This window comes from Python bivittatus, unplaced genomic scaffold (assembly GCF_059951505.1).
Source record: "Python bivittatus isolate LINGU-HERP-01145 unplaced genomic scaffold, Pbiv_v1 ctg000430_np1212, whole genome shotgun sequence".
Taxonomy (NCBI): domain Eukaryota; kingdom Metazoa; phylum Chordata; class Lepidosauria; order Squamata; family Pythonidae; genus Python; species Python bivittatus.
In genome coordinates, this window is record NW_028277071.1 from 5,805,116 (window position 1) to 6,089,022 (window position 283,907).

The 283,907-nt window shown below is 43.3% G+C and overlaps 12 protein-coding genes, 5 non-coding genes and 1 pseudogene across 24 annotated transcripts; 11 read left to right on the top strand and 7 right to left on the bottom strand.

Moving 5' to 3' along the window:
• Positions 1 to 9,347: 9,347 nt before the first annotated feature.
• On the top strand, positions 9,348 to 19,279 carry LOC103057932 (perforin-1-like). Its single transcript, XM_025173107.2, has 4 exons — positions 9,348 to 9,636; positions 11,115 to 11,231; positions 12,024 to 12,640; positions 17,047 to 19,279. The coding sequence occupies exons 1-4, from the start codon at positions 9,628 to 9,630 to the stop codon at positions 18,200 to 18,202; spliced, it is 1,899 nt and encodes a 632-aa protein (XP_025028875.1). The 5' UTR covers positions 9,348 to 9,627; the 3' UTR covers positions 18,203 to 19,279.
• A 1,206-nt stretch (positions 19,280 to 20,485) lies between these two features.
• LOC148215342 (Nuclear RNase P) lies at positions 20,486 to 20,811 on the bottom strand. The gene has a single exon (XR_015796703.1).
• Positions 20,812 to 21,184: 373 nt separating this feature from the next.
• Positions 21,185 to 36,133, top strand: PARP2 (poly(ADP-ribose) polymerase 2). Of its 4 annotated transcripts, none has more exons than XM_007438084.4 (19): positions 21,185 to 21,330; positions 22,602 to 22,758; positions 22,987 to 23,108; positions 24,325 to 24,537; positions 26,715 to 26,816; positions 27,165 to 27,235; positions 28,144 to 28,194; positions 28,669 to 28,765; positions 29,274 to 29,349; positions 29,437 to 29,539; positions 29,629 to 29,788; positions 30,240 to 30,378; positions 32,756 to 32,819; positions 34,099 to 34,233; positions 34,319 to 34,446; positions 34,533 to 34,632; positions 34,727 to 34,825; positions 35,208 to 35,326; positions 35,960 to 36,133. In XM_007438084.4, the coding sequence occupies exons 1-19, from the start codon at positions 21,201 to 21,203 to the stop codon at positions 36,117 to 36,119; spliced, it is 2,226 nt and encodes a 741-aa protein (XP_007438146.2). In that variant the 5' UTR covers positions 21,185 to 21,200; the 3' UTR covers positions 36,120 to 36,133. The 4 variants fall into 4 exon arrangements, with proteins under 4 accessions (XP_007438146.2, XP_007438147.1, XP_088000357.1 ...); XM_007438085.4 differs by having other exon boundaries at positions 21,242 to 21,319; XM_088144231.1 differs by having other exon boundaries at positions 21,258 to 21,330; positions 22,423 to 22,758.
• A 329-nt stretch (positions 36,134 to 36,462) lies between these two features.
• Positions 36,463 to 96,402, bottom strand: TEP1 (telomerase associated protein 1). Of its 5 annotated transcripts, XM_088144227.1 has the most exons (59): positions 96,262 to 96,353; positions 94,354 to 94,447; positions 94,233 to 94,268; positions 91,721 to 91,888; positions 90,934 to 91,080; positions 90,488 to 90,802; positions 89,189 to 89,344; positions 88,737 to 88,871; positions 87,032 to 87,193; positions 86,755 to 86,910; positions 85,689 to 85,784; positions 85,351 to 85,478; positions 84,315 to 84,472; positions 82,321 to 82,430; positions 80,557 to 80,647; positions 79,692 to 79,851; positions 78,968 to 79,190; positions 76,396 to 76,542; positions 75,784 to 75,858; positions 74,998 to 75,116; positions 74,766 to 74,837; positions 70,722 to 70,865; positions 70,464 to 70,640; positions 69,188 to 69,308; positions 68,652 to 68,776; positions 67,554 to 67,670; positions 67,346 to 67,463; positions 67,062 to 67,253; positions 66,386 to 66,576; positions 65,443 to 65,596; positions 65,155 to 65,334; positions 63,606 to 63,698; positions 63,348 to 63,480; positions 62,778 to 62,928; positions 61,821 to 61,960; positions 60,872 to 60,960; positions 59,658 to 59,772; positions 59,198 to 59,423; positions 58,996 to 59,113; positions 58,068 to 58,192; positions 57,002 to 57,101; positions 56,273 to 56,428; positions 55,939 to 56,148; positions 55,028 to 55,181; positions 52,012 to 52,230; positions 50,113 to 50,276; positions 49,642 to 49,758; positions 48,320 to 48,427; positions 47,030 to 47,156; positions 45,530 to 45,597; positions 44,016 to 44,142; positions 43,307 to 43,449; positions 43,029 to 43,147; positions 42,223 to 42,372; positions 42,026 to 42,143; positions 39,282 to 39,378; positions 38,786 to 38,907; positions 38,376 to 38,480; positions 36,463 to 37,896 (listed from the first exon to the last, which is right to left on the bottom strand). In XM_088144227.1, the coding sequence occupies exons 4-59, from the start codon at positions 91,850 to 91,852 to the stop codon at positions 37,762 to 37,764; spliced, it is 7,830 nt and encodes a 2,609-aa protein (XP_088000353.1). In that variant the 5' UTR covers positions 91,853 to 91,888; positions 94,233 to 94,268; positions 94,354 to 94,447; positions 96,262 to 96,353; the 3' UTR covers positions 36,463 to 37,761. The 5 variants fall into 5 exon arrangements, with proteins under 5 accessions (XP_088000353.1, XP_088000354.1, XP_088000351.1 ...); XM_088144228.1 differs by lacking the exon at positions 94,354 to 94,447 and having other exon boundaries at positions 85,689 to 85,781; positions 94,233 to 94,308; positions 96,262 to 96,399; XM_088144225.1 differs by lacking the exon at positions 94,354 to 94,447 and having other exon boundaries at positions 94,233 to 94,308; positions 96,262 to 96,399.
• A 4,044-nt stretch (positions 96,403 to 100,446) lies between these two features.
• Positions 100,447 to 107,229, bottom strand: KLHL33 (kelch like family member 33). Its single transcript, XM_007438486.3, has 5 exons — positions 107,128 to 107,229; positions 105,330 to 105,870; positions 104,207 to 105,155; positions 102,708 to 102,878; positions 100,447 to 101,650 (listed from the first exon to the last, which is right to left on the bottom strand). Exons 1-5 carry the CDS (start codon positions 107,206 to 107,208, stop codon positions 101,035 to 101,037), a joined length of 2,358 nt encoding a protein of 785 aa, XP_007438548.2. The 5' UTR covers positions 107,209 to 107,229; the 3' UTR covers positions 100,447 to 101,034.
• Positions 107,230 to 130,071: 22,842 nt separating this feature from the next.
• Positions 130,072 to 154,316, top strand: LOC103049364 (solute carrier family 12 member 3-like). The gene is made up of 23 exons (XM_088144118.1): positions 130,072 to 130,147; positions 131,084 to 131,179; positions 134,081 to 134,220; positions 134,560 to 134,670; positions 135,891 to 136,002; positions 137,226 to 137,356; positions 140,069 to 140,153; positions 140,243 to 140,406; positions 140,519 to 140,626; positions 141,290 to 141,413; positions 141,910 to 142,011; positions 142,695 to 142,850; positions 143,272 to 143,371; positions 144,505 to 144,616; positions 144,717 to 144,845; positions 146,712 to 146,818; positions 147,289 to 147,371; positions 147,860 to 147,961; positions 149,157 to 149,268; positions 149,572 to 149,658; positions 150,833 to 150,968; positions 152,409 to 152,476; positions 154,175 to 154,316. The coding sequence occupies exons 1-23, from the start codon at positions 130,081 to 130,083 to the stop codon at positions 154,314 to 154,316; spliced, it is 2,574 nt and encodes an 857-aa protein (XP_088000244.1). The 5' UTR covers positions 130,072 to 130,080.
• A 1,165-nt stretch (positions 154,317 to 155,481) lies between these two features.
• OSGEP (O-sialoglycoprotein endopeptidase) lies at positions 155,482 to 168,606 on the bottom strand. The gene is made up of 12 exons (XM_007438488.4): positions 168,294 to 168,606; positions 166,892 to 167,012; positions 164,325 to 164,444; positions 163,760 to 163,935; positions 162,298 to 162,393; positions 161,245 to 161,294; positions 160,349 to 160,427; positions 159,080 to 159,145; positions 158,513 to 158,603; positions 156,626 to 156,701; positions 156,106 to 156,204; positions 155,482 to 155,665 (listed from the first exon to the last, which is right to left on the bottom strand). Exons 2-12 carry the CDS (start codon positions 167,004 to 167,006, stop codon positions 155,626 to 155,628), a joined length of 1,008 nt encoding a protein of 335 aa, XP_007438550.1. The 5' UTR covers positions 167,007 to 167,012; positions 168,294 to 168,606; the 3' UTR covers positions 155,482 to 155,625.
• A 366-nt stretch (positions 168,607 to 168,972) lies between these two features.
• Positions 168,973 to 176,947, top strand: APEX1 (apurinic/apyrimidinic endodeoxyribonuclease 1). The gene is made up of 5 exons (XM_007438489.4): positions 168,973 to 169,082; positions 171,353 to 171,494; positions 172,461 to 172,642; positions 175,128 to 175,320; positions 176,049 to 176,947. Exons 2-5 carry the CDS (start codon positions 171,434 to 171,436, stop codon positions 176,561 to 176,563), a joined length of 951 nt encoding a protein of 316 aa, XP_007438551.2. The 5' UTR covers positions 168,973 to 169,082; positions 171,353 to 171,433; the 3' UTR covers positions 176,564 to 176,947.
• A 937-nt stretch (positions 176,948 to 177,884) lies between these two features.
• Positions 177,885 to 188,438, bottom strand: PIP4P1 (phosphatidylinositol-4,5-bisphosphate 4-phosphatase 1). The gene is made up of 7 exons (XM_088144233.1): positions 188,190 to 188,438; positions 187,213 to 187,415; positions 184,189 to 184,295; positions 182,574 to 182,679; positions 181,970 to 182,022; positions 181,566 to 181,656; positions 177,885 to 179,937 (listed from the first exon to the last, which is right to left on the bottom strand). Exons 1-7 carry the CDS (start codon positions 188,332 to 188,334, stop codon positions 179,794 to 179,796), a joined length of 849 nt encoding a protein of 282 aa, XP_088000359.1. The 5' UTR covers positions 188,335 to 188,438; the 3' UTR covers positions 177,885 to 179,793.
• An 18,968-nt stretch (positions 188,439 to 207,406) lies between these two features.
• On the top strand, positions 207,407 to 227,669 carry PNP (purine nucleoside phosphorylase). The gene is made up of 6 exons (XM_088144234.1): positions 207,407 to 207,570; positions 221,185 to 221,354; positions 221,502 to 221,605; positions 223,299 to 223,474; positions 223,748 to 223,938; positions 225,536 to 227,669. The coding sequence occupies exons 1-6, from the start codon at positions 207,548 to 207,550 to the stop codon at positions 225,751 to 225,753; spliced, it is 882 nt and encodes a 293-aa protein (XP_088000360.1). The 5' UTR covers positions 207,407 to 207,547; the 3' UTR covers positions 225,754 to 227,669.
• Positions 227,670 to 234,863: 7,194 nt separating this feature from the next.
• Positions 234,864 to 234,935, top strand: TRNAP-AGG (transfer RNA proline (anticodon AGG)). The gene has a single exon. It is a non-coding gene; the product is annotated as a tRNA-Pro (tRNA).
• Positions 234,936 to 235,161: 226 nt separating this feature from the next.
• LOC112543369 (hsc70-interacting protein-like) lies at positions 235,162 to 236,067 on the bottom strand (annotated as a pseudogene).
• Positions 236,068 to 252,570: 16,503 nt separating this feature from the next.
• On the top strand, positions 252,571 to 252,642 carry TRNAP-UGG (transfer RNA proline (anticodon UGG)). Its single transcript has one exon. It is a non-coding gene; the product is annotated as a tRNA-Pro (tRNA).
• Positions 252,643 to 253,292: 650 nt separating this feature from the next.
• TRNAT-UGU (transfer RNA threonine (anticodon UGU)) lies at positions 253,293 to 253,365 on the top strand. The gene has a single exon. It is a non-coding gene; the product is annotated as a tRNA-Thr (tRNA).
• Positions 253,366 to 254,752: 1,387 nt separating this feature from the next.
• On the top strand, positions 254,753 to 254,824 carry TRNAP-AGG (transfer RNA proline (anticodon AGG)). The gene has a single exon. It is a non-coding gene; the product is annotated as a tRNA-Pro (tRNA).
• Positions 254,825 to 255,147: 323 nt separating this feature from the next.
• On the bottom strand, positions 255,148 to 255,892 carry RNASE12 (ribonuclease A family member 12 (inactive)). The gene has a single exon (XM_025172662.2). It carries the CDS (start codon positions 255,890 to 255,892, stop codon positions 255,428 to 255,430), a length of 465 nt encoding a protein of 154 aa, XP_025028430.1. The 3' UTR covers positions 255,148 to 255,427.
• Positions 255,893 to 268,495: 12,603 nt separating this feature from the next.
• On the top strand, positions 268,496 to 273,108 carry LOC103065667 (C-type lectin BpLec-like). Its single transcript, XM_025172663.2, has 5 exons — positions 268,496 to 268,577; positions 268,764 to 268,855; positions 270,752 to 270,892; positions 271,453 to 271,567; positions 272,826 to 273,108. Exons 1-5 carry the CDS (start codon positions 268,511 to 268,513, stop codon positions 272,891 to 272,893), a joined length of 483 nt encoding a protein of 160 aa, XP_025028431.1. The 5' UTR covers positions 268,496 to 268,510; the 3' UTR covers positions 272,894 to 273,108.
• Positions 273,109 to 276,693: 3,585 nt separating this feature from the next.
• Positions 276,694 to 281,158, top strand: LOC103065912 (C-type lectin BpLec-like). The gene is made up of 6 exons (XM_025172657.1): positions 276,694 to 276,769; positions 277,036 to 277,114; positions 277,877 to 277,968; positions 278,118 to 278,258; positions 279,578 to 279,692; positions 280,909 to 281,158. Exons 2-6 carry the CDS (start codon positions 277,048 to 277,050, stop codon positions 280,974 to 280,976), a joined length of 483 nt encoding a protein of 160 aa, XP_025028425.1. The 5' UTR covers positions 276,694 to 276,769; positions 277,036 to 277,047; the 3' UTR covers positions 280,977 to 281,158.
• The last annotated feature ends 2,749 nt before the right edge of the window (positions 281,159 to 283,907 follow it).

A 283,907-nucleotide genomic window follows, 5' to 3' on the forward strand; every position in this document is an offset into this window, starting at 1 on the left:
ATGGTGGAACTGAGTGTGGTGATTTTGGTCTCACAAGTAGAGAGAGAAAAGAGCAAGGGTGCGAAACTTCTGTCAGCTCACGGGCAGCCCCAGGCTTTGTGAGGAACATCAATGGTAACCCTCTAAATGTGGCTGGGGCCAAGGAACCATCTTTTTGGGGTATAAAGCATTTGAAGGGTGAAATGGATGCTTTAAGCATCTGCAAGGTATAAAGCACCCATTTTGTTCCTTAAGATCCCCAAATGCACAAAAAGAACTGAAAATGTTGGCTGCTCTGGAAGAATCTGGAAACCACTAACAGGATGCTGATACTTTAAGTCTCCCCATCTTACAGGATGTTGAAGGCAATCCTTAAAGTCAGCACCAGCATGCATTTCTGAAAAATGTGTGCACAAAGGAGACCCATTTACAGTTTTCTAATAGCCTCTTCTCCTGTCCCAATTTTAGAAGCTACAGGAAAAGCTACAGACAGGCTAAAACTGGATTTGTAGATTTCACCAAAGACACCCTACTGTCCTGCCCCCAATTCAAACAATTCTGGTTCATTCATCAGGTTTCCCCAACTGGATGCTCACCAAATATATCTGACTATAGTTGCCATTGTTCCTAAGTAGCAGCCTGTGGGGTAGTTTGGCTACAAATAATGAGAGTAGCATTTGATGAAAGTTGTCCTAGATGAACTCCAAGTCGTCATCTTACCCTCTCCCTTTTCAGATTACATAGACCTGTTTTATTATTCATTTGCTTGGTCCTATCTCCACTGTTTGACTTTATTATCTTGTCCAATTTTATCATCAAAATAACCCTGTGAAGTTTGTTAGGGAGAAAGCATCAGAGTGGCCAAGATTACCTTATAGCTGCATAGATATTCACACATCAGAGATCACTCCAGGCTCAGATCTGCCCACTGCATCCCACGCATTCAGTTCATCTATCATCCTAAGGCATGGTTTGTGTAAACATTGTATAGTGAATAAGTCACATCTGACTGGGTTGGCATGAACCAGCTAACCCATAAACCATGAACAGATTGAGCCATCATTCTCTTTCAGCCCAACCTACAAAGTTGTTAGTATGGAGAAAAGTCAGAGGAGGAAGCACCACGTACACCATCTTAAGTTCCTGAATGAAAGGCAGCTACTAAAGAACGGAAGGAAAGAAAGCCGGTTTGTGTATATCCCTCCAAGCCAAAATGAAACTATATGATGCCCAACTTCATACATTATGCTAAGCCATAATGCTGTTTGTTTGGTTTTAGCCTACTGTACTATGCGGCTCACCAGAAACACTAAGTCAGGTTGGGGAACCTACAACTCCCCAATGGTGTTGAACTAAAACTCCCATTGTAACCAGTATTGGGCAGTTGCTCAGTAGTATCTAAAGGACCCCAGGTTCACCTCTTTTGCATTAGTGAAACACATATGGAGTGTTTCAAATGCAAGAATGAAAGGATAATAGATTAATCAAAGCATATGCTATCCCCTCTCTTCCACTTGCCTTCAGATCCAAGCCCCCCAACCCTTTTCAAACAATTGAACTCGCCTAGCAGATCATGGAGTTACCCACAGCTGGGTAAAACCTGAACTCTCTAGTTACATTTCCAAAAACAGCAGACCACAGCTGGGGTTCACATGAAACCTTAAGCCACAAATCACTAACTGTACTTTTATCTAGTGTGTTGTGCAAGCTTAGTCCGTGTGGTTAGTTTGTGGTTAAGTATGTCATTCAAACCCAGAAAATTTAGACTGGGTGTTACTATCTGTGTTGAACCCTGGTCTGTAGATTATGAGACAATACAGGTGTTTGAAATCTCAATACAGATGTCAGTAGCCATATCAGGCAATGGCCATACTACAGTATTATAAAATCTTGTCTCCTCTGGCCTTCCCATTCAAGCTACCTTCACTTCATAGGCTTGTCCCATGGTTAACTAAACCATAGTTTCACTCAACCTGATCTTTTGAGTTTGCACTACATCTTTTGTTAAAACAGGGTCAGCTCATTTATGGTTAGGGGTGTTGTGCAAACATAGCCTCTTTTTAATTTTGGGGGGGAAATATCATTTTTACTGGCCCAGACGCAACATCCTGTCACACACACATCTAATAAATGAAACTTTTCCTAAGATGAAGAGGATATATAGTATGATATTTTCCCAATTAAGTACTTGAGTCTGATTTTCAAATATTCAAAGCAGAAGCATTTGGTTGGGAACAAGCAGAACTACTTCTAACTGCGAAGGATAATTTTCTTTTGGTAAAGAATTAAACTCACCTTTTCATCCAGTTTCTGTATCTGCTGGGAGTCTTTAGCCTCACATACACTCACTTGGTACTAAGTGGTGACTGATGAAAATCAAGGAAGTCAGTTTCTCACTGAGCAAATCTTGTCTGTTTCAGCTGTGAAGCTCTTTCACTTTCTATTCTTCCAGAAAGGGCTTATGTTTCATAACAAGTGTGATTTTTTTTTTTAAAAAAGTGCCCTGTATTCAACTGGATGTGCCTGAGCGAAGAAGAACCTAAAACGAATAAATGAAGGGAAATTCTATTCTTTGCACGCCCAGACTTGCTCAAGTCCCTTAAACTGGCACCTCTTCAAAATCTGAAACTGAATTTGTTTGCACAGCAATAAGCAGATGTGGCTGGTGCAACCTCCACAAAATAAGTGGTCAAGTTTAAACTTTTGGTCTTTTACAATTTCCTGGCAAATGGGGTAGAATGAAAACGAGGCTATAAAGGGGTTCCTTATCATTCAACCAAGAAGGAAGTTTGTTTTTAGCATATTTTAATGAATTCATTAATATTTATCTAGTTTAATTCATTTTTATTCTATTTTTACTGTAAACTGCCCAGAGTCACTCCACAGTGAGATGGGCGGTGACAAATTTGAAATATAAATAAATAAATAAATAATAAAAATAAAATAAAATAAAAAGTCCAAGTCATCAGGAAGGATCCATTCCATGTTGGATCACTCTCCCTTTGTGTCTGAAGAATCAGTTGTGTTTTTAGGCTGCACAACGGGCAGAAATTCAACCAGTGATGCTTTCGTCATCGTGGCGTGTGTGTTCCTTCTGTGGAATATCTACCCATTCAGCAAATGTTAAAGGCTCTGTTCATGTCTTATCTTTTTATTGTCCTACATCTCCATCCAAGGAAATGAATAAGAATGTCCCTTTTCCCCACATTTTATAACATTACAACATTCGGTGACTCCTTTTATGTTCTTTAAGCAAGTTGTCATGCTTAATGTCATTAGGGTTCTTTCTCACAGTCAAGACTTAATTTTTTAAATTTATTTATTTATTTATATTTCAAATTTGTCACTGCCCATCTTACTGCAGAGCGGCTCTGGGTGGTTGATGAAGATGAAACGTTCACCACTGAAAAACTATTTTTTTTTTTTTGTCTGCGCTCAGTCATTACTGACCCTGCAGTGACTGCTTGGACGAGTCCTTGCAGTTTTCAAGGCAATTGTTTCAGAAGTGGTTTGCCAGAGCCTCCTTCCTAGAGCAGAGCCCAGCTGGTGAGCACAGGAGGCGGGGTTTCCGTTGCTTCGCGCCCTTTTCGGGCAAGCGCGGTTTCACGCTTACCGGCAACTGCTCCCGACTCCCGTGTAAGGCGCCACCAGCATTTTTCCTCCCACCGGAGTGAGAGTACCCATTTATCTATTCACATGAGTTTCGACCTGTTGGGTTGACAGGAACTGGGGAGGAAACAGGAGCTCACCCTGTTTAGCGTGAAGGCTGGACTCGAACCGCCGAAGCGTCAGCCATTTCTGGCTGGCAACTTTCAGCATCATTAAGCTGCTGCGCCACCGCGTCCCCCACCGAAAAACTATACTGGCATGAAATTTCCTGTGCAGTCCTTGGGGGTCTCTGAGCTTCGCTCTTTTCTTGCAAATGTTTCATTACCCAGCTAGGTAACATCTTCAGTGCTAGAATGGGATGGAGTTTGCTCTCTGTTTATATACTGTGGCATGCCCTGCCAGTGTTGGGGGGGGGGTTGTTTGAAATTTCCTGCCCCCACTAGCAATTCTGATCCTGGCACAGGCACAATTTCAGCAAATAGTGGTGCATGGTGTGTTAAGGAAAGGGATAAGGGTGGATTTCTGGTTTTGATTCCTTCTTTTGCCACCAAACTGTTGGCTAAAAAAATAGCCACCAAGCCCTCTCTGTAAGGTGGGATTGGGCTGGAAGAGGAGACGTGTTTTGACAGACGGCTACCTCAGCAAGTTTAGCTGTCAACCCTCTCTCTGGTTTTCTGCAAATGTTTTGCGTCAGTTCATTCAAAGGGAGCCTGGCTTCTTTTTGACCATGATTGATGGGTTGATTATGTGACATCCAATGTGTGTTGACTCTTAGTGACCACATAATTAGATTTGCTCCAGGAGGATCTGTCCCCAGCCTGGTCCTTCGGGTCTTCCAAGATTTTGAACATGGGTTTAGTGCTATACCAGAAGAGCAACAGCAGGTTTGAACAACAGTTGACAGACAGGAATGGGGCAAGGGTAGGGTTTGCTTGAAAGCACTGCCCTACATCAACATACAGCTCCTCCACCGTGACTGCTCATCAGCTCCTGTTTAAATTGATCCAGCTTTGGGAGCTGGCTTGGAGACCTGATAGGAACAAAGGGAGAACTTGATTTTTTTTTTAGATTTTTTTTAATCCCGCCTTTCTTATTTTTATAAGTAACTCAAGGCAGCGAACATACCTAATCCTCCTTCCTCCTCCTATTTTCCCCACAGTAACAACCCTGGGAGGTGAGTTGGGCTGAGAGGGAGTGACTGGCCCAAAGTCACCCAGCCGGCTTTCATGGCTAAGGCGGGACTAGAACTCACCATCTCCTGCTTTCTAGCCTGACGCCTGAACCACTAGACCAAACTGAGTCTAAAAAAAGAAACTCTCATTGCCCAAAGCAGAATGACCTTGGAAGACAGCATCCAGGGAGCAGAAAGGAAGGGGTTGGCCCATACCAGCCTAGAGGTGTTGAGCTGAGCTGAGCTTCCTCACTAGGGATCACCAAGAGAAAGCATGTCAGATTCCATCCATGTCAAAGTCTGTTTCAGGAGTAGGGGGGAAACACTCCTGAACTTGTCTTAAATCTTATTGGAATGAGCAGGAGTCACTGCTAAATAAAACCTGTCTGTAAGCACCAATGTTGAAGGTGCTGCATCACTTACCAGTAGAGCACATTGAAAGTGCTGGTTCTTAATGAGGTACATGGTGCAGCTCCAGATGACATTAGCCAACACCTTTCCTGATCAGAATCTGCCTGCCCAGGTCTGTCATGGCAACAGAGCCTGTTGAGAGTATCCCGCCATGCTTCTCAGTTACATGGAGGGTAGGCATGTCCTCTCAATAATTATGTCCCTTTATGGGAGTTTCTTCCCCCGGAGGTATGTGCATCTCTCAGCCAGTTTTTCCTCAGGCCAAGCATTCAAAGGAACCTTTCTACATCCTCCCTCACATGTTTTACATTACAGGAATTTTTTCAAAAGCTAGTCCCTTTCTATTTCTGTATCACAGGCAAGCCTCTGGACTTAACTTTATACTCAGAAAAGGGACTCATATTGATTAGAAAGCCAACATGTTTAAGCAGTATGAGCCTTCTCAAGGCTGGTGCTCCTTGTGTAGTATGGCTGAGTTCACGCATTGTGACAAAAAGAAACCATGGTTTCTTTTAAGCTTTGGTTTCCCACATTGGGCTAAGGCAGTGTTTCTCAACCTTGGCAGCTTTAAGATGTGTGGACTTCAACTCTCAGAATTCCCCAGCCAGTCATGCTGGCTGGGGAATTCTGGGAGTTGAAGTCCACACATCTTAAAGCTGCCAAGGTTGAGAAACACTGGTCTAAGCCATTGTAAAACACAGTGACTAGATTCCCATATGGAAGCCAAAAGCAACAAATTGCATCAGAGCTTCATGGTCGAAAGTTCCTCTTTCAATAAAGGCCACCCATTGGGGATTATATGGTGAATGCAAGGAATCCAAGTGGCCACCCCAATTTGGCCAGGCAAGGATTATTTACTGATTTAGCAAATTATACTTTTGATCCGGAGAACTCCTCCCTTTGCTACTTTTGATAAGGGGAAAGAAAGGGCGAAGGAACGCCTTTCTTCACTGCTGTGTGAAAGCGTCACCCACACGGCCTTGAGTCAACAGCCAGCTTTGCTGCCTTCTCTCTTCTGCCCATCACCAGCCAAGGGAAAAACATTGGCCAATAGTGGAGAACATATATGTAGTTCAGGGTTGAACGGTTGTCTTCTCGGTGATCTCTGAGCATGATTATTTTCCTGTAGACATTTCATTACTAGGCTAGGTAACACCATCAGTGTAGGGAACAATGCAGTTTCCTGGCTGTTTCTACTGGTCAACCATGACCCTGAAGCTGGAATGGAGGAGATCCAGCTAATGGTCCCTGGCTCCCATATAATATTAACTGAAGGAATCTCGAGCTAACAGATTATTTAAACACTGATGACGCAAGTGGTAATATCACAATGTCGATCTCACCCTCTTATACTTGTATCCCCAAGTTGTCTTGTGGCTTCTTAATGTATGTTTTGCCTCTTGTTCTCCATTTCCCTCCCCTCTCCCGACAGATTACTACGAGTGAGAGAATGGAACACACTATCCTCTTGGCAGTCCCCAGATTTCCTGATTAAGTATCACTGCCCAGGATGTGAGCAACAATCACTATAAGGGTCATGCATTCTGGGAACTTTAAGGGTTCCTGGTTTCCAACAATAAATGAGAGGAGAAGGACAAAATATAGCAAACTAAAACATGAGTGACTAGGGGATGGGATACATGAAGGAAGCAGGAATTCCTTCAGTGAGATTTCAAGGGCTGGGGCAAATCATCCTTAAATTTCATGTCCTACCACGTAACTTTTCCCCATTCCACATTGTCTGTAAATACAGATGTTTCCTCTCCGATGCGAGGGCTTTTTTGGTGACTTAGAATCACATGAGGGTGAGTCAGCCCCTCTGCTCTTTATGCATGTGTTTCTTATACTGTAAAAACAAAAGAAAATATGCCCAGTAAACCACAGCAGCATTTCTCTGTGGATTGTGGACATATTAATGGATTATAACTGTTTTTCATTCATGCAGTACATACCATGTCAGGAGCATATCGAAAACAAAAAACGGAGCCTATATCAAAGAAAGAGATAGTTCTTAAGAAGGATTTTATGGCATGCAGTGCTATCAGTTTTTTTCTATTTAGCCAAATGTCCAAAACAAGCTAAGAACCATATCTTATTCTAAAGGTTGTATTTGAATAAAGACAGATCTAACGAAGTTTAATGAGGAAAGACGGAATAAGCTGGCTCTTCTCCTTCTTCTAGAACTTGCAGCTGCTAACCAAACTTAGACTTCTCGCCACTCCATTTCAGCAATTGGAATAAGGAACGTTGCAGGACTGTGTTTCAGTAAAGTAGGTCTTGCTTTTAATACTATGCATGCTTGAACAGAACATTAATATTCAACAAAAGCTAAAAGGAAACAAGTTTTTAGTAAAAACAGGAAAGTCAAGGCTCTTCCAGATACAGGCAGAGAATCAGCACTTATAATGAGAGGTGAGTTTTCCTATTGATCCCATGGGATTTGCAATTGATCCCACCGGATTTGCAATTGCATACAATGTTGGCACATCTCTGTGCCTACAACAGTATACCTGTGGAAGGAGGAAGTTCTGTTTTAAAGCAGTGAATGCCACTTCTAGAATGTCAAAATATTGCTGCCTGGATTCTAAAGGGATGGTCTGTTCTGTCCTTGGAAAGATTCTTGTCTTGTTCTGGCTCCTATTGTAGGTTTAGCTTGCAAAGGCAGATTTGCCCAAATGCAGAACTGCCAGAATACCAGCATTAGGAGTTTGGAAGGCAGAGAATTTTTGTCACCATGGCAAGCACAGAAATGTAAGGAAATGGTACCAACAGGGGGAAGGGATGGATGCTTAGGCACAGGCCCAACAGGGTGGTAACTGCTGGCTAGCTCTCATTCTTGATAAACTGTTGGCCAGAAAATGCAAATGTTGATTGGCTGGTGGTTCTCCACAATGTCTGTAGTCTCTCAAAAATATAAAGGTGCCCGTGCTTATAGAGTCCTGACATCCAAACAGATCTGAAACTAATCAAAACAGCCTGAATCAAGTTGGGGTACATCTTAAACTGGGAATGAAATCTGGTCAGATGAAAGTACCCACTGATGGATGAACCACAGATAAACTTAGCTGAAGATCTTGGGTGATTTTCTTTGTTCCCTACATTGTTCCCTTCTTTGTTCCCTACATTGATGGTGCTACTCTTTGACTCAAAGCTCTGAAATTTCAGTGTAAGATCATCCTCAAATTTCAGGTCACAGAGATGAATATTATCCTTGCCAGACTAAAGTTGTACTGCCAGATTTTTCTTCTCTCTCTCCTTCTCCAGGTTGCAAAATCATCTTGAATGTTTTGGGTGTATTTCCTTCTCTTCAGTAGTGATACTTTGGCCTCCATATATACCATAGATAGAGTTGACATTCTGAACAAAACCTCAGTGAGGGCTCTGAAATGTAGTAGTAGATCCCACATGATGACTTTCCAGTTGTATTGGACACTGCAACTTCCCTCTTGCTATCTCTCCTACTTAATCATATTCACAGGATGGCATCCTGGAGTCATGAATAGACAGGCCAGCCAGATCCCAAGCCACCACCAGTGGAGGAGAAACCCAGACTGCTGACCCTACACATTATTCCCACCAGCAACAATTTGCAATCAGCAGACTGGGAGGCAGGAGGTGATGGTGAGGAATCATTATGGCATGTTGAACCAGCTTCTTTGAGTATTACCGAGAGAAAAGACAGGATCTTCACCTGCCATGCTGTTGCGTTTCACAGCAGTCTTTGGTCTCTGGAAGTAGCTATTTTGTAATGACAAACAATAGAAATACCTGTATTCGTGGTGATGCAATTGCCTAGGACTTTCAAGGCAGATGGGTCCATCATAGCTTGCCATTCTAAGAACCATAAAACTGGAAGAGCCGCTGTTTAAGTTGATTGTCTTTTCCTGCCTCTCCTCTTTTTCTTCTATGCCATATCTGATAAACCTGATGGAAGATTGTTTGGTACAGCTGCTATAAATAAAATTAATTAATTCACTATCATAGGGCTATAACTATAGATTCTTCTGTAGTTTAAAAAAAATGCACGTGAGCTTCCAGGAAACAAAACATGAGTCTGAGAAGAGTTAACTAATAAGCCTGATTGGTAAATATAGCCTTGTGCAATAAACTTGTAGGTCTCATGTTGACTGAATCATCTTCAAACAAAGACATCAAAGTTCAGAAGATGAGAAATGTTCTGTTCTTTCTAACCCCAAGTTCGTGTAGTGAAATGGAGCCAAAATGGGAGATTTCAGTACACAAGGGGGAATTGAGCGGTTGGTAGAAGTACAACTAGTCTTCCTTTTTTAAAACAAATGCATAAGAAATAAAGCTTTCTGTATCACTGGTATATAACTCCAGTTCTGATTGCTCAGATGGACAGTTAATTTTCTAAAAACTTTGGGAAATGCAATCATCTGGTCAAACGTTATTTTCATATTTGGTGACAATATGGGAAAGCTCAACAATTCTGGAACATGGTTTACGTGAGTATGACATAAATTTTAAAAGTTGAATTCCCATTCCAAGCTGCAATATTCTTCTTAGTTTTTACTCAACCGTATATTCCCATAAAGTATACTGAATTAACTTGGTACATGTTAACTGCTGTGAGGATACGTTATGCCTTATGTTGGAAAGTTTGATCCAGTTTGTGGATGAATGGCTAACTTGTGGGAGTCTGTTTTGATGTTCAAAATAATTTTGTATCTTAAAAGTAAATCGGATATAGAATATCATTCCGTTTGGAAACTGTTTCTAGATTACAGTTTCATATGTGGATTTGTACCGCGTGTAAAATTTGGGTTTTTCTTTACGTAAAGTCTTATTATTTCAGCTTTACAGAATGTTTTAAATCAGAAGACACCTTTAACAGTATGGATAGAATCAATTGTAATTTATAATCTCATTTTATTATCTATACTCTGATGACTATTATTCCAGATGTTTATTTTTCTCTTTAATGTTCTACAGCAAGACGCCATTTTTGAAAGCAATATAATTCACTCGACCATTTATAACAAACTAATGGAATGCTGAAAAACTTCCACGATACAGTAATTGTAAACCTCCTCTATACTTTGCACTGCACTTTTTTTAATCCCTTTTTCCCCCTCTGTTTTGTTCACTTATTTTCATGTTAAAATGCTTCTTTCTCTCTCTGAATAAAGCTTTCTCCTCATCGAATGCAAACACAAAGGGAGGCACCACAGATTTCTAATGATGTAGCTCAGTGTTTTTCAACCTTAGCAACTTTAAGAATTCCCCAGCCAGGAGTTGAAGTCCACATATCTTAAAGTTGCTAAGGTTGAGAAACACTGAATAGCAACTAACCTGGCAACTTTTTTTTAGAAGAATGCAATGCCCACTTTTCTGTTTATATCCTAGTTTGGAATACACAAACCCGCATTCACGTTTTAGACGAGATACGAGAGCTTTCACCAACACTCTCACCTGTGGCTCAGCGTCCTAAGGCTGCATTTATATGAGGCACCTCCATTTTTATTTTCTTTAAATATAAAGATTATGTATAAGGGGCTTTCTGACAAAAATACTTCCCCTTTTGTGGGGAGGGGGGGAAAGTTAGAAGTCTCTTTCTCTCTTTTGGTAAAATCAAGTTTCTCCTTGAATTTCCATTCCTCATTCCTCCCACAACCCTCCCAAGAAGTGGGATGTCCACTTCTTGCATGACATCACGAGGAACTCTTCACGGCTAAAAGAAAAAAACAAAGATCCTTCTGGGAAAACTTAAAATGGCAACTTTCCCTCCCACCTCTGGATTCTGGGCAGGAATTTTTCAAATCAGGAGCAGCGAACTAAAAAGGAGAAATGAAACTAAAAGACACCAAATATTCTTGGGCTTTGCAAAGGCAAGATGAGTACATATGCTGCCATGAAAAACCATTTCTCTCTTATTTTTTTTTTCTCCCTCTCTCTCTTTTTAAAATTTCTTCTATAATTCTAGCCACGTGTGCTAGAAGCGGGAAGAAGTGGGAAGCAGAGGGAACAAGAAAGCAGAAGGACCTTTTTTGCAGAAATTTTCATTAGGAATGGACCTGCTTGTTTAGAGAAGGAGTGGTGGGTAAGTCTCTATCTATCTATCTATCTATCTATCTATCTATCTATCTATCTATCTATCTATCTATCTAATCTTGTTTTAAAACAAACAAAAAAATATAGCAAGGAAGTAGGTCAACCAGAAAGCGAGAGGGTGGCTGTGATGACAGCAGAGACCAAAAGACAATGGCAGTGTGAAGGTGAAACGGGGAAGGTCAGATTGCCACTGTCTCCTTTAGAATGAGAGGACAAGTGAAACCTTCTCCTTTGTTGCAGAGCAAATCCAGCAGTGATGGATTTCTGGCTGTCACCCGGTCATTAAAACAGAATTGATGTCAGAAAAGGCAAGTGGCTACCCCCAGACAGGAATGGATGATGATGAAGATGATGATGATTTTCCTTCCCATTCCAGTGCTTGCGTGGGGCTTCTGGAACAAAGCAACTTATGGTTACTTCCATAGCTGCTTCTTTGTGTCCAGCTGCCACACATTCACGTGTGTCCTCAGCCACAGAATTTACTTAGTGGACCATTATCACTCAGTCTTATCCAAATGTGTACCATCTGAAGCTCCTGGACCATTTCTGGTCCATTAAAGATTGGATGCTCCCCAGTGGACCCCCCAAATTTAATATCAAATAATGCAGATCCCCACTGCACCTCCTTCCTCTTTTGACTACAAGCTGCTTTAATAATACTTAAGATATCTCTCTGTTTCATAGGAAAGATGTTCATATGACTGATTCACATTTTCTGTGATGTTTTGTGACACCTCCAAAGCCCTGCCATAAACAACGACTGTTGCTTTTTTCTCCCCAGGATGATTCAGAAACCAGCTGCCTAGGGATAAGGAACTCTATCCAAGCAATCATGTCCCAGCTGCGCCTCTTCCTAGTGGTCCTCCTTCCATTTCTCTCCCTTCTCCCACTGACAGCCACCAGCCACTGTGAGCCACACGCCAGCGCTGACTGCAAGAAACATGCCAGCTTTGTACCTGGCCATAACTTCATTGGGGAAGGAGTTGATATCACCAGTCTGGAGAGAAAAGGGGCTTTTGTGGTGGACATCAGCAAGTGGCAGGGTCCCAATGGGACATGTACCCTGTGTAGGAATCGTCTGATGCGTGGGCAATGGCAGAAACTCCCCTTGGTTGGGGAGGACTGGCGAGAGAGGCAAACCTGCCGCCGGCAAGCAACCAACTTTGTGGATGAGTTAGACATGGATGTGGCAAATGCAGCAGCCCAAGAAATAGGGAATGATTGGAAAATGGAGTTTGCTGAGGATCTGAAGAAATACTGGAAGCAGGACCTGGGGCTTTCCAACACCCAGGTGGTTTTTACTGGATCTCGCTCTCAAATGACCCTTTTTGCACACCAGAAATCCCATCAGGACCGGTATAGCTTTCTGAGGCGTGAGATCGAATGTGAATATTACAGGTAAGGATCACTTCAGAGCATAACCAGGGGGCTGCAGTAGCCAAGGAGCTGAAGAAAAAAAGAACCTTTTCAGGAGATGCTTGGAACATGTTACACCAGTCCCAAAGTTTAACACTGAGGAAATAATTTCATATGTTGAAACGTAACCCTGAGGATCTCCCCATATTTGGTGTGGTTCTTTTTCTGAGCCATTGAAAATGTGAGGCAATCTTTACTGAAAATGCATCTTTCGGAGAAGAAAGAGTACTTGAATTTTACTGGCCCCAGTCTGATTAAAAATGTGCGCGCCGGGCAATTGCCCCAACAGGCAGAGAACTAAGTCCACATAGGAACAGAGCTAGTCCCATTAGCATTGAAACATTATTTAAATCAGGGGTCCCCAAATTCTTTAGCTCACTGACCCCTTCATGAAGTTTCAGATTGTTCATTGATCCCCAAACATTTATGATATGAAAATAATTTACTACAAATAATAATAATAATAGACCCCTTGGATAGTCCCATTGGCTCTTGACCACTTTGGGGAACCCTGATTTAAATCCACCCATCCAAACCCTGTTCCAAAGCTATGAAATGTTGAACTTCTCTTGGATTTTGGGGAAAGTGATGTCAGCTGCAGGGTCCGGAATTGCAGTTGACCAGTTCCTATTATGGAAGCTCCAATGGGCTATGAATACTATAACAGTGACCAGGCTATGCCAAGTCTGAGAGGGCCCAGAGGCTTCTGGCAACTATTGTCCAGCTACAAAATCTGCTTTGGGAGGGGGCAAAGTGCTTGATGGGTGGCGGTAGCATGACTGCAATAATCTGAGGACACTGGCTGTCCAAGTCCATTCATTCTTGTTTCAGGACTGGTTGAGGGAATGAATTAGTCTTTGTCATCCTGAAGAGTAATCCTTATACAGAGACAGATGAGATAGCTCTAACTTGTTGTCTCTTCTTAATCCTCCAGCCACATTTGATATCACCAGCTATAGGGTCCTCCGGGAACAACTCCATGACATCAAAGTTGGAGGCCCTGTGTTGCAGTATTTCCATTCAAAATCAGTTTGAGGGGGAGTGGGATTGAAGGCCTGTGTTACGGACTCATGCCGGTTATATTGTGAGATAACCTGAGGCACTGTTTCATCCCCAGTTCTATTTGACCTCTATATGAATCTATTGGATGAGGTCATTAGGGGCTTTGGAGCCTGTGTTATTGGCATACTCAAATGTTGAGGACACACAATTCCATTTCTTGGTTGCATCTGAGTCAGGGGTGCCTGTGCACAACCAACATTGGTCTTTGGATGCAATAGCAGGCTGGATGGTAGCCTGAAGCTGAACTTTCTCAGAATGAGGGTTTGTGGCTAAGAGTTGGATAACTGCTCTGTACTGGATGGGATTGTGCTCCCCCTGAAAAAATGGATATGTAGTTTGGAGACCTTTGTGGAATCATCCCAGGTATCAGAATTTCAAGGGGTCTCCATGGCCAAAGATCCTACCGTTTGCTGACACAGCAACCTTTCTTAGAGAGAGATAAGATAGCTCTGTAACGTTCCTTGTCCCTGTTCTCCCAACACATTTAACTGGCTCAAGTTGGGGTGGGGTTAGCTTGTTGTACGACCCCTACCTACAACATGGATTGTAGGTAATTGATAATTACCTAGATAATTGATCCAGACAACTAAACCCAAGGTGGTAAATTTTATCTCCAAACAGACTCAGTCATGGACAGGGTTAAATTCCATTTTGTCAGCTGAGTTATAGGAACACCACACAAAGTCAACTGACCCATTGTTTATACTTAGTTCTCCCCCCCCCCCCCCAAAAAAAAGGGGATGAAGATAAAGGGTGGTTAAAAAACAACAAGCATTTCCATTACTGAACTCACTGGCAAGGTATAGCAACACACTGAGTGGGTACTGTTGTGGCAGAAAGACCTAGCCCCTTATGACTTGCTTGCTAATACAGCTAGTAAAGACACAGAGCTCTGCCAGTTCTTTGGTGTACGGTTTTCGCAGATACCAAATACCTCCTGGAGAAAATAAGGAAAATAAGGAGGGGCTCAGTAATTCCAAAACTGGTGATTTTTGGCCCTATTGGTGTAATGGTGTGCTGCCAGGATCATTGGTTAGGACTGGGTCAGTGACTGATGGGATTAAGAGTGTTGTGGGAACAGAGCTCTCCTTAAGAATGATTCAGAAGTTACAGTTAGTGCAGAATGCCAGAGCTAGGTTTTTCAGTGAGATACTTTACCATTAAGGATGTGCAAAACTCACTGATTCAGGAATGGAATAGAATGTTCCAGAGAACTCAAGAAAGTTCTGTGTCCCCTCTGGACCATGCCATTTGAGGGGCAATTGGGTGGTTTCTGGAAATAAATCCTCTGAACTGGAAGCAGCTTGAGGAGTCCAGGACATGGCATTCCAGATTAAATAGCCTCTTTCAGGGCCAAAACACTCCAGGATATCTTGACCCATTTTTGGTTAAGAGGATATATTTTTGGAAACCACCAAACACCCGTGGAATGGTATGATCTGGTGTTAGACTTCGTATCAAACGCAGCAATAAATCTCAGGACTCCAAACACTTAAACCCATAACCAGGAACTTGGTTTGTGTAGAAACTTTACAGACATGATCTAGCTAGGTAGATAAATTCCTTAACTGCAGACAAAAAAGAAGTCATGTGTGTGCAGAAGATCTCTCTACTGCACACACAGAAGTACAGTTTAAATCTTAGGCTTTTTCCTCTAGCCTTTTCAACTCAACAAACTTTTGGCTATTTTTTTCCCACCATGAGAGTTGAAGACATTTGTTCAGAGTTTACATAACAGTACTATCTGGCAGTATAATCACTGAATCCCACCTAAACACAATCAGCCTTTATGCCCTGACTAGGCAGGAAATGTTCTTGAGAACATTCCATTCAAGTTTAACACACGTGTGTGTGTGTGTGTATGTGTGATTCTTGTACTAAAGTGTCTATTAGCAGGTTTTTTCCAACATGTTGGCTTAGAAAGTGTGTGGACTTCAACTCTCAGAACTCCTCATATTGGCTGAGGAATTCTGGGAGTTGAAGTCCAAACATCTTAAAGTTGCCAAGTTTGAGAAACACTGGCAGAAGGACTTAGGCAGCACTATACAGAATTGGCTGCTTCCGTTTAAGCCTCTCCAAACATTCTGGGGAGTAGAATGTCTTCTTTATCATACTATATCCTGTTATTCATTGAGTTATTACACAAAGGCAGATCTTCTCTGTAATGGCACCCACAATATACATCACATTCCCCACAGAGGTGTGGAACATTTTTGCCATAGATAAAAAAACTGTTTGCTTAATTTTTTCCTGGATTTTCTCTTTCTTTTTATTAGCTGCCATAATATCTATATATTTATTAAATGATTTTTTAAAAATCACTCTATTTATTTGGTGTTTTATAGTTTGTTATGTATTCATTGCACTTTGAATATGAACCATCTGATAATTTTTTTAAACATTAAAATTGGTATATAAACCATATTGTGAATAATAAAAGTGACCGTGCTGGTCCAAATTTGGGTTAAAGGTTTGCAGTTTACTTTAACTTACATCCACAGGTGTAATCCCCATCAAAAAGGAAGGAATCCCCATCAAAAAGGTCAGCTAAACTGACCAAGGAGGAAAGGTAGCCATAATGGCCTTTTCTGCCATGGTGTGGAGGGAGGAAGGAATGGCCTTGAAGGACAGGAGGTAGAGCTGCTACCAAGACTATGGTCAGATAAAAGAAACCTGAGTCCAGGGCAGGAATGTAACGTGAGAAAATGTCTCAGACAAGCCCCTCCCTAGTTCTCACAAAGACAGAGGGAGGGAGGGCTGAGTTCACATTCAGCTTTGCAAATTTCTGTTACTGTAGCTTTACAATAAAAGTACTGCTGACCTACAAGGCATTGGATTCCTCGTCTGATCCACCTTGAAGGGCTGACACATGGTGTCCACCCTTTGAATCATCATCCCTCTGGAGCAGAGTTTCTCAACCTTGGCAGCTTTGAGATGTGTGGACTTCAACTCCCAGAATTCCCCAGTCAGTTGAGAAGCCCTCCTCTAGAGATTAGATTGGCCCTGTCCCTACTGGCCTTTTGTGAGGCCTTGGCAACCTGGTTCAGCCCTCAAGCCTGGGGCCCCTAGTGTGCGACAGAGCCCACTTCCTGATTGTGTTAATGGCTGCTTTTGTGATTTTTCCCAGCTGTTGTGTGTTCTATTTTTTGTATATGTATATACGCTTAACTTATTTTTAATATTGTTAGCCATCCAAAGTCATGTATTTGAGATGGGCAGCCATATAAATTGATTAAATAAATAAATAGAAAATGGGGTTTGGTATGCGCATATGACACAGAATACTGCTGACAATATTCTGCTTTTCTCATTCTTATCCTTTGCAGTCTGAGACTTCAGCAGAGTCCTCTGCTATCCTCCCACTTTGTTCAGGCCATAGATAGGTTGCCCCATAATTATGATCCAGAGGAATACCAGCATTTCATCAATATCTATGGCACCCACTATATGAACCGGGTGCATCTAGGTGGGCGAGCTCGCTTCTTAGTGGCCTTGAAAACTTGCGCCATGGCCTTAATGGGATTCACAGCTGAGAAACTCAAGGAATGCTTGGACTTGGAGGCATCCCTACGTCATAACGGGCTTTCGGGATTTTTTTCCCTTAGTTCCGAATGTGATAAGCTCTGGGTCAGGAAAACAAGAGGGAACTTCTATGACATGTATAGCAGCCAGCACGTAGAGGTGGTAGGAGGACACAAGCAGATGCTTTTCTCAGATAGCAGAAACATGCAGCTCCTCACAGAGTGGATGGAGACCACCAAAACAACCCCTGGGCTGATATCTTATTCCGTTTTATCTCTACACACCTTGTTGAACCAAGAGGATCCAAGGAGGAATTTGCTAAAGCGAGCCATTGTGAGCTACATCAACCAGAGAGCCCTAAGGAGAGACTGTCTCCAAAGTTGTCCTGAAGGGAGCTTCCACAGCTCAGACCGAAGGTGCATCTGCATGTGCAAGGCCAACACTGTCGTCAACGAGAAATGCTGTGCTACTGAGCGGGGCAGGGCCTACCTCATGTTCTATGTGGACAGTGCATCTGATCTTTGGGGTGACCATTTTTCTTCCACAGATGCCTATGTCAAATTTTTTTTTCAAAATCAGGAAAGGCGCACAAGGATCATCAATGGAAACAACAATCCTCAGTGGTTAGAAGCACTGCACTTTGGGGCTGTCACGTTGGAAGGCAGCGACTACTTTGAGGTGGAGATTTGGGACAGTGACGTCTGGCATGATGACCTTTTGCAGAAATGTTATGGAAGGCTGTATGCAGAAATGAGAGAGGAAGTCTGGCTCAAATGCCATCCCTCTTATGGATATGTTAAATTCTATTACATGTTGAAGTGTGCTCCCACTCTGACCGGATCCAGCTGCCATAACTATCTCCCCTCACATCTGCCAACCTCATATTTCAATGACACTAATCCCCATTTGGGAGCTTTGTCCTTGTCCCACAGATTTCGTGACCAGGTGCTACATGAGTAGGACGCATCCTGATAAATCAAGGTGCTATGCAGGGACCGAGTTGGAAAGACTCTGTTGTGGTGTCCCTATGAATTTTCTTCTATAGGTCAACTAGGAAACAGTTGTTTAACAGATGATTCCCACAAACATGTATAAATTCAGGTGGGCTCAATAATTTCTTCCTCCTTAACTCTTTTATTATGATACACTAGTGCTTTTCCAAGTGGTCTTTTTACACTATACAGTGGACCATGTATCAGGGCACCCAGTTGTGAACTTGTAACATGATATGAATCCCTTCTTGCATATACCATAATCAAATCCTATATGGATCATATTATTTGTATTTATAGTCAGAGAAACAGCAGCCTGCTGTGAGAGGTTAATTACACGTGCTCACATATGTTTCAGAGAAGGACTACTAGAAACCAAGCCTTGTTAGGAACAGTTAAAGGACTTAGGTATATTTAGTCTGCAAAAGAAAGTACTAAGGGGAGATAGAATAGCAATCTTCAGATATACAAAAGATGTCATATAGATGAGTGAGTACATTTGTTATGGGTTATCCCTAGCAGCAGGACCAGAATTCACTGGGAAAGGAGGTAGATTCAGGGAAGAGCTGTCAACCAGTGGAAGTCTGTCTCATGATGTGGGATGTTCTTAATTGGAAGTCTTCAGACAGAGGCTGGAGAGCAACCTGTCCAAAATTGTGGGGCAAACCTTGCACTAAGCAGGGTGTTGGACCAGGTGACTTCTGAGATAGCTTCCAACACTATGATTCTGTGCAATATTTGGAGCCTGTAAAGCTAGCATTAGCACCAGGTCCCACTGTTACTAGGATCAATTCATACTGATTGATCCCTTTTCTGCCAACATACAGTACATGGAACCCTGAAACTGGTGGTTCCTGTACGAGGATGGCTGCCATTTTGAAGGATGACTTCCTCAACCTCTCCAATTATAAGTCCTGGCTTACCTATGCACCCACAGAAAAGATCCTGGACCAGATTCTCCCTGTACTATTCAAGCTTCACCTCTAATTGATTTCAGCCACTTTCACGCAATACATACAAAATATAGAGAAATAAATCTTCATAGCTGTCCTTAAACATGGTGTATGCTCTTTTTTCCCTTCATCACTATGTTATCTTAGAAAACCATTCCTTCGTCATTCTGACCATAAAGTTGATTTGCACGAATTCATGGGTTTTCTGTAGGACTATGGACATTGCATGGATGATGAACGCTAAACGTGAAGACCATTTTTCATGGATGGATAGCATCATCTTCCTTTAGTAGCAGAGAAGGAGGTGGGCTTTCATTCCAGTAATTCAGCTGAAACCAAACTCCATCTGGCTTTGTCATCTAAAATTGTCATCTCCAACTGGCTTTGCTCCCTTCTGGAATTTCTCCTAAAATTGTAATCTCCAACCTGATGCCCTCCAAATGTGATGGGCTCCAACTCAGATAATTTCCAGCTACTAATGCAGGCTAGGAATGTGCATTGCCTTAGAATAGTTTTAATGGCCTTCTTAGTCATTATTTAACTGAAAATTGCAGAATGTCTAGGAGATGGACTACATATTGCTCTTTCCTTGGTGTTAGAGTTACTCAGATCATCTCTCTTTCGGTATTATAGGCTGTGGATCAGAAAACTGAGCCTGGGTTGATTTTAAATCCTTTATAGATCACCTAGAAACGTTAATCCCATCATAAATTTTTGTTAATGATTACTTTACTAGCAAGTTCAGTGGTGAGTGCTGATAAATACCTGGAGTCATATCAGTTCCTGTGAGAAACAGGAGGGTGGTAACAAAAATCATTGGGATTATAGGTTTTTTTTTAATCCATGGATTAAATATGGTGTAAATACTGTAGAATACTTTTTCTAATACTCTACGTCTGATTAAGAGAATTTTTTAAAAATCCATGTTACTTACAAGACACTACTTATCAAGACACTTATGTTAATTCAGATGATTCAATGATTAAGGGGGAAAAACTGTACAGTTTTGTGATATTTTAAAGAACAACTTTTTATAAGTAACATGGATTTTTAAAAATTCTCTTAATCGCATGGAGGGTATTAGAAAAACTGTTCTATTTACACTGTGTGTAATCCGTGATTTTTGTAGAAAACATCTGTAACCCTGACAATTGACTGGTAAAGAAATGCCTCACACAACATGTTACTGTAAAATGTATTTAATGAGATAGTTGAGTGATGCAAGGATTTGAAGAATGAGGGAGTCAAAACGAGAAAATGGATTTTGAAGCTTGCAAAAAGGGCAAGTGGGGAAAATACTGGGGGGAGACTAGTCTGAATTGGGTTATGAAGCTCGCAGTGCTTCACCTCTTCCCATTGTACTCAAAGTGGCTGGCCGTGAGTCATTCCCAAATCCCGAGCAAGCCGCAGAGGCATCCGCGGGAAGGAGCACGGGGCTCCTTACTGCTTCTCCTGCCTCGATCTAGGGCTTCACCGGAGACCCGCATTGCTGGGAACTCACCCACCTTCAGAAGGTGGCACCCTGCTAGGGCGGCAAATTGGCCCGTCTCTCAGACCTTCCCAGAGGCGGAAGAAGGGTGATATGGCACCCAGCACGTGGCCTCTACGGAGAGCTTCCTCCCAGCAATTAACAACCTAATGTGGTCTCTAGGTTATATGGAGCCTAATTTTTAGTTATTAGATAAGTTAGGGTGAGTATAGATTTGTTCTCGTGGCCCTCGTATCAGTTCTAAGAACGTTAGATATGGCTTCTAACTAAAATACTCAAGGTTTTCAATTGTATAATTTGCCTCTGGGAAAAAAAACAGGGACGAGAGAATGAATATTTCTAATCTGAGCGGCAACCATCATGCACCTCTTTTCATTTGCAAATCGCCCTTCCCTCTCTCTCTCTCTCTCTCTCTCTCTCTCTCTTCCCTCCGAGCCCGTTTAGCCAATGGATGGGCGAGGATCGGTTCCCCGCTCCTCCCCCCTCCGCGCAAACTTTCCCTCTTTTCTGTTCGAGGGCCTAGCATGCAAATTGGACGAATGCAAATGAAAGGGGCGGAGTCTAGCCGAGTCGTAGAACGTTCCCGGGAGCCTGCGAGAGGCGGACGGAAAAGTCATCCCAGCCGTGAAACCGGAAGGAGTTGGTGGGTGGCAGGTTGGTTGCAAGAAAGGGGGAGACGCGTTCGCACAACGCGCGAAGCTTAAGCGCGGTGCGCTGGTCTCGGGCCGGAGTGGGGAGATCAGCGGGGCAAAGTTGCAGAACTCCTGTTTGCAATGAAATAGACCTTGTTCAGCAATGGACGGGCCCGGGGGAGCGCAGTTGAGGTGGCTTATTGGTAGAGCGGGAATAGGGGTGCAAAGAAAAAGGCGGAGCAGGGCGAAAAATGTCCCTAAGAATCTGCCTACCTTGCCTCTTAATGTCTCCTGATTGATTGAGTAGCTTCAATAAGCCGCTTGGCCCACCGAACTTGTCCGATGGGAATGTTTACTTGTTATGCTGATTAAGATCAGGGAAGCTCTGAGCATGTGCTGAGTGTATTTCTTTCATGGAAGCAGGGTCACTCTGAGCATGTGCTGAGTGTATCTCCCGTGCAACTGTCCAACCATTGCTAGTTTTGCTGAGTATCACTTAGTAGCCATAATAAAGGGATACTAATAAAAGTGGATGACAAATCCTTTGGGGGGGAGTGAAAGGGATGGAGTAAAGTTTCAGAACACACACACACACACACACACCCTCTGCACATCAGTTAGGAAATCAACCACTGCATAGAAGATTCAGACAGGGAGGGCCCATTATATATTTAGCAATGGTAGTGAAGCAAAATCAGTAAAGTTGTATGGCCTCTTCAAAATCAGTGTGTCCGTTGTGGGGGAAAAAATAGCAAATGAGGTGGACTGTAATCCACAAAACCACACATACTTGTTAGTCCTCAAGGAACTGTACAAAATGCTTAGTTACATGTACTACAGGGCTACAAGATGTCATATTTGCTGCAAAAGTCTGAATTGTTTCAGATCCTACTCTCTGATGATCCAGAATGCACTGTCTCTTTCTACAAAACTGTCCATAAGCGCCTAAAAGTTACTTAAGTGGTGTTCAGCTGATGCAGACCTGCAGAACATTTGCCCAGCAGCTAATATATGCTTCTCATGGGAGGTAGAAAAAGACACTCCTAGAGAAAGATAACAATCTTGTGGCTCTCTAAAGACAGCAAGGTTATTACGGCATTCCCTTTGGTTTTAGAGCCAGGAAAAACAGCTGATTGGCACTCCTTTCTAGCATCTCGAGGAATGGCTGGCACGGAAGAAACCTATCTTCACCCTTGCAGAAACGGGGTGACGGTGGCAGCTGATCTTCAGTGCCAGGTTGGGGGCTCTGAGTTGGCAATCCAGCCGCTCAGGTGTGTTGTGTCGCTGTCTCAGGGATGAGAGGGAAACGAAAGGCCCCCGAAGTCCAGCCCGCCGGACAGCCCACCAATGCAGGGGCCCAACCTGAGCTGCGCTGGGAGCGTGAGATCAGTGGCAACAAATGGCAGGCGTTCCCACCTGAACAGAGCAAGGCTCTGAGTCAAGCAACTTGGTAAGTTGGCTTCCTGGAGGTGAAGAAGAAGACAGCAGCCTGGAATTGGTTGGAGCAGTGTTTCTTAACCTTGGCAATATTAAGATGTGTGGACTTCAACTCCCAGAATTCCCCAGCCAGCTTGCTGGCTGGGGAATTCTGGGAGTTGAAGTCCACACAACTTAAAGTGGTCAGGTTGAGAAACACCAGGTTGGAGAGTTGCAGTACAAGCTTCTGTCTTCCCTGCAGGGCACGGAAGCGCACGGAAAATTTGGGGGAGGACCGCGTGGACCTGTGCAGGATGGTGCAGCGGAATAAGGAGACTGGTCAGGAGAGCCGTGTCCGTGCAGCTGTCTGGGATCAGGAATCCTGTAAGTCACTATTTCTAAGTTATTTATCACATTTGTATCCTGCTCTGTAGGTCAAGATTACCAGAGTCCACCCTATCTGGCCCTGCCCTTTGATTCTCATAATACTGAGAGGTTTTTAAACTGTGAGGGAACATCTGCCACCAGGGTTTTGATGGATAGGCAACTGGAACTCACTACTTTAGACTTGCCATCCCATCAGGAGGATTTCTCTGGATCTGCAACTCGCTAAGACTCTTCTGAGAAGCCTTCAAGTCAGACTCAACTAAATACAACCCTGCCATTTTTCAAAACAAAAAAGACTTGCTATTTGATTCTTCTGAGATTTTTTGACTTCTTAGTTTAGCTTATGGTCCTGAGATTCCCTTTTGGTCCCTCAGCCAAATATTAACCAGGTCTGACTCTGCTTAGCTTCGGCCAGGGGCTCCCACCAATAAAGGTGATTATCAATAATAATGAATTATCATTGTGAATAATTATTAGTCTCTCCTATACATGATACTCAGTTTAACATGAGAGGTGGAAGCTGTATGATATTTTAAGCTATAAACCTCCATTAACTGAAGAGGTTTTCCTCCAATACCATCCTGCTCCTTCTCAACGAAATACGTAGCAAAAAATTATGTGCATTTGTAGGAGGGACATCAGAATGGAACATTATTTTCCAAATTAATGATATTAATTTGGAAATTGTTTAAAAAGTACCTTTGCTGTGCTGCGTTGGCAGTTTGATTATTGTTCCCTGAAACCATTTCAGTAGCAAGGCCAGAATTAGGAAGAAGCAGGAATGGGGAGTGGAAGCCAGGCTTGGGGACGGGGCAACAGGAAGCCAAAGATACGAATCTGAAGCTAAGCAATGGTGGCATCATTTGGAAGGGGGATTTTGTATCTTCCAGATACCCTCTTCCAGAAGCCACATAGGGCTGGGAGGGTAGCCATTCAGATTCTCAAAATAGATACTCAAGACATTGAGAATCAGCCAGCAGTTGGAGAAGGAATGCCAGTTGGATCAGAAGTTACCCTGCCTGCTTCAGATCTAAATACAGTCCACTGTTGCTAAGCAGGTTCAGGGAGGTCAGTGTCTGGATGGGAGACTAGCTCTGAGACAAGGTGATTTCCCATTTCTCTTCCTCTCCAACCCCTGAGATGTTTAACCTTGACTTCCTATATTGATACTGTTTTCTTCTCCCTCTTGTTCACCAACACCACATGGGTGCAGATTTTGTCTGGCAATGGGAAGGAGACCAAGAAGACAGCTGGGTTCCGTATCCCGCTGCCACCTGTTTGGATCTACAGGCAGCCAAGAACGGTCACCGGGAGCCCACAGTGGACTTTACAGTTGGCCGGACACGCTATAAACTGGACACGGCCCGCATGGTGCAGACAAACCAGCGGACTAAATTTGAACGTCAGATGGAATGCAGGGAGTCAGGTACTGGAGTATAGGGTGTATCTTTCTTAACGTTGTTACTGTTCCTAGCATTCGTCCCACATGGTTGCAAGGTGCACTTATTTTACACCACACTCACATCAGTTCAGTGCATGATGGAACAAGTTTTATTTTTTGGGTGGCTTGCCACAAGGCCTGATGTTGATAAGGGCTGGGAGTGAAAAAGCAAGGAAGATTACCTTGATGGAGATACAGAAGCTCCATTACCAAAGGAGCAAGGGGAGAAACATATATTAAGTTCACCAAAGACAGAAAATATTCAGAAGAGGCTCAGACAGATACCTCCCTAATTCACAGGAGTATAAGGAGGGGGAGGAGATACAGCACAATCAAACTTGCAAAATTCCATTTTTATAGCCATAAAAATAGTTTTAGCTTTCCTCTGGAGCTGATTTCCTGGTCTGACCTACTTAGTGGGACTGAGGGAGTGACTGACCCAGGGTAATCCAGCTGGCTTCCATGACTGCGGAAAGACAAGAACCTGGGTTTCCCACTACTAGATCAACACCTTAACCACTGGACCATAACGGCTCTCATATCTTTGTTAATAGCGATCATTCATATTCTTGGAGCACTTTGAGGGGTCCAGAGCACTCCAGGCCAGTGATTCTCAATCTCGGCAAGTTTAAGATCTGTGGACTTCAACTCAGCATGCTGGCTGGGGAATTCTGAGAGTCGAAGCCCACACATCTTAAAGTTTGCTGAGTTTGAGAAACACTGCTGTAGGCAATCCTTGTAACAATTCTTTAAGAAAAGATCTTTACTTGCCTGAGGTTATAGGTGGCTGTGAGCCAGTAAGGCTCAAAGCAGAGGCCTCCTGGCTGGTAGCTCATTCTCAAGGCTACTCAGAAGGGAAAAGCACTATTTTGGGGTTGTTGGCTTCTTCCCCAGCTTTGGTACAGATTCTAGAAAGGGCAAGTGAGATCTTGGACGGAGAGGTGCTTTTGAGTGCAGGTGAGATCTTGGACGGAGAGGTGCTTTTCATTTCCTTCTGGAGGTCTGCAGGATCCAGATCTAAAGCAGGCAAAACTGCTTCAGCTCTGATCCAGGCACTAGCTACTCCTTAAAGGGGTCACACCTTTACTTGGGTTCACACAGTATCTGCACAGGTTCAGAAAAATACATGTGAGTTCAGGAGGTAGTAACAGGAGAGTGGTAGGTGGCCACACCCTATTGCCATCTCTATAACCCTACCATAACTCAAAAATGAATATATTGAGCCCATGCAGATAATACTAATAATGCAAGCCCAGGAAAAAGTGTGATTCCTTCAAGGAGCAGCCAGCCAATACAGTGTAGGGGCTTAGACCAGCTCTGAAGTACTTGTGCCTGCTTCATACCCAAACACTTTGCTCCCCATCTCTCAAATCAGTGGCTTCCACCTTCCTGTCTGGAGACAAACCAAATGCTAGATGCCAGGCTACCCTCTGAATGTGGGATTACAGTTGCTGTCATTCCTAGCACGGTCAGTGGTTTCCCCTTAAGCTTCCAGACTCTGAACTGTGGTGAGCTGTAACTTGAAGCTTCAGTTCAGAGGCAATTTGATCAAATCACTCCTTTGAATCGAAACTTGGTATCAGTTCAAGTTCAGGGTTTCAGATTGCTTTGGAAGATTCAGAGGACTTTTAGGTAGACAAGGACATCCTTTTTGTTCCCCCGATTGAATCAGAACTTCAAATGAGTTACAATTTTGAGTGTTTCAATTGTAACATGGAATCAGCTTGATCGTTAAGTCAGATCTTGGGTGATTTGTACACTGAGAACATCTGAGACCTTTACAGCTGGAAATGTATATATTCAGGAAGAGGGTTTAACCCATGTAGACTTGCTTTGCTCCTTCTGGTCCAGTCCCAATCTCTTCAGCCTACAACTCCCAGGATTCCCAGCCCTATAGTCTTAACATATCTGGACAGCACCACATGGTGGAATATCTGATTTAGCCCAGTATAGTTTTGCACCATCACATGATGATTCATCCTGATTTATGCTGGGAACTAAACTGTAGAACTTCAGTTGGGCTCTGCCACTCCCTGCAAGGGGATATCTGCGGGCGAAAATTTGGCCACGAGGCCCCCTCCCCTCTGTTCTTACATAGGAATTGAAACCACAACTAACACCCCATGTCCTGTTCTGCCTTTCTCTTCCTTTTCATGATTCAGATGCCACAGAGGCTGATGGTGGATCCCAGCTGAACAGCAGTGAGTTGGATGCTGTTCCTGCTAAGAGGTCCCAGAATGAATTAGATGCCCCAGCATCTCAGGGTAAGGGAGATGGTGTAAGTGCCAAGAAAAAGATTTTAGGGGTCAGCACATGACTGTGGTGGAAGGAGCAGCCTGATTCTTGGGAAATGCATCCATGATGGGGAGGTTGGTAATAGGAGTTGCAGTTAGGAATCTCACAGGAAGTTTGAGTTGCTGATACATCCCTTTAATTAAATGCCATCTTGCTTTAAGCCCAGAGACACTAGAAACTTAAGGAGTAGGATCTCCTTAATGCTGAGATTGTAGGATGCCAACATAAGCCCCTTGTAGCCAAATGCCACCTCCGTTCAATGTAATGAGGGTGTTTGTATGGCCCTGCTTTGACCCACTTTGTTTTTTCACCTACAGAGGCAGTGAAGACATTGACAGTGAAGGGAAAAGCTCCTGTGGACCCAGAGTGCACAGCCAAACTGGGAAAAGTAAGTCATTGGTATCATTAATGACCTTTCTGAGAATAGAAGAATTGCTAGGTTGAGGTCACGTTTGCCCATCCATCTAGGCAGAGTTTGGCCAGCAACAAGTTGGAAGATGTCATTAGGAAGTTTGCCAGGAAGGCACGAGAATGCTTTTGGGAAGAGCCTGGCAACTGAGATTAGCAATGCCTGCCTTGTAGGTTGAAATGCCCCTTCTGAAGAAGCAGCTTATGTTGCCAATGGGAAGGTAGAAGGGAGCAAGGAATGGCATCTTGGCATAGGTCAGTGGGTTGAACTGAGAGACCCAAGGATCTGGTTTTCTTTCTTTGCTCTCCCTTAATGACAGCTGCTGCCACGATAAGCTACGTGGGCAATGGTCATTGCAGGAAAAGCCACTGGCAGAGTGGAAAGGGGAGAATCACCCAATTCCTGCAGAGAGCTGGTGTGTGTGGCTGCTCCATGAGGTTCATGCTGGCTGTCATTAGCATAAAGTAGCCCTTCAGCCATGCTTGCTGGGAATGTTGGGAGTTGAAATCCAACATGTTGGGAAAGCATATGCTTGGGGAAGGGGAAGACTTTTGGAGTCTGGAAAAAACTCACGTAAGACTGTTTTTAGCATAGCAGGTGGGAAGGCGTGATCATCCCGTCTGGGCTTGCAAGCTAAGCAGGGTCTGGTTTGGTTCGTGCTTGGATGGAGACCTGCAGAGAATGCTAGGGCTGTAGGCCAGATTGGGAAGTTGGAAGAAGGCAAAGGCAAACCCCTTGCATTTTTCAGTTAAGGAAACTGCATGGTTGTCTTCATGAAGTCACCAGGAGTCAAGCTTAGCTTAAAGGAGGCTTTCCTTTTTCCTTTTTTCATTCCTTTGCTTTGAATAACCTCCCTCCTTCTTTCCTTCCTTCTGCACTTTCTGAAGGCTCACGTTTATTGTGAAGGAGATGACATTTACGATGTGATGTTGAATCAGGTGAGTGGGCTGTACCTCCTTTCTCCAATCAGGGATTCTGGGTGGTTAAAAGAAGGGTTGGACTTCATTTGGGGAGAGCTAAATCCATATCTTGGTTCAGTCAGAAAACTCACCAGATGACCTCAGGCAAGCCCTGTCTCTGAGCCTCTTGTACTTAGCAAGATCATCAGGAGAACAAAAATGTGGGGAGAACCGTATGTGCTGCCCCAAAAGGCAAGGAAGATAGAACTAGAATCTACAAGGGTGTGGGTGAGTCTTATTGATAGGTTTGGGCTCCCCACCCCCATAGCTGATTCTAAATATCCTACAGAGCAAAATTCCCCCAAAGGGATTGGAGAAATAGTTGCACGAAAGCCTGATCTTTCATAGCTGTTTGTTAGGAAGACACCTAGGAGAGAAGTAGATGGAATGGAAAAGGAACAAGATGTTGTCTTATTTCTGACCCCCTTCTTTTGTCATCTTGGCTCCCTCCAGACAAACCTTCAGTTCAACAATAATAAATACTACCTCATACAGTTGTTAGAGGAGGATAATGCACGGAACTACAGCGTCTGGATGCGCTGGGGGCGCGGTGAGTTGGGGCAAGGAACTGAGTTGCTGAGGAGATGGGAGCAAAGTTGTCAAAGCTGGAACAGGAGTAGGACTGTTTTTTTTTAAAAAATTAAAAATCAGGGCTGTGGTCCACCTGGCAATCATGGATCTAGGACAGTGTTTCTCAACCTTGGCAACTTTAAGATGTGTGGACTTCAGCTCCCAGAATTCTGGAAGATAAAGTTTGCATATCTTAAAGTTGCCAAGGCTGAGAAATACTGATCTAGGAGCTCACTGCCAATAATGCTATAAGAGTTATCATAAAGATCTTCTTTAAAAAATGATTGAAATGTTGGTGAATAATGATGCATCAAGATCTTGGATTCTTCTGGAGTTTTTGGATTCTTTCTGAGTTCCAGAAAGGAAGTGGTTTCACCTCTTCCATACCCTGCAGTGGTCCTTTTGATCATTCATTCATTCATTCATTCATTCATTCATTCATTCATTCATTCATTCATTCATTCATTCTGTCTCTCTTTACTTCCCAGTGGGTAAGCCTGGTCAGCACTCACTCGTGCATTGTGCTGGAGATTTAGCGAAAGCCAAAGATGTCTTCATCAAAAAGTGAGTCCTTCTAAAACTCTTGACAGTGTCCTTATCCCACACAACGCCTCCCTTCTCCTGAACTGGACTTGTTTCTTTGCCTCTTAGGTTCCTGGACAAAACCAAAAATGAATGGGCCAAGCGTGCCAACTTCCAGAAGGTCTCAGGCAAATATGATCTTCTTCATCTGGACTATGAAGCCAGCGATACTGTAAGACTTTAGGTGGGAAAGAGCAGGGAGGCAGCTTAGAGGTCAGAAGGATACAATGCCCATAAGTCCTCATTTTGCATTCCTGCCAGAACAATTCAGAAGCTGTCCCTGAGAAGACCGTCTTCGGTCCCAAGCCAGTTTCCCAGCTGGACCCACGGGTGCAGGTTTTGGTAGAGCTGATATGCAACATTCGTACTATGGAGGAGATGGTGATAGAGATGAAGTATGACACCAGGAAAGCTCCACTAGGTACGCAATCCTAGTTTGTCACTCTCATCCTAGTTTTAACTTTCTTAAGGTCAACATGGCAAAAGGAAACCTTCTTTTAACATATAAAGGGCAGTGGAGCAAAATCATTTTTTTTAAAAAGAAATGAAAAATGCTCCCTTGCTTAGGAAAACCTGCTCATTCAAGATAAACGTTTGCGCGAGCCAGCTACAAATGGATAGCAGCAGTAAATTGTGGAGTGCAACTAGCTCATCTATAAATGCAGGGTCAGGAGAAGGCTAAAGCCTTCTGTAAGGAGGGTCACGGCTCCTGTTTTTGACACTCTGTGATTAAGCACGGGATTTGTATGCACGCTGGCATAGAAGACGGATCATAGAAAGTCCTGCACCACTAATTCCATGGGTGGATCTTTGTAAAATTTAAACTGCCTGCCTGCCTTTAGCCTAACTGACTTTTTTCACCTCTGCTCCAGGAAAGCTGACAGCTGAACAGATCCAGGCAGGGTACTTGTCATTACAGAAGGTGGAAGCATGTCTGAAGCGGAGTCAGACAGGCCCTGCCCTGCTGGAAGCTTGCAATGAATTCTACACACGGATCCCCCACGATTTTGGGTGAGTAGTGCTGATTCCCCATCTTGGAGTTCTAAATTGTCCAGGAAAAAACAGCCTCTCTTGGCTCTATTCTCATACTTTTCTATATCGCGCAGTGTTGTCCAAACTTGGCCACTTTAAGATGAGTGGACTTCAACTCCCAGAATTCCCCAGCCAGCATGGCTGGCTGGGGAATTCTGGGAGTTGAAGTCCACTCATCTTAAAGTGGCCAAGTTTGGACAACACTGACATAGCGGTTGTGTGTTCCTATTCTCTCTGCTGTTTACATCTCTCACCCAGTTTTCTGATCAATGACCACAATGGACTATGTATTTTCCCCAGCCCAAACCGGTGCAGCTCAGATCTATCCATAATTTTGCAGAGATGTCAACTTTTAATTGAACACTATCATTTAACTATAAATTTGCTGAGTTCCCTTGTCCTTGCAATTAGCTTTAAGGCATCTTAGAACAATGTAACTTGTAAATCGACCTTGTGGTTACGTTTTACGGGAGTAACTGCTTGTTAACAGTTGTGTGCTCATGCAAAGGATGTCCAGAGATGATATCTCTGCTAGTCTAGTCTGGAGATAACAGTGACCTCTTTCTGTCCTTTCTTTGGTAGTTTAACCAATTGCAGGGAAGCACAAGATTTGATTCGTTTCAGAATCAAGAGCCATAGATTCAATAAGAATTCAAGCCTTTACCAGATATATCAAGTGCAAAGAAAGAAGAGATAAGCAATGACTTCTGAAGCTGCTGATTCAGACCACAGCTTCCTCACATGTGAGCACATCCCCACCCAAAACAAAAGTGTAACTCAGATTAGAGTCCATAAAACAAAGAACACACCCTAATATGCATCTAGTTTTCCCTCTTGATCTTGCTGTATAACTAACCAATCTTCAACTCAACTTTTGTGGACACCTTCTTACTGGTTTCAGCCAGCCACAGAAGAGAGAGACTCTTTCATCTCATGAAAGACAAAACAGAGCTGTCCCTTAAAAGCCCACATGAAAGGGAAATCTTCCCACTCCTGTCTGGTCCTTCATCAAACCAAACTTTGTCTGCCGTAGCCTGACAAGTTAAATTGGAGTGACTAAATCAGTTTTTGGTTTTCCTTTAACTCTTTTTGTGTGGCAACCACTCAGGGACAGATTTCTTCCCACTCCCTATCCTAACGTTCTTGCAAACTCTTTGTTATTTGTTACTGAATTGATCTCTTTGCTCTCTTGAGCTTTAAAACAGACTCAAGGTAATTAAAATAGCAAAACCAGTGGCAAAAAAGGATGCAGTTATAAAACAAATAGTAGGTACAGTATAAAGTAATTAAAATAATTTGCACCAATGACTATTTGAGAGGACTGGATGGAATTCATGAAGAATAAGAGTAGTTGGCATTAGACATTTAACATATAGAAAAGAACATGACTCTCTGAGATGTTGGGAACTATAATTCTCCCCCTTCCTATTATTATTTATTAATAATATTTATTATTAATATTTAAACTTGTATACCACACGACTCTCAATGAGTCTGGGCAGCTCATAACAATCAAACAAAAAAATAAGATAAAAGATTGATACCACCAGAAAGATGGGTGATGCCTCATTTTTTTTAACCCCTTTTTTTAGACTTTTCTAGGTTTAAAAGTTGGGTATAATCAGGACATTTCTGGGAGGCAATGTTCCATTTGCACCCTTAAAAATATCTTCACACCACCCTCCTCAAAAACCCCTATGTGGCAGAATAGTTTTAGGTCATCTACCAGAAAGCATTGAGGAAGTTAGAAGTAGAAACTGAAGCATTCGCCCCATTTCCCTTTCCATCCTTAATTTTGAGAGGAAAAAAAAAGAAAACACCAAAATTTGGATGACGAAAATCAGTCATTTTGTGTCAGCCATTCAAGGTAGCCCAGACAGGAAACCAAAACCATGAGTATTAACACGGCCTTTATTCTAAGGTTACAGTAACAGAATCTTGCAAGTCTGAAAGCGTTTCTCCCCTCCATTGCTTTTATGTTCCAGAGAACTAAGGAGGGTCCCTTCTGTGATGCTTTCTCCACCCCATGCCTTCTGTGGGTTGAGATATCTCTTGCCTGACTGTTGCCCTTCCTCCTGTCTCCCAAGGTTATTCTCACAGCCCATTACATCTTGCCACTAGATGGTGGTGGTCCAGTCAGATGCTTGAAACCAAGCCACGGGCAGCCTATGGACCAGCCATCCCTGGTCTGAGTGTTTTTTTAACTGGTGCAGCTGAAAAGGTCCTCTCTGTGGCTGTTACCTCCCCAACCGCGGAAGGGCAAACACTTCTCCAAGGAGGATCTTCAATGATGGGCAGTCATCTTTGTAATGCAAATCATAAAAGTGTTTGTCCTCATTCTCTCTCCCCTATTCAGGCTAAAAACGCCACCACTAATAAAGACGTTAAAGGAACTGCAAGAAAAGTCACAGCTGCTGGAGGTAAGGGAAGTCATGTTTAATCGCTCAAGGAGAGAAGATTGGTGTGTGGACTTTCTGATTATTAAGATCAAAGGAATAAATAGCTCCTCCGCTTCTGTACTAAACTGGAAAATGAGTGAAGGGCACGATGTCAGCTCTTTAAGGTAGACTGAGTCAAGAGAGAGACGCCACAGGATTCCAGTAATGCTGCTTTATTATAGTAGGGGGTAATAACAATCTTGAAAAACTTTTCAAGTTTCTTTCTGTCCCTTCTTATGCTAATAAAAACAAGGTTTTTTGAGGGGTTGAGTTTCATGCTTGCTTCAACTTCTGGACTATGTAATTGCTTCTCCAAGTCCCTCCTTAATGGTTCTTTCATGCCAAGGTCATCTCTAAATTCCTTTGCAAGATAAGAGGTACAAGGTTCCTAGCTTATATTCTTTCAGGCAGCTGGGACTAAAGAGGCTCTCAGGTGTTGAAGGAAAAGCTGTTCTGCAGATCCTCAGAGAGTTTCCCTGCTTCATTTTTGAAGAGTTCTGCCATATCACTTAATTTCCAGAGTAATCATGATGAACAAGAACCAACAAGTGTCTTGCGGCACTTAGGCAGCCAAGATGATTGTCACTGGTTTTCATGGATTAATCAGATGTGCAGCATTATTTGAGAGAAGGGGCATTTCTTTTACAGCAGGCTGGTTGATTCATTGAATGAAGTGGGCTGAATGCCAGAGACCTTAATGTCATAAATGTGTCAATCTTCAAGGTTGCAAAGACTGGCTTTGTGTGTGTGCATATATCTATATATCTATGTCTATATATTTAATCCTGTTCAACCTAATGGAGAGATTTGAATGCTGATAAGATGAAGTTGTGTGAAGGGGTATATATGGAAGAATGGTCTTGGGTTACAGATTCTAGCTGAGTGTCAGAGAGATTCAGTGGAACCAATAAGCCAGAGAATTGGTGGGCTTCCCTTCACTGGAAGGATTCAGGCAGACTGGACACCAAACTCTTTGGGATGCTTTAATTTGAATTTCCAACTAAGTAGGGCTCTGGACTTGATGTCCTCAAGAGTCCCTTCAGCTTTATTAATCTTTCAGATATGAAGGTGTTAGTTCAACCAAGCCTTTCCCAACCTGGCACGTTCCATGTGTTTTGGACTCCAACTCCCACCACATCTGGAAGGCAACCCTCCAAATATCTACTCCAGTGTTCAGGGGCTCCTTCTGAGAAGGAAGCTGCCCTATAAAACCCCACACTTCTGATAGCCACTCTTTGCTGACTTCCTTTTCCACCTCAAGGCTCTCAGTGAGATACGTATTGGCATCAAACATGTGCAGTCAGAACAGCTGGATCTAGAGCACCCTCTGGACCAGAGCTACCGGAGTCTCGGCTGTGAGCTCCAACCCTTGGAGAAGGATGGCCATGTTTTCCAGGTGTGTAGTTGAATAAGGAAAGCAAGATCCTAGATGGAACCATTCTGGTTGAGATATCTCAGCTTGCTTTCTTGTCCTTCCCCAGGTGCTGGAGCGCTACCTGCTCTCCACCCATGCTCCCACCCACAAGGATTATACAATGACCTTGCTTGAGGCCTTTGAACTGAACAAGGAAAGCTCAGAAGCCACCTTCCGCTTTGACCTGCCCAACAGGTAAGAATGGAGCTGATGGGATGAAACTAAATTTACCCTTGGGCTATATCCTGAATTGCACCTTTCATCCTGCTTTCCCTTCCCAGGATGTTGCTTTGGCACGGATCTCGGCTGGGTAACTGGGCAGGGATTTTGAGCCAGGGGTTGCGTGTGGCACCGCCAGAGGCACCCGTCACAGGCTATATGGTGAGTATTTAGGCTACACTGAGCCCAAGATTCATTCAAGTGGGGGAGCAACAGTCAAGTCTGCATTTCTTTCCTCTTCTTTCTCATCCCCAAGTTTGGGAAAGGCATTTACTTTGCGGACATGTCCTCCAAGAGCGCCAATTACTGTTTTGCTACTCGCGAGAAAGACGTCGGCCTGCTCCTGCTGTCAGAGGTGAGATCTCATCTTGGCGGGTTGGGGTAAGGTAAAAATCACAGGTATGCATCTAATCACCTAGATGCAGCCTGACTGTGGCTTCCTGTTTTTCACTAGCACCTTGGCTGTATTTCCCCCACCCTGGTTGAATGGAACGTCAGGGCTTTTCATATGTTGGACCCCTTCCCTGTTTTGTCTGTTCAGCAGCATCTATGCCAGTGTTGTCCAAACTTGGCCACTTTAAGATGAGTGGACTTCAACTCCCAGAATTCCCCAGCCAGCATGGGTAGCTGGGGAATTCTGGGAGTTGAAGTCCACTCATCTTAAAGTGGCCAAGTTTGGACAACACTGATCTATGCAGTACATGTGAGTCAATGCATAAGTTCTGTATTTGTTACAGGTGGCTCTGGGAGAGTGCAACGAACTGTTGGAGGCCAATCCAGAAGCAGAAAAACTGCTAGTCAGCAAACACAGCACCAAAGGCCTTGGCAAACTGGCTCCAGCCAATTGTGTTTCTCTGTGAGTTTGGGATGATGAAGGGAACCGCTGGGATGAAAAATCACCCATTCAGTCAGTTTCCCCTAATCTGGGAATAGGTGTAGACATTGCTGCTCCCACAATATTCAGCCAATGCAATCTGACTGGTGTCAGTGTGGGGAAATGTGATTTAAGTTATCAAAGATAGAGTTAGAAGGGTGGAAGCAGTGCTGAAATCTGGTGTTAAAAGGAGGTGAAGTGAGCACAAGGCTCTGTACTGACCTGTTTGCTTCCACACTCCCTCCCCGAGCAAACACAGAATTGTAAAACAAAGAAAAAAAGATAATGTAGCTAGAATGTGGCGTTCCTTTCATATTTCATATCAGTTTCTGTAGCTTTGTGAGACCCTGTCTCTCTTTCATTAATTTTAAGAGTCATTGTTGAACAAAATGCCCCTTTTTTTTGAAAAAGGCAGGCTACGCTACAAAAATGTTTGATTTTCAGTCTTGATAATCAAGTAGAAACCGTATTGTTGGATGTCTTAACACTAGCCATTGGCATGGAGAAGATTAACTGAAATTATACAAAGTTAGTGTTTTCTCCTTTTAAAATTTTGGGAATTTATGGATGGAACTGTGGCAACACAGCGGTGATGTCTCTTTCCTTCCTGATCAGGCGCGGCGCAACTGTACCTCTGGGCCCAGCTACAGAAACTGGGGTAGCAAAGTCTCACGGCTATACTCTAAATTACAACGAATTCATTGTCTATGACCCACGCCAGGTGCGTATGAAGTACCTCCTCAAGGTGCGCTTCAATTTTATACAGCTTTGGTGAACGGGGAAAAAAACAGAGGGAAAAACTTGCCCAAGAATGACAACTTGAAGCACGGATGCTTATTTTTTGATGGGACATGTCAAGTGCCTTCAGGCCAAGAGGCTGAAGACCTCGACTCCTGTAACTGCCTCTGTTGTGCAGTTAGAAGACTTTTGTAGTACTTTAATTTACATTTCTGCTACTAAGTTGGCTCCTGAAGGACAAAAAAGATGATGCCAGCAAGGAAAGCTAATCCTCAGGGTTTCCAGTTTCTCATTATTTTCTCTTCTTCGACTGCATGCAAATTGTCCCCGTAGAAATACCCACATTGCTTGAAATCTTTTTAAATAAAGGAATAAATGTTGCTCCGCTCTTTGGTGTATGTCAATGGCTTTGGATATGGATGGAAGAAAATGAGAACATTTCTTTTGTATCTTTTAATAAGTGTAATTAGTGTATTTATATATTTTAATCCTCCCTTCTCTAGTAGACCAAATATCCACTATAGAGGTGCACAGAATGTTTTGAACATTCAGAAGGATCAGCCAAACCATTTTAGATCAGCCACAGTTCTGCAGAGCTGAATCCCAGAATGCTTTGGACTTTCTGGGTTCTGGATGAAACAAAATCCAAAAGTAGCATAGGCCGCCAGACTCAAGGGTCTTTCCTCCCTCCCTCCCACTGCTGATGTACTTGGCTTTCTCCTGCTTTCTCACCCAATCAGTTCTGCCCAAACCAACCAAGACCCATTTCATTCTGGGCACAGATCATCCCAAACCAGCTGTTCTGTTCATGCACAGAATGGATAGTGCATCTCAAGGTTACTCTTAGCTGTGACTTATCTTTCAACTGTGGGAGGGAAGAAAACCCAAATACTAGATATGTTACTTGTAGCGCATTTGAACCCCATCCTTCCTCCAAAGGATATCTACAGAATGACACGGAATTGTCGCCAGAAGCCAAGCAAGTAGGCTAGGCCTAAAAAAGGCCAAGTGAGACTCTTAATTTAGAGCTTCTGGATCTTGGTAGAAAAAATCTGAGCAACTCCTCAGTGGCTATTAAGAGAGATGGAAGTCTAGGTTGTCTGATTTTTGTAGCCCTAAATAAGTTCACTAAAGTGACCATAAGCAAATCTGAATTCCATGTCTGCCTTAACTAGGCCCAAATAGTCTCACTCATAGTACTTATTAGTTTCCTCTGTAATACAAATCCAAATAGAAAGGTTAGGATGCTCTTAATACTCTCACCAATATTAGGCATCATGTTTGGAGAGAATATAAGTGGCTTGGACTGAGAGATAGGGGGAAAAAACATATTTTAAAAAATTCTAAAGGAGACTTTTGCCACATATGGCAAAGGAAATTAATTTAAATTTATGTGGAATTTAAATAGAAGATTTCTTTTCCACTTACAGTTATAATTAAACAATGGAATTGTATTCAATCCAGACTCCACTATGATCAAGTGGAGTTTTGAATTTTTATTTCTTCTCTGATTGTAAGGCTCAGTCTGAGCCTCATGATTATTAAGCAACCATCAGCTGCAACACAGGTACCAAGAACCTGTAGGTCACAAGAAACAGAAGGATCACCTCAGCACCTGAGGTTTGCTGAACAGGTCAAAAGAGACAGAATGGCATTCAAAGGACAAGTTCAGCAGCTCCTCACTCAGAAAGGTGGCCCCAATGCAGGAAGTAAACAGTGCCCAGAGTATCACCCACCACTAGGAGGACAGAAGAGTCCGTGCGAGGGCAGGGCTGGAGACAAGAAATTGGGGCCTGGCATCGGAATTGGCCCACCTGTAGTCAAGACAAGGGGGGAGGAGAAACAGCAGAAATGAGATGTCAGCAGAAGAATGCAAAATTCGGGGTTGGCTTGTAATCTTGGGAGAGTCAATTGGGGCTACCCAGAGATTGTCTAATTGTGGTGAGAAAGTCTTCACATGTTTCTATAGAGTTTGGCAAAGTAGAGATGCAGGGCAGGAAGTGGCTATGTGGGCATTATCTTCCCTGTGTTACTAAAAATATATAATAGTTGATCCAAGTCTTGGTCCTAAAACCAGTATTAATGACAGACAGGATTTTTCATATAAACAAATCATGTAAGAAGCTCTCTGGATTAATTCCAGGCATTCTGGCCATCCGATGTATTTCAAATGCATTTGGCATCTGTGTGAAAGACACAGATGGGAAAATGAAACATGCATTAAAGGAGAACAAGGTGGGGCAGGGGGAGGCACCTGCCTACATTCAGCCCAACATAGTTCAGAGTCACTCACAAGTTTCATTGTGCTGCCATCCCAAATCTTCACAACCTGGTCATGTGAAGCCGTTACAATCCTGTCTCCCACCAGATGCAAAGCTGTAATTTTGTCACTATGGATCTAAGGAGAAAACAAGACGAGCTGGAGCAAATTTTAGCCGTTGCATCAGGCAAAGCTGAACAATAACAACTGGTCCCAGGGGATTCCACTACGTGGACTCCTGGCACTGAAGGAGAAAGAACTTTAGCATTTGAATCAGGCCCGGAAGTGGGCCATTCCCTCCATTGACATGACAAGGGAGCAGAAATGGAAGCAGCAGTGTTTCCAATCAGTTGCTTGAATTGGCTGAGAAACAATGCTGCTCCCATTCTTGCTCACATGGTATTACCTAGAGGAGATGGGCAATCATTCTTCTGACTTCTCACCTTCCTCCTTTGCCAGCCCTCAGACATTTCTTCCTCCTCTTCTTCCTGCTCCTCTTCCTCCTCCTCAATTTGCAGTGTCTGACTCCAGAGAAATCCTTCTGAGTCACCATATAACAATTTGTCTGCCAAAAAAAAGGGAAAGCAAGAATTAAAATGACCTTATACCTAGCTGTGTCCCACTCCTTCATTTAATACACATGAGTGGCCCTTTTCTCTGACATCCATTCCAGATTCTCTTTGCCAGTCATACTACTGAATGCTATGAAATCAATCAACACCCACTGATGAAAACTCACCTACCAGAGGTTTTACATTTGCCATCGTTCAGTTCAACACTGGCCCCTGTGAGTTTCTTAAATAAATAACAAATACATTGTTCCAAGCTCTCTGCACCAGGGGCTAGAAACTTTCCAAGGGTTTCTACCATAAGCACAGAAATTGGGCATGAATTCTCTTTCACAGAATCTTGAGCAGAAGAAAAACAGCACAGCCTCACCTTTCACCAGCCTGGCAACTGTGACGTAGCTAGAAGGCTTGTTCGGTGTCCACTTTATTTGCTTAATTATTCTGCTCTTTCCATTCTTGGTCACTTTCTAGGAAAAACACCACAAAACAAAAGCAGAGGCAAAGGAAGACAGCTCAGACATTGTAAGTCACTGGTGGTGGAGGATTCAATCCCCTCTTAATTAAACTCTAGAAACCACTACAGTGGAACCTCGGGTTACGAACACTTCTGTTCACGAACTTTTCGGGTGACGACCAGCTCCGGCCGCAAAATTTTGCTTCGGTTCGCAAACTCTGCCTCGGGTTACGAACAGGATCCGCGGCCATTTTCCCGCCTGTGACACGTGGTCCGCGGCCATTTTCCGCCCCTGGCACGTGGTCCGCGGCCATTTTCCCGCCTGTGACACATGGTCCGCAGCCATTTTCCGCCTGACACGTGGTCTGCGGCCATTTTTCGCCCGACACATGGTCCGCGGCCATTTTTCCGCCCCTGACATGTGATCCGCGGCCATTTTTCCACCCCTGACACGTGATCTGCGGCCATTTTCCACACCTGACACGTGGTCCGTGGCCATTTTTCCGCCCCTGACATGTGATCCGCAGCCATTTTTCCACCCCTGACACATGATCCGCGGCCATTTTCCACCCGACACGTGGTCCGCGGCCATTTTTCCGCCCCTGACACGTGGTCCGTGGCCATTTTTCCGCCCCTGACACGTGGTCCGCGGCCATTTTTCCGCCCCTGACACGTGATCCGCGGCCATTTTCCACCCCTGACACGTGGTCGTAGGGAGGGGGACTCTCCCTCCAGGCAATAGCCGCCTCCCTGTCCTCCACGCCAGAACGGATTAACGGTAATTACATTGAACCTTATGGGAAAATTTGCTTCAGGTCGCATCCAATTCGGGTCGCAACCAGAGTCAGGAACGAATAAAGTTCGTAAACCGAGGTTCCACTGTATATATAACACACACACCGCCATTAAAAATAGTAGAGACAGATGCTAATAAAATGGGACGGTTACTTTTTCTCCCGATCCCAGCCAGATAAATCTGTAAAGGGTTTCCAAATCAGAGAATTTATTTATACCAGAATCCAGGGACAACCCAAAAAACGGTTGGATAAAGAAGTCACCGCTCTTTGTCTTGTTGCTAAATGCATCCCTTTAAAGAATTTGCATTTCTGAACTATCTGAGGGGGCAAATCTGGAGAAATCGTTCTCTTGTCTTTTCATTTCCAAAGAACTAGCTTGTCTGGACAATAACCAGGTATTATTATGCAAATTATTGTTTCTAAGAAATGGAGTCTAAGAAACCGTGTGTGTTCGTGCACACCTTCAGATCAGTCTTGACTCCTGGTGACTGCCTGAACATGTCCCTGCAGTTTTCTTGGCAAGATTTCGGAAATGGTTTGCCCTTGCCGTCTTCTTGCTAGAGCTGAGAGTGTGTGACTGGCCCAAGGTCACCCAGTTGGTTTCGTGCCTAAGGCAGGATTAGAGCTCATAGTTTCCTGGTTTCTAGCCTTAATCACTATACCAAACTGTCTCTCCCTAAGAAACCAAGCCACTACGAAACTGGGTCTGTATGGTCGATGAAGACACAAAGCCACGGAGTTCCTACATTCAGCTTGCATTCAGACTGTAGGGAGAAAATCTCATACAAGAATGTTTCCATATATGGTTCCAACACCAGTCTAGCTCAACACTATTGGTAGTATCTAAATCCTGATGCATTAGCAATGTCCCGAACACTCCTAATTTAATAACCTGATTGGGAAATTTTGGCAGTTCCCAAATTACAGTTCATTTGTACATACAACTGAAAAGTAGTATTAAGATATGCTAGATAGATGGTAATTTGAAATGAAGAGTTGGGAGTTTTAATGGGCTAGAGCACTGTTTCTCAACCTTGGCAACTTTAAGATGTGTTCTGGGAGTTGCATTCTGAGAGTTGAAATCCACAGATCTTAAAGTTGCCAAGATTGAGAAACACTGGGCTAGAGCAGCAAAGTGTGTTAAATGAGCATTCTACGATATTAAGATAAAATTGATTCAACAAAAGATTCTTTTTGTGTGTGTGTACCGGACATCCCAAAGAGATTTTCTAGAAATCAGTTTTACTTGTTGGGAAGTTGGAGAAAAGTGATGGAATGGAATTATGAAGGCCAGACTCAGGGAGAAAAAAAAATTCTTTGATTGATGTCAGGCCTAGCCCAAGGAACTCCAAGAGACCATGTAAATTCAGTCCAGCAATATTTATTAGCTACAACCTCTAGCAAGATTCTTCCCAGACTGAAACCCCAGTTCCCAAGTAATGCCAGCCACAACATTGTGAATTCCTCAGGGAGGTGCCAGTCTCATCCTCTTATCTCTCCCTCTCGCCTCAGGCGATGAAAGAAAATGTTTTTCTCCCTGAATCTGGCCTTCATAATTCCATTCCATCACAGGAAAGGAGATAAGCCAACTTGCTGATTTTTGAAATAAAAGGTTCTGTGGGTAGAAGCAGACTGGTGGGGTTGGAGCACCTCCTACCACCTAACCAATTCACATAATGCGCTAAGCCACACTTTGTTGAAGCCAACACAACTGGGTAGATTCACAAGGCAGAACTGTTGGGTTTTCACAACACCTTGAGCCAAATCCAAACAAATCAAATGATGGCTTTGCATGATGCATGAACATCTCAGAGGTCATTCTGCCTTTGGAAGGACTCATTCAGACATTTAACTCTGGCTCACCAACTTCAGCAAGCGCGGTTTCTCCATGGAGTGCCAGACATGCAAGATCTCTTCCTCCTCATCAGATGGGGATATATCAAAGACAACAGAATTGTCATACCACTCTTTACACATATCCCTGGGGGGAGAAAGTAACAATTAGACAGAACCAGGAAATAAATCCTCCCATCTCATCACCATCCAGATATCTTACTCACCTGACTTGCTGGAAACTGTCAGCACCAGGCTGAAGAATCAGCAAGGTTTCATTACTCAGCCCACAGACTGAAGGGCCCAGAGGCCAGAGTGTCCCCATGCACAGCACAGAGTTTCCTTTTGTTCGCCACAAGGTTTTCCTACACATCAAGCTAAGCAAGAGGGAAAAGAGAAGAGAGTCAAGTAGATCTAGACGGGTTGTGGAAGTGTAGCTAATGGGTGAAGAATAGGCTTGAAAGACTCGACGAACAGCAAGAACCAACTATTATAGGCAGACTCTTGAATCAGCTGGGCAGGAGATCTGCCCAGCAAGATCAAACCAAGGGTCTGTCCAGTTCGCCCTTTCTCAATTTAGCACCTTCAAAATGTTTTGGGGGTTGCCCACCTGACCTTGTCTTTGACAGTCCCAGAGTGCCACAGTGGGAAAACTGAGCTCATCAAATGTTCCACTTGGGGCAAGTTCAAGTAAGCCACAAAAATGGTCAGTCTTGCTTGGTCATTTGTATCCACAACCAGGTGCTTCTAACTCTTGACTGTCTACCTGACTGTCCACTGCTCCTCTGGCATTAAGATCTTGTGGCAGTGAATTCCACAAGACCTTGTGCAAGACCTTTTCTTCTCGTGTTTTGAATCTACCTGCTTCATGTCAAAGAGCCTTCTACAAGACCTCGGAGAAGCTTTCTGTTTCTCATGGCAGCTGCTGCTGGGGTTAGGCTCACTTCAGACAGACTCCAAGGAGTGACTCTCATATAAATCCAGGAGAAAAAGGGGCGGGCAGTCTTCTCCATGACACTTTGCCTGCTCTTACCTAACTGCTCTGACATTATGTCTGCTGTCACTTATATCCCAAAGGCTGATCCCATCACAAGCCACAAGGATTGTATGTGAAGAAGGGAAGGTGAGGGCACTGATGCACTGGAGGCCAACCTGGAAGTTGATTAAAAAAATAAATAACAGACATCAACTGAAAGCAGGCACTTAATCAATCTTTGTTCTCTGTTTGCAGCTCCTTTCCCAGTTCCCAAAAGGCGCTATCCCCAAGGCCCAAATACATTTGAGGACACACATGCAGAATGTTTGCCCTACCTTTGCTGTCCCCAAAGCCTCTCCTCCTTGCCAGACAATCAAGTCACCATGTTCCCCACCGGAAACAGCCAAGTTCCCATCTGGTGACCAAGCCACAGCTGTGACAGCACCCTGGTGAGGAGGCAGATTTTCAGTATCGATTGCTGTGGAGAAGGGAAACAAACATCTTAGCAAGTAAATTAGAAGCAGGGTGACAATTTACCACTACAGTCAGTGCTGGATGACTGAAATCAGATGCAGGAGAGAAGGGGTAAAGTGTGCTGGCAGTGCTCTAGGTCCGGGAGTAGAACTTGGGAGGAGTGTGGTCAATTGCAACTTTTCCCATCTGACATTTTCCAGCTCCGCAGGGGCAGAGTTCTAAGATTATGCCAAAATCTGCCTTGCAATGTCTCTGAAGGTCCTCCCCACTGCCCCTGAATGAGGCTTCTGTTTTTTCTCCTTATTTTCAGGGTCCTTGAGAATTTCTTTCAAATTTCTTTTTGAAGTATTGTTGGAGGGGGGAGTAGGTATTACTGCTGGCTTGCTTGTTTTCCATCATGCTTTGTGGTCATGCCTGCTGGGAACTGAAGTCCACACAAAGATGCCAAGGTTGGGAAACCCTGCTTGTAGTCGGGTGCTGCTTCAGCACAGCTCTGCTTCTATTTCTTGTTCTTGTTCAATCCACAAGTCCAGAAAGGGCACGGGGCTTCTAGGGGACCCACCTACTCACCATCATCCTTAGGAACTGCCCATATACGGGCTGTCTTGTCTTTGGAGATTGTCAAGAAAGACGATGAGGTAGCAGTACCCGCACAGACAGAAGCAGAGTGTCCAAACAGGACTTGGGGTTGCTCGAGCTGCAAATAACCAGAAAAGGGTTAATGAAAGACAGGGGGTTGAAGACATATGTGGTGTCTGTATTTCCAGACTGAATTAAATCTGTCCTCTTGCATGATCACTCTTTTGAAGGTGAAAAAAAGCTGTATGGGGGAAAAATAAATAAATCTTTATGTATTTGTTTTATTTAAAAGAGTTATATGGTCACTCATCTTACGTAACATGACTTTGGGGGGCTCACAACAATAATAAAAACCAAAGCACCATTAAAACCCAACTCCGGCACCTCAACCAACATTCTCTAATGCATCCAACGATACAACTCCCAGGCTCCAACTTCATCCTATCTCAAAGTTTGGGAGAGTTTACCCTTCATGCAACAACCAGAGTTCTCTAAGGAGATTTCAAAGGGATTGAAACCAACAAAAATTTTAAGTTGTAGAGGAAATGTTATTTATTTATTCAATTTGTATGGCTGCCCATTTCATGACAGCAGCTCTGGGCATCGTACAAGGTTAAAAACAATGTTTTAAATAATACAAATTGTAACATCCGAGTCACAAAACCACGACTCCAACTTAGAAGAAAACATTAACGGGTAGAGCTTGCTTAACCTCCTGACCTAAATGCCTGAGGGAACATCTCTAATGCCTTGTGGGTTGGGGTCATCTGGATCTCTGGGGGGATGCTGTTCCACAGAGGAGATGCTGGCATAGCGAAGGGATGATTGCTGGGTCCAACAAGATGACGTTGTTTAATGGAAGGGCCACAGGAACCATGATCTCAACTGGAAGCACACCTGGATCAGGGTATCTTAACTACAGAGACTCATCTGGTTAGACCACTGCAGCACGCTCTGCATGGGGCTGCCTTTGAAGACTACTCAGAAGCTTCAACAGGTCCAAAGTGCAGAGGTAGCAGACTGAGTCATGTTATATCTAAGCTACAACTGCTGCACTTGCTACCAGTTTATTTCTGCATCCAAAGCCCTACATGGCTACAGGAACATCTACCTTGTCAAGACTTTCTCCCCATCCCACACATTCTTGCAGGGAGGGACTACTAAGGTTCCCCCACCCCTTCACCCTTGTGAAGTCAAGGGAGGGTGAGCTGCAATGACCTATCTTTCCTGGAGCTGCCACACATGATGGAAGTACTTGCTTCCTGGCCTTTTGCAAATTGCTTACAACTGGGTTTTTCTACTGAGTGTCTGGGCTTCATGGTGTGTGGATTGCCTTTTAGTTACTTAATGCTTTGCTCCTGGTTTTAGTACACATATCCCCTTGTTTTTGTGAAGTGCCTTGAATGCCATGGGGATGGGTAGTGTATAAGGCTCTGTAATAAATAAATAAAAAGCTTGTTTTATTGTGGGTCCTTAAAAAAAAGAAGATCCACCTCCCTTCTTACCGTCAAAGGTCTCCAAATTTTCACAGTGCCATCAGCACCAGCTGCACACAACATAAAGTCTTTCTCCCCTGCCAAAGAAAAAATGGAATGCTTTTGTATCAACTCCACAGTGAGTAACTGATGGGAAAGGGACATCCAAATTTTATTAATCACTCTAAATAGGATGAAGTTTCCTGTTTAATGATACCGCCCCATTTCCTTTTAGACCTCAACTGGGACCCATTCACTGCAAGATTCCTGCAAATCACTTCACCAAACAACTCCAAATTCCTCCCCCAGATAATTAAGTTAAGCATCAGAGAATCTCTACTGGGACTAATATTCCAGATGGTCAGAACCTGCAATATTAGGGATATATGCCTAAGGTTGTGGAAAAGCTGCTTCCAAGACTTTTCATTTGCTACCAAGGGGAAAACCCCCAGAAATATTCTACTGTTCAAATTTAAATTGACTACTAGGAAGGAGCATGTGATCAGTTTCCTTATTAGGAATGTTTATAAATAAATAGCCAGATTTTATTCTATGGGGTTCGAACCTTCTCTTGGGAACTGAACTCATGGACCTTTACACTTTAGATGATGGTATGAAATGCATTAGCTTTAGAAGCTATACACTCCTGGTGCTAGTGGTGTTGCAAGAATGGATATATAGAATCTATCAGAATGGTATAGTCAGACCTTGCTTAACAACTGCCTTGTTTTAGTGACCATTAGAAGTTACAATGGTTAAAAAAACAATTTAGCAACCAATCCTCGCATTTATGACTGTTGCAACATTCTACAGTCATGTGATCGCCATTTGTGTGCTTCCCAACTGGCTTGCGACAAGCAAGAGTTAATTGAGAACACAGAAGTAAAATTGTAAGTTGCGGTCATGTGATGTTTCACTTATTGACTGTGGAGATTCACTTAATGACCGAAGCAGAAGTGAGGTCATAAGCCAGTCAGGTTCACATGATTTCCCGCTTAGCAAACACGGTGCTTAGTGATGGAGTTGCCGGTCCCAATTGTGGTCACTAAGCAAGGACTACCTGTATAGCCACTCCACCTTCCCTTAAGCTGTCAGAGAGGGAGTTATTACAGGTATTACATTAAGTCATGATTCCATGCATGAAGTTTGACATGACTTCCAACCCCCACCTCTTGGAGTACTGTACTCTGTATACTATGTAAAAACAGAGGTATTTCCCCCTCCCCCAACAGATTGTATATATCCTTTCCTGCAACTGGGAGTATGACATAATATGTATATGTATGTGTCTGTCTGTCTGTCTATCTCAGGGCTTAAGGGAAGGTAGCCTGTCCAAATTTAAGTACATTTTAATGTAAATCTTCACAAACTGAAGCATCTGCATCAGAATTAAATCCTGATATAAAAATATACACAACCAGAGATTTGCATTACATGATAAATAATGCAGATAGGAATTTCACATTCCTATCTTCCAGATTTCCAAAACAGTGTAACACTTTTGAAAAACAGTGCCAAGAAATCTCTTACATGGATCCCTGAAACCAGTGCAATGGTTGGTCTGGCTTGGGTGAGCCAAGAACCGAGTTTCTTCCACTCCCTTGAGATTCCATGTTATTAGCAGCCCATCCCTGCCCACGGAGATGACATGATCTTTCTGTACAAGGATTCAGAAAGGGAAGAGTTCAGAGGAATGAAACAAGAAGGATGGGCAGGCATAGTTACAGTCATGATATGTGTAGCAATTGCTGTACAGAATGACTGGGAACATCAGAGTCTGGCTGCAAACACAGCAGATTTTCCAAATCTGGTCCTCTCCAGAGCTGTGCAGAATCACAATTCTCAGAAGGCCCAACCAGGATACTGGCTGAGGATTCTGAGAACAGATGTCCCACATTCCAACCCCTTTAGAAAGTACTGTACCATCTAAGGGAAAGCTGGGAGTGGATAGCTAAGAGGAGGAAGAGAAGCAATAGACTAATATGAATCTGCCAGGAATCAGCCACAGTAATAGTAGGAGTAATAATTGTACCAATACTACTAGTAATGGTGGAAACGATAATAGTAGTATACTAGTTAACAGCAATAATAATACTACTTTCTGCACATTCAATTCACCCCATCCAAAATGATGCAAAATTCTTATAGTCTTTGGAAGATGCTTTTGGTTAAGCTAGATACCACTTAACATGTGTCTTTGTCTTTCACCTGGAACTGTGCAGGTTATGCATATAGCAAATCCACATGCAAACAGCAATTTCAGAGCATCTGTCCTTAAAGATTAAAGCATCAGGTTAAACATTTATATCCCTACCTCTATGTTTGCTTCAAGTCTTCTCCAAGACATGATTCATTTCATTTTCTAAACAACACACCCTTAAATGCAAAGATGTTTTCTGGCACACCCCCATTCACCAAGACAGAGTTCTAGAAGCCCACACAACGTTGTGACCTCAAAACTGGTGTTTTGAATTTGAAAGGGGCTGTTCCAACTTCACAGGAAGTGTTCCGATGCTGCTCCTAACTGGATCGTGTCAAGCTCAGGACAACTTCTCTGAGATCAAAAGAGCGTTGGATCATTTCTGGAGGTATCAGAATGGCCTTTTTCAAACCCAAAACAGTGGTTTCAAATTCTAAACGCTTTGCACATCTTTAGAGTTCCCAGTGGGTTCCTTTCCCACTTCAAACTCCCTCACTTTGTTTTGTAGAATGACCCAAATGCTTTTGTTTGAAGAAGAAGAAAAAAGGGGGGGGGGAGACTAATTTAGGAAAGAATTACCCTTTGGAAAAAAAAATTCCATCCTCGGCCTAACCCCTTACCTCACTTGTGACACCACAGATTGGACTTTGGTGGCCCAGGAATTCCTGGACACACTCACTAGTTGTGGGATCCCAGAGACGAACAGTACCATCGTTGGAGCCAGAGAGCTGTTGGAAAAGTGATGAGGGGCAGAGAGAGAAGTCAGAAATGCAGAGAGAAAGATCTCTAGTTTAAAAATATACCAGACTGCAAAACAAACAAACTGATGGATCATCGAACAAATCAACCCAGAATTCTCACTTGAGGCACAAATGACCAGGCTCAAATTATCCTACTTTGGACACATTATGAGAAGATCCAGGTCTCTGGAGAAAGCTGTGAGGCTGGGAAAGGTGGAAGGAAAGAGAAGAAGAGGACAACCAGCAGCAAGGTAGATGGTCTCAGTTACAGCAGTGATGGGTACACCATTGGAAGACCTGAAAGATCAGGTTGGAGACAGATTGTCATGTCTCCAACTATCTATATGGTCATTAAGAGTCGACAGTGACTTGATGGCACATAATCAATCAATCAATCAATCAATCAATTAAAAGTTATGCTATTGCCCCATGAAGATTATTCAGCTACTGGGGGCCAGTGACCACACTGGAAATGTTGAGAGCATTCGGTAGATGCTCAAAGGAAATAGATGCCTTAAGATACCTTATCACAAAATGGCTGCCAGAGCTGATGTGGCCCAGAAACAAAACACTAAGTGTCTAGAAGGGAAAGTAATACTTTCCTGCTTTCTCTAACTCTGCAGGAGATTCACTGTTATTTTCACTTAGATTATTGTACCTTTGTCCTTTTCCCTGGAAAGGGAGATACAGTCCTGCTATGTATGCACTTAACCACCTCCTCTTGGGTCTGAATATATGTACTAATTTCCTTCCTTTTCAGCCTTGTATACTTCCATTTTCCTCTGTTTTACTTACATCTGACTGCTGGCCTTATGGCCATAATAAAGGTTTGATGGGATCTGAACAACGATAAAATCTAACGCTTTGACCAACAGCTCCAGAATGAATGCCAACAACTGACTAGGCCTGGAGGTAACCATGGCAAAACCCAGCCATCCAGCAGGTATTAATGGTAAGGAAGTTCTGCCTCTTTGAATGAATCAAAGGAAAGCTCCTGCCTGCCACACACTGGATTTTCCTACTGATTTGGGGATATCAACCTAAATTCACAACAATGGACTTGCAAATGCCAGGTCAACGGCCAGGTGGTGGATCCTCCTCTTTGGCCAGTGATGGAAACTAACTCATCCCCTTCTCTGCCCTGCAGATTCTCCTGCTCAGGAGCCCAGAAGTGCATGCTCTGTCCAGTTCTCCAAACTCACCAACATGGTGCCAATCCAAGCACAGGTGGAAATCCAGTCCTGGTGGCAGAAAAGCAGGGAGCGCAAGAGAGAGGGATTCTTCTGAAGAGGGTCCCTTACATCCCATAGAAACAAGGCCTGAGATTGGGAGAAGACACGTTCAGTACAAAGCAAAGAACTGCAGCAGTTTTTGCCCTATTCCTTTCCTCCCTCTACCTTCCTAGATGCCCATCTGCAAATGCTTTTCATGTGCCAGGAAGATTACTATTTATGCTACAAAGGACTCTAGGGCAGGTGACCAGGTGGGCAAACCACTCCAGCAGATCCTTGTTAGGATACTGAGCCTCACCATAGCACCAACAGTCTTGCACTGGAGTGTCAGGAGGCAGATTGGGTGTGACAGGGAAGTTGTCCCCCAGAAGCTCATCCCATCCTCTTTGGATCATGCTGAAGTTCTTCTGTCCTTGGGCCAAGGCCATCTGCCAACCTTACCTGGTCTTTGCTTCCAGTAGCAAGATAGCTGCCATCAAGGCTGAAGGCGCAACAGGTCACTCCAGACGTGTGACCACGGAGGATGGAGAGTGGTGAGATGCTGGCGTCCATGGCAGGGCCTAGTCTCAGGGTCTCTGAAAGCCACAGCCCAATGGTGAAATCCTCTGGAAAGAGAAATATATATATGAAAGTAAAGGAGAAGGGAAGTCTACAGGGTTTGAGACTTGGAGGTTAGGGCAATATATGTCTTTTGGTGGTTTCACAGAACATGTGGCAACCTGAACTCCTTCAACATCTCTTCCCTCTAGCCAAACAATCATCTGGATAATGATTTTTTTAACTCAGATATAAACCCATTCCCCTCCTTCTTCCTCAAGTGATATTGTCCTTACAAACACTGCCTCTTTATTGCAAATCTGTGTTGCAGAAACTAAATAAATAAAGGGAGGGTGGACTTAGTAATAAAACATAAATATTCTGAACACACCCAGAGGTACCTTTTGCAAATATTTCATTCTAGTTTCCACAACTGATCTCTGCTCCTGAAAAGGACCTGGCTATGAATTAGGAGGATCAAGCACACCAACTAACTGCCAGGAACAAGAGTAGCCAGCTGTTCTCCCTTTTGTCCCTAATTCAACCACTAACACATCAAGATCCTGCACTATGCTATGACATCTCATTGAAGGACCTGGTGACTTCAAAGAGGCATCATTTTCCATCCCAAATAACCAAGACAGCCCTCGCTATAGCTTCTACCTGAAGTTACCCTTGATTATCATCTATTCTGGCCAGAAGAAAAAGGAAGCCAAGTGGGGATTCCTTAGCTACAGCCTTTGAGACAGGGATCACCAACCGAGTTCTGGAGGAAGCTTCACCCCAGCTTAGGTAGACTGAAACAGCCAGAGTATGATAGTTCTACATGAAATGAGGATCATTAGCACTAGGCAAGGCTTCTCTAAGACTTGGCAACCTGGGGAAATGTTCTCAAGGGAAGAACATTCATTTGAGCCCTCTCTACCCAGGTTCTTTTCATTTAGTCCTACAACAGGGTAATTGTTCCCTCTATTGTTCGTTGCCCATTGAAGTCAATGGCCTCTATTGTTTGTTGCCCATTGAAGTCAATGGTCAAGAACTAAGAGCCCAGGTACCAAAATACAGCAATATGAAATTACTGAGGGATGATATTTTATCTGACTAGTTTTCCTGCCTTAATTTAAATATTCTAATCCATCTGATCATTTCAAATACAGAATCCTGTTTGGGATGGAACCCCTCCATGTGTGAGAAATGCTCCCTCCCCAAAAAGATCATCTTTGGGTAGGAAAATTAAATCTTTGATGGACAGCTAAAAAAACATCCAAGCTGGGATCTTAGAGTAATCAAGTTGCCATCTAAGCCAAAAATAAGCCCACCTGTCCACAATATACCCTCTGCATAACTCAAGTCATCCACCTCTCCAGCAGAACCCTAGAAATAAGGCTTTATGTTACCTATAGAGCCAAGTTCTTCCTTTCTCCCATTATCACACATTTGTAAGTAAAAGTGACAGTATCTGTGTTCTTCAAAAGAAGAAAAGCGAAGCCTCCTTCAGGTCAAGTTCAACTCCTAAGTGACTTTATGGAGTTTTCTTGGAAGTGGTTTACCATCACCGGTATGGGTTTTGACTTCTCAGTCTGGTCTAAAAACCTGGGATTTTCTGATAGTCTGCCATCCAAGTTCTAACGAAGCTGGACCCTACTTAGTTATCAAGCCTAAACAAGGCTAGCCAGATACCGCTACCTGCAATCCCACTGAATCCTACCCAGGAGAGCCTCCCTTTCTTTCCTCATTTATTTCCAGTTCTTGAAGTCCTCAGAGAAACCCCTGACTAGTCCAAACAATTCCCTTTGGACTCACCTGAGGCAGAAGCCACCAGTTTCTTAGATACTGCAAGGCCCATCACAGCTTTATCATGACCCTTGAACTGATGACAGCAGGCAGAGCTACTCTCCAAAGTCTTCCAGACACAAAGGGACCCATCGCCAAGGCCCGCAACCAGAAATACATTGTGTAACCATGCCAGGCTACAGACGGCCACACCGCTTCCTTGGCAGTGAATCTGGCTTGTCTCCAAGCCTACAAGAATGAGAGAACATGCATAGATGAAAGAGATATCTAAGGTTTCATACTGTAATGGCAAGCAACCTCTTTTCAGACTCATGACGCACATTTAGACCCCAATCTGCAATGTGGATCCTATTCTATGCAGTCTTTCCTGATTTTTATTTTCTTTAGAGACCACATACTAGACTGATTAGAGATCTGATACTTTTAACAGATGTGCAGATCAGAAAGACACTCAGTAAAAACCATAAAACAGCATGGAGAGACAACACACAGCTCACAGCAGCTAGAATATCTAAGAAGACCCAGAGATGAGAAAGCCATATATTCTTCTAACAACAGTACTGAGAATGAAAAAGCTATTCTAGATTGGACTGTGAACTTCCCTACTAATATATACAGTCAGGTCCAGAAATATTGGGACATCGACACAATTCTAACATCTTTGGCTCTATACACCACCACAATGGATTTGGAATGAAACAAACACAATGTGCGTTAACTGCAGACTGTCAGCTTTAATTTGAGGGTATGTACATCCAACTCAGGTGAACGGTGTAGGAATTACAACAGTTTGCATATGTGCCTCCCACTTGTTAAGGGACCAAAAGTAATGGGACAATTGGCTTCTCAGCTGTTCCATGGCCAGGTGTGTGATATTCCCTCAGTACCCCAAGTACAACGTGCAGATAAAAGGCCCAGAGTTCATTTCAAGTGTGCTATTTGCATTTGGAATCTGTTGCTGTCAACTCTCAAGATGAGATCCAAAGAGCTGTCACTATCAGTGAAGCAAGCCATCATTAGGCTGAAGAAACAAAACAAACCCATCAGAGAGATAGCAAGAACATTAGGCGTGGCCAAAACAACTGTTTGGAACATTCTCAAAAAGAAGGAATGCACCGGTGAGCTCAGCAACACCAAAAGACCTGGGAGACAACAGAAAACAACTGTGGTGGATGACCGAAGAATCCTTTCCCTGGTGAAGAAAACACCCTTCACAACAGTTGGCCAGATCAAGAACACTCTCCAGGAGGTAGGTGTATGTGTGTCAAAGTCAACAATCAAAAGAAGACTTCACCAGAGTGAATACAGAGGGTTCACCACAAGATGTAAACCATTGGTGAGCCTCAAAAACAGGAAGGCCAGATTAGAGTTTGCCAAATGACATCTAAAAAACCCTTCACAGTTCTGGAACAACATCCTATGGATAGATGAGACCAAGATCAACTTGTACCAGAGTAATGGGAAGAGAAGAGTATGGAGAAGGAAAGGAACTGCTCATGATCCTAAGCATACCACCTCATCAGTGAAGCATGGTGGTGGTAGTGTCATGGCGTGGGCATGTATGGCTGCCAATGGAACTGGTTCTCTTGTATTTATTGATGATGTGACTGCTGACAAAAGCAGGAGGATGAATTCTGCAGTGTTTCGGGCAATATTATCTGCTCACATTCAGCCAAATGCTGCAGAACTCATTGGACGGCGCTTCACAGTACAGATGGACAATGACCCAAAGCATACTGCAAAAGCAACCAAAGAGTTTTTGAAGGGACGGAAGTGGGATGTTATGGAATGGCCAAGTCAATCACCTGACCTGAATCCCATTGAGCATGCATTTCACTTGCTGAAGACAAAACTGAAGGGAAAATGCCCCAAGAACAAGCAGGAACTGAAGACAGTTGCAGAAGAGGCCTGGCAGAGCATCACCAGGGATGAAACCCAGCGTCTGGTGATGTCTATGCGTTCCAGGCTTCAGGCTGTGATTGACTGCAACGGATTTGCAACCAAGTATTAAAAAGGGAAAGTTTGATTTATGATTATTATTCTGTCCCATTACTTTTGGTCCCTTAACAAGTGGGGGGGACATATGCAAACTGTTGTAATTCCTACACCGTTCACCTGAGTTGGATGTACATACCCTCAAATTAAAGCTGACAGTCTGCAGTTAAGGCACATTGTGTTTGTTTCATTCCAAATCCATTGTGGTGGTGTATAGAGCCAAAGATGTTAGAATTGTGTCGATGTCCCAATATTTCTGGACCTGACTGTATGCTGCTTCTACAACAAAGTATGCCACGAGAAAGCTCACAGGAACTGTCCAGTGGCATAATTTACTGTAGGACATTTGTGGATCTAGACCCAACCCTGTAGTTTTAAGAATTAAAATGAGCTTCTCAAACATCTGAGGAGAATAACTCCAAGTCTTCTTATCCAAGAGACTTCTTAGAAATGCTCTACATTCCAAACACTCTCAGTTTTACTCATTCTTTGTTTTATATACCATGTTTCCTTTCAATATTTCAAGACAGCATATCTAATCATCTCTTCTCTTTCCCCTACAACAATCAACTTGAAGTAGGCTGGGCTGGGAGAATGTGTTCCAAAGTCACCCTGAAGTGGACATATGTGGGTCTCCCCAGTCTTAATCCCTACACCATACTGGCTTCTGCTTAGTTCTTTTGCCTCAAATTACAGTTCATCTAGGACAATTATCATCAAGTAGAACTCCAGCTGAAACATTTAGCAAATTGGGGTTGCCACCAAAGAGCCTAAAAATTAAATACAATTTCTAAACATCAAGCAATAAAGACTGATGGTCAGTTTCAGACATCAAACAATGGGGGGGGGGATGGATGGATGGATGGATGGATGGAAGGAAGGAAGGAAGGAAGGAAGGAAGGAAGGAAGGAAGGAAGGAAGGAAGGAAGGAAGGAAGGTTGATTGATTTCTGCCACAGTTCCCCATAGTAAATGAAGGAACTACACTGTATCACCCCCCCAGAAGAAACTTCCAACCATAACTGTCTTACGCCAAGGATGACTGTAGATCCAGACACCATCCGAGTGGTGTCCCACGGCCAATCGGCTGCCATCAAGATTTGAGGCCATACACAGGGCCGGAGAAAGAGCTCCTGATCCTAAAGAGCTCCAAAGTTGCCCCAAGCGGCCTTTGCAAATCTGGACCTGTGCATCCGGATACAATTATCAGTTAGACAACACATACACTGAGGTTTATCAATATTTATATACTTCGTTGAAAAAAAAAAGAATTCACATGCAAATAAAAAAATTGTAAAATGCCAAAAATCTCAAAGCAATTTCATTTTTAAAAAAAGACTGCAATGACTCAGCCATTCCTCATTGGTTTGTCCTGATTTGTGGCTAAACTCCAACATAAACTGTGCCAGATTTCATATTGATGGAGGTGTCTTCATTTAATAATGAAAGTGGGTTTTCAGCTGTATAAAGGGATTGGAAAATGACAACAAACGCAATAGTTTTTCATCCTGCAGAGCTACTGGTGCACTCCATATTGCAGGCTGCTTCTGAGCTGGAAAGGTGTGAACTAGAAACCAGGTCTTGCCTACAGCCAGGCTTCTTGGGCTATTCAGAAATCCCCAGTCTCAATCTTCTCTCTTCCACCCACAGACTGCAGGTATTTCATGTGCTTAATTTATAGGGGAAAAGGTGTTTGGCCCCGTATTTGTAGGGCTTACTTTTATTGAGGTTTTTTTTCTCATTACAGACTATCTAGTGTGGCCATCTGCAAAATCATCTGTATTCATCGATGTACTGGTAGAAATTGAAGATTTATGAATAGTACATTGTAAGCATAACAGAATTTTCAAATACCCACATCCAACCAACTTCCCCATGGCCCAGATCTCCTTGCATCCCTCCCACCAGCCTTTCACATCATTCAGTATTATCAAAGTTGCACCTTGCAGTCTTCTCCTGCTGTAAGAAGTTTTCCTTCTGAAAGGAACTGAGCCACAGAGACACAGCCAGAGTGAGCCATGAATGAAGCCAGGATGGTGGCCTCCTGCCACGACCAGAGGGTGATGGAACCAGCCAAAGTACCCACTGCCAAAACTTTCCCAGTGGAAGAGAAGGAAATGGAATGGATGGAGGCATCATGATCCTTCATCACCTGTAAGGGACAACGGCAGTCAAAGAAAACCGTCTGCTTCCTCAGAATCCCCAGACCAGGTTTCACTGCTTGGTCCATCAATCATGCACCTCCCAGTTATATGCCGAGTCCCTCTCAATCTCACCGAGATCTTGCTCATTCCATTTGTATCCAAGACAGTGACAGATCTGTCCCATCCACCAGTAGCCACCAATTGATTCTTTGGGTGAAAGGTCACGCAGTTCAAAGGGCACGGGAAGTCCCACTGGTGGAGCACACGTCCACGTGCAGATTCCCAGAGCTGAGAAATTTTTTAAAACGATGAGAACTGTGGGGTTTTGTAAATGCTTATACTTCTTGCAGTTATGCCCCCAGGATTGGACTTAGACATGGTGAGCCCCTACAGTATGAGAAGCTATAACGGCTCTATTTGGCAAGTGCTGACAGAGAAGAAGGCAGCATAACAACTGAACTCGGCAAAAATGCCACCAAGATGCATATCCAACCCATAATGGGGTGGAGGAGGACCCTCTTTGAACAGAAGGGGCAAATGCATGCAGAAACAAAGCATATTTGTTTCTTCTTCAGTCGCCTGTGGGCTATGGCTATATAAATTGGTTCAATAAATAAATAAATAAATAAATAAATAAATAAATAAATATTTTAATCAATTAACCAGATCATGTGAGCCAAAGAGGAAGGCTTAATTTATAGACTTTCATATATGAAATTGTCTTTTAAAAAAACAATTTTTAAAAAAATCTGAAATTTTGAGAGCCCCCCTCAGACATTGAGGCTCTAAGCTGTACCTGGTTTAATTTATGCTTAAATCCAGCTCTGTATTCCCCCCTCCCCTAAACCCTGTCAATAATACCTTAAGAGTGCCATCCAGTGACACTGAAGCTAACAGTTTACAATCTGAATCGGTACTGTAGTCTGTAATCTGGGCCTTGTGAGCATCCATACCCAGGAGCCTAAAACCATAAAGAAACAGGGAATCTGAAGCAGCATTTAGACAGGGTGGCTCTCTGCAGCTGAATTAATGCAGAAGCACTAACCCTTTTGTAAAAAGTTATATTTATTCAGAGTTTTACATAAAGTAAAAAATAAAGCTAAAGAAAAAAAAGAGAGCAAGAGGCAAAGAAAAAGTGCAAAAGAAAAGAAATGAAAGTTATGAAAGAGAGAGACTTCCAACCTTCTCTCTAACAGTTAATTTCAATGTTATTATCTGGGATATTATACAAATCCCTTCAACCCCACACTTAATCTGCATCTTTTTCACTCCTCAAAACCATAAAGCATTGTATCATTTTTTCCCCTTCTTTAAGCAAAAGGTCCGTATAAGGTTTTCCAGTCTTTCAAAAAGGGTTTTCTTGTTTTTTCTCTAATCAAACAAGTTAACTTTGCCGTGTCAATAAACTCTGACATTTTCACGATCCACTCCTCCACTGTATCAGGAGCACTAACCCCGAAACACAAAGGAGCACACTAGAAAAAAATTAGCTATTAGTGCAGGAAAAGTGAAGACACCATCAGCAGACCCACTGTTCTTTTTTCCTTTGTTCTCGTTTAATCATTTGGATCTAAGTTAAACGTACTTTCATTTTCTACGTGTTTCCTACCTCAAAATGGCCGGAAATTATGCCCCGATTTTCGCATTTGTGGTTGGAGGGAGATCCAAAGATGTTGCTAAAGAGGATCCAGGGTCTACAGGCAGCTCAAGACAGTCAAGTTGCCCACCCCAACAATTTAAGCTACAGCTCTACTTTGAATTTTGCAAATATAGGCTGCCTCTTGTAAAACAACTATCAACACTTTCCAGTCTCATAATTTTATGGAAGGCATATCCTTTTTCCCTGCTCTCCAGCTCTGGTCGACTGCTATCCTGTGCTTCTTCCATTATTCGAGGTACAAAAAAAAATCCCCCCAGCCCCCATTACCTGCATCCTTCTCTCAGACTCCAAAGTTCAAACCGTCCATTGAAGGCCCCGAGACAAACTGTTGTTTCTGACAAGAACGCGCAGGCCGAGATTCCATCACATGAGCTCAACAAAGATTTCTGTTCCTAAATCATTGGAAGGAGGAGATTTTGCAGTCACAAATCAGATCTAACCATTCACCTCATCCAACTATGCTCATCTGATGCAAACATTTCGTGTGTGTGTGGATTTGGGCAAAGAGCTATGAAGCAGCAAAGTTGTGCTGGGCTTCAATTTCAAAGATAAAAAGGATGCCTTTAGTCGTTCTTTCTTCCTTTTTTAAGGGTATCTTCAAATAACAAAACAATGGAGACTTTGACACTTGGCTCAAGAGATTCAAAAAGATCTCTAAAACCCTTTTCCTTATTGTTAAATATAATACATTTGTTTTCTATGGTTAACTTTTCTTCAACAATATACGGAATAGTAACTGTACATCTTCTATAACTTATTCGTCCACTTACTGATATTATATCTTTGCATCATTTTTTTTGCTTGTTTGTTTTCTCGTTCTTCTTTTTTTAAAGAGATTAATTACAAATGATTTTTTAAAAAAGACTGAAAGGATTTTCAGAGTACACAGGGGGAACACACACAGCATCTCTCGTCAGCTCCTTAAACCAGCTGTTTCTGTTCCCAAGATTGCAAGGCAGCTGTGCAGTCCTGCACAAACACACAATTGCTTTAAAGAATTGCAGACATGTTCTAAGCCAGTGTTGTCCAAACTTGGCCACTTTAAGATGAGTGGACTTCAACTCCCAGAATTCCCCAGCCAGTTCACTCATCTTAAAGTGGCCAAGTTTGGACAACACTGTTCTAAGCGAACACCACCACATAGCCTGAATGCCTCCGGAGCCAAAGCATTGCTGACAACTTGGATCACTTCTACCTGTCCAGTATTCATCTCCACGAGGTGCAATGTCCCCTCCACGGTACCCACGATGGCCAGTTTTCCCGAAGGAGCAAGAGAAACAGAAGAAGGAGTGGAAGGAAGGTTCAAAACAAGACTGTAAAGTAAAAGTAAAAGGGGAAAAAAAACTTAGTTAGATGCCTGGGAAGGAAAGGACCCCATTCCTCCTTTGTAGAATTACCTCTTGGTCTGCCGGGCCCTCTCAGGCTTGTTAACCCATTTCAGGAAAGGCTTCCCGCACTTCCGCAGCGCCACTTGGGCTTGTAAGCAGAGGTCTGAGGAACTGGGTTCATTAGCCGCCTGCTGCAGGAGCAGTAGGGGATTCTGGGAAAGCAGCCCAAAGTTTCTTTGCAAAAAGTCAGAGAACAAGTTGACTGTCTCGTTGAGCTCTGAGCCAGCAGCTGTTGCTACAGAAGACAATGGACAGATTCACGTTTTCAGTCCCCTTTACGGCACTTGCATTTCTACAGAACCGTTTCACAATCCAGCCCACTGCAAGACCCACCCCTAAACCCAGCCTGCAATTTTTCCATCTTAGCCAAAAGATGGCAACGCCTTTCTAAGTCTGTGATTCCCCACCTAGTTCCAGGGGGGGAAATGATGCTTTTTGACCTCCTACTTTCAATCTGACAATGGCTCACCATAGAGTGCGTAGGCTTCAGAGAGGCCGTGGAGGAGGCCCAGATGAAGATGAGCCCTGACAACCTTTAAATTAGTCAGGAAAGATGCCAGGATGTCCAAATGCCCACTTTGGACCTGAGGAAGAACAGTTATAATTCAAGAAGGCAAATCCTTAGAGCAGAGTTTCTCAACCTTGGCAACTTGAAGATATGTGGACTTCAAGTCCCAGAATTCCCCAGCCAGAAGTCCACATATCTTCAAGCTCCCAAGGTTGAGAAACACTGCCTTAGAGCATCCTCATTCATTCATTCATTCATTCATTCAACTGATATAGCCGCCCATCTCAGACCAGTGACTCTGGGCGGCAGTCAAATTGCCGGGAAGGTGCTATGCGATCTGCAAGGCCGTACCACTGGAATGGACGGGTTATAGATCAAACCTCCTGCAATCTAGTGTCCACCCTTGAACATACCCCAGCATGCCTTTGCAAATTTATTTATTTAAATGAATTAAACGTGTTACTGTAAAAGTATGCACATGCAAAGTAGTCGGCATGAAGGGCAGAAGCCCGGATGACGGAAGAAGCCAGAGATTGAGTATTTTATTGAATATTTTGCACAAGCTGCATCATTTCTAGGTATAACTCAAAATGCTAATCTTAACTTTTAAATGGCTTAAGGACTGTGTTATGTATCCTGCGCAGAATCCATAACCAAGGGACCCTTTCTGGATGCCTAGCATTAAGACTAGGAGGCACAAGAATTCTGGCCAACCCAGTCCCCTGTTCCCTTCCCTTCGTCCCTTGATTTTCTGCTCTGCTTTATAACACCCCCTTTAACAGAAGTAATATTTAGCATACACATTTCAGAACAGCTGCTCTAAAAGCTCGCTGAAGTTGCTCTTTTTTGTATGTTGCTTTGGGAGGGATTGAACTTTAAAAGAGACTAATAAAGACTTGCGTATGTAAAAGAATTTGTTTTAAAATGGACATTTTTCCCTGAAAGATGCAGGTCCATTTCCTTATCTGCACAGAATTTCTCTGCCTGTTTTTACCCATTTTTCTCCATACCCGTGAGGACTAGAAATTGAAGTCTCCAGGAACTGCTTTTACTCAGACCAAGAGTTCAGCTTCTCAGGATCATTGAAGAGTCTTCAAATGACATCCATTACAAATGTGTTCCTTAGAAGTACCTAACAGGCCAAGTTGTTGCTTAGGAGCATCCATGTCACTTACCAAGTGGTATGGCAGGGCAATCAGGGCCTCTGCCTCAGACTTCTGGAAGTTCCAGGAACCATCTGGATTTGAGAGTTTCCACCAGTAAGCTACAGGGGAGGAAACATTAGGGAACTGCTCATACTGCCCCCTACAGGCTGAATTTCAACACCCTCTCCCGCCATGAAAAACACTGCTGCCCTCTAGAGGCTGGCTGGGGTGCTGCAAAGATCTATTAAATGATAGCACAATCGAACACAGGTACAGGTAAGTCTCAATTAGTGCAGTTAATGAATCCCACGAAATGGTCACATTATTCGAATTCCCACTATTCAAGGTGACATTTCTATGGAAAACACAGAAATTAGTTCCAGCTCGACGGAAATAGGCAATTAAAAATTTTAAACATAAAATTTCATATGTATATTAATGAAATATTACAGTAAAGGATAAAACAAAAATACTTTAAATTTATGGTTAACAAGTCACAGAGTAGTTAGAGAAAGCAAAATAAAAAATAAAAATTCTACCGTAGATTCAGGCATTCGAGTACCTCTTCCTACTTAGCATTATGTCGTTCAATTACATCAATTTTTTTGCTGTAATTATGAGTCTCTTCTTTTTTGAACTTACTGTTCTTTCTGATAGAATCTTCCTTTTCTCCATTTTGCAGAGACAAAGATTAGCAGCATCTTAAACCCCAACCACAATTGGGCATGTACTAGCTTCAATTGGGCATGCACTAGCCTCAAATTAACTGAATTTTGGGTTGCATTAAATGCAACCTGGCATCAATTTACAATTTGCACTAAATCAAATATCGCATTATTTAAACTTGCACGAATTGCGACCTACCTTTATTTAAATGCTGCTGAAGATTAAGAAGGTTGGAAAACACTAGGAGAGAATGGAGTGACCCTACAGAGGCAAAGCATGTCATGTTCTGCCAAAAGAATGAAGGAACTGTTACCTGCCAAGAGCACATGGGCTGTGTGGTCCAGACCTGGTTTTTTCAAGTAGCGCCGTTCTATGGCCGTCCTCATGGGGCTGCCACAAAGCTGCAGCCGAGAACCTGGGAGCTGTGACTGGGAACCACAAGCCCCAAGAAGACTATGGAGAAAGAGCAGAGAGTTGGATCTTGTCTCCTACTTCCCACCCTCCAAAAAAAATCAGTGTCACACAATTCAGGATCAAACAACAGCCTCAGTAAATAAAGAATTTATGTGAGAATTTCAGCCCTCACCCTCAGGTTGGCCTTGAATTTATTTTTTAAATCTGTACGCTGCTGCTCCTCTAGACACCCATGAGAGTCTCCCCTCCACAACTATAAGACATACGCCGGATTGAGAGGCAAGAATTGGGCCCAAAGTCACTCAGTGAAGTCAGTGGAAAATTAGATGCCCCCAACCCACCCAAGGAGAAGCTTCTTTAACCCTTTGGTAGTTGTTGAAAACCCTTAGCTCCCAGGACAACTATCCTGGCTAAGCAGAGGTGAAAGGATCATCTCAGTGGTCCAAGAAGCCACGTTAAGCTACTAGTAGACCAACATGCAATGCACACTTCCTGAATGCCACTGACAAACAAGCCAGGGAGTCACACTGGCTTATGCTTGTGGCTTCTAGAGACACTGGCCATGTTAGATGCAAGATGCGGGGCCGGAGGATCAGCCCAATCTATCTAGAACTGCCAAAGTTGAGTTGCAAAATTCCAGATGGTTATTTAGGAGCAGCAGTTTGGGTTCTCTATCTCTCTCTTCTGCCATCTGGTGGCTGTTCATATTTATGCAGCCCAGAGACAGCATCCCTAATCTAATTCCCACTTCACATGCAGACCCCTCATCTGCACATCTACCACACACAGCAACTTACACTCTATAGGGGAGAATTATCTTTGTTCAGCCAGAACCCCCCAAAAATGAGTCCCTCACCCCCTCAGGTTCCGCAGAAGGTCAAAAAAGAGGGCTGTGGGAAAGCTGCCAACGTATCTTCCAGCAGTAATGGCTTTTTCCAAAGTTAGACTGGCCCCCTTCAATTCCTTCCAGATAGCAAGGATGGAATAGAGATCTCGTTCCATTAGGCCTGCAGGGGTCAGAGGCAGAATAATCTTTGAATGGAGCAGACTAGGGTCTGCTAGATGTTTTGCATCAAAGCTTCCTCATCTTTATTATATCTATATAGCTCTATCTTTTCTTCTGTCAATGTAAGGAAGATGACATGAAGGTCTCCCTTAATTTTAAACTCCCCACAACTCTGTGAGGTTGGGCCAAAGCCACCCAGTTACTTCCCCAGTCAAGAAGCCTTGAAACTAGATCTCTGGGTGTCAAGTTCAAGTTCAAGACCTCCACAACACTGCCTGGAAGAACACATCACCTCCAATGGCCTTCCCTCCTTCCCACCCACCAAAGGACTATTGGTGGCTATTTATGGCCATTGGCACCCGGTCTCCAGAGCCAACAGTCCCACTGAACATTCTCATTTAACACTCCCTTGCAACTTACCATCTCTGCTGACCCAGAGAGACACCAGAGTGACAGCGACCAGCTCTAGCCCATGATCTTGCTCCAAACAACCCAACAAGTGTTGCATCATCAGCGGAAGAGAGACAGGAAGTTTCTGGATCCGCTCCGAGAGCTGAGGCCAGAAGGGTGGGGGAAAAAAAGAATGACTGATGAAACCTCTTGAGGTTCAGAGATTTGCAGAAGCCTTGTTTCTCCAATCCACCCTACCCCTAACAGTTCTTCTAAGGAACCCCTCACCTTCTCGTATAGGGCAAAAAGCCGCAGATCCTGGGTTAGCAAGCTCAGGTACAAAGGTTGCTGAGAGCCACGTTTCATCAGCACTAGCCGCATCTGTGGGGAGAAGAGATGGGGTCCCAGGACCCACCGTGTCTTTCCATTGCTGTCTTCAATCTTCTGCCTCTCCCGCTCCCTAAGCCTGTGTCAAGGACTCCCATAAATCCCAGCTAGCAAAACCAGGGAAGACAAAGAGTTCAGGCCCATATATAGTATCTGGAAGGCACCAAGATGTGGAACTAGACACCCCTTGTTGAGTTGCATCCCACTCTTTCTCCCAGTCCCTCCAAATTAAGACTATGACTATGAGTATTTAACTAGCCTAAGATCTCCCAATGAACTTCAGGGATGAATGGAAATTTGAACCCAGGTTTCCATGATGGCCACTGCATTATGAGGGCTCTGCATCATGTGCCCCAACCCATTTCTTTTCCACTGTAAGAAAAATGCTTAAGAAAGACCTCTTAGCAAATCCCAGATCTGCACTGGCTGATTCGCTGCCCTCCAAAGGAACAGGACATCGATTATGAAGAACACTGTGACGGAATGGTTTGAAGGCTGCGCTTGGGGAGATAAGCATTTCCTTAGCCCCCAGCAGGAGTGTGGGAAGGTGAAGAGGATGAGACTGGCACCACCCTAAGGAATTCGTGGTGTTTGCTTGCTGGCTTGGGAAGTTTAGATTCAGTCTGGCAAGATTCTGTCTTGTGGGTGAAAGCTAATAAAAGCTACTGAACTAGACCTGTACTGTCTCGTGGAGTTCTTTGGGCTGAACCTGGCATCAATCTTGCCAGACTCTACTACCATCAAGAGGGGGGAATTGGAATCATGGCAACGGATCCCCACGGGGCAAATTTGACACCACAGTTGTTGGTGGCAGCCCTGCTACAACATCAACAGCAAGAAATGCTTATCTCCCCGAGCGCAGCCTTCACCAAACCATTCCATCACAAACACCCAGCGTTTAACTCGCACTGTGTTGTTTATTTGGCTTTAGGGGTAGGCAGCTCTGCAGCTCCAGAGGGGGTGCACTCACTGCCCTTGTTGGTATCTGTATGCTCCTAGGAAAATGTACCCCTTTGAGTTAAAGGAGGTATTAACAAGGTGGTGAGAGAGTGTTGCTCCCTATCAGTGTCTTAACTCAAACCAATATTTTCCTAGGACCTCATGGCTACCAACAGAGGCATGCCCAGTCCCAACCCCTTTCCACTCTAGAGCTTAGTAACTGCACATCCTTCTTTTGCTTCATCCTGAGAAAAAATCAAGGGTCTACTTGACTACACCGCATTAAGATTTCACGGTCGGAATAGTACTTAGCAAACACGCTCCCTCCCTGCCTGTCTCTCAACCCTACTCTAAGAACTCTTGCATGTTTTTTTCCATTCCATGAAGACTCTTCTTCACAAGAGAAAGTGAGGCAGCCCTGAATAAAGAATTGTATGATGGTTATTCAGATGTTGTGCTTGTGCAGACGTTTCAAGGGTAGCCATGATTAGATTGCAGATTTGCCATTTACCTGGTTATTAAAAGCCGACTCCTCCAACTTTTTCCCATACAGGGCCAAATCTTTGCGGATGATGGCAGCTCTGTCCAGAAGGGCCAAAGGCTCAAGGGGAATGAAGATGGCATTCTTCCGTCGCTTAAGAGATTCAAGGAATGCTGACTCCACAGAGACACTGAGAACCAGGCTGACTCGCTGCACAGAGACACGGAACCAAGGAAGGCTTAGACTCAGACTGTCTACATGTGGGTCAGCTAAAGGTGCCAAGGCCTAGGAAGAATAGGGAGGGCAATTAAACCTTACCTGGGGCATTTGTTCAGGCAGCCAGTCAGATACCAGCTCTCCTCCAGTGGCATGGATCAAGTCAGCATCGTCGATCAAAAGCACCAAAGTCTGGCCCCGTTTCAGCAACTTGGCCACCGTGTAGAGAAGGCATTCAAACTGGGCCACCAGCCCTCTGTAAGAAAAAACAAATCTCTTTCCTTTTTGCAAGAGCAGGATAATTCCATATTCACTGCATAGGAAACGAAACAAATCCACTACCCCCGCCACGCCAAAACGATGAAGAATTGCCTAGGCGTGATTTACGTTTACATTAGCAGTGGTGATTGGAAGTAGATATTCAGCCCAAAACACTTCCGCTTGAGAAGACAGGGAAGACTGGTGAGAACCAGAGGATGGGCTGGATGTTAGACCACTTAGGTGCTCCTGGCAACCACCTGTGACACAACAACAGCATGTCCACACAGACAATCCCCGAAGCAGTTTAATAACTGTTCTTCAGCACAGGCATACTCGATTTTTGATCGGAAATACATGTGCTGCTTTATACAGAGAACAATCACAAGGTGGGCAACCAGTAGACACAAAACAGGATGGATAATATTTGACTTTGGCCCCTACATGTTATCAACTGGAACACAGATCTGTAAGTGCAGGTTTGCGACTCTAACCCCCTTCCCCACCCAAAAAATATACGTAATCTCGAGCCCAAGTGGGAAAACAGTGATCTCCTTCCTCCTCTTCACTGATAAAGTTTCAATTTGTTCTCTAGTACAGCCTTTCCTAAAATCTTCTACAAATACTGGAAACACCAAAATGTTAGCTAACTGACTGGGAGTTCTATGTTTTGTAGTTGGGTCACACTTGGAGTGCTGAGGGCAGTCCTGAAGTAATCTTCTCATTCCGTCCTTCTTCGGCATCTGCCCACTCAAGCCCTGCTCTGCAAAATTAGGCCTGTGCCAACCTGTAGCTTCTGGGTGGGGTCGGAGGGTTCTCTAACAACTTTCTCAGCACGGCAAAGAGATGACCCAACACGACTTGGGCTTCGGCCTGCTTGGGTCCCGCCTTGGTGAAATGGGCCACAACGTGGTAACGGGGAGTAGAGCCTTCTCCTTCCTGCGGGACTATCATCCTGAGCTTCTCTGCAAGCGCTGCCTGGGGAGAAGGAAAGAAAGGGAGAGAAGGCTTCAGCCATGGGTCCTAGCCAAGATGACCCTTCCATAATTCCCTCAAACCTGGAACTAAAGTGGCCAACTTCAAACGCCATCCCAGCCACCATTCTCTCCCCATTGAAGAATTCACTCCTGGGTAGCATTTCAGGCCAGCAACTTCAGTTTTGACAAAATACAAGGGAGCAAAAGTCCATCTTCCTCAGAGATGAATAAACCACGCGCTCTTTCACAAGATCCTTTCTCTCTCCTGCATCTTCAGAGCTAGCGTGAATAAACGTCCTATATTTTTCATGATCCGGGGAATACTTCTGCAAATTCGAGTCTTTCCCTCCCCACCCCAAACTGCTAATATTTCCCCTTGCATACAGGTGGTACCATTTTGGCCACCCCAGAACATATACTAAGCTTACACATCTCACCCCAACTTCTCCAGACCTCCCCCATTGCTTGAACCTTCCCTTTGCTCACCAAGAAAACCGTCTTTCCTTGGCCAGGCTCACCGCTCACAACGTAAAGCCTGCCACCGCGCAGCTGAGCAGCTGTGGTGTTCAAAAGCTTTGCCCGGGCACAAAATCTCCTCTGCTGCAATTCCTGGAAAGATTCTTGCAGAACATTTCCTTCCTCTTCCTCTGAGTCTGCTGTGAATTTGAATTCACGTCCCTAAGTTGAGATGTGAGAGAAATAAAGTCAAGGCAAGTTTTGAAACATCCCTGAAGCTTGACTAGCAGGGCTCTGAAAGGGGCTGCAGGTACCTCTATAAAATGGTGCTGGAGGCATTTCCATACATCCTGCAAGACTCTGTTGCCAAAATCTTCAAGACCTTTCACATAAGGCTGACCTTGGGCTAGTCCACCCCACTGACAGGAGTAGCTGCAAAAAAAAATTCAGGTTAGGACACATTAAGCTCTCCCACCTACTCAACAGCTATCATAATACATGCCCAAGCATCTGTTCCTTTACTTGCTAAAGGCAGCTAGGTTTCCATGTTTCCCAAGATGTTCCTTCAAGTCTGCCATGCGCTGGGCAGCTTCTTCTGATTCAGCTGCAAAATCTTTTTTCCACACTTCTGGCACGGAGCTGGAGAGAGAGGAGGAGGAGGAGGAGGAGGAAGAGACTCAAAATCTATGATTAAGGCAATCCATTCTCTGTGAGAATTGCTTTTGGGATTAAAAAACACCATTTGAAGGTGTGGAAGGTTTGGAGACAAAGTGCAAGGTTATCAGTCACACAACTATGCCACCAGAAGCAGGATGCAATTTCTTTTAAGTGGAAATTCATCTGAATTTTGTCACCAACGCGCAGCCTACTTTTAAGAGGCAAGAAGCTTGACAATTAGCAACTCTTTGCTTTGGTCATCCAAAAAGCATTTCACATCAAACACAGAATTTTTCTGATGATCGCAACATTCGAAAGAGAACGGTCCTAGCCCTGGAAAGGAAAATATCTATATGTGGGCCAACATTCAGCAAAATCTCAGGCTCTTTCACAGCCAGATTTACTAGGTGTGTTCTCATGAGAAGCCACAAAATTTGCTGCCAGCGCTTTGATTGGGTCAGCTGCCCCCCCCCCACCCCACAGGTCTGAAAGCTACGTTGCTACTGCAATAATAATAATTTAATTATTATTAAATGCCACGCACCAGCTTAGTACGCCATCCAAGCCCATCCAATTGCTTTCCAAAACATTTTGCTTCTTTCCATCGTTTCTTACCAAAGAAATATAAAGTTACAAAACAGATAAACAAACCCTATCTCAGTTCTCAGCTCCTCCTTAAGTTGAGCTCAGTTCCTGCTGACTGCATGACCACATCCTTCTTCCAGGATGCTCTTGTTCCCGCTTCCCAATGAAGGCTTACCTGGTGGTCTCCCATCCAAGTATTAACCAAGTTTTACCTTGCTCAGCTATTTTTAAAATCAGTCAAGGCAGCCTACTCCCTTCTGCAAGAATTTCCTTTTTTTTTTTTTTTTTTTTAGTACAAATATTAGAGCAGTTAAGTTAATTTAAGTAAGTTGAAACTGGTCTATAGGATCTGCAAACTAATTAATAAAAACAATTTACCCAAGAAAGTCTGGCTCTCGGAGATAGAAGAATGCCCTAGATCCTGCTGTGGGGTCATTATTACCATTCAGGAACTGAACAGCCTCCAACTCAGTGATAGAGCGGCCTGCTGGGTACTTTTTCACCTGCAGAAACAATATTCAAACAGTAGCTCTTACTCTGAGAATCATCCCAACAGCTGTTTCCCAATTACGCTCTCTTCGATGACGTTCAGCCCTGATTCCCTTCATCATCTTTCCTGTCCACCCTAATTAAGCCTTTGGGGCCAGCAAAATACTGCTTTTATGTTGTTTTCCAAGAGCGTTTTCCTACCAATTGCTGGGGCCACTGAATCCACCAGATCTCTGATAAAATGCACATTATGCAAATCTTTGCCGATGTGATTCCCCCCCCACCAACAGGCAAGCCCTAAAACGCTGCCTCTTCCACACACAGGGCTCCAGTTGATGCTCATTTTTCCTTTCGGAATGGATGTTTCCACTTAGCATCTTCTGGGTCATCAACACCACAAAGCTCACGTCAGCATCGTCTCTCACCCATTCATATTGCGGTTCATCTGGCAAGGAAGTCTCTTTCGGGACGTGGCCATACCGCTCCCCGAGGATTCCGATGAAGAGGAAACTCTGTGAGACTTCTGACAGGCACAACTCCACCTGCCTAAAGAGAAAACCCTGGCAAGTCTCTGTTTTCTCGCTCCTCAGTTTTGCCTCAATCCCACCCTCTTTCTAGCCGTACACAGAGATCTATTTCACAGACTTTGGTCTCTCAGCACATCACAGAGAGGTGGAAGTTGCGCTTCTTTATTTACACAGTGGCAGTTTCAAAAGAGGCTCCAGGAGAAAGAGCAAATCAGGGTGAGAAGTTATAGACAGGGCACTTGAGTGGGTGCTCCTCTCTCGTCACACAAGGGGGTGAAACAGGCTCGGCTTCTATACTTCTCACAAAGGACTTGTCGTCAAATGCTCAGACCAAGAAAGAGGGATCAGTAGTCAACCAACTGCGGAGTATCCTGGACTCCGGGTCCCATCAGTCCCTGCTAGCATGGCTGATGGCCAGAAATGACGGATCTAGCAATATCCAGAAGACCACAGGCAGCCCATACTGGACATTAGTCCAGATATATCCAGTACCGGATGGTGGCAGAAGCTGACCCTCAAACTTTAACCCATAAGCTGACCTGCAATTTTCATGGTATTTTGGTTAAAAATTTGAGGGTTGGCTTATCTGCAGATAGCCATATATGCCAGTATATACAGGAAATATGGGTACTTTAAAAAAGTATTACCATATATACTCACAGAGAAGCCCATCAGTGGATAAGCCAAACCTGATTTTTTAGGTGTATTTTGGCACCTAAAATTCTCAGCTTATCTGTGAGTATATACGGTAATCAGTATATTAATCTTTAATATATCCCCTCTCCTGGAACCAGGGTGGTGGTCTCATTATCATTATTATTTCTACAGACCCCCAGAGGTTTGTAAAACAAAAACATGCAGTTAAAAACAACAGAGCAAATAGAAATAAAACAACCATTAATTAATCCAAGTTGCGATACAAGAATCAATGGTCATGACAGTGATAATGCAAGCCAAATGAAACGATTATAACAAAGCCAGACAAAATAATCTCAACAAAGAGATCAACGTACGTCATTCAAAGTGAAAATAAATTAAGGATGGGAAGAACAAACTATTCAGGCAAACGCTTTTTGGCAGGTACCATCTCAAGCAGCCTTCAGAACATTAGGAACAGGAACAGGACTTTAAGGGGAAGCCAGACCCCCTCCCTCCCCACAAGCACCCCACATACTTGCTCCACCGGCTCTCGTGCTCTGTGATCCCCCAGCGCAAGTCAATCTCCTGGATCGCTAAGCAGAACTGGGCTGCTCGCGCTCGAAGCTCGGGAAAAACAGAGCGGATAAGCAGGTCACGTTCACCATGCATGTCCCGGAAAGTAGAGGAGACAAAAATCCTCACAGAGAGCCACCTGCCAGAAAACAGGAGTCAATATCCAATTCTCCATCCAGACAAAATCATGGTCTTTCTCATTACTTCCCCTTAAAGCCACCTTCTCTCAGGCGCAGGTATGAAGGGCAGAACCGTAGCTCCCCGCTGAGCTGTCATTGTTCGCCGTTGCTTGGGCAAGCCATGAATCTCATCAGCCTTTCCAACATGCTCTAAGAATCGGGAATTGCCGCATTCAGCCATAAACCTGCCCAAAGTAAGAAACTTCTTTTAAAATCTAGAATTTCCCAGCAGACAGTAAAGCACACACAGATATCACCTCCCGAGACTTCTGCCTTCGTTCCAACTACTTCTTGAAACAGCCACCAGCTATCAAGGCTCATTACGGAAACCATCTTTAGCCCTTCCCATTGCAGAAACGGCCTTCTGTGATCCAATGAAAGCAACCCCATAACAAAGTGTAATCATTAACACATCAAGCAAGCCATTCACATCTACAGGTAGTCCTCACTTAACAACCATTTGTTTAGTGACCATTTGAAGTCACAACAGTACTGAACAAAGGGACTTACAACCGGTCCTCGCACTTACAACCATTGCAGCATCCCCACAGTCATGTGATTGCAATCTGGGCGCACTTGGCAACCAGCTCACACTTACGACGGTTGCAGCGTCCCAGGGTCACATGATCCCCATTTGTGACCTTCCCAGCTGGCTTCCAGCAAGCAAAATCAATGGGGAAACCGCATGATTTGCTTAACAACCATGGTGATTCATTTAATGACCACTGCAAAAAAAGGTCGTAAAATCAGGCACAACTCGCTTAACAACCACCCCGCTTAACAACAAATTTTGCAGTCCCTATTATGGTCGTTAAGCAAGGACTACCTGATTTCTCCCCTTCATGGATCACTGCCTTGTCGTGGCGAAGGGGCTTGCGTAACTCAGTGAAGCCATGAGCTATACCGTGCAGGGCCACCCAAGACGGACAGGTCATGACAGAGAGTTCTGACAAAATGTGGTCCACTGGAGAAGGAAATGGCAACCCACTCCAGTATCCTTGCCAAGAAAACCCCATGGACAATGTTAAAAGGCTAAAAGATATGAGGCCGGAAGATGAGCCCCTCAGGTCCGAAGGTGTCCAATATGCTACTGGGGAAGAGCGGAGGGCATTTCCAAGTAGCTCCAGAAAGAGTGAAGCGGCTGGGCCAAAGCCAAAAGGACGTTCAGCTGTGGATGTATCTGGAAGCGAAAAGAAGGTCCGATGCTGCAAAGAACAATATTGTATAGGTACCTGGAATGTAAGATCTATGAACCAAGGCAAGCTGGATGTGGTCAAACATGAGATGACAAGATTGAACGTCGACATCTTGGGAATCAGCGAACTGAAATGGACGGGAATGGGTGAATTTAATTCGGGTGACCATTATATCTACTACTGTGGGCAAGAAACCCTTAGAAGAAATGGAGTTGCACTCATAGTGAATAAGAGAGTGGGAAAGGCAGTAATGGGGTACAACCTCAAAAACGACAGAATGATCTCAGTGCGTATCCAAGGCAAACCATTCAACATCACAGTAATCCAAGTCTATGCCCCAACCACTGATGCTGAAGAAGCTGAAGTTGACCGCTTCTATGAAGACCTACAACACCTTCTAGAACTAGCACCAAAAAGATGTCCTTTTCATCATAGGGGATTGGAATGCTAAAGTAGGAAGTCAAGGAGTAATCGGAATAACAGGCAAATTTGGCCTTGGAGTACAAAATGAAGCAGGGCAAAGGCTAATAGAGTTCTGTCAAGAGAACAAGCTAGTCATAGCAAACACTCTTTTCCAACAACACAAGAGACGACTCTACACATGGACATCACCAGATGGTCAATACCGAAACCAGATTGATTATATACTTTGCAGCCAAAGATGGAGAAGCTCTATACAGACAGCAAAAACAAGACCAGGAGCTGACTGTGGCTCAGATCATGAGCTTCTTACTGCAAAATTTAGGCTTAAATTGAAGAATGTAGGGAAAACCACTAGACCACTCAGGTATGACTTAGATCATATTCCTTGTGAGTACACAGTGAAGGTGATGAATAGATTTAGAGGATTAGATTTGGTAGACAGAGTGCCTGAAGAACTATGGACGGAGGTCCGTAACATTGTACAGGAGGCAGCAACTAAAACCATCCCAAAGAATGCAAGAAAGCAAAATGGCTGTCTGATGAGGCTTTACAAATAGCTGTGGAAAGAAGGAATGCGAAAAGCAAGGGTGAAAGGGAAAGATATAAGCAACTGAATGCAGATTTCCAGAGAATAGCAAGGAGAGATAAGAAGGCTTTCTTAAATGAACAATGCAAAGAAATTGAGGAAAACAATAGAATGGGGAAGACTAGAGATCTCTACAAGAAAATTGGAGATATGAAAGGAACGTTTAGTGCAAAGATGGGCATGATAAAGGACAAAAAAGGCAGGGACCTAACAGAAGCAGAAGAGATTAAGAAGAGGTGGCAAGAATACACAGAAGAACTATACAAGAAAGATCTTAATGTCCCTGATGTCCACGCTGGTGTGATCACTGACCTTGAGCCAGACATCCTAGAGAGTGAAGTCAAGTGGGCCTTAGGAAGCATTGCTAACAACAAAGCTAGTGGAGATGACAGTATTCCAGCTGAGTTATTTAAAATACTAAAAGATGATGGTGTTAAAGTGCTGCACTCAATATGCCAGCAAGTTTGGAAAACGCAACAGTGGCCACGGGATTGGAAAAGGTCAGTTTACGTTCCAATTCCAAAGAAGGGCAACGCCAAAGAATGCTCAAACTATCGCACAATTGCACTCATTTCACATGCTAGCAAGGTTATGCTCAAAATCCTACAAGCTAGGCTTCAGCAATACATGAACCGAGAACTACCGGATGTACAAGCTGGGTTTCGAAGAGGCAGAGGAACTAGAGATCAAATCGCCAACATTCGCTGGATCATGGAGAAAGCACGAGAGTTCCAGAAAAATATCTACTTCTGCTTCATTGACTATGCAAAAGCCTTTGATTGTGTGGATCACAACAAACTGTGGCAAATTCTTAAAGAGATGGGAGTACCAGACCACCTTACCTGTCTCCTGAGAAATCTGTATGCGGGCCAAGAAGCAACAGTTAGAACCGGTCATGGAACAACCGATTGGTTCAAAATAGGGAAAGGTGTACGACAAGGATGTATACTGTCACCCTGCTTATTTAACCTATATGCAGAGTACATCATGAGAAATGCCAGGCTGGAAGAATCACAAGCCGGAATCAAGATTGCAGGGAGAATCATCAACAACCTCAGATATGCAGACGATACCACCCTAATGGCAGAAAGTGAAGAAGAACTAAAGAGCCTCTTGATGAGGGTGAAAGAGGAGAGTGCAAAAGCTGGCTTGAAACTCAACATTAAAAAAACTAAGATCATGGCATCTGGACCCATCAATTCCTGGCAAATAGAAGGGGTAGAAATGGAAGCAGTAACAGACTTCATTTATTTGGGCTCCAAGATCACCGCAGACGGAGACTGCAGCCATGAAATTAAAAGACGCTTGCTCCTTGGGAGGAAAGCTATGGCAAGCCTAGATAGCATATTAAAAAGCAGAGACGTCACCTTGCCGACAAAGATCCGCATAGTCAAAGCTATGGTTTTTCCAGTAGTAATGTATGGCTGTGAGAGCTGGACCATAAAAAAGGCCGAGCGCCGAAAAATTGATGCCTTTGAACTGTGGTGCTGGAGAAGACTCTTGAGAGTCCCCTGGACTGCTAGGAGGTCAAACCAGTCAATCTTAAAGGAAATCAACCCTGATTGCTCATTGGAAGGATCGATAATGAAGCTCAAGCTCAGATATTTTGGTCACCTAATGCGAAGAGAGATCTCTTTGGAGAAGACCCTGATGCTGGGAAAGATTGAAGGCAAAAGGAGAAGAGGACGGCAGAGGATGAGATGGTTAGATAGCATCACTGAAGCAATGAGCATGAAACTGAGCAAACTCAGGGAGGCAGTGAAGGACAGGAAGGCCTGGCGCAATACGGTTCATGGGGTCACGAAGAGTCGGACACGACTTAACGACTAAACAACAACAACAACCTGATTTCTATCCACTCATCCAGCTCAGAGGCTCACCTGAACATCTGCTCACTGTAACCATGTATTACCACTTCCTTTCTGGATTTAAAAGTTCTCTTCTCCCTAAAACTGGAAGGCAGAAAAGTGTTTTCTTAGTTGCACAGCACACTGCTCCTTCCAGAATTCTTTTTAATTACGGCGACTCAGGGTTAAGTGCTTCATAAAGGGTACATCAAGAGAAATAAAAACAGATGAGCAGTCTAAGGCAGGGCCCATGCTCTCTCCTTACGTTGGGTCAGCACAGATGTTGATGAAAAGGACGTCTGGGACAAGGTGGCGGCGATACAGCTGGATACAAGAGCTGTCAAGCTCCTCAATGTCTCCGGTTAGCAAGAGAATCGTATCCACCTGGAGTTGGGAAAGAAAAATAAAACAGAGTTTTGGAATATGTGGAGACTCATCACACTGACCTGCATGTGTTAAAACTCCAAGGTAATTGCCTTCCTTTTGTTTGCAAAAGTTTTTTGCAACCTTTTTTTTGTTTGTGCGAAGACATCAACAGCCTGCAACTCCAAGCATCCAGCAGCTGCATTCATCAAGCCTTCTCCAACCCAGACCTGTGTATAGTTGCTGGACTACAACTCCCATCAGCACCTTGTTGATGGGGATCATAGGAAGCTGTAACCAATGCTGACAGAGCATTGTTACAAAAGCTACACAAGCTTTGAACCCCCTCCCATCCTAAGCCCCTTTTTCCAGCTGACCCAAGGAAGTGCAAAGACTCTGCTTTCTTTTGCTGGGTGAAATCAAGCCTACCATCATAAAAAAACATTTCCTTGGATGAGATCCAAAAGAATGGCCATTTAGCCCAGCAATATGGTTGCCTAGCAGACCACTAGAGGCCTCCAGTAACATCAAGACAAGGAGGCAGGGATTGAGGAAGCCAAACCATTCTAAAGGCACGTTCGTTCATTAACCTAATGTGTTTTTAACTGACTGATCAGCAAGATCTTGGTCCAATCAGTCTTTCTAACAGAAGGCTTCCTGTGTCTTCGCCACAGACTCTCAGACTCACATGTTCCCGCCGAGCCAGGAAATCCATGATGATCCCCGCTGGTGACCAATATTCACCGTCGTAAATTGAATTGCTCTGGAGGGAGAAGCATTGGATCGGTCATCCAGCACCCCATACTTAGGTTCCACTAGCATAAATGGAACTCTTCTGTAGATCCACTATTCTGCTAATCAGCGCAGGTCAATGGTTGATTAACAGCTTCTCCTATCGCCATGTTAGCTTCTCTTCTTACTTTGGTAGATTGTGGGGAGGAAGAGAGAATTTGCTCATTTTTCTCCCGTTATTTTTGCAATCTTTATTGTGCAAAGATACACGCCCGTCACAATATTCCCCTTGGAGGTAAGCAGTGCTATGCAAAGCACAGAACAAAGCTGAAGAAGAAAGCTGAAGAAGTTAGAGAACCTAGCTAGATCTAGTTTACACCAACCCCAGTCACTAGACATTATCTGTTTCTATCCTTGCAAACCCTCTTTGCTCCCCTCAACCCACTCACCGATTCATATAATTCATGATTACTCATATTTATCTAGAGAAAAGGGAAAGATGGTGAAGCCTGACCCTGAAACCATATCTTGGCCCTGAACCCATGCCCCTCTCAGCTCCAGGTCTTACCAAATCCTGTAAGGTTTGCACATCCTTCAGCACAGAACCAGTCATGGCAATAGCCCCCAAGATATTTGCACGGTAGCAAAGGAAGACCTTAGCCTGTTCGCAGGCAGAATATATCATGGAGCCCAGCAACATGGCCATGTCTTGGATCTGGTGAGAAGGGAAGAGTGACATTAAAAGAGGCACGCAAAGGACCCCATTATTACACCATCTGCCATAGGCCAAAAGAGCTCCTTATTTCTTTGTACAGGTATTTAAGGGTTGGAACAAGCCTAATGGCTGGTAGCTGCACTCAGCCAAAGTTGGCTGGTCTTTATTAAGCAAGCTTGGCTTTGGTTTAGACTTGGATGGGAGACCACTTGGAAAGCTGAGGGCTACAAAAAGGCATCTCCAAAAGTAAGTAATGGCAAACTGACCACTTTCATATTGTTGCCAATAAAGCAATTGGCAACTGAAGTGATACAGATGCATTTATCAAATTTCCAAGAGTTGAGTTCAACTAGAGGAAGACTAACTGAGCAAGCTGAATTAACGCTGGAGGAAAAAGGAATCAGATTTATCCCTAATTAGCTACCTTTAAGCTTTCAACTTCTTTTGCCAAACCTAATTCCATGCTGGGGGGACAAAGAATACATTTTTCTCTTTCCATTATGTTTTCTAGTTCCAAGGAACTACTCTCTGAATTGCAAGCAACACAGAGAGAAAACCAGGATAGAGCAGTAGAGAAGGGGTTGGACGAGGAGCAGGGAGACCCAAAGTCCAGTTCATCCTCAGACATGCAAGTTCCCTGGGTGACTCTGAGCCAGCCATTCTCTTTCAGCCCAACCTCCCTCCCAGGATTGTTCTGGGGAAAAACAGGAGGAGGAAACATTATGTAAGCTGTCCTGAGCTCCTGTATAAGCAAGGCAGCATACACAACTAATCAATAGATAAATAGTCAAGAGCATGTTTCTCAACCTTGGCAATTTGAAGATGTGTGGACTTCAACTCCCAAAATCCCCCAGCCAGCTTGATTACAGCAGTGATGGAAGACCTGAAGGACCAAGTTGGGGCTAGATCATCCTGAAGATCTATCTACATGGTTGCTAAGAGTTGACAACCATAATCAGTTAATAGTTGTCTTTGGATGGTGTTGAAAAAAGGAGAAAAATACCATAAACTAGTACAGCAGTGTTTCTCAACCTTGGCAACTTGAAGATGTGTGGACTTCAACTCCCAGAATTCCCCAGCCAGCTTCAAGTTGCCAAAGCTGAGAAACACTGGTCAAGAGAGCTTCAATATTTTCTCTTATTGGTCCTCTGTCTATTGGATCTAATGTAATAGAAACTATCAGAGAAAAAATCCCTAATAATATGAGCAGTCAACAGTGAAACCAATTTACTCAGAGAGTGGGCTTCTCTCCACTGAATCTGATCAAGCAGAGGATGGAATATATGGATCTGTCTGGAATATATGGATTCCTGTAACGGGGAAACGGAATGCAGACTCTACATTTCTCAGATCCATAATTCTACAACCGCATTAACACAACTTGTTTAAGCTGGTTATTAAATTGGTCTGCTTTCTGAGTTCACACCATAAGCAAATTGTTCCCCACATCTCACGTGCTCAACTGGACACATGAATGTCACGCTTAAAGAGGGCTAATTTCCACTTCAATCTGCACTGATCAGCTCCTATTTCAAGGATTGGGCCCAGTTCTGGGTCCAACACTTTTAAAAGGGTTTCAGAGAAACTGGAGAAGATTCAGAGAAGAACAGCAAGAATGACCAGACAAGAGACATTAAATCCTATGAAGACAGTGATGCAACTTAAAGGGTTTATCCTTGAGTAGTGAAGGAGGAGGATCTCTGAAAAGGGGTCCCAGAGAAGGACAGGACAGGTTCTTTGTCCATGCACAGTGCAAGAGATGGAATATTAAATTTACATTACAGGAAACCAGATTCTGAATGAACATTAGGAAGAAAAATGTCTAATAATAAGAGTAGTTCAAGGATGGGACCAATGACTCAAAGAGATAGCAGAGTCCTCTTCCCCAGATGTGTTCAAGCTGAAACACCTGCCCTAAGCAGGGGTTGGACTTTATGGCCTCCATGGCTCGCTCAATTATGTTGCTTTAGTTTGTAGATTTTAGGCTATTATTGGGGTGCTGATGTTGTTTAAAGTGCATAAATGTACAAAGTGCATTAAAGTCTAGCAAACCATCCTGGTTGCTTAAGTAACATAAATGCTTTTATTAAGTATAAATATCTGAAGATAAAACAACTGTGACGGATACCTGCAGATAATCCAAGGCGGGCCCCTGCAGACTTCTATACATTGCCAGACTACAATTTCCATCAATGTGATTGACAATAAACGGTCCTCCCTCGGCCCCTTATTGCCCATCTCCACTGCAAAAGTTTATACCTATTTTGCCAGGGGTGCAGATCATTTGTTTTTAAATGGGCTCGAGGAAATTGATTCGCATTAAAGTAACCTTCATGCTTATAAGAAGGCCCTTATAATAAGGTTGAGCAAAATAAGGACAAAAAAAGAGGAAGACCTCAATGACAATTGATAACTTTTTACCAACCGTTATGGGTTTCCTCTTCTGTTCACTGCAGTCCTTCTGGTCAGAAGTGGGGCAATACATACTCCGGCCTTGAACGCAAGGTTTTCCCATCGCATAGCAGCAGGAGATCAAGATGAGAGTTCGTCCAGGAATGGGGGGCACGTTATTCTGAACTGATAATCCAACTGCTGTCTCTAAAGCCTGACAGTAGCATTGCAGGAGGTCGTGGGTGTAGTGGAGGTCTCTGCAAGATACAACATTGAGAAAGAAGAAAGTCTAGAAAAAGAAAATACTATTTGCTTGTGGCTTGGCTCAGGCGGATTAAGGTCAGGGTTGTGGATTTGTAGAAGGAAGCCATCTGTGGTGGGGAAAAGAACCAAATCCATCCAAGAACTTCATTGCTACAAGGGATGTCAAGAGCCCCCGCAGCAGAAAATAGTGCCTCAGTGGATATTAGCAAAGGTACTAAGTGAACCCCATACCCAATAACAATGTACCTTGGAATCAAGGATCTGCAGATAAATGCAGCACCCTTAGCCTAGAAGTCACATTTGGTTGGGAGCTTCTGGAAGCTGGATTAGACTGATCTTAGACCCCATCAAGCCAATAAATACTTTGTTGGGCAGTGTTGGGCTTCAGGGTTTAGTGACCATGGTCTAAAGCCTACACCAAATACTTCACTCTCCATCTCCAGAACCTCCACTATGCAAGAAGGCAAGGATAGACCTGGCTACACCACCAGTACCTGGATTTAAGCAGTTTCTTCTTCTCCTTCTTCACCATCTGGAAGATTAGCGGGACTTCCATGCAGCTACGTAGATATCGGGGTTTTCCAGATTCCCCTGGTAGTTTCATTTGCTTTAGGATCTTTTTGATGATCTGTATGTTACTTGGGAAGGGTTCCTCTAAAAGATGAAAAAGATGTTGAAGGAAGGAAGGAAGGAAGGAAGGAAGGAAGGAAGGAAGGAAGGAAGGAAGGAAGGAAGGAAGGAAGGAAGGAAGGAAGGAAGGAAGGAAGGAAGGAAGGAAGGAAGGAAGGAAGGAAGGAAGGAAGGAAGGAAGGAAGGAAGGAAGGATCCCTTTTTCCCCATTTGAAAATAAATCCTTCTATCTATAGGTAACCTAGAAAACCACATCAACTTTTCTGCCTTCTTTGACGTTCATAATTCATCTTAATTATCTTCATCCACTTCTCTTGCCTTCACCCTTCCCACTTCTTTTTCTCTGCTGCGTTCCCTTTGCAAGTCTGAATGCAGCATTTAGAACTGAGGGAAACGTAGCTGCTTTGTTGAAACAGCTTTCTTATGTTTCCATCAGGCACCACCATCCTTCTACAAAAATCTGGCCCTGTCATGCAGCAGAAGGTTGGATCATGCATCCATGTGCGTGAAACAAATGATGTTGCTTCCTTCTTGTGTAACAGTTCAAACTCTGAAACCATACACATACTATCTTCCCATGTAACGTAGAAACACTAAATTAAAAAACTGGCTCACAAGGATGTATTAAAAAAAATTCAGAACAGCCCCACAGGACAAAAGGACTTAGGAGGAACTTGACAATGTCAAGAAACAATTCCCAGCCATTCAACCCAGATAAGTACTCCTCACCCTTTTCTTTAAGATCTTTTTCCAGATCCAAAATGACTTTGTATGCAGCAAGGAACCGAAAAGGAAGCTGCCTGCTGTGGATGACAGAGTCCTGGAGGGACAAAAAAATGCCAAAGGCAGAAGCAGGAGGGAAATTATTAACATTAAAGTACAGAATACTCTACTATGAATTTCTCCCAGAAGACCACCTGCCAGTTGTGTGGATTTCAGTTCCCAAAAGACTCAGGAATAGCCATGCTGGCTGAGGAATTCTGGGAGTTGAAGTTTACACAAATGGACAATGTCTAGGTTGAAGTTGAATGACCTAGTAAAAAGACCTCTTTAGGAAGAACTGAAGTCTGTATATGGAGGCTACGTGGAAGAAAGGTCCTTTACATCACAGGGAAATCTGAGAGTACAAAAACGTATTCTCTTTGCCACTCTTGTACTCTGAAATCTATCAGTGAAAGCCTGAGCACTCTTTTCCCATATTGTTAGGGCAGCAAACCATGGTTTGTCCCAGGTATTTCCCACTTCTTCACATTTTGATGGTCTCCTTGAAGTACAGTATAAGAAAAAATAATGGCTGCCATTCATAATGATGGAAAAAAAATATAAAGGATGAGTCCACACAGGATTCACAGAACATAACAGCAGGGTTCAGCTAGACCTTATTATGGTTTAATCCGATAGTCTGCTTCAATGCAACATGCTTAGACAATAGCATAACCCCTCAACCCACAAGCAACGGAGCTGCGCTGTAGCCTACTATGTTTGCGCAAAATCCATCTAGTGAGAGGGACAAGGGGATTCCACCCCGGTGGGTAATCAGGCTTCAGGAACATAGGGAGCCCCCCAATTTCTCCTCCATAGAGCTCAAACCTCCCCCTAAACAAAACTACTGAAAATCAGCAACAGAAGTGCCTGTAATGCAGGCAGAAAACACTCCAAAACTGCAGAGCAGACCAATCTATATATTTACCACGAAAAAATATATAAATATATAGTGAATTCTCACAAAAGAAAAATAGATGCACATCTATCTACATCAGAGCTCTGCCCACTTGTTATCCACTGGGTTTTTTCCCCACACCCTCAAAAAGGGCAGTTCCAACCACTGAAGGCACCCTGCTTCTGATCTAATGCAAGAGGTTTTAGCCATCAGTCCTCTAAATTCTCTCCTTTCTCACATACAGGTAGTCCTCGTTTAGCAACTACCTTGTTTAGCAACCGTTTGCAGTTACGACAGTGATGAAAAAATAACTTTACAACCAATCCTTACATTTTCAACCTTTGCAGGTCTGTAAAGCAAAGGAAAGCTGAAGTAAGGTCATAAGCACAGTCATGGTTTCACTTAGTGAACACTTCGCTTAACAACCAAGTTGCCAGTCCCGATTGTAGTCACTACATGAGGACTTCCTGTACAAACACTCATTCTCACACAGATTTAAGGACACTTTGAACTCAGCCTGCTCCAATTTCATAACCCCACCTACCCAATCTGCATATGCATATTTGTTAGGCAGCCCAGAGTACCTTAAGACAGACAATTCTTTCATTCCCACTCCTGTCCTTGTCTGGACCACCATTAGCAGGGACAAGCGCTAATGCCCCCTATCCTGACTCTCACACCTCTCCCTGAAACAGAGAAGGCCACTTTCTGAACAACACTTTGGGCAGGCAGCTGCCAGCAAGCATACCCAACCCTGACCTGAACAGATTTGGGGCCTGACCTGGCCTGAAACAGCTACCTTGCATCCCTTACCTTGGTACAGACAGCCTTACCTTATCCTCAAGGCGCTTTAAGAGACATTTATGGTGCCTCTCGCTCACCCCAGACCTCAAAATGTTGCGCAGGTTCCGTAGCATCGCCATGAAAGGCAACTTCCCTGCATCTAGGTGAGAGAAGGCAGATGGCAATTGTACAGGGTGCCAAAGCTCAAACTTGGCAACCAGAAGAACATTTTGGACTGGAGTTTTTAAAAAATGAGTGAAAATACAAAAACTGTACCCAGTTTTTATATCTCTACCTTTCCATACATATATTCATGCTTCGGGTGGGGGGTGGGGGAATGGAGTAAAAGGGGGTAGAGGGATACCTCTATGTCCCCCAATAGTCAATATTTTGCCCCTTATATTTTATAAGCATGTCAGCATCATCTGTTGTATTACACCTCCTCTGGCTATTATTTGATCCTACTTCCCATTTGCAATTTAGATGATTTCCATTTAAAGTTAGGAAGGAATTTTCACCATTGTTGTTGCTACGTGGTTCATCATTACCCTGTTGTTACCACTGCATATTATTACATTCTTTGTTTTAACCTTGTTACTTAATACAGAAGTGTACTGACTGAGGGTATAACTCAGAGTTATATAAGATTAGCATGACTATGAAAGCTTTAATAAACATAATTCACAGTGGCTGGTGTGGGTCTTCCGGGCTGTGTGGCCGTGTTCTTGAAGTTTTGTTTCCTAACGTTTCGCCAGCACCTGTGACCGGCATCTTCAGAGTGCAGGAGCACAGACAGGAGCAGTTCTCTCCTGGGCACAGGAGAGGGCACAGAGAGAACTGCTCCTGTCTGTGCTCCTGCACTCTGAAGATGCCGGTCACAGGTGCTGGCGAAATGTTAGGAAACAAAACTTCAAGAACACGGCCACACAGCCCGGAAGACCCACACCAGCCATCATATGCCGGCCGTGAAAGCCTTCGACAATACATAATTCACAGTAATAGTATATTGTATTGTACGTTATGAAGTTATGTAATATATTAGAAATTAAAATATAGCATAATGTAATGTAATGTAAATACAATTATCACACCACTGCAACATTTGTTTGTAAAAGTTTCCAAGCTTGTTCCACCTATGGCATCTCCCAAACTTATTTTGATCATGTGTCATCAAATCAATTCCAACTCTTAGTAATCACATAGATTACTTTTCTCCAGGATGATCTGTCCCCAACCTGGTCCTTCAGGTCTTCCCCCAGTGCACTCACTGCTGGTGTTATCAAGCCCATCCATCCTGTTCCTGGTTGTTCTCTTGTCTTTCCTTCCACCCTTCCCAGCATTAGAGCCTTCTCAAGGGAGCTGGGACTTTGCATTACAGGTAGTCCTCAGGTTGCGATGGCAATTGGGACTGGAATTTCAGTCGCTAAGCAATGCAGTCGTAAAATGCAACGTCACATGACCGCATTGCTTAGCAATGGCAATCTCGGTTGCCATCATAACCCCAGGACTGTGTGGATCGTTAAGTGGAAAGAGGCGGGAGTCCCAAGCAAGGAGCACAGGGGGGCATACGGGTGCCATGGGTAGGCGCTAAAGAGTGCAGGTGGGCTAGTGGTGGCTACAAGCAGGTCGGCAGGGGCTGTGGGCAGTTGCATGCTACAGAATGTGGGTAGGCAGGGAGGTACTACGGAGTACGACATCCCTGGGATCTCGTACTCCATAGCGGGGCTCCTTGGGAGAAAAAGCAGTGGGAGTAGGAGGGACTTATGGGAGCGACTTGCATCCTTCCCTGCCAGCTTCCCCTTTGACTTTGCAGGAAGCCAGCATGGAAGGTCACAAATGGGGATCACATGATTACAATGGATGCTGAACAAGTGGTTGTAACTCGAGGACTACCTGTACATGTAATTAATCTTATTTTCCATGTTTCCACTGTAATTCTGTCTAATCCCATATTGGGACCAGCATGCCATTCTGTGATTTTAGGGTCCTACTAATGAGATGAGTACATGAAAAAGAAAGGAAAATAGTCAACTCTTCTACCCACCAATCAGCTCTTCCCAGACAGCTGCTTTGTTCCCATGGCAGCTCAGCTCTCGTTCCCAAGTCTGGGGTAGTGGCAGTCTCATGCGAGTGCCTGCAAGAGTCGGGTCCCAAGGCCCTGGCAATCGACTTCGGGAAAAGGAGGGCAGATCTGAGGGGTACCTAGAGAAGAGAAAGACTGTGAACTCAAGGTCTGCAAAAAGAAACATATAAGAACGGTCAACTTTCACATGGACCAACTAATAGGTACCAACTACCACAAGTCTTGTAAAAGGAGGTTTGGGTACCTGTCTATAGATGAATGGCAGGATTGCAGTGTTTTCTAAGAATGAAATCATGGGGTCAGCTTTTTATGAACATATAAGAATGCCATGCAACGCCTCCAAATAGGGTACTTTGTGAAGCATGTCAACACAAGCAAAACTCCTCTCCTTGAAGTATTGAACCAGACACATCCACTTCAAGGCTCACACAGGATGTCAGAAGCTAAACATGGCTTGTCTGTATGTATACACGTACACCCGCTTCACTAGTGCCACTTTGTGTGTGTTACACAAACCAGAGGACACAGCTGTCCCCACATTTTGAGAAGAGGCATTTTGATTGCACTGGCATGTTTCAGAAAGTGCCCCATTCATACATTTTGCAGAGCTGTTGAGTGATAAAAGCTTATCTTTCTAAGAAGCCCTAACCTGAACCTCAGAGGAGAAGCACTTCCTAAGGACCTCCATAGCCTTGGGGTGTGCTCCCTAAACTTTCTCCAAAATTTGCCACCAAGCTGTCACTTTATGGAGAAAAAACAGGAAAGATGGGGACTGCACTCCTGAAATAATGCAGTGTACATTTTTATCCAATTTAAAATCCATGGAATCCTGTTGAGTATTTGTACCGGTCCTATCAGCTGGCTCCAGCCACTGTTGGGAAAAAACTGCCAAAGTCTTAGAGTCACCCTCCACTTAGAGGAAATTATTTGTCCCGGCTGAAAACTCAAAAGACAGATGCTGCACCAAGCCTCCAAGTGTTGACCCAGGCAGTCTCACCTCTGTCCCAAGAGACTCATAACGTGCTGAGCTGGCTCAGAAATGTGAAGGCGGTGGATCAAATTCTTCAGGGAGAAGTAATCTCTGGCAGCTGATTTCTCTTTTACTGAATCCAAGTTCTCTCGAAACTACAGAAATCAAACAGCAGAGAATCAAGCAATCTGTGTCTTAGCAGTTACAGGAACACACTCACCCATCTTAAAAACAGTTTACATTTAGAAATGGCAAGGTGGGGTATCTCAATGCATGCTTTGAGAATACCTGGTCTTGAATTGTTCAAAATTAAGGATCAAGCATAGGTGGACACATTCCTCCCTTCAGCCCCCCAGAGCACTTACTGTTTTCTGCAAGGCTTCACATTTTGATACAAAGCCTATGTTCCGACCTAGGCTGTGATTTTTCCAGTTATCCCAAGAGGTAGCTCTTCTAGGCTGCTGAAGAAACAAACTTCCAAAGTTAATAATCTTGTCCCTTGCGTTCTAGAAGACTCCATATTAGAGATGTAATTGATAGGGAGACTTAGATAGTTTCATAGATTCACAATTCTGGTCTTCTTGGTCACAAAAGGAGTACTGTTTCCAATTTTACCTCAAAAAAATAAAGGCTTACCAAAAATGGAAAAAGAGAGGGCAAAAAGTATCTTTCAGTTCAAAACATTTCCAAAGGCTTGATATAGTATTGTTCAATGTTTACAGGTAGTCCTCACTTAATGACCACTCGTTCAGCAACTGTCTGAAGTTACAACAGTGCTGAACAAGTGGGACTTACAACTAGTCCTTGTATTTGCACCTATTGCAGCATCCCAGCAGCCACATGATTGCAATTCAGGTGCTTGGCAACCAGCTCACAATTATGATGTCACATGTGATTGACAAGCAAAGTTGATGGGGGAGCCAGCAGGAAGTTGCAAACGGTGACCATGTGACGTTGCGCTTAACAATGGTGCAAGATTTACTTAATGACAGCAACTGGAACTGCCAGAACTGCTGAGATAACTTGGCATGATCAGATGGTGTTGCACTTTACGGCCTCATTGCTTGGTGACAGAGTTGCCAATCCCAATTACTGTTGTTAAGCAAGGACTACCTGTATGCTTAACAACTCTTACCACAACAACCACGTTAGACTAATTATTGGGGAAGAGGGACATACAGCATTCAAATTCACAGCCATTTGTTCTTCTTTCAAACAGTTGGCTCCCTTTGCCCGCTTCTGCATTAGCAAAGTTCATGCAGGATTTCTTTTTGCATTGAAATTGCTGCTCACATCCCTTATGGAATATTTGAGAGGTCAGAATGTTTGGGAACATTTCATGGCATCATAACAACTCAGATGAAGGGAGGCGGGAGAGAGCCCACTGACATCCTTAAAAAGTCTAACAAACTTAAAAGTCCAATACTCCACCTTTGTAGTCTTTGGCTTATGACGTTTCTTGCCCCGGCTCCTGCGGGTGTTGTACTTGGCCAACTGATAGGCATCAAACTGCCGGAACTTATCAGTCATTCCAGCGCGGAGGCAGGCAGGCACGGGAGCCAGAGTTCCTTCTTCCCCTGCTAGGCTCTGCACACAGAAGAGAAGGAAGAGCGCACCATGTGGCAAAGAAAGAGAGTTCCGTCTAGGATTAAATCTAGAACTCCCTGCTGAAGGATTCTAGGAGCGGCAGGAGAATGTGGGATCTTACCTGATAGAGCCTGGCCACCTGCATCCAGTCTGACGGGAGCTGCACTGCATGGCAGAAATAGCGCCGCAGGTGTGGACGGCAGGGCACGAGGTAGGAAGCCAATGCCAGGAGGAAATTAGCCGTACTGCGGATGTTCAGTTCTTGGCGAGCGTATAGAGCGACCTGAGAAGAGAGAAAGACAGCATACAGATGGGCAAAACCAGTGGAATCCTCAGATTATTAGGATAATTAGGAATCCTAACATTTAATACCACCTTATTGTTAACATTTAAATATTCAGTAGCATGCAGAAGTTTAGGCACCCCTCATCCAATTATGTTTCAAAGAGTCCCTAAATAAACAGCAGCAGGCAAATCCTCAACAGGGTACTGTGAGGAAAATATATCTTTGGGTGAATCTTGGGGTGAAAGAAGCAAGTTTTTAGAGGCCTCAGATGAATGGGATCGCCTTAATAAAACTGAAACATAACGGAATGTGCAGCATCCTTGAAGCTGGTGTGAACTAGGCTGATTGTAAACTCCTGATCACAAACATCCCCATAGCAATGTAAGAGAGGATGCCTTCTTCCTGGCAGTTGGCACCTTGAACCTTGTTTCTTCCTCTCTGACACTATTGCGTTCCTTATAGATAGCAGTTGTTCCGTCCTTGTAGATAGCAGACAAGAACAGGGGCAGAAAGTAACTTGAGAAGTATTGCTCATTTAGGTGTGCCTGTATCATCATATGAATATGTATACATATGTGTTCTTTTCCCTTCACCCTTTCTTGTAAAACTGTATAAATATGTGTTCTGATATAAATATCAGAAATTTTGCCTATAGGGGTGTGTCTCCCACTAACCTTTGGTGGGGTCCCCCTCCAGTACATACTGTCTAATAAACACTGCAGTGAAGCCTTGATTATGTTGCATTTGTGTCCTGCGCTTTTGATTCCACAGTACAAGGTTAAACCACAACATCGTTGTACAACTATGAATGTGTACTTGCTATTTATGTGCATTTACAGATTCAAAATAAGAAAACAGTACCATGACAGATGCAAAAGCTTGGATGCCCTTTCAGTCAGAAATTTGTAATAATTCCATTTTGCAGAAATAACAGCTTCCAAATATCCTGCAACCAGCTAATAGTCTTTCTATTCTGGCTTTTGGAATCCTTTCCTACTCTTCCTCGCAGAATTCTTCTAGCTCAAAAATATTCTTAGGTCTCCCTGCACATACTGCATGTTTTAAATTATCCATACACTTAACTCCAGGGACTAGGAAGCCCATTCTAAAACCTTTATCTAAAAGTCACAGGGTTGAAAGACCGTGGAGGTCTTCTAATCCAACCCCCTGCCCAGTGCAGGAATCCTCATAACAAATGGCTCTCCAGCCTTTTCTTGAAAACCTTTGTTCATGGTTGATTTAAAGATGTGTTTCAGATCATTTGATTAACATTTTGACTATTGTAACGATAGGCACTTATTAAAGGTTTTGATTATTTTATGAACACCTACAACAAAGCTGCCCACCCATAAAATTGGGGAAATCAATCATGTACAGAAAAATGGGGCAATCAGACCTAAACCTATGCAACAGTTACAAGCAATCTTTGCCACAGACCACCTCTTAGATTCAGGGACATCCATGGTGCACAGCTCCTCCTAATGCCTCACACAGCCCACCCCCCAACCTTCAAGGCCAGGTCCACAACAACCTTTCATACCTTGAGGATGAATTCAGGTTCACATTCTGCTAAACTCTTACATATTTTCATCAGTTCCTGCTGCAGCAACCCTGGAGGATTCCCAAATGTTGCCCCTTCCACCAGTGAGCAGCAGACCAAGCTCAAGAGCATTAGCTAAAAAGGGGGGAGGGAGGGGAGGAAGAGAGAAAGACTTAGGTAGTGCTCCATGGGAATTTGCTTACCAATTCCAAATTTCTAATCCATAAGAGATTGTTCAACTATGAGAGACACAGAAAAAAAAGAAACCATGAAAACTTAAAAAAAAAAATCCAGACTGAATAGGAAGCTGGAACAAAAGAAGACAGAAGTATTATTCTTGCTTGCAGAGCTGATGAGGTGCTTACATTCTTTGTTATTATCTGCACCAAAACGGGAAAGATCATGGCATAGTCAAACACTAGGCACTGCGATTCCTGCAGCTTGCCTCTTACCTTCTGCTCTTTCACAGCTAACCCTTCATCCTCCTCCTGTATCTCAGCCAACAGGGTGTCGTCGTCCTCCTCCCGTGACTGTTCTATCTCATCCTCTGGCATTGCAAGAACGTATTCTGGGATGCCGTTGAATGAGTCCATCTCATCCTCGTCTTCCTAGCATTGGACAGAAGAAATACACTGTTCACCATTGAGCCGCTAAGTCAAATCAACCTACAGGCCACAGCCAGCAACTAAACATGAAAGCAAGATATGCTTTCCGAAGTTTAGCTTGCCATGCCATTTCCTCCATCTGGTTTTCCAGATCTGCTCCAACAGCATGCACTGTGTGTCAGTGGTGCCATTCCAGCTACATAACAGAGGAATGATTTGTTAAACCACTGGTACCAATGAGTGCTAAGAAAAAGAGAGTGCTCTCAGCCCCAAGTCCCCCTAAAAGGACATCTGAAGCACATCAACACCCTTCATTGGAAACCTTCAGGGAAAATTAATTATTGGCTCAAAGCTAACCTAAGCTCCCTAGCAGGGCTGTGGAGAGATCTGAACTCAAAGGACACATGCAATTCACAGTGCGTGAAGCACCTGTCAGGTACATCCTAAATCAAAGGTGTCTTTTCCCAAGATCACATAGTGCAATCCCAAGAAAACACACTTTTGATTTAAACTGTTTTCCTGACAGGCGTTAGACACGCTCCGAATCATGCTTTGCAGTTCAAATTTAGACCACCGCCTAGCCACCCTCTCTAACTCATCTCAAACAGAGTAGCCTTCCCAAACCTGTGCCCTCCAAATCAATGTCTTGGTAGTACAATACTAGTAGATGTTGCACGGTACCTCCCATTCATTCTCAGTCTACCATTAATCAGCCCACTGACACTGATCTAGGGCAGGAAAATTCTTAGCATTCAGAGGTGATGATTTTCCTATATGTAGAAACTAAGTAGGGTCAGTCCAGATTAGTACTTGGAGAGGAGACTACCAGGAAGACCTAGCTGAGGAATTCAAGAAATACTCTACTGTGAAGTAGTCGGGAGAAGTAAAAAAAAATAATTATCTGGTAGAAGACAATGGCAAACAACTTCAGTAATGACAACAATTTCTTCCTCTTCATGAAATCCTTACAACCAAACCCCATACACACAAAAACCATTTCTGCACTGATATTAAGAAATCAATATGGAATGTATCCATGAAGTCACCAGGAGTCCGACTCAACGTGAAGGAGACTTGATGTGGTTCTCGATTTCTACAACTAAGATTGAAGCTGTATTTCCTTCTTAAGTTGCATTTTACTCTTACCTGGAGTTCCTTCAGTTCATGGCAGGATCCAGAAGTCTCCTCCCAAACTGTATAATCTGGTGGCAAGCCAGTGGCACAAAGTTTCTGCCAGGGATGGAGTGAGAAACCTTTCAAAAGCTTTGAAGAATCCAGAGGGAGGTCTGATGGAACAACAGGGAGCAACAAGCGAGCTCTGGATTCTTCCAGCCCTGGAAAAGTAAGGCTGGATGACGGGGGCTGTCTCAGGAAGGGATTTTCCAGCCGCAGCAAGTTTGGCTGAGAGAAGGCACAATACGAGAGTGACTTCTTAGCCCCGATTTGCAGAAATTGAGATATCTGGAAAAGAAACAATAAAAGCACCATTTAAGGCAATGGTGTGAAACAGACCCTCCACCCCAATTCCCAAGTGTTCTTCAATCCACTACATGCACGTCTGACTTGCCTTCGCTCAGCAGCGTCTCTCTTACCATTAATCTGCTTTGTTCCTGGTTCTCGTTTCTTTCGGACATGGGTCCAGCTTCTGCAACATCATCACTCTCTGTAGATCCTGCTGGGCCTTCCCACAAGCTCTCTGTGTGCACCAAACCAAGTTTCTCTGCCTCACCCACATCCTTCTGCCAGGACACAAGCAGACACATCTAAATAAGCAGAGCAGCAGCAACCGAATTCAAGCATCAGCATGCTTCCTTTCTTCTTCCCGATACTCTGGAAATTACGCTTGGTAATTTGGCAGAAGGGCTGCGTCTGAAAAAGGTCTCCTTCAAGTTGAACTTGGCTTCTACAGACATCACAGATGTCTCCCTGCAATTTTCTTGGCCAGGTGACAGAAGCAGTCTGCCAGTGGCATTTTCTAGGATGTTTTTTTCATCTTCCTGGTCTAGTTTACATCTCTGGGACTTCCTTGTGTGGTCTCCCGTCCTATCCAGATTTAATTCTTCTTACTTTCCAAACACAGAGGTCAGCCAGGGGCTGCCACTTGCTAAAGCATGACCTTCAGACCTTTGCCATTTTTATTTCTGATTCTATGTGGTTGGGAAAAAGCCACAATAGTTAAATCAACTAGCCAGGAATCCACATTAAGCCAACACTGATTAGGAATACTTTTCACAGGTGCTTCCCACAGGATCTTAGCTGTACCTTATCATGCTAAGCAGCCAACCTGGAGTATTTGGGATCAAGGAACCTGAGCTCATCCACTGTTCTGGGGTCAGCCACTGCCTGGCCCTGGGTGACAGGAGATTCCAGAGGACCTACCCACAATCCTGGAGGATGGACAGGATTCAAAAGTCGAGCCCGGGATTCCTCCAGTCTTTGGAGAATATGGGGAACAGGAAAATTAGCATGGACAGAAGGCTTCTCTATACAAAGGCGGGCAGAGGGATCCATAGGCCTCGTAGAAAAGGTCAACAGGGGCTTCAATCTCTGCAGAAGAAAAAATAAAGGCAGTGACTATGTGCCAGAGAAAAAGCCCTGTTGTGAACAGCTCATTCTCAGAACTGGGCACGCAAACTGAGTTGGGAAGTTTACCTTTAAAACTGTCTTTTTAAAGACCCAAGACTTGCCTTTTCTTTAGCAGCCCACCTACCATGCTCTTGCTGTTGTACTGCTAAAACACTACACTTTTAAAAATCATTTGACACTATTTCAAAATCCCCCTTTGGATTTAAAACACTTGCATCTTTACCAAGGATGTACAAGACCAAATGCGATTCTGCTGCAAAAAGGAAACAGAAGTACCTTTGGTATACTTTGAAGCAAACACCACAGGTCTTAAATGATCCCCCACAGCACCTGGGAAACTTTAAGATGTGTGGACTTCAACTCCCAGAATTCCCCACCCACATCTTAAAGTTGCCCAGGTTGGGAACACTGCCTTAATGATTACAGGAAATAGGGTTCGCTGTTCTTAGCCAGAGACAAGGAGGAAGAATAATATCTCTTGCATGGCTGGTCTTCAGAATGGGTGAAACAAACATTTCAGCTTTATTTTGCATTTCTAGGGCTTGGGGTGGGCTTAAGAGGCAACATGGTAGTCTTAAGTCCAGCAGATGTTTTAAGACACCGATTAACTCTTTAAAACTTCTGAACTCCCCCACCCCAAGGGATTCTGTCCCCCATCCCCCTTTGGGACTGTGGCCCTGAAAATACCAGTGCAAAAACTCTTTGAGCTAGTGGAAATAGTGAATCCCAGTTTGTTTTTTTACTCCAAAATAGGTTTTAAAACTAAGGTTGTACCCAAGTCCTGAAAAAGCAAAATATGCTTAACTGTGGCGACCTACCTAATATGTCTCAACATAGAACAAACATTTAACTAAAGAAATCATTGTAACTTGAATACCTGCATGACATTTCATTCAATTAGATCTGGATAATTAACTCTGCATGCAAACCTTATTAAAATGCTGAGGAAACTTTTTTTTTTTACAAGATGCATTCATATAAAAGGCAGTAGGCACTTTCTCCAAATAATTCTTTCTAAATATATGAAAGAAATCAGAATGTATCTTCCCTTTCCAGGGAGATGCCTTTAACTCCAACTTGTAAGGACTTGGGTTCAAAGAATTTAAAAAATCCTTAATGAAGCAGGATCACTTAAAAAAAAAAAAGTTAATTAAAAGACTGAAGAAGAGGATGAATAAATTCAACCTAAAATGGAGGAAATCCAAGTTTCATCAATGCATCAAGTAACTTTGTTTTAATGTTTAGTTTCTTAAAATCCTAAACATATATCTAATTTTAAAATATTTAAAACCTATCCTGATATTAGCAGGTTCTGGGCAGGATAAAACAAAGTTCTCTTTCCCTGCAAAAAATTATTAGAACAAATATAAATAATAGAAATCAGTAACTTAAAAAGCTAGCATTTCTCTATTGTACCAATACTTCTGCGCCCATCAGCCAGAATGCTGAGAGAAGAGCTCAGTGAATAACTATTGTGATTCTTCTCTCTCTCGTGGTTCCTTAGAATCCTTCAACGTGGCCTTTAGAATCTACCAACCCTGTGTTGAACTACAACTCCAATTATCCCAGTTAGCACCCTATGCTTGGAATGAGAGGATCTGTAATCCAGCACATCTGGAGGTTGGACTGAACAAAGCTGATTTAACAACATTCGAACTTATAGGCCCTCAGCCCTCAAATGCTCCTGTAGCATCTTGATTGATCGATTGATCGATTGATTGGAGTGATTGAAGTGATTAAAGTGATAGTCTGTGTTCCAGGAGCTCAAGACAAAGTACAGAAGTTCCTCCTCCTATTATTCCCCAGAACAACACTGTGAAGTGGGCTGGGATAAGGGAGAACAACTTGTGTAAAGTCACCCAGTAAGCTGAGGGTGGACTTCCACCTAGAACCAGTCCAATACCTTAACCACTACACCACACTGATTGTGGTAACCCTGCTCTCCAGCACACTGTCTCAGTGGCTTTTCATGTATTTATGCAGATACCCAAACCATAGTGTTTTTATTCACTCAGCTGAGACTGTTAGCTTTTAGTTTCTCATAGGAGGAGCTTGGCATTTTAAAAACCATCAGAGAAGACTCTGAGAAGGAGAAGCTTGGCATGAAAAGGGCTTGTAATAGAGGATCTGACTTGCAGCTAAAGATGCTATAATGGCTAACATAGACTAAACACCTCCAGTGCTGCTGAAGATGGACTGATACTTTCTATCCAAGGTAAGGTTGTCAGGTAAACCTAAAATAGACTATGCAATTTCCATCAAGAAGGACTTATGGGATACAAGATGAGACCAGGAGAAAACTCACCAAGATGTTTGAAGGCACAATCAAGGAGAAGAAATGCTGAAACGGAATAACACCATGGGATACTCTTTGAGAAGGCCTTGGGTCAAAAGATAAATAGAGGAACAGAAGATTAAAGTTTTACCTATCCAAGGATCACCAGCCAACCCCAGGTCGCCTGTCACTTCTGCAGAGGGATGGTAAACTACCAATTCATTTCAGAAGCCCTTTGTTTAAACCTAGATAGGGAAATAGGAATAGACTTAGTAATAGGTGGCACAGAGGGGTGCTTACATGCTAGCCACACACATGCCTCCACACACACATTAGGCTCAGGTGATGATGGGCAAAGCCCAAACTACTTTGTTGTGCCATGCCTGGTTAGAGAAGGGAACAAACCATGGACACAAATAATGCGAACAGTGCTGAAGCTGGAAAGGTGAAAGAGCTTGGTTGTTTAGATAAGGCTTGGCTAATACCCAAACTGCTTTATTCCTGGCTGAGTCTTAATAAAAAAGAAAACAAAAACTTAAACCTGTATGGCCTTGTTTTGATCAGATCCTGGAACATCTCTCATCACACTGGCCCAAGGAGATCCCCGCCCTACACTCAAGGCCCAAAACATCTTCCGGGTCACACAAGCTTGCTCAATCCCAAATCCTCAATTTTCTCTCTACCGGGATCCCTTGTCAATTTAATGTCACTGCCGCTAATCCAGGGTGTGAGAAAAAAAGAACTTCCTTCATTTCACACATTTCAACGGGGTGACGTGTCCCTCCAAACTGAAAATGGCTTCTTGTTCTTCCCTATCTGTAACAGGAGAAATACTCTGGATGCCAACTCACTGTGCAAAGACTTGCTTGCCAATTCATTTACCTTCTGGGCAAAAGTCAACTCGGAAAGCATGTACGAAGGGAGGAGGAAGATCAAAAGGAGCGTTAAGAAAACGTTAAGGCTGATATATCAATATTTCCAGCGGTACTTATAATTTCTTTGCTATCCTCAATATCTAAGAAAAGCAGCAGCACGACAGCTGCCTAATGCCCCAAACCATTGGGTGGCTCAGGTGGGGGGGGGGGGCTCCATAACCCATAATCCTCAACTAACATAGTTCCTAGAGGGCAGCCAGGTTGGGAAAGGCCAGTGTAGCTACCTCAGCTTGGAAAGGCAGTGATTTGTTCACACGAACGCTGAATCATACTTTTTACATCATGATTTACTGAACAAACCATTATCTGGATTCACACGGAGTGGATGAATGCCAGGCCCAAAACGATAAGCAAACCAACCACTTTTTGTTTGTGTTAGGGAGCTCTGGGGGGGAACCAGATGGAAGAAACACTGAGTGCTGGGTTGTTGGGCAAGAGCAGGCAGTGTATAAATGCACAACGACAATACAACGCAGGCGAAGTGCAGGCTGGACCACCATCCCTTGATTGCACACCCCTTTAAAAAAAAGGCTCAAAACTCTTCCTCGCCTACAGGAAATCTTGAGAAATAATCTTGAGTTCAATGTATTGTCGAAGGCTTTCACGGCTGGAATACAATGGCTGGTGTGGGTGTGGCTGTGTTCTGGAAGTTTTGTTCCTAACGTTGCGCCAGCATCTGTGACCGGCATCTGATGCCGGTCACAGATGCTGGCGCAACGTTAGGAACCCAAACTTCCAGAACACGGCCACACAGCCCGGAAGACCCACACCAACCAATCTTGAGTTCGCCAAGTTCGTCAGCGCTGCGCCTGTAATCATACTGTAAGCGCAAGGGCCGAGTTCACCCACACCGAGATGTATGGCTGAGATTACGCGAACGCGGCCACGGAGGCTGCACATAGCGCTCCGTGGTGACTCAGCGCGCTCTGCGAATCGCGGTTCGCATCCCCACGGCCTAGCTCGAGGCGTGACACGGGCAAGCGTCCACCCGTGCTCAGAGATGCCCGCCAGCCGGCGAAACGAGCGGGGTTTTTTTCCTCCACCCCAGGCCAGCTGATGCGCGCGCGCTCTCGCGCTCTCTCTCTCTCTCTCTTCCCAGCGGGCAAGCCGGCGCGGTCGCTCACCCGTCCGCCGAACCCGCCGCCGACCTCGAAAGAAGCGAAAGCGGAGCAGGAAGCAGAGCGGGTTGCGGCGCCGCCCCCGGCCACCTCGCCGACGAACGGAATTTGGCCTCCCTCCTCTGAGCGGTGGCGAAGCGGGGCGTCGCCCGCCGTCTCCAAGCTTAACCCGTTGCGCTTCAAACCCGCGAAAACGCAGGGGAAGGGAAGGGAAGGGAAGGACGCGCGACTCGTGGCTTTAACCCGGGAGATCCCAGGCTCTTACGAGGGAACTGGGGAGGCGCCCAGGAGTCCTCCTCCTCCATTAAACTGTGATGCGTGTGAATGATAATATCAAACGTAGCATCCCGCTATAGCCAGCGACAGTGCCGCGCCGGTACAGCTGCGTCAGCAGTTAACTGTAACGTGGCTTAAGGTAATAATGGCCTGGTTCACCCAATATGTTAAAACTGCAGCCTATCCACCCATTTTGCCCAAGTTTAATGTTTTCTGCGAATCCCCAGAACGTGTGCTTCCTTAAAACCTAAGCAATGAACAAGTTGGAGTATTTTGCGGACGACCAGCTCTTAGCAGCCTACCTCACGTACGGCTCTGAGGCAAAACAGGGCTTTGTAATGGGCTGACTGAACCCGTGGTTTGTGGTTTAGCACTTTGCACAGCCAACGCCTGCCAATTCTGGTGCGTGTGCAAAGCACAGTTAAGCCAACTGTGCATAGCACAGTGTGGAAACCAAGCCAAAGACTGTCCTTGCACAACTCCCTAACAAACGACAGTTTAGCCAACTGTGCCGTGGAAAATTAGCTGCAGCCCTTTGTATGTCCTGGCCACTGGACACCTTCAGGCTGAAGTCCTTAACTCAGTGTTTCTCAATCTTGGCGACTTGAAGATGTGTGGACTTCAACTCCCAGAATTCTCCAACCAGCATGGCTGGTTGGAGAATTATGGGAGTTGAAGTCCACACATCTTCAAGCCGCCAAGGTTGAGAAACATGGCTATACTAGTTTATAGTATTTTTCTCCTTTTTTCAACACCATCCAAGGACAACCATTAACTGATAGATTATGGTTGTCGACTCTTAACAACCACATAGATAGACCTTCTCCAGGATGATCTGGCCCCAACTTGGTCCTTCAGGTCTTCCAATGATGCACCCATCACAGCTGTAATCAATCCCATCCACCTCACTGCAGGGTATCCTCTTATTTTTCCTTCCACCTTTCCCAGTATGCGAGCCTTCTCCAGAGAGCTAGGCCTTTGCATAATATATCCAGAATATGATCATTTGAATCTGGTCATTTGTGCCTTGACTGAGAACTCTGAGTTGATTTGTTCAGTGATCCATTTGTTGGCCTTCTTTGCAGTCCACAGTGATCTCAGGAGTCTTCTCCAACACCAACATTCGAAAGCGTCAACACTCTTCCTATCTTGCTTCCTCAAAGTCCAACTTTCACTTCCATAGAGTGTCACAGGGAGTAACACAGACTGCATGATTCTGATCTTTGTAGGGCTGGACATATCATGGCCTCTGAATATCATTTCCAAAGCCTTCATGGCTGCTCTACCAAGTGCTAGTCTGCGGCATATTTCTTGACTGATTGTTCCTTTACTATTGATAGTGGATCCAATCTGTTAGACCTAGCTAGTGACTGGGAACAGAGGAGAAAGATCGGCAATGGGGGCTTCACATTTCAAGCCAATTTAACTTTCTTTTGACTCAGAATGGTGGAAGGCATTTTGACCTAGCATTGGAGAACGTTCCTCTCCTTGGTAGTGCCCACATTTATTTATTTTTGCAGATTTAGATCCTGCCTTTCCACCAGGACCTTGAAGTCTAAGTCTTCCTGGTCCTACAAGTAGCCAACAATGTCTTAGCAGCACTGATTTCAGATTTCAGCAGGCTAACTATAGAAGCTTCCTACAGTCCATAGTTTGCTTTTTGTAACTCACTTACCTCTTATACTTTTGGGATCCTTCTCGCAATCCAAGGTATCCTCTTTTCCTTCTCCTGCTCACAGGTCGCTACAACAGCAGCATTTAAACATGAAATTAACCAGCATAAAACCTAACTTCCTAGACAATGGGGTGATTGATAACAATGAACATTTTTCTTTTATAGTAGGCAAAAATTTGCATTATATGCTTCATACATCACTCAGCAACTGAAGCCTTTCCTTGCATGGAGAGGTTTCTGAGAAATTAGCTTTGCCTGTTGAATTTCTGCCTATCTAAAAGCTTCATCTGCAACCCTCTCAACTGGATTTGAATATGGCTCAATAGCACCCCCTACAGTGTCTGATCAATTAACCCCATGCTGGGAAGCCTAAATACGCTAGAAATATCCTATTCTTCCTAAATACACATCTCTTATTTAAACTTGAGGGCATAAGAGCTTGACCAGTTAAAATTGGTGGTTAAGAAGAGAGTCATTCCTGAAATCGTTCTCTGATTAGATGCGGGGAACTGGGTGACCAGTGAGGATACCGGTGCACTGGGCAAAGTAACTATCAATCTCTGCTAAAAACTAGCTGGTCTTTCATTTGAGTCCAAAAAACAGTAGTGAATGTAGCTGCGCTCCGAAATAACAAAGACAGCCAGCCTGCAAATATTTAATCAAGAAGCCAAGATGCTTCCTGTTTCTGAATATCCTCTTGGTGGTGACCTCTGCATCCATTCAGAAGCATCAGATCCTCTTCAGTCAGGTAATAAATGAGATGGATTTTTTCTGGTTGTATTTTAAATGTTTTGCTGCTTCCCATTCATGTTCTTATTTTTCTGTCCATATTTTTTATATTTGGACACATCGGACAGTCTCGTTTTCACGGGGAGTTTTTTTATCACCTTTCTTACACACAGGGTTGCCCACGGAGAAGATTCCCCCGATATTCTTAAAGAACTTGAAGCAAGAAAATCAAAAACATTTTTTTTTTTCTAGAATGGGACCAAATGGAGGGACGTTTGGGAAAACTTAGAGCTGCCCTGCTGGTTATGTTAAAGCACAAGTTAGCAGTGTCGTTCTTTGTGGATTTTTTTATTATTATTATTATTATTTTGAAGAATTTCCTGGTGGTCTTCCATCCAGGCACAAACCATGACCTGCCCAGCGAACTTGAGCAATGTTGATTGAGGCTAAACCTAGTTATGATGTTACAATTCAGCAATATCTGTTGAACTATGGATGTCATTTGCCTATTATCCTTTTGTGCTTTTTTTCAAATTCTCCAGCTTGATTCTTGCTCTTATGCTTTTAATCACCATCTGATCATCATGAATCAGCAGTTTAGTGGTGGTTATACTATTTATATCTGCAGTTCAGACAATCCTTAAAGGTGCAGTTATGCAGCCATTTGAAAAGTTGACATCCCCAATGTGAAGCAAAATCAGGAGGTACCTTAACCAGAATCCTATTACTCAAATAAATAAAAACATTTCTTTGGATCGACTGGCCTTTTACAGCTAAGTAGCTATATTTCCTAGGCGGCCTATCCTGATCATTGTAGCAGAGCCCAGCTTAGTTTAGGACTCTGGATTTACTAATTCTAGTTTATGGCAGGTAGAAGTGCCAGTTAAAGATTAAGACCTTTTCAAGTTGAGCTTTATTCCTTGTAGATTCTTGGGCACCCTTATATAGTTTTCTTAGCAATGATACAGAATTGGTTGTCATTGTCTTCATTGGAACTGTGTAGTTTACAGCCCTGAATCTCCTGGTGGTCTCTCATCCAAATGGTAGCCACGACCCTGCTTAGTTTTTTCAAATGCAGAGAAAGTCAGCCAGGTGGTACCCTACAGAGGGGTGAATAGAGTGCCAGTTTCTTAAGATGCTGTGAAGAGAGATAAAAATAAATCACTGCAGCACTGTCTTGACTGGCTTCTTCTGTGTAAAGGTTCGGTGCCTTTATCAGCAGCAGAGCAGGTAGATATTAAACTGGTGCAGCTTTATCTCAACCTGGTGAAACTTAGGGGTGAGAAACAAAATACAGTTTGATTTCTGTTAACCACATACAGTAAAACTCGTTTTTTGTCATCCTGAATCTTGTATGGATATGGAGACCTAAGGCTAAAAGGTTGCCGGCACTCCCCGGAATTTTGGGGTGACTTCTTGAGAGTTGCAGAAATTGTTACCAAATAGTCATTTCTGTGCGACAGAAGGGGGAAAATGTTTAAATCCAGGACACGAGAGTAATATTAGTTAGATTTAATTTTAATCAAAACATACATGAAATAAAAGTTATTTTTGCTTTTCATCCTGGCCTCAACCCCTACTCCCCCACTACCACTCAAAGGATTTGTGGGGCCCTTGTCTTGGGAGTGGGGCCCTCAGATGATCTAGAACCTCAGTCGATACAGTCTTATCTCTGCCTTTTCAATGGTTTTCACTTAAGTCATGTTCACACAGTCAGACGACCTGCCCAAAGATCCAACTGCAAAAAAATTGTATCTGCCTGTGTGAATGCAGAGCTTTTTTTCCAGTCATTTCCTTTTTCAAACAGATAGACATATTTTTTCAGTGTTAATTTGAATTAAGTGACGATCCAAGTGGGAAATAAAGTTATGATTGTTATTAGTGGGAAATAAAGATAGCATTGCTATCATTGTTAGCATTAGCATTTATATTGCCTTTTTGCTGAGAACTGAAAGCATACATGGAGTAGGTTCTCACTCTCCTCGTTTTATCCTCACAACAACCTTGTGAGGTAGCTGACCCAAAGTCACCCAAGGAGAGACTTGAACTCGGCTCTGTCCACAGCAAATCCAGGACCTGAACACTACACTCTGAGCCTTTCAGCAGCTTGATCCAGAGCTTTGATAGGGCAAGTCCAGTAAAGAACCAGAAGGGTCATCCAAGCTGGGAGCATCCATGAGTGACGGTTCGCTTTGTCTGAGGGATGGGGGCACTTCTAAGATGCAGGCCTTTAGATCGGCGTAAGCCTGAGGCAACGTCCCCATATTGACCCAACGGTCACGGGAAGGGTTGTAGCAATGAATGAGGTGCGTATCTCGGTAGGTGTTATGGCTATACCCCCCCAGGATGTAGAGTTCTCCCATCAGGACGGCAGAGGCAGCAATGACATGAGCTTGGGGAAGAGAACTCAGGGTGACCCACACGTCCTGATCTGGGCTGTACGCCTCGCAGGCCAGTTGGTCAGTGTAGCCCCCGTGCCCGTCCCGCCATCGTAGACCACCAGCCACGTAGATCCGCCCATCCAGCACCTCCATGATGTGCCCCGCACGCTCTTCCTGCATGGGAGCCAGAAGGAGAGGTGGGCCATCTGGGCGATACTGAATCAGGGATGACTGACAGCGGCACGAGCCGTCGCTGCCCCCCGAGATGTAGATGCGCCCATCCAGGACACAGGCTGCATGGCCACAGACAGGAGTGGGCAGCGGTGCACAAGGCCTGAAGTGAAATAAGGGGTGGGGGGGGAGAAATAAATAAGGGATGTGAAAATAACTGCTTTGCTGAACCATAGAGTGGGATGTTTACCTAGTTTACCAAAAGCCAACGAATTATTTGTGAAAAACAGACATGCAGGAAAGGTATGGAAAAGAAGGTAGAGTTTTTTAGTCTTTCAGGAGCTGGAGAGCATGCTTTCGAATGGCTGCTGGGGGCTATCTTCACAAAATGGCAGCTGAGGGGGGACATAATAGGTTATAAACTCCCAATGCTGTCTTGGATCTGTTGACTGATTACCATTTTACCTAGATTTTCATCTAAGGACCTGGAAGCAAATATAAGATTCTTCCTGTTTTATCTATCCTTTCCATTAGAACAGTGTTTCTCAAACTTGGCAACTTTAAGACGTGTGGACTTCAACTCCCAGAATTCCCCACCCAGCTGGCTGGGGAATTCTGGGAGTTAGGCCCACACGTCTTCAAGTTGCCAAATTTGAGGAACAGTACATTAGAGGAAGCTTCACTGTGGATTTTGACCTGGTTCATACAGCATGGTAAACTATGGTTTGATGAATCAAGCTCAATCAGCTGGGATTGCAAAATTATAAATCATAGTTTATAAACCGCAGCAGCTGGGTTTTTATGACATACTAAATCAGAACCAAAACAATGCATATTGTGTCTTAGTGCAATGTGTGAACCCTATTACAATGACTGTTCCTTCGCACTGCTGGAGGCTGTAAACCAGGGTTTGCTTAAATATAATCTACTATATAATCTACTGAATAAACCTACAATTATATAAATTGATACAATATCCTAAGCTCAAACCATATTGTGGCTTAGCAGAAGGTGGCACCAAGCCCTGCTCTTATCTGGAGATGGCCATGAAATTGGTCCCCTGACTTTTTCATAGCTTGGCAGGGTTCTATTTTACAAAAGTTAACCCTGGACATCTTCGTGGAGGTTCCTCTCTTCCGAAATCATGCCCATTCCCTTTGCAATGCATGGTCTCCAGAACTGAACCCAGCATACCTGGTGAAGCCTCCCCAAGCCCCTACCTCCATGTGTTGCTCTGAGGTTCATAGCACTCCACCAAATCCAGGCAATAAACCTCATTGGAGCTCCCCCCCAGAACGTAGAAAAAACCATTCAGGAAAACTGCAGGAAAATAGCTTCGGCAATTTGTCATGTCAGCCAGTCGTTCCCAACTCCCACAAAGAGGATCAAACCTGCAAGAGAAGGTCAAGGCATAAAGATTCTCTGTGGAAATCAACTCTGTCCCCCAGCTGCTTATGAATGGGGCACTAGCGCTTATTCCTCAACAGCCCAGCGTGCCAGATAGGTTCCTCCTGGTGTAAGGAAGTCTAACTACAGACATCCTGGTTCCTATCTCTCTTTCTTGGTTGCAGAGTCCATATGTAGAAAGTTTGGCTAATTGGCATTTGCAAGAGGACTGAGAAGCCACAATCCCCCCTAGATCTTCTTAATTCCTTCTGGGATTTATCAGGCTATGCTTCCATTCCCCCAACATACTTATTTGGATGATTTAAAGGATAGATCAGTTATGGAAACACAGAAAGCCAGTTATTTCAAAGTTAGGATCCAACACCCCAAAGTACCTTTGGACAGATACTTGATGGGATCTAGTTATCTAACCAAATCAGACCATGTTGTACAAACCCAGATGAGATCATTCATTCTCTCTTCTGGCCTTGGGATACATAGGCAGAAGCCTAGAGAACCAACCCTTGAGGCACTCCGTTTCTATGAGGTGTCAGGAACAACTCTTTTTCCTGCCTAACCCATCCTAGATTTTCTGAGCACTGCAGATTTTACTCTATTTTTTCTTGAACTTTTGGGGGAAAAAACCAAATCAGAAGTTGGCAGATGACCAAGTTCCTGAAGGAGGTAGGGATCTCAACTTCTGAAATAACTGCAATAGATAGATAGACAGACAAATTGTATTGTCGAAGGCTTTCACGGCCGGCATACGATGGCTGGTGTGGGTCTTCTGGGCTGTGTGGCCGTGTTCTGGAAGTTTTGTTTCCTAATGTTTCGCCAGCACCTGTGACCGGCATCTTCAGAGTGCAGGAGCACAGGCAGGAGAGAGAACTGCTCCTGCCTGTGCTCCTGCACTCTGAAGATGCCGGTCACAGGTGCTGGCGAAACGTTAGGAAACAAAACTTCCAGAACACGGCCACACAGCCCAGAAGACCCACACCAGCCACAGACAGACAAATTGTTCACTGGCTTCATCATGTATCTTGGGGACATGACAGCCTATGACGAGTTCCCAACCAGTATTCCCATTAGCTGGAGAACCATATAAAAACTTTTCAGCTCCCCTCAGCTGCAGTTACAGATATCTTGAAAGCTGGTTGTTTCCAGGATTCATTTATCTCCTTCCCTCATACTCACTACCATCAGATGCTTCATTAAACATTAAATCTGACATCTTCTCACTCCTACTCAAAAGTCCCTTCACAGAATGGGACTACATCCTATTCTCTCCTCCCTCCCCAATTCTCTACTTCAAGCAGCAGGTCTTCCAACTCACCTGAACACTGAACACATGGTATCCCTGACACCATAATAATGCTTTCCCCCAAAAAGGTACATTATATTGTCCTTCACAGCTACGGCATGCCGGAATCGTGGTTTCTCTGGGAGGTTTCCAAGTCGACGCCACTCCACTTGCTTGACCAAGCCAATGCCATTGAGGAAGCGGTGGGTGAACCAGAAATCCTGGCATGGGCTGCGAGTAGCCATACTCTTTGTCAGAGTATCTCCTCCACTAATCACAATGACCTTCTCTGGGTATCTCACCCGGCAAGGAAGGTGCTCCATCTTGGAAGGGCCTGGTGGGATGCTAGCTAAGGATTTAACCATGAGGGTGTAGAGGCGACCAGGAGCAGCCATCATCTCTTCTTTACGCACCTGTTTGAGTTCTCGAGTGGACATCAATGGGAATCGGACGCAGCGCAAAACGTTCTCAGCACAGTTCATCCGCCCATCCCAGTCAGCATCCAGCCAACGGATGGCTCCTTGGAAGGCTTCTAGTTCATTGAGGATGTAGAGTGAATCAGAATTAAGGAAGCCCACCAGCTGGTTTATGGGAAGATCTAGGAACTTGGGTGTTTCCATGACATGAACAAAGTTGCTTAATATAAACTTCTCTGCAGTGTTTTCCAGATCATGTAGGCCATAAGCACGGGCAAAGGACAGGACATCCAAACTGCTTTCTGGGGTGAGCTTGTAGTGGAATAGGTCCAGGCAGAGGTCCAAGATGCCAGAGACTTGGTATTGAAGGGCAGCCTGCGCGGCTTCAAACATATAATCCCATCCACCTCTCAGCACTCCTGAGTAGGCAAAGGAGATGATCAGCCCCAGATCAGCTGCAGTGAATTGGGTGCAAAGAGGAGCCTTGGCCTGTTGAGTTTCCTTCATGCCGCTGGTAAACATGCCATGGAAGAATTCACAGCCACAAGCCAAGGCCAGGCGGTGAACTGAAAGTAGAGAAGATGAGGTCAGGAAATGGAAGGACTGTATCTTGGCCACAGTCATATTGCCCTAACTCCAAGACAATTCCTAACCCAAATCTGGAGTTTTCCAGTTCTTCCCAACCCACTGACTCCTTGTAATCTGAATGTTTGCTTTCCTATCATCTCTGCCTTATTCACCTCGAAATGTCTCTCCTTCAGCTTTAAGTTCCAGGTCCCAGCCAATGCCTTCATTGTACAGCTCTTCTAGCCTTTGTAGTGTCTTCCATTTCTCTTCCACTGGACTCAGTCTGTCCCCATTCTCTGTCCCTATCAACACTGTCTTGCAGATTTCAGCCACACGAGGGACACCCAGGCCCTCAGCTGCATCTAGGATGTCCCCAGCCATGACTGGGGTGGGCTCTAACTCTCCTGTGTAGGCAAAATTCAAAATGGCCTCCCAGCCAGATGGTGTGGTCACACCGTCCAGCTTCATCACTTCTTGCTCCCCACGCTCTAAACGCTGCAGAAAGACGGAACTGACTGCAGCCAGAAGGATGCTGTGGGCTTTATAGTTCTTTAGACCCAAAGTCACATCCACATCCACAAGAAGGTCTTGTCCCTTCAGTTGGAGAGCTGCAGTGAGAAACCCTTCTGCGTGGCCCTCACTCCGCAGTTCCCACTGTTCTTCCATTGGAGTTCCCTTCACATCTGGGGGTCTGTCCACGCAGGTCATCCTTTTCTGAAAAGAAGATACTTGTAAGAAAAGATCCAAAACCCATAGCTGGGTGATCCCTGTATTAGTACTAACCAAACTGGCCAAAATGATTCTCCAGCATTCTTCATCAAAGAAGATATTTCATAAATCCCACCCTATCCTTTTCTTTTTTGTGACATCTCAACAGACAAAGCATTTGGGAGAACTGGAAAGTTTTCATGTTTTGTCTCATTTTGGTTGATCCTAAATCATCATCATGATGTCATCAAATTACAAATTTGAGAATTTCCCCCACAAACTGTGATGGCTTCTTATGCCCCAGTGAGAAAAGAGAACAGAACCAATGAAAGCATGGAAGACAGTAAAGGAAGGTGATAGAACAACTAAATACATACTGTCCTCAAGTCACTGAATTACAAGCACAGCACACAAAGTAGTGTGGGGGGTGAAGATCATACTTTTTCAGTGTTTAGAAAACGTTAAATATCATATACAGGCTCCTAGAACGAATAGGTCGTTCTTAGAAAATCTACAGATATGTAATGTGCCTTCCCCACTAGCACAGAATAGTATTAAATGTTCTCTTCCTCCACCCACCCCATAACTGTATAAACAATGCATAACAGGTACAAGAATGCTTGCATGTGTTTTAATTGGAAAAGGATGTGTTCTGGTTGTGGATTTGTGATCTGAATCAGAGATTAATACTCCCATACGTGGGAGTTCTATTCTAATTTCTGAGAACAATTGTTTTGTGACAGTTCTCTCACAATTCATGAATATGATTCAATATTTTTCTGAAAGAGGGATCAAATTCACACATGACATTCAGCCCTGATTTGCTTTAACCACGGTTTCTTTGATAAGCCACACTTGGATTTGCACAGCACACTAACTTCAAGAATCCAGAGTTGACAAACCACACTGGCGGTGTACATGCAACATGTTGAGGCCAAACCTAGCGAGTCATGCTATGTCTCAGTCTTAGCGTAATGCATGATCTCAGGTAGTCTGTGAACAGGCCTGGACTCCTGTTTGGGACGTGTCTTCCTACCCAGCATGCTTATCATTTTCCATCAGTTCTTAGAGAACATTCTGGTCTAAGCTGTAATTATGTGTCTGCTACTCAAGTAAGAAACAGGGTGGACATGCAAATCCCACAGAAGAATCTTCTTACGTGCACACATGACACATGACCTCTCAGCCCTTCACCCTCAACCTTCCCACACTGACGGAACTTCTTCAAAACTACTAGGGGGATCCCCAGCCCAAATCTCTCACCTGTGTCTGCTCTGACGGGGTCCTTCTTGGACCTTTGTGGTATCCGTAGCTATGGCATGACCTCTGTGGTATGCTGATCATCAGCTTTGATGCCAGCTTGCAAAGTTAATTATAGCCAGGCGCAGGATATTAAAAGAGGACAGGACAGGCTGAAGGGCTGGAAATCAAAGCTAAATGTAACCAGCCCATGCATTAACCTAGCAACTGAAGCATAATTCTCACAGATGGCACAGAAGGAAATAAAGCCGTTTCATAACTGTATAGCCACGGGTACTAATTGGGACTCAAGTTATTGCACAATCCTACATTTAAAAAGTAAAATAAGTCTTTACTCATTTAAAGTTAGCACAAACTGTTTTCCTGACATGCTGATTTTCTCTGTGCAGGTTCCTCTCTCTTTCTGTGTGTGTGTGTGTGTGTGTGTGTGTATTGTGTATTTATCTGAATACACGCAGACACACACAAACTACAGAGAGAGAAACATCCTGGGAACTCTGCTGCTTTGTGTCTAAAACTTTAGCCAACATGGATGTGGAAACTGGTTAGAGTCTTGTAAACCCCTGATAACATTTGACCTGCACTTGATGCATTTTGGGGAAAAGTCAGAACAGTTTCTACAAAGGTGGGTGGGGAGTGGAATTCAGGGAACCTTTTTTATGAAATCTATCCTGGGTTGCCAGATGACCTGAATACATTAATTACTTCTGAGATGCCAGGGGTTTAGTAATAGAAATACCAGGAAGTCCAGATGGTTGTAATTCAGTACATGGAAGGGTGATAGGGCAAAGCATTAAGCTGGATTGAAGTCATCCTAGTTCTCCCTCTGGCAAAATCCTCGTCTTCCTCTCCTTTCATAGGAAGCCATCAGACACCTTTGTGGACTTTTACATCTGGATCCCCCCCCCCCCCGCTTTCACTTCTTGACCTCTTACTCTTGTTTGTGGGTAGGGGTCTTCTTACAAGGAGGAAGAGAATCATGTTTGGCTTGTGTGGTCCCTCTTCTGGGCCAGTGGGTAAGAACTGGTAATCCAAAGCCTCCTCAGATGGGTTCCTACTCCATCTGCAAGTTTTCTCTCTAAGATAGTGTCTCCCAACCTCAGCAACTTTAAGGTGTGTGGACTTCAGCTCCCAGAATTCCCCCACTCACCCCATGCTGGTTGGGGAATTCTGGGAGTTGAAGTCCACTCACCTTAAAATTGCTGAGGTTGGGAAACACTGCTCTAAGGTGTTGGAGACAGAAGCTTCCAGGATGACTTTGGACCAGTCACTCTTTCTCAGTCTGACTTCCTTCAGAGGGTTATTGCGTGGGGAAAAAAGGAGAGCTATGTACACTCCTTTCAGCTCTTGCACAGAAGTGGGATATAACTTGTACAAATAAATAATAGCATTCTCTTCCACCTCCTCCCTCTCTCTGCTGAGTGTCATAATCCCCTAGGTGCATTTCAAAACCCAACAGATAGCTGACTGTCCCTGAACATTAGTGAATGTCTCCCCTGCACCACAAGACAGAATTAAAATCTCCTACAAATTATGCCAATCTTTTTTTAATCATGCATTTCTGTGCAAGTTACAAACCCAAAATCCCCCTCCCTCACAGACATTTTTATAAGCATGTGACTATTTCTAGAAATGTTTACATCTTTAAAAAGTGGGGGGGGGGATTACAGAATATACAGCTGCTTTTTAGGAGATCAGACTATTTGTCTGTTCCTGAATTCATTGTGCTATGCTGTAAAAAGATTTGATGGGTTTAGGCTTAGCATGTTGACTGACCCCAGTGCCCAGCTCTCGGGGTTTGTTAAACCACAATTTGTGGCTTAGTGTTTTAGATGATCCTGGACATTGGGAGTTATTCAACTAAGTATTATTAAACAAGTCATGGATTACTGCCACATGAAACCAAAACATAGGTATGATCTAAGCAGAAACTCACATACTGTGGTCTTGTGATGGGTTCATGACAACAGCAATCTGGGGTTCCAGGCAAAGCTTTTATTTGTATAGATGGCCTTCTGGCCTTTTTTATTTCCTAAAGAAAATCTGCTAAGGAAGGAAAGATGAAAAAGAGCTTATTTAGCTGCTTTCGAGCCAGGCTCGGCTGCAGGAGACACCATAGACCAGTGTTTTTCAAACGTGGCAACTTTAAGATGTGTGGACTTCAACTCCCAGAATTCTCCAGCCAATTCTGGGAGTTGAAGTCCACATGTCTTAAAGTTGCCAGATTTGAAAAACACTGCTGTAGACAAATGCTTGTCATCATGATCTGCTTCCAGGCCTATCTTATAGCTCTTCAGATAATCTTATTGTTTCATCAATCCCATCCACGCTGTCCATTGTCTTTGTTCTACTTCCCTTAATCTTGCCAGGCATAGTTGTTTTTCTAGCTCAACGTCTGCTCCCATCACATGACCGCAGTATGTGAGTTTCTGCTTAGATCGTAACTAGCAGTCAATCTTTGCTTGGTCCAAGACCAACTGGTTAGTTCTTCTTGCAGTTCACAGTATTCTTAGTAACCATTTCCAGATCCAAATTTCAAAAGTGTCTCTCTTGCCCCTTCCCAATGTCCAATTTCAATGGAAAAAACTATTTCTTTAACAAATCTAATCTCTGTAGTCCTAGAAATCCTTCATGATTGTATCTTAATTTGCCACTGCATTCTTCCCTGGGATTTATCTGTTCTTTGCTTGTCTAATCACTGTCCATCTCTCTCTCTCTCTCTCTCTTTCTCTCTCTCCCAAGAATACAAACCTATTTATCATCTTTGCTTCTTCACCATCTATGCTAAGTTCACTAAACATGATTGTCAATGTTATTTGTCTTCATAAACATCAACATTAACCCACAGTTTTCATTTTCTATGTTTACCTTCATAATGAGCTTGCAATGGGATTGTACCCTTATTTGAAAGGTAGGACCACACAGCTTTCCGCCAATCTTTTCTTTCCATTAAGAAGCGATTTTTCTTTTCTGTAAGAAGCAATCTGAGCCCAGCTTTATCAGTACACTCAAATAGTATCACTTTCCTGAACTGTTTTTTGCATTATTTCGTGAGTAATTATTAATTACTCTCTATCAGACTATTAGATACACCCTGATTCAAACTACCAAACCAACATTTTTTCCTGCTCTCTAGCTTGTAGCCTCAGAATAATCCAAACATCTTTTGGCGAATTATAATATAAGTGACATATGTGTGTACCTGGCTTGTATGCAGCCTTCTGTATTTCTAAATACTAAAAGTATTTCTATCTAGAGTTAAGAAAAGCCTTAAAGTTATATTGGCTGGCATCCCTGCTCATTGTTTGCTGGCTTTTCTCTGGAGGCAAACCTTGAATCTTCTTAAGTTCCATCTTCTTCAGCTCTGCTGAGAGCTTTTTGTCATTAGTAGAAACATCTGCAATGTGTTCTCCTCTTTTGCACATTTCTTTGGGTAGTGCCCAAACAATTATCTTTGACAATCTTCCCACTTGCCTACATGCTAATCCAATTCAGGCTTACCAACCCACACTACTTTTCTTAAAACCAACAAGCCACTTCAACAACCAGTTGTTTTTTAAATCCATTTCAGCCATTTTAGCTTCCAGCCAACACCTCCAACCTTCTCCATGCCAAACTGCTCCTTCTGAGTCCTCTCTAATGGTCTCTGAAACTCCCCCAGTAGCCTATCTGCAGCTTCTATGAAATCTTTTCTATGAGAAAATTTAAAAGGCTCTGTCCTTAGGCCTGGGGTTAATGTGATTGTTACTTATTGGTGAGGCTTCTGTCATATTTTTGTACTGTTTGTTGTTTGAGTTGTTTTAGTCCAGACTGCTGTTTATGTGGGTATAAACTGTTTTAATTGTTTACTGTTTTGGTGATTTTGCAAGCTGCCCAAAGTCTTCTGCAGTGGGAGGCCATAGCAAATCTGATATTAAATTAAAATTGGTATAGTCCTCAGCTTCATCCCCAAAATAGTTAGATGGTGCCCTATCTACCAAAAGATTGCCCTCTTTTGCACAAAGGTTATGAGGAATAGGCTCAGTATCCCTAGGAAGTTAAAATTTCCTCAAAGTGCCCCAAATTTCAATTGAATGTAATGGGGGGGGGGGTGTTTAAAAAAATAGAAGAGGGAGAGAAAGAAGCTGACTGGCCCCATGCCAGGAAAACCCTGCCTCTTGAGTTAGAAGGCCTCTAGCCATTTCCCACTGATCACATGTTACCAAGGGCAAAGCAGTGATGTCCCTGGGTAGGATCTTAACTGCATTGGGAAGAACCCATGCATTTGTATGCATGTCTTCTGCCTTATTTTTTAATTGAGGAGGTGGTCTCCTAGCCACATTTCCTAGCCTCTCAACCCATGGTTTGCAAAGGATGAACAGCTGCTCAGATTAGGGAGTTCATGTTCCCTGAAGTCAGCTTGCCACCCAATGGAGGATTGTGGTGTAGCGGGGTTAAATGACATTTTTAAATTTGCAGCTGCCTAACACAGTGTCCTTCTGTGCTCTAGGAGGACTTAATGCATTTATGAGCTCAAGCAACAGGGTCTGTGTTGGTATTTTGCTCTGATAGGGAAGAAGAATCTGATGGAAGTAGGTGACTTAGAGACAGAATGTGCAGTTTGGTTTTGGGAAGGGAATTCAGTGTAAGCCTGGGTGTGCCCTATCAGAATGGAACTACACCCCTGAAAATAAAAATGTAATTACTTTTGAAAGGTTCTTTCTTGCACTTTGGGGGAATTCCCTTGATGTCTCAGAAAACGTTTGTTCAGACTGGTTTTTCCATTGGGCCATATAGATTCCAAGAGCAGAACAAAAGAGTGGGAGGTTAAATGAGAGAAGGATAGAGTGGAGAGAAGAATTAAGGATAAAAGGAAATGAGATCTATCTGGTATTTTTTATTTTTTTATTTATATCAGATTTATATAGATGCCCATCTAGCACAGCGACTCTGGGTGGCGTACAACAATTAAAATCAAATAACAAATAAAAACAGGCATTACAAAAAGATAAATTATTATCAGAATAAAAACATGATCACAAATTAAAAAAAAAGATTTTAAAAAAAGATTTAAAAATATACAAACCCCATGGAGAGAGCAGAATATCAAAATGTAATATCAATTACATTTTCTTTAAAAGTATTTCTTCAAAAGATGCCATGTGGCGGATAGACCATTGTTCCGGATGGCTTCTTCTTGGCAGATAGCCTTGTTTTTTTCCTCTTGTGTTACAGCAATGAGATAGAACTCCATTTGTATAGGCTTTGGGATTAAACCTTGACTCCTTTGACATTGCCTTGGCCTTAAGAAGGTCTGGGGAGGGGGAAGGAAAAGAGAAACCCCTTGGGAAAAAAGGTGGATCATATGCTAAGTTTGCAAGGACTCCATCTCACCACTCAAGATGTTTACCAAGAGAGATTTTCCTCTCCAAGACTGACAGCTTTCTCTTCAAATGCCATGTTCTGTAGTTGATGCATAGGGTTTGCCCTCATTTGCTCTGGAATAGCCTTTCAGGAATTGGGGGTTATATTCTTGTGGCCTTGGATGCTGTTAAAATCAGCACCATGGACCAGTCATAGAGTGCTTCCATTTCAAAATCTTTATACATCACCAAAGAAGGGAACAGACTCTAGGATTGTGTAGTTCTGCCTCCTGTTATGGGTGTGCATCCCATTTCTCAACGGTGACATGTTCGAAGGGTTCAGGTTAAACTACAGCCTGGAGCATTTCTATGACATAGGTTTATTTACACTTACATACAAAAAGGGCACACATTACAGGTGTACAATATGAGTAGTCTCAACCTCACTTTTCTAGGAGAACTATTATGCAATTACTGAAATTACTGCTGGGAGCCAATGCATTTCTTCTTCAAACCCAACTTAGCATAAGTGCCTCGGTCACCCCTGGTTAACAGGAAAAAAGAAAGTTGAGTCATATCTATTCTTCACCTAATAATTGTCTGGGTTCTTCTAGTCCTCTTGAAATGCATTAATAGAACGTTCCTGGCTATCAATTACTTTTGATCAGATCTCACATCTTTAGAGTCAGGAGATGTAGGAATAGAAGGGCCATTGCTTTGCTAAACCCCTAGCCCTTAATACTGTTAAATGGGCATCTGTTTCTCCTTCTTCGTGCACATTTCAGGACTCACATCAACAGTCAGCATGGTTGGTTATTCACTAAGGTCCATACGTCAGTGCGCACAGGAGCCATTGCTGACTCTTTGAAGCCCCTGCTCTTCTCAGTGCTGATATAGTCCATTGACTTCTTGTTGCCAAGTGTGCATGCAGCAAAACAGATGGGTTGCATTCATGCAACAACCCATTTTCTGGAAACATGTGTATCATGTTTTGGGGTTGAAATGTTTCAACCTGTTCAGACCTGGGCTTATTAGAAGTGTTCTGACAACAGAATATGTCATTCTAACCTTATAGAAATGGTCCAACCTCAGACTGAATTATTTTCATCTGGGGGCAGAATGTTGTATCCTGAAAATCTTTTGCATGTCTCTGTCTCCCCAGTGCTTTGAACCACAATTCCTGAACTGTCCATTTAGGAGACACTGTAGCCATGAATAAAATTGGTCAAAGTCAACCCTCATCAGGTACACATGTTGTATGAATGAATCTGCTTAACTTGACCCAGTTAAGCATTTGTGCAAAGACAGCCATTGCGAGAGAACAAGACACGGATATATGCCTAGAATCTATATTTCAATTTTATGAGATATTTAAATCAGAAGAGATTTTTAGTACTATGAACATAATACAGTGTACAGTTCAATTCAGTGATTTATATTGTGTTGACCATGGTTTTTCATATTCATTTTTAGTTTAAGTTCAATCGTGATTCTTAGCACCTTAACACATACACACACACACACACACATACACACATGTATAATTTAACTCTTCAAACTAGTTAAAGATATATTTGAAAGCTACAATCTCCATGACGTTTAAAAATCCCTGCTTTATTTATCTGTATCCTTCTATTCTTTAAAAAAAGAGAGAGAGAACAAAAGCCTCCATTTATTTCCTTTGCCCTCTCCTTTTGGACAGGAGTGCTAGTGGGGACCTCAGGGAGATAGCAAGCAAATCAAGAGTGGCTGAATTTCTGTGTGCACTATAATGTTAGATGGCTCATCCGGTTCATACTGAGTAGTGGAGCAAAGAAAGCCATCAGTTCGTAATCCATAATTTTGACTCAGCGTAATGGATTGTAATTCATTGGTAGTTGAATAAACCATGGTTTAGTAAGCTAGGAAGAAGGTTCATTGTGGAAGGGCACTATGGATATATTTGCCAAGGGGGACATAACTTTTAGAACTGATCCTGCCTCTGCTAACTGCCGCATAGATAATCATCTTCCTCCCTCCTCTAAAAGCTTTTCTCTGTCTGCAGTCCCCCAACTTCCCTCCAAGTTAATGGGTAACCGATTTAACCCAACTTGATACTGCCTTTGGATGGCGTTGGAACATGAGCGAAAGACTACTTTAATTCCAACCCAGCTAAGGATGATTTAAGTCTACTTCATTTATGGGCTGGGGGTGAGATGTAGAGACCTTTGTGGGGACATGACCAAAAAAGAAAATTTCTTTCTAATCAGTTGCAACCAGAGCATCTGGAAGCATTTGGGCCTCATTCAAATAAAAGGGGTGGTGTGTGTTTGGTTCCTGCTTCAACTAGCGCCAGCAAATTCTTTCTGCTCTGGGACAGTCCCCCATTTGGCCTGGCAAGGTTGTGCTTGTTCTTCCATGCCACATGGCAACTGCCACCTTTCTCAGGCCCTGGCTGCCTAGTTAGTGTTGCAAGAGGGCAGCCTTAGCCAGCTAGGGTGGGGCTGGAGTTTCGATGCATATGGAGTAGCTGGCGTGTGGTTTTGAGTGTGCCTGTGTGCAACAGGACAGGGGAGGAGACATAAAGTCCACGGTGAGGCATTGCTCCATAGGTTTATCAGCTGGAAGCAGGCACATCTACCAGTGACATGCTTCCATCCCTGCTTTAGGATCAGAGTGCGGCCGTTTGGGAAGGGCAACGGGCTTGGCGGGGCGGCCTACATAGTGTCTTCAGTGAGTAGAAGAGTGGATTGGGGATGCACTGCTGCTTGACCTGTAATCCAGACGTTGCTTTGCGGCTGTAAGAAGGGAGACGGTTCTTCAAAGGTAGCTTCTTCCTGACTGCACCCGATGACATTCCGCTTGCTTCAATACTTTCTCTATTGCATCTGATGAAGTCTTGCCTGGTGATGTTCTAACTGTTGCCTGTTTGTAATGATGAAAGAAAATGCATGCTTGTACTTCTGTATTTTCAGGGGTTGGGTGATAACCAGAAAGGAAACTGATCCAGCTTCCCCTAACTCTGTATTCCTGAGCCAAGGAAAACTTCCCCTACTGAAAAATAAGCCTGCCCTGCAGCTGTTGGAGATATAGAAACCCTGGTTGAAAGTACCTGTTAATCCCAAATTCTGAGACTATTTGTGTGTGTGGAGTGGGCCCTGAATCCCCTCTGTTTTTCCCTCTCTTGGTGGGCCCTTCTCTTTTCTTCAGATTTTGTAGGGCTATCAGAAAACCCGAACTCTCTGATACCATCTAATGCTGAATCTGATTTTTACATCCCACACATAGGAGCCCTTGTTTTGATCTGCGAAATCTGGAGGTCATTTCTATTATCAGTGCTTTCACCAGCATGATCAGTTTAACTGTGGTTGGGTTCATAAATCACATTACACTTTACTTGGAGTTATATATGATTCAGTGTGTTGTGTGAACCCAGCCCATGGTAGCCTATTCAACAATCATGGTTCAGCAAACTATGGTTTAGCATGACGTATGAATCTTGTTTATTTCTCCACGCTGGGAGAAAAGAGCAATCTGTGGGTGCTTACAAGCTCATAAAAGCCTGGAATCATAGCTTGAAGTGGATAAGCAGCTTTCTCATAGTTTCCAGAAATAAGTAAAATTCTTGCTTGTTGGAGAAGAAAAGAGGAGGGCAAACAGGTGACTGAGAGTGACCAGTTTGTCAGGATATCAATGGTTTATCTCAGTGTTTCTCAAACTTGGCATCTTCAAGACTTCAACTCATGCTGGCTGGGGAATTCTGGGAGTTGAAGTTCACACATTTATCTGGTTTATCTCTTACCTGATGTATCTCCTTTTCTGCAGAAGCACAACTCTAACACTTTATCAGAGCACGCATATCTATTAAATCTACTGGTGTTTGTGGAACAAATGGTACTTTTGGTACTGGCACAGAAGCCAGTTGAAGCCACAGCTAGTTGACAATGGTGATCCTGATAGATATTACTTCTTGAGACACAAATCAAATAGGTACCTATTTAGCAATAGAAAAATGATGTGTTGAAGTGCATCACCAGCTGTTCTGCACATGTGCTGAAGATTATATAACGAGGAAATTATTTCCTTCCAGGTCACTTTTTGTTACTGCCCTCTTTGACTTTCACAACAACTTATTCTACTAACATGCTCTGACCTAAAAACTTCACATTCTTGGGTGATAACTGAGCCATTCTTAAAATTCTGGAAAGTGGGGAGAGTTTCCATCTCAAAAGTGCCCCTATGGGAGAAACAGTTCTCCATGAAACAAATGCTAGGACATTTCTTCGGCTTTTTAAAGGTACAAGGGTTTCCAGATCATGTTTTAATTATTTCTTCCTTCCATGATGATCTTCTAAGGCAGTGTTTCTGAACCTCAGCAACTTGAAGATGTGTGGACTTCAACTCCCAGAATTCTGGGAGTTGAAGTCCACACATCTTAAAATTGCTGAGGTTCAGAAATACTTTTCTAAGGAATTCAGGGTGGTTACTTAAACATGAGACCTAGAAGAGGACACAAATCTGCATAAGGATTGCCCAGGCTAATTTGGAAGTCTAGAGGCACAGTTTGAGATAAAGTTGATGCTTGTTTTATTTTAAAATAAAAAGGAAGAGGAAAAAGAAAAAGAAAAGTAAAACATCTCTTTCTAGGGGAGGATCATGTGACCAGTTGTCTTATATTCTGTCCACCTTAATGCCACCATGCTACGTCCTAATGGTATTTAGTGTTAGAGTATTTGGTCTAGAGTTATGAAGTTTCAATCAACCATGGAGTTTTCTGGATAGCTTTAAACCTGTCATTATTTGTTGGCATAACTTATTTTACTTTATTGTGAAGATAGAAAGGGAAGATGGAAGACCATGGCTGATGCCTTGAGCTCCCGAGCAAAGGTGGAATATGAATATAATAAATGAATACATTTAAATTGGACTAGGATTGGGGGAATCCTTCTAATAAAGGAGGTCTTTAAATGGCTTCTTTTCCATTGAAAGTTTAAAAAAATGAGCGAAAGCTGAGTGATTTAACTTGGTTCCCACGCCACATGAATTTGTTTAACAAGCCATCTTTTCTTTAACAAGCAGCAATTGGAGTTGGCTAGTTTTGTAGAAGGAAGTAACTTATAAATTGTGATGTTGAAAGGCACTTTGGATGGGTTCCCCCAAAATGCCTATGTTTTGGAATGATCTCCCTACCCATCCTGATATTTGGTTGGCCCTGAACCTGTTGTCCTTTAGAAAGCCTTTAACTTGACTCTTCCCCAGACACTGGGGCTGGGATGAGCAAAATTCCCATTGGGAGAGGGTATGAAAGTGAGCCAGGTCACCTCTTACTGATTATTATTGGCCATTTTTATCTGGGGTTGTTTTCTGTTGCAAGCTGCCCAGGGTTGCATTGCTCATGTTGGGTGGCTACATAAATTCTCCAAGCAATTAAGCACGCTAAGCCAACCCCCAAACACATTATGATTTCATGGGTTGCATGAATCCAGGCCTATAAACTTTAGAGTTGAAAGGGGATTTAAACACTTTGCAACTACAGTACATCTTGTAAGTTCTCATTTAATATAATTAATTATTGTTTTCTGTATAAAACTGTGTATTAATAAAGCAATACTCCTTAAGGAATAGTCAGACAATCAGCATCTGGGAGAAGCCAGGATGGCATCGAAATGAGATTGCATGAGAGATAATAGTGTGAAGCTGGTGACTGCAGATGCCCGCGACTGAGTCTGAACATAAAATGAGAATTCCCAGTATTAACATCAGATCAGACTCCTGTTCCCCATCAGGTTTCTTAGGAAGCAAGGATAAAGAATGAAATCTGTCTCCTGTTCAATTCTGATCTTAGCGCATAGATCAGACAAATGTCCTGTTACATACCTATATTATGTCTAGTTGAAGAAACATAATTTTCCCTGTATCATCTGTGCATCCTTTGGCTCATTCCTGTTCATCCAGAAACACTTCTGTAGAATATTATTAGAAACCAGATGTGTTTTGCGGTATCTTAAGAGGCTTTGCCTCAGAACAGTCACAAGAGCTATCCTTACTCAAAAACACCTTAACTATTCCAGAATTGCAGGAGAGAATCCTAGGAGGACATCTTGACCAACCTCGATCCTTTTAACAAGACAAAACCATTCAATTTATAGAATAACGTGCCCCATTCAGAGCAGTCTATTTGATTGATGAAAATGTTTAATCCATTAATTTAACCAATCAATCAACTCAGTGAGGCACAGGGCTACCATATCTGGGTTGCAAAACTCCACATGCTTGGTAGATAGCAACAAAAAAGTTAGTTTTCAGTATCTTTTTGCTGCCTCATCTAGATTTTTGCAGTTCAGATATGGTAGTCCTAATGCAACAGCCCTTATAAATCCTCATATACTTTTCTTTCAATTAATACTTTTACAGGCAGATTGGATGCTGGGAATGTTTACACTCTCCTCAGTAAAGTCAGTGAGGCTTGTCCCAAGATACATCCCACAAAATCTCCGTCTGTTGTCCTTTGCCATGAGAAGGTACCCGGGCGACTCTGTGTAGACACTGCTGCTCTTAACCCAATAGCAAGACAGTTGCTTGAACAACTAGAACGTGGAGAGGATCTCAGAATAACATATGAACCCAGAAATGGGAAGTTGCAAGTCATTCAGCAGGTTTTCTGAGGACAGAGTCAAAACACTTCCTTTTTCTTCTTGTAATCCTAAGAATGGGGTGGGCGTGGATGTCTGTGTTTGGAGGGTGTGCACATGTATTTATTACAAAATTTTCATGCCCCTCCTTCTTGCAATTCAGACTTTTCCTCCTCCTCCTCCTCCTCTTAGAAACCAGTGTGACCTGTGGGTCCAAAAAATTTGCCCAGTCTCCTTCTGCACATGATGTATCCCCAATGAGGTTATGGGTTGCTCAGAAAGCTTCCTCTTGTTTGACCTGTTGCAACAAAGAGAGCAAAGATGATGATTTCCCCCACATGACAGATGCAGTTGGTGTAACTGGCAGATACCGTTTGGGCTTACAGACTTGTGTGCAGCGAGTTTTGTGGTTCAGAGAGTTGTGTGAATCTAAATACCTGGGTTGGGTCTGTAAAGTGCAGTTCAGTGAACAGTAGGCTAGTATGTCACGCAAACTTAGACAGAGTTAGTAGCATTGTAAAGACAACCACATTTATTATTCAGCAGACAAGATAACAGTATCACAGCGGACTTATGAAAAAGAGAGAGAGGGATAGATCAGAGGGTGAGAATTGCCAGAGATTATGGTCCATTAACAAAGCAGTGCTTGAGTATGACCCAGACATTCTTGCATTGATCAGCTAATGTACATATGCCCTCTGTTTAATTTAGGAGAAATGCTGTATTCTTCTAATGAATTCTAACTCCCCCATTTCCTCTAATGGAATTGAATCAGAGGAATTGCTTTGCAAGTGACCATTACCTTCAGCTCAAGGGCAGACAGACCTGCACCACTGAGATATTTCCCCACTGAATCTTTTTTTAAAAAACAGTGCCATATCTGATGTCAATTTTCTATCTCCACTTTTATTCATGTCCTGTTCTAAATGTTTATCCCATTTTTCTATTTAAAAAACACTCCACCCTTCTTTTGTGCAGAGACCGGCCAATTTGTCCAATGTAAAATGTAAGATACCACTTGGGTAGATGAGCAAGTGAAACCCTGGTATTTTGGCTGAAAGGCTTAAAATAATATAGTTTAAGAAATGAAAGGGACTATTTAGGCCAACAAACCCAACTCCCTGCTCCTTGAAGAGATCTAAATAAAAATATCCCCAATAGATGACCCTCCATTTGAACACATCCAATGACCTTTCTGGGTCATTGGTTCAATTGCTGAACTCTTGTTAAGAACTGGGGGCGGGGGGGGGGGGCAATGTTCAGTTGGAATTTGCCTTCCTGTAACTTAAATCCTTTATTCCAAATCCTGCACTCTGTAGCAAGATAGAACGGATCCGAAGCACCTTCTGTGGGACATTGTCGAGATATTTGAAGAATGCTACCAAGTTCCCTCTCAGTTTTCACATTTTGAAGCCAAAAATTCTCAGTTTGTTGAAAGTTACTCACAGAACTTCATTTCCAATCCTCTGAGCACACTTGTTGCCTTTCACTGAACCTGTTGCAATTTTTATGAACTTTTCTTAAAATGTAGTTCCCAGGATTAGATGCAATACTCAAGGAGGGGTCCGACCAGTGTGAGAAAGAATAGAATTATGACTTCCCATGATTGGGAAACAATATTTCTGTTGATGCAACCTGGAACTGCACTTGTCTTTTTTGTAGCCATTTGACACCACTGACTCACATTTAATTAGTGATCAATATTTATTTCAGGTTCTGTTTTATACATACAGTAAGCTGTGTCATCATGCTGCCAGAGATGGCATCTGGCTCTGCCACAAAGTTGTATTGTTTTGTCTATATCACATTGTTTGTGGTATGATTTGCTGTTGTTGGTAAATAACTATTTAAGCCTTGGGGATTAAATACTGACTTACCATACCAGGTCCTGTAATATGGAAGCATCTATATCCAATTTATTAGGACTAAATTTGAGTGTTTGGATATGGAGATCCTTTGGATGGGATCATTCTAAGTCATAAATATGGTTGTTTGGTTTTGGCTTTAGTTTGGTGTGCAAATCCAGATGTTATGGTTTGCAAATCATAGTTTATAGCTCTGCATGTTGTGTGACCCTAACCAATAGCAAACAATAGCTTAGCAAAATATTTCTACATGGAATGATTTTTCAAGGAAGACAGTGTGTCCCTTCTATCTATGTAATTCTACAGTATCTTATCTGCTCTGGATTCCCTATCTTCTTTTTATTCTGCATCTTTTCCTTGTATGAAGGGGCAATTTCCCATTTCTGAATCGATACTGAACATTAACATGGCTTTGTTTATGGTTTTCATTGTATTTCTGATTTTAAAAACTCCATGATTATTATTTCCAAGATGGAGAAATGCTATAATTCTTAGATTGCTCATTAGAATTAGTGAATTCTATCTGTTGAATTTTGATGGGGATGGTAATTTCTGCAGTTGGTGTGCCAGCTCAGCTGCCTTGCCAAAAAGATATTAGTGGCGCTATTCAAGAAAGGGAAGGGAATTACCTCCATCAAAACACCGGGGTAAAAACTTGTTTCCAACCCCCCCACCCCTCACCCCCCCATAGGCCAAGCCCATTATTGCCAGCAGACAGATCAAGAAGGGCAAAGCATGGCATGTAAATGCTTTCTTTCAGAAATTTACTGACCCCTTTTCTCTGTGAACTTCAAAAGGGGTATGCAAAAAGAGGAACTGCCACCTTTAGTCATAATGTAAAGAGATAAAGAGTTTGTTAAATACCCCAAGCACAAATAAAAAGAAATAATTACCCACACCCACAGGGTATTCAGAAATAATAGTGTAGGAAGGAGGAGAAGGAGAAGGAGAAGGAGAAGGAGAAGGAGAAGGAGAAGGAGAAGGAGTGGTGGTACAAGAGGAGGAGAAGGTGAAGAGAAGGAGAAGAGGTGGTGGTACAAGAGGAGGAGAAGGTGAAGAGAAGGAGAAGGGGTGGTGGTACCAGAAGAAGAGAAAGTGAAGAGAAGGAGAAGGAGTGGTGATATAAGAGGAGAAGGAGGAGTGGTAGTAGAGGAGAAGGAGAAAGAGACCTGTGGAGGCTGAGAATTTTAGTGGTGCCATGTCTGGAGGGCCATAAGTTCCCCACCTTTGCGTTAAAGACTTAAAAAGATGGGTAGAAAAGTGGATTTCAGCTGGGATGTGGTTGATTTCAGTGCCCCAAGAGTGAGAACATTTTTAGGCACATACACCCAGACACACCCAGACAAACACACTAAGTTCAAGAAGTTCGCACTAAGTTCCATGGCTCCCTTATTGCACAGGCATTTGGGTTAAGAGTTGGCTGGGTGTTTTATTATTACCTTAGCAATTTGCAGTGGTAATGGTTATACAGCTGCAGACATGTGATTTTTTTTTAAATATTGTTTTATTATTTATGTTACAATTTATTTTTATTTTTTGGTTTTGAATTTGTACACCATCTAGGGTCATCTTGTTGAGACAGGTGGCTATATAAATTGTTTCAATCAATCAAGCACCCGCCAAGGGGACCAATTTTTTCTTCTCAGTGAAAGAAAGAATCATCCTACAAACCGTAGCCATAGAATAAAATATAGATTTTTTTAAAAAGCTTATTTATTAAAGTGGTGGCATTTGGTTCAAAGTGATGATTACCTTATATCAACTGTAAATAAAGCTAAATTAAAATATTTGCTTTAGAATTTAGCTATTTTGCATTTTCTTACAAAACTCTCTCCAGTGCTGTAGGCCTTCTTAAGAGTTGCCAGTAGCTTCCCTTTCTGCCTTATACTGAATCCTTTGCTGCAGATACAACCAAACATGTTTTTTGTCCCACCACATGCAAAGTTTAACTTGGATATGCTTCCATATTGTTGTTAAAGGTGTGGTAATGAGAGCAGGCTGGAATATTTGTTGACTTATTTTGATTGGTGTATTTAGAGTTTGGCTTACTCGTTCTTTGGCAGACCGATCTCACCCGCCAGTGTTGTGCAGCGTTTCAGAGTATTGGATGAGACACCCGGGTTCAACTCCATGTTCATCCAGGAAATCCATGGGTGACTTTGGAATAGGTTATTGGACTTGTTCATATACCGCACTAAGCCAGACTGAGCTTGGTTCTGGCTAACGTATTGTGCAGACTCAGCTACTATAGTATGGAAGCCATAATTTATTATTTTGTGTGTTGTGCAAACCCTATTAACTGCTGATTATTCAGTAAAACATGGCTTAGGATGATATGCAAACCTGATTTATGACCAGTTTTGCAAATCATGCTAAGTCATAATATGATTCAGTAAGTATTAACTTAAAAGTTTATGCAAACTGAGACATTATGATTTAACCCTCCAAAATGTAATTATTACCAAACCTTGACTTAGCAACTATGCATCCCCAACCAAGCTTTCAATCCCATTCACCTTAGAGGGTTCTTAGGAAGATAAAATTAGAGGGAGGGATATTTTGTTTTCAACCTTCAATACATTGAAAGAAAGATGAAAAATACCTTGTATCCATGGAATAGGCAATTGCCTTAGTGGAGAATGTCTCTTCTCCTTATCTGTCATAGAACCCTGGGCTCCAGGTATAGAGATTCCGAATACATAACCATTAAGCCTCATAATTGTCTCATGTAAGTTCAGGGTGTGTCCAAGATAAGAATTTATTAGTTGATTCCCGAACAATTCCTAGTACATTGGCAAGGTACTAGTTGCTTCATAGTCAACACCTCAATTCCTCTCCCTTCCCACTCTTCAAGGAAGTTGATAAAATCCTTAATTTGTAATCATTGAGAAATAAATGTGCATTTATTTATTCAGTTCATTCCAAGTTAACGTGACAGTTTGTGGGAAGCAGCACTTCCTGGCCTCTACCCCTGAGCCACTGTCTTGCAACTGGCTCCATTAGATGAACACCAAGGTTTGGGGGAGGGCAGGGGAGGAAGGGAGAAAGTCCATAACAAAGAATTTCCCTCAGATTTGTTAGCATCTTTCCTTGAAATTTTCCCCACATAGTTCCCTTAGAGCAGATTGTACAGTAGTGGTTCTCAGTGTGTTGTTTCTTTAGACCAGTGTTGCCCAAACTTGGCCACTTTAAGATGAGTGGACTTCAACTCCCAGAATTCTCCCAGTCCACTCATCTTAAAGTGGCCAAGTTTGGACAACACTGCTTTAGACCCACCAATTACCCTATCCCAGAACCTTTGTCCCAACAAGGCAGAAAGAAGTCTACAAGAAGAACAGAAAAGCCCCGCTGGATAAGGCTAATGGCTGCATAGTCCAACATTCTGAGTCCAATTATGTCCAGTTGGATTCCTTTGGAAATTTATAAGCCTGGAACAAGAGTCCCTTTTCCTACATTTAAATCCATTCAGAAGGTGGTCAACAGCCATTATAAGTAGCCATGATAGGCTAAACCTTCATGAACCTGTCCACTCTCTTTTAAAAACCAGGCTTCTGTTACCTCAAGTGCTAGGAAAGAAATCCATAGTTTTATTATGGGCCATGTGGAAAAGCTTTTCCTCTGTTGGTCCTGAATCTTCTTGCTTTTAGTTTCAGTGAATGAGCTTGCTTTCTAGTACTGTGAGGGAAAGACTACATTTTCTCTCTCTCCACATTATCTACATCATGCATGATTTTAGATACCTTTGCCCTGTCTCCCCTTACCTTCATTCCAAGCTAAAAAGACCACCCCTTCTGAGAAGGTCATCTATATGTTTGTTTATATAATTGTTGTGTTATTACATTTATCATTTAGGGTGAGTTTGAAAAGTATAACACAACAATATATTTAGTGTCCTACCTAAACTCCTTCCAAATCCAGCTATGGTTTGTGTACAATGAGTTGAGAAACACCTTTGTAAAATCAGGACAAACACACCCGTGCATGTGCAATCTTCACTTCAGTTTCCAACAAACCCCAGGGTTTTCCAGAATTCACTTCAAAGTCTCTGTTCCATTCTGTGCCCTGTTTTTTGAAAGAATGACTTAGTTGGGACCAGTCTGTCTCTCTTTTTAACAATACTTCAGCTCAGGGTTCCTCAACCTTGGCGACTTGAAGATGTGTGGACTTCAACTCCCAGAATTCCCCAGCCAGCATGGTTGGCTGGGGAATTCTGGGAGTTGAAGTCCACACATCTTCAAGTCGCCAAGGTTGAGGAACCCTGCTTCAGCTCATTCAGGTCTTCTTCCACATTCTTAGTTGCCTTGTGGAAGCCTCCTAGATTGTCCAGTTGGTTCACAAGGTGGAATAAAAATCAATTAAGCAATTGATAGCCTCTTCCTTCTTTACTCTATTGCATGCCTTAACAGATGGTTCAAGTCCCTGAGGAGGAAACATTTTGGCTGCAAGGCTTTAGAAGCACGGCTCAGCCTGAAGCAAGTTGCGTGCAAAGCTCAGTCTGAAGCCTGCGTTCTTGTGCTACCGAGGATCCTGCTATTTTGCCCTGCTGCCCACCCCTTGCCCACAGACCGGCTATACACACGCCAGACAGATCCCTGAGGCTCCAGGCTTCCTTCTCCCTTTCATTGTCTTTTTAAGTTTCCATTGCCTTGTGCAAATGGGCCAGTGGAAAGAACGCTGCAGGGGCAGGAGATAAGGCGAGCAAACAGGGCCCTTAACTTCTGTATGTCTGTGCAAGGAAGGGGGAGGATGTTCTTTCACTTCCACCCCTAACCTCCCCCCACCCTTCCTTCGTGACTTTGGAAAGTTTGTCTATTTGGAGAAGGAGGCGGTGGTAGGGATGATGGATAGGAGGGATCAAGGCAGCCAAGAGCTGTTGGGTCCAGTTTAGAAAAGCTGGACCTGCATTTATCAGGAGCCTTTATAAGGCAAGAGAGATAGCAGGTCAACCTGTTGCTGGAGAGAGATAAGATATCAAGGGCTGGTGTGGAGACACTGAAGGAGCAGGTACAGAAAGACGGGTGATGAAACAAGTGACCTGCCCCTTCATCTCATCTTCTGGTCTCTGCAACTTCTTTCAACTTGCTCCCAGTTCCTATGTCTCTGCAGTTGCTCTGCTCTTCATCTCCCCCCTGCTTTCTCACACTTTCTGTCTTTATTCCTCTTGATCATCAGTTTTAAATAATCCACAGCAGCATCCTAGGCTGGAATGGTTCTTCCCATTTTAACTTTGGGGAATGAAGGCCAACTTTCTCACCTGGAGGAAAACCAAATGTAAACCTTTTACACATCTATTTTTATGGCAGTGCTTGGAAAATCCTGAAATACAAAGTGTGAGAAAACTGATTTTTCTTACTGGATCTCTCTGTCTTTCTGTCTCTGTCTCTCCTTCTCTCTTATATGTGAGACAAACCTTTAGAAATATAATTAATTTGGTCTTTTGGCCTTCCTACTTTAAGGAGAATAATTACTGTATTTTGTTGTGGGGTAGCCTTTTGGAAGAAAAAAAATACTGCTGGATGAGACCAAGGTGGGTATAAATATCCTATTTCCAGGGTGGGAGAACCAGATGCCCCCAAATTTAATCATCAGGGCAGGAAAACGTATCGCCCCTGTTAATGGAGTTTTGATTTTTAAATAAGAGAGTGATTGTGCTAGCCTAGACAAAAACCAGCCTTGTGGCTCTTAAAGGACTAATACATTTATTACAACATGAACATTGTGGTCTTGTAGTTAGTTATACCACAATAAATCAGTTTCATCCTTAAAGTGCCACAAGGTTCTTAGTTGTTCTTTGCAGTTGGAGTTAATAACTGTCAAGCTCATCTGAATGGGTTTATTTCACCTTTTTCTGATGAGATATTTTCCCCATGGACTAATACTGTAACATAATGGAACTAGACAAGTCAAATCCTTTGGGAATGCTGGAGTTTTCTTTCAGCTTTTTCTTTCTTCTAGAAGAAAATCTATTGAATTCAATGGGATTTACCTCTGATTTTATATATTTGTATAGGGTTATATAGGGAGGTTTCTATAGCTCCCCGCTGAGAGGTAAATGAATTAGCCCAACTTAGACCCATTATAAGAGGTATATGAATTAGCCCATCTCTTCATTTCTCTCTCATAGAACAGGCTACATGATTCAGCTTCAGTATGAAAGATGGAAATTTGATAGGCTGATGTGCTAAATTAAAAAATGATTATGACCTTGGCAAGACCAGGATGGATGAAGACCATGCCTTTAAATGTGTACTACCATTGATTTTATTTCTAATTGTTTAGCATGACCATTTTTACTGCTATTGCTTTTTATAAAGTAACATACTGTAGTTTTCCACTGCCATTTTATTATAGTTCATATAGTTTTAATATTAATATTAATTATACTTGTACCAGGAGATGTTACTGAAACAATGGTTATATATGCTTTGGTTACTATTTCTGACTTTTAGCTATTTTTTCCATAGGTTTTTACATTTTATATTAACATTTATAGCACATGATTTTATAATGCACTATGTTGCACTGTTGTTTCCATAATCTTAATTATTTAATATTTTTGTAATGACATGATTTTATAGTTGTGGTAATAATTCTAATATTTCATGGCTGTATGGAAGCAAGAGACTTGGACTTGAGTCTAGAGTCAGTAGTTGTAATATCTTAGTTTTCAGTTTTAAAAATAAATAAAGAGAAAGGAAGGGAAAGATCTGGGATGAATACAGTTCAAGTAGACCTGACAATGATCTCAAAAGCTCACTCATATTGGAGTCACTTAAGGACATGTGTGTACAATTTTGAACTGGGTGTTTTGGAACAAAACTCTTCAGCTTTTGATCTGAAAACACATATTTCTGCTTTTCAGGTACACAGAAAGAGTATGAGCAATATATAACTTTTGTTTTCCCAGGTCCAGCAGCAGCAAATGTAGATGTAAATATTCTGTAGGTTTGCTCTTATTTTAAACATCTCTTTATCTAAGGTACCAAATTCCAAATCAGAGAGTATTGAGAAACTGGCTTATATATTTTTTTATCTTTCCCATGTTATGTAGTAAACTCTTTTTAATGCTTTTTAATATTTTAAATCACATGGTTAATTTGCCAGAGAAATTCAGTTACCGGGTAGGTGGCTAATAAGAAGAAGCATCTTCATAGTTACTGCCAGGTACCTTTCGCCTTCCTCACAAGCACACACTATGTGTGGATGAGGACGTCTATAAGGATAACTTTTCTATCTTGTTCAGGGCCCTCTTGTGAGGTTTAAAATTTGGGGATGAAGGCTTGTCACTGCAAATATATTTCTGGGTCCAAGAACTGTTCAACTAAGGCTAAACTTAAGCTGTGGCTTTAGCTCAGTAAGAGAGAGAGTGTAATACAGTAGTTAAGCTGCTGGGCTTGGATGAGATGGGACCAGGATGGGGCAAATCATGAATCTTTGCCCAACCCCTGGCTTGTTAATGTGGGGATAAAATTAGAGGAAGCAGCCTTGCAGAAAAGGCAGAATATAATCAAAATAGCTTGAATAAATAAGTAAGCATCTGTTCCTTCTCTTCCTATCAGGTGAGAACAATTCCAAGAAGGCCATGGAAGATTCCTCATCCTATAAGACTGTCTTTTCTTTTGGACGTTTCAAACTCCGGAAATTACAAAATGGTCCCGCTTCGGAGCAAGACAATAGCAGTCCCAAAGGTTCAGCAGATCTTCCATCTTCCACACAAGCAGAAGAAAATGGATCCCTTTCAGCTCCACCCGATTATGAGACTTCGATTGATGCCTGCCCTCGCTATGAGTTTTATGCGCTCTCTGCACCGCCTGGACGTCGGAAGATTCGGCCCACACTGGACATGCTGAGGAATGCAGAACCGGTAAGAGGGTTCTGCTCCATGGTGGTCATGGAGAAGAAGTTGGCCTTTTTCTCCATGACAACATGGGGTAGGGAGAGTTTTCTTCACACATGACATCTAACTGTGGTTTCTTTAATGATAATTTACTGAATTAACTGCAAATGACCAGGTTCACATGAAATGCTAAGCTATAACCTATGGTTTAAAATTGCCAAACTATTTCAGATGGGCTCATCTGTTGCTTTAAACCATAGTATGGTTTAGTTTCCATTTAGCCAGCTGTCTGAACCCTAACATTATGGTTTATAAGTCATGATTTATAGCTTAATTTGTTGCAAGATCCCAGCTAGTTTCAGTTTCTTTAATAAATCATGATTACAATAACCATGACTTTGTGCAAAGCGTAAAACAAACAGCAGCTTCCAAACCATAAATTTTGGCCTCAGATCATGCATGAACCAGATTATTTTTATAGAATGTACTAAGCCATGGAATGCAGAATAAAAAATTGCTAGCTTCTCCCTGCATGCCAAACCACATGCATGGCTTTATAAGCCACGTAGGCTAGATTTATTTTAAAAAATCTAAATCACAAACAAGCAAACTACAGTCTGACTCAGTGTGGTGCAGTTTATGAACTCAATTATTTTGTTCTGTGCTATTAAAAGAAACCATGATTTAACGCAATGTGCGAACGTAGCCAAATTGAGTCTCCAAGTGTCACAAAAAGAGCATCAGTCTTTTCCAGCGCAGCCATGTTATTTGGGGATGATGGAGCCAGAATCCAGCATACTTGGAGAGTGTTAAGGAGGAGAGGAGCCATAAAATGTGAAGACGTGTAGAACCGCAGAAGATTCGCATTGGGTCTGTTCTCAGCTTCATTTCTTCTTTATCTTCTTTCTTCATTCAAATAGGGAAAAGGGCAGACATATCCCGGGGACCCAGACTGTGTTGACCCCAGTATGGAGTCTGGGGCTAAGAATGAAGAGGAGAAGGACGTGGAAGCTGCCGAACCGGAAGGAGAGCCTGTTCGATTTGGCTGGGTGACAGGAGTCATGGTAAAGTCAACCAATGAACACAACGCATGAATTCATTTGACCCAGGAGGGGTTGGGTCCCAACAATCCCAGAGATAGGAAACGTAATTGGGAAGAGGCAAAGCCTGGGGTTGCAACTGATTGAATGATCCTTAATTTAGTGGTTTCCTAACAATTTAAAGGAAAAGTACATGCCATGTGATTTTGTGAACGCTCCCAGGTTTTCACTCATCTATTTTTTCCTCCCAAGATCCGATGCATGCTGAATATTTGGGGTGTGATCCTTTATTTACGTTTGCCCTGGATAACGGCCCAGGCTGGCATAGGTAAGAAACTTGGTGGAATTAAAGAGGGACCATTTTCTTGATGACACCTTCTCCCCACCGAAAAACAGGTTCCCAAATCATACGTAGCCAATCTCGATGTGGACCCTTCGGTAGGTTTGTAACTACTTTTATATCATACACATGCAAGGAGGAAAAAATGTGCATTTTATTTTAACATTGTATAATGCTTTTGTACATTTTGTCCACAAAAAATAACCATTCCTTTTCCAACAGAAGGACAATTTCCTTAATGTAATAAAAAACTAATCAAGCTGCATTCAAACTGAAAAAAAGCAAGGCAGACATAATATAACATAGGTAGATAGTCCTAGCTGAATGAACCAGTTTAATAATTAAAAGACTGGACAGAAAGCTCACAAGTCTTAATCTGGAACAGGTAGTCCTTGCTTAATGACCACAATTGGGGCCCGCAACTCCGTCACTGAGCAACACAGTCATTAAGCAAGATATCACATGACCGTGAGGAATTACAACCTCACTTCCTCCGTGGTTGTTAAGCGAGTCACTGCAGGTCACTAAGCAGACATCATGTGACTGAGATCTCACTGCCAACTTCTCCACTGACTCTGCATGTCAGAAGCCAGCTGTGAAACACACAAATGGCAATCATGTGACCACGAGATGCTGCAATAGTTGTAAATACCCACTGGTTACGAAGAACCCAAATCTCAATCATGGGACCACGGGGACGATGCGACGGTCATAAGTGCGAGGGCCAGCTGTAAAGTTACTTTTTCAATGCCATTGTAATTTTGAATGGTTGCTAAACAGGGCTGTCATTAAGCGAGGACTACCTGTATTAAAAAGAACATAATGCTGGTGTTGGTCACCTCCTTGTTAAATACATACATCAGATCACAGATGTTGGACAGCTCTGCTTCCAGAGTGCCAAATGATTGTTTCTTGTTTCTTCAGGGTTAACTTGGTTGATCATTATCATGTCCTCTGTGGTGACCAGCATTACTGGTCTCTCTATCTCTGCAATTTCCACCAACGGCAAGGTCAAAGCAGGTAAGCCATCTTCCCCTTTGGGATTCCAATCTTTTTCTTCCTGTCCTGGCTCAGCCACTGGCCTAGCAGAGTTGAGGCAGGTAATGAATGGAGGTAAATCTGCTTCCAGCCAATTACATATTTAGTGTGTGTGTGTGGAATTATTACACATTGCAAAGCTGTCAACCTGCAGCTTTGCAGTTGCTCTAAATGCTGTAAAGCATGGATTGCATAGGTTAGAAGTGAATTGTATTATGAAGGTTTTTCTTTTCTTTCTGGTTTCTGGTTTCTTTTTCTTTTCTTTTTTCTTTTTTTGCTATTTTTATTCAGGGGTTCCCTGACACCTTAAAATTATTTCAAGGTTCCCCCAGGGTAAAATGGTTGAGAAAGGCTGGCATAGAGGCTAAGGCTATGAGATCTGGGCTACAAAATTGCAGACAGTCAGAAGGTGGCAGCAAAGAGTTGGGGTCTCTGCCCTCTAATGGTCATTGAGGTTTCTGCAGTTGAGATAAAGTAGTCCTACAAGCAGTATGCCAAGTAATCAAAGTTCCAGTTCAGAAGGCATAAAAAAGGACATAGTCAAAGTACAAACCTGGTCAGAGTCCAAGAAGCCAGTTCAAGGGGCCTGAACAGGGTTCAGGGGAGATGGTCAAAAAAGTATGATACAGTGTTTTTAACACTGGGTTAGTCCCAAATGGAGAGGTTTATATAAAATCCTTAAACTCAGCACAGCTGGCCTACGATGAATGCAATTCAGGGTGCAGACTTTCTTGGGAGCAACTGAGTAGACTGCTAACTCTAGAGGACATTTCCTTGCACAATCCTTGCACTTTAAATCTTCTATTAAAGATTTCTTAAAAGGAAGATAAAACCAAATCAAACTAATATAAAATAAGAAAAAGAAAAGAAAAAGAAATCAAAGAGAAAGCTAAAAGTGCAAGAAAGGAAAAAAAGAAAAAGAAAAGAAAAGAAAAGAAAAGAAAGAAAAAAGATACAAAGAAATAGCTTCCGATCTTCTTTACAGCAGTTATGAGTATAATTATAAATTTCTGTCTTACTCTATGGTTACAACATAACCCTCTTCTTTCTATAATCTATTCTGTCTAATCATCAAAACCATAAATCATAAGTTCATTTTTCTTGTTTCACACAAAAAGTCCATAAGGGGTTTCCAGTCAGCAATAAATGTAGATATTGTCTTCTCTCTGATCGAAGAAGCCAATTTAGCCATCTCAGCAAGTTCCATCACCTTCGCCAACCATTCCTCCACTGTGGGTAGTGCCAAATCTTTCCATCTTTGTGCATACAATAATCTCGCTGCAACAATCCACTTCAACCCTTTTTGACTTGGTCTGTCTGGTGACGCCACTGCTCTCAAGGGCTGGGAGGGCATTCCAAGGAATCCAGACCACACTAGACTGCAGGTTCCAACTCACCGGGACCCACCCTTTCTTCTTGCCATGCTGGGTCCTGGATCCATGCTTTCAGGTCCTGCCTTGGCTAATGAGTCTTCCACAAGAGCAATGGCAGCTCCTTCTTGTCTTCTCTTCCGGGCTCCATGGAAGATTGTTCCATGGGAAAAACAGGAGGGGGTGCTGGAAGAGACATCAAGCACATAAATGGATCAAGGCTGAGGGGGAAGGATGGCTAGGTGGTATTTCTTTGTGTTGGGAAAGAAGATTGCTGAACATGGTTGTGGGAGGAAGGTTTGAAGAGACTGGGAGCTATGCAGGAAAGGGGCCAGGGGTCAGCACCATGGGCATTTCTTCATGCTCCCATAACTGTTTGGGGTCCAATTCTGGTCCCCCAGCCCTGCTTTTTTCCTGTTACCTTTTTTCTCAGCACCATAGCAGTGATTTGCTTTACTGTCCCTGGGCAGCATCAGTTAACAAGGTAGCTGAAGTCTCTCTCAAGTCCAGCTTGACTTATGGTGATTCCATAGACACGTAGATATGGGGAGGGGTTGGGCACTTTCTTTCTCTGGAATGGGTTTTTTCAACCTCCTGGTTGAACAGACTTACCAGTCTAACTTACAGCCCTAGGATAGATCCGTTTTCCCATCCATGTACTAACCAGATCCAACCCTGCTTAGTTCTTCAAAATCAGCCAAAGTCAGCCAGATGTTGCTACTTAGCTAGGTCTGACTTCAGGAACATGTTCTCTTGCTTTTCTTGGTTTGGCCTTGACCTCTTCCAGCATGGTTGTTAAACTTCCCAATCTAGCCCCTGAAGGTGTCCCATCCAAGAGCTATGCAAGCCCTGTCCTGTTGACTTATAGCGTTCAGCCAAAGGGCAAGGACCCATAAAATGTGGAGCCAAGATGTGAACCATTTAAGAATAAAACCTAGAATAATGTTCTGGGGAGGTGAAGATGAAAATGCATCAAGTATTTGGCTGATGTAGTTTTCTCTGGGATAGTGAGATCCTCAAAGAACAGGCATAGCCCTCTCTCTCAATTCAGGTCTGAAGCAAAGGGTTAAAGTCCATTGTGTGCTACAGCTTCAATCCAGTTTGCCTTCTGCAGCTCACAAATTCTAAAGGCATAAACATTCACAGCTATTTGGACCCTTTCTAGGAACTGTAAGATTTTCACTTCACTCATGAATTCACTAGGCAGCCTTTGGCAAACCACTTTGCCAAAGTCTGTTTGCTCCCCCACTTCCCGCCTAAGATGTCACAAGAATAGTGACTGGCTTTATAGAAGCGTTGTAAGAACTGCTGAGCTAGCACACACTGAGCATCTAGAAATTGCCCATGATAAATGTTACTTGCATTCATGTTTTGTACATGCTACTTCTCCAGTGTGCAAATTGTTCTACTTCTGATTTTAAAATACTTTAAAATAAGTGACTTTCTCCACTGGTGGGGCTGGCCTGGTGATAGGGAAACAAAACTGACTTTGCTTCTCTTGTGTTGGGCACAGGGGGAACCTACTTCCTGATCTCTCGCAGCTTGGGCCCAGAACTTGGTGGATCCATTGGTCTTCTCTTCTCCTTTGCCAATGCTGTGGCCGTGGCCATGCATGTGGTGGGCTTCTCCGAAACAGTGAAGGACCTCCTGGTGGTACGTGTGGAACAAACTGGTCCTTCCTCTGTCGTTCAGTCCCTCTACCTGTTTGTTGAACAGCAAGTTATTTGCGCATATTATGGGGTGATTCCTTGGAACTCCTGATGGAGTCATTTTTACCCGCCAATTTCCAGACCTCATGCTTCTATGTAAAACAGGTCTTCCTTCCTTCCTTTCTCCTCCCACTGCCCCTCCCTACCACCTTAAGAATAGACAGCATTGTTGGGCTAAGCAGGTTAGCTTAATCTTTTGAAGACTGCAGTTACAAACAGCTTGAATGCAGGAGGCCGTTTAGAAGGTGAGATTGATGGGGAGGAAATGTTCATCTTTCAACAGGAATTTGATGCCGTGATGACTGATCCAGTGAATGATATCCGCATTGTGGGTGTGATCACTGTCACCGTCCTGCTTGGAATTGCATTGGCTGGCATGGAATGGGAAGCGAAAGTAAGGGCACAGACCTGTTGATGCTGGGATGGGTGACCAGTCCAAAGAAGAGAGTAGATCTTGGTGGTTAGAGAAGATTTGGGGGAAGCCAAGGAATATGGGTTGAGGTCTCCATATTGGGTCTATGTCATCTGACATTTTCAGAAGGAACAAGCTTCAAATATCTGGAAGACTGACACAGTGTGTGGGTAGTTTTGTGAAGGTTTGCCAAATGATTATGGGGAGGAAAACCAGCCAGACCCGTTTCTGAACATTAAAGCCTGATCTGTAAATGATTATCCGGCAAAGCTTTTCATGATGTAGAATACACATCATTATCATATGATCACTATCCTATCATTATATGATAGCAGCAACTGACTGAAGTTATTTACAGGGTGGGAGAAGAGGCTGGTAAAAATCTTGGCAGTGCTATTAGCTGTTGAAATCTTAAAAGCAGCCGAGCAGCATTTTTACGTGTACTGCTAGGCAAAAGCTTGAGGGTAGGTAGGACAAAGCAATACATTAAGTCAGTTATGAAAAATTGATTGATTTTCACTTTTGTCAGATCTCCATAGAAGTAATCAAGTTGTCCACATTTTAGGAGGGGAAGCAGAACCTCAAGACCAGTCTTAGATATAGGTGCTGCATAGCCACACTGCCTACCCAGGGAACACTGTGAACTTTAATTGAACAAAGAATATACAACGGAGGGCAATGGAGCTCACCAAATGAACATTCCCAGGATTCCTTGTTCATTAGGAGTGCCCTTATAAAAACAAAGCCCATTGAACCATATTTTTAGGATTGCTTACTCTGAGTGGTGGTGGAGGATCTCCAAAGGTTCTAGCAGGAACTAAGTTTTGCCTAATCCAAACCTAGATTCTTCTGTAAGTGCTGAACCAGGAAGGGATCACCACTGGGATCCTTCCAGGATTTGAAGGAAATCATGGCATAGTGTTTCAGGTGTTCGACCTCCAGTTTCAAGGCTAGCCTCAGCCATGGAAAATCACAGGGTGAATAGGCCATTTGTACTCCCAATCTATTTCATAGAGTTGCTTTTTGGAGATAAAATAGAAGGAAATCTACATATAAACTACCTTGATTTCATGGAGAAAAAGTGTGATATATATATAAATATATATAAATCTGAATAATTCTCCCATGAAATCTAGGATCAGGAAGTTGGTCCAGCTGGGAATGAAGCTCCATTTCTTTTCTCTTGTTGCTTCTCTTTCCAGGCTCAGGTTGTCTTCTTCTTTGTCATTATGGTGTCCTTTGTCAACTATTTTGTTGGGACCTTAATCCCTGCCACACCAGAGAGAATGTCCAAGGGCTACTTCAGCTATCGTGGTAAGGTTCACATTCTGCAATTCCTGGTCTTCTGGACAGAATCATAGTTGTATAATACGGGTGTCCAACACTTGGACACCCATATTTCCTCAAGGATCTTCTGAATACCAGGAACATGAACATAACCCCTGTCAGTAATTCCTTAGAGCAGGCATGACTTTTCCCAGGATTGCATGGCTACCCAGGGTATGCAGGAATGCAAATATTGCTCTGTTTGGAACTCTTTAAAGCAGCTGTATCTTTTCAGAGATTGTGTCACTGCCCAGATCATGCAGGAAGACAAGTGTAGTCCTTGACTGCAACTCTTTAAAAGTGATTCCCCACAATCCTGGGAAAAAAACACAGCTGCTTTAAAGAGTTGCAGACGGGGCAATGTTTACATTCCTGCACCCTCTGAAACATGTTTTCCTAATTGTTTCAAACATATTGTACAGCCCAATAATATAATAATGCAACTATGGCATATTTAGGTAGGATTGCATTTCAGCAGTAGATATCTAAATAGGTAAGAAGAAGGTCACACGTTCTGTCCATGGGACTGCCAATTTGCCAGTTGAAGAACAGCTTTTGCCTAAAACAATACTGGTCATCAGTGGACAAAGACAGCAGATTAATTGTCTGCCCCTGCCTGGGGTTCACACATTGCACTAAATAATGGGTTCCACCAGGCCACCATTGCTTAGAATCATACTCTTCACAAAGCCATAATTTGGTTTATGTCTGAGCATGTTATGGGAACCCAGACAACTATAGTTTGTTCAATAAATCATGGTTAACCAGACCTAGACTGAGTATGGGGATGCAGTCAATGTAAAGCAGCTTCCTATGTTCATATCCAGAGGCACCCTTTATTTGGAATCATCAGGATGGGAGCCTTTATTTTTTTGATGAAAAGGGACAGAGCTCAGGGATCAAGCATTTGCTGTGCCTCCTTGAAATTACAGGTTCCCATCTTCTGAGTCACCAAGTAGAATGATAAAGACATATCTCTGAAGACCAAGACAGATAAAGACAGATTTCTGAATGATAAAGACAGATCTCTTAAGGAGCTCCTGCTAATTGAAGTAAACCACATTAAAGCAGATAAGCAAATAGTTTGGTTCTGTATAAGGCAGCTCTATTGATTGGATTTTTGAAAAGCCAAATGCCTTTTTTTAAAAAAAAAATTCACCAGCTTTTGGGGTGCTCCCTTGATTTTTAAAAATTTCCTTTCCTTCTTCAAGGTGACATCTTCTTGGAGAACATCAGGCCAGAATGGCGAGGTGAATCAGGCAGTTTTTTTGGCATGTTCTCCATATTCTTCCCTTCTGCCACCGGGATCCTGGCTGGAGCCAATATTTCAGGAGACCTGAAGGTAGGTTGGCTCGGCAGCTTTCCTTCAAGGAAGAAGTAGCTGTTGGCTGCAGGTTGTATAAATGCCTAATGGAGCTCAGTTGGACTTCTCTTGATTGTCTGTTGCTTTTAAAGATTCATATTCCCCAACAGTAAAAGATTTCCAGGGCATTTTTCAGAGGAAAGAAATTAAAAGTAGAGAAAAAATGGTAATAGTTTCAATGGAAGCAAGAGACTGGGGAAAACGTAGTAAAATAATAATGAAGGTTTGGCTTCAGTGGCCAAGCACTTCCTAGAAGTTCCTCCACTTCCAGAAAGGAAAAGGCTGAAGGTGTTTCTGGAACTAAAGTTTTTTTTAAAAAATATATTACTACAAGAACTACTTTGGTGTGGTGGTTCAAGACATAGGACTGGCAGCTGAGAGACCATGAGTTCTAGTCCTGCCATAGGGACAGATGGGTGACCTTGGGCCAGTCACTCACTCTCAGTCCTAGAAAGAAGAAGGCAAGGGCAAACCACTTCCCAAAAAAATGTTGCCAAGAAAACTGCATGGACTTGCATGTGTATCACCAGGAGTCAAGACTAACTCAAAGGCACAGTTTGCATTTCAGCTTTACTATAGGCTGAGGAATGAGGGTTTAGAGCAATAGCATTTCAACCGAAGCTTATTCCTTGCTAACATATTAAGGAGGCAAATAGGGCATTCTGCATATTTGCTCTGTTCTACTTTTTCAGTTCCCTCTGCAGTAAGTTAAGAGAACCCCCCTCCCTAAAGCAACCTTCCATATCCTGGTGCTTTTCAAACTGACTTCTGGAAACTGCAGACTCAGCATATCTATAGGATATTGGTTGAATAGTTGAAGAAGGATGATCTGATAGTTGGATAAAAGAAGGATGATCTCATAGTTGGATAAAAGAAGGAGTAATTTTCCAGTCAGACTGCTCTTTAGACATGTCTGGGCAAAATCTGGCCAAGCCACATTCCATAGAGGAGAAGGGAATCCCGCTTAATCTCCTTACAATCAGAGGGTACCAGCTTAAAAGATGCCCCCTTTCCTTCAGAAATATAATGTAGACCAGTGTTTTTCACACTTGGCAGCTTTAACATGTGTGGACTTCATCTCCCAGAATTCCCCAGCCAGCATGGGAGGTGAAGTCCGCACATCTTAAAGTTGCCAAGTGTGAAAAACACTGATTTAGGCCAATCTCAAACCCATAACCATTAATTATAAGCTTAGAAAAGAAAATCAGAATAGGAGCCAGATGGACCTCCTCTGGGAAGGAACTGTAAAAGGGGGGGACAACACAGAGAAGGCCCTATTTTTCATCATTTACCTGGCTTACATCAGACAAGAGAAGCACTCAAAGAAAAAATATTGGAAGATGCTTCATCATTCTGCCTGGAGTTTGTGTAGCTATAATCCAACTTTTTAGGAAGTGCCCTGGTGGTTTTGCAGTGAGGTCAAACCACACAGCAGATTTTAAGTGATGTTAAAGGAATGGAACAAGGGATCGGTCTGACTCAAAGAAAATCTTATAGAAGAAAATATCTGTGGTTCAGGGTTGAACTGTGGAGTTCTTGCGATTCTCTGAGCTTGGTGGTTTGCCTGCAAATGTTTCATTACCCAACTAGGTAATATCAGCAGTGATGTAACATCAGCACTGATGATGTTACCTAGTTAGGTAATGAAGTGTCTGCAAGCAAACAACTCAGAGAGCACTAAGGACTTCAAATATATCTCCCATGCAGAGTAACTTATTTATGGGTTATATTCCACTGTGATTCACAGAAGTGAAGTACAGTAGCTATCTGAGTTGTTTTCGCCTTGCAAAATAATTCCTGTTCCCTGTGAAGTTACTTTACCTGGACTAGATGAGCATAGAATGGGCAGACCTGGGCACCAGGGCTTTCAGCCTGATAGGAAATGGGGGACAGGGCCATACTGGGTGGGAAAGAAAACAAGCAAGTATAGAGACCACAGCTAGCTGAATAATGACTATAATGAAGGCACAGATCTTTAATTATGCACCAGACCTTATAGGGCACTGTTGGATTTAACATACATGTCATGGTAAGTAAGAGAGTGGTGCAAATGAATTCCAGCATGTATGACTGGTTGTAGTAATATAGCAACAACTGTTGCAACCAACAATTCCAATGTTGGTTGGGGTAATGCCTTGCCCAAGTTCATTGAGTGCTGGTGACACACCCCATCTCCCTTAGATATAGCAGGTGGAGGTGGTTCTAGGAGGAGCAGAACCAAATTGTTCCTGGTCCCAGCTGAGCTAAAGGATGGGTCCTCTCAGCTGCCACTAGTTGGAATGGCAGATGGCATTGTAACAGGAGCAGCTAATTGGCTGCCAGATCATTGATAATGGCTTCTCCTCTCCCTCAGATGCCATTAGGTGGAGCAGCTGTAAGAGGAGAAGCACCAAACTGTTCTTCATCCCAGCTGAGCTGATGGGAGATATCCTGGTGGTTTTATCCCTCCCTCAGTTCAGCTGCCAGATAGTACGGCAGATGGTTCTAGAAAGAGAGTGCATTGATGAAGGCCTCGCTTCTCCTCTGATACAGTTAGGTGGAGGCAGTTCTAGGAGGAGAAGATCCAAGTTGTTCAGGGTCCTAGCTGAATGCATGGAAGGACCCTTGCTTTTCCCTGTGTCTCCTCTCCTTCTAAAATGGGAAGCACCAGCTTCTTACCCATTTTTGCTCACCACAGTTTTTCTTTTGCAGGATCCGGCAGTGGCCATCCCCCAGGGAACACTAATGGCCATCTTCCTGACCACCCTCAGCTATTTGGCCATTTCTGCCACCATAGGTAACTGAGATTCCAGTTTGGCACCAGAGGCTCCTGACAGCCATGCCAGGCTCCCAGTCCTGTGAAATCTTTTTCTTCTTCTTTTACAGGGGCTTGTGTCATCCGTGATGCCAGTGGAAATCTAAATGACACTCTTTTGGCTTCCAACTTCACCGGCAGAGACTGTGTTGGCTTGGGCTGCAGGTACGGCTGGAACTTCACTGAGTGCACCGCAGGACAGACCTGTGAATATGGCCTTGCCAACGACTACCAGGTATGGCTCCTGGATGCACCATTCCTGCTTTTTGGGAGCAGGAGAGAAATTTAGGACGTGTGACTGGGAGCTTTCTCTCTCTTCAAAGTGGTCCCCCACCACTCTTTTCTAGACAATGAGCATGGTGTCCGCATTCAGCCCCCTGATCACCGCAGGAATCTTCGCTGCTACCCTCTCCTCGGCTTTGGCTTGCCTCGTCTCTGCCCCCAAAGTCTTCCAGGTAAATTGAGGAAAGATTATGGGAAAGGGGGCCAGAAATATAGATACCATGTTGGAGTTTCTCCAAGAATAACCCCCAACATGATGTTGGCTGCAAATTCTGGTTGTTCCAACACCTCTGGAACAGCCTAGGGTTGCAGAAGGCCCCTTGGGATGATGACTTTCCACAAATCCCTTTGCAGCAAATTCCATAAGCTCATTCTGTTGATGGAGTTTTGTTTTATCTTTCCCCAAATTTACCACCAGGTCAATTTCATTGGTTAGCCTTTAACTTTAGAAAGGAACAAGTTCTTTCTAACCCGTTCAGGCTGAACTTTGACAACGGGGGATTTCTTTCTGAATGTGCTGAGTTTTAAAGTTATTTTACAGTTGTAAAGCTTGTGGGGGGGAGGGGGAGTATAGAGGGTTTTTAATTAAAAGCTACAACACCCATGTAAGCTGTTTTGTTTATCTCCACTCTGGTATTGTTTTATTAGTGAAAAGTAGATAGAGATGTTATCACAATTAAATGCATGGGAACTGTGAGCTGGGCCATGTGAACTGAAATGGGAATAATGCCAAATCAGATCCCTGTTACTTGAAGCCTCCCTGTGACCACAGGCCTTGATTGTCCCCAGTGGGTCTGGAGACTCCTGATTCCAGCTTATGTCCCTCTTCCCTCCAGTGTCTCTGTCAAGACAACCTCTACCCTCTCATTGGCTTTTTCGCCAAGGGTTACGGAAAGAATAAGGAGCCACTGAGGGCTTATGGTCTGACCTTCATCCTAGCCATTGCCTTCATTCTCATTGGTAAGTGAGGCTGTCTTTAAAATTTGTCATATTAATTTATCCATGAACAAAAGGCCAAGGGCTGAAAGTCAGAGGTGAGATGAATAGGTTGGAGTTACTTTGAAGTGGAAGATGAATCATCAGTGAATTTGACTGTGGATTGAGGAGCCAGATGAAATGAGCAAGCTGTTGCTGTTCACACAACCCATTTAACTACATTAAATGGACTGGGTGCTTTCTGGATCTGGGTGTTGTAAGAACCCTTCATCTCAACACGGCTTCCTTTAAGCCATGGTTTATTTGCTTATGCCCAGAAGAATCAGTAAACACAGCAATTGCGTTTTCTTAACTCTAGTTGAGGTTTAGCATGTGATGGAAATTCAGCCTAGAGGTCAGTTAAAATTGTTGAAAAGAAATCCCGTTGCTGGGATATACAATTAGTTACTTGGCACATGAGAATTATTGTTGAGTTCTGCAGTGGGTTCTTCATTTTCCTCACATCCCTTTGCCTCTGCAGCTGAACTGAACACGATCGCCCCCATCATCTCCAACTTCTTCCTCTGCTCTTATGCCCTGATCAACTTCAGCTGCTTCCATGCTACCATCACCAACTCCCCAGGTAAGATGGGCTGGATAGATGAACCCAGGCTGGAGGGAGTAAAATCTTTTGTCCCAGGATGGCGTGACTTCAGAAGATAGTATGGAGAAACAAGTTTGCAACTTTGAATGAATCCTACATACTGTGTTGGCCTTCTGCTGAAAAGAAGCCTTTTCATTCATGGGTTTCATCCTGGACAGTGAATTGAGTCAATCTCTCTTTCACTAACCCATTCACTGGCTGGCTTGTTTCTTTATTTAAGCATCCTTTAAAATCTTGATCTGCTTCTGAGATGTTTCCTATTCAGGCATGAAGACCAGTAACTTATAATAAAAGTGTCATAGATACAAGTTATAAATGTCATATATACACAAGTTACTAATCCTTGTAGTAGAGAAATTTGAAAAAGTTGCATTGTATTACATTGTATCTTGTCATGTGTTATATATTAATAATTTAATATTGTGTATTTGTACATATACATTTATGTATGTAGTATATAATAGTAGATTACATGATTAATATATAGTTCTATACTACGTGACCATATGACAGCTATCTTCAGGGTGTTGACTTCTAAGTTTCTGCCCTTGCATGGCCAGCATTAAAAACATTACATTTTTTGCATAGCTGCAGCTTCAGGATAAGGCAGGGGCTCTAGAGGTGGGTAAGTGGCACTCCCATCTCCCTTGTGTCCCCTCTAGGCTGGAGGCCTTCCTTCCGCTACTTCAGCAAATGGACCGCCCTCTTTGGATCCATCGTCTCAGTGGTCATCATGTTCCTGCTGACTTGGTGGGCAGCCCTCATTGTCGTCGGGGTCATCATTGTGAGCTTGGCGTATGTCACCTACAAGAAACCAGGTGGGGAAGCCTTTAAACCGAAGTTCCTTATATAGGCATCTTCCCCAACCCGATGCTCTCCAGAGATGAAAAATTGCAATGCCCACCATCCCCAACCTGGTACCAAGAGACATGGAATTGGAACACACATCATTTCCAACATGGTGTCATGAGCCATGGGAATGCAACATTCATCACCCCCAATCTAGCACCAAGAGATGTGAGACCACGATACCTATCACCATTGCCCCTTATTCCCAAACTGGTAGCAGGATGTGTGGAATGGTACCATCCCAAATGTGGTCATTCACTGAGCCAAGAATCCTGTTTCTGTTTCCTACTTGATTTTTTGGCAATCACTGGGTAGAGGAGAAGTAGGAAATGACTGAAAGCATCTCTCATTTTTCACTCCCCAACCCTCTTTCCCCCTTGCTCCTCACAGAGGTGAACTGGGGCTCCTCAGTGCAGGCTGGTACCTACAACATGGCTCTGTCAAATGCCATGAACCTGACCAATGTGGAGGACCACGTCAAGAACTTCCGGTGAGTGATCAAGTGGAGGGGAAATGTCCTCAGCTCTGGGTGTCCCGCCAGGGATGGAATAAGGGTTGGAAGATGCTTGGGATTGTGGTCTTCAGTTCCAGCTCCCTCTTGGAAATGCAAGTGTGAGTGTATCCCTGGTTTCCTTTTCAGCATATCTGCATCTTCATTGGATGGCTGCAAAGTGAAATAATGACTGGGTCACACACTGCAGTAAGCTATCATCTGCCTTGGTTGATGGCTTACCATATTGTATCAACTCAGCAGTTGGGCTTTGTAAGCAACAGTGTTGAGTGAATTGGATCAATTGTGGTTTCTTCCATCATCATGGTTAAGTAGCCCATGGCATAGTGCAATCTGTGCTGGGTTTGCACAATATGCTAAGCCTAAATCGAACAAACCACTGATGGCTTAGGGCAATGTGTGAGCTAGCCATGGATGATCTGTGAACCTGGTTAATGTTTTCAGTGTTTGGATGGCTGCTGGGGACATTGATCTCCAAACAGCAGTTCTGGATTGACCTTGATAACTTCAGAATTCATATTTTCTGGTGGAACTACCCTTTATACTTTCTCCGACTGATCCCTCGGGTGTAGCAATGGGACTGAAGTTTGTATCTGGATCAGTATACAAAACTGTCCTTATAATGAGGAGCTTCTTGAGTTCACGAGCTGTGCTTTAACTCAAGCAACCAATGCTTTCAGAATGGTGTCTCCATCTCAGTAACCTACACCACTTCCTGCACTTGTAGAACCAACAGACCAGAATCTTGCAGATTCCCTGCCTTGCGAGGCTAGAAATTCTCTGAACGCTTCCTCCTTCAGTTGACCACCTATGAAGTTATATAATATTTTTCTCCAGGATGTGTAATTTATGGAATAGTAATCAACTGGATGACCATACACATTTTTGAGGAATGTCCTAACTATGGCAGTTGCTACCTCCATGTTAGCTGCAGTGCCAAACTGAATTATAGTCCCAAGGACAATGCACTAATAAGCATGCATAAAGCACATGTAGCACATCTGCAGATGAACTGACTTGAAGGGAGCTTGTCCATCACTGCTCCCCAGTCATCATGCAGGGTGATACACATTTGCAAACCATCCAGTGGTTGCTCCCTTTCCCATCTGCAGGCCTCAGTGTTTGGTCCTCTCAGGTCCTCCCAGCTTTCGACCAGCCCTGGTGGATTTTGTTGGCGCCTTCACCAAAAACATCAGTCTCATGATATGCGGAAATGTGGCTGAGGTTAGTGCGCCTGGCAGGAGTCAGCCCTGTGGGGCAGGAATAAAGAGGTTGGGGAGGCTGCTGCCCGTTTTAACCCCAATCCCTCCTTTTGCCCCATCAGCTACATGATTCCTCCTGCGTCGGGGATTACGACGAGCAACTCCAGTGGCTCGGCACACGGAAAATCCGCTCGTTCTACAGCTACATCACAACCGGAGACTTACGATCGGGAGCTAGAAGCCTTATGCAGGTATCACATTTGTAATGCCGACTGCAGATTTGGGAGAGAGGGGTTTCGTAATGTGTCTGTGCATTCCTTGCTGGAGAAAGGAGCAAAAATTAGGGACCCTGACAGAGAGTTGGGCTAAAGCTGAAAGGATAGCTCACAATTTTGTTTCCAGGGTACTCACTCATTCAAAGATGGTGGGTTTGGCCAAACAAAGAGGATGGCATTGATTCTAAGCTACTTCTTAGTTTCTGGCATTCTGTATCAACCATTTTTGTTGATCGTCACCTGAAAGCTTTAAGACTGCTTGGGCCTCTTTGACTTGGAGATCCCATTCTGTTATCCAAGATGATAAGGAGAAAGTCTTCTGTGTGTCTTCGGAAAGGGGCTATAGCTTAGTAGTAGAGAACCAACATTAAAACGTGGGTATACACTTTATAATTGTTATAACACACCTGACTCAAAAGACAATATATCAAAGTGATAAAAGCCATGATAGGAATAAACCAAAATTATAAAAAAACAACAGTAATAATAAACCAACCTTTCCCCAAGATGGATGCTGATAAAACTTAGCTAGGGTTGGATGCCCAGAGAAATAAAATGGTCCTTAAAGATCTTTTAAAACCATGATGGAGGGAGCTTTATTGGGAACCTCTGGGTTTAAGGGGTTCCAGAATATGGGGGCCACCCTGGGGAAGTCCTGTTGTCTTGTTTATGACCCCCTTATGTCAGGTGTGGGGAACTCATAACATGCCTTCCTGATATTTAATTTGGGCAAGGTGGTGCCTGGTGTATGTAGAAGGTCCCTATTTTCAAATCAAGAGACTTTGTTAGCTGCTCCTGGGGTTCCAACTGTCAACTTTCAGATTTGTGTTTGGCCATCCCATGCAAAAAGCTGTGCGTTGTAGCATCTTTCTTTGCAACTTAACCCTGGGCTAGCTTTTGGAGTGTAAGAGTATATCTGTTCCAAGTAAGCCTTGCTGGGTCTCCTTTGCTGTGTCCTCTGGGTTGTCTTTGATCCTGGCTTATTCCTGGGCACAGATTCCTGCCCTATCCCTTGGTCTTGCCCAGCGGCTTGATCTCCTGGTTCCTTGGTCCTGCAGCCCATCTTAGAACTTGGAACAGCCCAAAACATCTTCAGTTGAAAGGGTCCCCAGTGGTCTGGGAATCTGCACCTGAACCTTGTAGCATTGCAATCAACAGAAAGTGTCCTTCTCCAACATGGCACCCTCTCTGATGCCTCGGAATCAGAACTTCCACTCCCAGGTTGTCTGCTGGCATGTTTACACTGACCAGGAGTATTTGGCCTTCAGTCCTAACTATGGGGGGTGGCAGGTTGAGGAATCAGCAACATTGGGCCTTAGCAACCTCAGTAGCTTAGAGCAAGGTAGCTTCTTGGTCATTTGTAAGAGTCATTCTCTAAATAATCTTTACTTTTTAAAAAAATTATATTTATATAGCCTTATCACTGAGTGGTTTAACATTAAGAACAAGTTGAAAGTAAATTTCTGGCTCAAGTTAAGTACTAGGGATGGATGGATGGATGGATGGATGGATGGATGGATGGACGGACAAACAGTTGGAGAAACAGACAGACTTGGTTATCGGGATATTTTTGAAATAGTGATCACTAGTGGCCAGAACACTGGCAAGACACACATACTTTGGACTGCAATTTTGACACCTCCAGTCCTCTGGCTCATTGTGATGGGTGAACCTAACCATTATGGTTTTGAAATATTAGTTTATGGTCAGTGTGTGTAAACCAAGCCACTATGGCTTGTTCAACAGATTGTGGTTAAAATAATCCATGATTTAGCACAATATGTAAATGCAGGTAGTATCTTTCCCCTTTGACAAGAAACTAACCACACTTTCTCCCTGCAGGTTTCGGGTCTAGGACGTCTAAAACCCAACACAGTCATTCTTGGTTATAAGTGTGATTGGCAGACCGACTCTCCCCACAACCTGGAGAATTATGTGGGCATAATACAGTAAGGATGACATATTAGAAACAAGAGTAAATCAAAAGGGGTGGGGTGGGGAATGGAGTAATAGGGAATGGAGACAGATGCTGAGAGTTTACGGGAGGATAGATTTGAATCTCCCCTACGGTAGAGGCTTCATAGAAGAGTGTTTGCCCCTTAAACTTTATATATTCTTCTAGTCTGTAAAACTGCCAGAGTTTAAATCAGTTCCAAAGCAGAATCAGTGAAAGCCATAGATGTATTGTTTCCTGAGTTTGATAAGCCAGACATCACTTAATGCTAGGAAACCTTTGGTTCAGAGACAATTGGATGGAAGATATTCTGTAGCTGTTCCTAACATCTCTCTTCTTAGCTTATTCTGTTGTGGTGGTGGTTTTTAAAAAAGGGAACTTTCTGCCAAGCAGGTGATAGGGAGGATGCATGAAAATCAGTAGATAACTATTTGAGGCCTCTCTTCCACCCTCACCCCCTTGCAGTGACTCCTTTGATTTCGGCGCTGGAGTCTGCCTGCTTCGGATGCATGACGGGCTGGATATGTCGCGGACGGTGAAAGCCCAAGGTGGGTGAATCCAAGAATGCGTCTGGAAGCTACAATCTGTCTTGCTTTAGTTCTGGAAAAGAGAATATGTTTCTATGGAGCCTGCCTAAAAAAAAATAACTACAGGTTTTGGGAAGGCATTTAATTCTGTAGTTTGTATTTTAATTTCTCTTTTCTACCTGTAGTACAGAATTGGCTCGAAGGCAGGATATGAATAGATTATTTACTGGCTTATTTAAACATGCATGCAGCCTTGATTAATGCTCTTTTCTCTGTCTCCTGGGACAGTGAACCTGGGTTTTGAAGACACAGAAGCCGCCTTGGGGAAGGAAAAACAGAAACGTAAGTTAGAAGTTGGTCTCAAATAAGGAGCATGTCCTGTTAGGATTTGCCTATTTTCAGACTGCTCCAAATGCAGATTGAAGGAGCTTCAAAAATGAGAAGCTTGAAAGTGCTATGGGAATGCTACAAGGAATCAATGCGGAACCTCCCTTTATGTTTCCCTGCAGGTGACATGTACAAAGTTGGTGCCGATGCCCACTTGGAAACAGTGTTCCAGAGCAAGCAGAAGAAGAAAAATATCGACATATATTGGCTGTTCGATGATGGTGGTATGTGAATTTGCCTGGAAATAATAATAACAGTAGTAATAATAATAGTGATAGGCACCTTGGTTGCAATCCCAAAGCATCTGGAGCACCTCTTGAACACCATTGGCATTGACCAAATCACCATCAGTCAACTGCAAAAGGCAGCTTTACTTGGAACAGCTTAGATCCTGCGACGATACCTTTAACACCATCAAACAACATCTGCCTGTCCCAGGTCCTTGGGAAGGACTCGATAGGTGGATAAAAATGCCAAATCCAGTCTAAACAACTGGCTGACTGTGTGACCAACAACAACAATAATAGTAATAATAATAGGTTTTGTTGTTGTTGTTTATGGCCAAAAGACCTGAATAGCCTGGAAATAAAATGGGGACCACGATACCATGATCAACTTAACTGACTTTCTTCTCTTGCAAAACTGGAAGGACACATTTATAGCAAGTGTGTGTCTGTGAATAGGGGCAAGGGTTGGACACAGATGGGGGAGCCACAAAGACACATTTTCCTCATGGCTCTTTATGGCTCAGTAATTGTCTTTCTTTTATTACATATATCATTAACATTGATACACACATAATATATGCATTTATAATTTCATGGATGGATGGACGGACAGACAGACAGACAGATAGATGATGGATGGATAATGTGCCATCAAGTTGGTGTTAACTCTTCACGATTGCAGATTGACCTTCTCCAGATGAATGAATGAATCTATAGATATATATGTTTGTGTGTGCATAGCCCCCCCCACACACACACTTTATAATTGTATATAATGTGTGTTGGTATACTCCCACAAACATACAGATACTTTACAGTTTGCATATATGTTTATTATATACTATACTGAATATATATACACATATAGGGTGATTCATATGCCTATGATTCACCAGGCTTTACCCATTCCTCAGCAATTGTGAGAGAGCGTGCTTAGGAGATAACATTCTTTTCCTTCAATCTTCTCATTGGTTCTCATGGGCAAGCCCTCCATCCAGGCCAAAGGGGTGCTCCCAGATGACAACGGGGCCCATTTGCCTTACTGAACTGGGACTTCAACCGGTTGGGAAATGCTGGGAGAGTTGCCTTCCCAATGCAGCTGGAAGGAGCAATGGTCTGCTTGCAAGATAGGATGTCGTTCCCACCATATTGTGCAGCTGGTCTCTGGACTTTTTTCCTCCTCGCTCTGCAGGGCTGACCCTCCTCATCCCCTATCTCCTGACCCGCCGGAAATGCTGGAGGCAGTGCAAAGTCCGAGTCTTCATCAGTGGGCAGATCTCTAACGCCGAGGAACACAGAGAAGAGTAAGGGAGATAGGGCAGTGATGGGGTTGGGGATGAGATTAAAATCCAGAGTTAAGCAATTCCAGTAAGGGGCTGGGTAGGTTTCCTTGGCAGCTAACCAGAGTTTGCTTAGGAAGATCATAAATGGGAAACATTTTGTTCCTGAAAGATAGCACTTTGTTTTAGAATGTCCCCAAAGCATGCAGCAATTGGACAGTGTTGACTTTGCTTTGAAAGGCCTGTCCCATTCCTTTTGTTAATGGCATCTTCAATCATGGATGTGCCAGGAGGAAACTGTATTTTTCTTCTCTTTTTCCTCAACAGGATCAGGTTTCTATTGGACAAATTCCGCCTGGGCTTCAACGAGGTTGTGGTGCTGCCTGAAATAATGTGGAAACCAGAGGAGACAAGGTAAATGTCCTGGGATTTATCCTCAGTTATTGTTCCTGAGCCCTTGGCTCCCTAATCCAGGTCCCTTGTCTCAAACGAATACATCTTTGTAATTCTATCCCCATCGGGGATCTCCAGCTAATTGGAAATATTGTCAACAACGAGTTGTCCACTTTATGTATACAACACAGAAATCATTTCCAATTCACTGGAAAGAATTGTTTCACTCTCTTCTACATTAACCAGACACTCCTCAAGTACTGAGTCAAGTTCTACATCTTATGAAGGATGGAGGGGAACAGGAACAGGTTCAGAGAAAGGCAACAAAGTTGACCAGGAGACTAGAAACTAAGACCTCTGAGGAGAGATGGAAGGAGCTGTTTAGTTTTGAGAAGAGAAGAGTGAGGCGGAATGAAAACAATTTTCAAATACCTGAAAAGGTGTCACACTGGAGAAATCAAGACCTGTTCTCTGTCATTCTCCAGTGAAGGACACAGAATAATGGATTCTGATTGGATGTTAGTAAAATGGATCAAACAGTAAGAACAGTTTGATGGTGGAGCCAGTGACAGACCCAGAGAACTGGTGGGCAATGGTGGCCTATTCTGCAATTTGGGGCTGCGACTTAACCAGGAAAGGAGGGAGCAGGCCGGAGAACAGGCTAATGATGTTTCATAAGAACATAGCAAACTGCAATGATAAAGCAGATGCACTCTCTGTGAACTTAGCATGGCATTAAAATTTCTGGGATAGATTATTTGAAGATCTCTTTCTTAGGTGAACCCTCTTAAATCCACACCACCGACCCCAATTGCAACCCATTATTTCCCCTCACCTCTCAGATTACAATGTTGGGTTTAATTAGTTTATGAGAGATTTGACTGAAAAACTTGATTTCAGACCTACAGAATACTTGTGTGGGGTTGGATAGCAGAATTCGTTCACGTGGGAAGCTGAGCAGGCACACCTCCCACGTGTTTTGACATTTTCAAAATTAATTATTTTCTTTTGGAGAGGGCGCAATTGGGTATTTAAAGCCCAGCATCATTTCTTGAGGGATGTGCAACGGTTCTTTTTCCATCTGATATCTCAGTTCCCTAAACAGTGAGATTCCCATCCTCCAAATTTTCTCTGCCATTCCTTCCCTCCCTCCCTTTTCATATGACATCTTCTCCCCCTCCCTTCTCCATGGCAGTTGCAAAGAATTTGAGGACCTTATAGCTCCATATCGTCTCAACGAGGGCCAAAAAGATACTGAAACTGTAGAAGCAGTGAAGAAGGAAATGCCATGGAAAGTCACCAGTGAAGACCTCAGAATCTACAAGAAAAAGGTGAGAACATCAGGGCCTGTATTTCCTGAGGGCGATAGTGAAGAGACAAGAGAAGGTTTTAAAAAGAAGGAATGTTTCTTTTCTCCAGCCTACTGTCTATCATGCTCCCGATTTTTTTTTTAAAAAAACCATTGCTAAATATGAATGTGGTTGATCCTTAACAGATTGTTGACTGAGTTTAGAAAAGTGCCCTGATTAATTAGATGGATTTTGTAAATGTTACTTCTAGGTTAAAAGTTACTTATAAGTTATTTATAAGGACGTATAAAACCTGCAAAAGGCATTCAGCACAGGAGAAGAGCAATTCTTCTAACTATAGCAATGATTATGGGGGTTTTTTTCCACTGGGACTCTGTGATTGTGGTTCAAATGCTGCTTTAATTCATCAAGCAAAGCACGTGCAATGAATTAACCTCACCTGAGCCTTCAAAATGAATGGACAGAAGGGAAAAAGGGGTCACCCAACACATTCCCCTGACTTTTCCCTGTGAAACAGGAAACAAGCATCAAATTGAGATCTGTGCATTTAGCAGGACATCCAAAAATACCTCTTCCTCATCTAGGTTCACACTGTGAAAAAACCACCTGGCTGCCTGCCAGAACTTTGCATTCAATGAGAAAAAGCATGGCAGAGCCCACACGGAGGAGTGCGCAGGAATCATTATGGAATTGGGCTAAAGACTGCCTTTTTTCTGCCTTTATTCCGTTCAGTATGTTTTCAATATGGTTTTTCCGGAGGAAGACTCAGCTGAAGGGATGGCTCAGCAGGATCACACAGGAAAAATCAGTTTGAAACAAACTGATCTCAAACACACACACATACACACACACCCAAATCTGGAAGTCACCTTCTTCTAATTCTGCTACGATTGCTATCTTAGTGACTTCTTTAGTAGCCTAAAGGTTTTGCAAGGTGCAGTAAAAAGCAGGTGCGGTTATTAATAAATGACTCTTACTTTCTAAGGTTAGATCCAGCAGGTATCGCTTGAGTTCAGCAGTGGGAGGAAAGTTGGCAACTTTTATGCATCGTTTAAGCTTCCCCTGGGATTCTAAGAAGCTGGAAGAATTCATGGCTGCCTGTTTCTGTGGGTTTTCTTAATTACAAGCTCACTTCTCACCGTAGTTCTGCACATTAGCGAGTTAGCCACAGAGGTAAAAGTTCCCTCAAGTGAGACTCAGCTCCTGGTGACTTCCCAGATGCATTCTTATGAATGGTTTTTCCACTTCCCCCTTTAATCTAGACCCCTGTGATCTCCTGGTGGTCTCCCATCCACACTAACAAATCTCGCTTAACTTTTTTCAAGATCAGCCCAGGTCAACTAGACACTTCCACCTGAGCTGGACCTAAGAGGGTTAAATGAGTGCAAAAGGGAAGAAACGAAAACCCACTGAAAACATCTCTCTCTCTCTTTTTTTCCCCCACCTATGTGGACTGTCTAGTCTGAACAGCACATGCGTCTTCATGAGGTTCTACAAGATCACTCCCACAATGCAGCCCTCATCGTCATGTGAGTTGCTCCCTCTTTCTCAGAGCAGTCAGCATCCCTAATGGTTGTAGCGTTTTTACCTAGACAATGATGCACCCCTTCCTTTGGGAATAAATTCGTGGTAGCAGATGAGTCACAAGGCTGGAGTTATTAAGGCACTGGCTTGTTGATCCCTGTCGCCTGAAGAGAGTGCATGCAAGGAACGGGGTGCGATTTGAGTGCCAGTGCGGTATAGTGGTTAAGGTGTTGGACTAGGAGCAAAGAGATTTAGGTTCTAGTCTACCTTCAGACTCAGAAGCTCCCTAGGGGACTCTGTCCCTCTCTTTCATCCTACCTTTCAGGGTTGTTGTGAAGAAAAGGTTGAGAAGGGAGTACAACGTACAGTAACATAAGCTCCTGAAGTAAAGGCAGGAGATGTCTGCATACATTTTGCTATAGGATCATCTGCATTTCAGCTTTACACACAGAGTATTGGATAGAAAATTCAAGAGTCAGAAAATGCAGCTTCCTGAGGACACACTTTTAATCCCCATGGCCATCATCAATAAGCTTGGGAACAGGAAATCTCCAAAGCTCATTGTGTGTAATTAACAGTTCCAAAGTACAGGTGTTTCAGGCCTTAGTTTCCTGTTCTTTTTTTTTTGCTAGACAATTAAAATTCCTTAGGCACAAAAATAAAAATAAACTACATGCCCAGCTATGAAAACAGATCTGATTCGCTTTTTTTCCCCCTTTTTGGTGGCCATAAACTTCTTCCATGCATAATTTAGAAGGTTGCATACTTACTGTGTAATTGCCCCGGGGCACACACCCTCGCCTGCCAGAAAAATAAATAAACACCCCCCCTCCCCAAATTTGACAGCAGGTTTGGGGAAAATAAGCAAAGTATTTTACTTTAGAAAAACCAAATCAACCAAGCAAATTTTAAAAACTAGGCTGTACCAAACAGTGGCCAATCCCTCAGTGTTGCTTCTTTCGGTACCAAACATTACAGGTGGCAAAACAGGCTTAAACAGTAGGGTAGTCCAAAAATGAAACTATAATTAATAACCAGCCCAATCGAAACAGTTTATTAAAGAACATCTGAGGCTAAGACAAGGCAATCAAATAATCACTTGGGATTCAATAGTTACAATTAACAGTCCACAGGCCAGCCCAAAGACTCTCATCGGCTGAGGTTTCCCATCAAGTGAATGAGGCCATTGATTTAAAGATGTTCATTAATGGTTCTCAGGTTAATACTGAGATCTTCAGCAATTAACGGTCTGAATTAGTGGTTTTTCCTCTGAGCATGGACAAAGAGTATTGCCAGAGAAAATATTCTAAGTATTCTGTTGTCGTGCAAAGAGCCAGCGATGAGCCATGCAAACGGGGAGGCTGAGAAGCTGTTTTGCCCAACCTTAGAACACGGAAGGGTCCTCCTTCCATCCTTCTTAGTATCATTTTCACGGTAAGATTGTTGCTTGCTTGCTTTCCAACAGCATTTTTGGAACTCATGGCTTTGTATCAGAGCCTGCCCAACACTGACCTAGTTTAAGAGGTCAAGTTCATCAGATAACGGCAGAAATTTCCTGTCTTCTTCAGGAAAGTCACCACTACTGCAGACAACGCCCATCCTTGCTGTAGGGCAAAGCGGACACCACATTTTGTAACACGGGGCCTCCCTGTCCCTTAAAAGCAGGTCTCTAACGTCTTCTCTGCCTTTCTTTAACTCTCTAGAAGCCTTCCAGTGGTACGTAAAGGAGCCTGTCCCAGCTCCCTCTACATGGCCTGGCTTGAGACAGTCTCCAAAGACTTGCGTCCACCCGTTGTCTTCATCCGGGGGAACCAGGAGGCTGCACTCACCCTCTACTGCCAATAGGGGGCAGCAGTATCCCAAAGACGCACCAGGCAAACAGACGGTAAGGAGCTCCCCTTTATGCCAGCCCAGCCACATGGGAATGTAGACTCCAAAGTCTGGCGGTCAGCCCACGGAAACCAGAGGGACGTTGCCAGTGAAGACGTTGGCATCTCTGAGAAGCAGGGACAGGCTGTGCACGACAAAGTGATTTTTGCCCCCTTTTTTTCCCCCTGCTCGTTTGCCGAGTTTGAATGCAAAGGACTGATTCTGAATGTTCTGTGTCTGCATACTCTGTAAATAGTAACATGTTTTAAATATTGTTATTTAATATCCCTGGTGTGTCTCCTGTGTTCTTTTTCCTCCTCCTTCCCACGCTCGCGGGGTTCTTTTCTAGCAAAGTTCAATGGGTCGCAAACCTTGGAGTGAAGATGCTGAGCGTGAAAGACAAGAAGGCAGAGCTGAGGACAGCACGCAGCTCATCTGCAGATTCCCAGACAGGCATGTCTGAGTTTCAGATTGTTTGGGAATTAATTCTGAGCGGCCTGAGAGTCCCTGAGCTTTGCAGCTACTCAGCAACCATTACACCCCTAAAAAACCACTGAAAACCTTCTAAAAAAGGGACACCTGCTTCGCTTGTTAACCCTTTGCTCCCTGAAAAACTAAAAGAAACCCAAATATTTCAGCCCCGCCAGTCAGTTGACCTCGTTGCTTTATTTCCTCAGGCCCTGGGTAAGGCACATCAAAGCAGTTTCCTGCTTATGGGCTAGACCAGGGTTCTCAACCTTGGCGACTTTAAGACGTGTGGACTTCAACTCCCAGAATTCCCCAGCCAGCATATGCTGGCTGGGGAATTCTGGGAGTTGAAGTCCACACGTCTTAAAGTTGCCACGGTTGAGAACCCTGGTCTAGACATTTGATTGAATATACAACTATGGTTGAGATGGAACGTTCTGTCCACACAGCAGAAGGAAGAGAAGGTGGATTTGGCAGAAAAATTTGAATGAGCAGAAATGAAGAACAGCACACAAAAGCTGGGAACTGTTGCACCACGCAAATATCACCCTCGCTCTGTCTCAGCTCCTGGATGTGTTGCGTTGCTCAAACGTGCCACTTTCTTTCTCTCTAAAGCCACTTTTCATCCTAGCAGAGGTTTTTTCCTAGGACAGAAACACTGTAGAGCCCTTCCTATAAAATCAAATCATTTATTTTAGGCTGAAAAAAGTTTGTTCTGTTTTTTTTTTTTAAAAAAACGCGTATCTACTGAGCCTTCCAACTGCTTTCTTTTTACGGCCTCCAAATTGGGGAAGATTTTCCACGCAAAGAGAAACCATTAGTCTCGCCATGTTACCTCCACTTCGTCAGTACGATACCTGAAAGAATGAAAAAAACACAAATACCATTTTAGTTGGTATCCATTCCTCTGAGCATGAGATTTACCTTTGAGTAAACACATGCAAAATGTAGCTTTAAGCGGCCTTTAAAAATGGAGGGGATGGGAAGGGATACAAAGCTGCAATCATAATCATGCTGATTTGCCCCAAAATCCGGACTCCCAAGACCTTCATGACCAAAATGTAGGAGGTGTTTGCTTAACTGGGGAGTGTCTGCATTTTCTGGATTTGTATTTAAAGGTGCACAACTGCAGAAAGTTTAAAAAACGTGGAGTTAAAAACACCGAGGTAAAGCCACTGCTCCAAAAGTGTCTTTGATTTAGTAAGGATCTAAGTAAATTTATGTTCATCAGCACTTCTATGTCCCATCTCCTCTTAATTTCACATCCATTCTTTCCCTCTGCACTGCAAAACATTACCTTTGCGTAATCCATGAATCTTCAAGTGCTGTGACTTGGCCAGACCGAAACATTTCCCAGCCAGCTTGTGCAATCATGGCTCCATTGTCAATACAGAACCTGGGTACAAAAAGGTCATGAGGAATCATAGTTGGAGAATAAAAAAAAGGAGACCCTTTCTGAGTGCAGGGTCTCTGTAGGTCCTTGTTCTCTTGGTCTTATTTCCCTTCCTGTAACAAACAGGCCAAGCACAGGGCTGAAAGGTTGCCAAGGCTAGAACTCAAGGAACATCCACAACAGCATTAAGTCTGCAATAGTTCCACTTCCCAAACTTTTTACACCGACACTTGTAGGAGGCAGGTTAGTTGAGTCTCAGACTCAGACCAATAAATGGGTTCAAGCAACATGATGCCCACCATGGCTTTGCTAGGCTGTGTAGATTCTGCAACACCCAGTTGGGTCTCTGAAGAGACCCCCAACAAATGGCTGGAAGCCAAGTCTAACAGGATCTGGGGAAGAAGGTGGAGAGGGGGAATCTCACCTCTCATCAGTTGCAAAGAGTCGGGCTCCTCTCTCTCTGCACATGATCCCCATCATCTCTTGCAGTCGCTCATTACCTGCAAAGAAAGGAACAGTCTCTCTTGTTGAAAAAAACACGGGTTGAAAGTCAACAAGCACTGCTTCTAACAGACCAAACCATCCTGAGTTTTCTGCCCCTCTGGTTCAGTGGTTAAAGGCACCAGGTTGGAAACTGGAGGACTGTGAGTTCTAGTCCTACCTTAGGCATGAAGCCCACTTGCGGACCTTGAGGCAGCCTTTCTTTCTCTGCCCTAGGAAGACCAAGGCAATGGCAAAGCTCTTCTGAAAACGTTGCCAAGAAAACTGCAGGTCCAGGCAGTGGCCAGGAGTCAAAACAGAATCAAAGTTAAAAAAAAAAAACTATAATGAACCCAGAAAGAACACCATAACTGGGGTCTACCCATGGACTAGTAAAAGAAGAGAGATCATAGCTGTCTCAATTACAGCCTGGGATTATGCAGCTGCTCCTTGAAACTGAGTTGGAAAAAGGATTTGGAAACTTGGCTCCCTTTCTCCAAAGACACAATATGTGGGCCATGATCTGAGAGCAAGAGGCAGATTGAACGGAAGAGAGAAATCTCAGAATTTGAAACAAGAAACAAGAACATTCAGAACTGGAAAAGGTTAGCGCAGGGAAGAATTGGAAGGAGATATAAAGTAAGTGGGGAACCAAGATTCTGAAACGGAAACCTTCAGAAGGTAGAACAAATCCGTTCAAGGTGACACCACTCAGAGAGGTTCAAAGCCAGTTTCCCAGTCCTGAGAGAAGGTTGGGTGGAACAAGAAACCAGCTTTTTTGAAACAACATGCCGAAGACTAATGCCCAGATTAACAAAGCACGATTGCTGTGTTTGCACAGCATGTCTTACCCAAACCAATACAGGTAGTCCTGGGGTTACAATGGCAATAGTGCCGTGGTCAGGCACTACAGAGCACAAGCAGGTTGGCGGGGGCCTTAGGTGGGTCGGTGGAGGCCGCAGGAGGGCCAGAGGAGGCCTTAGGGAGGTGCTGGGGAGCGCTGGTGGGCAGGCACGGAGTACAGGTGGGACAGCAGGGGTCACAGGCAGGATGCTGGGGGCAGGGGTGCTATGGAGCGCAGGCAGGGGTGCTACAGAGTATGAGATCCCTGGGATCTCATACTCTGTATTGGGCTTCTTGGGAGAAAAAGCAGCAGGAGCTACTTAGTGGAGTGACTTCCAACCTTCCCTGCTGGTTTCCCCATTGATTATGCTTGTGGGAAGCCTGCAAATGGAAATCACGTGACACAGCTTCCTGCAACATCATAACTGCAAGCCAGGTACCAGAGCACCCAGATTGCGATCACTTGACCTCAGAGATGTTGCGATGGCCGAAACTTCGAGGACCAATCATGAGTCCATGTTTTCAGTGCTGCTGTAACTTCGAATGGTCGCTGAACAAATCGACATAAGCCAAGGACTACCTGTAAACCATTTTATGGCTTCATATAATACCCTGAACCACAGACAAAAACTCTCCTTCAAGAGAAGCTCCACTTCTGTGGATTTCATGGACCTTCCTATATAGTTTTCATGGCAACAATACAGTTTACCATCACTGTCTTTTGGGATATTTTTCAACTTCCCCCTCTAGCCCTGAAATTTCTCGGTAGTCTCCCTTCCAAGCACCAAACACATCCAACCCTGGTTAGATGAAGATCAGCCAAGGTTGATGAGGGTCCAACCACTGTTTTTCTTTTTTGGTGGCAGCTGGGGGGGGAAATGATATAAACCAAACAATAAAGTTGGTTTGAAGCTTTATGGGGAAAGGCAGTAGGTGATTAAGAAGACAAGGGCATCAGTCATTCCCAGCCTCTACCCGAATCACCTACAGCCAACGCCGCCCACAATTAAGGCCTCGCTGGAGCCGGTGTGTGCCATGGCCCGTTCTGTGATCTCCACCAGCATTGCAAAGAGTGTCTCCTGGTGAAGGAGAAATTATAGGATTAGTAAAGAAGCTTTCTTTTCAATTTTCAGCTATGGGTACCCATTCTCTTCCATCTATGCGTGCAAAATACATTAGCCTTCACCCATGATGGGGAAGAACTGGATCTTTTCTAGCTGCTGGCAACAGCTCTGAAGCTTATGAGCCTCTTCCCACCATCCCAGAGCCTAATCTGTCAGCCCTACAAAGTAGACCAGACTAAGAAACCAAGGCCATGTAGGTTAGTACAACTTTTAAAGTAACAGCTATAGTAACAGAATGAGCTTCTCCACCTCACTTTAGCTTTGTGTGAAATAGGGAGGGGCTTGTCTGAGCCGTTTTCTCAAGTTATTTTGTTGGCCTCAATCCCCCCTTATCTGATCATTGCCCTGGTAGTGGCTCTTCCTCCTCTCCTTCAAGATTATTCCCTCTTCCCTCTACATAATCCCAGATCCAGATTTGGTTAGTTCCTTACCTGTAGAGAGAAGCAGAGGTCCTCTGGAGTGCACTGTCCTGCGGAGAGCATCCTGTGAGCCACGTCCTGCAAGAGAACTGTGTGAATCCCTGCACTATTACAGGTAGTCCTCATTTAGCAACCACAATTGGCACCAACAGTTCGGCTGTTAAGCAAAGCAGACGCTAAGTGAAGCTGCGACTGTGCTTATGATCTTACTTCAGCTTTCCTTTGCTTTGCAGACCTGTGAAGGTCGCACATGTGAGGATTGGTTGTAAAGTTACTTTTTCATCACCGTTGTAACTGTGAACAGCCACTAAACAAGGCAAAGCTAAACAAGGACCACCTCTACTGATTGACATTAACATGCTGCAATTTGTTGTTCTTTTTTTTTTTTAAGTAATATTTAGTAATATTTTGCTGACGAAACAGGGGAACGTCCCTCTTTTTAGAATAAGACTAGCTTTGTTTATGGGAGAAATCACTCTTGGATCCTAAATACCCTGAGGAAATATCTCGGGATGCTGAAAAATGGTACAGGATGAAGCTACTTGTCCTTAAGGGCCAGGGTGGTTTGCTACTTCGCTGTGCAGGAGGATAGCGCATATTAGTTATATGTTAATGAGGTGTTTTATTAGCAATAACGTTTATTTATTTTGTTTAAAGAACTGATATGGCCAGCTGTCTCACATAGTGATCCTAGGTGGCCCAGAACAACAGATGAAAACAATGGAATGAAAACAGAACTACGCTTTTGCACCCTCAGCAGGCAGGATGAGCAGGTACTGAAGCTGGGTTGGATCAGACCAAAGGTCCTCTACCTTATTCCCCCCTTTGACAGCCACAGGCCCCTTGGAAGCTCACAAGTCAGAAGTAAGGGCATAGCAGCCTCCCAAAAGCACCAGCAATGGACAAAGAAATAAATACCCATAACAGGGTGTCACAGAGAAACAAACAAACAATTAAAGTTCCTTCCAGTTGAGCTCAACTCCTAGCGAATTCACAGGCACATCCCCGCATGGCAAAACATGGAAGTGGTGCGCCATTGCCTTCTTCCAGAATATGTTTTTCAACTTTATCCGACTGACCTGACATTTCCTGGTGGCCTTCCATCCGAGGGTTAATCTGCTTAGCTCTTTTGAGACCCACTGAGCTGGCTGGGAATTGCCTTGGCTGTGATCTTGAAGACAGCATTTAAAAAGAAAAGTCCCTACAGCTAAAGCTCTGAGGGTCGCTTTGTGGTGGATCATCCTTGGAGGAGGACAAAAGGGAGTGGGATTTTAATCCTACCTCTATGTGGGACAGAATCCCAGAGAAAGACACATCCATGCCTTTCACTGTATATGGAAGCTCGACCAACTTTTGACCCCTGTGGAGAAAAGAGGAAGCATTGAATCTCCTTCTCCTGTATGGGGCTATAATCTAAGATACTGTACAGTGTCCCTAGAGCAGTGTTTCTCAACCTTGTCAACTTTAAGATGTGTGGACTTCAATTCCCAGAATTCCCCAGCCAGCCATGCTGGCTGGGGAATTCTAGGAGTTGAAGTCCACACATCTTAAAGTTGACAAGGTTGAGAAACAGTGCCCTAGAGAATCTCTTCATTTTGTCCTCACACTGCAAGAAACAAGAAATAGAGCAATGCACCCAGCTTCTAGATTTCAATAGTTGAGAATAAAGGTCCACTAAGGGGGACTTTTACCACAAATCCCACCTCCGAAGCATGATGTTTAATAGAACGAACTGGAAGCTAGAGTTTAATGTGGCTTCTTCCATCTTTTGTTTAGTATTAAGACCACCACCTACTCTTTGAACGCCATCAGCGTGGATGCTATTTTACAGCATAAAGCAGAAAAGGAACCGCAACCGGTGACATCTGCTTGGCTTAGTAAGATATATGACAATCACACACGGAGTCAGCCTTTGCTGAAAGCACAGAATTCAGAAGAGAGTGGTTAGAGAGACCACACGTGGAGAGGAGATGGATCCTGCTAACTTTCTCCTATGTATTAACTGGCCATTTGTAGGCCTTCCTGAAGATTTTGTGGCTTTGTCAAAATTATTTAATGTTGATCCAAACTGAGGAGATGGGACCCGCATCTAGTACAAATTAAACACAACCTGTTTAATAGAACAAAGAAAACGATTGTGTTAGTGGGTCGTCCCCCCCGCCCCCGTTATGACTTACTTCTTGGCCATCTGTTCAATGTTGTAGCCTGGACTGGGATCATTCGAGATCTAAGCCAGAGGTGAATAAAAGAATCAGATTTCCACACCACCACAACAAACAACAAACAAATAAATAAATGATTAAATGTACTGTATATGCTGTCCAACTTCTAGCGACTCTCCTTACTCAAACCACACAATCCCATGTTTGAAATGCATTTCAGGCCTGATCTATAGAGCCTGCATCCCATCAAGGCAGCCCCCGACAGTTAGTATTTACTCACTGAAGCAGATCCAGACACATGGGGGCAAAATTACACCCACAAAGTGAAGGAGGAGCCGTTCTCTCCTTTGATTATCTGTCTCGGTAATGGCTCATGTTCAGAACAGCTAATGGAAGTTCAACAATGGTTAGAAAAAGCCAATTGTCTGTTTCTTTCTCACTGCAGGATGACTTTCACTCAATTTTCTCTCTCAGCTGGTGGGATTACTTTTGTGGAGTGTTTCTGTTCAGGGCCTCATCCAAGCATGTCCTCTCCCAGAGACTCCACCTCATTTCTAGCCCTCTCTAGTTCCTTCCCAAGTGATCTTCATGACCATTACAGATTCCCCCCCAAATTCTCTTTCTACCTGGAAGCCTGCTAAAAATTCCTTTTAGCGCATCAGTAATACTGTTTTGGCTGACACTTCCTTCTTTACATGTAATTTACTCTCCTGTATATATTCGGAGACTAAACTGCAAAGTATTAGAATAACCCAACTTGACAGACTTTGGGTGTATTAGAGTTCAGCTCCTCTGATCTTCAAGTCAGCACATCTTGACTGCTGAGGATTAATGAAGATGTTCCAACATATCCAAAGGCACCAGGTCGTGCTACTCCTCATCTTCATGAGATAACCAGGGAGAAAATAGACCCCATAGTTGTTTCCACAGCTACAAAGGGTCTCTGGCGCACCTCACAGCCCTGCTGAACCTCTTCAAGATGTAGACACTCAGAAGAAAGCCCCATAGCATTCACACAGGGTCCAATGAGACCAACTTGCCTTCTCATCAATGTTCAGCTGTTCTCACCTTCAACACTCGAGCAAAACGGTCCAGGCAATTCCCCACGGCAATGTCTATGGTTTCCCCAAATATACGATATCGATGCTCAGAGTAGGCAATAACCTGGGTGGGAGGAAGAGGAGGACACAATTATAACCCTCCCCTTCACTAATGCTGAACGGACTCTGAGAGTCCACCTGGGCCCACCCAACCCAAGTTCTTTTTCACACCCTCTTAGGTAGAAATCATTAGGATTAAAACAATAACAAGGCAAGACAAACTAAGCAGAATAGCAATACGTTTGCTAAGACCCATGCTGGGGAAACCACAAAATGAATTATGCCCCATAAAATGTAAATCAACAAGCGGAGTCCTAAGCCATCCTGTCCCAGGGCCTGTGGAAAAAGTCGGGTCTTCAAGGCTTTCTGAAAAGGCAAGGTCAAGGCCATTTGGACTTCAAGGGGAATGGAGGTCCAGAGGTGACCACAAAGAAGGCCCAATCTGGAGTTACCAGAAGTTAACACAGGGCCCTGGAAGATGCTGATGGTTTCTATCGGATCTTGTTGGATGGGCCGAAGCCATCAGAGCAAACCAGTCCCCTATCGTTTCAAAGATCACCGCTGTCTGTCTGTCTGTCTTCTCATACCAAGCTCTTTGACAATGCTGGGATTCAGCACCAAGGAACCTAATCTCCCTCCCTGCTCAGGAGTGCAGGAAAAGACGTTTAGAAGGCCCCCTATGACAGAAAGGAATTCATGAGCAGGACGTCCTTTCTCAGAAGGAGGGAGTAAAAGGGCCTCTTTGCTTTTGGTGTTAAGTATGTATTTACTTCCAACAGCAGAAGCACACTTGAGCAGAACATTTTGAAGAATGTTATGCTTGAAATGCTTCAAGGCAAAACAGTGAAAATATAATATACTTCACTAATGGGGCGCCACTAATGAAAAATCTCCAGTGCTCACTTTGCATGAACTTCAATGTGGAAATAAACCTTATCAGACAATGTGATGGATGGAAGCCTATTGGGGATCCCGCAATGTTGCATGAGAAATGGAACTGCAGAACAGAGATTTACGTGCAAGAGGTTCTCTTTAAAAAAAAAAAAAACTTCACTAAAGCAATCAAAGTGCAATAAATAAGACCACACATGTTTTCTTATGCAACTTATTCACACTAAGCTATAACATGGCTGCTTTTTTCCAATGTGTCATGTAAATCTGGTCACTCTGAACCAACCATGGATTATTTAGCACAATGTGAACTGAGTTTGAAGATGAGTTAATGCTTCTTGCTAAGCCATGATAGATATGGTTTCCTTGTTTCTCTTTTGGTGTGTCATATGAATTCAACGGCTTGTTTGTAAATCACGATTTATGGATTTGGGTGGCATGTGTGAACTTGGGATATGATGATTTATATCCAACTGTGGCTTAGCACAAAGTGCAAACCCAGAAACGCCCGCCAACAGAAGCCCTGTCTTCCTCAGTACCTGAGTGTTTCCACCACTGACATACAACACTGTTGGGTTCTTTGCACCGGTCACAAGCCGCCCCATCTCAATGTGTCCAACACAATGATTCACTCCCAGAAGTGGCTTCCCCCACAACTGGGCCACTGTTCTGGCCACAATAGCCACGGTCACAAGAGGGGCACCCATCCCTGGACCTGAAAGAGGGGGAAAATATGCATTAAATCCAGTACAGCATTGATGTATGCCTCTTGGATTTTATTTTGCATTGACTTGTTTGTTTTGGTGGGCCTTACAGCTTATTCAAGACAATTCACTGATTTTACTCTACCAATCTTGAGCATTTAAAACACCGCTTGATTCTCTAAGATTTAGGATAGATTTAAGATTTAAGATCTAAGATTGATTCTCTAAGAGTGGAGAACCAGTGGTTCTTCAGATGTTGCTGAAATACAATTCTCTGCAGGTCTAGCCTACACGGCCAACAGAGAGGGTTTCAAGGAGATGAAGTACAGCTACAGGTTTTTCATGGAACCCTAGTCAGAAGAATCCAACTGTCTCCTTCCCTTTAAGAAAACAGATCCACCTTTGGTGAAAGCCACTGCATCAATGTCCTGAGGTTTCAATCCAGCCTCCTCCAGAGCCTCACGCAGCACAGTAAGGACGCAAGAACGGTGGTGGCGTGCTGTGTCACCTGGAAGGAAACCTAGAGGGACCAAAATAGGAAAAGGTCAATACTGAAAGCACATGGGCCCGCATTTTGTGCTAGGAGATGTTGCATAGTGCAAGGCCAAGTTATATGATGAGCAGAAACTGAGCCAATTCCTGCATTTGCTGGCTATTGATGACTTTCACAGATTCATTCTCCTCAGAAGATAATTAGAAGCTGGCAATGCATGTGCCAAGGGCTGAAAGACACAGTCCAGCTTCCTTCACCAGGTGATAAATTCTATGCATGGCAGAGGTACCTTTGAATGTATGGAAGAAACGTAGTCCACAGAAGGGTACAGAATATCCTCAGGGCTGCTGATACATTAACCAGGACTCTTTGTGATTTATTCATTTTTTTTAAAAAAAGCACAGAATTTAACATCTGGCCAAATTATATTTTGGGGGTTTCAACATGTGCATGTTACTAGACCTTATAACTGAAGGAAATGTCTGATAGTAAACAGGAAACAGCATATGGAATCTTAGAAAGAAAATATCGAAGTGAATAATACTTCAGAGGATTAGAGATAAGGTTTCACTGCCTTGTTCTTGCCTGATCCTGCAACCAGCAAACTGAGAACCATTTATGCAAAAGCAGTAAAAAGGGGCAAAATAAAGGAAACATACAAAGGTGCTAAGTTTATAAAATATATTATTTGTCTGCAAAGCATTATTTAAGATATGAAAAGAGCCCACCCCCCAACCCAACTAAATCATTATACCTAAATATACATGAAGAAAAGATTAACAAAAGTAGGAACATTTCATTAGGGAGCTCTGTGGTGTCTTGCCTTCTTCCAAAGAAAAATACTTATTCGGCAGTGTTGGGCTTCAGGGTTTAGTGACTGCGCTTTAGACAACAATTTCCTGAAGTTTCACCAGCAACTACAGCTGGCATCTTCAGAAGCAAGGAACATACTTTACAGCCAACTGAGCAGGAACTGACTGGGTGCCTCTTTTTATAGTCACATGACCTGACTTCTGATTGGTCTTCAGCCAAGCTGGTTTCCAATTGGTGCAGGTTGGTGAGGGCTGGCCTACGATTGGTGCCCAATCCTGATTGGTCGCTTTCATGGCATTGGTTCCTGATTTGTCTTTTGTTCATACCCATTTCTGAATGGTAATTTCCAATTCAAACCAGAACCCATTTTAAATACTGGTGCTTGTATTCAGAGTCTTCCAGTCACCAATTCCCTGGGATCCATTTGCCTTTATTTCTTCCTACAATCCTGTTTTTTTACATTCTTCTGAGCAGGACTTCATACCAGGTCTTCAAAGGGCCTGGCCTCACAACTCTGAAATCAGCTGCCATCCTCTGTCTAGTTATTTTATGGTTTTAAAAACGTTTACAACCCTTTGCATTCGGTTCACTGGATTAGCAGAGTCTGCTTATTCTGGCCTACTCTTATTTAGCTGACTGTTTTAGGTGATCACTTATTTTAAAAAAGGGTGGATACACCTGATCCTATCCCAGAAATGTATTGTTGTTGTGCTGGTTGTCTTAATAATTGTTTACTGGGTCTAAGCTAATGTTATTTGATTGATTTGTAATTGCGTTTTATTTCTTAACAGTTGCAACTTTAGTCAAGGACTTCAGAATACAGCCTTATTGCTTCTTATCCCTGTCCTGGAAAAAGCTAGTTTTGGCACCTCAAAGGCAATGGCTTTGGCTCAAAGGAAAAACATGGTTTCCTAAACTTCAAAAGCAGGCACAGACTCCTGCGCTAAAATGCTAATACTACCTTTATTAAAATGCTAGTTGTTGTTGTTTAGTTGTTAAGTCGTGTCCGACTCTCCGTGACCCCATGAACCATACTGCGCCAGGCCTTCCTGTCCTTCACTGCCTCCCTGAGTTTGCTCAGTTTCATGCTCATTGCTTCAGTGATGCTATCTAACCATCTCATCCTCTGCCGTCCTCTTCTCCTTTTGCCTTCAATCTTTCCCAGCATCAGGGTCTTCTCCAAAGCCGATAATTCTACGTAACATAAACTAATGTTACTGGATCAATTTGTAATTGCGTTTTTTGTTCTGCAGCTTGGAAGATGTGTGTAATACTAATAATTTATTTTAGAATGGAGGGGCCATCACAGAAAAGGCCCTGCTCCCTTAGTTTTGCCAATCAAACTGTTTTATCTTCTGGGCACATGAGCACAGATCTATGTGTAAGTGTATTAAGTGTATTTACTTAAGCTTGAGTGAATTATTATTTTTTATTTAACCTGCCCCCACTTCTTTGAAACCAGGCAAAAATGCTGAATTCTTTTAGCAAGCTGCACACCCTTTCTCATATCTTGTCTAGGCCAATGTCCTCCAAGGGCATTGACTTCAACTCCCAGGATCCCTTCCTGGCCCCATACTGGCTAGGGATTCTGGGAGTTAAAGTGCAACTAGAAAGCACCAGGGTGGGTAAGAACATTTGTGGGAAACACACAGGATACCTACCCTGTCCTGGAGGGGTTACATATGTTCGTCGGGGATTGCTCAGCACCTCTCCATCCCGTACAATCCCAATTCCAATCTTGTTGGCGCTGCCCTCAAAGCCGATCACTATGGGCATCTCTTCCTGGAACACCCAAAAGAAAGGAAAGTTTGATTCCTTCCAAAGACTCAGCGGTATTTCTGACCAGAAGAAGGCTGTGGGTTTAGGGTGGTTTGTGAAAGGAACCAAAAGTTTTCATTTCTTCTCATCCCTATCTGGTGACAAAGGGCATATTTAGTCTGACAGAAAGCAGCAAGGAAGTTTAGGGGTGTTTTGGAATGCCATACAATGTACCTCGAATAATAGCCCCACAGTTACCATCATTAATATGTCTTAGATGCGTTTCAAACTCACTTGCTCCTAGGAGTAGGCATTCTCCCAATAGACAGGGAATTTAAATCCACAGATGATACCATTCTTATGGGCACTGAGCAAAACACGGAAGCTCAGAGATTTTGTTCACTAGGTTACAAGCTAGGGAGCCAAGACAACCGGATCCTAAAGATACGGTCTCCTTAAAATTGAGCTCAGCTTCAGGTGACTATATAGACACATCCCCGCACGGGCATTTGCAAAGGTGGAGGAGTCAAAATCTGCAAAATGGCAGACACAGTGTCACACACCTTACAAAAGGTGTTGGACTTTGATTGCAAAGCTGCAACTGATCCAGCAGATTTTGACAGACAGAGGGACTCTGCTGCATTCCTGCAATTTCCTTGGCAATCATATGGAAGCGATTTGCCTGTTGCCTTCTTCCATGCCCCTTGAGATTTCCTAGTGGTCTCCCATCCAAGTCCTAGCCAGAAGAGAAAAAGTCAACCATCTGACCCACTGCCGGGTTACAGAAAGTAGAGTGAATGTGTGAATTCAGGATGTCAAAGAATCCCAGATCTCAAAACTAGGGGTTAACAGAGGAGGCTAAGGATAAATTCTGAGCAAATCATGGTTCTGTTATGTATTTGTTCGTTACTCCCACTTCAGGAGCGCAAGGGGACATCTTCCTATCTTCCTCCATCAAGATCAACTCTGTAAAATAGGTCTCTACCCCAGTGTTTCTCAACCTTGGCCATGTGGGGATTCTGGGAGTTGAAGTCCATGCATCTGAAAGTGGCCAAGACTGAGAAACACTTCGCTTTTGCCAGTTTGAGTGCGTCGCGGGGCAGAACGGCAGCCGTGATTGCTGCTACTTTTAACAAACCCTGGAAGCGCTCGGGGAGGAGATTTTGCGGACCTCGGAAACTGCGGCCATCCAGGATCCCGCCTGCGCGTCCCGCTGCTCTCCAGGCACGATTTCCTTGGCACAGCCGGGCACAGCTTAACTAACAAGGGCTGGCGATTCGGGAGAAGGAGTAGCTTATGTCTTACCTCGGGCTCTTTCCTCTGCTTTTAGGTCCGCCTTCCCCACGTGCGGTACTTCGGAAAGCTCAGCGCAGCAGGAGAGGGGAAAACACGCGGGCAACAAAAAATGTCTCGGAAGGCTAACCCAGCAGCAAGGAAAGGGTTAAATCGCATCGAGTCCTCCCCCTCCCCTCTTCTTAACGATCTACGAGATGGGGAAAAAAACCTCACGCTCTGCACAGCAGACACGAGCGGTTTAAATTCGACAGCCTCCACGTGAGGGTTAGAAGGTATATATTCCAACCCCAGAATTTTTCTTAAAAAAAGACTTATTAAATATTTCCCTGTATGTAAGATTTTGTTTTAGAAATGAGACCGCATGTTCCCTTCCGCTCCCCTATACTTCAGGCTCTTTTTCTTTGCCTTGATCCCCTCTTCGTTGTTCAACTGGGAACCGAAGGTGTTGATGATTCGGGGGTTTCAGACAACCCTAAAGGTGTTCCTGGAGGGAGAGAACGCCTGACGTCACCCGTCCCAAACCCCGCCTCCTCCCTCAGCACGTGACTGCCGATGGGGACGCTTTCTTTCCAAGTATTCTTTTAACCTCTTCCTTGCCGAATCAACCGAGCCTTTCCTCAGTCCGTCTCTGGCGCGGTCTTTCCTCTGGCTTTAACAGGAAGCCCCGCCTCCTGCCCCCTCAGCCTCTGTCACGTGACGCATCTTCACTCCACGTGCTTCTCTTTCTCTCCATTCAGCGATTCCTGCGGATTCTCCAAGCTCCTTCGTTGTCCAAAGGGAAGCTCAGCGGCCGGCGTGGTGAGAGCAGACATGGTTTAAAATGAAATTATTATTTAATAGGGCTTTCCTAATTGCATTTAATGTGCAAAGGGGCAGGGTCGACGTCTGGCCTTCCATTTTTGCATTTCCTTTTTTTTTTTAAGTCCTCCCGTGCCTTTTAGAGGTGGGTGGCAGGTAGAAATTCAGCAGGGGTAGCTTTAAGAGGAGGCCGTATCCACTTTCCAGAGGGACCAAAGAGGTGCCTCTGAGCAAGTTATGAATGCAAAGCGATCCTCTCTACCCATGTTCCCCAGCCACTGGTACTGTATGGGTGCATTGCTTTTGATGCTGCCGAAACCATTGGGGATAAAATTAGAAGAGGCCACTTTTAAAAAATGTAAAACACGCCTCCTATGATTGAAAAATGAAATTATCAGATAATATTATTTTGGAATGTTTCAAAACATTCCAGATGGGCATTGGATTTCTTCTCTTGGCAATTTAAAAAATGGAAGGTTCCTTAATTCATAGGGTTTGGTCTTTTTCCATATTTGATTTGGTTTTAAATCAACATATAAATATAACTTTGGGAAAAATATATTTAGGGATCCTCCTGTGTGGTTGAATTATATTCCACAAACAAGGAATTTGTCACCTGATGAAGAGCTATAGCAAAGAGGATAATCCTATGAAACTGGAAAGTCAGGCTCCTGGGAGTGGAACTGGGATATGAGTTTGTTATTAATTTCTGAAAACTCTTTGTGACCTAACATTGAGAAGATGATATGGTACATTGCTATACAGTCTAGATTTAATAAGCTTAATGAGTGAATTAATTCCATATAGGCATTTATATTGATAATATATTTTTGCTTCGTGTTAATTAGGGATTTTTAAATGTTTAGATTATTTAATCACTATCACATATGTAGGGATTTTTTCCTTCCCTGCATAATCACTATTGAGTATAGACTCTATTCTTTTATTTCACTATTTTGATAAAATAATACCAAAAGGGAGAGGCTGTGTATAAAGTTGTCTTAAAACCTCAGAGAAGAAGCTATATAAATGCAATAAATAAATGGAAATTAGTAAGTTGCTTTTTAAAGCCGACCTTTCAAAGAATTTATAGCCCTAAGAAATGAGCTTGTGGTACAGAGAAAAAATGAGAACCAGATTTTTTTGATAAAGAACCAACATGAGAAAAAAAAGTGGCTAGTGGAGATCTTCTGCAATATAATTTATAGCCCTTTGACAGGGCTATGATAATGTTGTAGTGAGAAATACAGTTCCTTTATTTTATGTTTGGAAGTTCATATGTAAACAGTAGATCCTGCAGTATCATGATTAAAGTGTGTGATAACTCATGAACTGGAATAACAACAATAGAGAAGCCGGTGTGTTACAGAGCAACAGCCTCCAGCATCATCTTTATTTTCAGGCATGTTGCAACGAAAAGAGCCAGCCTCTAACTTCATTTGTATTGTTGGGACTCAGAGGCATTCCTAGAAAATAAAAAACAGCAGAATGCTGCAGCCTGGCACCACGTTTTAAAGGGATCTAGAAGTATCTAGAGAACAATTTTCTGAATACTCAGGCCTTGCCCCTAGCTGGAGGTTGCTCACAATATACTGGAAATTATAAATGTCCCCATCAGTACAAAATGATTGGAAACTTTGTCTCGCTGTGCTTCTAGTTCTGCAGGATAAAACAGCCTTAGTTTTATTTTTAGTAGCTGAATTACTGTACATGGTTGGCTTTTGTTCGACTTTGGATCAGCTGGGATACTTTGATCCTGTTTGAAAATAAAGTGGCTGGATCAGGCTGTCCCTCATCCACTGTTTCTCCTACAAAGGAGTTGGAGTTTGGGGGACAGACTTTATCACATCATTTGCTTTGAGGAAAGTGTTACATGTGCGGGTCAGAGATGCAGTTCCTGGCATCTTCAGTATCAAGGTTATGATTGGCTCCTGCCTTCTGTTCTCATCAGGGACTCTGGAGAGTTGCTGTTAGCCAAAAGAAACATCAGCCAGTTAAACTGCTGTAGCCTTATATAACCCAATTTATTCTTCTGAGAATAGAAGCTTTAGTTTGGAAGATATTTTTTTGCAAATGGATATAATAGGTGACCAAAAAGTCACTTCCATGGGGTCAAGAAGGTGGGTTGCTGATGGAAGAGAGGAACAGGGTGGTGCTGTTCTAGATGTCTTTGGAGGAGGAGGAGAAGTTAGTAAGGATATTCTGGGGCAAAAAGAAAGCCTGTTTGGTTGTAAGTATGGGCATACATGGCGATGATTCATCTTTTCCAGGAGGCACTACTGTTGAGAAGCCTAACATTTGCAAAGCAAGGCAGCCAGATCCTTCATCTGAGAGTCACTTGCAGCCCTGCAATGCCAAAACGAGGGAAGAAGAAAGAAGTTGAAGTCCTTCTGGTGGAGAAGGAGGCAGCAGGTGTGGACATCAGCCCCAGCATTAAACCTGGGATTGATCTGAGAAAGGGAGGTGCCCCTCATTCTGTGCTCCTTTGCACTGTAGCATGTCATCCTTTGGATCTGAGGTCCCTTGGTGCTCCTTTCCCTTTCAAGTCCCCCTCTCTGCTGAATGACCTCTTGTTTCCTTCAGCCCCTCCCCCCTGACCCAGAGATTGGACTTTATCAGACTTCGTTGCAGCAAAACCAGTGCTTTTGGCCTCTGCATGATGAACCACCAATGTGTATCTTCTCTCTGCTGCTTCGAGTAGAGGAAGGGGGAGAATTAAATGGAAGGAAGCCCTGGGCCCAGTGAATCAAGGAAGTTGTGACATTTCATAAGGGCAGAATTGTATCGCTTATGATTGTTCAAGGTTGCATGATTGAATGCTGTCCCTTAGCTCAAGTTTGCTTTAAAATACAAACCTTCATGCACAGAGAAATCCAGCAGATCACAGTAGAGCAGCATTTCTCACCCTCAGCTGCTTTAAGAGGTGTGGACTTCAACTCCCAGAATTCCCCAGCCAGCATGCCGGCCGGGGAATTCTGGGAGTTGAAGTCTACACCTCTTAAAGCAGCTGAGGGTGAGAAACACTGCAGTAAAGCAATCAGGAATCTGATGGCAGGCATGGGAGTGGGAGAACTCATAGGCCTGGAGATAATAAAAGCCCCTCCCTTCCTAGATGACATCGCTGTCTTTTCCCAATCTTGGTTGGAACATGACCTCAGTTCTGCAAATGAAGAACTAATCAGTTCATGCAAGTCTGTCCCCCATCCCCCCAAGATCTTACCTACGTTGATGTGTTTCTGCCAGTGGCTGAAAGAAGAAAAGGACCCAGATTTTCAAATCAGTCTTACCTGATTATCCAGTGGAGTCCAGTTTTCATCAAACAAGGAAACATGTTTTCCCTCTCCCTGTAATGCTGTGTGTTGTTTCTCTTTCCATCAGAACCAGAGCCTAAAAAGGCTAAGAAAGGTGGAGCAAAAGCAGAGAAAGAAGCCGATGGTCCGATCATGTACCAAGATCCTCCTGATAAACTCACTTCACCCAGTGGCAAAAAATATACTTTGAAGGTCACTTCTTGGAACGTAGATGGCATCCGAGCCTGGTTCAAGAAGGGCGGCCTGGAGGTAACCCAGAAGGAGGGTCCAGCCTTCTGTTTTCTTACAGTGGCCAACTGGTTCCTTTCATGTTGGTGTGACTGCAGTGGTCTTCTTTTGTTCTTCTACCCTCACCCAAAAGTCGGAGAGAGAATGTCTTAAAAATGGAGATTGTATGTAGACATCACATAGCAGGGAAACTAGATCCAGAGGTGGGGGGGTTGTAAAATTTCTGCCAAGTTGAGCTTGACTCCTAATGAATACACATCCATGTAATTTTACAGGTAGTCCTTATTTAATGGCGCTAATTGGCAGTGGAAATTCTGTCAAGCAACATGGTCATAAGTCAAAAAATCACGACTCCACGGTTTAGCAACAGCAGTTCTGGCAGTCCCGGTTGCCGTTGTTAAATGAGGACCATAAGGGTCATTAAGCGAGGACCTCACATGACTACAATTTCTGACTTCCTGCCAGCTTCCCCATTGACTTTGCTTGTGGAAAGGTTGCAATTTGCAATCATGTGACTGCGAGACACTGCAACAGCTAGCACTTCAAGGACCAGTTGTTAAGTACCACTCGTTCAGTGCCATTGTAAGTTTGAACAGTCGCTGAACAAATGGTCATTAAACAAGGACCACCTATACGGGCAGCAATATAGAAGCTGTTTGGTAGGATCACTTTTTTAGTTTTGCCCAGAGCCCTCTAATTCGGTTATTTTAATTAATCAATCAATCAATATAGCCACCCATCTCATGTTGTGACTTCTAAACTTTTTAATTAGCCAACATTGGCTAGGTGCTATCACTTGCTCAAGCCAATCTGATTGGACTGGGAAAACCATGGACTGGGGAAAAAATCTTTCATAGCTGGTTTTGACTAATCATTACCTCTTATCCTACATACTTCACAAGGTTGTCATGAGAAGAAATTTGGGAAAGAATTTTTATGTGGGGGGGGGATATAAATGTAATAACTGGAAACAAAGCACCTGTCCCCTCCCCTCCTCCATATTGATTTCACAGCCTTTTAAAGTGCCCGTTGCTTCAGCTTGTGGCTGTGAATTTCACCACATCTGCCCAGGTTGTGCAAAAAGATGCTCTTGGGTCCTGGATCTAAAATAATCTGTTGGATGATCCCTGAATGCTGCTGTTTGAGGGAAGGGAGAAAAAAATTACACATCCTTCTTTATCTGCCTTCTCCACAATATAACTGCAGGCTTATTTTTCTATCCAAGCTAAAAACCTTCAACTGTTTTAGTTTAGCATTCCCAATCCTCCATATCTGCTCTCCAAATGCGTGAAGATTGCTTGTTTGGAATTATGGTCTGAACATCTGGCAGATGTCAGGCTAGAGGAGGCTGGACTAAACTACAATATATGAAAGGTGCCAGGTTGGGGACTTAGCTTTAGAGAAATTCTGCCATTGATGGCTTTGTAAGGAGAGCATCTGGTATCTGTCTCCTCCATTCCTGTCATAACCTATTTGACTATTTGCAGAACACCCTTTGCTCATCCTGGTTCAGCTTGGGCCTTCTCCAGAGGTGTGAACTTCAGTTCCTAGAGATCTTCATCCGGCAGGGTCCTCGGTGAGGTTCCTGGGAGCTGAATTTCACACATCTGGAGGGGACTTGGCCTGGGGAAGGCTGTGTTTGTTGTAGTTCATTGTGGATCTCGAACGAAAACAGCCTCTGCGTTGCTGCAGACCTGCAAGGGATCAATCCTTCTTGATCAAGAAGCAGTTAGAAAATATTGTGGCATAGTAACCAGAGGTAGGGAAGGGAACAGGCAGTCCCCAGGGAGCTACAGGCAGCCAGAAGCCAGCTTGGTTGAAGTATTAAGGCAGTGGTGTTTTTATATTCTCTTCCCTCCAAATAAGCCAGAGGATGCATCTGTTTTATAGTGAGGTCTGTGACCGGTTCTACAAAGTTTCCCACTAGAAAAATAAAGTATACAAAACATAGGAGAACATAATTCTTTTATATACAGATTCTTATCCCTCTAATATTATCTGTCTCAAGAATAGACAGCCCTTAGACTTGCAAAGTGTTTGTAGTCTTCCCAACCCAACCAAAGGTTGGGAAGAAAGTTTATGAAAGGGTTGGAGACTTTGTCAGAATGGATAATTCTCTGAAAACACAACAGGACCTCCCATCCCCTTTCTCCTCTGACATTGTACAGCTTCATTTTTGTGGCGTTCGTTTAATTGTAAATTGCCTTGAGGGTATTGGCAGAAAGGTGTCATACAGTTGCAGTGTTACTGAGTTCCTCCTTTGCTAAAAATTATCGCTCGGTGTCACCCAGGCAACTGTATAGCAAGAAGAGTAGAAATGCAGATTTCAATGACAGCATCGGCTCACTCCGTCACGTTCCATGCCATTAGTAACATCTGTCAGCAGGCCAAACCTTACTCTTTGCCAGATTTTGTTACCCCTTTTAATCTGCAAAGCCCACTTTTTCTGCTCTGTAAGAGGTAGAGGCTGGGAGAGCTGATGTCAAATTTTTTATTTTCCCCGCAGTGGGTAAACAAGGAGAACCCTGATGTGCTCTGCTTACAAGAAACAAAGTGTGCAGAAAAGCAGCTGCCTGCTGATGTTCGGGATCTGATTGAATACCCCCATAAGTTTTGGGCCTGCTCTGATGACAAGGAGGGTTACAGTGGTGTGGCCCTGCTCTCCAAGACCAAGCCTCTGGATGTCACCTATGGTATTGGTAAGGACTTCTCCCTCCCCATTTTAGGATCTCAGTTCCTCTTAGACTCCTGAATTATCCTCTTAAAAAACAAAAACGGTGAATCCTTGTTGTCTTGGAAAATGTGCCCCCGTTTTGGGGAAAAAAAAAAGGCAGAGGTAAACTGGGATAGGAGAGAGCATTCTTAAGGCCTATTTGGGTGGAAAAGCAGCCTCTCCAGATTGCCTTCCAGTAAAAGACATTTTGCAGGTGGTCGTACCCACTGTACAAGCCATTTTGTGAGAGCACCTGCGCCATGTTCTCAGAATTCTGCAGGTGCCCCAAAAGGCTGAAGAGCCCTGGGTTCCTTCCTTAAAATGCAAAGTCACCTTACCAGCTAAAGGGAGATCTTCCTTAATGGCCTGGACACTCCCTCCAGGACTTAGTTGAATGTGCTTTAATGCCAGCCCAGGATATTGACGACGTAATGTCCATTCTTCAATATTCATAAGCACCATTTCTGGATGCATGCATGATCCAAAAGCTTGGTCTGTTCTTCCTCCAGCAATTATGAGACCCTTCTGCAGCCTGTTGTCCTTGTTATAGTGCAGTTAAACTCTAACTCCCAGAATTCCCATCTGATAGCCATACTGGGAATTCTGAGTTCTCATGTGGATGACGCCAGACTGGGAAAGGCTGAACCTAACATGTCCTCCACTAGCTGTGCTTGTTCAAATCAACCTTCTCCTAAATCTGTCTTATTGCTACAGGTGAGGAAGAACATGACAAAGAAGGCCGTGTGATCACAGCAGAGTTCCCCTCCTACTTCCTGGTGACAGCCTACGTGCCCAATGCCGGTCGGGGACTGGTGCGCCTGGAATACCGCCAACGTTGGGATGTGGCCTTCTGCTCTTACCTGCAAGGTCTGGCTGCCCGCAAGCCCCTTGTCCTGTGTGGGGACCTCAATGTAGCCCACCAAGAGATCGATCTGAAGAACCCCAAGGGTAATAAGAAAAATGCTGGCTTCACTCCAGAGGAGCGGGCTGGTTTCACCCAACTGCTGGAGGCTGGCTTCATCGACACTTTCCGCCACCTCTACCCCAACACACCCTATGCCTACACCTTCTGGACTTACATGATGAACGCCCGGGCTAAGAATGTGGGCTGGCGGCTTGACTACTTTGTGGTCTCCAAGGGGCTTCTGGAAGGGCTGTGTGACAGCAAGATCCGCTCCACAGCCTTGGGGAGTGACCACTGCCCCATCACCCTGTACGTGGCTCTGTGATGTATGCAAACGAGGGGCCAAGTCTGTTACAGCTTGAGTGGGATAAGAAAATCAGAGCTAAAATTATTTGTATATCCATGACTACTCAATCCCTCTAGAATCAGGATTTGAATCTGTATTCTTCTCCATATGGTAGGGCCATCCCAGATGGTTAATAGGGTTCTACAATCTAAAGGTGTGCCTTTCTCAGGAGTTTTGCAAGACCATTTCGGGGCTAGCAAAAGAGCATGGGAATAAGGTCTTGCTTTGAAACTCCTCCATTCCACAAGCCCACTAGACCAAGCAGCCCCCAGAGAAGATGGCTTGAAAGGTGGGGATGGACCGGGATAGGTGCCATATGATCTCCTTCCCAAAGCTATTAAAAGCAGCAGATGATTTCTGACATAGCAAGTATCACGCTGTAGTCTTGTTTCTAGTGCTTGTAGACTAAGCGACTAGTCTACATGGGGGCTTTACCTCACCCATATTCATGTCACCTGTCTTCCACCTTATTTTAAATGTTGCTCCTCATTAACATGTAGCCTTTCTTCCTCTTTTTTCTTTTCCTCTTGCTGCTTTGAGAAGGCTGTAGCTCACCAAGACATACTTTCACAGAAAACATTAAACTTCCCTTTTATAAAATATAAATCAATAGAGCCTGTCTCATTTCTATTCCAAATGCCTCCGTTTTCAACATTGAAAGAATGACCTTCTGGGACAATTGGGAACCACCTGCAAAACGTGGGCCAGCAGCATTCCCAAAACTACACCCTCAGCCCGTGCTAAATGTTGCCTTGTTCCCGAGTTAAGCTGATTTGCCTTTGGATTGATGGGCCCACCGTTCTAACCAGGTCCTTTTCCACCCATCATCTTATTGCCCCACTCCTAACGCTGTTGGATCTCAGGATGACGGCAGGTCTTAACAACTGTAGTGCTTGGACAGGTAAAAAACCCAAGCAGCGCCCAGGTGTATTCTGGGAAGCCATATTAGCAGGGGAGGCAAAAGATTTTTAGATTTCAACCTGGGAAGGGTCCCTTGTAGCTCAAGCCCATATGGGAGGAATGGAAGGCGATGTGTCTGCATCAAGGACGGGATTAACCTTTGCACGGTAATCACACGTGCACATCCAAGGTGAGACAAGAACTAGTGGGAGATCTGGAGGATCAAGGAGAAGGTATCAGGGCTACAAGTTACTTGTTTCAGTGAGCCTTGCTGAGATCTTATGGGGGAACAGGACAAGGGATCACGTCACAAAAAGAAACTCAGGAACCCTTTTTGCCATTTTCTAATTGAAGGAAATAATCTCTCCGTTTCCTTTCATTTGGCTCGAGCCATTCTGAAAAACCACGAGACAACAGCTTGCCCTCCAAAACGTTCAGGTATGGAATAGCTACTTTATTTATTTACAACCATCCAATTACTTGTTCGTTCCTCCTGCGGCTGTGGAAGAGAAGGAAAAGGACAACAGGCGCGTTCAACCATGGCTGAAGAAGAAGAGAAAGACACAAGGTGCAAGCACGCACGCAGGCAGGCAGGCAGCCAACACGGAGGAAAGTATCTTAAATAGTTCTATGTACATTTTACTCCTTATATACAAGCTGCAACAGGCTTGGGGCTATAAGCTTAACGCCATGGAGATGGGAGAATTAAAATCTGAGGCCGAGAGATAGGACAGAGTAGAGGACTCAGGCTGAGGAAAGTCAAGTCAGGTTTGCACCAGGACTGAAACATCTCCCCTCAGTCAGTCTTGTCCAAACTTGGCCACTTTAAGATGAGTGGACTTCAACTCCCAGGATTCCCCAGCCAGCATGGCTGGCTGGGGAATTCTGGGAGTTGAAGTCCACTCAAAGTGGCCAAGTTTGGACAACACTGCCCTAAGTGGAATACCCGTTTGCTGCATGATTGAGGGCACCCCTTCCTCTGCACAACAGAGTACACACACCATTCTCTCCCCCAACACCCCTCCCGCCTGTCATCAAATAGTAAGACAAAAGAAGGGATGAAATTTTAACTTCCTGGGTCTGGAAGGAGATAGTTCTTGCCAGGGAGAATTTGCATCTCTAAGACGGAAATCAAGGTTGAAACAAAGCCCCCAGCCCTATTGATCAACTGCGGGTGCTGCCAGCCAGCAGTTCTTCCTTCACTTCAATATTAAAAATCAGCAACATCACAGGTTGAAAGGGCTTTTTTTAGAGAGGCATCCCCAATGGCTTAAAGGGTAAACCTGGTGGTCCCTAAGGCTGCTCTCATTTCACCCCCTGAAAATGGAGTTTGGATTCTCAGAGAACAAACGGGGAAATGACTACTTCAAGGAATGTGTGAAGAAAAAGAAAATAAAAGGGAAAATAAAAGAAATGGGTCCCACAGTTAAGTTCTCAGTGAACCTGAACTGCTTCACAGCAAGACCTCTGGATCCCAGCATTGTGGTAGATCACAGAAAGGGGGAGGCAGGGTCTGAAATTCATTAAATGAACATCTGTAAGACAGATTTCAGAGCCTCCAGTCCCAGTGCATGGTACTAACCTTTATGGAATGGCATTCTCTCCAATCCCCAGAGCCCCGTTCACATTGAAGGATTGTGGAAATGGCCTCAACTCTTGCAGCTGTAGCTACCCCACATTACAGAACACAGGATGACAAAATAGGACAAATCAACACAGCAGCGATGCCTCAAAGCTCTTTTGCCTTCCCCTCTTGACCAGGAAACATCTAAGCAGCCTCCAATGGGGAGCCAACCACAGACTCTAGAACACCATCTTCTGAAGTGCCCCCATTGAAGACCTGTAGTGTATCTCAAGGGGTTCCGCTATCTGGACTGGGCCATTTCCAATCAAGCATCTCACCAGCCCAGCTCAGTTGTGTGTTAGTCAGCAAAAGAGCCACCACTGCTTGAATCCCAAACCGTCCAGCTGCGTTCAAGTTTCTCTTTGGAACAATTAGTTTTCTGTTACCTGCAGGATCAACAGGAACTTGGCCATCGTTGGCGGAACCCTAGAGAGCTGGGCTTCGGCTCCTTTGGAGTCAATTGTACTTTCTTTGGCCACCAATCCTGGCTCAGAGCAACAGAGATGGAAGAAGACTCATAGATATCAGGGTTGTCCCACAGTTACTCAGATGATAACGTTGGGAGCTGGCACAGCAAGAAGGTGGCATGGCAGTCCCAACTCCAAATGGAAGTGGAGGGGAGAAGACGAGGTTGGAGATGACGTGGTGGAGCAGCGGTGGCAAACCAAGAGGAGCTTGGAGAGGCTCAGGAGAAGTTCTGGATGGGATGGCTGACCCTCATGCAAGCCCAGTATGTAGCTCGGCCAAGGAAAACCAAAGCCAGGAAAATAACCACAGCCCAGGCAGCATAGACCCCCCTATACTGCTGTGCTTGTTTCCAGGTACCAAACTAGGGAACCAAAGAAGAGTCAGAAATCAGCCTCACATTCACTGCCAATAAAACAGCTTAACAGATTTACTGTGAAAGAGAGAGGGGAGGGGTTTCAATAGATCTTTGGGGTCAGTAACCTTTTGTTCCAGCCTGGTCCACATACCACCTCCAATTTTCCTTTTGGCTCCAAGCATTGAAGGTTGTGGAGACATGGTGGGGAACTCTCTCTCTCTCTGGCTTAGGTGCATAACTCCCCCTCTTTTATCAGAATGGACCTATGGGGAAGGGGACAGCCCTAAGACCCAACCTCCTGGAACTGCATTCTGAATATGGGGACAAGTTGCTCTTTTCAAGCTTTACTACTTCTCCTCTTGCCTTCAAAAGAGACCTAGGGCAGATGCTCCACTTGTACTATTTAGGACCTTAGTGTTCAGTTCCCCTTTTTCAATATTAAAATTGCTTTATTATTTTAGATAAATGCTTGCATAATGAACTGGTACTTAAGGGTTCCTTTGGCAAAATGGGGGGGAGGGGGGAGGAGAAAATATTCCTTCACAGTTTTAAAGTTCTATGGGGATTGCAGGAAGCTTGCTGTCAGAGAAAAAAAAAATCTGATTTCCTGCAGACATTTCTGCCGTGTCAAGAGAGGAGCAGATTTTGTAGAGATCCTAATATGTTTGGAAGCCTGGTATTCAAGTGAAAATAACGTTCTGTTATTTGTGCCCACTGCTTCAGTGGGTAAATCAGCCTGGAGGTTCAGCTTTTCTACTCAGAAACAGTGAAAAACAAGAGCAGGGGTATGCAATCTTAGGCCTTAAGACTATATACGAGCACCCCCCAAACCTTGGGATGTCGCCCTGGCAGCCTCTTCATGCAGAAATTGTTAATAGTACAGAAAGTAAAATCAGTGGATATTTGGGGATATTTATATTAAAAAGATAAAAGCCTCCCTTGAGTCCAGTTTGACTCCTGAGGACTTCATGGATAAGTCTCTGCAGTTTCCCTGGCAACAATGTCCTCTTTTGGGGTGTTGTTTGAACTCTAGCCCACCCCACCTGAATCTCCTGGTGGTCTGCTATGCAGTTGCACCAATGACATTAAAACATACATAAAAGGGCATTCTAGTGTTGTCCTGACCTGACCCACTTCTTCCCCACCTGTATTTTCAGAGCGCGGTACGTAGTACATTGCTCAACTGCCAAACATGACCCTTGGCAAAAAAAATGGTCCCTCCTGCATTACAGGAACACACGCAGTTCCACTGTTATTTAAAACCAGGGACTATCTTAGGCATGAGAGCCTAAAGGGGCAGAGCAGTGCTGCTTAAGAGCTTCTAGATACCTAGCATTGAAGTTATGAGCTGGGAACAGTTTTGATTTCAGACTGAGTGCCACATTTAGTTGCCCCTCTGGCTCCTAAAGGAAAAGGTGGCCTCAAGTCAAGCGGGACTCTTGGACACATCCCTGAAGGCTTCTTAGCAACAAGATCAACGGAGTCTGCCTCTGTGCTCTTCCACTTTTTTAACCTCCTCATTCTAACCCAAAGCTCTGGGATTTCCAGGTATCAACCAGACTTGACCATCCTTAAAGCCTTCTGAGATCCCACACATGCTGCCACCTAGCTAGGTGCCCCTCGCTCAGACTCACCGCCAATCCCGTTGCTGTTACAGCCATAAGCACCCCCAGCAGAAGACAGCAGAAGCACCTCTTCCGCGGATAGCGGCGCCCAATGGAGGAGCTGGTGGAAGAAAGAACGACAAGAGAGCAGTACATCAAGCTTTCTGAGAGTCACTCTCACAGAGCTCCCGACCCCCAGAGTTCGGAGCTCTGATGGAGAAAGAGGCATTGCCTAACAAGGACAGGGAGCAGACCTCTGCTCCAGCAAGGGGTGGACTCAGCTTCCTCACTCTACTTTCAGGCTGAATCCCAAAACAGCAAGTTTCCTCCCGCATCCCGGTTACTAATATCAGGTACGTTCAACGCAATGTTTGAGAACATCCTGCAAACACCACTCCTCCTCCAGGCCCAATTCCTTCCCCAGATTAACTCACACTTTGCGGCAGTGGGGGCATCGGGCTAAAGTGCGATCTGTGAATTCTGTCCACTGGAGAGACAAAAGAGAGAGATAAGGCCTTAGAAGGGAAGAGAAGGGTGGCATGCTAGTCATCCTGACCTGAGTCACGCTTCGCTGCCACAAATATGCACATGTTTCAGGGAGGCGGCGCAAATCAAACCACAGATTTGTTACTGGAGTCCACCCATGGGGAGATGCTGACAGGTGAGAACACATTTTGCGTCCATTTCAAAAGATGAACACGCAATTCAATTAGGCTTTTCTGTCAGCCTTGCACCCTAAGGGACTGGAAGCAGTGAGTGCAACGTCGACCTGTTCCGAACACAGTTCGCAGCAAGACTGCCTCATTTGGGTTCAAATCCGAACGTGTAAGTTTGTAATTTGCTTCTGGCTTGTACGTTACGTTCTCCTGGTTCATCTTGTGGCTCTACTAAAGTGCTGAAAATGACTTTGGAAAGATGGGCATATTAGGCAGAAGGAGCCTCCCATAACAGTTCTCCAAATACCACCCAAAGCTGAGACTGGAACAAATAAACTCCAGCCTCATTTCTCTCCAGTCCCTTGCTCTTCAGCGCCCTTACCAGGAAATTGTTTTCGCAGTGGCCGCAATTGACACGCACACCCACGGGCTGAGGCTCTGGACTTGGAGGGCCAGGGTGAACAGGGCCTAAGTTAATGACCCTTTTACTGGGTATAAAACAAAGGGAGAAAAGAGGTTTAGATTATTCTCTTGTCAGTCCACCTGGCCCCACAATATAACTCCTACTCTCAAGCCAGTGTAACTCCTCCCCATGGCCAACACGGAGGATTAAAGTTGATTTTAGATTTTAAAAGTTGCCCATTTTTTTAAACCCAGGTCCAGACCTGGTATGCACAGTTAATCTCTCTCATTCAAACATAGCATGCCTGGATTTTATCAACTAGTCTTTCTGGTTTCTCCATCAGGGCCGCCATTGTTTTTAGTATCTAAACATAAATACCCTTTTCAAGAGGGGGAAAAAAACCAGGTTCAAACAGTGAAGAGAGAGACAGAACCCTCGGTTCTTTCTTCCCTCTCTCTTCACTGTGTGCGTGTGTTTTTCCTCTAAAAATGCAGCATTTTTAGCCTGATTACTTCAATCCACATTTTCGCTTTCTAGCCCTTTATTCAGGAAGCAGAAGCCCACCCAAATTGTTGGACCACACTCCCAATACTCTATTCCTCTCCCCCTCAACAAACAAGCTTCAGGACTCAAACGATCTAGTCATCCCCCCCGTCCCCCGCTTCTCCAAACACATCAAACTTTTGCACTCATGAAGAAATAAGGTTAGGTCAGATGACTCTTCTGTATTTGGTGGCATAGATTGTTGAACTCAATAGTTTTGGAAAACTACTCTATTTATAATTGCATGAAACAATTCTAAAAGTGGGATTCTTTTTTCCAACCTGCCAACTTTCTATTAAATATTCTTAAATCTGATATATCTACAAAGTACACCAAATTAGCTTTTTACATGCTCACAGCTGCTAGAGTGCCCTGCATGTGGTATTGGAAAAGCATGTATGATTCTTTCAGTAGAAGAATGGCAAAATTAAGTTGTGGCAGTATGCCTCCATGTATAAAATTACCTTGTATTTGAAAAATGAATCTGGCATACAATTTAACATGAAAACCATTTTTGGACTATAATTCTACCCGTGAGCTTGTTTCGGATCTGAAATTAAGGTTTTTTTAAAGTTTTAACATTTAAGTCATGGATGATTTGTTAAATAAGGATATTTATTGACCAAGTAAGACAGTAATTTTTCATTTAAGCTCACACTCCATACCATGATGATTGTTGTTGATACTGGTACATTAACTTGATTTTAATAATGATCTGTAGTTTTAAAATGGCATAAGGTACTTAATGTATAGAAGTATATTCATTATTCTGAGAATCTATACTTAATTTATCTAACCTTACGTACATTTATGTGAGTCACCAAGAGTAATTTGGGATTGTGGCGGCATACAAATATGTTTAATAAATAAATACAAATAAATATCTATTTACTTTGTGATTTTATTTTTCCTCTTCTTTTTGCTTCTGCTTTCCCCTTGCAATGTTATATACAGAGAGAGAGTATGTGTTTAAAAAGCTGTTTTTGATCCAATATTAAAATATCCCTAAGGACATCATTACATAATTCTCTTCCCCACCCCTTTCTCTTACCAATATATCCGCGGACAGGCGATGCGCTGTGATGTCACTTTGCAGATCAAAAGACAGTTGCAAGGACATCTCACGTACTTCTTACCAGGCGGGGCATTTTTGATTGGCTACGGAAGGACAAAAGAACATTCATGAACGTCAAACAGGTTGAACGTGTTTCCTGGTTTAAGAGGAAGGGAGAAGGCCATAACAGAGCAAACATTGTAAACCAGGTACTGGACCAAGGTTATTGCAGGCACTCCTCCAGTTGCTTCATCACAGAGTATCTGTAAATATTCAAAGTGAATTATTATGGATTTAAAAAAAACAAAACAGGCAGCTAACAGCTACAGTGGCCAAGATAACAGTGAGGTAAACGGGAGAAATAGTCTGGATGCTAATATGTGATTTTTTTTTTCCTGAACAAAACACATGACTATTCAGTGGTTTCCCACCAAAATTCAGTCACGCAGTTTAAAAACAGACGGGGGGCTGTGCATGGCTAGGGAAATTAACCTTGAATTCAGTGCAAACGCAACATCTGGAGAACATTCATAGGCAAGTCACTGAGGTATGTTTTCCCACATGGCTGGTTCTGTCTTAGCCCTACTTTTCATAGCTTGAAAATTTAGGGAGCAAGTGTTGAAGAACAAGCATGCTCAAGAAGCTGAGCTACTGCTAATCTGAATAGGGAATGCTGGGCTAGAGAAACTAAACCTGGGATGAAGCAGCACGTTTCAGGAAACAGCGTTACAAACATGTGGCATTTCTGAGGGGACCTATTTTATCTCCAAGAAAAAGGCGTGCTTTTTTCCAGTCAGAGGGCTTCCAATCTACATTATATAAAAGCAGCAGGAGGGGAGAGAGACAAGGAACGTGGAAAGGGCAGGGCCCCTGAGAGATGTGTTTGGTTTTCGGTTTTCACCACAATCTTAATAGGCAGTTTCTTATGCCAAAGGTAACTAGGGTAGGGTTGGGACAGAGATAAAGCACAGTTGACAACTGCTCACTGAATTCCAAGTGAATTTTATGCCATATCTTGAAATCCAACAGAAATGCATTTTTTTTTTTAAGCTTCTGTCCATGATGCTTTGCCCTGAGATGCTGAGATTAAAAAGGCTTTCAAACAAGTTTATCCAGGAGATGAAGGGGAAAACTTCAGAGTGAAATTCAGGAAAATATGCTGGAAAACAACTCAAACACCTCAAATTCTTAAGTGTGATTTCAAATTCTGGAGGAGGCCCGAGCAACCACGTATCGTTTCAGTTTTGCGTTATCTGCAGCTGTAGGAACTGAAGCCAGTGCAGATTGGCAATCCTACTTTTTAGATTTTATATTGAAAGAAGACTCAGAAACTGTTAACAGAAACAAAACCAAACAAGAAAGGAGTTGCAGGAAAAACAACTAATCTCAGAGCAACCCTTGTCTTCCACAGAGAACTCTGTTTGAAATGTTCTGTGTTTATTGTCTATGTCAGTGTTGTCCAAACTTGGCCACTTTAAGATGAATGGACTTCAACTCCCAGGATTCCCCAGCCAGCATGTTATTCTGATAACAACCTGTAAGGCAGGGTAGTTTTAGTAACTCCCCAAGTTGGGGCCTACAAGGAATATGGTGAGAGAAGAGGGAAGGAGAAAATACTGCAACTTCACCAAGCAGAAGCGTTATCTCTGCATACTTTAGTGCAACCCGAGAGGAACAATTCATTCTCTCTCTGGAAAGCATGGGGAATAGAACAGAACAGCAAGCATGACTAAAGGCAGAAATGCATTCAGGCCCTTGATGTTCTTTTAAGGGATTAAAAATCCTGGATCCCTGAACAATTTCACGGATTGTGGAAGGAATCCAGGATCCATCTTTACCCCTAAGAATAAAAAAGCTCCTTAAAGTTTGTCCAATCCAATAGTCCAGGAATTTGATAACCAGATGCCGGCAGCTCCTAAGCTTGTAATGATAACATCAGCTTCCTACTATGGCTCTACCCAGCATTTCTTCCTCAAATAAACCTTGCCCCTCTACCTCTCCTCATGGGCAAATTCCTCTTCCATGATTGGTATATTTACTTTTAACCATTTAAAAGAGTAACAAACACACCCCATCCCAGGGCATAAATTAATTGTGCAGCATGCAAAACTGTATTTCCTTACATCCATTTCAAATTTCCCACCAGTCAATTTCATTGGACGACGCCAACTTTTAATAATACCAGGGGGAGGAATTAAAGCAAAGAAAAATGGTTCAGTTGTTTTCCTCAGCCAAATAAACAAGAACCTGCATATTATTGACTGAAATAATGTGCAGGCCAAATTTTAGGATTTAAAAAAAAAAAAACCCTTCCAAGCTAGCTTCTAATGGAAAGAAAGGCATCATAAAAACTTTGAGTGTAGTTCAAAGTGAGTACAAATGAGCAATGCCTTCATCACAACACTATCTAGCCAAATAAAACAGTACACTACAATACAGAATCCCAGCTAAAGGTTAACACCTCCTTTTAAGAGGAAGAAAAAAAAGAAAAGAAAAACGGAATCCTTTTAGAGAACTGCCTCGTGCAGACTCAGACCACATATCTAGCTAGCTCAGTATTGACTATGCTGACTGGCCAAGCTCTCAAGGGACCATGGACTGGACCTGAAAGATGAAGAAAGTACTCCATCAGCAAGCTACGCCATGTCAGCAGATTTGCAGTTGTGCCTTGCTTTTATGCTATCCAGGTTTTTTTTAAAAAAAACATCCTCACTATATTAAAAAAAAAACCATCATTTTAATATCTAGAGAGAACTATAGGAATATAAGCCTCCCCTTCTCTGTCAGTGGCTTCACTGTATAATCATAGCAATTGGCAGAAAGCCAGAGTTTTGCTATTGAGGAAATGAACTGCAGACAGCCAAGCAGGGCAAGTGACCCTGAGAAGCACAGCTTGTCTCTGACTTTCCATCTGGTTCACGGGTCAGCTCATCTTCTTTTATATTCCACCCAGCTGCCTTCTGCCTTTACAACTTTCCACTACACCACCCACATTCCACCTATCCGTCTAACAGTGCTCACCGTGGCCTCATTGCACACACTACATTTCACCACGTGCTGATGCATCTTTCCCTCCACATTGATGGGGCTCTGGCAGACTCGGCAAGTGATCATAGGGGCACTGCCACTCTCGGGAGAGGCCATCGGGGAATATGGCGGGGGATCCTCTGCAGGCAGTATGGCTGCTTGGCTCCCATCGTTGAGATTGCTGAAAGAGGAAAATCCTTGGAAGAGAAGAGAGAAAGAACCACAGTCAAAAGGGAGCACTCAGCCAGTATTCTACAGGGCTGCTGTTAATTTAACTCATGCCACTCCTTGGACCTTTTTCCTGCAAGGCCTTGTAGAGAATAAGTAGAGGACAGCCTTGATGGAGAGAGGGGAGATCCGTTACCAAAGCATCAGGAGGGAAACATTGCTTTGGTCCAAACAATGAAGGAGGAATGAGAAAACGTCTCAGACAGACAGCTCCCTAATTCACATTAGTATAATGTGAATCATTACACTAATGTGAATGGGGGGGGGGGGGAACCATAATCAGACTTTTTGTTAGGATTTGTTATTATAACCAGTCTTAATAAAAGCAGTTTTTAGTCTCCATATAGAATTGATGTCTTGGTCTGACTGACATCTTGGGGCTCACAGGCCCTTAGCAATTCTCATTAGCTTCCCTTTGAGAAAAACATTTTGCTGGAACCAGACTAGTAATATCAAGCACCGTAGTATTGCCTTGGGGGAGCCCTCCAGAGACAGCTCACCCCCTACCCCTAATGTGGGGATCCGCCTAACAAAATGACTTGAGATGGTGAATCGCTGCCCTTATTATCGGATCCCCATTCCAGTTCTACCCCCACAGAAGCCACGCCCCCATGCACAAGCCACGCCCCTTGACTTGACGACCTCTTCTCTCTGGGAAGTTTCCCTCTACCGCCCCCTCCTCGACCCCGCCCACCGCCTCTCCTTTCTCAGCGGCCTCTTATGAATGAGAAAAGGCGGCTCACCCTGTGGCGGGTTCGGTTTTCCAGGCGGAATCGAGGCGGGCCCTGACCCCAAACTCGCCGGCCCCACCAACCCTCCAGAGCCGAGGCCGCCCCCATCCCCAGGCTCGGCTGGCAGCAGGGGGGATCGTTCACCATCCGCAGCCATCGCGGCTGCTGCTGCTGCTGCTGCTGCTGCTAACGCAACTGCACCCGTAACCGCCCCGCGTCTCTTTCGGCTTCCGTAGCGTACTGCCCCGCCCCTCACTCCAGGACTACTCTCGTCACATGACGACTGACGCCCTGATCCTATCGGCTGCGAGAAAGCTCCAAGGTCCCTGTCACGTGACCAGAAACTGGTGGCGATACCGGATGCTGGGCTTTTTATTGGTCGGGGTGGATGAGCCCGTGTGTCATCCGCTTCCTTCCATTGGACGTGAATCGTGCTAGTCTTTTGCGGTTCCCCAGAGTCGAACAGCTCCTTCGTCCCGTGACTCTCTCCACGCCTCCTCATTGGCTGCTTCTGCAGGTGGCTCCCACTTTGTTCCGAATCATCGTTTCTTCCCTGATTGGCTACTACTCCCCTCTCAAGGTGGCCCAGCGATTACGAGTACCAACTCACGTGATAAAGAAACACGGATCCTCATTGGCTTAGCTCCTCCGCTGCTCCATAGTACGATCCCAGGAGTTCACGTGAGGAAAACGCTGGTCTCCCATTGGCCAGGGTCGAAGTTCCCCATAGCTTCCCCTATAACCGTTCCTCCTTTCCCGGAGAATGCCCCGCCCCTCGAGCAATGATTGACGTCCCCGTGAAGATTCCATTCCAGAACCCGAATCCTCCAGTAAAGAGAAGGGAGGCGCGGCGGCACGCACGCGCCCAGCACGTGCTCAGTTTCGTGGAAAGCCACGCGGGGCTCAGCGCAGAAAAGGAGGCAGGAAAAGCTTCCGCCCATTGGGTCTTGTCTTCTCCCGGCTGAGCCTACCAAGTTCCTTCAACCCAGCGTTTTTCAAACTTGGCCACTTTAAGATGTGTGGACTTCAACTCCCAGGGAATTCTGGGAGTTGAAGTCCACACTTCTTAAAGTGGCCAAGTTTGAAAAAGGTTGAGTTGAAGGAACTTGGTAGGATTTAGCCTGCAGGCCCCTTGGCATCCTTGTTGCTCTTCTTTTCACTTTCCAGTCCCTGATCCTCCTTTTTGTATGGGGGCAACCCAAACTGGACCCAACATTGACCAGTGCAGCATAGAGGGGGACTATCACCTTCCATGCTCTTGGCACCATGTGTCTCTTAACGCAGGCCAAGGTCGCATTCGCCCTTCAGACTGCTGCAGTATGGCTCCTGTTGAGGGCCTGACGTTGGCATTCTCCATGAGTAGCAGCCTATTTGCAGACGTTCTGGCTTTTACTTCATCCAGTGTTGTCCAAACTTGGCCACTTTGAGTGGACTTCAACTCCCAGAATTCCCCAGCCAGCCATGCTGGCTGGGGAATTCTGGGACTTGAAGTCCACTCATCTTAAAGTGGCCAAGTTTGGACAACACTGACTTAATCCATAGGTGTAGCGCTTTAGGAAGCTGTTAGCCAAGGGCTGCTATCAGACATAGGTATCTGTTTCCTTCAGCAGGAAATGAAGGATGCCGCCGTTAAGCACTTTCTGTCTGGCACCAGAGTTGAGCGGAAGGTTGTTTCCCACCTGGCCCATCTAGTGGTTTTGCTCACCTCTGTAGGCCAAGGACCCATGTGTAGGTCACAAAGAGCACCAAAGTTCACCATTAGCATAGTAAAAAGCACACCCAGAGGTGGGGCGCATAGCTGATTAAGTGCACCCCCAAGATGGAAAATAAGGAAGTTAGGTAGTTCCACATGGCAGCTGCAAGACTAGTGGGCATGACATGATCATGTTTGCCAGTGAGATTGCATCTAATGTAGAGAATGCTATAAAATATAGCCCCCCAAACTGGGTGGGTGCATGGTTTTTGCTGGGCACAGCCCCTGTGCACCTCTCTTTGCCTCTGTACAGAAATAAAGAGATTCTCTTTCCCTTGACTCTGTGTGGACATTGGCTCCCTCACACCGGGTGAATGAACTTAGCCAGCCTTCTGGCCAACAATACTTAATCTGTGGTCTATCATATCACCCAGTTCCTTCTCACAAGTCCCACGGCTAAGCCAGCTGCCGCCTGTTTTCTACTTGTTCCTGATCTGAATGCAGAACCTTGTATTTCTGACCGCTGAAGTGCCTTTTATTTTATTTATTTAAATGTATGGGCTACCCAACTCCAGGGGACTGCGGGAACCGTACAAAACTAGAAAAAAACAACCCATAAAACAGCTAATTTTTGGTTATTTTTGGTATTGTTTTGTGTTTTTAGCTTGGTACACTGCTCAGGGTCATGTATGTGAGACAGGTGGCTATATAAATTTACCAAATAAATAAAAACATTAGACAAACAGCCCAGACTAAAATGATTTTGTGGAGAGGGCCCAATGTTCAAGTCTATTAACATTTCTGAACTTCAGCCTGTCTTCTGGGGCATTAGCAATCTCCCCTCCCTAGTTTTGGATCATCTATTCATTTGATGAGCACCCCTCCTATTCTGTCCTCTAAATCACTGATGAAAATGCTGAACAGCAACAGGGCCCAGGAGAGATTTTTTAGGTGCCCCACTAGATATTTTCCTCCCCTCCATGTTCACAAAGAAACATTAAGGATAATCAGATGTTGGGTACCGTTGTTTAAATGCATGCAAACTAAAATGTGGACTAAAATGATCTAGAATAAAAAGGACATTTTGTGATGGAATGGAATTATGAAGGGCAGGCTCAGGGAGATAAACATTTTCTTAGCTCCCCAGAAGAGCGTGGGAGGAACAAGAGGGTGAGACCGGCACCTCCCTGAGGAATTCACACTGTTGTGGCTGGCTGACTTTGGGAGTTGGGGTTTCAGTCTGGGAAGATTCTTGGTGGAGGTTGTAACTAATAAACATAGCTGGACTGAATTTGCATTGTCTCTTGGAGTTCCTTGGGCTAGGCCTGACATCAATCTTCCCAGACTGAAACCCCAACTTCCAAAGTCAGCCAGCCACAACAGTGTGAATTCCTCAGGGAGGTGCCGGTCTCACCCTCTTGTTCCTCCCACGCTCTTCTGGGGATCTAAGAAAATGTTTATCTCCCTGAGCCTGCCCTTCATAATTCCATTCCATCACACATTTACAATAAAAAGCAAAAATAAGGAAAAGCATCTAAAGGAATCTCACACTTGGGAGGAGTTAAAATAAGGCATTATTTTCCTCTATTTTGTTTTCTTAAGAGACAGGAGTTAAATGTCTGAGGGTTATCAGAGGGACCACCTCTCTCTGATCACATCAACCCGTCCCATTAGATCCAGCAGGGAAGATATGCTACACACTCCATTGGCCAGGGACTTGCAATTGGTGGGTCCCGGGGGGGGCCTTCTCTGCCGTGGCCCCCTCCTTGTGGACCATTCTCCCCCCTGAAGTGAGGCTCACCCCTTCCCTGCTGCTGTTTAGGAAGTCCTTCAAGACCTGGTTGTGTCATCAGGCCTGGGGGTCCTAAGAAGGGAGACCTTCTTAGATGGCTCCACTGTGATTGACATTCTGCTCTCCCCGTGGGGTATGTATATTTTAAAATCTATTTTTTAAAATCTGTGATAATGTTTTTATTCTAATAATAAATTTTTACCTTTTTATAATGCCCGTTTTTATTAACTTGTTATTTTATTTTAATTGCTGTAGGCTGCCCAGAGTCGCTTTGTGTGAGATGGGTGGCTATATCAATGTGATGTATAAATAAATAAGAGACAGAGAGAGAGAGAGAGAGAGAGAGAGAGAGAGAGAAAGAGAAAGAGAAAGAGAAAGAGAAAGAGAAAGAGAAAGAGAAAGAGAAAGAGAAAGAAAGAAAGAAAGAAAGAAAGAAAGAAAGAAAGAAAGAAAGAAAGAAAGAAAGAAAGAAAGAAAGAAAGAAAGACAGACTTTAGCAAATATGTATACACATACTGTAGTACAGTAAGTTGTTTGCCTGGGTCTATTGACCTCATAACAGCCAGTACGTTGATTGTGTACGTAGCAATGGATAATGATAGCTTATCTTCGTTGGGAAGGGATTTTCCCAGCTCTTTCTCAAGCCATAGTAATATTGATTGGAAACAGCATAATCTCTGATGTAGTGCTATAGTGCTTGGACTTTTTCCACATGCCAGAGACTTTCCTCCATTCAATGGTATCAAGTCATAGGAATGTTTGGGCTTAACGTTCATTAATTGACAAGCGTGTGTTATTACTCTGCAGAGGAGCTGTCACCAGTTCTGGCGTGCCTGCTTATTTCAGTCACGTGTCTCCAAAGGAGACAGAATGATAAACATTAAATGTTCATCAGAACACGCAGGAAGAGGAGGGAAGGTAAAGCCACATTTTACTAAAGAGGGGCTCTCTGTGATCAGGAAAACAGATGCTAGACCAGCTATCCATACCCTGCTGATCTCTTAATGTACTGGACAACAGCTCCCATCATTCCCAGTCAGGCTGAGGAAGTCTAGTGTGACTCATTAGCCTTAGTCCTAATCTCAGATCAATTTGAGGTTTAGCAGATAATCCCAGATAATTATCCATCCAAAAGATAATTATAGAATGCTCATGACCCATTAGACGTCACACATTTGCGAGAATGGTGAGCACAATACAGTAAAGACCGGCGGTTATCAATCAGTTTCCGTGAATTAAATTTGCATGGGAGGGAATGGAGAAGATTAATGCCCGCGGATCATTAATTACATTCACAGGGAAATGCAAGTCATACGTACATGGTTCCTGTAAGTCATGGAGAAGGAATGGTTCTCATCTTTAAATGGATCCCTTGTTCAGAGAACAGTTTGAAATTTTCTTTGCCCTCAGATTTATGGCAACTAAGTAAATTATAACTATGTTCCAGACAGAGGAGGGAGCACGTGGCCCCACAAAGGAGCCTATTTAAAAGTTGCCCCGAGTTATAATTTTTTTTGATATGCTAGAAGAAAATGACTGAGTGTACCAGGGATAATCGTATCAGCTGCACATAATTAATTTAATGTAAATTGAGTTCCATTTTAATGTAAAGCCAATTGAATCTTTTTTTTTTTTTTAATCCTGGCTTACCTACTTCTTGGAGTACAGTCCGTGGCGTGCTGCTGAAAGGCCATTCCTGGTCTAATTGACGCGATGAGCTAAGAAGCCGGATGGTTTGGTTCACATATTGCTTTAAACCCTCAGTGCTCTTTAGTTAAATTGGATTAAAACTTTGAGGTTCCTTTGCTGGGAATTCTGGGAGTTATAGTGTAAGATATCTATACTGTCAGAGTCTGCACACTCAGTCCCAAAGTTCAGTAAATCCTCTGGAGTCCAAAGAGTTCCATCACAGATTTCTTTATTCAGGAGAAGCGTACAGCACCATAGTTTGTTGAGTCTGCCTCAACATAGCAAAGCCTTGTCTTTTTAAGCCCAACTTCTCCCCCCCTCTAGGTTTCTATTCCCGCTTTCAGCTCTTCGTGCCTTGCTCCAGTTCTCACACCTCCTGGCCTTGGATGTCTGGCTCAAGATAGAGATAACGGCACCTGGCTTCCTCCTTCCCCCGCTTTATGGCAGATCAAGCAAACGGTTAGAATAACATTCCCAGCATTACACTATTGATCTATGATTAGCAATTAAAGCAAAAGTATAATTAGTAATTAAAGCATATTAAAACAATTGAAGAATCTGGTTTGCGTAGATCCTGACATATACAGTACAACTATTTTATATACATAAAATTCAGGGTTCTTTTCCTCCCACGTTTCTTCTCCTCCTCTAGCAAGATTTTGAGGATGCTACTAGAAGGCTTTGCTTCTCTTTTTAACAATGTTATATCCACTGTCAAACAAACTGAGGTTGGTTTTAACTGTTAACTATAATTGTGGGGAACTGCCTGGATTCATACATTGCAGTAAACCAGGTTTGTTTAAGCTGAGGTTTTTGAGTTAACCCCAATAGGCTGGGATTTATGCTAAACTATAAATGCTGGTTTGCTGCAGTGTGACTATTATATGCACAATGCTGGAAAAATTCTAAAATACCCACAAGGGAGGATTGGATTGTGAAGATAGTGGAATTTGCAGAAATGGCAAAATTGAGCTGTTTGAACAGGGATAAAACAATAAGTACTTTTATAAAAGCCTAGAAAACTTCTATGGAACTTTTCCTGAAAACAGGAAAAAATGGCAATTTCTGGATTTGATGACTAAAAAGCATTGAATATGGGATAGAGGGGAACTATGTAATGGTAAGGGTGGAGGGATAATAAGCTTGTTTGTAACTGCTGTAAAGATCGGAAGTCACTTCTTTAATTACCTTTTTTTTTTCTTTATCTGTACTGTCTCCCATACTTTTTCTTCCATCTTTTTTCCCTAACTTTCCTTAATATATGTTTTCATGTTTATCTTTTATTCATGTAAAAATCTGAAATAAATATATATATTTTTAAAAAGCCTGATTTGCAAACCATAGTAGCTGCATTCACAACTGAGTCAAATCCAAATAAGCCACAAGGTGGCTTCCTATATTTGAAAATAGTCTATGACAGTGTTTCTCAACCTTGTCAACTTTAAGCTGTGTGGACTTCAACTTCTAGAATTCCCCAGCCAGCTTGCTGGCTGGGGAATTCTGAGAGTTGAAGTCCACAGAGGTTAACATTGACAAGGTTGAGAAACACTGGTCTATGGCATAAATTAATAGTGTGCCTGGGATATGTATGTGTGTATGTAAATGTCTACAATCTGTTAGAGTTACTAAATCTGGACTGCACAATGTTAGATGACCACTACATGACAGCAAAGAGATACAGAAAACCCTAGATCGGTGTTTTTCAACCTGAGCAACTTTAAGATGGGTGGACTTCAACTCCCAGAATTCCCCAGCCACCATGCTCCCTGCCTGGCAAGGAAACATGCTGGCTGGGGAATTTTGGCAGTTGAAGTCCACCCATCTTAAAGTTGCTCAGGTTGAAAAACACTGATCCAGACCATCTAGACTCTTTAAGCTCATCGTTAGATAATTCTGAGATACCATGCTTATTTGAATGAATGTTCTGGACTAACCCATTACTGGCATTCACTCTCTTGGGAATTTTCAAGAAAAAGAATAAAGCTTTCCCAGCCCTATCTAAACCATATTTAGCATTAATCATGGTTTGGATGCAATAGCTACCTGTAGTAACTGAAAAGAAAAATAAACTCTTTGGCCGTGCCAAAAAAGAAGGAAGCATAGAAATTTGAAGCTTGCCCACATTTGTTCCCATCCCATCCCTACCTCAATGGACACAGGAACCCCATGTTATACAGGGAACGTACAGATCACCATGTATTTCTGCATGCTTCTATCTTCCATCTTAGAACACACCACCAAATTAATATCTGTAACCAGGCTCTATGCTACAGCTGCATTTGTTGTGACAAAGATGCTGAACTGATGGAATTAAACTTTGGATTTGGGTGACCAAAGTACCCAGCCAACAAGATCAATAGACAAATCAGTAAGTACAGCCTTCTTGATTCCCAGGGAGGACCTCTCAACATACAGACCACAAAAGCCAAACAACAGAACATCATTGGTTGTGCTCATAGCTCAAACCGCTCAACCACATTATTAATAAGCTACAGCCCATACTGAACAATGGCACTACACTTCCTCAGGCACTGGGTGGCAGGCCCATACTTGCATATACACCCACCCAACATGAAGCAAATTCTCACAAGGAACAATAACTAACAAGACAACGATGCTAACATGGGAATCAGATTCTGCAACAAACCCTACTTTGCATCAACAGCACCATCACAGGCCCCAACAAATTCACATATAAGTTTAGAGGTGCCTTCACACGCTCTTCCTGTAATGTGAAATGTACCATAATCTGCTAGTAATGCCCCTCTGGATTCTATGTAAGACAAACAAGCCAAGCGTTGTGCAAAAGGATTCATGGATGTACGTTTGACATCAGAATGCAAAGCAAGGACAAAATATTATCAGAGCATTTCAACCATCCAGGACACTCCGTTACAGATCTCAAAGTAGCCATCTGGGAAAAAAAGAAACTTTACCAGTGCAATTAAGTGAGAGATTGCTGAACTCACATCAGAAGATTTGCTGATTGCTGAACTCGGGTACATCAAAAGGCTATCTCAGAAGGTGTCAATAAATGCAATGGTTTTTAATGCATTACAGTTGTTGACTGATAACATACATGTAATCTGTCTTGCATGTAAACTGCATTTGCATAACCCACGCATCTTCCCCTTCTTTCCCCTCTCATCTCCCCCCCCCCCCCCCCATTTAAATCCTACATTAGTCTAGCCCAGTGTTTCTCAACCTTGGCAACTTGAAGATGTGTGGACTTCTTCAACGCTGGCTGGGGAATTCTGGGAGTTGAAGTCCACACATCTTCAAGCTGTCAAGGTTGAGAAACATGGCCTAGCCACTCTATGCATTTGATGGAAGTGAACTGCCACTGACCAAAGCTTATCTTTTGGACAGGGGAAATGTCCAACTAGAGTGAGAGAGGCTGGACCAGGGTCAGTCCTATGCAACGTATCGGCAATAGCCCTTGTGTAAGCAGCCTGAAGTCAGTTCAGAGAGCTAGATTCCCTTTGAACCCACGTGTCAGAGGGCTCTTGCCCTCCGTTCAAGCCACCATGGCACATGGTTATTGGCTTGGCAGCGCAGCTAACGCTGAACGCCCTCCTGTTGCCTCTCCAGGGACACGGTGGACGCAATCAAACTACGTGATTGTGTTTGCTCTTTGGAAAGGGAAGCGTGCACGTGTGCCTATGTGTATAACCCAAACCGTTCTTTTCCTTCCCCCCTCCAATCCCTGATCCCCTATCTTTATTGACTTAGGTTTCCCCACTGTAATAAAATAAAGCAGATACTATATCAAGTTGAATAAAGAGCACGAGGGTGCAATCTTGCTGACTGCGTGCCGTCTGATAAGGGGGTCACCAAACTTGTATTGGATCAGCAGATTAGAATCACCCACTGAGCTTTTTTCCTGGTGGAGTTCCCCCTCCTCCTGCATCCTGCATCTCCCCTCTCTCCATCCTCCAGCCAGCCCCAGCTTTTCTAGTCCCTGCGGAGATTTGCTGAGATGCTAAACAGATTGCTCTTCTGAAAGACAGCACCCATTTCTGAAATGCCGGGACTTCTCTGAGCAACATTGTAGTCTATATTGGGCAGAGCCAAGGAATAGGCTGGCAATGAGAGCAAGTGCTTTTTTGCAGCGTTGATGTTCCCTGGGCCTAAGAAAGAAGTAGATGAACACACAGGTGCCAGGGCAGAAGAAGCCTGTTGTGAAACTGGCCCTTGGGATACACCTAACCACATTGAACTTTTTGAAGTTTTGAATCGACGACAGGAAACAGGAAAAGTATGTAGGCCTCCTATCCTGTTTGAAACAGCACCTGCAGTAAGAACTGTCATTTTGATTTCTCCTGGGGCCTCAGACGGAACCCTTGCCGGAAATGTAAACAGAAGCTCCTGTATTATGGCTGTAAACTTGAAAGGAGGGGGCAAAAAATTAATCTAAGCTTTTTTTTCCTCATAACTAAAATGGATAGTGTGAATAATAATAAAAATAATAATACTGGCAATCCTCGCTTAACAACTGCCCTGTTTAACAACTGTTTGAAGTGACAATGGTGCTGAAAAAGTAACTGGTATGTTACTGTATGACCGATCCTCGCACTTATGATTATTGTAGCATCCCACGGTCATGTGATCACCATTTGCACGCTTCACAGACGGCTTCTGACAAGTAGAGTCAATGGAGAAGCCAGCAGTAAAATTGCAAGTCACGGTCACATGATGCCTCGCTTAACAACCGCAGGCGATTTGCTTAATGACCGTGGTGGAAGTGAGATTGTAAGTCCATCCCAGTCATGCGATGCCTCGCTTAATGACCATATTGCTTAGCAATGGAGTTGCCAGTTCCAATTGTGGTCATTAAGCAAGGACTACCTGTATTAATAATAATAATAGTAATAGAAGATCTGGAATAACTTGCAGCTCAGCCTTGTTTCCATTATATATTCTCATGATAATAATAATAAAAAACCTGGAAAAACTTGTGTTTGGTGTAAGAGGGGGTAGAGGGAAACTCTGGCAAGCTTTCAAATTCTGTTGTCATACCCTACCACAGTGTTTCTCAACCTTGGAATTGATTACAAGAAGGCATTTGACTCCCTGCCACATGACTAGATAATTAAGTGCCTAGAAATAACAGGAATCAGTAGACACATCAGAAGCTTTGTGCAAAGGTTAATGGCACAATGGAAGACACAGTTGCTGGTCAGTGGTGATAGACTGGGAGAGGTTAATATCAAGAGAGGAATCTTTCAGGGAGACTCATCGTCACCACTACTGTTTGTCATTACATTGATTTGTCTATCAACAATACTGAACAAGTCAGGCCATGGCTATCAAACATCAAAAACATCTGCCAGGTCATCCCACCTCCTTAACATGGATGTTCTAAAGCTGTACAGAAAAACACCACCTGAAATGGAATCACTGATCAACACTGTCCAGATTTACAGCCAAGATATTGCAATGGAGTTTGGACTGGATAAATGTGTCATCCTCACCCTTAGCAGGGGAAAAATAGTGAAAACTGAAGGAATCAAGATCCCCTATGGAAATTACATCAAGAATCTGGATGAAGAAGATCACTACAAATACTTCGGCATCCTTCAGGCTGACAACATCAAGCACACTGAAGTCAAGAAGAAGATTAGTAGTGAATACATCAGAAGAATGAAGAAGAACTTAAAGTCCAAACTCAGTGGCAGAAATACCATCAAGGCGATTAACACCTGGTCAATTCCAGTCATTAGATATACAGCTGGAATAGTGGACTGAACTCAAGCTGAACTAAAAGCCCTGGATAGGAAGGCCAGAAAAATAATGACAATGAATCATGCCCTTCATCCACGCAGTGATGTTGACAGACACTACTTACCAAGAAGCATAGGTGGGTATGGAATGTTACAAGTACACCAGATGAAGAGGAAAAAAGAGCATTGGAAGAATATCTGAAGGACAGTGAAGAAGACGATGCACGGAAGCTAGCACACTATGAAGGCTTACTGAATACCAAAGAGACTAAAGAAACTGGCCTACAAGAAAGACCAAATGAGGAATAGAAAAGAAACGTGGCAAGGCAGAGTATTACACAGCCAGTACACAAAAAAACTAGCAGGCAAAGCAGATAACAACAAGACCTGGCAATGGCTAAGAGCAGGAAAGTTGAAGAATGAGACAGAGGGGCTAATTCTGGCTGCACAAGACCAAGCCTTATGAACAAATACTTACAAAGCCAGAACTGAGAAGACAGCAACAGACAGTAAACCCCACCTCTGCAGAGATGCTGAAGAAACAGTGGACCACCTAGTTAGCTGCTGCAAGAAGATCACACAGACAGACTGCAAACAACGACATGACAAAGTAGCAACAATGGTGCATTGGAATATCTGCAAGAAATACCATTTGCCTGCAAGCAAAAGCTGGTGGGACCACCAAACAGACAAAGTAATAGAAAATGAAGAAGCTAAAGTGCTCTGGGACTTTAGAATTCAAACAGACAAGCACCTGCCACACAACACCTCAGACTTAACAATTGTTGATAAAAAAAACAAAAAAGTCTGGATAGTGGACATTGCAATACCTGGAGACAGCAGAACAGAATTGGAGAAAATCACAAAATATAAAGACCTGCAAATAGAGCGACTATGGCAAAAGAAAGCAAAGGTAATACCAATAGTTATAGGCGCCTTAGGTGCAATCCCAAAACATCTGGAGCACCATCTGAAGACCATTGGCATTGACAAATCACCATCAGTCAATTACAAAAGGCAGCTTTATTTAGAACAGCTTACATCCTGCCATGATAACTTTAACACCATCAGACAACAACATCTGCCTCTCCCAGGTCCTTGGGAAGGACTTGATAGTTGGATAAAATTGCCAAATCCAGTCTGAACATCTGGCTGACTCTGTGACCAACCATAATAGAAGATCTGGAATAATTTGCAGTCTAGCTTTGTTCCATTATACATTCTCTTGATAATTATAATGAAAATGATAATGATAATAAGCCTGGAAAAACTTGCAGCCCAACTTTGCTCTATTATATACTCTCTTGATATTCCCAGAACCCCTCCTGTTGGAGCAGGCTTCCCACTGATCTCCCATAATCCTCCGTAATCTTTTTGAGCCACGTGAAAACAGAGCCACAGAGCCACTTCTAAGCCACAGGAAAACAGATAAAGTTGTAAGGTAAGCAAGAGCTGTTAGCAGAGAAAATAAGACAGTAAGCAACACCTGGAGATGGAGGGAGTGTAAGAGATTCAAGATAACCTTGCCTTGATTGTGTTTGGTGTAAGAGGGGGTAGAAGGAAAATCTGGCAAGCTTTCAAATTCTGTTGTTCCACAGTGTTCCTACCACAGTGTTTCTCAACCTCAGGAACTTTAAGCTGTGTGGACTTCAACTTCCAGAATTCCCCAGCCAAGTCCACACAGCTTAAAGTTGCTGAGGTTGAGAAACACTGCCCTAGAATAATAGAGTTCCAGTAGTTCTTGCGGTGTCTGTTTCCGGACCTGGCCTACCTTGAAGGACTGACACCGCAGGACCAGTCTTTTTTGAGCCCTGCTGTCCCTCCCCACCTACCATTTTCAGGAGCTGCCTCCTCCTCTACTCGTCCAGACACATCAGAGAGTTCGGTCCGACTGAGAGCAGGATTGTCCTGGATGCTCCTGTCCTTTGCCCATGTGAGAAGATCAGTTGTCCATCTCATGATGTCTCTCATACAGTGCAGGATCATGGTGGGCTCAGGGGCTCCTGGGGAGGTTGGAATGACTCAGTATTACTCATTCATCAGGATGTCAGTCAGTGTCAGGCACACAGTGGATGGCCAACCTCTTTCTGAACAGGCAGTACCTGCTGCTGCCATGGTGTGAGATCCATCATTCTCTCCCAATATCCTGCCAGTTCTGACTGCCAAGCACCTGACAAAACCACAGACTCTCATTATTTGCTGATTCAACTCTTATGTGTCTGGTAGCTTTGGATTTTCCTCCGGATGTGTGTGAAAGGCACCAATGAACCAACCAGCCTCAAACGAGGCCCTTAGGTTCTCTTTAATTGCAGGCAGGCAACTACAGGAGGCAAACAAAACCTTACAAAAAGTCGATTTGCTCTCAGATTGGCCTGAATTTTCTTTTGGCTGTTGAGGATCTGTTGCAGCTGAACCTAGTTTTGGGTAGTTGTCAATATGCTGGTATCTTAATCATGGGCTACACCACCCCAGATGGGCTCCTTGTTCGTTTTTATGGCTCTTTCTTCCAAATAATGCCCAGCTAGGTGACGGCATCTAGCCAGCCTTAGTTCATCTCGTCTCATGTCAGAAATGGAGGGACTGGAAAGGAGATAATGATTCATCTAAATTTAAAAAAAAATAAAAACTTTAATAAAAATATAGATTTATATAATTCTTGACCAATGCCGGGCCACGTTGATGGCAAAGGTATTTCTGACCAGGAAGTCATTCTGTGTGTGTGCCAACCTTAGCTGACCATGCAAAGCTAAACAGGGTTGGACCAGGTTAGTACTTAAATGGGAGACCACTAGGAAATCCTACTTCAGTAGGCTTGACTGGGAAACTGGAAAAAAAAAATCCTTGAAGTAAACAATAGGATAGCACTCTTTTAGGAAAATTATATGGGCATCTCCAGGAGATCACTAGGAGGGGAGGTCAGCTAGACTTTACCTTTGCTGCCAGACAGTACCAGGCAAACAGAGATGCAACATCTTGAATCTTCCCTTTGAAGTATGATGAAAAATTGCAAATAGATGCAGTGATTCATCCAGGACCATATTTTGCTAAGCACTATCTACTCAGATACAGGGAGAGAAGCCCAGGCTACCTGAAGGGACATTTTATTTATTATGTATCCAGTACATCACATTTCTGTAGCCACCCGTCTCATGCAAAGTGACTCTGGGTGGCGTTTAGGTGCTGAGATCACCTTCTGTGATGGAATGGAATTATGACGGCCAAGCTCAGGCAGATAAACATTTTCTTAGCTCACCAGAACCGCGTGGGAGGAACAAGAGGATGAGACTGGCACCTCCCTGAGGAATTCACACTGTTGTGGCTGGAGGACTTTGGGAACTGGGGTTTTAGTCTGGGAAGATTCTTGGTGGAGGTTGTAGCTAATAAACATAGCTGGATTGAATTGGCATTGTCTCTTGGAGTTCCTTGGGCTAGGCCTGACACCTTCTATTCTTGTGTTCCTTGCAAACGTCCTGTGTGCCCCCTAGTTTAAAATGGGTTATTTCTTTTTCATGCATTTTGCTTTAATCTCTATATGTATTGTTTTTAAGCAGTGGCAACGTTTTCATTATCCACTTGGACATTGCTCTGGGCTTCTGCAGGAGGCAGACTGCTATTGAAACAAAATAAACAATCACAGTTAGATAACTAACTGTGACTAAAACTTCTCTTTTTACTCCAACTTCCTTCTTTTTTATATCATATTCATTTTGATTAGTCTTCTCCAGCAATGTGTGTTGAGACCATGGTTTGCCATTCCAGTACCCTGGAGGATATCAATTGAGAGTAGGTTAATGTTGAGCCTGGGAACAAGGACTTGCATCCTCTATATTAGCAGACCATTTTTATTATTACTGAAGTGATCAATTTTCTCTCTCCAATTTTTATATTTCCCCAGAGCACTGCCAGATAAGACAATGGCACTATTCTCTGTGCTAAAGAATTAAATGATACTGAAGATGTAGATTTTTAATGGAAATACAGGCTAGTTGTATGGATTGTACTACACCTTAAAGCTGCTTCATTTTGTTATAGGGGGTGTTGTGTAAAACCAGCCATTTTATGGTTTGTAACCCATGAATTATGATTTAGCAAGCCAGTTGTAATTGATCAATTGATTATGTACCATCAATTCAGTGTCAACTCTTAGAGACCACATATATACAGTGGGGCAAAAAAGTATTTAGTCAGCCACCAATTGTGCAAGTTCTCCCACTTAAAAAGATGAGAGAGGCCTGTAATTTTCATCATAGGTATACCTCAACTATGAGAGACAAAATGGGGAAAAAAATCCAGAAAATCACATTGTCTGATTTTTAAAGAATTTATTTGCAAATCATGGTGGAAAATAAGTATTTGGTCAATATCAAAAGTTCATCTCAATACTTTGTTATATATCCTTTGCTGGCAATGACAGAGGTCAAATGTTTTCTGTAAGTCTTCACAAGGTTTTCACACACTGTTGCTGGTATTTTGGCCCATTCCTCCACGCAGATCTCCTCTAGAGCAGTGATGTTTTGGGGCTGTCGCTGGGCAACACGGACTTTCAACTCCCTCCAAAGGTTTTCCATGGGGTTGAGATTTGGAGACTGGCTAGGCCACTCCAGGACCTTGAAATGCTTCTTATGAAGCCACTCCTTCGTTGCTCGGGCGGTGTGTTTGGGATCATTGTCATGCTGAAAGACCCAGCCACGTTTCATCTTCAATGCCCTTGCTGATGGAAGGAGGTGTTCACTCAAAATCTCACGATACATGGCCCCATTCATTCTTTCCTTTACACGGATCAGTTGTCCTGGTCCCTTTGCAGAAAAACAGCCCCAAAGCATGATGTTTCCACCCCCATGCTTCACAGTAGGTATGGTGTTCTTTGGATGCAACTCGGCATTCTCTCTCCTCCAAACACAACGAGTTGAGTTTAGACCAAAACGTTCTACTTTGGTTCCATCTGACCATATGACATTCTCCCAATCCTCTTCTGGATCATCCAAATGCTCTCTAGCAAACTTCAGACGGGCCCAGACATGTACTGGCTTAAGCAGGGGGACACGTCTGGCACTGCAGGATTTGAGTCCCTGGCAGCATAGTGTGTTACTGATGGTAGCCTTTGTTACTTTGGTCCCAGCTCTCTGCAGGTCATTCACTAGGTCCCCCCGTGTGGTTCTGGGATTTTTGCTCACCATTCTTGTGATCATTTTGACCCCATAGGGTGAGATCTTGCATGGAGCCCCAGATCGAGGGAGATTATCAGTGGTCTTGTATGTCTTCCATTTTCTAATTATTGCTCCCACAGTTGATTTCTTCACACCAAGCTGCTTGCCTATTGCAGATTCAGTCTTCCCAGCCTGGTACAGGTCTACAATTTTGTTTCCGGTGTCCTTCGACAGCTCTTTGGTCTTGGCCATAGTGGAGTTTGGAGTGTGACTGTTTGAGGTTGTGGACAGGTGTCTTTTATACTGATAACAAGGTCAAACAGGTGCCATTATTACAGGTAACAAGTGGAGGACAGAGGAGCCTCTTAAAGAAGTAGTTACAGGTCTGTGAGAGCCAGACATCTTGCTTGTTTGTAGGTGACCAAATACTTATTTTCCACCATGATTTGCAAATAAATTCTTTAAAAATCAGACAATGTGATTTTCTGGATTTTTTTTCCTCATTTTGTCTCTCATAGTTGAGGTATACCTATGATGAAAATTATAGGCCTCTCTCATCTTTTTAAGTGGGAGAACTTGCACAATTGGGGGCTGACTAAATACTTTTTTGCCCCACTGTAGATCTTCTCCATGCCATGCTGTTCCGAACCTGGTCTTTCAACAGTGCAGTCTTCGCCACTTGAGTCCAAATCAAATCTTTATTACACTCTGAGTCCATCTACCTTGCTGCTGGTTATCCTCTTATTCTCTCTTTCTACTTTTCCCAGTATTAGAGCCTTCTCCAAGAGCTGGGTCTTCACATAATGTGTCCAAAGTAGGATAATTTGAGCCTGATCATTTGTGCCTCTAGTGAGAACTCTGAGTTGATTTGTTCTATGATCCATCGGTTTGTTTTCTTGGCTATCCACATTACTGTCAGGAGTCTTCTCCAACACCAAAGTTCAAAGGCGTCAATACTCTTCCTATCCTGCTTCTTCAGGGTCCAACTTTCGCTTCCATAGAGTGTCAAAGGGAATACCATGACTTGCATGATTCTGATCTTTGTAGGTTATGACATATCACAGCAACTGAATATCTTTTCCAAGGCCTTAATGGCTCCCCTACCAAGTGCTAGTGGCCCACTTCTTGGCTGCTGGTTCCTTTACTGTTGATGGTTGGTCCTAAAAGGCAGAAACTATCCACCACTTCAATATCTTCATTGCCAGTTCTAAGGCTGGTTATTGTACCTGTTGTAATTTGGTAAATAAACAGTATTTAAACAAAGCAGCTCTTGATGTGATATGTGAATGCTGTCCCTTTGTATAAATCCAACTTTTATCTGTATTAACTCGCCCTGTCCCTCCAAGGAGGATAGAGGGGATCAAAGAGAGTGCGGAAAAAGCTCTAAAATCAGGCACAGGATTGCTTGTATGGTCAACAGGAGTCAACTCTGACACCTGAGGCTAATTCTTGCATTCTGCTTGTCTTTTAAGTCACCATGTATTGGAGGATGTGGGCCCTAATCCGTGGAAAAATCTCTTTGCAAAGTGGCACATATAACTGTGGTTCTTTAAAAAAAACAGTATTGGAAGAGGAGAGCAAATGTAAATAAATAAATACATAAAATAAAATAAAATAAAATAAAAATAAACGAGTGCACATTCCCCAGGCATTTGTAGAGAACAGGAGTGACACTAAAAAATTTCAGTTTTCAGAGTGATTTAGTTCATTTAAGAGAAGATCACCCAACCAGAATCTGGTGCAAAAGAGCTCCAAATCCAGGAATGTGTCTTGAGGAACTCAGAGAGTGAGAAGAAGAAGATTGAAGAATGATGGGCCCTAAGTTGGTTCATAAGACTGCAAGAACCAACAGATCAAGCTGAGATCAAAGAAAGGCTGATTATTCCTGAGGAGAGGACCAAAAAGGACAATCTCACATATTTTGGGTGTGGGATATGAGTTGATGTTGGACTATGAAAAAGACAGTGTTTCATGAGGCCGAAGGTCAAGAGGGGCAATATAGGTAGACCCCGACTTACAACCACAGTTGGGACTGGAACTTCCATCACTAAGCAATGCAGTCATCAAGTGAGTCATGCCCAATTTTACGATCTTTGCTATGGTCGTTATTGAATCACCACAGTCGTTAAATGAATCTGGCTTCCCCCATTGACTTTGCTTGTTGGAAGCCCTCTGGGAAGGTCGTAAATGGCAATCACGTGACTCCGGGACACTGCAACTGTTGTAAATACATGCCAGTTGCCAAGCACCCAAATTTTGATCACCACGGGGATGCTGTGATGGTCATAAGTGCAAGGACTGGTCATAAGTCACTTTTTTCAGTACCATCGTAACTTCAAACAGTTGTTGAAGAAATGATCATAAGTTGAGGACTACCTGTATTTGAAGCCCAGCTCAATGACATCTAAGTCTCAGGCATTTAGGAAATGAGAGTAATTATGGCTATATATGACCTCCATCATGAGTCTGCTTCTCCCCGCTAATTGCTCAAGGTCATGTCCTCTTATGGACGTCATGTATGTGGTTGAGAACCGCAGAAGCAAAATACTGTATCTTCCTCTGAGTTACCACTATTCTCCTTATATTAGAGCCAATGGGGAAGTGCAAGGAATAGAAAAAACATCCCAGTTCCCCAAATAGCAAGCGAAACTTTCACATCTTTCCCCAGTCGTTGGCAGATTAGCCTGGCACTGTAAAAATAAAATCGACTTTTTTTTTAAAAAAAGACCCATTTTGGGATTTACAGGAGGCTTGGAGGGGGCGAAGTGGTGAGCAAACTGGAGGATTTCCTCTTCTGAATCCGGTTCAAGAGACAGAAAGCCAATGCTATGCTGGCGTAACATTGATGGTATCTATTCCGACGTGTCGGCGTAGATTTCTGGAAGCGGGTGAGTGTCCGTAGGCAGCAGGAAGCAGATCTCGCGTCCACGCACGCCTCCTGCTTCGCACCGTCGCTGGTCGCGTGTCCGGCGGAGATGCGTCAGTGGAAATCCTCTTTTCCCACCGCGGCTCCCCGCCTGACTGGCTCGTCCCGGCGCTCCCTCCCTGCCTCCCGGCGGTCCCCCGCCCGCCAGGGGGAGAAGCGCCGTCGGAGGAGCATGAATGAACTGGGCGGAGCAAGCGCGGTCCCCTGCTGTGACGGGACACTCCGGAGTCGCCAGGGCAACCTTTGTTGCCGGCAGAGGAAGCCCCCCATTGGCTGGCGTGTTTATGACGACACGTTCTTTCTCTTAGAAGGCCGGTAAAGCCTCCGGTCCCCTGCAGATCAGCGCGATTCCCTGGAGGAAGGTTCGGAAGCCGCGGGGGAAAAGTGACCGGTTCGCAGCATGGCCCACCAGCGAGAGGAAAGGTCAGCGTGGGAGAGTTATCGCGGTTGGGTTACTACGAGGAGGATGAGGATGGTTGCGGGAGGACCGACTTAAGCGGGAAGTCCTCCGTGAATCAATTATGGTCCAGCTGCCTCCAATTCGATGGTGTTTTTTGGATTACAACTCTCATTATCCGCGGCCAGTGATGGGAGTGGTCATCTGACACACCTGGATGGCACTGGGGTGGTGAAAGTGGCTTTAAGGAGTCCTGGCTGGGGGAAACACCAGGCCACATTTTTCAGCATCTCTTTTTAAAGGAAGCAATTTGCTAATGATACCTGGCATTTGATGCCATGCTTTTCCGAGGGTGGAGTTGTAAATGATCTTGGGATAATCCTCAGAATTGGGCAGCTTATTACTGTTTTTATTACCACTGCGGTGGCTGCTAGGTAGAATCTCCCTCTGTTAGCTCAGCTTTGTTGATTTATAAGGGCAGGTCCATGTAATTGTCTTGGTGGCTGTTCCTTCTTTAGGGCTGTTCTTTGGACTTCTCAGTCTAGACTAAAGCTGTGGTCTTTCCTGGTGGCCTCCCGTCCCAGTACTTATCCAGGTCAGGCTCTGATTTTTCCCCCCAAGGTCAGCTAGGTGCTGCTGTCCTCTGTGACGTTGTCATCAACACCATCTTCACAGTAATAGTAGCATTTCCTTATGGCAAACTGCGGAGCTAAGCATTGCAGGAACGGGGAGCCCCCAGAGTTGACACCAGCTCCCAGTTTTAATAGTGGGTTATTTTAATCTGTCCATCCCCTTTTGGGGTCTCTCCAGGCCCCCTTCTCTGGCATCCACACTATTATTGCTGGCGTTCCTAACCCCCTTGCTGCTGAGTTCCAGCCTCAGCTCTGGGAAAAGAGGTGTCAAGTGCGAATTTAGGATGCTTGGAGTTTTGGGTGGGGAGAGAAAGTGGGGGAGAAGGGGTCCAGCTAGGGCTTAAGAAAGGGGCTGAAGAGATGGAGATCATGGCAATTTCATTACAGTAACTGATGCAATTAAATTACTGGGGTAGCATGGAAACATATATATATCGCTTCTTTAGACTGAAAGTTCTTTAAAAAACACTTCATGCACCAAATTTAGCTTTCATTTTTATCCCACCTTCCCAGCAAGCGACAAGCTCCCCCCATTGCTTCTTTATTCAGAACAGCCCTGTAAGGTTGGCTGAGGTTGCAAGTAGCTTCAGTTTTCCTAGGCAGTTCCCATATCTGAGCAGGGAAATTGGTTGTGCCCAGCCTTTCACCACCTGGAACTGCCCCCGCCCCCCGTGTGCCAGGACTAGCTAGGAATTCTGGGAGTTGAATTCCTGGAGACCACCAGGTTGGAAAGATTTTTTCTAGTTCAATCTGCTCATTTTTGCAACCTGTAAAGTAAGTTAGTGCTGTTGTCAGTCTGTTTCAGGGGGATGGGGAGGGGGTGTCCAATAGGCTTTCAAGAAGACATTGAATTCATGACTGAAATTATTTTTTGCCCTTCTTGCTGATAAGTGCAATTAGAATATGTAAAGAAGGAGGCAAGGGGTGAATGAAAAAGTGAGCATCGGTATGAGGTGTGTGCTAATCTGATGCATCATATTGAAAACTAAATTTTTTCTCTGGGCTCTGATCTCATTTGGGGAAAAGCAAACCTGAGTCATTTTTAATATAGAAGGAAACAGAATAGATTTTTATGACTTTTACTTCCCATGTGGGTCATCAACTGTGGTTTGGTGTGGTTTCTCTATCCTTCTGCCTGTAAAAACTGAGTGTCTTATTTTTCCTCTCAATGTTTGAGAATTGGGAGCCCAAGAATATTGAGGTTCCCGGAGTTTGCTTATGTGGTTTGAAGAAAAGTGCTCTGCATGAAGTCAAAATCCCCTCCAAATTGCAGGACAGCCCCTTGTCATGTGAAAGCTGGGTTTCCCAAGCCAAATTTGCAGTGAAGTTTGATTTCACTTAAGATGCCAATTGTTCCAAATTCTGAAAAGTGAATATAGCGGGGTTCTAGTGGGAGATGATTAAGGAAAGGTAGGTGGACAGAAAGGTGAGAACCCCAAATTGCTACATCCCAACTAGACCCAAAGTCACATTTCGCACGTTTTCCTCTTTTTTTTATTTATTTATGCTTACTTTAATCTCAAAAATTGAAAAAAAAAACACAAACTACACATACAAATTAAGAAAATCTACCTTATAGTTTATAGTTATCAGTAGTCACTGGTTATTCCATCAGGCTTGGATTCTGATATAACTTTAGAAATTTGTCCCTATCCCTCGGGGAACTGCAACAAGAGAGAAAATCCAACAGGTCAAAGAGCAAGAAAGAGGATAAAAATGTTGGCAAGGAGTTCAAGGTTTAGCACTGTGGACTCATGTTCCTCTTGGGCCTTGCTGTTTCCATTTAACCTGGTTTGGTGTTATGGGTGATGAGTCCTTTTGGTGGGAGGAACATCATTAAAGGGTAATATTTGAACAGAAGGGAGCCAAAGGCTGTGGCTGAGTTGATGAGTAATAAATAATAACTATATAAACAACTTTGTTCTTTGAAAGTACCTTCTGAATCATTTATTTTGCATGCAAAAATTGGTTCATATTATTAGCTAGGGAAAAGATGAATGATGTGATGGTTTCCTTAAAAACAAAACTGGCGCTTTTATAGCCAGCCTCTTGAAGCTCAGGGGTTTGGTTTTGTTGACCACAGATGGGTTTGGGTTTGGGTTTTTTAAATAATTTTTATTAAAAGATTTTATGGAATAGTAAAAGCAAACATACAGTACAATTAAAAGAAAGGACAGGAAGAGAATAAAGTAAGTGAATAAGTAAAAAAGAAAGAAAAAGAAAATAGAGGAAAGAAAATAAGGAAAAAGGAAATAAAGGACTGGCTTCTGACCTCCTTTACAGTGGTTACAAATAAATTTATCATCTATCCTCCTCCTTTAAGGTTACATCATAATTCCCTTCTTCCCATATTCTTCCCTTTCTAATCATCAAATCTATAAACTACCTGTTCGTTTTTTCTGTTTTCAGGAAAAAGTCCATGAGTTTCCAGTAACTAATAAATTTAATTGTGACCACAGATGTATTTGGAAAATCCCATGCTTTGGGAACAGGCTGTGTGCTGAGATTCACAGCTCATTGTCTTCTTTTTGGTTTATCTCATAGGTGAAAACAGCCACTAAACAAATTAGAAAGGGGGTGCATGTTGTCCCAACCCAGTTGTTGCCCTGTAATAAGCCAGGATTCTTAGTCTAGAAGGTATCCTGGTTTATAGTTTTGGCTTTTAAAAGAGCAACAAAACAAACGTATGCTAAGTAATTTGTTTCTAGTTTGTTTAAAAACTCAAGCTAGCACAATAAATCAAGCAAAACAGGTTGTGTGCACCAGCCTACAGTTTTTATTCCATAATGTTAGCTAGCTCTTCCAGAGAAATACATAGATCGTCAGCAAAATAATATCTTTGCTTGCACAACTATCTTGCAATGCAGTTCTTTATCAGTAAGCCAGAATTATGGCTATCCATTCCATGGAATCACAGCCAATATCTATGCTGATAAAGAATTTTGTGCAGTCTGGAAGCTTGTAATTCTTTAAAAAAAATGCAACTAGTAAGATAGGCAAGAAATGTGAAATGCGTATAATTTCCCTTTGTGGGAAACTTCAAAAAGATTGTCATTAATGTTGACAGTGAAGAACTAGGATGGAAGCTGTACCAAAGGTCTAGCTTTCTTGCAACTGGTCACTGTTAATAGGTAAATGAAGCTGAATAATCTTTTGTAAAAAGTAGGCCTGCCTTCCATTAAAAATGCTAAGTATATGAAGGCAGTTTTCTGGCGAAATGATGACTCTTGCTTAATATCTAGTTTTCTAATTATTGTCTTCCATGGAACCTTGGCCCCTCTTCAGGACGGTGACATGGAGAAAATGCTGATTTGAGGATCAGGAGATGGACATGGAACTTAGGTTTAAAGAGTGTGCTGGCATGGATCCAATTGGTTAGGGATGCTTTTGACTCCTGTAGACTGGTGTGACCAAGTGACTGATTGATGGATCTCAGCTGATGGGCCCTAGGTCTTTGCTGAATCCTGATACCTACTGGGATTGTCTTGAGCAATTCACTGGCTCTCATTACTGGGCCACAGTGGGTGAAAGTGCTTTGCATACTAACTTAACTGTTCCGAAGATGAATAAGTGGAAGGAGAAGGGCCAGTGTGGAATTCTGTTCTTCTGCCCCTGTTGGGTAAACATGATATGGGCAATGCTGTATATGATCTGATAGCTACCAATATTAAGTATAGTTTTTAACAATCTGTGGTCTTAAAATCAGTCTTTTCCACCTTAAATTGGAGCAAGCCTTGAACATACTGGTTCCATCTGTTGATTTACTCCAAAGGAGGAAGTCTATTAACTGGGACAAAAAGTCATGCATGCTGTTGACATCTTATGGCCCACTCCAGTTCATATCCCTGTGTGTGAGCCACCCCTGGATTGGAAGATCTCGGCACAAAGGCATCTTTACATTCTTAAATCTATGTTGGCTGTTGGTTTTTAAGACCAGAAGAGAGAGATTCTAGATTTCTTCATCTTAAACCACTTCCCTGCATTGGAGAGTTGCAGTCACAAAACCAGTGTGTATTCTACTAGTATTTCCCTGTTCTTACAGCATCCGGTGTTGCTCCAAAGGAGCCCCTTGAAAACTAGCTGGCTGTCTTGATACAGTCTTGTTCATGATTCATCACCTCCCCACTGGCTAAATTCTTACTGTGCCCAGTTTACACAATCCAGAAATAAGACTGAGAAATAACAGGTTAGTGTCATTGTATCCGGCAAGAGAAGGAACAACATCTTCCCTTGTCTTCTACGAGGAGATTGTGTCAACTGTTGGGTTTTGACTTCCTGGCTTGTGTCATCACCAACATAGTGATGCATTTCTGTTTAGGTATGGCAACATAGATCTGAAATACATGCTAATATGGTTACTCAATAAGAACATAAGAACACAAATAGTGCCCTGCTGAATTCGACCTGGCCCATCTAGTCCATTCTCATAGTGGCCAGCCAACTGGACAAGGAAGCCTACTAGATGTAGATGGCCTTCAGGGGACATCCTGCTGCCATTGAGGCTGATAGCCGTTGATCCCCATCCCTGTAGAGCTTTGTCTGGTTGAGCTCAGAAGCTTGGGTGACACCACTGCGACCCTTAGATGCCTACTTAACATGTGATGGTGACCCCTTCCCCTTTACCCTAGGCATGTGGCATTCCTAGGGTGATTCCAGGAAGGAAGATCAATTTTAGCCGGGGGGGGGGGGGGCTCAACAAAATTTTGTAGCATAGACTCAGCCCCTCATGGAAGGACTTTTAGTTGTGATTCCAGCCAGCTTGCTATACCCTCCCTGAGGATAATATGAGCTTTGAGTGGCTCAGGCAAGCTGTGAGCTTCTATAAACTGCTTAATGCCTCCCCCAGCCCATTTCTGGCTGCAAGGCTGTCAGCACTCATCCTTTTGAGTTTGCTATGAAAGAGGGTGCTTTGGTTAATTGCTAATAGTCCTGATGGATACTTTTAACCCAACCTGCCCTAATATAGGGTCCTTCAGATATATAAAACGTTCAACTCCTAACTCCTAGCCAGCATGTGGGATTGGATCTAAGACCAAAAGAAGTCCATCTGGGCATAGCATTTTGTCTCCAGCATCTGGAAAGTCATCCAAGGGAGGTTCATGGTTACCTGCCCACTTAATAACCGCTAGAGCAGTGTTTCTCAACCTTAGCTGTTTTAAGATGTGTGGACTTTGAAGTTGAAGTTCACACCTCTTAAAACGGCCAAGGTTGAGAGACACTGCTCTAAAGCCAGGCGTGGCTCTCACCTGGAGATCTACTGGGCATTGGCCAGCCCTGTTGAAACTGGGACATTTCCCCATCTTCCCCTCCTGTTTCACAAGAAGTCAGCGTATGACTAATGTTTTGAGCAAGGCAGCCTTTTGGCTCTTGTTAGCAAACAGTCTCAAATAAAATGATTTTCCCATGAGCAAGCAGGACTCCTTGTTCCCATGAATGTTTTAATCAGTGCATTGCATTTGCTGTGTACGTGCACGAGCGTGCATGGGCACACAACACACAGAAGGCATTTTCTGTGCCCTCTGCTGCAACACTATTTCCTTCTCAGCTCCTCCCTCCCTTTGCAGGCTGGGAACCAATGAGGAACTTTCCTGGCTCACACACCCTCCCAAGATTAGCCAATCAGGAGTGAGAGAAGCCCCAGCAGCTTCTTGTTTCCTCTGCCAAGTGTTGAAGGAGATGCAAAGTCAGATGTTCTGCTTCCATTAGTGGTGGTTATTGTTCTCTCACCATGAGTTTCTCCTCATTCTTTTTTCTTTCTTTCTGCTGCTCCTTATTGGAACCTATAATTTCCTCTTTTACAGTGCCTTCAAAGCCTTTTCCCATCATCAGCCTAGGCATGTGATCCAGTTCCCCTCCAAGTTCCAATAATCTAAATTCCTCTCCAGGCTAATTATCATCCTTGACTTTCTTTGGTAGGGAATAATAATATTAGCCTTTCCAGTTGCCTTGTAGAATCCCTCCAGCTATTGATTTGCTAGTAAATGTCTCTTTCACTTTTCTTCCAGGCAGTTTAAGCCTTCCACTTTATGCTCACAACAAGTGTGTAGGATGTGAGATACAAGGAAGGAAGAGAGGGGAAGGGAAGAAGGAAGTCTGTCCCTTCCTCTCAAAATTAATGTTGTAGAGCAGGGTGATGTAAATCTCCTCCCTAATTCTTAAAACATTCTTATGTTTTTTGTATAATGGACAGAACCTAAGCATAGTTATTTTTTTACAGCTGAATCGTCACGAGCCTATTGGTCATGATGTGAAAAGGTTGTATTTTATGACACTGATCTGTTCAGATGCACTGTTCATCTCAGTTTTCAGTGGATGAATGAACAGAAAATAACTTTCCATGATGCTTAATTTGGATGGGAATTCTAATACGGTCCACTTTCATACAAATGTTCCTATTTTCAGTCATTACACATCTGGAGGGTGGTGTGTGGGTGTCTGAATGATATACAGAAGAGCACAACAGAAGGGCAGGTCATGGTCACTTCCAAAGTGCAAGTACTTTACCACTAACCAGGTGGCAAATTTACCCAATTTGGTGCCATCTAAGTGCATAGTCATCCCAAGAGCCATGCTGGCTGTGTGTGTGGGTGTGAGGGAGTTGTGTTGCACCACAATGAAGATGTTAGCAGTATGGTAGGCTAAACCTTGATGTGAGATACTGGGTTCAAATTCCTGTTTTTTGAGAAAGCTTACTTAAAGCTGTCTGGTGACTTCTTGGGTGATGTGTCTTAGCCAAAATCAGCTTCTGGGAAATCTCTTCGCTCCCAAATGTTTCAAGTCTGAGACCTGGGAGCAGAGCTGCTCTTCCACAACCCAGGCTAGATCCTGGGTAGACCCTTCAAATCTTACATCCTTGCTTAAAGGAACAGATTCTGCTGGATTGAGCTTCAGACCTTTGATCAGGGGTCCTGACTTCCTTAGGAAGCTCTTTCTGCAAACTCCCCCAGGCCTGTGTGAGACAGACAAGGTTCCTGGATGGTTTCAGTCTTTGCTTTGGTGACTGTTTAAAGCACAAAGAATGCCCATAAAAAGTCATAGCGTTGGTCAGATCTTTTCTCTGTGCTGACATCCTCCATGCTGTCAAGTCATTTTCATCCTGGAATTATGTTGGATTAATACTGACCTCTGTGCCTCTCCAGTTCATGCTGGATCTCAGTCCTCTGGCAGCCTTCTTTTCCTTCTTTGGCCATAATTCATCATGGCGTGATTGTAAGACCTGAATCAGTGACAGTCTGGGTTTTCCTGCCTTGAGTAATCTCTGCTGATGGTGACTACAGGTGCAACCGCACACAGAAAGAGGAAGAAAGGGTTTACGTAATACTTGTCCCTTGGTGGCCAGCATAATACATTTTCTGGATTTGCACAACAATGTATTCATCAAATAAGTGGGCTCTGACACCTCTCTGAGTGAGAAAAAAACTAAAGTTGAAACCAACCCCACTTTTTATGTTATGTGAATATAGTGCTAGTTTTTTGGTTTGCTTGCTTGTTTTAAACCAACTATAAGGTTGGGGTGGAGTAATGTTTTTTTTTGGATTTTCCTTTTTGTTTGCAAGAATTAGTTGGCAAACTATGAGCAAACACAGCATATTTTGGTGCATCTGTGGGGGGGGGAGAGAGAAATGAGTTTTAGAGAGCATCAAGGGAGACGAATTTACAGATTTGTTCTTGTCATCTGCTCCCTACTCACAAAAAGATAATCTTTCCAGTGCCTTATATGCCCTTGTGCTGATAATAGTCTTGAAATGGCAAGGATTTACTGTAAGACTTATGACTCAGCTTGGACACATGACTTCAAATCAGATGCATCTGACCAGATCGGGCTTCCACTTTGTCTCTGGAGCAGTGTTTCCCAACCTCACCAACTTGAAGATGTGTGGACTTCAGACTTCCCCAGACTCTTACCCAATCATCCCTCACTGGTGCTCTCCAGGGGGCTGGAACTGCAATTCCCAGAATTCCCCAGTCAGTGGAAATTCTGAGAATTACGGGCCCAACCGCTCTGGAAAGTCCCCGTTTGAAACGGCTGGTCTAATCAAACGTGTGCTATTACTCATCCTGGGCCAAGGTGGCTGTGGGTGCAAGATAATATCCTGAGGGAGCAATGCCATCTCCACCCATGAGTTCCGCTGCCCTCGACATGCCACATCTCTTTGAGAAGCTTTTGCCCAGCACAGAAGGTGACTATGAACCCGCCAGCCTTGCAAGGTATTCCAGACAAGAAGCACACTCAGGAGTACTAGCTCTGTCTTTATTGCAAGGTTACATTAACAGAATCTTGCAAGTCTGAAAGTCCATCTCTCTCCCCCGCCTCGCCTTTACGGTCCAAGAAAGCAGGGAGGGTCCCTTCTGAGACGATTGCCACGTCCCCATTCCTTCTGCAGGCTCAGCTGCCTCTTATCTGACTGTTGCCTACACTGCGGCTCTTCCTCCTGTCTCCCAAGGTCATTTCCCCATACCATTACATCACCTAGCTCAGTCTTTCCTCATATTCTCCAATATGTACCTACACAAGGCCACATGGAAGTAATCAAGCTTTATTATGCATCAATGAGCCACAAAAACTGCCTCTACAATTCTTGTTTCAACTTCTTTTCCCTAATGCTCACTTGTGCAAAAGCTGTGAGTTACTGTAAGAGCAGGGCACGTCCAGCAAGGTGCTGCAGGAAATGAGTATTTATGGGATCTTCCTGTGGTCTAGGAACTCTGCAGAGCAATTTTTTTCTCCTGGTCAGTTGGCAACCCTCATATTTTTATGGCAGTAACACTTCCTGTGCTTTAGACAAGGGGGTAGGTCTTGGTTTCTGAGCCCAGCCATGTAACTGAATACGGTAACTGGGGAGATAACCACTCTTGGTATGCTCAGAGGTATTTTATTTCATTGGATAGCGTTGCTTGAACCTAGATAGCTGGTGCAGGCATGTTCAGGGGGCTTGAATAAGCCCTGCCAAGGAGGAAAAACAGTGCAGAACATCTGGAAAAAGGAGTTTGGCTGAAAATATCTTCAGGACTATTGCATGGAACTGCCTGTTTAAGGGTTTTTCCATTGTCTGTCCCCGCCTGAACCTTGCCTTTTCTTGACCTCCCAGGAGAACCCTTGTCCCTGATTATGATGGGTTAGACCATAAAGTGGTGGGTGGAGGATTCTGGGATGTTTGCTGTTTCTGCTGTGTGTTTGAGTCCTGGAGGCAGGAAGGAAGCAAACTTCAATGGGAAGGTTGCTTTGCCATTATTTCTGAATGGCCAGTCTAACATCCTCAGGAGTTCCCAAGGAAGTCTAGTCCCAAAGAGCATGGGCAAAAAACATAATATAACTGAGCAACATGGATCGTTCCGAGAGCGGGATGAAATAGAAGGCTGCTTAAAAAGGCAAACATTGTTTTTAATTGGTTTTGTAGTTGGTTTTAATAGTAGGTTTTATCGTACACTGCCCAGAGTCATCTCCTGTGAGATGGGCAGCTATATAAATTTGAGAAATAAATAAATATAAATAAGTAGGCTTATATCATGATTGCGATTATGGCTCCGAGCACGACAGTTGCCAGGGCTGTGATGAAAATTGAGCTGCCAGATCTAGCCTGCAAAAATCAAGGTGACGGTTTGATGGCAGCCAAGGGATCCAGAAGATTTGAATTTGAAGAAGTAGGTTGTCTGCATGTTAGAGCCCAGATCTCTTAGCCCTTCTCAAAAACCAGGGGTCAGGTTATATGAGGGACTCCCTATCTGCCATGGCTTATGCCCATGGAAGATCTGGCAGTACTTTGGGTCCCCTCGATTAAACAGTGCCAGCTGGTGCCACCCGGGGAAGTCTGCCTTCTCTGTCCCAGCACCCACCTTTTGGAACAACATCCCCCCAATCAGCAGCATTGCTCCCACTGATGATGATCTGGAAATCTTTACAAGACTGGCTGTTCCCCAGGAAAGAGCGTGGGGCGCCTGTGAAGCTTGGTCAGTTATGGTTTTTGGTATATGGGATGTGGTTGTCTGGTTACATAATATTCCCTTTTTACTGTTTCCTATTTTTTAATTGTAAGCTTCCAGCATCATTTGGGATCCAGCTTCTAAATCTAATAAATAATAATAGTAACAACCACAACCCCTCCCCTTTTTTTCTGTGGATTTGAAGATTTTAAAGGGAGACGGGTTCAGATCATCTCTGGGAGACTGGGCTGTAGATCCCTCTGCAGGTCCTACTCCATGTGTGCGTTTGTGTCTGTGGGTTTACATAAAGGGCAAGCAAAAGTGCATCTGAACATCTGCAGAGAGCATCCAGTTCCCATGCGCAGGCCATGGATTGGGTTTTTAAATGCACAGAGTATTGCTTACATATATTTTAAGGGAGACATGAAATTGCACCTGTGATTTCCATCCCCAAAGGACGGTTTCTTGCGCAATGCAACTACTAGGCCTAAACCTGTTGAAAATTCAGTTCAGAAACTACCACTGCCCTTGCTCGGCACTGGCTTGAAATAAAGCCAGTTCTGAACTCTTTTGCCCTCTCTTGGCCTTTTGGAGCAGTCAAGACGAGGCCGTCTTATTTCTCGGAAGGTTAAAAGGTGATAAATGCCTGATCCGTACCCTGTTTCCCTTTCCGTTGTTTCTCCTTGGGCGCGTGGTGCGCACATGCTCTGCCTCATGAAGCCCATTTCCTTTTGGTTCATTACTTTGGCACGCGGTATAGAATACAGTGTAATTACTGGGCGTGTGTCATAGATTTGCACAAAGAATATTTTCAGTTACTTCCTGCTTGGATATGCTCATCACGTGAAGTGCCTCTGAAAGGCGTTGGCCACCAAACGTGTCCCACTGTGTTCTCTGAACATGGAATGACGGCTTGTGGATGTGAGCAGGGCTTCCGTGCAGACATGGCTGTTTCTGCAGGCAAAAGGGCACACCCCTTTTCACGTAGGCTCCAGCCACGTCCTTTGGCGGCACACTTCATTGCCAGCTGCGTTCCGTTTCTAAGCCTCCAGAAATATGACTCCGTTTCTGCCAAGAGGAGGGAGATGATACATCCCAATCTGGCTGGTCTTGAAAAGCTGAGCAGGATTGGAGCCGCTTAATCCTCGGATGGGAGACCATCAGGAAATCTCAGAGCTGTAGGCTACAGTATAAAATCGAGAAAACGGTCCAGATGAAAGTAACAGCAAACTACTTTCATTCTGCTGCCAGAAATGTTATATGGGCATGTCTCTCAAGGCACCAGGAGAAGTTTGGCCTGGATTTTATCTTTTATTTACCTGCCAAAAAAAAAAAAAACACCTCTAAGCAACCTGCTTCTTTACCTCTCTGGTGGGTTTTTCAGAATTGGTGGGTGCCAGTATCCCTGATTTGAGACTGGTGGTTCAATTCACCGTTCCCCTGTGGGATGTTAGGAACTCCGTGGACCAGCTGGAATTTGGGCTTGGTAAAACTTGACCGTGCCAAAAAAGGCGAACTTTTGGCTGGTATGTTTGATGTTTTGTTTTTTGTTTTTTGTCTCTGGTGGAAAAGTACATGGGCTTTGCCTGCCCAGCCAGTTCACCCAGTGGAAATGTATTAATTCTTGTGTAGTGTGTGTGTGTGTGTGTGTGTGTGTGTGTGTGAAAGGATTTTACACAGAGTTAAAAGACTACAAAAACATAAAAAGAAAAGTAGAAAAAAGAAAAAATTTAGGAAAGAGTAAAAGGAAAAAGGAAAAGACAGGAAAAGACGAAGAAAAGGAATAAGAAAAAAATATCTAAAGTGACTTCTGATCTTCTTTGCAACAGTTAGAAGCATAATGATTACCATTTCCCAATTACATATCAAGATTCCCAGTAAATCCGAAAATCACCAACTCATTTATGTCCATTTTCAGCAAAAAGTCCATAAAAGGTTTCCAGTCTTTTATACAAGTAATTGTTGTTCCCTCCTTAGTCAAACAAGTCAATTTAGCCATTTCTGCAAACTCTACCATCTTCACAATCTATTCCTCCATTGTGGGTAATTCTGTATTCTTTCATCTTTATGCATATAATAAATTTGCTGCAGTTACTGTATATAAAACCGTCGTCCACGAGCCTTTTCTAGAACTCTTGTGTAGCTTAATGGATTGAACTGGCCCAAGGAGAAGTGCAAAGAGTGCAGAAAAAGAGAAGAGGAGGATCCATGTCACAGAAAGTTAAATGTTATCTATAATTCTAATAAAAATTATTTGAAAAGAAGAACAGAAAGTGAAATGGAGCTCCCTGTGTTTTGGAAAAAAAAAATTGCAACGTGGATGATGTATTTGGAAGGAGGAGAATTTTCACATGAAGAAACACTAGAGATGAGAAAATAAAAATAAAAAATCCCGTTTTTGAAAGCTGGATCAACGGGGAGCTTGTATCACGATGGGGAAGGTTTGAATTCAGATCTCTCCCCCCATGTGACTTTTCTGTGAAGTTCAGCAGTCCATTTCACTGTTCCCCCTTTCTTGGCACAATCTACTTTATGGGGAGGTCGGGAGAGTTCAGATTTTTATTTTGAATGGACACAGAGGTCTCTGTGAAGTCTGGTGAGAAGCAGTGGAATATGAGTATAATGCAAACATTGGAAACAAAATCCTTATGGGAGGATCACTAATGTACTGTGTATGGAATGAGTTATAGTAAAACGTCACTGTTTTACTATAGAATTTGAATGACTAATGGTAATTTACTAAAATAATCTGAATGACTAATATGTGTGGGCTTGGGATTTTTTCTCTTCTTCCACAGAATAAGCATATTTTGACAGCTGAGTCACTCCTCTCCTGCTTTCCAGACTCTGGTTGATGCAATTGACCGCTACCCCCCCCCCCCCCCCCACAGACACACGTCCTGCCTGTTCAAAAACACATCCAGTGTACTTTAATGTGTTTTTTTCCGGAATTCAGGTTAAACATTAGAAACCTCTTAATTAAAGTTCGAGTGCAGGCCTGCTGCCATCTACTGGTGAATCTTAAATCCTGCAGGTAAAACAATTAACCCTGTGTTCCTCCTCTCAATCAATCTTTTGTTGTTTCAGATACACTTATGAGGATTGTAAAAAGACAGCAGATTGGCTCTTGAGTAACACCAAGCATCGGCCCAGAGTGGCTATCATCTGTGGCTCAGGACTTGGGGGGCTGGCTGACCTCCTGAAGGACCAAGTTGTGTTTGAATATGCTAAGATCCCCAACTTTCCCCAAAGCACAGGTAATGGGAGATGGCCAGGGGGTGTAATTTTCATGCAGGACACTGGGTGGCGCGAGAAACCAGCAGGATACAGGGATGCTGCAATGCAACAAATCGCCCACTGAGGGCGTCAGAGAATTGTTTAACCCTTTCCCTGTCTCATTAAAGTTGTAGGTCACGCTGGAAAGCTGGTCTTTGGGAACTTGAATGGGACACCGAGTGTGGTGATGCAAGGTCGCTTCCATATGTATGAAGGTTACCCACTTTGGAAGGTGAGTCACTCCACTCAGACCTGCAGTCATTTCAAAACCAAAAGATGTCGATCCAATCATAATTTGGGAAACTACAGATAGTCCTCAATTTACAAACACAGTTGGGACCAGAACTTAGTCTGTCACTAAGTGATGCAGTTATTAACTGAGTCACGCCCAATGTTATGACGTTTTTGCTGTGATTGTTAAGTGAATCTCATGGTCATTAAGTGAATCTGACTTCCCCCATTGACTTTGCTTGTTGGAAGCCAGCTGAGAAGGTTGCAGATGGCAATCACGTGACCCTGGGACGCTGCAACCATCATAAATACATGTTGGTTGCCAAGCGCCCGAATTCTGATCATGCGACTATGGGGATGCTGTGATGGTCATAAGTGCGAGGACTGGTTGCAAGCCACTTTTTTCAGAGCTGTCATAACTTCAGTCGCTAAACGGATGGTCATAAATCGAAGACTACCTGTGTTTAAGAACAATGAATAATAATAAAGGAGAAAGTGTCTTTGAGTGCACGCAAAGTTTCTTTTCACCACCATTAGCCCAAAATTTAAAAAATGCAAAAGGAAGACTCCAAGGTGAACTTAGGCCAGGCACATTCTCTCAGCTAATCTACTTCACAGGGATGTTGTAAATAATTGTAAAGAAGCAATGTATGGGACCTTTTGAGGAAGGGGCCATGGAGGAAGGGTGGAAAGGTAGTATAGTAGAACTTTGCAGAGGCACAGCTGATAAATTTGTCACTTGTGAATAAAGGAAAAATATTAGTCTACCTTGGGGAATAACCACATAGTATATCCTGGGGAAGTTCCAGACCTGACTGGATTAATTTTAAGCTAAATGGAGCAATGCCTTCCTAAATGCCTTTAGTCACTCCACCTAACAATTATTTGTTCCTGAGATTTTGCCTTTAGCTCATTTTTGATCCATGACAGGAAAGTCTTACGTTGTGTGTAGCTCAGTGGGCATTAAAGGAGGGTTTCCCCCTTTATTCCATCCAAGGGCAGCCTCAAGAGGGGTGGAGTTTGTGAGGATTTGCCACTGGGAGGAAAGCCAGAAGACTTCAGGAATTGGGAAGAGGGGCAACAGAGGTGGGAGAGGGTAGGCGGTGGGGAAAGCTGATTTCATGCTGGTATTGCTTTCTGCCAACTCAGGGAGAGCCCTTATGTAGAGGGAAGAGGGAATGGCCTTGAGGGACAGGAGGAAAAGCTGCTACCAAGACAATGGCCAGATAAAAGAAACCTGAGTCCGGGGCAGGAAGGTAACCTGGAAAAGCATCTCAGACAAGCCCCTCTCTAGTTCTCGCAAAGACAAAGGGAGGGAGGGGGGAAGCGCATTCAGACTTGCAAGATTCTGTATAGCTTTACAATAAAAGTAGTACTGACCTACATGGCAGTGGATTCCTCGTCAGATCTACCTTGAAGGGCTGACGGCTTATCTCAGTGGTGGGGAAAGGGCAGAGACAGTTTCTGAATTTTTGAAAGCAGAAAGTTTAGATGCATCCAAGCCAAGTTGTCTGTCTTGGTTAAGCATTTAGCCAGAACAGAAGAGGCCATGGAGGATCGCAGGCAAATTTGGACCAATGGATCCGTTGCTTTGCTTAGAGCCTGTGCAAAAACTGGGGATTGGCTTCCTGTATCTTGCCCTCCCTCTGTGTGATGAAGCCCCTTCAAGATCTTCCTTTGGTTTCTCCTTCCAGGTGACCTTCCCAGTTCGGATCTTCCATCTGATTGGCGTAGAGACCCTCATTGTCACCAATGCGGCTGGAGGGCTCAATCCTGCCTACAAAGTGGGGGACATCATGGTGATCCGGGACCACATCAACATGCCTGGGTTTTCTGGGCAGAACCCTTTGGTGGGACCGAATGATGAGAGGTAACGCTCACATTCTCTTTCTTGCCTGTTCACTGGACTTCCAAGAGAGAGAAAACAGCTTTCTCTGTGGCTCTTAAAGGTCTGCTTCCAGAGCGGTTTTGAAATTAGATGACCGCCTGCTTACAGCATGAGGGCCATGTGTTTAGTTCCGTGTCCACGGCTGCCTTCCCAGCCTTTACGAACATTTCTGATTCCAACAGAATTTTGGGCTCCTTTTCGGATGCAAATGAAGGAGCGCAATCCCGTGACCCATCTTTTCGTTGATTTCTGCAGGTTCGGGGCACGCTTCCCAGCCATGTCGGATGCCTACAATGAAGACCTGAGAAAACTGGCTCTCAAGGTGGCCTCTGAAATTGGCTGTTCTGGCTTCATGCAGGAAGGGGTTTACTGCGCCCTGGGAGGCCCCAGCTACGAGACCATCGCGGAATGCCGCTTCCTGCAGAGGCTGGGCGCTGATGCTGTGGGTCAGTCAAGGATGGAGTTAAGGGGGAATGTTCCTCCTGGGCATAGAGAAAACCAGGTCTTCCTTGTGTCCAGCCCACCTCCTGGTGACTTGATTGTTTTTGAGGCAAAAGTACAGAAGAAGATTGCCATTGCCGCCTTCTTTAATGTATTTTTTAAAAATTTTCCTGGCAGTTTTTAAACTGTAATTTTAGGTCAGAGAACAGGGGTGGCTATATTTAGGAATCTCCTTCCTCATGCAAGCAATAGGAAAATAGAGAAAAAGGCTGCTGAGCTAAGGCATTAAAGCACCGGTCTTGTAATTCAAGGTGTTTTCTTAAGCTTCACCTCTTCTTGGGCATGACGCTCTGCCCAAGATCAGGTTAGTGCTAATCCTGCTGGCGTTCAGGAAAGCCTTTGGGGATTGACGATGAGGCAGGGTCCCTTCTGTGATAGGCCACTGTTGCTGCTAGGCCTGTTTTTCTGGGTGTCAGTGGCAGGAGAACTGATTGTTCTGGCTGTTTTTTCCTCCTCTTTTAATTGTTTGTATTTCACTTTGCCTCTTTCGGAAGCCAGCCAGAACCTGTTTGGGAATTGAGCAGTGTATGAATTGCATTTAGAAGTAAAGAAAGAATAAAAGAAGAGAAAAAGAAGAGAAAGAGGATAAATGAATAGAGGGAGGGAGGGAGGGAGGACGGACGGACGGACGGACGGACAGTTGGTTGCTGGGGCCTTTGGTGCCAGCAATCTAAAATATGATTTAGTTCCTCAGAACTGGCTACCAGTCTGGTGTAGCCACTTGAGTCTTATTCTCATGTTTTGGTGTTGCTCAGTTTGAGAGGCTGTGATTTATGTCAGAGGAAGCAGGCTGTAAGCCAGGAAAAAGCTCAAAAATGTGCTTTGAGGGCCAGGTGGGTTCATGGTGAAGGTGCTGGACGAGGACCGAGGAGACCCAGGAACAAGCCCATCCTCAGCCAGGAAAGCTGACTGAGTAGCTTTGGGCTGGTCACTCTCTTTCAGCCTGCCCCACCTCACGGGGTTGTTGTGGAAGAAACTGGAGGAAGGAGTGTTTCTGCTGCTTTGAGGTGCCAGCAGGAAGGCAGGATGTAAATCTAATAAATAAATAAACAGTAACAAACCCTGTAGTGTAACCCTCTGATAGGGCTTGAATGCTATCACCATAGCAGACCCCTTGGCTAGGCATATGGGGTGATGTGGGGAACCATAAAAGAAAAGTTACTTGGTGTTTTCAGTATGGTCAGTCCAAGGCCAGATGGACCTTCTTTATCTGACTTTCATTTCATTATGATTTAATGTTAGTTGTGCTGTTTTCTCGGCACCATTTTTATGGTCTGCTTTTATTGATGCATTCGCTAGTAACAGGACAATTGAGAAGAACAACAAACAAATGTTTTCAGATATTAGAAGTCCTTAAGAAAGCTGCCCAGGAGAAGGGACCAGATGCTCCTCACCCTTCCCAGGCTGTTTTCCATGGAGAGCAATGCCCTCCTCCTCCCCCTCCCCCAATTTGGTAGCGTGCTAAGAGGGCTGTGTCCCCACTCTTCACAAGCCTCATGACCCTGTTCCTCTAATGCTTTCCTCTTTCCTTCCCCCCTCCAGGGATGAGCACGGCCCCTGAAGTCATTGTGGCCCGTCATTGCGGCATCCGGGTCTTTGGGTTCTCCCTCATCACCAACAAGGCCATTCTGGACTATGACACCAAAGAAAAGGCCAACCACGAGGAAGTGTTGGAAACCAGCCGCCAGAGTGCCCGCACCCTTGAGAAACTGGTCTCGTTGATGGTGCAGCGCATCGAACACAACAACAACTTAGCCTAGGGCATGTCCCGCTCGTGATCATTCACATGACTTTGGGCACGGAGAGAGGATGTTTCTGATTAAATCCTGCTGCTAAGGTCCCCACTCTCAGGTGGTACAGAAGTTGTGGTCTGGAATGATGCCAAGAGTGGTTAGTCCTGCCCATGTTCTGTAGCCTCTGACCAAGAAGCCCTCTCTGTCTGCCTGCTCTTCTCCTTCGATGTCTTGCTTCTGCATGTTGATAGTCCATGTCCCTGATCTCTGCTGAAGCCCTTCAGGAACCCTGATGAAGCAGACCATTTCATCTTCTCTATGGCCCATTGCATTTTAAAATCGGGGGTGCAAGGAATCTAGAAGTGCATTTCCCATTTCAAAATAGCTGTTCTTTCATCAACAATCAAGCAGGAGTTGGCTGGTTTATTTTTACAGTGCCATTTTGTTTCTGGTTGAAGCTTTTGGTTCAGTTTTCTGAATCCTAAAATAGTAGGGGAATCAGAGGCCACTAATTCAGTTGATTAGATGCTTGGGTATTCTCCATTTTGAATAGGATTTCTTAATTGCTATGCAATCACTTGTTTGGCCTCTCATGCTTCTGATACTTGAAATATTATTCATGGCTTCTTCTTGCAAGTTTCCTTTTTCCCTGCTATCTGTTTAAGCTGCACGTTAATCCCTTGAACTAACCTGGAAGGAAAACATTTTTCCAACAACACTTGCGCCCCAGAGAAGCGACTGAGTTGCTCAGAACTTGAATTTATCATCTTCAGGCAATAAGCAGGCGAGATCTTATTCTCACAAAATGTAGATACAGTGATAAATGTATGTCAGGATCTATGTCAAATTTAACCCGACTGAATGCCCCTCCAAGTCAACTAGAATAAAAGACCCTCCTGCACATAAAAATTAAGTGCATATTGTTTGGGTTAGAGCTCTGAATTGCTAGTATTCTATGTGGGGGGATCTGTTTGTTCTTCTGTATGGAGGAGTCTTCAGAAATACCCAGTTTTCAACTTGAATCCCTTCTGTAAGAAGAATCTGTAAGAAACATGTTAGAAGTAGAGGAAGGCTATAATTGTCTTTTATAATCACAGTTACATGTTCTTGTTTAAGGGACTGCTGTCCCCAAGGAAAGCGGGCATTCTTGTGTGTTCTTCTCTCTTAGTTTCTCTTAGCTTCCAGATCTACTGGGGTCCCAGTCAAGCCCTGGCTGGGGGATTAAGTGGATTTCCAGTCCTCCTCTAACAAACAGATGTGGTTAGACCAATGAACCTGAAAAATACTGGTCTGCAGAAAGACGGTCAAGCAGCCGATAAGCTCAGGAATCCCAAATTCATTAAGTGATCAGGAGCAAACTTCATCCAAGTTAAGCCCTATCCAGAGGTTTGTTTGCACCTAGCTATTGTCAGGTGCAGGTAGGGGAACCCATCTCCCCTTCCCTCCCCTCCCCTATCACACTCCCCTCTATTTTGTTATAACTGTTAATCATATCTTCTTAGCCTAATAATTCTGGCTGTCTTCAAGGGAAACAAGGAGAGATGGTGACCTCCCAGTGTACTGAAATCCAGACCCCAAAATAGTCAGTTGGCCTCTTTTGTTTTGTAAAGGTACTATTCCAAAATATAATTTTGATTTCTGCTGGTAAATCCTCTTTCTCCCCCATTCACCTTTCTGAATCTCTCTTTCCCTTTCCTCTCCATTCATCCTGGGATCAAAAACAAGCTCTTGTTATCTTCCAAACAATGCTGAGGAATTAAAGCAGACGTAGAGGAAATTGATGAGGAATAGTGGCTCGCTAAGTCTGAACGTTTCAAATTAGACATATGAATATATTTTTTTAGAGCATACACAATCTGCACTTTTTATTTTATTTAAACTACTGGGGTCCCAATTTATTAATTATAATGTAAGTAAATAATAAAGTTAAGTTGGAATGAGTAGACTGTTGTGGTTTGTATCTGCTTTACTGGCAATAATCTGGTAAGATTGTGAAGAAGGATAGAATCTCCCAGTGGGATTTCCCAAGCAATTTCTCTCCAGGCTTCCAACTTCTCCAGCATTCCAGGTCAGCAAGAAGGGGGAGACGTGTTCATGTTTATTTGCCAATTTCCATGTATTTGAGAGTTTCAACCACTTCCTCCTCACTCTTTTCAAGTAAGGGATCGGTTATTTATGTTAGTTCTCCCCTCTGCAGGCGCTTGCATGTTGCGCAATAATTCTGAGATTGCCTCTCACCTCCCTGGGGTCTTCCCATAGATTCCTTTATTTTCTAATATTTTAACTTGGAAGATGCCCATTGGGGGTATAGAGATGCAGAAGTAATCAGTCTAGAAGAACAAAGCCCAGGCAGAGTCACACCTTTCCTGCTGCAGACTCTGGTTGGTAGATGTTCCCCCCCCCTCCCCCACTGGCTGGTGAGGCAGGATGCTAAAGAAGAAAACCAATAATCTTATCTAGAAGTCTACAAAGATGGACATACTTAGCCATCAGAACATACCATCCAACTGGGACTTGGGAGAGATGCATTGGGTTGGCAAGGGATCTAACACTTTATGCTATCTGACTCAGATGGAAAGCAAGACCAGAGTTTCATAACAGAATCCTCTGACTTGTGGCTAATAGGCTGGGTTTGTCCAACCTGAGAAATCAAACCATGGTTTATACAAACCAATGGTTGCATTTATACAAGCCAAACGAGACACACAACAGCTTAACAGTCAGTGTGGCACCCCTTGAATGCTGCAGAAAATCTCCCCTGTTGGATTTATCTTGTTATTCCCCTATCTAAGAGCATTAACCCCATTAAATCATTACCTTGAATGATGAGACTTGCAAACTGGGCTCAGAGAAGCTTTAATTGTTTTAATGTTTATTTATTAAATCAGTTGATATGGCTGTTCAACTGACATGTGACTCAGCGCAGCATTCACAGATAAAAGCAACACATATTAATAAAAGAAAAGAGAACATACCCAAAGCAACTTCATCTAACTAAACACAATCCAAAAACAATCAAGATGGGCATGAAACCTCCCAACCTAGATCTTGGGGGAAAAGTCTTCCAAAAACAGGTAGGGTTAGGGCCATCTGGATCTCCCAGGGAATGCTGTTCCATAGGACAGGCAAGCAACAGAGAAGGCATGTCTCCTGGGTCCTGCCAGGTGATACTGCTCATATGATAGGACCCAGAGCACACCCACCTGTCAGATCTTATTGGACAGGCTGAAATAAATGGAGACAAGTGGTCCCACTGAACAACCAGGCCCTGCACCATGAAGGGCTTTATAGGTCACAACCAGCAACTTAGAATTGCACCCAGAAGTCTACTGGTAACCTATGCAAATCTTGAAGTATTGGTGCATAAAGGTGCCCATAACTTCTTGCACTGTTGCATTCTGGACCAGCTGTAGCTTCTGAGTAAGTTTCAAGGGCAGTCCTATATAGAATGCATTGCAATAATCCAGACAAGAAGTGACTAAGGCTTGAGTGACCACAAGTAGGGTCTCCCAGTCCAGGAATAGTGCAGTTAACACACAAGCTGAATTTCTGCAAAGATCCCCTGAGCTGCAACTCCTACCTGCTCTTCATACAGGACTTGTAAATCCAGGAGGACCCTCAAATTGCACCCTGGTTTGTCTAGGGTTGTATCAGCCCAAAGAGAATCAAAGATGAAAATTTCCTGGATCTGGGTGGCCCCAAATTATGCAGCCACTTGGTCTTGCAAAGGTTGAGCTTCAGCCTGTTTTCCCTCATCCAGATCCCCATAGCCTCCAGATGCCAGGACAGAACCTCAGTGGCATTGTTTGGACAGTCAGGAGTTGAGAAGTATAACTCCATGCCAATGGATGACCTCACCTAGCATAGATGTGGATGTTAAACAGGAGTGGGGAGAGAATTAAGTCCTAAGGTACACACAGAGCAGGAGCTGAGGGCTGGACCTCTTCCTCCCATCAAGACCAACTGGAACCAACCCTGGAAGAATGAGGAGAACCACTATAACACTGTGCCTCCTACTCCTAAGCTCTTGAACCTTTCCAGGAGGATATTGTGATTGATATCAAAAGTTTAAAGAGGGTCAGGATGGATGCATCACCCCCTTTCCAGTCCTGCCACAGGTCATCTACAAGAGTGATTAATGCTGTTTTGGTACTGTGCCAATGCCTGAAGCCAGCTGAAAGGGACCCTGATAATCTGCCTCTTCTAGAGACCTCTGAAGCTGCAGGCCGTCTACCTTCTCTACAACTTTCTCCAGAAAGGGAATGTTTGAGATGGGTGGGAGATGGGTTGGAAATTATCCAAGATTGTAGAGCCTAGTGATGGTTTCTTGATGAGAGGGTAGACCACTACTTCCTTAAGCAGAGACCAGACTACCCTTTAGACCTACCGCCCATCACACCCCAGGAGGCCTTGACCAGCCGGGAAGGACATGGATCTAATATGCAAGTGCCTGCACTGATAGTTCTGAGAACCTCACCCAGTTTCTGTTCCTTGCTAGACCTTACTTGAGTCAGCTCAACTAATCCTGCCCAGCTGGAGTTCAACTCAGAGCAAATCTGAGTGCCTTTTTTCAACAGATGCCTTGAATAATCCTCACAGCAATCCTAAGCATAGTTTACTGACTAATCTACACTTGGGGTATGCATAATTATACCTTATAAATCACAGTACCTAGATTCAAACAACATACCAACTCAAAATGTGCTAGTCACTGAATGTGCCTTGGTCAGAGCCCACTTATAGTGCTCTGTCCAGTTCTAGGCACTGTGTTTCAAAAAGGTCAATGACAATGAGTTTGGAGGATGGCTACAAAGAAGGTGAGGGGTCCAGAATGAGGAAAAATTAGAGGATCTGAGTATATTTTGTGTACAGAAGAGACAACTGAAGGAAGCTCTTGAAGTAATCTTCAACTCTCTGAATGGTTGTCCCTCAGAAGATGGACTGGATTTATTTTCTACTGCCCCAGAACCATATGTTCTGGTTAGATAATTGAAGAAAATTCCTGATTATATGAATTGTTAGCCAGTGGAACAAGCTACCACATGATGTGGTAAGTTCTCCTTCACTAGAGGTCTTCAAATAAGTTGGATGGTCATCTGTTAAAGATGTTCTAGTGGATCCAGCACTGAGCAGGAGGTTGAACCAGATGAAAGGTTTTCCTGCTCTATGATTCTATGATTTTATGATGCTTCACACGTTGCACTAAGCCAAGATTTAAAAAAAAAAAATGTTGTAGTGAATGGGCAGGCAATTCCTGACACCCACATTCATTGTCACAGCCTCAATGCCTCATGCCAGACAGAGGATCCACATGTACTCATCTCAGACATGGAATCTACAGCATTATGAGGGACAGAGTCATACTGTAGTCAGGGAGATGACTCCTAAGCCTCTCCTTTTCTGCTGGAGAAAAAATGCATTTTTAAAACTAAGGGAGAAGTTGGATACTGGGCCTAAGAAAAGGAGAGATGTAAGATGCTTCTGAGCCTCTGATAAAAGGAAAACCCACAAGAATTAAGCCACAAACTCGGGAAAGCACACAGAAGATTTCAGGCATGAAATCATGTTATGAAATAGGTAACAAGTCTAGGTAGGATTTATGTGTTAAGTTTAATTTATGTTACTGGGTTTATTTAAAGAGTAATAGCTGTCTGCATTTTTGTTCTCTCTACAAACTTAGTAAATTGTGCGTCTTTATGCAACTTAGGAGCCTCTTTACAGCAGAGTTCCTCTAAATGATAGGCAGACCAACATAATCATGTGTCTGCCCACAGCCTTCATTCTGTCATTAATATTTTTTCTATGGCAGATCTTTTAAAGTCATAAACTGTGATTTGAACAACTCTGTATTTTTATCTCCTTTGCCACTTCATTTCTTCTTTTCCTTTTCTTCAAATAAACTTTAATTTTATTTATACCTTGTGAGATTGCTCTCTCTCCCCCCACCCTGCAAAAAAAAGGGTGGGGGATAAACTTTCTAATTACACACCTGAACGCTACAGAGCCAGAAGGTGGCACTATAGAATTTATAACTTTTTTATTACCTTTTTTCCTTTTACTTGCCAGTACAGTAGTTCCTTGGTTAAGAATGCCCGGTTTAAGGATGACCCATAGTTAAGAATGGGGCCTGTTATAGCAAAATTCAAGTTAAATACATAATGATTTGAGTTAAATACACAATGGTTTGAGTTAATTACACAATACTACTTATACAACATTATACAATAATACTGTTCTGGCTTACATACAAATTTGACTTAAGGACAGACCTTGGGAATGGAACTCATTCTTAAACTGGGGACTATCTTTACAGCACATAGGCTGTGGGGACCCTATCTTGCTGACATGCTGGGCTGCGGGGTAGGATGCCAAAAGAAGAAGATAGATGGTAACAACCGTAACTACCAAGCAGCTATACTGTAAAAGGTGGGGCCAGGTCATGTAGACCTAGAAGATTTCTGGGGGAGGAGGCTGAGACCTTCAACCTCTCACTGTATGGGCTCAGTGCTGCTGCTACATGGTGGAAGCTGTAAGATGAGTGAACCCTACATAAGGCAGCCCACAGTCATATTTTTCCTTGGGAAGTGGGGTTCTTGAAAAGACATTCCTGTTTTGTGCCGGATTATCAGGTTGGAGTCTCATCTGAGACAAGAGATATAAAGTGACTTGCAGGCATAAAAGTTATGTTCATGTTTACCTTCTGGCTTTGATGGAATAGCTGGATTACTGTTAGGGGCCAGAGTTCTTGCATATGTTACTAAGGAGTGGGAAGTCATCTTTGCCTACCCAGCAGGTGGAAGATATCTTGGGGGACTTCGGAACAGTGGTACCTGAAGCTGGGGCAACAAGCTCATTCCCTCCAGTGGGGGCCCATGAATTAAGCACAGCAATGGGATCTAGTGACCTACTGAGCTCAGGAAATTAGAAAGCCAAGCCCAGACAGAATTAAAATGAATGGAGCTGGAATTTCAGAGAAAGAAGCAGGAAAATCTTAAAAGAATGGAACAGGATCAAGTGGAAAGATTGGAGCTGGAGAGAGAGAATAAGAAGTTTCTTCATTTAGAAAGGAAGAAGCTAAAGAGTGGAGTGTTTTCTACTGCAACCCATCCAAAACTCCCAGCAGCAGAAAACAGGGAGGACAAGGATTGTGACCAATTCCTGAAGAATTTTGAAAGGACTTGCCACAACTGCAAGTGTGGGACAGGCAGTAGATGCAGCTCCTGAAATCACATTCAACAGGTTCCATGTTGTCAGTTGCCTATGAAATGGCTCATGGTGAAATGGACAATTCTACAGAATTCAAGACATGTTAAGTCCAAGTTAGGACTGATACCTGAAAGGACTATGGCAGAAGGTGTAAGTCAGATATATGCTAAGGGAATAGGTCTAATGGCCTTTGGGAATGACCTTGGGAGGAGGAAGAGCCACAGTCTAGACAACCATTGTGCAAAAAGTATCTCATCCCACAGAAGGAAAAGGGGCATGGGAAGCGTCTTAGAAGGGACCCTCCCTAGTTTTCAGGAAAGTAAAAGTAAAGGGAGAGAGCCAATTTGGTGTAGTGGTTAAGGCACCAGCCTAGAAACTGGGACACCATGAGTTTTAGCCCCACCTTAGGCACGAAGCCAGCTGGGTGACCTTGGGCCAGTCACCCTTGCTCAGCCCTAGGAAGGAGGCAATGGCAAACCACTTCTGAAAAACCTTGCCAAGAAAACTGCAGAGACTTATCCAGGCAGTTGCCAGGAGTCAACAATGACTCGAAGGCACAAACACTCACACAAAAGTAAAGGAGGGGAGAAGTGCTTTCAGACTTGTAATATTCTGTAACCTTGCAATAAAGATAGTGTTAGTATTCATGGTTTGTGCTTCTTGTCTGGATGAAGTCAGGCTTTAATTGATCCATTTGCAGAACAGGTTGGCCACAGGAGATCCTGCTGAGATATGCAGGGACTACTTTTAAATCAAGGGTGATGGAGATGTTATGGGGTACCCTTGATGTGGAATACCTCACTCCAGTCCCCAACCATCACCCAACCTTTGGGGGCCATGATGAAGAAGTTTATCCAAGAAGAGTCCAATAATTGGGGCAAAGTTGCCACAGTTTTTGTTTGCAGATAGGGTTGAACACATTCTCCCCTCAAAAACCTGCTGGAGCTGATTAATTAGCAAGGGGAGGAAAAGGAAAGTCCTCCAAAAATGGCCTTTTTAGAACAATGACATCACACCGAAAGAGAGACTTCATTCCTGGCCCAGCAATAACTGAAAGAGACCCAGTGTGGAGAGTAAGGAAGATGACTTTGATGGAGATAAGGCGAGATCTTCTACCAAAGTGAGGAAGAGAAAAACATCTCTTAAGTCTCAATCAAGTAGAAAATATGCAGAAGCATCTTAGACAGAAACCTCCCTAATTCACATGAGTGTAAGAAAGTGGGGGGGGGGTTGTATAGCATAATACTTGCAAGATTCTGTTCTTACAGAACCTCAATAAAGAGGTTTTGGCCTTCCTGAGATTTCATGGTCTGATCTACCTAGGGGGGTGTACAGTAGCCTTCTTATAATGGGCATAATGGACCTTGAAGGTGGGAAATCAGGGACTGGTCTGTCAGACTGGTGTGCACCAGCAAGATCTGAACAGGTCTGGAGAGGGTTAATGAACAAGCTAGTGCAGCGTTTCTCAACTTTGGCAGCTTGAAGATGTGTGGACTTCAACTCCCAGAATTCCCCAGAAACTCTGAGCTAGTGGTATGATTCACCCTAACTGAATGCCAAGCCTGATTGTGGTTTGGGCCAGGAGGCGAGCCCTTCCTCTCCCATCAAACTTGGTTTGGTCAAGTGTTGGCACACAGCAGCAGGGACTGGCAACACTATTACTCTCCAATTGTAGAAGTAGCCATTATATCTGTATGAAGAGTTTTATTTTAAAGGGTAGAGAAAGAAGGACATTTGGAGCCATGAAATTTACAAATCGTAAGCAATTTCCAAAAATAAACAAATCAAAATTACTCTAGGCAATAATGCATTCGTGCCACTAGGTGGCGCAGTGATCTCCTCAGCTAAACAGAACTTTTATTCTATAGCTCAACGTGGCATATAATGATCATTTGGTGTAGAGAGTTCTTTGAAAAGTTTTTAAGAGAACTGGCTCGTTGGTCTAGGGGTATGATTCTCGCTTAGGGTGCGAGAGGTCCCGGGTTCAAATCCCGGACGAGCCCTTTTTGAAATGGCAAGAAAAATAAAATACTGTAATCCTATCCAAATGTTGAAGTATCCTTACTGAGATAAACACAGCCGTTTTACAGAACTTCTTTTCCTCCATAAGAATCTATATTTCACCTTTTGTATTATAACTAGCCAACTCATAGTCATCCAAAGGAGACATCATGTAACACCACACAATTTTAATTTAACGAAAGACTTAATTATGGATGGCCTCAACATTCAATCAACCTGACCACTGAACTTCATAAACTTGTGATTGTCTCAGTGTTTGGATTTTTTTTTTTTAGATTTTTATCCTGCCTTTTTTTTTCATATAAAGCTCAAGGTGAGAAACATACCAATATTCCTCCTTCTTCCTATTTGCCCTACAACAACAACCCTGTGAGGTGAGTTGGGCTGAGAGATACTAACTGGCCCAAAGTCACCCAGCTGGTTTTTCATGCCTACGGTGGAAGTAGAACTCACAGTCTCCTGGTTTCTAGGTCAACACCTTAACCACTACATCAGACTGGCTCCGTTTATATTGTCTAGATTTCAGGTCACATCCAACCATGCCAGGATAATCCTTGGATCCATAGTGGCCATTAAAAAGTCCAAATATCTCCGAAAAATTCGGGTTATCCACTGCCAAGTATTTTCCTCCCTCTGTCCCTTCTCTTGTTCTTCTGAGGTACTTTTGATCCAGTCTAGTGTATGCTGGATCTTCTGGTTCTTCTTCAACGTATGCTTTCTTTCACATTTAGTGTGATGTTCAATCATCTTCAGGGCTTTGGGTGATACTTCCCTGAGCAAGGCATTAGTACCTTCATCATAGTCCCAAATACAGGCTAAAGCAGGGTCTTCAGCGGCCTCCTTCTGGTGGCCCATACGTGCTTCCCCTCCCCATTTGTGCACTTGTGCATCATCAGAGTTGAGCTGTGTTGCAGTCTCTAACAGCAGCACTGGGCTTTTGCATTTTGACAAAGATACTGGCTCGGTTGGCAAGATACAAGACTGAGGACTGTGGATTCCACCTAAAAGCTCCTGTCAATAGCTTTTCTGCAACTGCCCTTCCTGTAATGCGTTGCAGGCCTCTTCCTCCCTCTGATCAGCTTTGGTTTGCAGATCATTTGTCATTTCCACATTTTATTTATCTTGCTTATTTGAAATATTTTTATCATTCATCTAATTTGTACAGAATTCCTGGAATGGCTTAATCCACACACCCCTTTTTAAAGAAAAATTTCTGCCTTTTTCAGCTCTTCTGATTGAAAAAACAGTTGCTGTTTACAATACTGTAGAGCAACTGAAAACATGAAGGCTAAAACATTTATTTTCCTGTTTTAATATTTCTGTTTTCTTAATCATTGTTACAAATATGTGGTTTATGCCATTAAATGCCATTCCCTTTCTCTCTGACACACGTATTCACTTGTGCTATAAATCGTATTTGTATTCTGCCCTTGAGTTTGGATTGGAGTGATATGTAGACACCTCTGCTGTGGGTGTGCCATGGGGGGGGGAATGGAAGAAGTCCCAGGTAAGGAGCACAGGGCGCCAGAAGGGGGTGGAGGCAGTCCTGGCAGGCCACATGCGAGTTGGCAGAGGAGGGCATCATGGTGCATACGGGGAAAGAGAGTGTGGGGTGCATATGAGCACAAGAAAGCCAGCAAGTAGGGTGCTGGTGGGCGTGTGCATGAGTGCAAATGCAGGGAGGCCCAGGAAGGAGGGCACTGGTGGGTGCATGTGTGTGTGCAAAGCAGGAAAGCCGATGAAAGAGGGTGCAGGGTGCATGCAAGTGCAGAGAGGCCCAGAAAGGAGGGTGCTGGTGGATGCATGCATATGTGTGTGAGTGCAGGAAAGCCGATGAGAGAGGGTGCAGGATGATGCGTGCAAGCACAGGGAGGCCCAGGAAGGAGGGTGCGGTGTGTGTGTGTGTGTGTGTGCGCGTGAGTGCAGGGAGGCCCAGGAAGGAAGGCACTGGTGGGTGCATGTGTGTGTGGGAACACAGGAAAGCCAAGGAAAGAGGCTACAGGGTGCATGTGAGTGCAGAGAGGCCCAGAAAGGAAGGTATTGGTGGGTGTGTGCATGTTTGCGAGCACAGGGAGGCCCGGGAAGGAGGGCACTGGTGGGTGCAGGCGTGTGTGTGAGGGCAGGAAGGCTGAGGAAAGAGCACAGGGAGGCCCAGGAAAGAGGGTGCGGGGTGTGTGTGTGTGCGTGTGTGTGCGTGCGTGAGTGTGTTCAAGTGCAGGGAGGCCCAGGAAGGAGGTGCAGCCTTCTCTGCCGGCTTCCCCACTGACTTGTGGGAAGCTGTCAGGGAGCATTGGAAAGGAGGATCACGTGACCACGGCTGACCACAGCAGCGTGGGGCGGTGGTGAACCAGCAGCCGCATGGCGGTGCTGAAGCGGACGTGATTTCCCCAACTTTCATTCTGTAAGTTAGCCTTTTTGAGGTAGCTCGCTTCAAAAAGTGCTGGCCTGTGAGGCACCGTTCACTCCAGTTGAAGGTTACAATAGTATTGTAAAGAGTTTTAATAGTATATAGCAGGGTTCCTCAACCTCAGCAATTTTAAGATGGATGGACTTCAATTCCCAGAATTCCCCAGCCAGCCATGCTGGCTGGGGAATTCTGGGAGTTGAAGTCCACCCATCTTAAAGTTGCTGAGGTTGAGGAACCCTGCTATATAGCTTTTCTTTTAAAATGTGCAAGTCTGGGGATAGCTTGAAAGGAAGCTGCCTGTTCCACATTCAGCATTTTCCACACTTATTTGGATATTTCCAGCCTATTATAGATCCTCTGAAGGCAGGCATTTTAAAATCCTGCACTTTCACAGACCGTTATCAGTGTAGCATCAAAAAGTATGCCAGTCCTAGCTGTTGCTTAAACACAGCGCCAAAAGGTGAGCATGTGCAGAGTGTTTTCCTACTGAGCCACAGGTCTGAAAAAACTGAAGACTAGAAACATTGAAGGTTCTTGGCCAGCCATCTTTAAAGCAGTGAAAAATTCTCCTTTAGTGTACTTACTCCTCCACTTAAAGAAAAAAAATTGTTCTCAAAATCGATGTGCAGAAATAGTGGCTTTAATTTAAAAACTGCAACACACACACACATTTAATATGCATGTTACCTTTTCAGAAACATTTTTAGATGTTCTAACCATCTCATTATTAAAGTATTATTAAAGCAATTAGGAAACAGAAGCTTTAATACTTTTCACTTCTTCGATAGATGAGTTAGCCTGGGACAAAAGGCTTTTTCTGACAAAAAGGGGGGGGAAAAACCCCTTTTGCTTTCCTTCTTTGTGTGGGAACGCTTATAAGAGGGTGGCAGATCCACTCACCATGCGAAGAAGTCTAAAGCAAATCCCAATGGTCCCTCCAGGTAGAACTACAATTCCCAGCAGCCCCCACGCTGGTTCAGGCTGCTGAGAGAAGAGCTCTCCCAGAACTAGGAGAGGCACCTCTTACCCACCTATGATGCCTTTGTCAATTGGAGTTGAAAGGCATCTTTTTTTATGGTTGCTTCCAATTCTTGGCTTGTTGGGCCCTGATGGCTGGGGATGATGGGTGTTGGAGTCCAACCCCTGGCGAAAACACCAAGTTGGGGGAAGCAGAGCTATTCCTCTTGCAGCTTTTCCTTTTTAGCTTTAATGATGGTGAAGGTGCTTTAATGAAAACATTGGCTTTTTTAACAAAAAGCCAAGCCCAGTCCTGCTTCTGGTCAGCCCACTGGAGCTGTTGCCCCACATAGCAGCGGTCCCTTTGCACATCTGCACATGGAATGAAGGCTTTGCTGTCGCAGCGACGCAGGCCGGCCAAGGGAATTGGTTTGACAGGCCAGCTGTAGCGCACTGGCGTTGGAGCATGGTGGCGTCTGTGCTGCGGTAGCTGCTTTACTCCAGCATCGCTTCACACAGTTATGGTGTGTTTCTGAGCGGAAGTGCAAACAGAGAGGCAGGCAGGTAAGAAAAGGGAGGGAGGGAGGGAGGGAGGGAGGGAGGAAGGAAGGAAGGAAGGAAAAATCTATAGTTATCCTACATTACAAATAAAACCAAATACATTTTTCAGGTGCTTTGGTTCAACAGTTTAAAACTCTGTTTCTCAACCTTGGCAACTTGAAGATGTGTAGACCAACTCCCAGAATTCCCCAGCCAGCCACGCTGGCTAGGGAATTCTGGGAGTTGAAGTCCACACATCTTCAAGTTGCCAAGGTTTCGTTTCGTCTGGTGTCAGAAATGCAGGAACTGGAAAGGAGATAATTATTAATCTAAATTTTAAAAAATTAAAAACTTTAATTTTTAATTTCAAGTTAATTTCAAGTTGCCAAGGTTGAGAAACACTGGTTTAGGAGATTAAAGCCTTAACTCTATAAACAAGTAACCTTGTGTCTGAATCACCCTGAGGGCCAACATTGATGTTTCACTTTTGCACTTAGAAAGTTTTTTTTTTCCATTCTCTCTCTCTCTCAGGGGAGGCTTCCCTTGAGGATGGCCCCAACTTTCCCTGTCCACCAACTGAGCAATTCAATTGCCGCTCAGCCCTGCCATTAGTCCAATTGGAGATGCTCAGGGTGGGCCGAGGAGGATGGTCTCAGAAGTAGGGCTAGCTAGGGAGTTGGCTTGGCACCAAGGCTGCAGCCCAGGTTGTGTAGAAGAGTTGATCTTTCTGCAGGACTTGTCTAGGCCTGCCTGCCCGGGGTCCCCGGGCTCTGTGACGCAGGTAAGGACACACACACACACCTGGAGTCTCTGTTTACATCTCTGCTAGCTGTGCTAAGCAATTGTCAGCTGAATTATTTAACAAGGAAAGAATTCAAGCAAATTCCGTTGATCTCTTTCTGTCCTTAACTGGATTATCTTCTGTATAACTAGATTCCCACATCTTGTTAAGCCATGGTTTGAATAAACCACAGTTGGGTGGGTTCACACCGTGACAGCCTCATGGCTTGACAAATCACCAAGGCTCAGGGCAAGTCACTTCATCGCCCCACGTCTATGGCGCAACTTAGCCCTTCTTTCTCCTTGTTTAACTTTGGCACAGCATATTTATTTATTTATGTTCCAATGCATTTCAAAGCTCATCCTTTCAGCTCTGAAAATGGAACTTATACACATAGTTGACCTCTGTCAAGTAAGAGGTAAATCTTTTCTCACCCACATAGCGTTCACATAATTGGTCGAATGGCCATGATGCTGTAAATTTTAATACTGTACCCACAAAACAATGACGTTAGCCAACCCTCCCCTCCCCAAATTGCAGTGCTGGCCCTGCAGGGTTGTAGCAATAAATATTGAAGGGACGTGATTAAACTGGGCAATTGTAAAAAAAAAAAAACATAAGTAAAGATGTCAAAGCCGAGACAGCAGTGGTCATGACCGGGTTGGCGTTACAAAAAGAACAAAACTTCAAATTGATTTTATTCAGGCCCAGAAGCTTGCCTTCTGTATTCAGATCAGAAAAGCAAGGATAGTTATAATTACAAAGCAGCTTCTGGCCACAATAATGAGTTCTCCAGGGATTCCTGGGAACTTCACTTCTAGGAAAAAGATTGGTCTCTACCAAGTTATTCTTAACACCATTGCTAAGTTACAAAAATTCCCACGGTTCCTGGGGGAGAAAGAAACCATGGCAGCAGATCTTCTGTAATACCAGGCGCACACACAAACAAACTGGTTTTAAAAAAGCATCTGCTACAGTGTGTATATGTTTAAATAATACAATAACTAATAATATGATATTTCATTTACATTCTGCAAAAGGTATTTTATTGTTCCTTGCAGATGCATAAGGGACAGAAATATTTTCGACAAATAAACACATAACAAAACATTTTAAAAATCAATGTGGGTAGATCCTACCCTGTTGCAGCAATCCTTTGAATCTGCATTAAAAAAAAAATCTTAAAATCTGAAGTGAGTTTGCTCGGAAACTTGGTGCCCTACAAATAGTGTGGATTGCAATCACCATAATTCCTTGCCGAAAGCCATGATGGTTACTCGGGATGTTTGCATAATCAGAACTTACTGCAAAAACCATCATGGGTTGGGTTCACACCGCATGCTAAATCGTAAACTGTGATTTATAAATCACAGTGGTTGGATTCACCCATCATGCTATGCCAAAGCCAAAAAATCATTAATCCAGTTAACGTCAGGAATGCTAAATTAGTCAACAGTTCGAAATCAGTTAATAATGCTGGCCAAAATATTCCCTGAAGACAGTTATGATATTCTGTTCCAGATTTCATGGCCTTTAGTAGCTCACCCCACCCCCAAATTTACCAAAAGCCATCCTAGCTAGTGATAATCATAGCTTGTGGCAGAGAGTTCCATCAGCTAATAATGAATTTTATAAATAATTGCTTTATTTTGTTTGTTCCTGATCTCCTACTGGCTAGTTTCAGTGAATGATTGTGCAACATGACAGCATCAGAGAAAATAAATTATTCCTTCTTTTTTTCCCACTTATGTATTCTTATTTTAAAATCTACCCTATTGCCCAGTTTTAATTGTTCTTGATTGTTAGAGACATAGCCGCATAACTGACTGAAAGGGATTGGTCAGATTTGTGTACACACACACACAAGGGCATGTTGGGGTCCTATGGTTGTCAGAATAGATCTCTTTACAAATGCATTTTGTCTTCCATAAGGCCTTTAGAAGCTTTTTTCAGGCAAATAGTGGAAACTTTCATAACTTATTCCACTTATATCTGTCCTCTCTTGGGAATTCAGGGTGGCACACGTGATGATCTCCCCTCATCTTAACTTCACAGCAACAGCCCTGTGAGGTAGGCTGAGAGATGGCAATCACCCCAAAGCATAGATGAACTCAGTGGTGAAGTGGGAATTTGTCCCTTGCATTCACTCCAAATCCTGACCTTGTAGGGCTGAGCTATTAAAAGCCCTAAGCCTGCCACGTGAACCCCAATAATTGTGATTTATACCACAAAGCATCATTGTGCATCACACTAAAGCAAAACATGATTTAGTGTGATGCACAAAGCCAGTTATTCTGTGCACAAAGACTTCTATTTTTTTTTTAAAGAAATAGCTTCCATAGCTTTCACTGTTTTTGTCTGACCAAAACCTATTTGTCTCTGTCTAGACTGATTTTTTTTTTTAATTGTTTCCATCATTGCTTGTAGGCTGCTTGGGTCACCTTTTTGTAATGGAAAGTTTACTACCCATATTTTAAATAAAAAGACAGCCAAGTTTACCAAGCTTTGAGGCACAACCAGCAGTCACTTGGAAAGTGTTTAGAGCTGCAAATACTAGCAGATGGTGACAGTTCTTTACACGGTCTTAAAAGCTTGATTTGCTTTGCGTGTGTTTCTATATGCGTGTGTGTGTGTGTGTGTGTGATTTTGTTTTTTGTTTTTAACAGAAAATGTCTTTTAAAGGATCAAATTGGCACCAGGCAGACTTGGTTCAGATCCATTTCCAGCCAGAGAAAATCACTGGATGACTTTGGGCCAGTTATTCTCCCTCAGCCCAGTCTATCTTGCAGGGTTGCTGTTGTGGGGAAAAGGGGAAAAACAGGAGGAGGGAGCTCAAAAAGGAAAGGCAGGATATAAATTTAACCAGAAACACATACACAAATAAAAAGACTAGTGTACCTTCCTCTCCCTCTACAGTTTGTTTGTTCTGTTAATATTTGAATATCTTGCTGGGTTTGACTATTGAATCTATCCCTCTTCCATGCCCCAGATGTATAAACTAGCAGAAAATGTAGGAGAATGCAGGAAAAAATAAATAAAAATAAACAGGCATGTTGGTTGAAAGTCAAACCCTGTTGGATGAGTCTTATGAGATATGTGATTCCCAGCAGATTTTTTTTTTTTTTTAGTTCTCTATAAAGTGAGAAAATATGATCAGGTATTGTCCCTGTGTAAATTTTAAATTGGGTTGTCAGCTAATTTGACATTGTGCTGTTTACAACAGCCTGCCATTAAGGATTCATCAGCACAGAGGATTATCCTACAGTATTTTTAAAAATTGGGTATAAGTTTATATTTAAATGCAACACAAGGACTTTTTCCTTCCCCACAACAACCTTGTAAGGTAGGCTAGCCTGAGAGTAACTGGCCCAGTGCCCCAGTGAGCTGCTGTTGTTAAGGTGTCCAGAATTGGGTCTCCACACTACACCCCACTGGCCGTCAGAGGCACAGGAGTCAGGAAGAAAAGTTGGCAACCTGAATTCCAGTGGCCTTAGAAATTCATCTCCCTTTGCAATGTGATTAAGATTCTTGCTTGTTCCGTCTCACATGTCATTAACGCTTGGCTAGATGGGCTGCCCCTGGTGACCTGCAACCTGTGATTGTGGTTCAGCAAGTGATTTTGCACACCTACACTCACATCCCTTCTCGCTCCTCCTCAAAATATCCCCAGTGCAGCAAAGTTTCCTGCTAAACTTTGCAAGATTTAATGAGGTCTCCAGGTAGACATTGAAACACCTGTTCAGAGGAGGAGGAGGAGGAGGAGTAATGAGTGGGGAGGTGATATTCCCTGAGGTTGGGAAGGTGGGAAAAGATGATGCTCTTAATTGGAAGGCCAATTATCGTCCCCAGTGCCCTCCAGGGGTGTAATTAAAACCAAGTCCCATCTTGTGTCCATGAGGAATTGGTAGAGTTGGCAAAGAAGCTGGTAGCATTATGAACTACACAGCTGAATCCCTTCTGAGTGTATTCCTCTAGTGTGGAGCAAGATTTCAGCAGCAGCAAAAGAATTAGGATGCAGCTAATGTTGGTTATAGAAAAGGGGCTCTATCTAGAATCAGGGCCATCGGTCAGTAAGATCAGTATTGTCCGCTTGGATTGGATGTAGGCCTAGTTCTAGTACATGGCACACTTGTGGCGGTGCCCTGGTCAAGCCCGCTACCACCATTCTCCCATGCTGCTTTAGAAAAAATGATCCAGGTCCAGGATCCATCTTTGAAATTTCCCACAAAGCTCAAGAGTGATGCTATATCAGAGGCATGCTGGGAAATACTCATGGCTCTGGTCCCAACTTTTCAAGGAGGCATCTGCCCTGCTATCTAGAACTGTGTTTCTGTATGCCAAAGCTGTGCACACTTGACCTAAGTTCTCCTAGCCAGATGGCCATGATCAGTCCTGGACTCTAATGCCCATCATCCTTAGCTAGGCTGGATTGAGATGATGGGAATGGCAGTCCAAAATACATCCAGAAGATGTTAAGGAAGGCTGAATTAGCAAGCTCTCTTTCCTTGAATGTAATTGTTCCCTAGCTTGGATTCCAGATGGTGGAGGACTCCAGCCTCATTGCTCCAACTCTAGGTCATGTTAACTAACAGTGATAAATATTGTGGTCTAAGGGGTCTGGGAATTTGGAGTTGAGAAAGTCTGCTTTGATGCCAAAGATCAAGATAGGGAGCCATGCCCGCTATAAGGCATCGACCCCCAATTCTCCCCATTGACTAAGGAGCGTCTGCATGATACAGCATTTGTATTTTGATCAGACTTTGTCCTTTTTTAAAGGCCTCTTGGTCTTAGACTTTTGGGATGGCTTCTCCTCAGTCTTTAGTATCAGTCTGTCTTCCTGGGGTTTCCTTCCTATGGGGCAAGGTGGGGCAGTGACAAGAAAGCGTGGGACCAGAAAACAATGGGTGATGATGGTTCGATTGTCAATCTGGGGCAGAAGGAAAAAGGATACGTCTTGTTCTTGGCCTCAGACAGCAAAATAACTTGGCATCTGTTTTGCCAGTGGCAGAGCATTTGAACAGGACAAGAACCCCAATATTTTCTCTTTTGCGGTTGACTGAAAGTAAAGAATGCTTACGCTCATTCCATTGCTGAGGCTCCTATCCAGCAACAGGCAGAGCTTTTAGTGGGCAAAGACTATGGTTTGGCATCCCAGGGTATCAGTGGGGTAGGGGTGGGCGGTCATGGCTGCCATCTTGACATTTTTGCCTCCCCTCTACGGATGGCCCTGTAATGGCAACATTTATAGGACTGTATGGAATCTCAGCGGCTAAAAGGCATCAGAATCCTTTTTTTAAAAAACTTCCAATAAAAGTGATGAAGGGAAAATATTCATTTGGCTATAGTCTTGTTTGATTCCTGTGAATCTGCACGTTGCCTTTGGCAGGACAGTGTCAGTATTAGGACAGCTTACATCTCTTACAAGAAAACAGGGGCATGGGGGGGGGGACAAAAAAGTCAAGAGGGTGCCATATGCATGGTGACCCACATAAAAATGGGGGGGGGGCTTTGATTGCATGGTTACAGGTGCCAACTTTATTTTATTTATTTATTTGTCAAATTTATAACACTACCCGACCCCGTAAAGACTCCATGAAGATTTTTTTTTAAGCAGCACCCTGGTGAACGTCTGGGCAGGAAGATGAAAAGAATGCAAGAGGTTGTAAAACTATTGTGAATTTGGATAGTTTATCTGCTTCCCTTGAGAAAATCTGGGTCCAACGTTCATCCGTCGATCCATCGATCCATCCATCGATCCATCCATCCATCCATCCAACTGATAACACGCTTTGATCATTCAGGTGACTCTAAGCCACATACAATGTGCATATGCTTATGACTAATGAGAAAGAGTGTGCATGTTTTGAAATGCAGAAACTTATGAGAATTTAGACTCCTAACATGAGTCTTACAACAAGGTTTTTGAGAAATCGGGTAGCAGTATTTGCCTCATATGAAAACCTTTGTTAATGTTAACTTAGATTAGGCTCTGTGTGTGGTGTGTGTGTATGTTCTGTGGTCGTAGATCGTTTGGATAGTTGCTCTTTTAGTATATTGCAGAAGCCAAGAAAATGCAGCGCATGACTCAATTTATTAGGATTGGTGGAATTGCTGGCATCTGCAGACGACCATCCCCCATGCTGCAACATTTGCACGCACATTTGTCAATTGCCACGTCTTTCTGCTGCCCCACAGAGACTCATAATGTGTCAGAGCTCCCTTGTACATATTGCATCTCCAGTGTAAAACACATGGTATTCTTTTGGATTCCACAGAGAGGTTGAGGATCGGAGGTCCTAATTTGTTGTTGTTTCTTTCTGAGTGGGCAATCCTAATTGTGCTGGTGGGGCTTGAAGGGTGGAGCCCTAGGTGTCCTACAACTCATCCCTCTCCTTATGTATGTATTTATTTACGTCATTAAATTTGTTAGGTCATCTACCTCAGTAGATTCCAAAAGATTTCTCTTCCATATCTACATGAAACCATGGGGACAGTCTTCTATCAGTTGAGGATGAGATATCATCAGTACGTTAATAATTCCACCCTTGGGTTGTATAGGCGATGTGATGGAAGTCTAGACCTCATGACTGAAAGCTGTGAGACCCCAGGTAGGACAGAACAGGCTCAGCATGAATCCCAACAAGACGGAGCTCCGTGTTTTGCAGAAATCTCCTGATTCCAGGATAGTTCCATTCTTAGCTTTGGACAAGGTGCCACTACCTCTGAAGAACCAGGTACACAATTTGGGGTCTCTCCTGGACTCAGAGGGACAGCCTCTGCCTAGTTTCTGCTGATGTCCCAGCTGTATCTTTCCCTGGGCCAGTAAGCCTTGGGGATAGTAATTCATGCCCTCATCATCTTTTATCTGGACTACTGTAATTTGCTTTACACAGGGCTGCTCTTGAAGGTAATTCAGAAAATGCAGTGGCCATATGCTGATGGGTAGGGGCCACTAAACCAATTTTAGGAGCTGCATTTTTGCCACTAGGTCCAACCCAACTCCTAGTTGTTACCCATATATCTCTTTATAGCTCAGGTCATGGTTACCTTGTCCAGTTTTAGTTCTGGATTGGGTAGCAGTTGCCCATATGGAACTGGTGCACTATCTGGAGGTCCTTAGAAATAGAGCTCCTATTTGAAGAGTAGGTGGCAACTGTGGATAGGAAGGCCTCTGCCCAGATTCATCTTATGTGCCAGTTTTGCCCTTTGCTGGATGGGGAGGCCTTTTGCATGGCCACTCACGCCTTAGTCACCTCTTGTTTGGACTATTGCAATGCAGTTTACATGGGGCTACCCTAGAAGACCACTCAGAAGCTACAGGTGATCCAGAATGCAGTGGCATGACGCTTATGTGTTCACTTTGGTACACTCATGTAACACCACTACTTTGCAAACTGATCTGGTTGCCATCCAGATCCACTTCAAGGTCATCTTTGATGATCATCTTTAAAATCTTTCAGGGCTTAGAGACTGGTTATTTATGGGACCACTTCTCTCCAATTCTCTCTGCCTGTCCCATAAGATCTGACAGGGTTGACCTATCCTGAGTTCCCTCATTGGGTTCCCTCAACAAAGAGATGCTGCCTTATGGGACCCTGGAAACATTTCTTCTGTCACTGCTCTGCCCCCTAGAGCAACTTTCCCCTGAGGTCCAAATGGCCCCAGTATTTTTGTCCTTCAGTAAGGCCATAAAGACCTGGCTTATCCAGCAAGACCTGGGGCATGGGGGTTTGTAAATTCATTAATACATTATGGCTCTAACTTTTTTATATTCCCTGGTGGCTTTTTATTATTTTGGTTCTTCTTTTATTGTTACTGCATTTTTAACTTTTCCTGCCTACTGCCTTAAGTCATTGAATGATTAGACAGTCTCACAAATCTAATACCTACCTACCTGCCTATCTATTTCCCTGTCAGCCCTTTGAGATAGACCAGACTAGAAAAACAAAGTTATGAATACTAATACCACTCTTATTACAGGGTGACAATAACTGAATCTTGCAGGTCTGAATGTACCTCCCCCCTCCCTGCCTTTATCATCAAGAGAACTAGGGATAGCCAAGTTTGAGATGCTTTCTCAAATTACATTTCTGCTTTGGACTCAAATTTATTATATCTGACTGTTGTCTTGGCTGCGGCTTTTCCTCCTGTTCCTCAAGGTTATTCTCACATCCCATTTATATTCCCTCCCTTCCTTTCTCTAAGACTGTCTGCTCCATGTAGAATCTACCTGTCCAATACATTCAAGCTAGGAGGGCATGCTGAAGATCTTTCCCCAGGGGTGTCCATACAGTGTGGTCAAAAATGTCAAGAAGGTGGCCACAGTGATACAGGTGAAGTTCTGCCTGTGCAAATAAAGCTCCACCTGTTTGTTATGTGTGTAGCAATGTACACAAAAACAGGTGGGGCTTCAATCACACTATCATGGCAATCATCTTGACTTTTTTGACCCAACACTGCACATACCCCTGTCTTCCCCTGGTAAGATTTGAAGGGAGTGAGATCTTCAAAGCAGGGTTTTCAGTTGTAGGAACGGGATGTCCTCTTTCTTATTCTCATTCTAGTAGAGTGTTAATGGCTGCCAAATAATTGAAAGCAGATGTTGAGCAGGTTGGGACTCATTTATCTAGGTTTGTTTAATATTTCTGTGCCCATTTGGACATTTTTAATTTGTGGTTGATTGATGTAAACTGCCTAGAATCAAAGATGAGTTAGTGACATACAAATGTGGTTAAATAAACACACAAACACATAGGCACACGCATAGATGTCTAACCCATCTGAAACATTTTCTGGGGTGTCCAATAAACATGAAAAAAAATATATTTTTTAATAAATTAGTCTCATTTAAGAAACATGTATTTGACATCTATAAAGACACAAGATCATCAATTAGTTAATATAGGATACTCTTTGCTCCATAATTCTTGCAAACTGGATACACTGCCATTCAGCAGTTTTAGCCAATCCAAATGCTTTTTGGAATATATTAGAAGCTGGTCCAGACCATTAATACCATTTTTTGCCTATTTTTTAAAAAAGTGTATGCCTCCAATTTTAAATGGAAATTATCCCAAAGTTGTAACTTCTCTTGTGATCTTTTGAATTTAACCTTCCATCTCCAGATCTCCAAATGTGTCTTCCAGCCTTTAGGGGTGGAAAACCGGCTAAATTTGACCAGAACGAGAACCACCCCCTGGACCAAAATAATAGAAGAGTCAGGCAATAATCTTCTCTTGTTCCTGTAACTTTTTTAAAAAAAATCACTTTAATTTCACAAAACACTTGTGTCAGAACATAAGCCCAGCGATAAAATTGAAATTCCAAAAGATTCCCCCCACCCTTCATACAGAAGTCACAATTAAAATAATTAAAACACAGAAAACCTGAGGGCTTGCACATCTTATAAACCCTGTTTAAAGTCTCTCAGAGGAATTAATGTATGGATAGATCAATCTAGAGTTTTTAACAACTCTACCTATCAATCCATTTATTTTAACAACATGGATTCTTCCCCACAAATTCATGGGAATTTTCAACCATCTATAGTATTATCAGTATTAATCTGAGTTAAACACTTGGAAATTCTTAACTCAGCAATTATACTTTCCTAGGAACAGCTATTCCAAGATATTTAAGAAGTTAAACAGTAAACAAACCCCCATTTACTAATTCCCCTAGAGATCTTGATCCAACTGGAAGTATAATGTTATTGCAGTATAGCCAATCTCAATAAAATAGTTTTGGCATTTTGGTGGAGTTTGATTTCATGGTCTGGCCTACCTAGTGGGGCTGACAATTTGGGAGTCCGTTCCTATTTCAGAAAACTGTGAGATGTGCATGGTTCAATACTGCTGGATATCTATCATTTTCCTGTGCATGTTCTTCTGGACATATTTGTTTTTTTCTCTCTCTTCCTAATGTTTTTCCTACAGGTGCAGGGTCTGCTTTTTCAGATCAGCCGAATGTTGATCTGTTGGCTGGACATATTTGTGTTTATTTACTGCATGTACACGGCTGCCCAAGTTGGACACTGCAATTCTGGGTGGCATAGAAAAAAAAGCAATAACAAAAATATACCCAATCCAGAAATAACAATAGCAGCTAAAAGCAGATTTAACTGTTAATAGGCAATCAGAAACTCTAATAACTCTTCTCATTCTGATCTAAATGGCCTAGGGCAGTGTTGTCCAAACTTGGCCACTTTAAGATGAGTGGACTTCAACTCCCAGAATTCCCCAGCCAGCATGGCTGGATAGGGAATTCTGGGAGTTGAAGTCCACTCATCTAAAAGTGGCCAAGTTTGGACAACACTGGCCTAGGGAGACAGGTCTTCACAGCCTTTTTAAAGGCCAGCAGGATCGGAGCAAGCCATATATCGGAGGAAGAGATCGTTCCAGGGGACCACCTCAGAAGAGACAAGTCTCCTGGCTCTCATAAGACAACATTGTATGTATTGGAATGTATAGGATGGGCAAATGCCACCGATAAGAGGCAAGGCTGCAAATAACGGAGTCCTGTGCCATCTACGTATTTATGTATGTATTTATTAAATTTATATGGTGCCCATCTCCCTCAGAGGGTAACTCTGGGCGGCCCCCAATTAAAATCCAAAACAATCAAAACATAAATATCCATATTAAAATGAGCTAAAACAATTCTATATACAATTCAGGATGATGGGTGTGGGGAGCGGTGATGATTATCCCACCAGCCGATTCCAACAATGCGAGCCCCCCTCAGGCCCCCAGGCCATCTGGCATAGCCCTGTCTTCGCACGTTTCCGGAAGGCCAGGAGATACGTAGGCCTTTCTGGAGAGATCGTATCGGCACCTTCAGTTGCACCTGGGAGTCTGCTGGAAGCCCGTGCAGTTTGTGGAGTAGAAGCGTCCAAGGAACACCCGTAATCACCTGTGCCACTGCATTCTGCTCCAGCTGCAGCTTCCAGGTAGTCGTCAAGGGCAGCCCCATGTAGAGTGCATTGCAGTAGTCCAACCAGGAGGTGACCAAGGCATGGGTGACTGTCCAGAACACCCCCTGGAGTAGTGCTGAAACTGTGGTGGTGGTGGTGGGTTTCTTGATCCATTTCAAATGGTCTTTTGGAACGCTTCAGGGCATGTGTATAAAATGACTCCCATGACAGGAGACCACGCTTCCCTCCATAGCACACCTGGCCCTACCTAAGCCACCGAGTAGACAGCTTCACCTTGAGGCTACTAGTACAAGAGCTTTGTAATGAAGCTGCCCCAGGGTTCCCCTCCCTTGGCTGTGCAGGGGGCAGAGCTGAGGCTGATAGCCCCACGGAGAAACCCTCAGCTGCTTTCCTGCAGTGCTGTGGGCTTGTAGAGGTCCTTCCCTTCCCTTCCCTTCCCTTCCCTTCCCTTCCCTTCCCTTCCCTTCCCTTCCCTTCCCTTCCCTTCCCTTCCCTTCCCTTCCCTTCCCTTCCCTTCCCTTCCCCTCCCCTCCCCTCCCCTCCTCTCCTCCATTGGAGAACTGGCTCCCCTAAGTTGTCCTGTCCCTCCTGTCCCCCTGCTTGTGGCACGAGAGGGGAAGAGAAGCAGGGTGGGGAATGCTCTGGTCCCATGGAATGACCCCCTTGTGGCAGGAAAAGGAGCCTGGAGAAAATTGGGAGGAGACGTCATCTTCTCTCCCCTTGCCTCTCTGCCCTGTGTAGCCAGAGAAGTGGGTACAGAGGGAGAAGGGGGAGTGAACAGCTGCCTGGAGATGTAGAGGTAGAGGGAGTGGCCCTGAAGGGCAGGAGGAAGATAAGAGCAGCTTGAGCCCAGGCCAAGAAAGCAAGCTGAGTAAACATCTCACACAAGCATCTCCCTAGTTCGCAGGAGGGTAAAGGGAGGGAGGGGAGAAGCGCATTTAGACTTACAAGAGTCTGTTACTAGAGATCGATGGATTACGGGCCATGAAGTCAATGTCGATTCTTAGTGACCACATAGATAGATGTTCTCCATGACAATCTGTCCCTAAATTGGTCCTTCAGGTCTTCCAACGGGGCACCCATTGCCACTGTGACAGAGTCCATCCCCCTTGCTGCTGGTCATCCTCTCCTTCTCTTTCCTTCCACCTTTCCCAGCATTAGATCTTCTCCAGAGAGCGGGGTCTCCGCTTAATGTGTCTGAAGTACCCCTCTCCCCCCCCATCCCGCAGCATGATCGCCAGCCGTGCTGAGGGTCTCTTGTTCCAAAGGAGAGGTTCCCCGTCCCATCCCTCCCCTCTCCTCCCCCCATTCCTGGCGCAGACGGATCACAATCCTTCTTCTGCATCCTTGCACTGGCAGAACAGAGGCTGGAAGCGCTGTGGGGCATCCTCAGCTAGCCTGCATCTCTGCCAGTGCCCACGCCGGATAACAGCCTTTGGTGCTACTGAGTGGAAGAGCCAAGCGTGCCCAGATGGCTGGCGAAGTATCTTTGGAAGTGTGCTGGCAGGACTGGCTGGGTCCGCTCCTCCTATCCACTTTCTTCCTTCTCTTGCAAGACAACCCGGATTGCCCCATTATTTTCTCGGATCATGTCGGGTAGGATCATTTTTTATTTGCCTAAAAATACGATTTCCACCAAGGCTGTCGATCTTCCTAATGCACTGCTGCAGAGCTGGAGGCCATCTGCTAGTTTCTCTCTCTCTCTCTCTCTTTTTAAAAATAATCTTCTGCATCCCTAGCGTAAATATAGATATATTTGCACGCTCCTGGTTTGAAATTCCACGTTCAGCCAACTTGCTCCAACTTTTAATTTTCTCAGCTTCTCAACTGCAGTCGATGAAAGCATTTGAAATGCTATTATTGACAGGAACAAAATCAAATGCATTTTTTTCCCTCCAAAAGACAACAAAGTAGTTCAGACTTTAAACTTGAATGAACTTACTGGAATATCACCCGGTTTCATGTTCAAAGTAGGTTTGGAAAAGAGTTAGTCCAGCTGGCTCGTTGGTCTAGGGGTATGATTCTCGCTTTGGGTGCGAGAGGTCCCGGGTTCAAATCCCGGACGAGCCCGACTTTTTAAAAATCTTTGCAATAGTTAAAATATTAAAAGTGAAAGGGACATCACTTTTTTTAAGAGAGAAAGAGGAAGATTTTTTTTTTTTTTTGCTTAAGGTCGCAACACTGAAGACGTAGTAAGATATTCTGAGCGAAAGGGACTTGCTTTAGGCTAAACACAGGAATGAATTATTTACATACAGAGAAAGGACCTGCAGAACATCCCGAATGAATGAGTAGGTTGCTTGATTTGCTTTACATTAGCTCGCTTTGTTATTTCGCCTTTATCCTTTGTTCTTTTCTTTTGATTTTTTTGAAGAGCAAATAACTAAGACGGGGACCTTGAAATATACTTAAGTGAAAAACCCTTAACTTCCTCGAATACGTTTTATATTAATTAATTAATTAATAATAATAATAATTAATCATTTATTATTAATAATAAATTAATTAATACCTCAAGGCGGGGAACATATCTAATATAAATGTGTTGATTAATTAATTAATTAATCAACACATTTATATTAGATATGTTCCCCGCCTTGGGGTAGATATTAAAAGGGCAGGAGGAGGAGGAGGAGGAGGAGAACTTCAGCAGAATTATGATAGCTTGTTTTGGATAGGTGTTTTCTAGACTGTTGAGTGAAAATCAGGCACCCGAGCGAGGCTCCATAGCTCAGAGGGCAGAGCACTGGTCTTGTAAACCAGGGGTCGCGAGTTCAAATCTCGCTGGGGCCTTTGTTATATTGGTGCTGGCAATAACACCAAAGTCCCTCCAGAGTGGTTGTGGATTCTCCGGGGCTGCTTTGGCTGACCGTGGCTGGCCTCCTGCTGCCGAAAAAGTCGCACGGGGGAGCTTTTCCAAGCGCTTGCCTTGAATTTGAAGGGAGGGAGGCAGCCGGTGCAAAATGTACCACGCAGAAGGAGGTCCCCGTGGCGGGGTGAATTGCAACGCGGCGGGGTCTCTTTTTGGCGGAGAACCCGGTGCCGAAGGAACTGAAAACCCGGAAATCCCTTCCGAGGACCCTCATCGGGAGAGAACGAAGAAAGAGGGTTTGCGCGGGGGGGGGGGGCGGGGGGGCAGACGCCCACGTCCTTTGGCGGCGAGGGGCTCTTCAGGGCGGCGCCCGGGCAGGAAGGGGCTGGGCGGGACCAGAAGCAACCCTGGCGCGGCCTGGCGGAGGGGCTGACCTCGGTTCCTCCGGCCGCAGGCGGCGCCAGGGGCCGGAGTGGCACCGCGCTAACATCCCACCCTAAAAGCCCCGTGTGGGAACCCCTCCCCAGGCATTTTATTTCGACAATGGGGAGGGCTGGGGAGAGCAATCTGGCTGTCCATTTAGGAGCCGGGGGGAAATCGACAATCAGCTGGAAAACCACCCAGCACAAGAGGAGATTCTGCCTTCTGCTCGTTTCTAGCAAACGATTCCTGATGAAACTCTTCCCTGCGCTGCGAGGAATGAAAAAGTCATCGTATCCCTCTTCCTTCCTTCCTTCCTTCCTTCCCTCCCTCCCTCCCTCCCTCCCTCTTTTCTCTCTCTCTCTCTCTCCCCCTTTTCCTTCCTTTCTTCCTGCCTGCCTGCCTGCCTTCCCTCCCTCCCTTCCCAAAATGTCAAGCTTTTCCCTCTTCTCCAGGAAAATTAGAAACGGGGAATGAAATCCGACTAAATAACCCGGGATTACGGCGAGAGAGAAAGACAGAGAGAGAGAGGAGAAAACGAAGAGAGAGATCCAGCCATTCTTTACGTTCCCGGAACATCGGAATTGCAAAGCAAAACAGAAAGTTACAGCGAAAGAAGGACCAGATGTTGGGCATTGAACCGCTTCCCATCTCATCCGTGTTTGTCGAGTAATGGAAGGAAAAGGCAGAGGTACCTTCTACTGGAAAGCGGTGGACTCAAAGTAGAGGGCAGAGTGGTTAAAAAGCCCAAACCGACTAGTTTTTACATCCTGGATTTGGAAGATGTGATCGAGATAGTTTTTAATGTCTGCTTTCTTTGAGGAAGAACAAGCGCAAAGATTTATATCTTCAGCCAGATTCTTTAAAAGAGGACGGGACAATATTGGGTTTGCCACTAGGTGGCTCTAAAGCTCAAAAACGGCGCTGCGGAAGTCCAACCGCGTGGCAGGCTCGTTGGTCTAGGGGTATGATTCTCGCTTAGGGTGCGAGAGGTCCCGGGTTCAAATCCCGGACGAGCCCACTTTTAGTATTTTCTTTTCAAGAACAACCCTTTGGTCTGCAATGTACTGTAAAAGGATTCTTTCAACAACAGTTCCAGGATTTGTTCACCCGCGAATAATCACCAACTCGATTCTTAAAACTTCAGGTTGAACTACTAATAATAAAAGTGTCGGACCAACTAAAGTTTCAGAACGTTTTTTCCATTTGCAAATTAAACTGAATCAAATCAGATCTTTATTAGTCAGAAACCCAATTGCATTTTAAAAAATCTCTAGTAGTAATCAACAAGACACCTCTCTGAAGCATGCAGACAAGATCAGCAATATTAAATTCAGTTGATTTTTATTTCCAAGAGAATGTAGAGAAAAGCAGAGAAACTGAACTGAGGTTTTCTTCTTCATAACTATAAGAAGGATGATGAGTGCACTGTTGGGAGACCTGAAAGACCAGGTTAGGGAGAGATTATCATAGAGAAAATCTATCTGTGTGGTTGCTAGGAATTGAAAACAATTCGATGGCATATAATCAATCAATCAATCAATCAGTCATCAACTATAAGAACAGTAGAAGGAAAAAGAAAGAGAAGGCAGAGGACTGAACTGGTTTCTCTGGGCCTACATTTCAGAACTTCTCCAGCTTCAAATAATCTGGGACTTCGGTTTCCAAGTGGACCGGGTTACCATCTTCACAAGCGATAATAATCCTGTCGACAGCGCTGGTTCCCACATAGTTGCAATCTGGAGCCCACGAGCCCCTTTGAAGTTTGCACACTGTGAGGGGGAAGCTGGTGTCACTTTCTCGGAGGTCTCCCGTGGTTGGTTCTCCTGCCGGGCCACACACCGCTTGGATCTGAGGGACCTCCGTGTGGACAAATGTATTGATGTGTTTGCAATGTCTACTGGTTGCCAAGTGACGACGCTTCATCATGAGTTTGCAGTACCGTTGTGGATCTGGAGCTTCAGTCATTGGGTAATCCACGTGCTGCCTCAGGAACTTCTCAAAAGTTGCAGCGTTGGTCATGGCCAACCAAGCCATCAACAGGAGGAGAATTGTGGTTAGCCCAGGATGTAGCTTGTTCTTGGCCATTCTTGTCTTGGTCTTCCTCCGTAACTGATCAAGAGAAGGGGAAAAGAAGAGGGAATGAAATCAGGTGGGCACCGAAAGAGGTTGTTGGATGCCCAAAGTACAAAAACAAAATGGCATCTTCAAGAAAGGTCAGCGCGTAGGCTGTGTCCCCATTTGCACGTAACGTGGAACAGTTATGTCCCAGGAGCACCTTTTCTGCCTTTTCTCCATGATGATACCTTCATCTCCTCCTTGCCTTAATTAAGAATCAGTCTTCAGTTGTCCCTAGCATTACTAGCTCATGTGACAAGCCAACAGAATAGCTGGCATTCATTTCTGAGGAAGGGGAGGACAAATACATATATTGCCTGACATAGGAACAGTTGTAATCCTGGGTGACAATATAGGGACTGAGAGAGGTGGGCAGGATTCACACAACCCTGAATTAACTCATCTTCTGAGTTCACACGTTGTACCATAAACTAATGGCTGAGTTCACACTACGGCAGGGAAAACCCAGCCAAGAATAACACTAACCAAGCTTAGTTCATTGTGTGAACGCATCTCCTGACTCTTTATCTCTGATTAAGCATCTTGCAAGAACACAGCTGTTCTCTTTTTTCTTTTCTTCATTTACTCCTGAAAGTAAGTCCTTTTTTTTTTCATCGGTACCTACCTAGAAATGTAGGTTCCAAGATGCTGATAATTTGTTCAGTAAAATCTGTTTACTGTTTTTTTTTTCCTTAAAAAAATCTCAAACACCTCATCAAACATCCACCATTAAGCAGGGAAAATCCCTATTTCTTTAAAATGCTTCTATATTTTTGGTTCTTTAGAAGAAGATGAGATGGAGAAAGGACATTAATCATCCTTCTTCTAAATGCAGAGTATTGTACTGCCTCTTGCTCTTCCCTGTCACAAAAGGATATTAGCATCACCAATTTACATTTTGTAACAATTCAGACAAATCTCATAACCCACCTTGTGTTAAGATGCTCCTGTCTCATCTGGCACCGTCTCTGGATATCAATTAAGGAAGCCAAGCAGGGGAGTTGCGAGGACAAAACAACAGGAAATACCAGAAGTGCTTTCAAGCGGTAGCAAAGAGCCTTCAGAAATTGCCAGAGGCTTTCACACATTGCCAAGCGTCTGTGTCAGCATGAGGACTAGAAACCTTTTTGTCAAATGACAGCTGGTGAATTCCATGCTATTCAAAGGTGGTTGATGGCAGAAGGGAATGACAGATTTCCCCCCACCCCCTCCAATATGCTTCTGCAGTTGGTGTAATCCACATATTGCTGTAAGAAATAGAAAAAGGGTGCTTATCCAAAGCCCTTCAAACCTAATTATTGTCTGTGGACTTTTGAGGACGAGCTCACATTTACATCTCTGTTGGTGGCAGCTGAGATTCCTCCCTGTGCCAAGATATTTTAGCATGGGATCTAAAACACGCTATCAGCAAGCAAGCTTTGCTTCTGAATAAGCATACCTTACATGAAACTAATTCATAGATGTCCTTTATTAAATGTTTTTTTATTATGCAATTATATCAGCCAAGAAAAGAAACAATTAGATTGTCAAACAAATCAACCCTCGAGGCACGAAAGATCAGGCTCAAATTATCCTTCTTGGACACATTATGTGAAGATCTGTCTCTCTGGAGAAGGCTCTAATGCTGGGACAGGTGGAAGGAAAGAGAAAAAGAGCAGCAAGGGGGATAGACTCAGTTACAGTGGTGATGGGTGAACTCTTGGAAGACCTGAAGGACCTGCAGCGAGACTATTATATGCACAAAGGTGGAAAGATTCTGAAATACCCACAATGGAGGAATGGTTAATGAAGAGGACAGAACTAGCAGAGATGACAAAATTGACTTGTTTGATTAGGGAGAAGACAATAAGTACATTTATTGGTGACTGGAAACCCTTTGTGGACTCTTTGCTGAAAATGGAAAAAGATGAACTGGTGATTTATGGATTTGATGATTAGAAATGGTAAAACTGGGAAGAAGGAAGAAGGAAGAAGAATGTAATTTTAAAGAGGGAGGATAGATGATAAATGTCTTTGTAACTGCAGTAAAGAAGATCAGAAGCCACTTCTTTATACTTTTTTCTTTTTTTCTTTTCCTTTATCTTTTCACTATTTTTCTTTACTCTTTTTCTTAAATTTGCACTGCTTTTATTATTGTGTAAAATTCCTCTCCTCCCCCCCCCCCCATCTCTCTCTGTCTCTCTGTCTCTCTGTCTCTCTCTCTATATATATATAAAAAGGAAGACCTGAAGAACCAGGTTATGGACAGATCATCATGGAGAAAATCCATCTATGTGGTTGCTAAGAGTCACCCCTGACTTGATGGCACATAATCAATCAATCAATCAATCAATCCATCAATCAATCAAATGCATTTAAATGGCTCCTCCTAGATAAGCAGCACCTTAGCAGCAGGTCCAAATCTTTGTGGTAGAGATCATGATAAAGGAAAATATATTGTTCAGGATGGACAATAGAAAAGAAAACAATGCACATAATTGAGTCGTTACCTATGTTTTTCTAGTGAGAGCAGCAGGAAGTCTTGTGACAGCATGTGCTCCTGAGCATATGTTGAGTGTTAAAAGGATACTGGTCATTAAATAGCAGCAGGTCTCATTGAAAAAGAAAATTACTCATAATACTGCTGACTGGGATACAGATTATGGCCTTAGCCTAACCATCATTGAATGTTAACAAATATTTATTTTAATTCAGGTAAAAATTAGATTTGTTAAGGAATGCCTAGGATAGAAAAGCTTCACTTCTGTCTAGACAACATCTTGAAAAGAGAATATTGTAAGAGTGAGTTTCTTAAGCACAGAGGTATATGTTACTAATGATAGGCCAGGTAAGAGAGAGACACAGGGAATAAAAATCAGGAATCTGGCAGCACTTTTTCCAACTAACACATTTTATTAAAAGGCATCAACAGATGCAGGATGCACACGAGAGGGTGAGAAGTATCTCATCCATCTGCAACTGTAATATGTTAAAAACTCTTTATGTTTATTAAGAGCTTCGGAGATGGCCTGATGTATGGTCGTTCAGCAATCTCTCGCTTAACTGAGCTGGCATATTTTCGTTACTCTAAAACAGTGTTGTCCAAACTTGGCCATTTTAAGATGAGTGGACTTCAACTCCCAGAATTCCCCAGCCAGCCATGCTGGCTGGGGAATTCTGGGAGTTGAAGTCCACTCATTTTAAAGTGGCCAAGTTTGGACAACACTGCTCTAAAACAACCATCTTGAAATTTGCAATTGAGTATCCTGGGAGGTTAAAATCCTGTGATGTGACTTGGTCCTTGTTTTGAGTTGGATGTCAAACATGTGTTCATACATTCTTTTGTACAACGTTTGTCCTGTTTGTCCGATGTAGAATCCAGAGGGGCATTGCTGTCAGATGATGGCAATATATCGCATGGAGGAAAAGCGTGTGAAGGCATCTCTAATCTTCTGGCTGGGGAATTCTGGGAGTTGAAGTCCACACATCTTAAACTTGCCAGAGACACTGTTCTATAAGAGCATGGAGACCCTTCATTATCTGGTTAAATGTGCTTGACCTCTTTGTGGTTTGGCAACATGCCCAGTGGCTAACCTGCACATCTCTCTAGCATCTCCCATACATATCTGTGGCAAGTGGGATACCCAAAACCTTTCTGATCCATGGGAAATTCATTAGGGACTAGGAAGACCCTTCATAGCCAAGGTGGCTGAGACTGGGAAGGTGGGATGTACATCTAGAGAATATTTCTAATGTGATGAAACAGTATTCTAGTAAAGTTAGGACAGGAAAGAAGCAAGATTATCTAGCTCCTCTAACAGTTGAGAAGAAGGCATCTGACAAGGGTAACTTTGGTTCAGGGATGGAAAGAAACCACACCTCGCCATGCTTTCTCTTCGGTACAGCAGGTTAAGGCAAGAGTTGCAAACATCTGGGGGAGGGCAGTGAATACATTTGGAAGTTTGAGAACGTATTATGGGCACCGTCACCAAATGGCCACCATGGGTGGAAGGAGGGTTCGCATAATCACAAATTGGCTACCACAGGGGAATGGCCAGTCTGCAAACACCCATTTGTCAGAAGCTAAGTAGTTACTTAGTGTCATTGTTTTAGCTTCTGAGACGCTCTCCTCCAGTTTGTCATCATGTGGACTCACCTCCAACCAAAGGGTCAAACTGCGATAACGTTCCATTTTTATTTCCCAAGATAGTCTGTTGTCCTGATGGGGCCCAGAGAAATTCTGGGGAACCAAATTAATCCTGGAGCCTGGTGCTTTGGCGTAGCTTCACCTTTAGATTTTGGTTTAATTAAACAAATCTAAGAAAAATGATGTTAGGCGTGTGCATCTCTGAAGCTCTCTTTGGATACATTGGCAAATACAAGTGTTACTTTGGGGTCTTGAAGGAACAAGAGAGGCACTTTTACATATGATTGCCCAAAAGGAGGATGAGTAGAGCTTGGGAATATTGGAAGAACAAAGGATATATGAGTAAGAAAGAATGTATTGACCTTACATTGTTCTACCGTGACTCTTGTCAAAAGAAGGATGGATTCAAAGTGACAAGTCTTGAAAGGTATTTGGAAAAGGATGTTCGAGATCCAGTGGTTTGTTAGCATGAGTGGAACCTCATCCATCTTTTGTTGCTTGAAAATTTGGGAGTCACCTTTATTTCTAGAGCTCTTCCTTGCAGCAGTAAGTATTAAGCATCTGGCACAGAATATCATTCCACTATTGGTATCTTAAAATGCAACATATAAAAGTTAGTTCTTTGGCCCTTCTGCAAATATTTATGCCTGCCTAATATTTGCAGCATGTGATCAACCTTTGAAGGATCTCCGTGTTCATTTATAAAAAAGCTTTTAAATCTTATGTTTCCAAAACATATATATTAAATAAGGGAGAAGAGGAAAACCTGCTACAAGGTTCCATACTAAGACGACATGATATTTCTTTGTTTTGTTTTCTAATTTCAGGTAGTGGTGGCATTATTCCAATAATTCCTCTTTGAGGACATTGGGAAAAACCACATGGCCACATTGGGTGATTTGGAATACAAGATCTGAAAAACAAAAAAATACATGTTAGGTTTTGGTAATCCCACACTCTCTAGCGTGCGTTATGCCCCCACGTAGCAGCAACATCAGGATAAATTGGATACAGTCTATTCAACACAGGAAAGTTCCCACACTACAACACGTACATTTTCAGAACATGTTTTCCAGACCACCCAGTGCAGCTGTGTTGTTTCCCTAAAATGTGATTATCCTTCCTCAGCCTTCATTGTGATGCCAAGCAGGGTTTGGTGTTGCCCTCACTGTAGGCTAGCGACTCATCTAGGACTTGTAGGTGGAGACTTCATAGGTAGAGTCATTAGTCTATTTTTACTTCTTGGTCTCCAAAAAAATAAAAGAGGGAGAAAGAGAGAGAGAGAGAGAGAGAGAGAGAGAGAGAGAAGGGTTTGCATAATTAGTAAATGACAATCAAAAGAACATTGGCTCAATCAGAGCAATGGCTCAAGCCCACAAACCCAAGGGATCTGAAAGGACCCAGGAAGTAGATACATCAACTTGCTTTTTTCTCTTGCATATGCTGCCATACAGCAAATTTTTGGACTGTCCAAGTCCACCACTTTCATATTTCCCAATGCAGTGGAGGGCTGTTCACACTCTCCTTTGATCTCCAAACAAATCACTGTAAGACTCAAGGCAATGTTACGAATCCAGGCAGTGAAAATTTAACCCAGAATGTAGAAGTAGGAGAGCAAGGCAAACTTCTTGGGAAGTGAAAGCAAACAGGGTGTGTGTGACAAATGAAATGTTTGCAATTTATTTCACAACAGATACTGATAGTTACAATGGTTAGCTGCCAATAAGGAGATTAAGCCAGTTCTCAGAGAAGGGTGACTTTGAAAGGGGTCTTACCGCCTATGATTGCAGGCTTGGTTTCTAGTATTGTTTGATTAGACTACTTTGGTTAAACAGACATATGTGAAAAGGGAGGTAATTTATTTAGAACCTTTCACTGACTGTATGCACAATGTTGAAATGTATTACGTGGACTTGTCTAGTGGAAAAGGATTGGAGATCAGAATTGCAAGAAGACAAAGGTAGAAGCAGGTGAGATACCTCATCTTCTGGATGACCTTCAAGGAGGAAGGAAATATGAGTTGGAGAAGTACAGCCTCAGAGTGGTGTTCATCTAATATCTTCTTGCAGGAGAAGGAAGGAAGTTCTGGAGACCAAGTCTTTCAGCTGCCTTAGATCACTCCTGTTTGAGAGAGGAGTCCAGCTGAGGTGAACTCTTTGTTAGTTTTGGAAGCAAAACAATGAAAAATCACTCCTTGTTTTTTCATTTGATATACTGTCCCAAATATGGATGTTGGACATGATGGTGATGATCATTCTATGCAATATATTCCAAACAAATAAAAAAACAGGTATCTCCTGAAGTGCAAATGTTCTTCAGAGTCCCAATTCCATCACATAAAGCATGTTATCTATTAATAAGATATATTCATCTATCTTAAAACCATATAGTTTATGAGCTTTATTTGTATCTTTGCCATTCAACAAATGTGACTATAAAATATTGTCCCTCTCTTGAAGGTAATGTTTCAAGTTGAGGATTTACATCTCCAAATATTTGCACCTCTTTTCTCAGTGCATTTAATGGAAGTGCTAGATGTGGCCTTCCCTTTGCAACTCTTCATTCCACTTTTCTCATCTGTTTTCTTAGTACAGAAAAAAAAAATGAGTGGAAGATGGAAATACAAACAGGAAAACACTAGGAAAATAAGGGTTTTCCACCTATCTCCAAATATTACCCGTGTGAACGAAGATGGGGTGGGGATTGTCTTCCAAGTTTCATTTTCTAAAAAGAGTGAAAATGGCTCCAAACAGTACTAATTGCCTGCCTCTGAAGATTAAAAAAAAATTGTCACTGGTCCCTTTGGGAGTAAATGGGATTATTCCTTCTGCTTGCCTGGTTAAATTTAACACTTTGTGAAGCCTAAGCAGGACTTCCCTTCCCTTCCCTTCCCTTCCCTTCCCTTCCCTTCCCTTCCCTTCCCTTCCCTTCCCTTCCCTTCCCTTCCCTTCCCTTCCCTTCCCTTCCCTTCCCTTCCCTTCCCTTCCCTTCCCTTCCCGGTTTCTTCTTCCTTTTTCCTGTTTCTTCGAGAGAAGAGCGTGTTTGTGTTAGTGTACTTGTGTGCCCTGCATGTGAATATTTTGTGAGTGGAAATAATTAGTATTTGCAATTTGAATTAATAGTATTAATTCAATTAATTTATTTTGTTCTAGGCTGCCATTTTTGCTTCCAGTCAATACATACACATAGATTCATATATGCACACGCATGTCAAGATTGGTTTCAGCTGGTGTTGACAGCTCTAGACTGACAAGGGAAACTGATTTTTATCTGTGTTTATAATTTGTTTCTGTTTTCTTTTTGGGGAGGCGTCATCTCAGATTTAAGGACATCTTCCTGTTGAGCGAGTATGGTATTATTTTCATACTTGAATATAATATTGTGACGTAAATATGAGAGAGTGGAGCTTGAATCATGGTGTCACAATGCCCTTTTTGTCATTCTGCCATCATTATCATAAGGAATAGACACCTATGATGATTTCAAACTCTGTTCTATTGCATAAACCAGGCTGGACTCATGCAGACTGTTAAATCATAAACTATATTTTATTAAATGTCATTGCTGATTTCACAAATCTTACTAAGGTAAAACCAAATAAAGCAATTTACAGCAGTTTGTGGACAAGACCAAGAGCAGGACATTGTACATTTAGAATGGTCTTGTAAGAAGTAGATGTTCTGCTTGGTTTCCACAAGTCCTTCTTCATGAACCCATTGTTTTGTCTCAGATATGTTAAAAAGCTTTCCTATAGCCTTCAGGAACCATCTTGTTCAATGTTACAAACCATCTCTTCAGCTGTTCACCCAATGAAGCTCTTCTCCTGGCTGGAAGCTTGTCTGATGGTGCCATTTGCTCTTACATAGATTCCAGACAGACATGACACAATACCAAGATGAACCAAGAGCTTTAAGGAAATCCTGATCCACTATCTTCAGATTTTGCACAATGTTGGGTAAAAGGGAAAGGAAGAAGGTCATCTCCCCAGCATCAGCACTACAGAAAAGCATTGTGCTGCCCTTGATTTCTGTGGGGAAAGCTGGATTGAAAAAACAGCCCTTTGACTCTGCATCTTAATTGGAAGGAAATAATATTACTAGCAAATATGCAACACTTCCTCCTTTCCTTAATTTAATTTTGAATTCCAAATTGTTGCTTTTCCATTACAATCAAAATTATTTTCATAAAGGCAGCTAACATGACAAGACATTCACAGTTCTGAAACTAAATTGTGCTTGATATAGATTTAGCAGATCTCCATGTTCTGATGCCTCTTTTTTTTTTTTTTAAACTATTCTTTTAACAAATGACAAATTAACAATTTAATTTAATTTTAAGCAAATTAAGTAACACATTAACAAGTTAGGCTGCTTCCAATTCAGTTTGGATGTTGGGTATGTATTTGTTGCCTCAGGGGCTGATAGCTATAAGGTGAATATACACCTTAGAAATATATTACTTGCCTTATTGATTAAGACTGATCAATACATTGGGTAAATAATGTATAAAGAATATTGATCCTTGCAAATAAAAATATCCCAGCTGCAATTTTAAGAACAGGCTGCAGTCCTATAAACATTAATCTGGGAGTAAGCCTCATCGAACCCAAGGGGATGGCTCTGAAAATTCATTGTGGATTGCACCAAATCAGCCTTCATCATGACATGAAACTGGAATTCAGGCAGTTAATTTTTATCAGAAATCTTAGAAAGAATTATCAGGATTTTGTCTCCCTTAAAGGATCATTGTGCAGACTATCAGCTATATTAACTGTATGTCATTTCCTGAATGCCAGTATTTAGATTAATAAAGTAATTCCACAAGAATAGGGTCATCTCAAGATTTGTTTTCTGCTTATTTAGTATTTATTTATAATAATACAGTAACCATGTATTTAGACTAGCTCAGCCTAGAGTTCCCACTTGAGGGACAAATGACCAGACTCAAATTATTGTACTTCAGACACATTATGCGAAGACCCAGCTCTCTGGAGAAAGTTCTAATGCTGGGAAAGGTAGAAGAAAGAGAAGGAGAGGATGACCAGCAGCAAGGTGGATAGATTCTGTCAGAGTGGTGATGGGTGCACCATTGGAAGACCTGGAAATCCAGATTAGGGACAGATCATCATGGAGAAAAATCTATCTTTGTGGTCACTAGGAATCAACAATGTCTTGATGGGACATAATCAATCAATCAATCAATCAATCAATCAATTTTGACTGGCACTTTACCAGCTTAACATTCATTTTTTTCTAGTTTTGTGAAAGATCCTCTTATGACTTTCACACATCCTGTGAATTGACAGAAGATGTATTATCATGTATTACCCCAAGTTTTATACCGAAAGAAATTTTTCGGAGAAAATTTCCCTGAAAGTATCCAATAGAGATGGAAGATACATGAGAAGAAATATTCTAAACAGGGGTCCACTTATGTATTTTTTAAAAAAAATTATATCTGTTTTTAAGGGGGGGATGGTCCTTTATTATGCTTTGTTGGCATTCTGAAAATTAATCTTAATCTGTTTGATTCCGGTGAGTCCTTGGCTCCAGCTGATTGATTCATCAAGGGTGTCTATCTTTAGTTTTGCATTGGATTTATACTCCTTTCTCTCTCCTCCCCTCCTCACTCTCACTCTCACTCTCACTCTCACCCTAACCTTCACTTTCACTTTTATTTTTGCCACTCAGAGGGTAGACTCAGAGGGTAGATGAAAAATTCAGAAGGATAGATAGATAGATAGATAGATAGATAGATAGATAGATAGATAGATAGATAGATAGATGATAGATAGATTGAGGTTTGATTTTTTTTGGAGAGGAGGAGGAGGAGGAGGAGGAGGAGGAAATGTTCCAGTTCTTTTGTGCACTAATGTACCAACCAGCGGACATTTGACGTGGCTGTTCTGCAACCAGTCTGTCTCAATCTTTTGTCCAGGAGGGAAAATGCTCTGAAATCCTTTGTAAGCTGCCCCAAGCAGCAAAGACCATTGTCAAAATGTCATCAGAGTGTGATATTAAAATAGGTGCCTTCCCATTCTTTGCAACTGCAGATTCAGATTTTATTTCAAGGAGGAAAAACTCTCACATGCACCTCCAGGTTTGTTTGGGGTTTGGGATTGCCCTAATTTTTTTGGTTTTTGGCCTTGCAAAATTGCTCCCCCTTCAGACTAAGGGCATTTACGTCACCGGAGGAAAAAACTAGAAGTACTTTTAATGAAGCCTGTTCAACTCATCCCCCATGGCTATACTTGATTCATGCATCCCCCCTACCCTTAAATTTCTTTCTTCAAAAAAAGGGATAGCATAAAAGGTAAGGGCATTAAGACTCTTTGAGATATTCCCTCCAACATTTTAACATATTTGTTTTTTCAAGCATTTCCAATTTTCCACCATCACTGCTTGAAGATAAGAGGGAGGAGATGCTTAATAACAGACCCCCCTGATCTTTTCCAGATGTGGTCTCTGTGAGCTGATGCCTCCAAGATTATAATACATTATAAGTATAATTTTAACTGCAAATGCATTCATCAACATTTATTATTTGGGTTATTTCACTTTGCAATATTTTAAATGATTTGGGGTTTCTGTTGAGGACAATCAACCCTTAAACTGGGGTTTCACTTCTACTTTTCAGATAAATGGCATATGTAGAATTGTCATTTACTATGATCTTTTCATTGATTATTATTGATTGATTTAGTAGTTGTCTGATGGGACAGATTTCTAAGAATAGTGAACAATAAATATACAAGTAAATATAGAAACTCTGCCTAAAAACAATCTGAAACCACAGAGAATAAAGCTAACATGAATTAAATCAATGGAAAAAGTGGATTATTTATTCGTTTCTAAGCTGAAAGTAGTTGCCTTGTAGCTAATAACCCTTGAGGCAAAATGCAATTAAAAAAACCACAAGTGAATATCCAAACTTCATATAAACCATGTCAGAAGCATCACCTAAAAACTATCAATTGATATAAATTAAACCAGAAAATCACACACAAACAGATAAAGGAAGCAATCATATTTAAAAAATACTGGCAAAGACTAAAACAATTACCAGAAAGTTAAAATAAAATTAAAGAACTGAATTATTTTGCCCCATGTGCTAACTTTACTATAAAGAAAAAGTGATTTTTGAATGGAAAAGCAGATAGCAATCAAACAGCTATCTGAAATTTAAAGTGAATGGAATGAGGGAAACACATTTGTAAAGGTTTGCCGATGATTACTGCTAATTTCCTTCTAACTGGGACATTGTCAAGGGTTATATTTTCTGCAATAATTCTCCCATTGCAGTCAAGGGCTGCAGATTGCCCTTTCTGCCCCGTTGAAGGGGACCGGAACAGGTAGCTTTCTACCTGTTTCATCTTAACCTTGAGTATGCAAAACTGAAGAAAGGGGACCAGAACTTCCTGAAAGGACTGAGGTCATGTTAGTGTTGCACCAGGTTTGCCTGGGGTCTATATAATAGCCCCCCAGAAAGCAAGAGAGCATCCAAGAGACATCCAGCCCAGTTGTCCACCACTTCTGTCCGTCCCTCCAGGAGAAGACCACCGTAAGGTGAGTCGCTGAAGAGATGATCCATACGGCTTTTGTGAAGAGGGCTTTTGCAGGCTGTTGAGGGTGCTGAAGACATTAGGACATTAAGAATAGCAGAGCAGGAAACCTTAAAGAGAAAGGCATTTCTAAGCAGGTTTTTGATTACCTTAATCAAAAATATATATTAGGATGGATAAAGTCACCACTGAATCATACTTAATTTAATTAGTGTGTTATTTTGATAACAACTTGGAAATGGTTACTATTGATTTTGGGGAGGGGATTTTCCTTTTATCCAGATTTGAAAAGTAGCTTACAGCACTGGGCTTTCCCTAATGGTCTCCCATAAAAAGTACTGACTCATTCTGACACTCCTTAGCTTTTGAGATTTGTCAAGCTGGACTAGAATTAATAAAAATTCCAATAGATGCAGAGATTCCCAAATCAGCTGCAGCGAGTGGGAATTTAGTGACCTTTTTCTGCAGGTTTGAAATCTGACCACCATAACTGGTGAGTTGGATAACAAGTATGAAATTGTGGGCTTGTTTACACACCTAACATAATTTCAGTATACACCTGACATTGTATTGTGTGAAACAGATGGATCGCATAGTGATCAAATAACTCTCAAATCCTTTATTATGATCAATGGCCAGAAAAGTCATATTTTCTGGGTGGGAATATTATGACAAATCCTGTTTCCTGCTATCTAATCTGTGAGCTTACATTTGCAACAGACCTAGTTTGCTAAATTGGTAGCAGTAGAAAACAAATTTCTGTGAATTTTTCCTTATCTGTTCCAATCAAATGCAGCACAGAGTTCACCTCACTTGTAGTTTTCCTTCTTCTGCAACACAATATCAGATGAATGTACCTCTTGAACTTATGGGTGTTTCCTCCTTGAAGGTCAACTAGAAGATGGGACTCTTCACTTATTTCAGCCTTTGCTTCCTTGGACTCCTGATTGCCAATTCTTTCTTGGAAGGTGAGTCTCTGAAGCCAAACGAACTTTGTGTTCACAGCAAATAAATTGGATGAGTAATAGTAGTCTACAAACATTTCCACACTCTCTGTATAGGTCAAAGAGAATTTTCTTTCTTTGAGAGAGGCCAGTAAGAAGTAGCCGTTAAATGTCCACTTTCTCTCCATTTATCCTTTTTTCTTTGTGCAGCTGAGGCTGACACCTGTGCCAGGGAATGGCTGCAAAACCAGGGTAACTGTTATGCATACTTTGATAATAAACTGACCTGGCAAGAAGCTGAGGTAAGAAACATCTCCTCAATCCAGATGTACATGATGTATAATAAAAGCATTGAGGTTTAGGTGTGTTTTCTTCCCTTTCACTCACTAGGGAAGAGCAAAGAACTCAAATTCAGATCATGTACATCATTGGTGAATGATGTGACCCATGAGCCACTAGTGTGTCCCCAAGATTTCAGTGTGGCCCCCACATGCCTTTAATTGGGTTAGCGGAAGAAATTTAGAGTGCCCTTCCAGTTTTCTGGGTGGGTGGAGATGATAAGGACATGATGTTATGAAAAGAGGCTGAGCAGAAGGGGACTGGGAAAACATAGCTTGGTTGCTCTCCCTCCAGCACCCCACCTTCCAACAAGAATGCTTGGCCACACTTCCTTTTACCAGGCAATAGGGCTGTCCATGGGAAGGGGGCAAAAATGTTAAGAAGGTGGCTGTAAGCATGAGATCAAACTCTGTCCCTTTTTTATGTGCATTGTGTGTGACACATGTGAAAAAGAACAAGGCTTTGATTGTATGATTGGGGCTGCCTCTTATGATTTTTTATCCCCCTGTGGCAGTTCCTGGTTGACGTGAGGAATTATAATCTCACGAATAAATCCTCTAAGCTTCCATTACCTTGTATGAATTCTACCTTCACTGGTACATTTTTCAGCATTAAGACTTGGTAAGAAAGCTAACAATGGCATCAAAAAGGCAGGGGAATTGTTTAGATTTACTTGTGAATAGCCTCATCCTGTACAAAGGGAATAGCCTCTGAGTAAACATGCATATGTCCTCTAGGTTAAGAAATATTGAATAGTCTATCTTGATTTATGGTTTCAATGAAGAGGTGGTGGGAAACCTTAACAAATGTGCAGATGACCTATTAGCAGTTGGGAAAGCTAATAATATCCTAGAAGGCACAAATGAAATTCAGAATGATCTTGATGAAATGGGATGGAAGTAGCAGAATGTAATTTAACAGAGAGTTTGCAAAGTTTTTCCCTTAGGAAACAAAATATACATATATAGGCTCAGAATACCTGCCTTGATAACTGTATTGGTGAAAAAGTCTTGGAATAGCTGATTGCAAACAGAATATAATCAGTTGAATGTGGTTGGAAAAAAAGGTAATGTTATTCTAGGTTGTATCAACAGAAGCATTGTTTCCAAATAATAAAAAGTTATTGTACCATTTGATTCCACTTTAATCAAATCCTATATTGATGACTAGGCTCCTCTTCTGAGCACCATGTTTTAAGAAGGCTTTTGACAGACTAGAATGGATTCAGAGAAATGCAATGAGGATCATCAGTGGACTACAAACTTAATCTTACGGAGGCTAATTTAAAGGCTAAATATTCTATATTGAAGGATATAGCATATTTAGCCTTTAAACAAGAAGACTAGAGTGCAGAATTCTTCAAATACAGTACCTGACAGGATATTGCACAGAAGATGCTAAGACCTGTCCTCTACCATTTCACAGTAGAAGTGGATTTGAAGGTAGATTGCAATTCAGTTTTAGGAAAATCTTCCTAACAGAGTAGTTAGGCATGGGACCCCATGACCCAGACCTAGAAAGTGATGGATTCTCCTTCATTGAGAGTTCCAGATTGACAGCCGTCTTTTGGGGGTGTTACTGTTCATTCTTGCTCTGGGCAGAAAGTTAGACTTGATGGCTTCAGGGATAAGAATTAAGAATAATCTGACAAACTGATTATGCAGTGACAGTATTGTACAATCCACTCACACATATTCTTCAGTGTAGGTATTTTTAAATATATACAGTATATTTTTAAAAAGTTATTTAAAATAGCACCAAGTTAAATATAGATTGGGTAGGCTTCTGCTACATCCCAATGCTGCATATAAAATATTATGAAGAGGACTAACTTCTTTTCTCTTCCCCTAAACTCTAAGACTGAGTGCCAGAGCTATGGCCGTGGAGCTCATCTCGCCTCCATACTCACCAAAGCCGAGACTTTCTTGGTGGCTGAGCATATCTCCACTTACCAACGAAGCCTAAGCAATGTCTGGATTGGCCTTCATGATGTCCGCCAGGTGAGCCACTCTTCCTCCCTTTTGAATAGTTTCTGGCTGTGCCGTTCCATCCTTGTGTCAATCATTTCCCTGGCTAAACCCAATTTAATTTCTCAAATTAAGTTGTAGTTTTCTATAAGCCACCCAGTGGTGTGGAATAGAAAAAAAACATAGAGGGACAGATATAATGTATCTTAGCAGATGATCACTGTGGTAAGAATGAAATTTTCAAGTTCGCAATGGCTGTGACTGAGTGGCATTGAGCAAGTCTGGGAATAAGGGGAAAATATTTGAGCAGAACTCGAAGGTTTCTTTCCTTTCTTCTGATGGGATGGCTCCTTCATGCTGGCACTTAAGGCTAATGATTCTTTGGAAGATGCATTGGGCATTTCAAAGTTCACCACTACAGCAGTTGGGGAGACCATTGTCTATTCTGTTCATCATAGCCACCATCTAATCATGGCTTACTGATCAACCACTCTTTATAGCTAATCTTTGTAGCTTGCATTATCGTAATCAATGGAATCCAAGGGGCTGTTTACTTCCTTGCCAATGCCATCTGCTCTATCTTTGTTCAACAGAACGGGAAATGGAGGTGGACTGATGAATCAACTTACAACTATAAGGCCTGGATGAAAAATCAGCCAGACAATACTGGCAAAGCTGAACACTGTGTGGAGCTGGTTCATTCTAAAGGTAGGTCTGTTATCCTCATGGCCAAGAAGGAAATGGAAACCTGAACATCCAGGCTACTCACTGAATTTCCTATTGGTTAAGCCTATCGTGAGTCTCACCCAAGTTGAGAAGCTTGGTTTTGACCCGATCAGTTTAACAAACAGGATGCCACTTGCTTAGCTTGGAGACACCTGACAAGTTAGACAACAACCACTTATGTTTGTAAGATAGTTTCCTTCCTTCATTTTTTTTTTCTGAATATTGTTGCTGCCAGTTTCAATCCAAAAAGGTCTTTTCCTTTCCTCCTGCCAAGTTCTTACAGGAAAATTGTCAACTTTACAAAAGCAAAGTTGCGACTTGAGACATGGGTGTCAGCCCACCTTCCCAACTGGATGCCTTCCGATGTGCAGTACAACAGTTCCCATCCTCACTGGGGATGTTGGGTGGACATACATAATCAACCTGTGCTAGCAACCGGAGATAGGAAAGGTGCAGGGCTCACTGTATTTGTTAGCTAGGATGCAGGGTCTCCTCTGGCAACAGGTTTGGAGTGACTTGAAAAGGTGGCATATAGTTGTTTAATTGATCATCATGACTGTATTTTGGTAATGCATGATATCAGTGGGCATTTTCTGCCTCATTGCCAGAAATAACTATCTGTGATGGAATGGTTTGATGAAGGCCATGCTCGGGGAGATAAACATTTCCTTAGCCCCCAGCTGGAGCGTGGGAAGGTTAAGAAGATGAGACTGGCATCACCCTAAGGAATTCACGGTGTTTTCTTGCTGGCTTGAGAAGTTTAGATTCAATCTGGCAGGATTCTGTCTTGTGGTTGGAAGCTAATAAAAGCCATCGAACTAGACCTGTAGTGTCTCGTGGAGTTCTCTGGGCTGAACCTGACACTATCCTGCCTTTGAGTACATGAGTTGGACATACATTTTGCAGAAGACATCTCAGGCAACCCAGTGCATGATCAAGGAAGGAGGTTCTACTTCTGACAGGCAAATATTCCAAATGTGCTCAAGGCCCCCTAAAGATCAGTTTGAGGACTTGCGGTCCCACTGCCACAGGTGTCTATCACTCCAGATATAAAGGAGGCATGGGAAGTGTGAAACCAAAACACCACAGGTGGATTTCATCTCTCTCTCTCTTTTTTTTAAATTCCCCTTAATCCTGAATCCTAGATTGCTTTTTATCAGAAGAACTAGAAGCTTCATCTTGAAAAATGAATGATTAGAGCGGAAATAACAGACATTTTGTCATGTCTTTGGTGTTTTAGGTTTTAGAGAGTGGAATGATGTCCATTGCCAGACACGCAACGCTTACATCTGCAAGCATCAGCTTTAGCCTCTGCTTGCGGGGATGCCATTCAATCAGAGGAAGATAAACCAAGTTACTTTGTGGATGCCTTTTTCATGCCATTCATTACCACCCTCCACACCACAGAATGGAAGACCAGCTCTCATCTATCCCCCTTAAAAATCCTACCCCAGAAGAGATGACTTGGAGTTCTCCATCTTCTCTTGACTCTTATCAATCACAGTGTCATGTGAATAAACTCATTCTAGTGCATATATAATTCTAGGTGTATCGGCCTCATTCTTGAAAAAGGAAGGGCAACTCTTTAGGACTCCGCAGCCCCTTCAGTTGAGCCTCTTTGTTCAGAAAGTGTGTGGGCCAGGTGAAAGTGGGCAGGTTCAAAGAGAAAATGGGTGACGTTAGAGAAGCAGCTTCTGTGATCAAGTTGAAGATGGATAAGAGGGCAGTTGCAGCATTGTGATCAAAGCTCCACCCACTTGTACATGTGTCCTTTTGGGTGACTGCCATCTTGCCTGTTTTGACTCCCCCTGAGGGCACTGCTGAACTTGAGGAAAAAAGAAGGCAGGATAGAAATACTGTAGTTTCTAACTTTAATGGGTGCATTACACAAAAGCGGTGGCCAGATAGATCCTCCAGGTGCAGGAAAAGAGAACTTAAGCTCTAGCACACAAAACTGCTCAAAGTTTCAGGCACTTTTGCTAGCAATGTCTGATTTTTTTTCCTTCAAGTTGAAGAGATAGTGTTCAGGAAAATTTCATATAGTACATTCACAGACCCAATGCATTATGTCCTCAAGTGAGCCTTGGAACATTTTGTCCTCAAGTGAGCCTTGGAACAGAAAAATACAGTAGGTGTGCAAAATTGCCAAAGACGTCTGAACATTTAGATCACATTCATTCAAGTCTGTTAAATATTAGATAGTTAAATAAATATTAGATAGTTCATTTAGCTTCCTCTTTCCCTTCCTAATCCTTGCAATTTAGAAAGCTAAAGTGCTAGAAGTAGGATTTGCTGAAATTTTGCACCAGGAATTACAAAAGCATATTGCCTAATGGGGATGTATCAGGAGTCACACAAGAACATCAGCCAGGCCATAAATGACCTAAAGGTCTTCCCTTTTCTGGAAGACTCTGAACCCCCTTAATCTCCTGTAGGATACCCAATAGCCCATTTAACCCTCTATTAAATCTTCCCTTCTGGGTTTGGATGATGCACACCAACTAGATGGAGACTCCTATAACCTTACATTTTTAAGAGTTTTTTTTAACACTCCCCCCCTCTTCATTTAATTATAGGCAACTGCCTGGTTTCTTCCCATGGAGGAGTTAAGTGTTTCTTTGGAAACAGGGTGTTCTGCTTTAAAGCTTGAATGCCCCTTGGAAATTTACACCCTCTGTGCATATATACTTAATGTACAAAAATTAAAAAAAAATGTGATTGCCAGTACAGTCCACTGCCTGCTTTGAAAATAATTGTGGGAATACAAACAATGTATCCCTCCTCTCTTTGTTAAAGGGCTCCAGCTTTTCTCTGGTTGAAAAAGGGTGATATAAATGCAGTTCCAAAACTGTGTACTGGGGTACCATAGCAAACTCACAAGGGTGCCAGGTGATATTTGAATTGTCAAGGGAAATGTGGTGATCCTTGACATCTGTCAGATGTTGCACAAGCTATTAACTCAAGGGAGTAGCAGTTCTGCCCTACATTATGGAGACGCCAAGGGCACCATGAACTGAGAAAGTTTTGGGACCTCTGTGCTATGGCTGTAACAATCAGGTTAATTTTAATAAGGGGAACCTAAAAAAAATTTTTTTTGAAGTGTGCATAGCCCTCAGTTACAGAACCAGTTAATGTAAATCAGTGCAGTAAAAATAATTCAGTGAGAGGACATATAGCAAGCACAAGGATATATACCCATCATCTTATTCCATTCTGGGTAAGGAACATTATAGAAAGTGCTGAAAAGGAGTAAGAAATTGTATGACAAAGAAATTAAGGGTATAAGATAAGAAAAAGAAAAGGAAGCATAATTAAAACTGGTTTACATCGACTAGCAACCAATCTCACAGTCCTTATATAGCTTCTCCTAGCCACAGTGATGCCGAAATGATAAAATGTACTTTCAGAAATCACAGTATGAGTTCTGCCCTTTCATACTTGGATCACATGTTTTGGGGCCATAAAACTAGGAAAAAAACATCTGGAAAACATACAAGGTAACAAAAACCACTGGCAGAGACTCAAGGCTTGGGCTGGGAGAACAGCCAGGTCTTCAGAAACTTTTGGAATGCATCAGCCATCTGGATCTCTGGAGGGATGATGTTCCAGAGAGCAGGTGCCAGGACATAGAAGACATACCTCCTAGATCCTGAGAGATGGCATTGCCTAATCAAAGGGACCTGAGAGTACACCTTCTGCCCAATCTCACTGGGTGGGCAGAAACTAGCAGAGACAGGCAGTCTCTCATATAGCCAGGGTCTAGGCATGCAGGGCTATAAAAGTGACAACCAGCACCTTGGATGGTTGGAAGCCAGCTTGGAAGCCAGCTGGCAATCAGTGCAGCTTATGGAGCAGCACTGACACATGGGCACGTGACAGTTACTGCCTAAGCCACTGCCTTCTGGACCAGCCAAATCTTCTAGGTAGTCTTCAAGGGCAGCCCAATGTAGAGTTCATTCCAGTAGTCTATTTATGAGACAATATTATTCAAGAGGTTAGAAAACCCCAAGTTCATCTTGTCTTAGCTGAGAACCTTGATTGGGCCAGGCTTTGGTAATACACATTGCTTGTATCCCTCTGGGTCTCCTACTTAGACTTATCTATGACAAGGAGATGTATCTGCAGGTTTCCATGCTTTCATCAAAGTGGCAAAAGCAATGATACATTGTCATGCCAAAGTATGATGTTGCACACAACCTTGTAAAATGGGTTGGGCTGAGAGAGTGACTGGCCCCAAGTCACCCAGTGCATTTCCATGGTTGAGGATGGATGTTCTCATTTGGAGTCCAACATAGTGGCGATTCTCCTTCTCTTTCTCCTTCTCCTTCTCCTTCTCCTTCTTCCTCTTCCTCTTCCTCTTCCTCTTCATCCCTCTCTGTCTCTCTGTCTCTCATCTATCTAGATATGTATACTATTTAATCAAGGATTCATGAAAGAATGGGACTGAATAGATTTATGGGTACACACATAAGAAAGTGACACTAACAAAGAGACACGTGCCAGACAAAGGCATGTAATAACAGGTCAGCTTTAGCATTTAAAGAACATGCTTTACACATATACATGTGCCTAGCCACCACCGGTATTGTTCACTGAATTAGGAAGCCAGATTGCCTTTGGTAAAAGAAGGATAATTCAGGCAATTAAAACTGCTTCACTTAATTGATGTAGCAAGCAATTAGATTGACTTGAGTGCTATGCCAAACTCAGGTACCCGACAGCAATGCAAGCGTGGTTTCTTTTCCTCATGGCAAATAGGAGGGAAGGACTGATGCATCTGCAAGAAGCTGTCGTCTTCAGCTATGTTAATATTTAACAGAACATTGGCAAGGAATCATGGCACTCAAAACCAACAGAATGAAGAAATCAAGTAAATACCATCATGATGGATGATGTGTGTGTTTGCGTCCCCCTAACATGTAGAATCAATGTACTGATTTTTTGATAACTCTTTTCTTTACCTAAGGAAATGATAGCCAATTATCTTTGGAGCTGCATTTCACTTGCTTTCCTCTCATTTATGGGGAAAAGAAGAGGGTGGACCGGGAAATCCTTGAAGAACTTTGCCCATCTTGGTGTTGTGCCAGGCCTACCTGGAGGGTATTTAATGGTTGCTCAGAAAGTGGGAGATTGCCAGTCCAACTGTCCACCAGTTTGACCTACCCAGTTGAAGAACTTTGCAAGGTGAGAGGTTGAAGGCACTCTTTGTAAGTGTTGGTTAGATACTGTCTGCTATCCGTACAGCGAAATGGGGTTGCAATAAGAAGAGGACTTGAAGTAGCAATAAAGCTTTTCATGAGTTGTATGGGAAGAACTGCAACAGAAAAATTTGCAGATAGACCAGGAGAAAAGTTAAACGATTGAACAATTTGCTTCCTTTCTCAGCAAGCTAATATGAATGCCGGTCTATAAATTCTTCTGTCACATCCACTTCTCTTTTCTCCTGAAAGGACAAGCAGAAGATGGGACTCTCCACGTATCTCTGCCTCTGTTGTCTTGGAATTTTGGTCACCAATCCTTTTTTGGGAGGTAAGCCCCCAAAGCGAATCTTGATACGGGAAGCATAGCAAATTAAATAACAGACAAGCTCTGTCTTCAAATATTTTTATGCCTCTTATACAGGTCAGATTGGAGTTTCGTGCTCAGAATCCTGTGTTGCCCCAGCTTTCTGAAACTCTAGCGCTGAGACGCAGCAACAAAATGAACATATTTCACCAGTGTGATTTGTCGGATTCCACATTTTAATTTTAATTTAATTTTCCAAATTAAGGGTAGGAATAGTAACAAGAAGTCTCTCCCATTCCCTCCCTCCGACATTGCAGCCTTCCCCAATGATGCCAATATGCCATTGTTTTATTCATTTGGGATTTACCATTTTGCATTTTTGCAATGTTTGAAGGCTGGGGGTAGGACTAGGAGGACTTTTGGATAAAAACAGGTCTCACACAAGGCTTAATATTCTCCCAACCTGCCCAGAATATTTTGACGTTGGCCTGGAAAATAGAGTTTGGACTACTTTCAAGATTGTAAAGGAGGGAGTGGAAGTATTTTGTGTCCCTGAGGCCTATTGCTCCATCTTAAAATTCTGTCCCCCAATCCAGAAAAAGTCCTTGCCCTTCCAATGACTTCACCAATTCAGCAGATGGTCTCCTGTCACTCCCTGGGGGTGAGGGTGAGGTGCAGCCCTTAACCCCTCCCACACTGTCTACTCCTAACTGAAGATTCCTATTGAGGTAAATCTAGAAACTGTCCCATTTCCCCACTATTTTTTCTCCTTTTGTCTCCATGCAGCCAAGGCTGAGTCATGCCCCAGGCAATGGTTGCAGAAACAGGGGAACTGCTATGGATATTTTGATAGAAAACTGAATTGGGAAGATGCAGAGGTAAGAACCCCTTTTCACCAATTGAGATGTGGTGAAACTTTTCTTGAGAAACAAAAAATGCATAAATGCAGATGTGCAAGGTTTAGAGTCTGCAACAATCCCACTAATGAGCATGTCTTGCCATCTTCTTGCCCTACCTCTGTTCCTAGGTTGAGTGCCAGGCCTATGGCCGCGGATGTCATCTCGCCTCTGTCCTCAGTAAAGGAGAGACCATGTTGATGTCCACACACATCAAAGACCAACAAAAAGTACTTAGCGATGTCTGGATTGGGCTCAATGATATCTCCGGGGTGAGCTTGACTTTCTTCATTTCAAATATTTTTTTATTCCTGGGCTGTGCCATTGCACTCTTGACTCAATCATTTTACACACACTCTTCCATTGTTTTTGATGAGCCACTTGTGGGGACAATACATTGGTAGGAACCTGCAATCATCTGTTGATGCTCAGAACTGCACTCTGTGCTGGCTGTAGGCATAAACTAAACAAGCTACAGCTTAGGACCTCACAATCCGGAGGGCCTCACAGAATTTCAGATTTTTTTCTTTTCGGCTATTAGAATGTTATGTGGCTTTTTATATGTACTGTAGTTTTTACCACCTTGTGTAGCCGATTTTTACATGCAGTGAGAAATCAAGAAAGAAAATGTTTTAAGTCGTATCTGAGATCAGTTTTCTGATTTTGCAAATGAGTCCATTATTACTTATATTAATACATGATCCTGATTACTTATTTTGTCAGCATTTTGTGCATGTGTGCACATGCGTATTAATGTATCAAAATTATTTTAAAAATTACATTGTTTCCAGGGTATACTATATTATAATCTAGGAGAGAGATCAAACCAGCCAAATGATAAATAAGTAATCAATAAATGCATTCATTTGAAAATAATTTGTATTTTTCACTTTAAATACCTTGCTATTAAATTATTAAAAGGCATATATATATTTTGAATTGTTTGGAGGTGACTCAAGCTCCTGTTTTGGTACGTACCTTAGTGAGATCTTCTGGTGCAACTTTTTAACAATAAGCCCCCAAGCTTTATATAGCTTAGGGCCTCACCTAGTCTAAATCCCGACTAGGTGACTGCAGGATCACTGACTGTGATACCAAGGAGGCTTCTAAATTGTAACCAAATAGATGAGCTTGGTATTTTCCCCCCCACTTTTTTTAAAAGGAGGGACCGCTTCATCCTGACAATAATAACACAAGTTCATTGCAAGTGCCCTTCCATTTCCACTTTTAAGGTAAACACGTATGGTGGGAAAAGAGTGGTTGTAACAGCCCAAAATATTTAACAAAATGCAGCTCTGCGGTCCAAAATTTCATAGAGCCCATTCTTAGTACGTAGCTATATATCAAATTTCCACCATACTCACTGTCACGAATTGAATATGATACTAAGTATTGCTGTTGTTGATTTGCACATGTGCACTACACAATTTGCCACTTCACCACTTGGGGAGACTTCTTCAACTCTGTTTATCATAGCCATTATCTAAGAGCTGTTCATTTCTCAACTCTTCCAGCCAAACTGTATAGCTTATCATCCTAAGAGGTAGCTTGCCTTCTTAACACGTGATTGTGGTCTGTCTTTGTTCAACAGAAAAGGCGATGGAGGTGGGCTGATGAATCCACCTACAACTACAATGCCTGGATGCCACGCCAGCCAGACAACATTAAAAATATTGAGCACTGCGTGGAGCTGAAGTATTCAAGTGGTAAGTCAACAGTTCTTAGTAGTCAAGAAAGGACATGGGTACCTGGTGGTCCCTGATGAACCAAGTTACAAGCCAGGGCCATCAGGCAAACAACGGTTTGCTTGTTTAACTTGGAGTCATCCCATAAGTCAGAGGACTGAAGCCTCATATGCTTCATGGAGTTTTCCATAATTCATCATGCAGAGTCTGTAACATATAATATTTTTCTGAGAACTGAAGATACCCTCTCTTTTTTCTGTAATAGTCTCTAGGAGCAATGGTTAGCTTTCCATGAGGACAAAGCTGGATATCTGTCCTCCAGGCATAATTTAGTCTTCCCAAAACTGGTACTCACCAGATGCATCAGAATATGCTTCCCACCACCTTTGGAGGTGCTGGGAGGTGATGTCCAACACATCTGGAAAGCAGCAAGATGGGGAAAACTGGCCTAAACCTTTTCAAATGAGCATGCTGTGTCATAATGAATGCTCAAAGCTGGCTCTATTGTTAGGAAGGGTGTAGTAATCATTTCACAGGGCAGGTCTGAAGTGTAATGAAAGGGCAGGAAAAATAACCATGAAAATCCAGTTAATGGATTTATTACGATTGTCATTTTTACAGTGCATGATCTTAGTGGGCACTTGCTTGGCTTTGGATAAATGCTTTTTTGGACAGATGCTCTGCTTGATGTGAAAAAATGACCTGGCTCAGCCAAAATAATACAGAAGGAAAATTGCCATTGCATCAGCTGGTTCCACTCCTCACTTACTTTCACTTATTTATGCATTCATTTGTTTATCAGTAGTTAATGAACTCCATATTCTATTTCTACCTTGGGAGTTTCTTCAAATTGTGTAGTGATCATCTGCAATTAAGGGACAGTGCCTGCATCTCTCACTTCCAGATGAAAAAGAGTTATTGGAATTGTGAGATGAGGAAAAAGGGTTTTCCTTCCTTCCTTCCTTCCTTCCTTCCTTCCTTCCTTCCTTCCTTCCTTCCTTCCTTCCTTCCTTCCTTCCTTCCTTCCTTCCTTCCTTCCTTCCTCCCTCCCTCCCTCCCTCCCTCCTTTTTTCTTTCTTCCATTCTTCCTAGATCTTTTTCTGCCATGAAGAGAAGAAGCTTCACTTTTACAGTGATGACTGAAATTTTTTGAATGTCTGACAGTATTTTCCAGATCACGTCCCATCATTGGTCAAGCAATTAAGAAGTAACTTTTGTCTTATCTTTGGCATTTTAGGTTTTAAAATGTGGAATGATGTTAGATGTGACAAACTAAATGCCTATATCTGTAAGTACGAACTGTAGAGCCATCTGGATTATAGTCGCTGGGATGCAACTGGAACCAACCATGAAAGACCAGCAAATTTGGTAGATGCCATATTGGTTTTCCTACCTCTGAATTGTACAGAACGACATGCCAATTTTGCCCATCCCTGCCCACATTTCCTCTTAGAATAGATGACTTCATCACTTCCCAGTTCTCCTGACTTTTCTCCATGGCAATGTAATATGAATAAATTCTCTGTTACGCAAGTCTACAGTGTTTCTGGGGATAGTTCTGTCCTTCTGGAACAGGGGATGGCAACATTGGGGAGTGGTGGGACAGAAGCAGTTGCATCGGGTGTGTCAAATCCCAGTGTTTCATCCCATTGTTTCAGGACAAAGGGATAAAAACCATGGAAGACAGGGAGAAAATACTCCCTTACATGTTGGTCCTCAGGGGCATCATAGGAGCAGCAGGTCAAAAAAAGTCAAGATGGCAGCCACGAATGAGATCAAAGCAACATCCCTTTTTTGCATGCATCACTTTGATCACACAGCTATGGCTGCCATCTTGACTTTTATAGCTTCCTTGCGGATCCCCCATTTGCTTCCATTGCCTGATATTTTTTCCCTACATATGAACTTAAGGAGATGCAGGACTCATTAGATATTAAAGACAGGTGTGCATTTGGAAGGGTAAAGAGATGAATTTCCAATCACTGCTGAGAACTAATTTTATATGAAATGCATTGATGTCAGAATCAGATTGCCTCCTGGGGATTTTTTTTTTTTATTAATTTCTCAAGAACTCTGACTTTTTGGAAAGCTTTCTATCATCAAGGGGTTGACTGCAGACTTTGACAGCAGGAGTTACACCAATATATATCAGTGGCAAATGAGAAGCAGAGCGCCAAGGGCTGTACAAAATTCTTAGGGAGGTCCCATATGGCTAACAGGCTGGCCACTTTGTTGTGAAAAACTCTCAGTCCATTCTATTAGTTGTCCTTGCAGGACAAGATGAATTAGGTTGCAAGATAATGGGTATGTTATACAGACACTGAAATCCCTATTGTGGTAGTCTCACAGGGGGTTAGTTCTAACATAAAATAGCCCCACGATTTTGGGGACTTTCCTGAACTTGGCTTTCCCTGAAAAACTGAACACAATCTGACCTCATTAGGGTGGTACGCTAGTTTGGGAAGTCAAATAAACTTTGGGGAAGACAAAAATGGCAAATCGCTTCTACAATGTTGCTAAAAATGTAGAGGGACTTGCTCATGTAGTCCCCAGGAGTTAAGTATCACTTGAGGGAGCCATTACCTTAGCCTTTCTCTCCATCCCAGCCAGTGTGAAAAAGCAGACTTTCTCTGCAAAGCAGCAATTTGTATTGCATGGGAAATCTCCACTGGCCCCAATGGAATTTCCCATGAAAAGCAAAGAGAATGTTATTTGTCGCACCATGAAATACATATAGAAGCTTCAGAAGGGAATTTAGCCTGATGTCTAAGATAAATATTTTTTTACTGAATCTTATTTATGTAATTGATGCCTGCCTCATTAGCCTTCTCCGTGTCATTAGCTAACAAAGTATATAGCCCCCCCCCAAAAAAAATCAGGATTTTACTGAATCAGCAGGAGTATCAGATTAATCTCTCAGTGGCAAAGAGTATTTGTCTGTGTATGCTTTTCAGTGAACGAAGAACAACAAGGCTTAGTAAAGTCTGGATCAACTGAAGCTTAATTGTAACCAAGGGATCAGATCTAAGGCAGATGGAACAAGGGATCAGATCTAAGGAAGATGGGACCTGAATGAAAGGACTCAGATTAGCTTGGACTAGAACAGGTTGCTCGGAGCCATGGCTTCAGTGAAGACTTCTTTAAATTGACCTGAAAATCTTGCATTGAAGCATGATGATCTGAACCAAAAACTGCTTTAATGAATCCAAATTGGGTTTCTTTCTTAATCAATTGAAAATAGTAAAGCTTTGGAAATCAATGTTGGCACATGGCCAACTTTATTGAAAAGGAGGACCATAAATTACAGAGACACACTTTGAAACATACAAGTCTGAAGGCAAGAGAACAATAGTCTCTAACCAAAATATAAGGCTAAGAAGCTGCATCGTGTTATTTAAAGACATTTAATTGTGTGCAATTGCTCTGACATTATATTTTTCAAATGGCACTTCATGACTATGTAATGTAGACCCAATCTTTCTAGGCTAATTCTGAATTTGGGAGTTCTAATAATTCATCCACCAACCCACATGAATGAGTAAGCCATATGTAAGAAGTTCTCTGTCTAACAACACTTAGGAATCTTGCCCTTTTCATATGTCAGTCCCAAGATTAAAATCCTGGATCTCTTCCTCCCATCTTTCTGAGTCAAGGGCCATGTGGCTCCTAGTTTCCTGACCTTGGAAGTTTCTGCTATCCATTCCTTGCATACAAAAATTGCTTTCACTTGTGTAATAATCAGAGATTTCTACCTCATCACCTTCAACCTTTACAGTGTCCTCCTCTAGTTTTCTTCCTGCTTAAGGTTCTGGGTATTTGCCTAAACTGCTAATTACCTCCAAATGTCATTAGATGCAACTGTTCATGTAGTGCTGTAGCTATCCTACCCACAATTCCTTGTTCATTGGCCCCCTGAAAAAATCAACCCTAAGGTAGGATGCTATTTCTAGACACTGAAGAGCTGTAGTCCAATCATTGCACGCAATGCCAAAATTTCCTCATTAAGTAAACACCTATAGGAATTCTTCTCCAGTCAAGAAAGGATCTATGATAATAAATGGATCATGTTTGCAGTTTTCTTAGTTTCCTATAAAAGCCAAAACAAACTTAAAATTGGTATTGCTTGGACTATACAAATATTGGTTGCTGCTTGTGAAGTTTAAGTATTGCTGGATACTTTCTAAATCAAGATCACCGATAGCATCACTTGTTTCTCCCCTTTCATTCTTAATGCCC

What these genes read in the sequence shown, in the direction of transcription:
- RNASE12 (XM_025172662.2), bottom strand. Translation starts at nt 255,892, where the DNA reads ATGGCCAAGAACAAGCTACATCCTGGGCTAACCACAATTCTCCTCCTG.
- TEP1 (XM_088144225.1), bottom strand. Translation starts at nt 91,852, where the DNA reads ATGGATCCCTCTGCCCGCCTTTGTATAGAGAAGCCTTCTGTCCATGCT. An exon ending in AAAAGATCTTAAAGAAAAGG is followed by an intron (nt 79,852 to 80,556) that starts GTGAGGAGTACT and finishes TTCATCTTTTAG; the next exon opens with AGGAACCCTTCCCAAGTAAC. An exon ending in AGAAGAGGAAACCCATAACG is followed by an intron (nt 76,543 to 78,967) that starts GTTGGTAAAAAG and finishes CCTTCTCACCAG; the next exon opens with ATCCAAGACATGGCCATGTT.
- OSGEP (XM_007438488.4), bottom strand. Translation starts at nt 167,006, where the DNA reads ATGCCCATAGTGATCGGCTTTGAGGGCAGCGCCAACAAGATTGGAATT. An exon ending in GTTTTGCTCGAGTGTTGAAG is followed by an intron (nt 161,295 to 162,297) that starts GTGAGAACAGCT and finishes CCTCTGGCTTAG; the next exon opens with ATCTCGAATGATCCCAGTCC. An exon ending in ATTGAACAGATGGCCAAGAA is followed by an intron (nt 160,428 to 161,244) that starts GTAAGTCATAAC and finishes TTTTCTCCACAG; the next exon opens with GGGTCAAAAGTTGGTCGAGC.
- LOC103057932 (XM_025173107.2), top strand. An exon ending in GTTTAGAGAAGGAGTGGTGG is followed by an intron (nt 11,232 to 12,023) that starts GTAAGTCTCTAT and finishes TTTTCTCCCCAG; the next exon opens with GATGATTCAGAAACCAGCTG. An exon ending in ATCGAATGTGAATATTACAG is followed by an intron (nt 12,641 to 17,046) that starts GTAAGGATCACT and finishes TATCCTTTGCAG; the next exon opens with TCTGAGACTTCAGCAGAGTC.
- PIP4P1 (XM_088144233.1), bottom strand. Translation starts at nt 188,334, where the DNA reads ATGGCTGCGGATGGTGAACGATCCCCCCTGCTGCCAGCCGAGCCTGGG. An exon ending in AAAACCGAACCCGCCACAGG is followed by an intron (nt 187,416 to 188,189) that starts GTGAGCCGCCTT and finishes TTCTCTTCCAAG; the next exon opens with GATTTTCCTCTTTCAGCAAT. An exon ending in GCCTGTCCGCGGATATATTG is followed by an intron (nt 182,680 to 184,188) that starts GTAAGAGAAAGG and finishes TTTTATACCCAG; the next exon opens with TAAAAGGGTCATTAACTTAG.
- LOC103065667 (XM_025172663.2), top strand. Translation starts at nt 268,511, where the DNA reads ATGGGACTCTTCACTTATTTCAGCCTTTGCTTCCTTGGACTCCTGATT. An exon ending in TGCCAATTCTTTCTTGGAAG is followed by an intron (nt 268,578 to 268,763) that starts GTGAGTCTCTGA and finishes TTCTTTGTGCAG; the next exon opens with CTGAGGCTGACACCTGTGCC. An exon ending in GGAGCTGGTTCATTCTAAAG is followed by an intron (nt 271,568 to 272,825) that starts GTAGGTCTGTTA and finishes TTGGTGTTTTAG; the next exon opens with GTTTTAGAGAGTGGAATGAT.
- PNP (XM_088144234.1), top strand. Translation starts at nt 207,548, where the DNA reads ATGGCCCACCAGCGAGAGGAAAG. An exon ending in GCCCACCAGCGAGAGGAAAG is followed by an intron (nt 207,571 to 221,184) that starts GTCAGCGTGGGA and finishes TTGTTGTTTCAG; the next exon opens with ATACACTTATGAGGATTGTA. An exon ending in AAGGTTACCCACTTTGGAAG is followed by an intron (nt 221,606 to 223,298) that starts GTGAGTCACTCC and finishes TTCTCCTTCCAG; the next exon opens with GTGACCTTCCCAGTTCGGAT.
- LOC103049364 (XM_088144118.1), top strand. Translation starts at nt 130,081, where the DNA reads ATGCTGAATATTTGGGGTGTGATCCTTTATTTACGTTTGCCCTGGATA. An exon ending in GGGCTACTTCAGCTATCGTG is followed by an intron (nt 136,003 to 137,225) that starts GTAAGGTTCACA and finishes TCCTTCTTCAAG; the next exon opens with GTGACATCTTCTTGGAGAAC. An exon ending in GCCGAGGAACACAGAGAAGA is followed by an intron (nt 149,269 to 149,571) that starts GTAAGGGAGATA and finishes TTTCCTCAACAG; the next exon opens with GATCAGGTTTCTATTGGACA.
- APEX1 (XM_007438489.4), top strand. Translation starts at nt 171,434, where the DNA reads ATGCCAAAACGAGGGAAGAAGAAAGAAGTTGAAGTCCTTCTGGTGGAG. An exon ending in GGTGGAGAAGGAGGCAGCAG is followed by an intron (nt 171,495 to 172,460) that starts GTGTGGACATCA and finishes TCTTTCCATCAG; the next exon opens with AACCAGAGCCTAAAAAGGCT. An exon ending in TCAAGAAGGGCGGCCTGGAG is followed by an intron (nt 172,643 to 175,127) that starts GTAACCCAGAAG and finishes TTTTCCCCGCAG; the next exon opens with TGGGTAAACAAGGAGAACCC.
- PARP2 (XM_007438084.4), top strand. Translation starts at nt 21,201, where the DNA reads ATGCAAATTGGACGAATGCAAATGAAAGGGGCGGAGTCTAGCCGAGTC. An exon ending in GATGGAATGCAGGGAGTCAG is followed by an intron (nt 24,538 to 26,714) that starts GTACTGGAGTAT and finishes TTCATGATTCAG; the next exon opens with ATGCCACAGAGGCTGATGGT. An exon ending in CCAGCCAATTGTGTTTCTCT is followed by an intron (nt 35,327 to 35,959) that starts GTGAGTTTGGGA and finishes CTTCCTGATCAG; the next exon opens with GCGCGGCGCAACTGTACCTC.
- KLHL33 (XM_007438486.3), bottom strand. Translation starts at nt 107,208, where the DNA reads ATGATCAGCATACCACAGAGGTCATGCCATAGCTACGGATACCACAAA. An exon ending in TGAAGGAGAGACATTTCGAG is followed by an intron (nt 105,156 to 105,329) that starts GTGAATAAGGCA and finishes CTCTACTTTCAG; the next exon opens with TTCACCGCCTGGCCTTGGCT. An exon ending in ACCATGTGTTCAGTGTTCAG is followed by an intron (nt 102,879 to 104,206) that starts GTGAGTTGGAAG and finishes CTTCTCTTGCAG; the next exon opens with GTTTGATCCTCTTTGTGGGA.
- LOC103065912 (XM_025172657.1), top strand. Translation starts at nt 277,048, where the DNA reads ATGGGACTCTCCACGTATCTCTGCCTCTGTTGTCTTGGAATTTTGGTC. An exon ending in CACCAATCCTTTTTTGGGAG is followed by an intron (nt 277,115 to 277,876) that starts GTAAGCCCCCAA and finishes GTCTCCATGCAG; the next exon opens with CCAAGGCTGAGTCATGCCCC. An exon ending in GGAGCTGAAGTATTCAAGTG is followed by an intron (nt 279,693 to 280,908) that starts GTAAGTCAACAG and finishes TTGGCATTTTAG; the next exon opens with GTTTTAAAATGTGGAATGAT.